This window comes from Eumetopias jubatus, unplaced genomic scaffold (genome assembly GCF_037043125.1).
Source record: "Eumetopias jubatus isolate StellerSeaLion01/CBP00866 unplaced genomic scaffold, mEumJub1_p1.0 scaffold_13, whole genome shotgun sequence".
NCBI classification, from domain to species: domain Eukaryota; kingdom Metazoa; phylum Chordata; class Mammalia; order Carnivora; family Otariidae; genus Eumetopias; species Eumetopias jubatus.
The window spans coordinates 19110529-19398886 of record NW_028274819.1 but is presented as its reverse complement, the minus strand read 5'-3'; the positions used below and the strand labels follow the sequence as shown (position 1 = coordinate 19398886).

Below are 288358 nucleotides of genomic sequence, written 5' to 3'. Positions count from 1 at the left end.
TAAGTCCTAACCTCTGGTACCTGTGAATGTGACCTTCTTTGGAACTGGGTCTTTGCAAATGTAATCAGGTTAAGATGAGGTCATACTGAATTTGAGTGGGCCCTAATCCAATATGATTGGTATTGTTATAAAAAGAAGTGAAGAGACAGACACAAATTTAGACAGAAGTCAACCTTGTAAAGATGGGGACTGGAGGAGATTATGCTGAGTGAAATAAGTCAAGCCGAGAAAGTCAATTATCATATGGTTTCACTTATTTGTGGAACATAAGGAACAGCATGGAGGACATTAGGAGAAGGAAGGGAAAAATGAAGGGGGGGAATCGGAGGGAGAGATGAACCATGAGAGACTATGGACTCTGAGAAACAAACTGAGGGTTTTGGGGGGGTGGGGGGATGGGTTAGCCCAGTGATGGGTATTAAGGAGGGCACGTACTGCATGGAGCACTGGGTGTTATACGAAAACAATGAATCATGGATCACTACATCAAAAACTAATGATGTACTGTATAGTGACTAACATAACATAATTAAATTAAATAAAAAAAAAAAAAGATGGAGGCAGAAATTGAAGTTATGCTAGCACAAGCCAAGGAATGCTTGGGGCTACCAAAAGCTGGAAAAAGCCGGGAGGGATCCTCCCCTAGAGGCTGAGAAGAGAGCATGGCCATTCCAACAAGGTGATATTGGACTCTCAGCCTCTAGAACTATAAGAAAACAAACCTCTGTTTTATAAACCACTCAATGTGTGGTATTTTGTTATGGTAGCTCTAGCAAACTTAGAATTGGATATTAAGTGATCTATCTCTTTCATATTACCTTCTAAATAGGCTACAATTTCTCTTTTGATTTATTTTTTGTTCTATTGGTTATCTAAGACTAGTTAGTTAACATATAGTGTTATATTAGTTTCTAGTTAGTTAACATACAGTGTTATATTAGTTTCTAGTTAGTTAACATACAGTGTTATATTAGTTTCTAGTTAGTTAACATACAGTGTTATATTAGTTTCAGCTGTACAATATAGTGATTCAACAATTCCATAATTACCCAGTGCTCATCATGACAAGTACCCTCCTTAATCCCCAACACCTATTTAACCCATCCCCTCACTCACCTCCCCACTGGTAACCATCAGTGTGTTCTCTATAGTTAAAAGTCTGTTTCTTGAGATGTAGTACACACACACACACACACACACACACACACACACACACACGCACGCATGCTGAAATATTATGCAGCCATCAAAAATGAAAACTTGCCATTGCGTAGATGGAACTAGAGGGTATTATGCTAAACGAAATAAGTCAATTAGAGAAAGATAATTACCATATGATCTCACTGATATCTGGAATTTGAGAAACAAGGCAGAGGATCATAGGGGAAGAAAGGAAAAAATGAAACAAGATGAAACCAGAGAGGGAGACAAACCATAAGAAACTCTTAATCTCAGGAAACAAACTGAGGGTTGCTGGAGTGGAGGGGGGTGGGAGGGATGGGGTGGCTGGGTGATGGACGTTGGGGAGGGTATGTGCTATGGTGAGCGCTGTGAATTGTGCAAGACTGTTGAATCACAGACCTGTACCTCTGAAACAAATAATACATTATATGTTAATTTAAAAAAAAAAGTCTGTGCCTTGGTTTGTAAGACTATGCTTCTTAATAGTCTAAGTAATCAAGACTTTCTTTGGTCATCTTTTTATTCTTTTTCAATATATTGAGTCATGATTAAAGAAAGGGGTCTGTAAAATCACTGTTTCTTACTTGTAAATGTTACCTTGTATGCAAATTTATGATGGATTTTTAAAATATAGCACAAAATAACTGTGTGCATGTATAATTTGTTAATTTTTTGTTCTTAAGTGGCTTTTGTCTAACACACCTATATAATTCTAAAAAGGAAGTACTGAAGTCTCCCAATCATTGCATGTTCAGCAAATTTTCCTGACTTTTCTTAGCATTTCTTCATATAGTTAATGGCTCCGCTTTGATTTATTCAAAAATATATAACTTATATTTTTTTAATAAATCACAGCTTTTTTCTTTAAATAATAATGCCCCCTTCACTCTGTTCAGTCTTTTTAATCTGCAATTTCATCTTTTGTGATAATATCGCTACTACCAATTTTATTTCCCTGGTTCTCTTTGCCCACCTCTTCATTTTCTTTGCCTTCCTTTTCTTTTCTTTTCTTTCTTTCCCTCTCACTCTCCCCCAGTCTCTTTGTCTCTCTCTCTCTCTTTCTCACTATCAGGTACAGATATAAATGGATTAATTATAATCCTTGTCCTTACTTGCTTTGGTTCACCTTTATCCCAAGTGAAAAACTCGAAATAACTGAGAGATCTACCATGTGTTCCTTCTCCATCCTGTGCACTGCCTCACTCACGTGAGGAAACTGGTACCTTGAACCTCGCAGTCCCCTGTTTTATAAACATACGATAAAATACACATAGAGATAGAGATGTGATGGTATTAGAAGGTACAGCCTCTAGGAAGTGATTAGGTCATGAAGATGGAACCCTTGTAAGAGGCTAAAGAGATCAGAATTCTCCCCTTCCACCATGTGAAGGCACAGCATGAAGACAGCTGTCTACGAACCAGGAAAGAGGCGCTCACCAGACATCCAATCTGCCAGGGCTTTGACCTTGTAACTCCCAGCCTCAGGCATTGTGAGAAGTAAATTTCTGTTGTTATAAGCCACCCAGTCCATGGTGTTCTATTGTAGCAGCCTGAATGGACTAAGACACACACACACACACACACACACACACACACACACACACACCTAAATTCTGAACAATGCTTTTGCAACTCTGTAAGCCTTGTCAGTCTGTAAACTCAGGCCTTCTTGATCTCAAGAAAATATGTTATTATTTGTTTGCTTTGTGACTTCCCTTTTTCTACTAAAGTATCTATTATTCTCATGTGAGGTTTCCTAGCTCTCTCCTCTATACCTTTCATATTTTTCCTCTATTTTCCATTTCTTTACATTTTTGTTCAGTGCTTAGAGAGAAATTTCTTCCATTTGCTCTTCCAGGCCAGCTATTTCTGTCTTAATAGTAGTCATTTTGCCTTAACTCATCTGTGGATAAAGAAAGTGCTTTTTAGCTCCAAAAAGTCCTTTCAAACTGCACTTGAATCTTTTTAAGGGCACTTATTTTTCTGTCCAAATTGTCATGTCTCCTTCAGCAGCTTTATTTGTGGCTGTGTTCTGTGTGCTCTGCTGGATCTTGCAATCTCTATGTGAACACGTTGTGATTTTTCTTGATAATTGGGACTCAGGTGTTGTTGTTGGAATATACTAGTAGGTAGCAGTCCCCAAGGAGAGGAAGTCAAAATGGTCTTCTGTGGAAGCCTCCCTGTTCCTCAAGGTCAGGGATGACTAAGCCCCCATTTTTGGCTGTTCCATGGCATCTCAGATCTCCTGGAGACCTAGCACATGCACATGGAAGGCCATCAGATTTCTTCCTAAAGTCCACACATCTCTTGGGCCAAGCTCTTCTCAGTGTCCCGATTTTATAATCCCTGCCTCAGGGCAGCCACCAGGAGCTAGACATCGGCCTAGCGCACACAGCAGAAACCCTGTACCAGTTCACTCCAATGGGACTCCCATGAAGCCTATGGCCTCATTTCCACTTTGCAAACTGCAGGCCCCAACTAGGTGACTCAGAAGAGGAAAATATATTGGACTTGATTGATACTGAACAAAAAAAGTTAGGTTCATGTTGCTATCTTTCCAGAACCCCCTCTAGAATCAGCATCTTCATCCAACCCCACATCTTAGTGAACCTGTTTCCTCTACTGTGAGGCAGCAAGTCCTACTGAAAGGTCATCAGCTTTGGATTCAGAGATACATGTTCAAAATTGTCCCCTCCAAGTGCAAACTCATACATAATCAGTATCTCTGACCCTCAATTCCTCATTTATAAAACGGTACTAACGTGAAGAGTAAATGAAATAATATACATAAAACACTTTTCCCAGTATATAGCACATGATAGGTTTTGCAGAAATGTTAGTCTCTTTCCCCTGTGATTTTCAACAAGTGATAGTCGCCAAGTGAACCTCCCCCCCTTGGTTTGACATTTCAGCAACAACTGTTCCATCACCATTCCTGATACTTGTTCTTACTCAATCTATCATCCTGAAGAATCTATATTAATGGTCAATGTTTTAGGCATCTTGGTGTCCCATGCCTTCCCAACGGTATCAGCTGTGCCTTATATATTATGAAAACCACATATCACACAGGAAGAATCACCAGTGACCTCGGGTGTAAGTCAGAGGCTAAGCTGAAAAGGAATGTTCAGAAATCAGCTCTGACAACAAATCTAAAGGCATTAGGAACATAATTATCCTTTGAAAGGTTATCATGTAATTGAATCTCAAATTTTGAGATTCTGAACTCAAAAAACTCCATTGAAATCACCAAGAAAAAGGGATATCCCCAGAGCTCCGCAGGAAAGGCAAAAGAATTTTTAATTGCAACATATTACATGAAGAGATTCTGCCTTATGAAAGAGGAAAATATATGGCAAACTTTTTTGGGATAATTAAAGTGAAAGATATCAAAGATCTGTTAATGAGGGCCCTAAAATCCATGCAATGAAGAGTAACATCAGTGTCCATGTTTTTTAAATGTATGCCTCTATATATACACTCAGGAAGAGTTCTATTTTATTCCCTGTACCTCTTCACAACAGCCAATGACAATATTTTACTTTGTATCAGAAAAATTCTAAGACTGACCTCTAGGTTGCCCTAGCAGCCTGAGAATCACTAATGCCATTTTACACAGATTAATTGACTTGTTTAACGTTTTTCAGTTTGTAAATGATGAATGCAAGATTCAAAAAAGGCTTTCTGATTCCCAGTCCACTCTTCTATAGGAATGGAAAGGAAGGGACAAACCACACGCTTTGGAAAAATGTCAGAGATTTAAAAAAAAAAAAAAAAAAGGAGCAAATCTGGAAAATATCTTCTCAAAGCCCCAGATATAGCTGAACTCAAAAAACTGAATCATTTTAATTCACATTTTCATGAATCAACAACACATCAAACAAACAAAAAAAAAGGATTTATTGAGTTCCTGCTAAGTGAAAGACTATGTTAATGTTGGCAAGGATGTGAATAAAAAGGAACCCTTGTGCACTCTTGGTGGGAATGTAAATTGGTGCAGCCACTCTGGAAAACAGAATGGAGGGACCTCAAAAAATTAAAAATAGAAACACCATATGATCCATGAAATCTAGTATTGGGTATCTACCCAAAGAAAATGAAAACACTAATTCAGAAAGATATATGTACCCCTATGTTTATAGCAGTATTATTTATAATAGCCAGGATACACAAGCAACCTAAGGGTCTGTCAATAGATAAATGGATAAAGAAGCTATACACACATATATACAATGGAATACTACTCAGCCATAAAAAAGAATGAGATCTTGCCATCTGAACATGGTTGGACCTACAGGGTATTTTGCTAAGTGAAATAAGTCAGAGAAAGACAAATGCCATATGATTTCACTTATATGTAGAATCTAAAAAACCAAACAAACAAAAGAGCAGAAACAGACCCATAAATACAGAGAACAAACTGGTGGTTGCCAGAGGTGGAGATTGTGGGGGTGGGCAAAATGGATGAAGGGAGTGGGAGGTACAGGCTTCCAGTTATGGAATAAATAAGTCACAGGGATGAAAGGTATAACATAGGGAATACAGTCAATGGTACTGTAATACATTGTAAGGTGACAGATGGTAGCTGGTAGCTACATTTATGGTGAGCATAGCAAAATGTGCAGACTTGTCAAATCACTATGTTGTACAATTAAAACTGGTGTGTCAACTATACTTCAATTTAAAAAAAATAGGAATGAGTAGTCCTTTCCCATAAAGTGTTTGGAGTCTTCAATAGGGACCATCAGTCTCTTTTATTGATTTTACTGCTATCTACCACTGGCTTTGAGAAACTCTGTATGGCGCTAAGTAGGAGGGGGTTCCAAAAAAACAGGCAATAAAAACCCAAATGGAAAAGGAAAGAGACAAACAAATTACTGGAAGATTCTCCCTGTACTGCAACCCTGAAGTCCCTGCCTGCCCAGAGTTAGCTTCCAACGGCTGGGTCAGAGCTTTCGCCCTGCCAAGACTTTTCTTTGTGTTTTTACTAACTCGGATCACTTATGATCCTTCAAATGTCTGTGCGAATGTACAGAAGAACTTCAGCACCCAACAATGAAAACACTACCAGAGGGAAATTACATCGAAGGAAAACGTATAGGTTTCCTTCTGTTTTCTCAGAGTGTAATTTGAATTGTTGGGGTCATGGCCAATAAAAGGATGAAAAAACAGGAGGCAAACATGGAAGACTACATCATTCTGAAGATGAGTAACAGGCACTAAGAGAGAAAAGGGAGAGAATAAAGGGAAGTGGTATTGGCCCTAAAAATAAAGGCGGGGGCCACATGTAGAAACATAACTGAGTGGCAAGATAAGAATGCTACGGCGGGCGGGGGGCGGGGGGTAAGCTAACCACGAATCCTGCTAAAAAAAGCAATGAAAGGATCCACACAACCATCTTCAGATAATTATGCTTATTCAAAAGAGCCAATCTCCAAAGGTTACATACTGTAGAATTCCATTTATATAAACTGCTTGAGATTATAAAATTATAGGAATGGACAACAGATTCGTGGGTGCCAGAGGTTAAGGAGAAGGTGGGGACAGAAGTGTGGGTGGCCATGAAAGGGCAGCATGCAGGGTCTTTGTGGCAATGAAGTTTTCTGTCTCTCGGCTGTTTCAATGTCATGATCCTGGTTGTAGTATCTACTACACTTCTCTAAGAAGTTACTGTTACTGTTGAGGTAAACTGGCTAAAGGGTACCTGGGATCTCTCTGTATTATTTATTACAACTGCATGTGATTCCATAGGCATCTCAAAATTAGAAGCTTCACTTAAAAAAAGTAAGGAGGTGAACCACTTTTTGACTGACTCTTAGAAATAGATATCAAAGGTGGAGAAGGACGGGCAAAGGGGCTGCTCATTTTCATTACAACTCCGTAGAACCATCTAAATGTGTTGAATATTTGATAAAAATTAAGTTTAAAGGGTTCTGAGAGATACTAGTGTGATGAAAGAGGTTAAAATGACTCAGACTTGTGAGGCCTTCCTTTTTTTTAGTGGAAAAAAAATATTGTTAACATTTATTGAACACCAGCCAACCACTGCACCGAGCGTTGTACATGCATATTCTCATGTAATCCTCAGGACAATCTATGACATACTTGCTATCCTTCCTTCCATTTCACTCAGGTACAACTGAGGCTCAAAGAGTTTGAGGGATTTCCCCCAAGGTCACATAGCTAATAAGCAATACAGTCCAGCCAGGCATTCAGACTTTAGTCCCATGTCCTTAATGATGCTCCTTGGGGCAGGAAATACCAGCTGCCAAAGTCTCTTGGTGCCCACACCTACTCCTGGTAAGCAGAGGAGAACTTGGCGGTGGGGGCAAGATGGGCCTTGGAATCAGACAGATCTGGACTTGAGACCCATTCTATGAATTTCACTTGTTTCACCTTGCATGAGTGACTTAACCAATCTGATCCTCTGCATCCTATCTACAATATAGGAACAAGAGTACTGCCCACCTCAGAGCGTTGTTGGTAGAATTAAATGAGATCATATGTATTAAGTGGCTGGCACCGTGCCTGAGAAATAGTCAGCTCTCAGTAGGGGGTGGGCATTATTACTATGATTATTACAAATTTTGATTTTGTTATTTCTCATAATAGGCTTCAGGCTTTATCTCCACCATATCCAGAGACTGTTGAACTTTCCTTTAAATTAAGATAACTCTGACCTTTATGTTTTATATCAGATGAGAGAGGAGGAAGGGTTGACTTTCATAAATGACATTAGTCAGAAAACCACCAGGGATTCTGTGATTGCTGAGACTCAGAGGGAAAAAAATGTTGCCTGGCTAGGTAGCCACTATTTTTTGCTCTGTTTTGCTGGGGGTTATTTAAATATTTTTTAAAGATTTTTATTCATTTATTGAGCGACAGAGAAGGATATAGAGAGAGAGAGAGAGAGAATGAGAAGGGGGAGGGTCAGAGGGAGAAGCAGACTCCCTGCTGAGCAGGGAGCCCGATGCAGGACTCGATCCTGGGACTCCAGGACTATGACCTGAACAGAAGGCAGTCGCTTAACCAACTGAGCCACCCAGGCACCCATGTTTTGCTGTTTTTAAATAAAATATATCAAACGTGCAGAAAAGGCAAAGACTATCATAACACCCTAGTTCCCCATCTCCCAGACTTAACCAATATGAACATCTTCCCACATTTGCTTCATATCCTTTGGTTAAGAAATAAAACACTATAGGGGTACCTGGGTGGCTCAGGTCATGATCTCAGTCCTGGGATTGAGCCTTGCGTGGGGCTCCTTGCTCAGAGGGGCATCGGCTTTTCCCTTTGCCCCTCCCCCTGCTCATGCACCCTCTCTCTCTCAAATAAATGTTTTTAAAAGATTTTATTTATTTATTTGACAGAGAGACAGCAAGAGAAGGAACACAAGCAGGGGGAGTGGGAGAGGGAGAAGCAGGCCTCCCGCCAGGCAGGGAGCCCAATGCGGGGCTCGATCCCAGGACTGTGGGATCATGACCCAAGCTGAAGGCAGACACCCAACAACTGAGCCACCCAGGTGCCCCAAATAAATAAAATTTTTAAAAAAAGAAAAAAGAGGGACGCCAGGGTGGCTCAGTCGTTAAGTGTCTGCCTTCAGCTCAGGTCATGATCCCAGGGTCCTGGGATCTAGCCCCACATCGGGCTCCCCGCTCTGCAGGAGGCCTGCTTCTCCCTCTCTCACTCCACCTGCTTGTGTTCCCTCTCTCGCTGTGTCTCTCTCTGTCAAATAAATTTTAAAAATCTTAATAAATAAATAAATAAGTAAAACACTACAAATATTACACATGCGGGTGAAGGTTCCTCCCATCTCATCCATCCCCACCTTCCTCCATCTTCTGTCCCCAAGTGCCAGCTTTCCAAGGCAGCTTTGAATGCATCTACGTTTCCAGGCTATGACACAAGAAGTTCACTTCCTAGTCTTAAGGGCAGATACCACATATAAGTCCATCAACCAGGAACTTGTTTTTTGAGCTTCTGCCCCATGTTAAGCATGAAAGAGGGGTCCAGTGTTATTCTCTAAAAAAGAGCTTACTATAAAAATGGGTTGACAGACACTGAGGTAGACATATGCCCTGATTTCTCTCTGGGGAACCTCCCAGCCTCATGATTTGACCGGGGCTAACTCTACCCTCTGTTTCGAGGGTCTGGACAATGAGAATCTCCCTGGCTATGAACTTTGGTTCGCTAGTAGACATGTGATCTGAATTGGGCCAATTAAAGCTACCCCAGAATTTTTTCTGGGGCTCATAGGAAAGAGGTGCTGCCTGACTTCTGGCATGGGAGGTTATAAATCTAATGCTGGGGGGGCCACCTGCCTGAGAATCAAGCCAGCACAGAGAAAAAGCATTGCTGAGCGTCATCACTGAGTCCCCGGATCAAGTGATGCCCATGTTAGGTATATCATTGGACTTCCCAGTTAATGGGTCAATAAATTCCCTTGTTATGCTTAGGTGTGTTTGAGTTGAACTTCTGTCCTGGATAACACAAAAGACAACAATTAATGAGCAAGGCGGACATAACAGCAAAACATATTACTATAAACACTGCATTCTCCTAAGTATTTTACATGTAGAAACTCATTTAAGCCTCACAATAACCCGCTAAGGTAGAGGTTCTATGATGGCCCCAGTTACAGGTAAGGAAACCGAGCACAGAGAAGTAAACTTCTCAGGACACTGAAGTATTAAAGAGTGGAGCTGTGGTTCAAATCCAGGAAATCTGAGTTGGAATCAAAATTGTTAACCACGACGGCAACAATTCAGAAAATGAATGGTTATAGGAATTTACAACAAAAGGAAAAATGTGAGCCATGGTTATCAAAGCAAATATACTTTGTAAAGGGCATTGTGTTTTCCAATGGGCTCGGAAGGATGAAAAGCGTAGATAGTAGATTATAGAAAAGGAAAAAGAATTCCAGGAAGATGGAAAACTTGAGCAAAGGTGAGAAAGGATCACAACAATACTGTATTTGAGGAAGGTGAGTAAAGACCTTGTATTGCTGTTTTTCATTCTAGGGAACCAGAGAAACTGTATGTAAGATTTAACGTATACCATGATAGATATACTTATTCCATAATTACTATTTCAGAACACTAATGGGAAGAGAATGAGTTTAGTCAAACCTTGAGCACATTTGATGTGAAGCAGCTAACCTGCCCTGTGAGTCTCCTAGTCTCTCTAACCAAACTGGAGCCTCATAGAGCATATTTTGGGATCTGACTAATGGTTAAGAGCCTTAGCATCAGGTAAGTTGGGTTCAAAATGCAGCTCTGCAACTTACTAGTTATGTGACTGTGGGCACGTTATTTAATAGCCCCGAGGTTGGTTTCTTCATCTGTAAAATAGGGTTAGGAATCTCTAACTTATGGCATCCTTTTATGTTTAAATGAGATCGTGTGCATACGTGCTTAGCAGATTGCCTGGTACAAGTAAATCCCAGTAACTGGTCAGCACTGTCAGTAAGATTATTAATGTCAATATAGAGTAAGAATGAGGAAGGAGCATGCTCCTTGATGCTGCAAAGATCTAGACCATTTGCGTTCTCTCTCTCCCCACCTTTGGGGGAAGAAAAAAAAAAAAGATCTAGACCATTTGGCCAGATCATCTAAGCCGTCTGTCCTCCCCAGGGGTGGGAAAGAAGACCTTGAGGCCAATAGAAACCATCTATCACTTTCCCTTTTCTAGCCAGCCAGAGTAATTTTTCTGCCACTGAAATCATAAAGAAGATGTTCAATCTGCTGATAATTTGATTCTAATTAGAACCTCCATCCACAAGGCTGGAATTGCAGGGTGGGGGGGAAGCAGAAATGAAATAGCAATTAACCTTTGGTTCTGAGCTTTATTTGCTTCTACCCAACATGGGTCAGTTGCCATAGAGATGATACCTACGTGATCTGCAGATGTGACCAAAGCCGCCTGGAGCCTCTGAACCAGCCTCCTCACAGTGCAGCTTTGGGATAATTAAAAATCTGCTAAAAGAGAATTGAAAGTTGATCTGAAACTCTAATCCAAAGCTGACTTGAATGGAAGAGAAAGGGAAGGAAGGGGGTGGTGCTGGGAGGCAAGGAGGATGTGGAACTGGAAAATAAAATTAAAGAACACACACTAGTTTGAAAAACAAACAAAAAAGCCAGTCTCTTTTATCCACAACTTTCCAGAGTCTGACTGACTGGGGCTTGGAGACACTGCTAGGATAAGAAAGAGAAATAAGGGGTGTGAAAAGTTTGTCTCTTCTTTTAGGAGGGGACTTCTTAGGTTCAGACTGTGACCAAGGCTCCCTGAGCCAGGGAAGCTAAATGGTAAGGGGATCAGCTCTGGTGAGGCTTCTATTCTATCTCTAGAAAAGTGGGTATGGATGAGGCCATGCAAAGCCAGTGGGGGGCGGGGCGGATGCAGACTTCTTGGTCCAGGCCATACCAGCAATGGCATGGGACCATGCCGGTAATGACCAGCAATGTCTCTGGACCATGACAGCTAGTGTGAAAAAGCTGGAGGCCATGAATCCCAGCCCCCACAGTTACCTCACTTCAGACAATCTGTCCCCCCATTTGCCCGGTGCATTACTTTGTAGCCAGAGAGAGCTTGGTCTACATCTGTCCCCATAACCCAGGTAGCTCCTGGCCCCTTTCACTCCTTTTGACTCAGCACTCACAAAATCAAGGTCAGGCAGATAATTAAGGTATTTTTCCCTCCAAATCAAAGAGCTGTTAATTACCCAAGACAGTCCTAATCACTATTAGGGAACAAACTAACGTCTGACTTAAGTGGATTCTAATTAAAACTTGAGTAGTAGCTCCTAGAGCAGTGACTTTGAAAGTTTTTTTCCTTTCACACACATAAGATACATGACATCAGTTTAGGAAGGATTTTCCCTGGGCTCCTCTATCCATGCCCCCTACTCAGGGAAGCCTTGTCTGACCACTCTCTCACCATAGCCACCCCACCCAACATTCTTGACCACATCATCCTGTTATGAATAAATTCTCCACAGAACTCATTACTTGCTGGAATAATCTTGTTTATTTGTTTGCTATATTTGCTATAAGCTTCATAAGAGCAGAGAACTTGGTGCCTTACTTTTAACTGCATCTCCAGTGCCTAAAACAGCATCCAGACAGAGTAAATACTCAATATTCATTTGTTGACTGAATGTAACTGTACATTCCCATAGGCTTACTCAGTTGATGTCCCACTTAGAGCAAACCAGTTATCATTCCATCCTTTCTTTCCCTCTCTAGAAGTATTTCAGTGTGTAAGAGTTACTGAACTATTCATTCTTTCCTTCAATGAATATTTACTGAATGGTTACAATACGTTAGGTCCTGTGCTAAATGCTGGCAGAAAAATGGGAAGTCAGACAAGGCCCCAGCCTTATGGCAGTTCCATTATATCAGTGCGAATAGCTGCTGTATGTTGACATACAAATAAAAAGTAAAATTTAATCATTAACGATGGTGATTGTTGCTTGGAGGCAACCAGTGGGGATAGGGAGGCTATTCCAGCTCAGGTGGACAGGGAAGGCCTCTCCCATAAGGTAACATTAGGCATCCCTTTAAGTAAAGAGCCAGGATAAAGGAATTCTAGGCAGTGGGAACAGAAAACACGAAGTCTCTGAGATGGGAAAGAACTCAGCACTTTCTAGAACTCAAGAGTAGAGGTCCAGGGGGAAAGAGATGTCTATGGACAGGTGCATTCACTTAACGAAGGGTCTTGAAGACTGGCAAAGGGATGTGCAGTTTATTTTTAGTACAATAGGAAGGCACCAGCAGATTGAAGCAGGAGACTGACAGGATGTGATTTGTATGTTAAGAAAATCACTCTGGCTGCTGAGTGGAAAAAGAAAGGAGAGCCAGAATAGAAGTGAAAGAGACGCAAGGGACCACTGGTTGCCCAGGCAAAAAAAAAAAAAAAAAGGGGGAGGTAACCTCTTCTCATTCTGATATATATTTTTATTCAGTGTGTTAATAAGTCATTTGCAAATCTGTGTTCCTAATTATGGTAACAAAACATGTATCCTACTGACTAGGCCACACTAGCATGCCATGATGTAATGACCAGGAACTGCAGTTCTGGGGAAATTTACTCTGATGGGGGACGCCTGGGTGACTCAGTTGGTTAAGTGTCTGCCTTTGGCTCAGGTCATGATCCCAGGGTCCTGGGATGGAGTCCCGCGTCGCGCTCCTTGCTCAGCAGGGAGTCTGCTTCTCCCTCTCCCTCTGCCTGCCGCTCCCCCTGCTTGTGCTCTCTCTCTCTCTCTCTGACAAATAAATAAATAATATCTTAAAAAAGAATTTACCATGATGGGGCAGGCTAAGGAGAGCTCTAAGAAGCTGGGTTTACATACATGCACTTTGGGTCCTACAGGTATTAGTACTCTGCCTTCCCCCCCAGCCTGTTACTGGATTTGTCATTTCTAACTGCCATGCCTCACTGGGGGCCTGACCTCAGCAATGCAACTTTGATCATGTCCCTTTAGGGCAGAGTTCTTGCCTGCTGGGTTAGTTAGCATGCTGACTCCATTATCAGCTCTCAAGGGATCAATATTACCTAAATGAGCCACTGGTGACCCCTTGTCTGGGAACGCAGTCGCACTGAGATAGAGGTGGAGGTGGACAATGCCTCATCATCAAAACCATCTGCCTCCTAGGATTGCCCAATCTAGTGATTCTCAACCTAGTTGCACAGTTACACTCTCCAGTAGCTTTAAAAAAAATAATAGTACAGAGACAATAATCTCTGGCTTTTAATTCTCCCCAAGTAATGCTAATGAATTGCGAATCATGGGCCCCAACCCAACTGTTTTATCTACCACAGACTCCCTTATTTAGGACCCTGTGGGAACTCCTGCTTCTCAATCTTTGCTCCCTTACTGGGCTTTGATAAAGGGACACATCCCGACAGATTCTAACTGCTACTATTGATTTGGTGCTCATGGGACGCCCAGTAAGGTGATCAGTACCTTGCCAATGTTTCTTTATTTCTTTATTTCAACCTCATTACCACCTTCTAAAGCAGCAACATCAAGAGAAGCTGAGAAAACTCTGGCTCAAGAAAAGTTATGTAACACAAGGCGGAGGCCACACAGCTAAGAAGAAAGAGGTCAGGGTCCACACCCAGGTCTTATGATTCCATAGCCTATGCTCTTCATCACTAAGCAACTGTAACACTGTCCTTTACAGAAACCAAGGTTTCCAGCCCAGCCCAGCCCCTTACTAGCTGTGTGACTTAGGGTGAGTTATTTAACCTCTCTGAATCCCAGGGCCCACTCTGTAAAGTTTTGTGCCCACCCCAGCCCTCCCCTCCCCCATTCTTTCTCTGCTAAGAGTTATTAGTTCTCAAAAGTATCTCTATCTGCCGCAGCCATTTCACCATGGAACGCTTCAAATCTTGGCCCAGAATCCCTAGCACCTAGCACAGAGCTTAGCCCAAAATAAGTAGTCAGTGTCCATTGAATTGAACAGTGTGGCCTCCCACTGGGATATGACACATAATTTGGAAATTTGAGCTGTGTTCTGGTATTCAGCCAATACCTTCCCCCTCTAAGAGTCACACTCACCCCCACTGATCTCTCCCATTGAGACCAGGGGCAGGGGTGCCTGGGTGGCTCAGTCATTAAGCGTCAGCCTTCAGCTCAGGTCATGATCCCAGGGTCCTGGATCAAGCCCTGCATCAGGCTCCCTGCTCAGCAGAAAGCCTGCTTCTCCCTCTCCCACTCCCCCTGCTTGTGTTCCCTCTCTCGCTGTGTCTCTCTCTGTCAAATAAATGAATAAAATCTTAAAAAGAGAGAGAGAGAGAGAGAGAGAGAGAGAGAGAGAGAGAGAGAGAGACCAGGGGCACTCAGTGGAAAACTGCAAAGGGCATGTTGTCTGTGTGACCCCAGTGACTAATTTGGAAGGATTAACTATATTTGCATAACTTTGCATATGTTATGCATCAATCTATGATATATTTATCCAAGGCAAAGAAGTTGCAGATGTAGAATACCAAAGAAGAGTATTTTCCCACAACATATAATGCAAGTGTCAGAAAATCATTGAATTCTACAGCCTTCCTCCACCTTGCAGCCAAAATGGAAGCTTCCACATTAAAGGCTAAAGGAGAGGAAGATACAGGACTCACTTTTGTATACCAAACTCCTGCAAAGTACCAACAGAATATTTGCGGTTTGGGGACCTTTGCATTAGAGAAAATCAACCATTTCTTCCACCTCAGAAGGGATCTTTCATTAAAATCTTTGTGAAATGGCAAGTGTCCAATAATTTCATAATACTGAATTAGGCCTTCATTCACTTCTTCATTCAACAAACATTTATTGAGTACTCTTATCCCCTTCACTACCAGAGAGAGTATCATGAGATTCCTCCTGACACAGAACTCACAATCCAGAGAGACAAAAAACAACAATATACTATGTGAACCTGAGCAAGTTCATTCTTTTAGCCCCAGTTTTTTCATCTGAAAAATGAGAATAAAATACCAATTTTCCATGGTTCGTGTAATAGAATAGAAATAGTCTCAGTGTGGCTTCTGGCACATAGTAGGTAGTCAGTAAATGAGAGTCATCCTCACAACTATTATTGCTCTCAGGGAATATAATGAAGTTACTGTGGAATCACAGAAGAGGAGACGCCTAACTCTGTGGAACTATTCAGTAGGAGAATAAAGGCATTGTGTCACAAGTTAAGATTACACTTCAGGGTTTTATAGCATCACAGCGTATGTACCACTTAGCAACTCCCAAATGCCTATTAACTTGTCATTTGGAGACCTCAACACACAGCTCTGTGTCTCTTTCTGTCCACAGTGACATCCAATGTGTCTAGTTCTTCACTTTCCTGATAGACCTGGGGGTCTGCTAAGGAGAAAAATAGAGGAAAATTGAGAGTACGTAACCATTAAAATTAATTGCTCACAATCATTAGAACCCAGACGCCCACCGTAGTCATGAAATATGGATGAGGATTTGCTGAAAGCCATTTATATTAAATTACTTTTATAATAATATTTAACTTTTAAGCATTAAATGTTTAGTACTCCTTTTTTGTCATTTGCAAAGTAGCCTCCAGCTGTTTCATAGCTAGAGGGATCCACGCCCATCCTGTTTTGAGAGCCTATAGGGCTGAACAACAGACCAGCAGTTCTGAGAGTTGAGACCAGCAGATGTGAGTGACTCAACATCAGCCAGCTCTCATTCATTCAGCAAAAACTTACTAATGCCCTTGGTGTTCCAGATCCCGGGTTATAAAGATAGACAAAGCATGATCCCTGAACTCGAAAACTAGCAAGAAGAACAGACACAACAACCGAATAATTCCAAAGAGTTGCTTACACTTCCCCCATACGCATCTCCAACAAAATTATTTAATAGTTTTTGAAATGCATTGTGCTCTTTCTGATCTCCATGTCTTAGCTACTCCTCCCTGCCTTGGACAGCTACTCCTCTCCCCAGCCATCTCCCAATTCTCCTAATGGGCTTGTTTCCACCGATGCTGGTGTCTTCGCTGCCAGGAGGATTTCTGGGCACCACCTGCGGTGTGATTTGGACTCTTGTCCCACCAACCCACAATCCACCTGTGCGTACATAAGTCATCGCACTGCCCTGTGAGTGCTGACTCACTTCTGGTCTCTCCTACCAACCTCTGAGTTACCCGTATCAAAATCATTGTTGGGTCCCCGACGTCCTCTGCAGTGCCTGACACAGAGTAGGTGTTCAATAAACTTCTGGTGAGCCAATACATTAATTGAATAATCAACTGATTATTCAATTATTATTATAGATCTATAAGTAAATAGATCTATTTACTTACATACATGAGGATACAACCAACTGCCTGTGGGGAATGAGGAAGAGCATGCTATCAGGAAATACTTAGTAGTGATGATGACATTTGAGCAAATTCCTGGAAAAACTAGATATGTTATAATAATGGACATTAAAAACTGAAATTATTTAATTATTGTTATGCCCTTAACAAGCTACTTCAAATATTTTCCTATATAATTAGCATTGCATGGCCTCTGGTCCTCTCTTTATTGCATCATCCATCACCACACCCACCAACACCATCTTGAAAACACCAAAGGATAAGCAGAAACAAAGGGAAGAAGAAATAGTCTTTCTTCCATTTCCTCCTACCCACTGTAGTTTGGGTGGAGTCCCCTAACTGTGAGCCTTTCTGCTAAGGTATATAGAATAAACTCCAGGCAGGCACCTGGAGGGAGCCTGAGTTGCCTCACAGGAAAGTCTTCCACCAAGCCCAACCCTATGATTCTAACCCATCAGCTCATTAAAACCATCCCCTTCTCTGGGTAGACCTCTTCATCTACCAGATTCCAGAGTAACAACAGAATTCGCAGAGATAGCAAACTGCCTCCTGACTCCATTTCAATACCCCAGATAGTTCTTCAAGAGACGTGGGGTCAAAGAAAGTTCTGGGATTCTCTAGACAGAAGTTAAGTAGAATCCTGTGATTATCATGATCTGACATAACCTTAGTACCAACTACCACCAAATAAAGTTGGTGATTCACTAAATGGAAATAGAAATCTGTTACTATTCCTAGCAACTCTTTCTTATATGAGAAAAATATAGGCTGATCTTTGAACAAAGGGAGAGGACTTTCATCTGCGTTCTCTGTAACTTTGAGTTCATTAGGCTTGCAGTGCCCTGGAACCTGCATTAAGCAAACCCAGAGGATTCCCACCCCAATCAGTCCTTGCTCCATCTATAAATCCCTCTGACCTACTCCCAACCCTTACTTGGAAGAGCCCTGCTGGGTGCTCTAGAATTTTAAAAATAAAAAAAAAAAACCTGGTGTTTTATGTTATTTGGGTAACCTAATATCTGTTAAAAATAGATCCAAAAAAATGTCTGGTGGCTAACCACAAAAAGTTCACATGCTATTTACATAACCATATGGGCAAGTGGAGAGGTTATGAATAGGGAGGGGGACTAAGGTCCTGCTCGACACAGTCATTGAGGGAAACACTCTAACAGAAACTACATACATGTGGGTTCTGTGACCCTAAGGAGAATCTCCATTCCATAGGAGAAGAGTACCTGGAAGTGATGCCTATCACTTCTGCCAGTTTTCTATTGAACAGAACTCAATCACATGACCACACCTACCCACAAGGAAGGCTGGGAAATATCATTGACTTCAAGAAGAAGAGGAGCATAGATTTTTGGTAAGAAGCAGCTGTTAATGGAAAACAATGCTGGATTTTTTTAAGAGCACTCATGCAATGATCCAACTATCGTGGGCAATGGCAAACTTAGAGCAACAAGGACAAGAAGACTGAGACCTGAATTCAATCCCTGGCACCTCTTAGCTATAATCTCTTCTGAACCTCAGGGGTTCATCCCAAAACAGAGATGAACACTGATGTAGAATTAAATGAGCTAACATGTATAAAACACCTATCACAATGCCTGGCACATAGTAGGTGTTGAACAAATGTGGTGGTGCTGGTAAAAATTTGCAGTTAATTTCTATTGATGAATAAAAGATTGTCGTTATTTTCAGTATGGAAAACAAGTAAGTGCTAGGTTCTAGCCCATGCTGAGGAATTAGCTACCAATTCACTTTGCACTCTCCTTCCCCCAACTCAGCCCTTGCCCCTTCTGGCCTCATCCCCTGCATGAGAACTCTTAGCCCTTGATGAGAGACCAAACATCCGATCCCTACTCTGCGAGTGCTCCTGTTCGGCCTTTAACTGCAGCCCGGACAAACCACCGGGACTGTTCTGCCTGTCACAGCACAGCAAATTCCAACCATCATATGCTGATGACATTGCACCCACCACTGGGTGCACAAATGTGCGCTGGCTGGAAGGAGGTTTGATTGCCCAGCAAGTCCATTTGTTCCTTGTTTTAAAGTGATCAATCATTTACTCAGATTTCAGTGAAATGGCCTGAAATGGAGAAGGAAAAAAGAGCCCAGAGCTTGGGCACAGGAGATTAGAGGCAAGTCTCAGCAATGGCTCTGAGCAGGCAGCCATGTCAGGAACTGCAAAGCACCCCCGGGGCCCTGGGCTTCTCAGCCAGGAGTAGACAGGGTGCCCCGTGATTGAGTCTCAGTAGGGTTCCCCTGCTCTAGCTCCTGCTCAGCTTCTGCTGCAGGCACTTGCCAGGGCTCTTAGAGCCTTCTCTGTTCAAGGTCATCTTTGGAGTCCCACTTTCAACTTCTGGAGCACCGCCCTCTCCAGCTCATTTCAGGCAGCTCTCTTTCAGCAAATGCCATAAATAGGTGTCAAAAACCTTTCATCCATTCAGATTCCCTAACCCAGCAATTCCACCTTCGGTCATCTATCCTAATGAAATAATCCCAAATATGGCAATAGACTTATACAAAAAGATGCTCACCAGCAAGACTATAGCAAAACAGTTGAAACAACCTATGCAATTGGTTGGAATACTATCAGATGTCCAACAGTAAGGAAATCGTTTAGACTGTGCGATAGCAAGACACTGAATGCATATTTACCATGAATGTATGATAAAGGAAAATATATAGACTATTATGTTAAGTGAGAGGAGTAGGAAACAACAGCAGTATAAGTAGAGCTCTGTAGAAAAATAACACAACTATGGTTATGTAAGATACTATCATCACTGGGGAAAGCTCGGGGACAGTTACACAGAAAATCTCTGTACCATTTTTGTACCCTCTGTGGGTCTTAAATAAAATTATTTTTTGGAAAAACAGAAACAGTTCTGCATGAAGAGGCAGCATAGAATAATAGCTAATAGGACATGCTTTGAAAAATTAAGCGTAGGGGATCCGTTAGGGAAGGGATGTTCATCTAACTTGCTCTTTCCATTTTCTCTCTGCTCATAATAAAGCTCTCATAAGAATCCTTTTTGACAACCTCCCCTTCCCCTTGGAGTTGACCATCATATTACTTGAGTCTTCTTAGCAGAACAGTCCAGAAACCACAGCTGACCATGGAGTGGGTCCCTTATAACTATAATCATCGGGGCAGTAAGAGCATTTACTGATCATTTACCTAGCACTGTGCTAGGCGTTTTACAAATATTAATCCCCACCACAACTTTCAAAGACAGGTATTATTAATTCCATTTTAAAAATGAGGAAATGCAATTGAGAGAGGTCAAATGACTTGTCCAACATATCATAGCCAATGAGAGTAACCCAGGCAGGATTTAAAACAGAGTCATTTAGCTTCAAACCCCAGGCTCCTTCCAACACAAGGTAATAATCAAATTTTTTGAAGGTTCCTTATCTGATGTAGCAACAAATATTCCTCCAGGGTCTCAGGTGCTCATCTGTGACATAGAGCTGTTGGACAGGATGAGGGCCACAGTCTCCCCAGCCCCGAGACACAAGGATTTCCCGGCAACATCAGCCCTCTCTCTGAGATGTTTCCCCCACCAGGCAATGGTCTCCTTGTTCAGTGATGCCCAACCACTCAGACAGCTTTTAATCCCAAGGCTAGGGACCTCAAACCCAGAAATGCTGATCTACCTTGCCTGGGATAGGTTTAGCCATAGGTGCTGTACCCAGGATTGAGAACCACTACCCTAGCTTGTTGACCTTCTTCCTTGTCTGCTCTCTACCCAATCCCATGATCCCCTATAGCCCCCGCTAACCTGCCATTCCAAATCATGCTTCACTGGAACCACAATGATCTTCCTAAAACAGATGTGACCATGGGATTCCCCTGGTTTATACAACTTCAGTAGCTCTGCAGAGTTTATCAGCTACAGCAGGGATGGTTCATAGGGCCATTCCCAACCTAATCCCAGACAACTCCCCCAGCATCTTCCACGCCACTCCAGACCAGCACCCCACACAGATGACTTGACATTTCCCAAACACACCATGTGCCACCACACCATTAACCTCAAGCTCACCCTGTTTCCCCCTATTTGGAAGGCCCTCCCAACCCGTCACCTACTTTATCCATTCACTCAGCGTTCAAATCCAACACCTTCTTCCCCTTCAGCTCTCACCTTCACACCTCCCATATCTTCTGAAAATCCTTTCCCGATTCCCTCTGGTGCAGATAAGAATTCTGTCATCCATGTTCCTATGTGTCTTTTAGGCAGCCATCAAAGCCCTGATCACTGTGAACCAGTAAGAGCACCCATCTTGCTCACCTCTCCTCCGAGACTGTGCGTTCCTTGAGAGCTATGCCATGTTCACTCCTGCCCCCCTCCCCAGAGTATGGTATGTGTCTAAAATGCCGCTCACTAGTTGTTGATTAAGTGAATGAGTTAATGGACAAAATGAAAGAACAAGCAAATGCTGTGCTCAGGTTTTCCCAAATAGCTTCTTCCTTAGACCAACAACAAGGTCTCCTGACTAACAGCCACTTCCATGGAAATCAAACAGGGTCAAGTGGCAGGGAGAAGTGAAGAAAAAGTAGCCAGAGCTGAGGCTTTACCTCACAGCTTAAATCGGCATTCTCAAAATGGCAGCCTACACACTAAACAAACCCACGGAAGTATTTTGTTTGTCCCAGAAAATGTTTTTAAAATTAGGAAAGTTCACACAAAATCCAGCTCTACACTTTCTCCTGAATTATCAGAGAATCGGGCAACCCTCGACCTGCATTCCCTATTAGCTGCAATGACGAGCTGGAGAGCCACTGCCTGCTTCCAAGAAAGCACGAGTGCTTTCCAGTCTGCCATAGTCCCCACCCATCCCTACTGTCTTCACCTAGCTCGCCTCTCTCCGTAATGTTTCCCATTGGGCCCCTGCAGGCATTTGGGTTTGCAACCCTTGGTTTAAACAACCTGCCTGGCTTACGGAGTTAAAATGCCTGTGTGTGCTCATTCTTTGCAACGAGAATAAGAAAAGGGATCTCTTCAGGCATTTCTCTCCATCCATTTCTCTCCAGGCTAGGGAGTTTAATAAGCACCCAGCTGACGCTGCATGGATTTAGCCCCGAGAATGCGAAGGGCCGTGGCTAAGAAAGGAGAACAAGTTGAGGGAGGAGTGGGCAGTGTGACCCTCTGCTCTGCCAGGCTGAGATAAGCTCCTCAGTGGGACTATTTGCTGGACACCCTCAGAGGGGGAAGGCTCAGGCAGGAATTCCCCAGCAGGTCGTCTGGACAAGCAGCCGTCTCATGAAGCTTTAGCTCCACTCACTGGCTGGCTATAAATTAAGCTTCGGGAAGACAGCAAAACTCAGTGAAGCTTTCCATGCTTTCGCTGAGCCCCTTGGTGACAGTCTTAACCACCCTGTGTTAAGGAGGGGGTCAGCCAGGAAGCAGGTTAACATGCCCCCCTCCCTGCCACCCACCCATCCCCTGTAGCCCATGTCTCACCTCACCTGTCTCATCTTCTTTCTCCTTCCACTTCCAAGACCCCACCGTCCAGGACAGAAGCAGCTCATTTCTTTTGAGTGCTCACTACAGTGAGGCTCACAGGCATAGGTTGGAAGCTTATACAATTTCAGATGCCCTTTCTCAAGAAATAGCTACAAAATTATGAAAACAAAATAGACTCCATGCCTTGAAAGGGAAAGTTTGTGATAAATCCCTCTCTGGCCAGGCATTTTCCATATACTATCTCAGTGCACAGAGGGAGAGCTCAAATTCTGACTCTGCCACCTCACAACTGGCAGACAACCTCTCTGCGCCTCAGTTTCTCCTCTGTAAAATGGGGATAATACTAGAACTAGCTCATGTCGTCGGGAGGACTGAAGTAATACATGCAGATGGTATTTGCTTAATCAATGATACCTATTATACTTACCTCATGTTATCCTCACAACGGCCCTGTAAAGCAGCCATCATCCTCCCAATTTTACAGGTAAGACTGGGAAGTCTCCCTCCTCTCCACCCACTACAGACTACACCCCAGCCTGCCTTGGCTGGGTGGGGTCCCCGAATGCCTGAACCTTCTCTTTTTATCTCCTCTGCTGCAGCCAGGACTGACTAGCCAGCTCCTACTCGGTGAAGGACCACCCAGCTAATCTGACAGCGCAACGCAACCCATCTGACAACACAGCTGTAAGGTATTAGTAAGTGATGATGCATGGCGGATAACTCCTCCACAGAAAGAAGTTTCTTCCCCAGGGGATGGAAATGTTAGGGACCCAGTGGTAGGTCATTGAGAGATATGTGAATCAAGAACGAAGCTATGCTAGAATGGAAAGAGTACCCAACTTGGCGTCTGATGATCTACTAACCTTGTGACCTTGTTTAAATCAGTTCACTTCTTGGGGCACCTGGGTGGCTCAGTCAGTTAAGCGTCTGACTCTTGGTTTCAGCTCAGGTCATGATCTCAGTTTGGGGGCTCCGCACTCAGTGTGGAGTCTGCTTGAGATTTTTTCTTCCTCTCCCTCTGCCCACCCCCCCACCGCTTGCACACACTCTTGCACGTGCTCTCTCTCTCTAAAATAAATAAACAAGTTGGGGCACCTGGGTGGCACAGTCAGTTGAGCATCTGCCTTTGGCTCAGGTCATGATCCTGGGGTCCTGGGATGGAGCCCCGCATCGGGTACACAGGGAGTCTGCTCCTCCCTCTCCCTCTCCCTCTGCCCCTCCCCTACTCATGCTCTCTCTTGCCCTTTCTCTCAAATAAATAAATAAAATCTTTTAAAAAAATAAATAAGTGAAATCTTTAAAAAATCAGTCCACTTCTCTTAACCTCCATGGCCTCATTTGAAAGATAGGAAGAATATAAATAACATAGAATTATTGTGTAATGCAAATGAGGCTAATACATATGAAAATACTTTTGTTGTAGTACAGTGAAAAAATTAAATTACTTTTAATTTTTATAATTTTTATTTTTTAATAAAAAATAGTAGCTATACTAGCCAACCATTTTCTAGATACTTCATTCATGTCAGACACTATTCTAAGTGCTTCACATGCATTAAAGATTTACATTTAATCTGCACAACAGCTCTATTAAGTAGGTACTATTTATTACTTTGTCATCTATATAGATAAGGAACTGAGGCTCCTAGAAGTTAAAGAACTTCCCCAGATCATATAGCTGGTATGCTCGGGAGCTAGGAGTTTTCTCCCCGGAACTACCGAAACCTTTCATGCATACTTCTAGTAAAACGCTAAGCACATTGCTTTGTTACAGTCAGTTAAAGTCTCTCCACAGCGGCTTTATGCCAGGTATTGTGCCAGGCTCCAAATACCAAAGATGAAGATACTGGTCCCACCCTGCATGAGCTTACAGTCTAGAAGAGGTTGTAGAACTTGCCATAACCAATGGATGTGCTAAGTACAGTGGCAAGACAAAGGAGACAGTCATGAATTGTGTTTGGGAAAGGAGACAGATCAGACGAAGCTTCTCTGAAGAGGAGGACCTTGAGGACAGAAAGAATTATACAGTCCAGCAAGTGAAAAGTCATGGGAAGGAGCCTGCAGACTAGGGGAGCACAGGAGCATGAAATAGCACACGGAATCCAAGGAAGGATGTCATTCAGGGGAGCACAGATGGGGAAGAGGGAGGACGAGATAAGAGTTGCAAGGTCTGGAATACCAGCCTATGGGATTTGGGCTTTATTTTGTAGGTCATGGGGAGGCTTTGATGAGCTTTAGGTAGAAGAACCAGAAATAAGCTTTAGAAAGATCACTCTTTGTAACTGAATTAGTGAATGAACAAATGAACATTGCTAAAGCCCATCTACCCAGGCTTTTCTTTTCCACAATCTAATTATAATATAGTAATGAAATTAACTCTCATAATGAGACTAATAGATTCTTAATGAAAGAATGATGTAAATAAATTAACATTTTTGAGGAATTTCTATGTGCTCTATGCTCTAGATTTATTATCCTGCGAGATAAGTCTAATTAACCCATTTTACAGATGAGAAAACTGAGACTAAGTGATGCCCCACAACTTACTTCAAATCACAAAGACACCGGTAAGGAGAAGCCTATCTGAATTCAGGCCTGACTCCAAAGTCCATAGTCTTTACTGCCTATATTCTGTGAACAAAAATATTGGCTTTCTCTGAGCAGAGATTCTATTTTCAAAGAGGAGGTAATTGAATAAATAATCTAGCCATGTTCCTATTCGTGAGTTTTTCAATGAAACCTAAGATATTTTAATATATCCCATTTACCCCAGCCTCCATACTAATTTAAAAAAAAAAAAAAACTTGTCCACCAGGTAAAGTTTCTTACTTGGAAAACAGAGCATAAATGATTTCAAGTGAAGTCATGTCTGAACTGGAAGAGTTACCCTACAGGACCATCTCCAACAAATGTTTGTTTTGATGCACATGTTTCTGAAAAGCTTGTAGTCAAGGACAATAAAATAAAACCTTATTTTCTTCAGTAGGGGACAGTGGGAAAAGTCTTAGATCTAGAAACGAACAAAAAATAAGTTCAATTTGGGTCAAGACAGGGACTGTTTTGAACCCTCATTGGCTCCTGTGTAAATTGGCAAGAGGAATGCCTACATCACAGAAAGCAAAGCAAAGACTGTTTGAAAAGAGTAAACCCCTATTCTATATGAATTACCAATTCTCAAACACATGAGAGAAGATCCATTTAAGAGCCTAAAATTGTTTCTTGTTCCTAAGGGTATGTATGTGCATTTAAAATGAAAAAGCCTGGAGAAGATAATGTTAAAGAAATAGATCACACACTGATTTTATGTTGTTTTAGCATTTGACCTAGAATGGCAGGGCCGCATTTGGGGATTGTTCCAGCATCTTTTAGATCTTATCAGAGAGAGCGCCTCCAGATCCAGAAAGCTCCTCTTGGTACATTCAGGTTCAGGACAAGCAGCCACCCCGCCCGGGTACTGCCCTTGAGCTGGGGGTACCATTCACACAAACGTAATGCAATTGGCACTTCTTAGGGTTGGAGAGTGTACAACCTTCACAACTGTTGACCACAGGTCTGGTTGGGTGTTCATAACAAGCTTACTTGATCAAAAGGGATGTTCTCCATGAATTCCCAAATGGGAAGGTGTCATTGTCAGAGTGGGAAATAAAGATTAGCTTCTGACTGACCCACTTGGTTTGAGCCTCTCTTCTAAAGAGCAGCAGAGACAGCTATCTGCTTCCATGCAGGGTTGGGTAGGAGCACCATTTTTCCATATGTGAAATGAGGCCAATAGTTATTGACCTCACAGAGCTGTTGTAAAAATTAAATGGCATCAAGAGTGGGCAACCCCTATGCAGGGGTAAAGAATTGTCATAAGTAATGTGAAGAGGTTCACACAAGACTCCAATGAGGCTTGGATTTAGGTTTCCAACATAAAAAGACAGATGATCCACCAGGGATTGCAGTCACCCATCTACATTCCAAGAGAGTGTCACTGCTATAAAACAAAAGTGTGAGGTCACTAAAGCTGTGGCTGTCCACCTTTCTACATATCAGGACAGATGGGGAGCTTTAAAAATAGATCAGTAAGTAGCCACTCCTCCAGAGATTGTGATTTAATTAGTCTGGGGATAATGCCCAGGCGTTATTTTTTTTTTTTTTTTAACTCTCCAGGTAATTTTCATGCACAGCCAGCATTGAGAACCACCACACTGCAGCATTGTTCCTCCAGTAGCTCAGCTACCTCCTGGGCCAACTGTGTCCACCTGGCTTAAAAAGGGGCCCAACTGAGAGGACAGAAGTGAGAGTGACAATCTCAAAAATAATATTCCAATATCTGTAGAGTGTGTTACAATCACAAAGCATCTGCACAGACTCACATTCATTTGGTTTTCACAAGAACATTGAGGGGCAGACATTCTCTCTACCATCCTCCTCTCGGAGTTAAGAAGCTCAGGGGCAGGACCAGAATCCAGAAGACCCTGCTCACAAGCCAAGAGCACAAAGGTCACAGTGTTGGAAAGGAGAACTCTGTGAGGCACCAGCAAGAGCCCCAGAAAGAGTCAGAAGACCTGAGTGTCTAGTTCTGGAAGTGGGATCTTAGACAAATCACATTCCCTCTCTATGAGGCACCTGGCACATTTATAACAGAAAGGGTCTGACCCCCTGAGCTCTAAGACCCCTTCCCCTGGCATGCTATGTGTGACTTTCAAAACTTTAATTTCTCCAAGCCTCAAATTTTCTACCTGTCAAATCAGGAGAGGGCAATGGATTCAAAGAACAAGATCCGGTTCTGTAGTGAAACCATAATGCTCCCTCTCCCTGTAATTTTTGTCAGTAAAACACCTCCTGGTGTATCTCCTAGGTTCCCTGCATTCATTGGGTGTGAAGCAACTAAATTTTTCTGCCCAGCTGGCTGTAAGCCCAATCCTTCCTAAATGCAGACCCCAAGGTCCAGCTGCAGCAGGGGTGTTTGCGGTGGCGGGGGGCGGTGGTAATGAGGAAGGGCATTTCAGCACAGATCCAAGACCTGAGATCCAATCATAGCAATCCACCTGAAATTGGAATCCCTGACTTTTGTATATATTTTGCACACCACACAGGATTCAAAAGAATGAGGGATCTGATTAACTGGCCATTAAAATCCCAAACCAAATTCCCCCCCATATATCTCCAAAGGATTGTTGTCAGGACCCCGAGATAATAGATAAAACAGTCCTTGCTTCCCACGTCATTTCTCCAGCAGAAGAAGGTGAATTTCTTAGACGCTGATCCACCAGGCTCCAAGGCAAAATGAAGAATACCACTTATTCCAGGGATTCTCTTAGAAAGGCAACCTCATGTTTTAATCATGAGTTTCAGTAATTACCTAATTAGCATGGCATTTTTACCTCCCTGGTGCCACTGCTGTATGCTGAGCCTCAGAATCCTAATGGGAATTTCTCCTTCAGTCAAGTTCACTCCCGGCCTTTCAAGCAAATGCTCAAAATGGTTTTGTCATTCACTCTGTTTTTTGGTAAAGGGAGGCGGAAAGCAGAGCCAGGGGAAAGCCGTGGCCTCGTAGCAGAGAGAGGAGAGGAAGGGTTGTGGCACAGTGGTCAAAGACCATCAGCTTTGGAACCAAGCACGCTGGGCCAAATATAGGCTCTGCTCTGTACTAACAGACTCTATTAGTCCTTTCGGGCTGCTATAACAATACCATAGATGGGGGCGGGGCTTGTAAATAGCTGAAGTGTCTTTCTCACAGTTCTGGAGGCTGGAAGTCTAACATGGAGGCACTAGCAGAATCCATGTCTGGTGAGGTCCTGGTTCATTAGGTGTCTGTCTTCATGCTGCATCCTCACATGGCAGAAAAGGCAAGGGAGCTCTCTGGGGTATCTTTTTTAAGGTACTAATCCCATTCATGAGGGCTCCACCCTTGTGACTTTGATCAGCTCCCAAAGACCCCACCTATTATTAATACCATCACATTAGGGGGTAGGATTTCAACACATAAATTTGAGAGGGATACAAACATCCATAACACTGAGTATGTGACTCTAGGCAATTTAATTGTATTGGCCTTTGTTTTCTTGACCATAAAATTGGGGTGACAGTAGAATGTCTCTTCTCCAGTGGTGTGAAGACTGCTTAAGATGCTGTGTGTCCAGCATCTAGTACAGCACCTAGAATGTGATCCACATTCAATCGATTTAGTGACTATTTGAGTTTTCAATTAGCCATTTACTAATGGGTGGGCAATATACCTGGCCTCTCTCAGCTTCAATTTTCTCTTTGGAAAACAAAGATAATATCTACCTTGAAGGGTTGTCATGAGAACTAGAAAAAGACTAATATTGTATCTCACACTTAGAAGGTGCTCAATCAGTATAGCTATTATTAAAGTGGTCATAAAACTTTGGGGAAATTAAATGTAGGTCTTCATTAGGAAGTATTTTAGGATGAGCTTTTTAAAAGCTTCTGTTCTACAATAAGCCATTCAAGAGAAGAAACTGTCTCTTTTTATCTCTGCACTCCCAGTGCCTGATGCCTGCAGCAGAGTACACACTCAGCAAAATTTTTTTAAGTGAACTAGACAAACTCCCTAGCTCATCCCTCAAGCTTGACTTTATGGGTCAATTATTCCGAATTTTCCAAAGCAAAGAGACATTCATTAAGATACTGTTTCTCAAACTCCTGTGTAAACTTCCTTTAAATGTGGTAAGGATAATGTAGTTTCCTCTTGCAAAATATGGACAAGAAAAAGCTCCAGACCTTCCATTAATCTCATAGTATTTCTTCTGACTGGACCTCCATCCTCCCTCCCTTCTTCTGTCCCACATCTGTTCCTTCTTTCATGCCTCAACCTCAATAAATTCTTTCCTGAGCATTGATGAGCCCATGCATGCTCACTGTCTTCAGGACATCACAGAATCAAGGCATCATAAAGTCATGTGAGTATTTTAAAAGTCATCTAGAATAACCACTCGTCAGATGCAGTAATGCCCTCCACAAATGCTCCTGCTAAGTGCTCATCCAGATTGGGTGAAATACCTTGGAGGACAAGAAACTCACCTTCACATCAGGTGGTCCAACCCATTTTTGGTCAGCTCTCTTAGAACCTGACATTTAACCCAGACCTCTCCCTCTTTAGCTTCTACCACTTTCCTGGGCTGTAGCTTAGCCTTTTGCAGTATGGGAGGACTCTGCTTTCTATATTACATACCTTGAATTTAACTTATGGTGCATGTACATCCTATCCTCATGACCAGATTAAAAGCTTCTAGCAGGCAGTCACCATGTTTTATGTTCTTTGTGCCCAATAGGTGCTTAATAAATACATACTAAATAAAAGTTGGAAACACTTCTTTGCTATGTTGTCTCCTTCCTCTTCATCAGATTTATCCCATTGGAGCCACCGTAAACAATTCCTTTTTCTCCTCGGGTGCTTAACAACAGGGTCACGTAATGCTGAGTAAATGGAAAGAGAAAAGGAAGGAGGAAGAAACATTTTTTAAAATTCCATCTTCAGGTGTACCAGGAGGCAATTTTCTTTTGCAGGCACATTATTTGCAACCCTGACAGTCACATATCAAAGTAAGGAACAATCAAAGTGCTGTCCATTTCCCTCCCAATATGCATGGAGCAAGTTTAACAGAAAGGAGCTCACGTTATATCCTGGTGAGCTATGAACAAATGGAAAAAAGTAGAATATATCCCTAATTGCTGTTTGCTTGGATTATTTCGAGAGTGGTCAGAGGGCTTTCCACTTTGCTGAGTGCTTTATACAATACATCCAAATTTCTACTGAATATTTAAATGTTTGGTCCACATTCAAGTGTTTGACAGCTGGTTGTCTTTTCTTTTTTTTAACCAAAAGAAAGGGTCCCACACTTCCTGTAGAATATTGAGCACAGAGATATTTGACTAATTTAATACTGTTTAGGGCAAAGGAACCCAAATCTGGTCAGATTTACAAAATATTCTGATTTTTTTATATAAGAATGCTTGGTGTTTTGTTTTATATGGGTGCTGGGGAAGTGATGTGACCAGAGCCTGTATTCTTTAAATTATGCAAATACTGAGCATCTGATCATATCTCTTTGCGAGAGAATATTAAAATGGCACTTTTCTATTGTCTCAAGTTGGATTGAAGCCCGAGGTTTCAGAACAATAGATGCCAATTACACCCACATTATAGAGCAAGGCCTAGGTTTGCAAAGAAGATTGTCCAGAGTGAGGCTTGCAAATCTCAGCCCAGTAGGCTCAATCAGCCAATCGAGGATTAATAAGGAAAGCTTGATGGATCCTGGCTTATTTTTATGTGTGAGGTAGCTTCAGAAGAAACATCTAAAGGGCTTGGCGCTGGCCCCCGGAATCTGGGAGAACACAAAGGCAGTTAATTGAAGCATGCCTGAAAAAGTCTGAAAACAAGAATCTGGCCAGCCTAAAGGCAGACTGGAGAGTAAGTGAGGCTTTTGACAAACAATTGCACTCTTGTGTAATAAGACAGTAAGCCTGGCTCCTGTAAGCTGTGCAGCCCCAAGTTTCCTTGCAAAGGGTTTCATCCAAAATGACCACTTGGGGTGGAGGGTGAGCCCAGCAGAAAGAGGCTAAATGTTAACTGGCAGAAGTTAGGGATTGGAATTAGGGGTGAGGGAGATCGTCAGTGCCCAGCCAGAGAAGCACTGCTGACAATGAGGAAACTGCAGGAATGTTAAAGAAATCTCTCAGGAAAGGGAGAGCCTCGGCCCTCCCCTACCTCCAGTTCTGGAGAAGTCAGAGGTAGCCCAATCACTGGGCAAGAAGGGGGGAGAGAAAAGCAACATGGGGAAGCAGATGACCACATCTTTCCAGAAGCAGGTTCAAAGCCTGCTTTAGGCCTTGGCTAAGAGAAAGAGAAAACTTTATAACGGGATGAAAATGTGGAGTTTGATATTAGACTGAACTAGACATTTCACAACCTAAAAGAAAAGAGATAATTTATTCATATCTAAGAGGGACCAGAAAAGGAATGCTTCCCAGCCAAGAGCTCATCCAGAATCTAGGGGAAAATGATTCTGTGGAGCAAGTTTAACAGAAAGTGGTAAGAAAGAATACAGTTGCTTTCTACTTGTACCCTACTGAGTCCAGCTAGCAAAATACATTAGTTATAACTATCTTGCTTTAAAACAAACAATAAAGTATTACTCTTAAGGTAAAGCCTCAGGGGTGTCTGGGTAGCTCAGTTGGTTAAGTGTCTGACTCTTGATTTTGGCTCAGGTCATGATCTCAGAGATAGGGCCCCATGTCAGGCTCTGTACTTAGCTGGGAGTCTGCTTGAGATTCTCTCTCTCCCTCTCCCTCCATCCCTCCCCCTGCTCATGCTCCCTCTCTCTCTCTTATAAATACATACATACACCCATAAATTCCTTAAAAAAATAAAAAATAAAGCCCCATGCCCTCGCATGGCATGTGCTTATACATCTGGCTCCTGCCAAGCTTTTGAACTTCATTTCATGCCACTCTCCCCCTCACTCATTACCTCCAGCCACATGCCTTCCTCACAGGTTCTCAGAAAGTTTATAAACAGCTCATCATCTCAGGCACACACTCTTTCCTCTGCCTTGCAATTGTGTGCCTCCTCTCATCCTCACCTGGCTAATTCCTTCTGTTCCAAGAGTGCTTTAGTTATAAGCAACAGAAACCAACAGAAACATTTTTTTTCAAAATTTTATTTAATTCTAGTTAGTTAACATCTAGTGTAATATTGGCTTCAGGAGTAGAATTTAACGATTCATCCCTTACATATAACACCCAGTGTTCATTATAACAAATGCCCTCCTGAATCCCCATCACCCATTTAGCTCATCCCCCATCCATTGCCCACAAGCAACCCTCAGTTTGTTCTCTATTGTTAGAAACCAGCAGAAACTTAAACAGGAAATGAATTTATTGGGAAGATACGAAGTAGCTCACACAATCAAAGACAACCAAACAAATGGTTTAAAAACACAGGTGGAAAAGAACAGAAGCCCAGGAAGCCTAAGAGATTATGATGGCAGGAACTGATAGATGGACTATTATGGAAGATGGATCATCCTCAGCTATTTGTTTTGTTTAATCTGTAGCATGTGCCCAACCCTTACTAGGGGAGGGCAAAGTCCAATGAGGGAGCAGAAATTCCTCCAAAGAAAAGCAGGACACAACTAACACAATAATACGAAGCAGGCAAAACAACCAAAATCCATTCCATTTAAGGATCGCTTTAAATGTTGCTTGCTCTGCTAGTTAGTAGTCAACAGACCCTTGAGCAGGTTACTTACAATATCCGTGTTTCAGTTTATTCATGCAGAGATCATAAAATACCTACTTCATAGGTAGTGGTGACGATTAAATTAATGGATATATGTAGCCCACTGAATACAGTGCCTGCACGCAGTGTTAGCTAATATTATTTTTTAGCAAAAGTGTCCGTGGCCTCCCTAGACTCTGGAGATCAATCCTTTATATTCATCCTTCCCATCTTGTATTTCTCCTCTGAACACTTAATCATAAGTGAACTTACAAAATTATTTCTGTAATTTTTATTTAAATGTGTGTACCCCATCTACACCATAAGTGCAAAGCAAATCTTTATCTTCCTCACCTTGTATTCCCAATGCATAGTACGTAGCAGAGTGTAGTAAGCCAAGTAATAGCCCCCAAAGACATCTAGGTCCTCATCTCTGGAACCTGTGACTGTGACCTCATTGGCAAAAGCCACTTTGAAGATGTGCTTAAGTTAAGGATCTCGACATAGGAAGATTATCCTGGATTATCTGGGTGGGCCCTAAATGTAATCACAATGTCCATATAAAAGGGAAGGCAGAGGGAGATCTGGCTACTGAAGAGGAGAAAGCAATGTGACATCACAAGCAAACGGTTGGAATGATGCAGCTTCTAGCAGCTAGAGAAGATAAGGAAGAGACTCCAGAAGAGACCGGCCCTGCCCAAACCTTGACTTTAGCCCAGGGAAACTGATTTTGAACTTCTGGCTTTCAGAAATATAAGAGAATAAGTCTGTGTTGCTTTAAGCCACCAAGTTTGTGGTAATTTGTTACAGCAGCCATAGGAAACTCATACACAGGCAATCAAGAAATTTGTTGAATGAATAAATGGGACTTAGAAAAGGACACAAAGAGTCTAAGTCAAAGCCAGCAAAGAAGCTGAAGTACAGGACTAGTCTTCATGACACACCCAGCTCTGAGCAATTTATCTTGGTCCCTCCATCCAACATTTCATTATAGGTGATCAGTTAAACGCTGAACATTCCTGTATGCATCAAGGTTCTTACTTGAAAACTTTAACAGTCATTATTGGCTGATGTAAGCAGGGAGACAAATTTATTTATCTAGACTCACCACAGTGACTGAAGAACCAGGTTCAAGGCCAGCCCTGTATGTGGTGCACTGCAACACGAAAGCCTTGCTGAAGCTGTGCAACCAGGAGCAGCATACAAAAGACGCCACATGGTTGGTCTAGGGAAGACACCATTGGCTCTGCCACCAAACACAGCCTTGCATCTTTAGCACAGCTATGAGCAAACACTGGCTGCCACCACTATCTCTGCAGCTTCTAGTCTTCCTCCTGCACCGCAGGCAGAGAGTTCCTCAAGAGTCCTAAGCAGCAATGAAGGCTAGGAAAGTAAGGGCTGGGCACTTGTAGCTTCTGTAGTAGGATGTAGCTCAGCATCCTAACTGGATTCAGAGTGGGGACAGAGATGCCCCAAACACAGGAAGAAAGGATTCAGGTAATGGGTAACCATAAAGGAAGGATGCATATGTACTACAATCTCATATCCAAAGCTTACAGTAAACTTATTTTCAAGCATCAGACTTCAACACGAAGTCACAAAATCAGAATGTGTCATCATGCATCTAATGACCTCCTATGTCCAATCATTTCTAAATTCAAATTGAAGCAGGTAACAGAACATAGGAGCTACTGAGGTTAAATATGCCCTCTTCAATCTCTAATTTGATCCCGAAATTAAATGAAAATACCTTAAGGAATTTTCAAAGACTGATTTCCTTGGTCAGATCAACAAAGGAAATGATCAACAAAGAAATGCCTCGTTTTATTTCTCTATCACATGGTCCCATTAGACTGAATTCAAGTCACCTCAACTACCTGTCAAAAAAATAAAGGGGGGTGCCTGGGTGGCTCAGTCATTAAGCGTGTGCCTTCAGCTCAGGTCATGATCCCAGGATCCTGGGATCAAACCCCACATCAGGCTCCCTGCTCCACGGGAAGCCTGCTTCTCCCTCTCCCACTCCCCCTGCTTGTGTTCCCTCTCTCGCTGTGTCTCTCTCTGTCAAATAAATAAATAAATAAATAAATAAATAAATAAATAAATAATCTTTAAAAAAATAAAATAAAGGAATTCTTATAGATAATAAATTTCTATCATTCTAAGCCACTCAGTTTCTGGTACTTTGTTATGACAGCCCTGAATTCAGCAAAACTGCTGGCTAGAAAGCAATATACAAAAATCAGTTGTGTTTCTGTATACTAACAACAAACTTTCAGAAGGAGAAATTAAGAAAACAATCCCATTTTCAATGTCCTCAATAGAATAAAACACATCAGAATAAATTTAACCAAGGTGGTGAAAGAGAACAAATGTTAGAGAGGATATGGAGAAAAGGTCCTTTTTGTACTACTGGTGGGCATGTAAATTGATGCAGCCACTATGGAAAAAGAGTATGGAGGTTCTTCAAAATATTAAAAAATGGAACTACTATATGATCCAGCAACATCACTTCTAGGTACATATCCAGAGGAAATGAAAATAAGATCTCAAAGAGATATCTGCACCCCCATGTTCAGCATTATTCACAATAAACAAGAGTGGACACAATCTAAATGCCTATCATTGGACAGATGAATAAATATAGTATATACACGCAAAAGGATATTATTGAGCTTTAAAAAAAAAAATTCTGCCATTTGCAACAACATGGATGAACCTGGAGGACATTACACCAAGTGAACTAAGCCAGCCATAGAAGGACAAATAAATATTACATCATACCACTTATATGAGGAATCTAAAATAGTTTAACTCTTAGAAGCAGAGAGTAGAATGGTGACTGCCAGGGGCTGGTGGGAGGGGGAAACAGGGAGGTATTATCAAAGTGTACAGAGTTTCAATTTTACAGAAAAGTGGTGCCTGGGTGGCTCAGTCAGTTAAGCATCTGCCTTCGGCTCAGGTCATGATCCCGGGGTCCTGGGATTGAGCCCTGCATCGGGCTTCCCGCTCAGTGGGAGTCTGCTTCTCCCTCTCCCTCTGCTCCTCTCCCACCCCACCCCATGCCCCCACTCATGCTTTCTCTCTCAAAATAAATAAAATATTTTTAAAAAATGTGTTCTTGTCACAACATAATAAAACTTATTATTATAAATAAAGAAGGCAAGAGGAAACTTGGAGGTGGTGGACATGTTTATGGCATAGACTGTGGTGATGGTTTCAAGGATGTGTACTCATCCCCAAACTCATTAAATATGTACAGATTTTACATTCAATCATACTTCAATAAAGTAGTTTAAAAAAAATAAAATCTGAAGACACAACTCACTCCATCATCCTCAACAAACACACAGAAGTGATACTATGATCACTAATATGGGCCCATACAAAATGTAAAATGTTGACTTGGTGCAGCTTTAATAATTACAAATTAGGCATTCTTGTTGAGTGACTAGAATCTCATGCTAAATCATTTAGAACATATTTGTAATTTGGGAAATTTATATCTAATGACATAGAGTTCCCAAAACACATTCTAAGTTACAAAATGTCCAGTACAAATGTCTACAGATGGCCCAGTCATTAATTCCACAAATATTTATTGAGAGAAGCTTTGTGTTAGGCATTGACCATGACAACAGATAAAGTTTTATATATTAATATTGCGAAATAAGAAAGATAAATTACATACTAAATGGAAACTTTTCTGCATTTAGACTGCTAGGCAATTACCTAATTCATTTTTTTACATTAAAGAGTTAGTTCATACCCATCTTAATCTATAAATCCAATGCATTGCTAACTGAACTCCCAACATAGTTGTTTTTTTTTTTTACAAAATTGATACGTCAATTCTAAAATTCATATGTGGGAGTAAAGGGCCAAAATAATAAAGATTATTCTGGGAGAAAGGATGGGAGACTTGCTTTACTAGATATTAAGATATATAAAGCCATAGTACTTAAAGCAGTATACTTTTGCTTCAAAGAGGACCAATATGCTAAGGGAACAGAATAAGGATGCCAGAAACAGAGCTGTGTACATGTGGAAATGTGATGAAAGACAAAACTGGTATTTTTGATTCCTGGGGAATGGATAGACTATTCAATAAATTATGTTGGAACCATTAGCTATCCATATAAAATAAATTATATCCCTTTATCATATACAAATTTTTTTAAGTTTCACATGGATGAGAGACCTAAACATAAAAACCAAAACTGTACGACTGTTAGAGAAAGTAAAGAGGAGAATGTCTTTATGCAAAAGGACGTGGGAAAGAAATTCTTAGCTAACACATACAGTTGACCTCAAAGATAAAATGTTTGCAAGACCAAAGCCACAATAAACAAAATTAAAAGCCAAGCAATAGTTTGGGAGCAGATCTTTGCAACATGTGCAATAAAGAATTAATTATATGAAAGAATGCTGTTAGGGAAACCAAGGCCCAGCTGATCCAAGAACCACATATTCAAGATCAGAAACCTCCAGCTGACAGGGGTGGTCACTTCCTTCAGAGCTTGCTGAGAGGTGCAGTTTTAAAAGAACTGACATTACTATAACCCATAAACTTCTAATTTATATGTGGTTGGAAGGAAATTGTAAGTTGTCTTTGTTTGTAAATAAAGGCTATTCCCTCACCTCTCCCTTCTCTGTGAAGGAAGGGAAGGAGGGGCTTCTTCTCCCCCAAACCAAGAGAACACTAAGATAGTGACTAGTAAATTTCAACAATGCCTGCAAGAAGGTCATATTGCTTCCTGGTCATATTGCCATTGAACTTGATAATCTGCCTTGCTCTAACGGAGGAGCAGAAGAGAGGACTGGGAGCAATGGCAAGGTGGGTCACAGCAGGGCAAGAAGAAGGAAGGCTAGGACTACCCCCAGCCCTGCCCTGAGTTCAGGTTTCCGAAGGACTCAGATCTGGGGCTACAGTCTTGCTGGTGGCAGTTACATCAAGAGCCAAAGAGACACTCAACTCAAAGACATGCTCTGCAAAGCTGCCTATTGAGGATCAGGGAAAGATGCATCCAAACATGTAAGGAACAGCCCCCCACACACCGTACATTCCAAAGCAGCTTGAGAGGGAGAACATCATCTGCTTGATCTGTCAGAGCCATGATCTTGCCCTGTGGAGCCCACAGGCATCAAGCTCAAACATCACTAAGAAAAGAACTAAACCTCAACCCTACAGAAGCAGTGGAGCAGGACAGTATCGGCCTCGCTCACCACTTCTGCCTGCCCAATATCACACAGTGTGTGAGATGAGATGTGTCTCACACCCTGCACGCACACTAAACCCCTAGTGCTGCAAGTCTCACCCATTCAGAAGAGAGATCTAGAGGATTTCTTAATCAAGTAAGAGATTGAGGTTTTAAAACACAGGGATAAATCTTAGACAATGCTACAAGTCTGTTCTAAAACAGAATGTGGCTGAAAAGTAATGAAGATGCTGAGATATTGTTCTGGTGGGAAAGGAGACTTCAGTATAGTATAAATGATAGCAGTTAATAAGAAAAGCATTTGGGTTTATACCTTGATGAGTTGAGAGTCCTCACTAAAACACCAGTATATAAAGGATAATATATAAAGAATACTTTCTAATTAGTACAAAAAAAGAAAAAAAGAAATACCTATGAGAAAAAAATGGGTGTCTTGATTATCTAAACATAATGGCTCAAACCAACAATAATAACTTCTTTGCCTTTGATTCTGCAGTTTTGGCAGGGGTCCAGTGGGGACAGCTTGCCTATGCTTCATGTGACATTTGCTATGGACATTCTAGTCCAAGGTGACTTTTTCACTCACATGTCTGACACTTCAGCTAGAATGGCTAGAACAGCAGGGAGGCTGGAAGGACATCTCTCTCCCACTCTCTCCTTGTGGCCTCTCCACGTGGCTAGCTTGGACTTCCTCACAGCATGGCAGTCTCAGAGTAGCTGGATCTCTTACACAGTGGCTGGCTTCCTCCAAAGAACAAAAGTAGAGCTTGCTTTATTGCCTTAAGCCCCAGACTGGCACAATGTCAATTCTGCCACATTCTATTAGAGTGACTTGCCGTCATTGTGCCAAGACATAAAGATGTTCATCACAGCATTGTTTGTAACATGAAAATACTGGAAACAACCCAGCTGTCTAATCAGTAGTGTTTAGATTAATAAAATATGTTATATTCATATAAGGAAGCAAAAGAGAATTAATAAACTGGGTCATTATCAACAAGAATAGATCTAAAAGCAATGTTGAGAAAAGACAGTTGAAAAATCATACAATATAAAACAAATTATGTAATTTTTTAAAAAACACAATCTAGAACAACATACTTTTTTGTATAGTATAGTGAAAGTATTAAATTATTGTCTGTAAAGACACACACCAAAATCAAGATAGTGATTGCCTCCAGGAAGGAAGGGAGAAGCAATGTTCTAAGAAAAGGACAAAGTAGAATTTAACTTTATTTGTAATGTTTCAATTATTTTATCTTTTAAACCTGATGTAAATATGATGACATTTAACATTTATTGGTGGCTTTCTATATGAGTCTGAAATATTCTAAAGTTTAAATCCTCTTCAAAACAAACAAAAAAAAATTCAGAGTTAGTTTGTCTTAAAATTGCTAATCTAGGTGGGGAGCCCAAAATGGTTTAGTTGGGAAATTGTCAAAAGCTATAGAGGGTCCAAGATGTTATCTTACTTATAAGCTAACAATGTAGATTGCCACAGGTTCATGTATGCTAACAGAAGACATGAGACTCCTGGGTCAGAAACAAAAGACTTCATTACTCATGGTAAGAGCTACAAGCAGAACACCAGCATTTATGCAAGTTCCCCAAATCCCATTTCCCATAAGGCAATACAAAAAGGGTTATATTTAGGAGAGTGACACTGAGCTTATAGAACCCTAATATTTTTAATGGGCGGTAAGACTGCTTGGCCTGCACTCTAGACACTATGTCTCTCTTCCATGGCTGTGGGCAAATCTGCCCTTTTCTCTAGCCAGAGATTTTATCTTCCAAGACTGATCACTGTACTACAAGCATCCTTGAAAAGATAACCCAGGATGAAAACAGCCAACGACTGCTCATAAAATTTTCAGAAATACAAGTGACCTATGGAGCACTGTCTCCTAACAGGACACTTGCAATATGTAAAGACATACTCCACTCTAATAGCAATAACATAGGACTAATTATTATATGTGTTGAGGACCTATACTTAAAGTTTTAAAATGTAATACAGTACTTTGCCTGTTCTAACTACAAACCTCTATAAGCTGAAAACCATAAAATCAGAAGAATGAACCTTTAACACAACCCAGGTCAGTATGATACTAATGACTATGAATAAAGCTATCTTGTAACAAAATAATAAAACAGCTTTGTACCACAAATACAATGTTTCTTAAAACATTAAATGTCACTTTAAAATGTTATCAGGAAAGAAAAAAACAACTACATAAGACTAGAATATTTAAAGGTATTCTAGCTCATAAATATGCTGAACCATAAACAAGGTACCATGGCATAAAATAAAATGAGCTATAGATATGATTTAGAATTAACTTCAGTACACATTATGGTGCATAATAGCTGCTGGAATCTTTAAACAACTCATAATGTATGTTTTACTTCTTGTATTATGTTAATACAATAATATTCAAAATACCATACAAAGTTTTTTTAAAGGCCTACATTGAAATTCCAAGAAAGTCAACCTGAATTTTGACATAAGAAAAATGATAATGTATGGTTATATAAAACTTTTCAGTCTATAAAAGACAAAGCATTTTATATGCAAAATATTAAAATGCTAATTCTCAAACAACTTAGAAGCAAAAAAAAAAAAAATAGTGTTAAGACCTATACTATGTACCGGTCTAACTACTAAGGGCTTCTTAGTCCACAGTGGGTGCTCATTACAATATGATCATTGTAGTGTCCGAACATAGGATCAGTGTGTAAAACAGTGGGAAGAGCACAAGTGTTGAATCCTAACTTTGCCAGGTTTGAATCCCAGCTCTGCCACTTCACAGCTCTATGCCTATTAGCAAGCCACAACTTCTAGAGCCTCAGTTTTGTCACCTGCAAAATGAATAGAATAATATCTAAATTATATTCAAAATGGTCAGCACTATGTCTGGCACATAATAGTTTTCAATGTTAGTTCTTTCAATTCTGAAGTCTTTTTACTTCATGTTTTAAAATCTTAGTAAGTAGACAAAAGAATACAGGTCAGTGTGTCTTTGAACTTCAGTTTCTTAGATGCCAGTAATCTTCCTTCATAACAGTAGGTCAAAGAGGGCTATGACTGATTGACCCTTATGGGGGAAGAAAATTCATGTGCTATCCCTTACTTAAGTTCCAGGAGAAACATGTGTATTATGTAAGTTAAGCCATTTTATAAAACATCTAAAAAATAGAAAGAAAACATGTTGCATTATCTTTTCCATAAGTAATAAGACAAAAACCAGTATTTGGCTTTGCTAATAGAAAGAATTCCAGGCCAGAAATTAGCACGAATGAGTTACAGTTCCACTTACTCCTCTAATTAGCTGTGTGGTCTTGGGAAACTCATATACTTGCTATTCGGAGGGCCTCCATTTATCTGTCAAAGAGAGTTTCATTTATTCTAATATTTATAGATTTTTTTGTGTCAGGCTGAGGCATTTTTAAAATATAAATCAGGGGCAATCCTTGCCTGTAGCTGATACTATTAGTTTCCTTTCCTATAGCCATTGGTTCTTCTGCCCCAAAATCTTCCCCAGGTGAAAGAAAGAGAGAATGAAAGAATGAAAGAATGAAAGAATGAAAGAAAGAAAGACAAGAGAAGAAAGAAAACCCTATTTTGTTCAACTTCATTGTGCCCAGCTCCAAGAGATAAATCATGACAATTATTCCTTTGCCAAATAATCTTTTAAAAATATATATTTTATTTATTTACTTGAGAGAGAGAGCATGTCTGCACAAGCACAAGTTGGGGGGAAGGGGCAGAGGGAGAAGAAGAAGCAGATTCCCCACTAAGCACAGAACCCCACGAAGGGCTCGATGCAGGGCTCAACACTCAACACAGGGCTTGATCCCAGGAACCTGACATCATGACCACAGCAGAAGTCAAGACACTTAACCAACTGAGCCACCTAGGCACCCTGCCAAGTATTCTCTTTTCCAATCTCCCTCACATCCAGGAGTGGCTATGCAGTCCAGTCCTGATAAGTAAGGCATAAGGGAATATGAAGTGAACTTCATATTCTCTTCATAAATTCTCTTCACTAATAAAAGGAGACCTCGTTCCCACCTACTCCCTGCCTGCCTGCTTGGGATGTTAGGGATACAGTGCCTGGAACTGTGGCAATCACTCTGTGACCATGAGGATACAAACACGAGGAAAATGAATCAATTCATTTAGGATGATGGAAAAATCTTGGGTCTTTAATACTACGAATGAGCCACTGAATATTCCTTCACAATTTTTATTAAATAACATACATCATTATGATTTAAGTTACTGTTAACTGTGTTATTTCTTACTCACAGCTAATTGTATTCCTATTCGATACACTGCATTCATGCAAGTTTTCTATTGATAGAGGAGGCAGACAAATCATTAGAAAAGTCCTGTGGAATTAAATAATTGCTCTAATGTAGGTAGATATAATTATTTCTGTTTTACCTAGCTGACAGGTTGCTGCAAGGACAAAGAAAATAAGTATGAAAAAAGCATGCAGCTCAATGTAAGAGATCAATTAGTATTAAAATATGAGTTGCATCAAATATCTAGAAATGCCAAAACCCTGTAAGAGAGGTATAATAATAATAATAATAATCACAGCTAACTCGTTTATTTAAAGAATATCTGTATGTATTTGCCACAACAAAAATAATAATGAGTTGGAGTTAAATGATCAGAATTTTTGAAAATGCTTCATAGAAATTATTTTCCCTCTATGATGGAGGATATTAACATTGGTTTTTCTGATAGAGTCTTTTTTTTAAGTTTTTTTTTAAATTTATGTATTTGACAGAGAGAGACACAACAAGAAAGGGAACACAAGCAGGGGGAGCGGGAGAGGGAGAAGCAGGCTTCCTGCCGAGCAGGGAGCCGATGCGGGGCTCGATCCCAAAACCCTGGGATCATGACCTGAGCCAAAGGCAGATGCTTAACAACTGAGCCACCCAGGAGCCCCTGATAGAGTCTTTTTTAAAAGTAAGTGCATTTAATGGATATCTCTCCCTTCCCCTGAATGCTTCATTGTTACTGTATTTGACATATAGGATTTGGGATAAGTGTGTGTGTGTGTGTGTGTGTGTGTGTGTGTGTGTGTTAAGGACACTTAACATGGGGGGTGCCTGGGTGGCTTGGTCAGTTAAACGTCCAACTCAAATTCAGCTCAGATCATGATCTCAGGGTTGTGGGATCTAGCCCCATGTCAGGCTCTGCGCTCAGTAAGGAATCTGCTGGAGATTGAATCCCAGCTCTGCCACTTCACAGCTCTCTCTCTTTCTCTCTCCCTTTCTCCCTCTGCTCCTCCCCCAGCTCATGCATGCTCTCTCTCTCTGTCTCATTTAAATAAATAAATATTTTTTAAAAAAGAACACTTAACATGGGACCTATTCTCTTAACAATTTTAATTATATAATACATTATTTTTGACTATAGATACAATGTTGTACAGAAGATCTCTAGAGCTTATTTGTCTTACTTAACTGAACTCTATGCCTCCGCATTGTCCTCAGCCCCTGGTAACTGCCATTCCAGTCTTTGACTTTGTAAGTTTACAATTTTAGATACTTCACATAAATGGAATCATATAGTGCCGGTTTTCTGTGTCTGGCTTACTTCACTTACTATGTCTTCAAAGCCCATCATGTTGTTGAATATTACAGAATTTCCTTCTTCTTTAAGGCTGAAGAGTAGTCCATTGTATGCATATATCACAGTGTCCATTTGTCTGTTAATGAACATTTAGGCTATTTCCACATCTTGGTTATTGTAAACAGTGCTGCGATGAACATGGGAGTGCTAACATCCCTTCGAGATCCTGATTTCAATTCTTTTGGATATACACCAGAAGCGGGCTTATGGGTCAAATGGTATTTCTATTTTTAATCTTTTGAGGAACCTCCATACTGTTTTCCACAGTGGCCGCACCGTTTTGCATCCCCCTGCCAAAGTGTACAAGACTTCTAACACTTGATCCTCACCAATACTTGATCACAACTAACTCTTGCAGGCCCTGATCTAAGGTCTCTATGTATATTAATTCATTTAATATTCCAAACAACCCCATGAGACCAACTCGATGATTATGTCCATTTGATAGGGGAGGACTGTGATGCCCAGGCAGCAAAAGCTGCACAGAGAGTCAGTCGCCGGTATTTGAACCCGGGCAGTTGTATGCAGAGTTGACGGACTCAGCCACCACACTCTACTTCCATTCTGCAAAGCTGTTCTTTAAAAAAAACAAAAACAAAACAAAAACAAAAACAAGAAAAAACTACTTGTCCTACTTATTTTCTAAAAAAAACAAGAATTAACCTCTAACTCTAAGAATAGCCAACTCCTTGCAGAGGCAGTTAATATCAGAGCCTTGTAGTCCCCATTATGTGCTGATAAAATGGCTTTGGACAAAATGGTTAAGTGTGAATTATCCTGCCTGTTATGAAGCAGCAAAGAATCCATACTGCACACATTTCATGAAGGAATAATTAACTCTAAGAGAATTAATCAAATGCATATAAACCATGTGCCCTGTTCTCCCATGCTATCTGTGCAAAGTTTGGATCCTGTTCTGAAAGTTGCTAGCGTGTGGGGCTGACATAGAGCCGCACAGCCCTGGGGCCACCAGTGTGACTGGAGTCATACAATGTTGCGGCCCTGCTGACAACCGCTTTGCTCAGTCTTGCTTTCTCACCATAGTCCTCAGAGTTTACTGGTACTTCGAAAATAATTGAAGTGCTCAGCCAAGTATTCTAGAAGCAAAATAAAAGCTAAACACATTCATGCACAATGTACAACGTATGCGCGCGCACGCACGCACACACACACACACACGTCCACATGACCACAATGGCACACTGGTTGTGTTTAAGCCTTTCCCCACTTGTAAATGGAAACTCAGTCTATCTACATAAGGAATGGACCAAAGGCCATCTTCAGTGACATTACCATCTGGACTCAGCCCTCTAAAGAGGAGTCATTAAAATACTTTATTAGAATCTCAATACTATTCTGATTTCTTAGCCAGTTAGGACAAGTTCAGGATGTTTCTCAAGAACATAGAGTAACACAAAGCAATTAGAGTTTTGAATCAGCCAATAAATGTGATAGCTCAATTGCTAAGTGCATTTGCCCCTTTACTAAATGTTGATTCTGTGACAGGTATTGTGCTGAGTGCTTTATAGACATGATTTCATTTCATATTCTCTAGGCAAGTGACATATGCACACGATTCCAGTAGAAAAGTTGAAGCTCAAAGGAGCTAGTAAGTTGCAGCAAATGATGTTGGCTGTCTACCTCTTCTTTTCTAACAGAGTACTGGTTTTGTTCAGGTATCCACTCCTCCCTCAAATTATTCAGAGTGACCTGAATCTCAATCTCCCAGAGAAATGTGTTTTAGTTTGAGTTAATCATTATAATCTCATTCCCCTGTCATAATTGGTTTAAAAATGGGCATGTAAGTATGCAAACCTATTCTGTCCAGTGAAAACTGGGGAGACGTTTGCTGTGGAGCTTTCCAGAAAGGTTGTTCACTCCTACAGAAGAGACACAGGAATAAACTAGTCTCCCTTATCCCTCTGGAGATGCCCATGCCTAGCTATGGTACCCAGAACCGCTGCTCCATCTTTCTACCCACCGGAAATTAAGCCAACTGCCTGGGAAGGGCAGAACCAAGAGAATCACAAAGAAATGGAGCTAGAGCCCTGACATAGTCAGCCTGCAGCCTATCTTGCTTCAGTATTTCTTGATATTTAAGACAATAGTCTTACCCTAAAATCCATGTCTAATGCTGAAGCCTTAACCATGACACTATATTTCCTGTGAATCTGAGGCATAGCCATCACATTTCCTCCCATTTCTCCCAACTAACCACACACATACACATGCTTTTGTCCAAGTCTATGAAACACAGCCCTCGATTTGTCTTCTTCCTCCCAACCAAGCACTCATATTCCCAACTACTTGAGCTTATCCAGAAATTAGCCTATTTTGTGGAGCCAGAAACAGATTTAGCTCTCATTAACCAGGCCCAGTTCAAAGTACAAGCCTCATCTGGACTCTCTCAGTCACTAGAATGGCTACATCTTAGAACCACCACCAATACCACCACCAAGGACTGATCATTACCATCTCGGATGTACTTACATTTTTTAGCCTATGCATGCAGGTGTCATTCAGCCTGTATCTGCCACCATTGTTTGAATGCCCTGCTAGTTCCTACATTGTCCTTCAACTCAGATAATCTAGAGCTTTTTCCCAAATGAAATATTTAGCTCCACTACTACATGCTTTCTTTAGAAAACTGAAATATCAACTCTTAGAGCTGCTGTCACTTGAAACAATATCAGGAAGAAGTAATAGACGAAAAGAGCCTAGGCTGGTAACCTTGTTATCAGGAAGTACCAATGTTAAAAATAGAGCTACCCTATGATGCAGCAATTGCAGTACTAGGTATTTACCCAAAGATACAGATGTAGTGAAAAGAAGGGGCACCTGCACCCCGATGTTCATAGCAGCAATGTCCACAATAGCCAAACTGTGGAAGGAGCCAAGATGTCCTTCAACAGATGAATGGATAAAGAAGATGTGGTTCATATATACAATGGGAATATTACTCAGCCATCAGAAAGGATGAATACCCAACTTTTACATCACCATGGATGGGATGGGAGGGGATTATGCTGAGTCAAATAAATCAAGCAGAGAAAGACGATTATCTTATGGTTTCACTCATATGTGGAACATAAGGAACAGCAGGGAAGACCATAGGGGAAGGGAGGGAAAACTGAAGGGGGGAAATCAGAGAGGGAGACAAACCATGAGAGACTCTGGACTCAGGGAAACAAACTGGGAGGGTTACAGAAGGGAGGGGGTGGGGATATGGGGTAGCCTGGTGATGGGTATTAAGGAGGGCACATGTTGTGATGAGCCCTGAGCATTATATGCAACTAATGAATCATTGAACACTACATCAAAAACTAATGATATACTATATGGTGGCTAACTGAACATAATAAAATAAATGAATAAAATAAAAATAATTGACTAAATACCAGGAAAAAAAAAATTACCGATGTCCCTTTGAAGCATTAAGACAGCACCCACTGCTGTTCAAATAAGGAAAGGAAACTAGTATTAACTGAGCATCTGTGCCAGGCTTTTGTTAAACTTTTTAGGTTACCTCCCATTACACTCACAATTATCCTAGAAGATAGGTATTGCTAGTCCCTCAGTTGATAGATGAGGAAATGGAAGTAATGTTAAGTAACTGCCTTTAGGCAATACAACTAGTAAATTTAGAGTGAGAATTGGAACCCATAGCTGCGGCTGATCTCTGCAGAGAAGAAGGCCATCCATTAGTACTCTGATCCGCTCCAGCATCTTTCTTCAATTAAATAAGTACACCTGCTGAGTCTTAGCTCTGGACTTTGATGTGATATCTTAGCTAGACATGGTGCCTGTGCTCTTTCTGCCTGACATGCTTCCCAGTACGTTGCTGAGGGGGGGAAGCATAATAAGAAATTAGATATGACTATTGTAAAAGGTTTAATAATAGTCATGACTGCAGAGAAAGAAGTAATCTGCATCATTTTCTACCTTAAAAAAAAGTGTGGGTCAGGAAATAGCTAAGGTTAAACTAAGTCTGGGGCTCATCATAATTCAGTACCATATGCAGCAAAAGAGGGGCAATAAAACTGAAATATGAGACAGACAAGAGATAAAGGGAGAAGAAAGAAAATGCTTAACTCCCAGGTTCCTCCAAAGGAATTTCAAACAGTCAAGGTTTTATTCACCCTTTCATTCAGGGCCATTTATCTCCTTTATGCCATCCAAGCTCCTTCCTGCAGAAAAGCCATTCTCTCTCATACCTGACAGTGCAAATTACTTCCTCCAAGGGGCCCAAACCAGTTTAACTGGTTCAACTGTGGCTTTATTGACACAGGTATCAACCACCCTTCTAGGAAGCATTTCATGGAGCATAAGGTAGGGGCTGACCACTTCCTTCTTCTGATAAGAGGCCAAGCAACACCTAAGACCAGGCAGGATGTGGCATCAGACTCATCTGTATTAGTTATGCAAGCAAAAATTGTTTCCATTTTACTAATACCACAGGGAGCACTTTAAACCTAAGGAAGTGGAGACTCTGGTAAGAAGCTGATTGTGACTCTACATTCTTCCCTGATTTATAGAAACATCTCTGGAGTGGTCATCAGGCTTGAGGAAGGAATGTTGGGAACAAAATGGAGTGAAATAGGAGTATGTTGTAAGGACAGGCAATGATGGAGGTTGCCCAGGAATACACATTAAAGACAAAGACGAAATTTCTGGAAGAGAATAGTGCATTATATGAATTCACCAAACACATTCAACCTATTGTTAAGCCAAGCTGCACATTTATATGAATATCCCAGACCAGCCTTAGAGGGTTTCCCTAGCGTTCACATGCTAATGGATCCCCATCTCCACCATTACCAGCCCCACTCTATGACCTTGATTGGACCATCTTGCCCTGTGCTTATACTATTCTCTGATAATTATACTATTATTATAATTATATTATTACCATATTATATCATTATATATTACACTATTATAATATATATGTTATAATATTATACTATTCCTTGATCTGTACTGTGTGAGGGTACCACAAATTTCACACCCCTAACAAGCATATGAACAAATGTCAGAATCCATGTTCCCCCAAAATGAGCCTAATTCCGTGTTTGGATTTTAGTAGGAAAAAAGAACTACTTTTATACTCTTTTCCAAAGACATTTTGTCTTCTGCTTGAGAAAGTTGTCCTCCTCAGTGGAGTAGAAAGAACAGAATATCTACCAACGCTATCAGACCAGCCAACCCAACCAAACCAACCACTGTGGTATTTATCCACAGGGTGACAGATGTCACAAGCTGACATACACCCTCATTCCCAGAATTAAAACCCAAATTGATTTATGAGAGTCAGAAGAACCTATATTCAACAGTTTGAAACAAAAGAGTAACTTTCCATAGTGGGATGCTAACTGGTTTTACTGAAAGGAGTTCAAAAGTTAACTACATTTGGGAAATGCTGAGTTAAAGAAATAATTTTTTTCAAAGCACTTCCCAGAGACTTTAACCTGCTCATCCGCATTGTAGTTTTCCCAGATGGGTGGTATATTATGTAGAATTATAAAAATAAAAAGTCCCCATTTGGAAATTCTTTCAAAATGGAGCAAATTTCTAGACTATGTCTTACCCTGGGAAATGACTGTACATGATCCAGAGAGAATATTATTGTCTTGAAGCTTGCACTTAGCCAGATGATAAAAGGTATCATCACTGACAAAACAGACAAACCAAGACAGGGGAACTAAGAGGCTTTCATACCTATGATTTTTGTGACTCAGTTAATGTTTGTTGTTGTGTCAAGTGGAGATATAATAATATTTAAACAGAAGACTGTGACTATAATGTGAAAGTAGAGGAGATTGACTAAAAGATGCAGACAATGACAGCCCTTACTACAAATGAGGAACAGGAGTTTCCTTTTGTAAAACTCACTAGAATTAAGGCCTCTTTGAGGAGATACTACTGCATGTAGTCACAGAATTAGACAAAAGGTGATTTATCATAAAGATACTTTTATACAAATTATCCTTTCTGAAAAAAAAAAATCCTAATTCCTATTTTTTGTCCCAAAAATTTCAAAATTCTCCTTCTAAATTTGGGGTTATAAAGTTATAAGTCTGGCTTGACACATGTAAATAACCAACACTGTGCCAATTCAGTACCATTACTAGCAGAAAATAACCAAGTATTCAAGACAGTCACACTCAAATTAGTTGTCTTTTAGGAAAAAGCAAATCATATGGCACACATATATACATACCATTCCTCCAAATATTTATCTTTTGCACATACATGCTATTAATAAAAAAGAGAGGGATTAAAACCTTCCCCAAAAGCCAATTTGGATCAAGTCATGCAACAGATATAAATATACTATGAATCCAAAAGAAACGTTACATTTTCTTCAATAAGAATCCCTCTGTAGAAGTAGATTGGTTCTAATTTAGCTTCTCCCTAACACACCCCATCTCTGCTACACCCAACTCCCTCCAGAAAAGATAATAATTCTGCCACTACATGCCAAAGAAGTTGTGAACACTTGAGCACTTCATTTATAAAATGACACAATAAAGCACCTAATGCCCTCAGAATTAGAACAGGCTTTTGGAACATCCCATGATCTCATTCCTCTTATGCCCAGGATGAAACAGTTAGGTGGTAGGAAATGAATCAATGTAGCCTCAGGTATCTTCACTTACGAACTCCAAAGTAGGAAAGACATACGTCTCTCTTCACATGTCACTCTTTAAACATAACTAATGGCTAACATTAATTTCTTCATCTTGGAAAGAAACATTGTGCTTTGCTTCTGTTTTAAAAGCATTTCTGCCTTGGGTGCCTGGGTGGCTCAGTCGTTAAGCATCTGCCTTCGGCTCAGGTCATGATCTCAGGGCCCTGGAATTGAGTCCCTCATTGGGCTCCCTGATCAGTGGGGAGCCTGCTTCTCCCTCTCCCTCTGACTTTCCCCCCTGCTTGTGCTCTCCCTCTCTCTCTGTCTCAAATGAATAAATAAAGTCTTAAAAAACAAATAAATAAAAGCATTTGTGCCTCCCTGGAGATTAAGTCTTCTGTCTAGTCTGAAAGCAGCAAAAAGGTAGAGTTTTACTCTCCACCTTTTCTGCATATTTAGATCTCTAAATCTATCTGTAATTATAACCACCCTGAGAGGCCACCCTGAATTCTCAACAGTTATTACATATTGTAATTACTGTTTAGCAGCACCTTGCACAATGCCTAGCACATGGTAGGTAACATATATTTGTGGAACGAAGGACAATACCATAAATGGGGATAGTTTTACCAAAACTAATTAGAATGACACCAACATTTCATTCACTCTTTCGAAGTAGTTGTTCATTATGGCACTGGAGCTAGGCACTAAAAAGAGAGCAGTAAACAAAATTACTCTCTACAACTCTGGAGTTTTCAAAGAAGTAAAACAAAGCAAGGGTTTCTGGACTGTAGAGATTAGAGAGAAGTATATAGAAACCATATTATTAGAGAACCTACAAGGTCATGTTGCAACCCTCTCTCTTTCCCTGAGAATAAAAAGGGAACCCATTGAACAGTTTTAAATAGGTGAGAGAATTAAATATGATTCGTAGTTTTAAAAAGTCCATCTGACTCACAGTGGAAAATGGATTGGTGGAAGGCAAGAGAGGAGGCAAATCCCAATCATTACTAGATTTTTCTTTCTTTTTCTTTTTGGAGAAAGCTTTTATTTTATTTAAATTCAATTAGCCAACATTATAGTACATCATTAGTTTCAGATGTAATGTTCAGAAATTCATCAGTTGCCTATAACACCCAGTGCTCATCACCTAACGTGCCCTCCTCAACATTACTAGATTTTTCTCCAGAAGATAAGCTCAAAAAGTTCTATGCCATAACTGAACAGGCTCTTAGCAAGCCCACTGGATGATTTCATGAGCACCAAGATAATTGTCCTGCCCAGAAAACCTCCTAATCTGTATCTCCTGTAATCATATTAAAAGGGACATTCATTCTATAACTTAAGGAAAACTTTCAAACTCAAACATTCCTGGGAGGGCTGGTTTGATAAAGGAGCAGGAAGGGAAGTGAGGAAGGTGACAGTGCTCCACAGGTGGGGGTAGAAAAAAGGTGAATAAACTAGAGGAATTAAAACACACTTCTACTACTTCCCATTTTTACCTAAGACCCATTTTAACCATTTACATGTCTCTGTCTTAGAAAAGAATTGCACCAACAGTAGTCTTAGAACTAACATCAAGCACCTTGGCATATCAAATCCCTCCTCTCTTCAAAGGCTCAGAATATGTTTCCTCTGATTCCATTTCCATTTGCTTCCTTTTATGAGTTAAGACACTTTCACTGCTTCTGAAATTACATTGTTCTAAACCCAATAAAATACATCTCTACATGAAGGGAAAATTAATAAGCCAACTTTCATGTAAGTTAATTTCCTATCTTTCCTTTGGCTTTTCAATGTTTCTATTGCATTCATAAAAATAATGTAGAGAGCCCTCCAAAGGATAATTAAATAAATTACTTTAGTTTTTACCCAGTGACTAGGCAGCCTACAAAATAATTTCTCTTTAGTAGCTTGTGAATTATACCAGTCTGTTCACAACATATATGGAGAACTACTGATAGTCTCTCTTGCAAGTCTTAAACTACAAAAACATCCTCTCAATACATGATGATCTACTTGATACAGGCTCAATTAAACCTGGAATTTGTTTTAAATGAGCTACAGGCACTTCAGGCAATTGATCATTCGGTTTTGTTACAGTTCAGCAAGTGGCTTCTGCTCTTGGCAGCAGAACAAGACTGCTTCAGTACCATGGATAGAGCCTGGCTCCCACCTCTGGCTATATATCTGTATTTACAACTTCCTTAGACCTCCATAATTCCTAGCAATAAATACAGAAACTCAATGCTAAGTGTAAGAATAATAACGTCTAAGTGTAAGAAGTTAAGAATCAGGAGAGTAGTTGATTTGCCTTTTTAAATAATAAATGCAACTTTTCTAGAAAAGAGACCAAAAGCTGAGCCAAGCATGTTACAGCCCTGCAGAGACTGTACTTTCTTGAAAAGATGTCCAATTGAAGTATCTTCATGGAAGCTAAGAATCTATTAAATTTCATTCTTCCGTCTACTGTCATACAATCATTAACATTCATGCATATTTCTTGGGATTTTCACTCTTCTCAACAGGTATTTATTGAAGTGACTACTAGAGCTAATGAGAAAGGACTTCTTTTAAATCAAACTAAAGCAGAATTTAGAATGTTTTTTATCTTACCATAAGTCCCACTAGGTTCTAGGTCTTACGATCTTTGTCAAGTCTGAACTCTAAGGTAGTTGCCAGGTCATAATCACAAATCTTAGGTCAGACAATATGAAAATACCCCTTCAAAAAAATACAAAAAAATCCTAAAGATTTTATCAAAATGACCACATACAATATTAACTAGAATAAGCCAATAACAAAAAATTTTTTTTTCATATTCATTCATTCTGAAACCAGGAAAGAACTATAGGCCTAAAATCTCTTAACAGAAATCCTTGGGGCCATGTTATATTTCAGAATTCAGGAATTTTTACATTTTAGAAAGTTAGTAAATTGTATATTGTGTAACTCCCCTACAAGGGACTGAAACAGCACAAGTAATCAAACACTTATATTTATGCAGCAAAAACCTACAAACATTCACATGGAATAGGATAAAGACCATAAATAACTTCACATGATCGGGCAAAACTTTTCTGCCAAGGAAAATCAGAACAGAGAGGTGAGGTTTTGCTACCAAGAAGGTTTCAAGAAAACAATTTGCACAACTTTTGATTTCAAAATTTTGAATATGAGATTGTGAACCTAGATTTTTTGAGCACAGGCATTACTGAAGCATTAAAATTTAATACTTACAGTAAACCTCTGAGGAACATTCTATTTATTTCCATTTTACAGGTAAGAAAATGTAGGCTCAAAGAAATTAAATAACATGACTAAGCTCACACATCAGTAAGAGGGATAACCAAGAATCAAAGGAAGTCTACAGGCCTTACACTGAATTTAATTATGACTAAAAAGAGAAGTAAACTAACATTTGCCAAGGAAACTAAATACGATGATGTATTTATCTAGCATCATTTAAAAGTATAATTCTCAAAAGGAAAGGAAGGGAGGGAGGGAGGAAGGCAGGCAAGAAGGAAGGAAGGAAGATCCCCCTCAGCAGAAGTAGAGTTTGGAGAACTACAAGGAGAAGGGGAGGTGACTTGGGACCTCCCCTGGCCAAACAGTATGAAAAAATTTACCAATATGCTATAATATGACAGCACTGCCATAAAACTAGACATGATTTCAAAGATCACTAAATATTCCTTAAAAGAAGTCAATTTATCATGCACTGACATCAGTTCCATTTGCATCACTGGCCTTTCCAGTTACATTTGCTATCATGAGGATGTTACTATCCCCAAAACTGACTACCTATTTGGTCAAGAAAAGTTCCATACTGTTAACCTGTCAGAGACAGATGGACCTGAGCTGGGATGTGTCAGCACGTTAAATAATAATGAAGTCAACGCTGTGAGTGAGTCATCCAACATAGGGTAATGGTGACTGAGCCTTGACTCTGCCACTTACCAGATCAGCATGACCAATGTACTTATGTATTATTTCAAAATTTTTCATATTGATTATGTGTTACTTTCATAGTAATAAAATAATATGTTAACTGAAAAAAAAGATGCCTTTACCATCTATGGCTAAATTATGCTTTATACACATAAATAGGGCATCCAGAGGTCAGGCAAAATGATCAAACCAATATATAGGGGAAAACTGTTAGAGAAAGAGCCTGAAATAACACTACCCTTTACAAAGTTATCATTACTGTGCATTTCAGCTTCCTTGTATTTGCTCATCAGCATATCTGTCTAGCTGCATCGTTAAGATTTAAAAATTCAGCCTTATACCTAGTGCATAGTATATGCTCAAAAAACGATAGCTATCATCTTTATGATGCACATAATGCCTACATATTTTCTTTAATCCCTAACCCAAATAAGTTCACAGCGATCATTAAGACTAGTATTTTCTTTTTATCCAATTTATGGGTTTATTTTTCTGAACACATTAAACCCCTAACTCTCTCCTCCTGTAGGGAACACAGTCTGTTAATTTTGGATCCAAATGAATTGAAACAGCCTGTATCCAGGATATCTACTCAGGAGGAACCCAGACACCGAGGAAAGCCCAATCTGGTGCTTGGGAATAATTTGGCAGGCAATATACAGAGGGAGGAAAAGAATCACTTGGCAGGCAATACTATACAGGGAGGAAGAGAACTATGGACAAAAGGTGCGCAGTATCCAGCTGTAAGGGAAAGCCACTGAAGGAACAGTGGCCAGAATTAGATGATGATAATGGTGGTGGTAGTGGTGGTGGTGGTGGTGGGTGCTGAGAAAACTGAATCACAAAACAGTTAAGAGAAATAGTCAAGTTTATACAGCAGGTAAGGGGTAGAATTTAAATTCAAATCTTAGAACTCCGGTTCCAAAACTCTTGCTTTTAAGCCCCAAACAATGCGATAAATATGAAACTCCTGGCTCACACAAACTGAAACAGCACTTCGTTGTTTTGGGAGCAGGTCCAGATGTTTCCATCACAAACCTGCCCCTTGTCTCCCACTTCAAACTTGGCCTTTAGACTCAACTACAGTTTCTCACTCCAAACCATTTTTTCTGATCCTGGACAAAGTAACCCTGATTGAAATGATTCAGGTAAAGCATTTCCTAGAGGTAGGATGGCCTGGCAAGGTCCTCTTTATCACTATAATCCTAAGCTTTAGTCAAACATTAAAAGGGGAATATAAGCCAGGCCTGGTTTTACTTCAGTGGTAATCATTTGTGCTGAAGTGGTTAGGTGGAAAATAACCTTGGCTTGTTCCCAATATAATTATAGCCCACAGTTCTGATGAAACAGAATTTGAGAAATGAAAGTTTTTCTTAACCACAGACGAGGGATATGTACATGCATGTAACCACATAAATGCACAAGATCTGATGGGTATGTCTGCTTGTATGCATAAAAAGATAGGGGGAGAAGGTTCTTTGAAGATATGCCATTGAAAAGTGGAACTGGGTCACTGCTAGCCCCCAGATTTCCATTGTGTGAATTTTAAAAGGCACCACTTTGGGGGTGATTGCAGCCACAAGGGAACATGGCTTAACTAACAGGTTGCTTCTGGATAACTTAGAAAGGGATACTTCTTTCTCCAGATGGAAACTGCTCCATGGCAGGGTACACGGCTTGGAAAGCAAACCGCAGGTGGAGTTTAGTTCCTATTTGCACCCTTGGCTAGGTGTCCTTGTATTTGACATGATCTACACAGCATACATGGTGATCCCAACTGGGGACATCTAATCCTGGAGACCTGAGAAAGAAAGGCTTAACTAACTAAGCAAATGACATGACACCCTAGAGAACCAATGGGGACATTCAGATGATGAGGTTGACAAACGGACCATTAGAGATATAAGCATTACATAGGGCAAAGAATTTTGCCAGCCCTAAACACCTTACCTTGGTGCTAGAGACATAATTACCTTGAGTTCATAAAAAAAGACTAGAGATTCAAAAGTTAAGATATCACATGAGAAATATTAGAACCACTACTGGTTCTCTCTGACTTCTTCCACCAACCTAGATAGACCTCCTTAGTTATACTTCTAACATTTATCATGAAGGTTAATTCATAGAGACCTAGAATCATCACTAGACCCACCAGATAACCAAATAATGCCCAGATCCAACACAGATTCGAAGGTCTAAAGAGGCATTGCTGATGGAAGCCAAGTTAAGAGTTAGAAGAATGATTCTGAAAAAAAAAAAAAAAAAGAATTCCTGTGGTGTTTATTTTTTCTCTCTTCTTGATGATGTTCAAATGCCTTCTGGCATCCTATCATGTCCTGGGAATCCAACATTTTTACAATAGATCAATTCATTGGCTGTCACCTGCCAGACAGCAGAGCCTCCTCATTTGGGTTTACTGTTTTTGTTTTTGTTTGCTTTTTGTTTTCTGTTTTTCTAGAGAGGGAGAGGGGATGAGAAGCAGAGGGAGAGAGAGAGAGAGAGAATTTTAAGCAGGCTCCATGCCCAGCACAGAGCCCAACTCGGGGATTGATCTCAAGACCCTCATGACCCGAGCTGAAATCAAGAGTCAGACATTCAACTGCCTGAACCACCCAGGCACCCCGAGCTTTTACCTCTGTATGGAATTACTCAAAACCCCTCCCCAGGTTGGCCTTTCCCACTTGTGTGTTGGCAATGACTTACATAGTCTGATCTGCAGGACTCCAAGAAGGTCTTTGCACCACAACCCTCTCCCTGCCACTGAAATGTCAGTAGTATCTTTAATTTCTTTATGTTGAACATTTCCCTCTCCCTAATACTCTAGCAAAGATAATAGAATACATTCCCCCAGATACACAGATCTCTTCTTTACCTCCTGATCATTGTTCGAATGTCAGTGATACCTTCCCTGATGACCCTATTTAAAATTCAACTGCACCACCACCCCACCCCTTTCTTGCTTTTTTTTCTGTAGCATGTACCGCCATCTGATATGGTACCTTATTTTTATATTTCTTTATTTTCTAACTACTCCCCCCTTCCCACTTGAATATAAATTCGATGGAAGAAGAATTTTTTATATGTTTTGTTTATGCCTGTATCTCCGAAGCTATAACAGTACCTACTACACAAAAAACATTCAATAAGTCTTTGTTGAATGAATAAATTAATCAACAGTGAATAAATAAGTGAATGACATATTTGGTATAAATTGGTCTGAGAATTTTTTTTTTTAATAGAGAAGACCAGGCAGAATAGGCATCTGCAAACCTGGGAGAAGTGATCTGAGAAAATTTTGAAATATAGAAAAGAGAACTAAAAAACCCTACTCTCATCTTTCGTGAGGTTTTGTCCCCCCAACATTTTATAGGACCACCTGAAAAACAAAAATCACAGTTTCCATAAGTCAGGGAAAAGATAGGACTGTCTTCAAAAGATATGACCCATTGTAGGCAAGGTGGAGCAAGATGGCAGAGGAGTAGGAGACCTGGATTTCATCTGGTCTCAGGAATTCAGCTGAATAGGGATCAAACCATTCTGAACACCTAGGAACTCAAAAGGAGATCGAAGAAGAGAGTAGCAACAACTCTCTGAAGAGAAAAGTGACCACTCTCTTGAAGGTAGGACGTGCGGAGAAGTGAATCCGAGGCAATATTCGGGAGGATAGACGACGGGGGAGGGGGCCTCTGTCCGCCACTTCTGGCAAGTGATAGAGCCGCGGAGCACAAAATCAGAACTTTTAGAAGTCGGCTCTGCTGAGGGACATCACTCCAGTGGCTAAGCGGGGGATGGAACCCTTGCGGGACAGTGTGGTCTCAGGACCCTCGGGGTCACAGAAAGACCGGGGGTGCCTGAGTGTGGCAGAGCTCCCAGGGATCGGAGCGGGGAAGCCGGCTGCAGAGACGGAGACGAGGCGCGGGCTCTCAGCTCAGGGTTGCCATAAACTGTGATCCGCAGCCCAGTCGGGCCACTGCTCCCCCAGCAGGGAACCAACAAGCGGCAGAGCCGGGGAGACTCCCCTTCCTCCCCTGGGAGGAGCAGCGCGGGAGCGCACCACAAGGATCTGCTGGGTTTGGAGACTCCACACGGGGTCGGGTGCCAGAGATAGAAACGCTCGGTCACAGGCCGGGTGAGCACAGAGTGTGGCCAGAGACCAGGGAGACGGGAGTGACTGACTGCTTTTCTCTGGGGGCGCACTGAGGAGCAGGGCCCCGAGTTCTCAGCTCCTCCGGGTGGAGATTGGGAGACCACCATTTTCATCCTAGTCCTCCAAAGCTCTACCGAGAGCTTGCAGGGAACAAAAGCTCCTGAGAGCAAACCCGAGCAGCTTGCTTAGCCCAGACGGAAAAGGGCGGGGCAATTCCATCTCCGGCAAAGACATTTGGGAACCACAGCAACAGGCCCCTCCCCCAGAAGATCAGCACGAACAGCCAGCAAGCCAAGACCAAGTTCATCAATCCAAGGAGAACGGGAGAACTCCAGCACTAGGGGAATACTGCACATAGAATTCATGGCTTTTTTTACTATGATTCATTAGTTTTTCAAAGTTAATTTTTTTAACTATTTTTTTTAATTTTTCTTTTTCCCTTTTTCAACCAACATCTTATCAATCCCTTTTTTTAAAAAATATTTTTTATTTTTCATTTTTAGAGTCATATTTTATCCCTTCATAGTAGTTACCCTTATTTTTGGCATATATATATATAAATTGTTCTCTCTTTAAAATTTTAAGATACACTTTCTTCTAACAGATCAAAATATACCCTAAATCACTACTGTATGGCTTGGTTCTAGTCTCCTGCCTGATCACATTCTCTCCCTTTATTTTTTTCTTTTTTTTCTTTTAAATCTTCTTCTTTCTTTTTTCAAACAACTTATCAATTCCTTTTATAAAATCTTTTATAATTTTTATCTTTACAATCATCTTCCATCCCTCCATTGTATCAACCCTTATTTTGTACATATATGTCTTTCTTCCTTTTAATTTTAGGAGGCACTTTTTTCTAACAGACCAAAATACGCCCAAAATCTAGTGTGTGGCACTAATCTATGCACTAGCCTGATCATATTTGATCATATTCTGGTTTTTTTTGTATTGTTCTGTTTTTGTTTTTATCTTGTTCTTTTTGTATTTTTTTTTCTCCTTTTTTCTTTCTTTCCCTTTCTTTTCCCCTGGTTTCAAGTCTTTTCTGATTTGTATACAGTATATTTGCTGGGGACGCTGTTAACCTGTCAGCATTTTGTTCTCTCATTCATCTATTCTCCTCTGGACAAAATGACAAGACGAAAAAAATCACCTCAGCAAAAAGAACAAGAGGTAGTACCGTCTGCCAGGAATCTACTCAATACGGACATTAGTACGATGTAGGACCTAGAGTTCAGAATCATGACTTTAAAGATACTAGCTGGGCTTGAAAAAAGCATGGAAGTTATTAGAGAAACCCTTTCTGGAGAAATAAAAGAATTAAAATCTAACCAAGTCGAAATCAAAAAGGCTATTGATGAGGTGCAATCAAAAATGGGGGCACTAACTGCTAGGATAAATGAGGCAGAAGAGAGAATCAGCGATATAGAAGACCAAATGATGGAAAATAAAGGGCTGAGAAAAAAAGAGAGAAACAACTACAGGATCACGAGGGCAGAATTCGAGAGATAAGCGATACGATAAGATGAAACAACATTAGAATAATTGGGATCCCAGAAGAAGAAGAAAGAGAGAGAGGGGCAGAAGGTATATTGGAGCAAATAATAGCAGAGAACTTCCCTAATGTGAGGAAGGAAACAGGTATCAAAATCCAGGAGGCACAGAGAACCCCTCTAAAAATCAATAAAAATAGGTCAACACTCTGACATCTAATAGTAAAACTTACGAATCTCAGGGACAAAGAGAAAATCCTGAAAGCAGCTCAGGAGAAGAGATATGTAACCTACAATGGTAGAAATATTAGATTGGCAACAGACCTATCCACAGAGACCTGGCAGGCCAGAAAGGACTGGCATGAGATCTTCAGAGCACTAAATGAGAAAAATATGCAGCCAAGAATACTATATCCAGCTAGGCTGTCATTGAAAATTGAAGGAGAGATCAAAAGCTTCCAGGACAAACAAAAACTAAAGGAATTTGCAAACACGAAACCAGCCCTCCAAGAAATATTGAAAGGGGTCCTCTAAGCAAAGAGAGAGACTAAAAGCAGCATAGATCAGAAAGGAACACAGACAATATACAGTCACAGTCACCTACAGGCAATACAATGGCACTAAATTCATACCTTTCAATAGTTACCCTGAATGTAAATGGGCTAAATGCCCCAATCAAAAGACACAGGCTATCAGACTGGATTAAAAAAACAAGACCCATCGATATGCTGTCTGCAAGAGACTCATTTTAGACCCAAAGACACCCCCACATTGAAAGTGAGGGGGTGGAAAACCATTTACCATGCTAATGGACACCAAAAGAAAGCTGGGTGGCAATCCTTATATCAGACCAATTAGATTTTAAAACAAAGACTGTAATAAGAGATGAAGAAGGACACTATATCCTACTTAAAGGGTCTATCCAACAAGAAGATCTAACAATTGTAAATATCTATGCCCCTAACGTGGGAGCAGCCAATTTTATAAGGCAATTAATAACAAAAGCAAAGAAACACATTGACAACAATACAATAATACTGGGGGACTTTAACACCCCCCTGACTGAAAAGGACAGATCATCTAAGCAAAAGATCAACAAAGAAATAAAGACTTTAAATGACACACTGGACCAAATGGACTTCACAGACATATTCAGAACATTCCATCCCAAAGCAACATAATACACATTCTTCTCTAGTGCCCATGGAACATTCTCCAGAATTGATCACATCCTAGGTCACAAATCAGGTCTCAACCGGTACCAAGAGATTGGGATCATTCCCTGCATATTTTCAGACCACAATGCTTGAACCTAGAACTCAATCACAAGAGGAAAGTCGGAAAGAACTCAAATACATGGAGGCTAAAGAGCATCCTACTAAAGAATGAATGCATCAACCAGGAAATTAGGGAGGAATTTAAAAAATTCATGGAAACCAATGAAAATGAAAACACAACTGTTCAAAATCTTTGGGATACAGCAAAGGTAGTCCTGAGAGGAAAGTATATAGCAATACAAGCCTTTCTCAAGAAACAAGAAAGGTCTCAAATACACAACCTAACCCTACACCTAAAGGAGCTGAAGAAAGAACAGCAAATAAAGCCTAAACCCAGAAGGAGAAGAGAAATCATAAAGATCAGAGCAGAAATCAATGAACTAGAACCAAAAGAACAGTAGAACAGATCAACGAAACTAGGAGCTGGTTCTTTGAAAGAATTAACAAGATTGATAAACCCCTGGCCAGACTGATCAAAAAGAAAAGAGAAATGACCCAAATCCACAAAATCATGAATGAAAGAGGAGAGATCACAACCAACACCAAAGAAATACAAACAATTATAAGAATATATTATGAGCAACTCTATGCCAGCAAATTAGATAACCTGGAAGAAATGGGTGCATTCCTAGAGATGTATCAACTACCAAAATTGAACCTGAACAGACCTATAACCACTAAGGAAATTGAAGCAGTCATCAAAAATCTCCCAAGAAACAAAAGCCCGGGGCCAGATGGCTTCCAGGGGAATTCTATCAGACATTTAAAGAAGAATTAATACCTATTCTCTAGAAACTGTTCCAAAAAATAGAAATGGAAGGAAAACTTCCAAACTCATTTTATGAGACCACCATTACCTTGATCCCAAAACCAGACAAAGACCCCATCAAAAAGGAGAATTACAGACCAATATCCTTGATGAACATGGATGCAAAAATTCTCACCAAAATACTAGCCAATAGGATCCAACAGTACATTAAAAGGATTATTCACCACGACCAAGTGGGATTTATCCCTGGGCTGCAAGGTTGGTTCAACATCTGCAAATCAATCAACGTGATACAATACATTAACAAAAGAAAGAGCAAGAATCATATGATCCTCTCAATAGATGCAGAAAAAGCATTTGACAAAGTACAGCATCCTTTCTTGATCAAAACTCTTCAGAGTATAGGGATAGAGGGTACATACCTCAATATCATAAAAGCCATCTATGAAAAACCTACAGTGAATATCATTCTCAATGGGGAAAGGCTGAGAGCTTTTCCCCTAAGGTCAGGAACACGGCAGGGATGTCCACTATCACCATTGCTATTCAACATAGTATTAGAAGTCCTAGCCACAGCAATCAGACAACAAAAAGAAATCCAAGGCATCCAAATCGGCAAAGAGGAAGTCAAATTCTCACTCTTTGCAGATGATATGATACTGTATGTGGAAAACACAAAAGACTCCACCCCAAAACTGCTAGAACTCATACAGGAACTCAGTAAAGTAGCAGGATATAAAATCAATGCATAGAAATCAGTGGCATTCCTATACACCAACAAGACAGAAGAGAGACAAATCAAGGAGTCGATCCCATTTACAATTGCACCCAAAACCATAAGATACCTAGGAATAAATTTAACCAAAGAGGCAAAGGATCTGTACTCAGAAAACTATAAAATACTCATGAAAGAAATTGAAGAAGACACAAAGAAATGGAAAAATGTTCCATGCTCATGGATTGGGAGAACCAACATTGTGAAGATGTCAATGCTACCTAGAGCTATCTACACATTCAATGCAATCCCCATCAACATACCATCCACTTTTTTCAAAGAAATGGAACAAATAATCCTAAAATTTGTATGGAACCAGAAGAGACCCCGAATAGCCAGAGGAATCTTGAAAAAGAAAAGCAAAGCTGGTGGCTTCACAATTCCAGACTTCCACCTCTATTACAAAGCTGTCATCATCAAGACAGTATGGTACTGGCACAAAAACAGACACATCGATCAATGGAACAGAATCGAGAGCCCAGAAATGGACCCTCAACTCTATGGTCAACTAATCTTCGACAAAGCAGGAAAGAATGTCCAATGGATAAAAGACAGTCTCTTCAACAAATGGTGTCGGGAAAATTGGACAGCCACATGCAGAAGAATGAAACTGGACTATTTACTTACACCACACACAAAAATAGACTCCAAATGGTTGAAAGACCTAAACGTGAGACAGGAGTCCATCCAAATCCTAAAGGAGAACACAGGCAGCAACCTCTTCGACCTCAACCGCAGCAACTTCTTCCTAGAAACATTGCCAAAGGCAAGGGAAGCAAGGACAAAAATGAACTATTGGGATTTCATCAAGATAAAAAGGTTTTGCACAGCAAAAGAAACAGTCCACAAAACCAAAAGACAACCGACAGAATGGGAGAAACTATTTGCAAATGACATATCAGATAAAGGGCTAGTATCCAAAATCTATAAAGAACTTATCAAACTCAACACCCAAAGAACAAATAATCCAATCAAGAAATGGGCAGAAGACATGAACAGACATTTTTCCAAAGAAGATATCCAAATGGCCAACAGACACATGAAAAAGTGCTCAACGTCGCTCGGCATCAGGGAAATCCAAATCAAAACCTCAATGAGATACCACCTCACACCCATCAGAATGGCTAAAATTAACAAGTCAGGAAAAGACAGATGTTGGTGAGGATGCAGAGAAAGGGGAACCCTCCTACACTGTTGGTGGGAATGGAAGCTGGTGCAACCCCTCTGGAAAACAGTATGGAGGTTCCTCAAACAGTTGAAAATAGAGCTACCATATGATCCAGCAATTGCACTACTGGGTATTTACCCCAAAGATACAAATGTAGGGATCCGAAGGGGTACGTGCACCCCAATGTTTATAGCAGCAATGTCCACAATAGCCAAACTGTGGAAAGAGCTAAGATGTCCATCGACAGATGAATGGATAAAGAAGAAGTGGTATATATACACAATGGAATATTATGCAGCCATCAAAAAGAATGAGATCTTGCCATTTGCAACGACGTGGATGGAACTGGAGGGTGTTATGCAGAGTGAAATAAGTCAATCAGAGAAAGACATGTGTCATATGACCTCACTGATATGAGGAATTCTTAATCTCAGGAAACAAACTGAGTGTTGCTGGAGTGGTGGGGGGTGAGAGGGAGGGGGTGGCTGGGTGATAGACAGTGGGTAGGGTATGTGCTATGGTGAGCGCTGTGAATTGTGCAAGACTGTTGAATCATAGATCTGTACTTCTGAAACAAATAATGCAACATATGTTAAGAAAAAAGAAAAAGAAGATAGCAGGAGGGGAAGAATAAAGGGGAGTAAGTCAGAGGGGGAGACGAACCATGAGAGACGATGGACTCTGAAAAACAAATTGAGGGTTCTAGAGGGGAGGAGGGTGGGGGGATGGGTTAGCCTGGTGATGGGTATTAAAGTGGGCACATTCTGCGTGGAACACTGGGCGTTATGCACAAACAATGAATCATGGAACACTACATCAAAAACTAATGATGTAATGTATGGTGATTAACATAACAATAAAAAATTTTAAAAAAAAAGACTTGACCCATTTGTAATTGAATTGTCTCCCATCAAGTATGGGCCCCAATGAATGTATTTTAACACTGTTTCCTTCAGTGATACATGTATTAATCATTTTATCTCCCTACTACTTCCTCTATATTTGTATGTGTGACTCTGAATGTGTCCCCTTGCTCATTTAAGGTTGTATTTTCATTTCTTCCCTCTACCTTCTTGTCTTCCCTTCAACCCCTCCAGCCAAAGCCACCTATCCTGGCCTAAAATTAAGGAGTTTCTACAGAGCACAAACAGAAGCACCCATAAATAAAAGAAGTCTGTGTATTCTATTCATAGACTTTTGAGTGCTTGCTTTGGCAGCACATATACATAGACTTTTGAGAAAAGGGTCTGTTAGGAGCATAAGAACCCTTTAATCCACGTCATTATTTTAAGCAAAGCTGACAGTGTTTTGACATGTTAAGTCCCAAATTACATTTAAAAGCACTGAATACTTAGTATTGTTTTCTGTAAGTTAATATTATTTAGGTCAACTTTCAATTTTAAAATACTAATTAATATATTCCCTTTATGTGTGTCTTCTAAAGCTTTCCATGTTATTTAATGTAATTTTATTACCACTTAGAGTCATGGGTATTCCGGGGCCAAGCTCAGCCCTCTTCTCTTTATTTATACTTGAGAGAGTCCCATAGCATTAGAAAACATCTATACACTAAAATCAAAGACTACAATGGGGGATATCAGGGGCTAAGGGGAAGGGAAAATGGGGAGTTATTAATCAACAGGCATAAGGTTTCAGTTGAGTAAGATGAGTAAGGTCTAGAAATCTGCTGTATAACATTGCACCTATAGTCAACAAGAAGGTACTCTTAATGTTTGTTAAGAGGATAGGTCCCATGTTAAGTGCTCTTAACACCATGAAAGTTTTTCTTTTTTGAAAGATGATATCCATATGCTGATTAATTCCCTAACATTTATCTCTAAATCTAATCTCTCCCCCTGAGTGTCTGGCTCATATCTACTTTCTCCCTGGACATCTCCATTCAGATATGAAATAAGCAACTTAAATGTAACAGGTCCAAAATGCAGCTTTTGATTTCTGTCCAGCATTAAACAGTTAAGCAGACATGTTAAGTGCAGTATTTTTTCTGAACCTTTCATAAACTAGAGTGTGTTGTTAATTTTTGAGGTTTCCCAGACTTGGGAATACATTCGAGAAATGTATTTCTCCCAAGAGATGCTGTTCTGGAAACAAACAGCTTTGAAGCAAAACCTATGGTTTTCAACTAGAGCCAAACTACTGAAGCAAAATACACAGCCCCAGAGTGGAAGTAATCCACGAAGAAGAAGGAGGCTGAATTACCTACATAGGGCTGATAATGTGATTTACAGAAACAGCTGTCATGTACCCTAACTTCAGTTTACAACAATAATTAATAATAATAAGGAGAGGTGTTAGGAAGAGGAAGTTGGAATCTGACCCGATGCCTTCATTTATGAACCTCACCAAGGATTCAAAAGACCATCAAGACCTAATTCTGGGTCAAGAGAGAAGAGGCTAGCAGCCTTGCCACCAATCTATACTGAGAGTTTTTAAAAAGACACTGATAGTGAGAAACCTTATAGTAACGTGCATGTTACATCTTGAAATTCAGGTTTAAGGTATGTCAGTGTCTTTCCCCTAAGTTTGTGCAAGGTCTACAATTCCAATCTCATGTAAAAATTACTTCTATCTTGTAACTATGCCATGAAATCATAAAGATGGGGAGAGAATCAACTTCCCTATATCTTCCAGGAAAACATAAGCGCATTCCCACAAAATGATGGTAGCAATGCCTCAGCAGTCCGAGGCCATTATCACATTAAGAATCCCATTGTAGGATAAAAAGAACTGGTTCTGCAATCAGGCTGACCTTGGTCCCATACCAACTTAGCGACAAACTGATTCTGTGCTCTTCTAAGTAAGCTACTTAATTGCTATGAGCTTTAGTTTCCTCATATATGAAATAAGGACAAAAACTACATGGAAGGAGTACAGTGAGAATTATTTACTTCATGTATTTAAAGTGCCTATGCAGGGCCTGTCTCATAGTAGGCTCTTATTAGTAGAAGATTAACTTTTAAATCCCACAGTATACTTTTAAAGCTTTACCATCTTAATATTTACTACATTTTGGGGCCTGCAGGAAGCTGACACCAAAAAGCAGAAGAGAAGATTTATAATCTGAATAGATTAGAGTTTCATAAAGCACAATGAAGCATGCAGGAGGCTCTATCAAAAACCATAAATAAGCCACCATGCTTGTATTATGCAGTCAATTTCCAGTTTTTCACATAAGGAAGGAAACAGATGGGGACAGTCCAAAAGAGTAATTGAAAAAAACTCTTAGATTTGTCTTAACATTTGCACTGAATTCAGTTGTATGTGATAACCAAGGAAAGGAATTTTTAATGTATCTTCCATATAAAAATTGGACTCTGGACAATCAGACTGACCATGGCCCTTTCCTACATCACTTCCCACACAAAGAAGACTAAGCAGACCCTCAATGAGGCTGATTCAAAAAGAGCAGTATAAGCCAAGCTTCACATACTCAAACTCTCCTAACAACAGAGATATCTTCATGCCTTGGGTAAAATATACATGCATGAAAGGTACAAATGAAGTGAATATGGAAATATCAACAGGGCAACTGATTGGATCACCTCAGATAAATCAAAACATATGTAATTAAAATCATAGTGAAGATTTGGGTATGTTGTCCTTTGGTGACAATTCGTAGTATTAGTTTTGCAATGACAGAAGGGCTAGCAACAGAAATGATGTTAATATGGTCTAAGAACCAAGGAGAACATCCATGAAAATACAGTCCCTTAAAGTACTTGTGTTGGGCATTGCATTGATATCTGGAGATATAGAGGGCATTTCAGTTAGTCCCATGGAGACCTCTAAATTCTGGACCTATATTTTGAAATTCCTAAAAAATGCAGTCTAAACTGAGAGTTGCTGGAGGGGAGGTGGGTGGGGGGATGGGGTAACTGGGTGATGGGCATTAAGGAGGGCACTTGATGTAATGAGCACTGGGTGATATATGCAACTGATGAATCACTAAACTCTACCTCTGAAACTAATAATACACTATATGTTAATTAATTGATTTTAAATTTTAAAAATGCAATTTAGTGTTTTCCTCAGGCCTGCAGAAACTAAAACTCCATTGGACAAAAAATCTATTCTAAGTAAAACACACGCTTTCATTAGAGAAACAATTCCATTTACAAAAGCACCAAAAACCATAAGATACCTCGGAATAAACCTAACCAAAGAGGTAAAGGATCTATACTCTAGGAACTACAGAACACTCATGAAAGAAATTGAAGAAGACACAAAAAGATGGAAAAGCATTCCATGCTCAGGGATCAGAAGAATAAACATTGTTAAAATGTCTATGCTACCCAGAGCAATCTATACCTTCAATGCCATCACGATCAAAATTCCAATGACATTTTTCAAAGTGCTGGAACAAACAATCCTAAAATTTGTATGGAATCAGAAAAGAACCTGAATTGCCAAGGAAATGTTGAAAAGGAAAAACAAAGCTGAATACATCACATTGCCTGATTTCAAGCTATATTACAAAGCAGTGATCATTTTGGTACTGGCACAAAAACAGATATATAGACCAATGGAACAGAATAGAGAGCCCAGAAATGGACCCTTAACTCTATGGCCAAATAATCTTCGACAAAACAGGAAAAAACATGCAATGGAAAAGAAACAGTCTCTTCAATAAATGGTGCTGGGAAAATTGGACAGCCACATGCAGAAGAACGAAACTCGACCATTCTCTAACACCATACACAAAGGTAAACTCAAAATGGATGAAAGACCTCAGTGTTAGGAATCCATCAAAATCCTAGAGGAGAACATAGGGAGTAACCTCTTTGACATCGGCCACAGCAACTTCTTTCAAGATACATCTCCAAAAGCTAGTGAAACAAAAGCAAAAATGAACTTTTGGGACTTCATCAAGATAAAGTTCTGCACAACAAAGGAAAACAGTCAACAAAACAAAGAGGCAACTCACAGAATGGGAGAAGATATTTGCAAATGACACTACAGATAAAGGGCTGGTATCCAAGATCTATAAAGAACTTCTCAAACTCAACACCCAAAAAACAAATAATCAAGTCAAAAAATGGGCAGAAGACATGAACAGACACTTCTCTGAAGAAGACATACAAATGGCTAACAGACACATGAAAAAATGTTCATCATCATTAATCATCAGGGAAATTCAAATCAAAACCACACTGAGATACCATCTTACATCAGTTAGAATGGCAAAAACTGACAGGGCAAGAAACAACAAATGTTGGAGAGGTTGTGGAGAAAGGGGAACCCTCTTACACTGTTGGTGGGAATGCAAGTTGGTACAGCCACTTTGGAAAACAGTGTGGAGGTGCCTCAAAAAATTAAAAATAGAGCTACCTTATGACCCAGCAATTGCACTCCTGGGTATTTAGCCCAAAGATACAGATGTAGTGAAAAGAAGGGCCATACGCACCCCAATGTTCATAGCAGCAATGTCCATAATAGCCAGACTGTGGAGAGAGCCGAGATGCCCTTCAACAGATGAATGGATAAAGAAGATGTGGTCCATATATACAATGGAATATTACTCAGCCATCAGAAAGGATGAATACCCAACTTTTACATCAACATGGATGGGATGGAGGAGATTATGCTAAGTGAAATAAGTTAAGCAGAGAAAGTCAATTATCATATGGTTTCACTTATTTGTGGAACATAAGGAACAGCATGGAGGACATGAGGAGAAGGAAGGGAAAAATGAAGGGGGGGGAATCAGAGGGAGAGATGAACCATGAGAGACTATGGACTCTGAGAAACAAACTGAGGGTTTTAGAGGGGAGGGGGGTGGGGGGATGGGTTAGCCTGGTGATGGGCATTAAGGAGGGCATGTACTACATGGAGCGCTGGGTGTTAACAAAAACAATGAATGGTGGATCACCACATCAAAAACTAATGATGTATTGTATGGTGACTAACATAACATAAAAAAAAAAAAAAGAAAGAAACACAAGCTTTCTTCAGGCTGTAGAATATTGCTTTTAAAATATGGTCTCAATTATTCCCTTCCCCATATTCACACTTCTTGCAATATGACTTTGTAGATCCTCCCATCAAAAGGTGGAATTTAGGGGTGTCTGCCTTCAGCTCAGGTCATGATCCCAGGGTCCTGGGATCAAGTCCCATATCAGGGTCCTTGCTCAGCGGGGAGTCTGCTTCTCCCTCTGCCCCTCCCAGCTGCTCCTGCTCCTCATCTCTCTCTCTTTCTCTCACTCACATGCAAAAATAAAATAAAATCTTTTTTTAAAAAAAAAAAGGTGGAATTCATTTCCTCACCCCTCCAATCAGGACTGCTCTTGTGACTTCCTTTGAGCAAAAGAATATGGCAGAAGAGACTACATACAAGTTCCAGAGCCTAAACCATAAGAAGCCTTGCAGTTTCCACACCGTCTCAAAATCTTGCCCACTGGCCACGTGACCAAGCCTGGGTTAGCCTGCCGTAGGATGACAGTCCACATGGAGTAGAGATAAGCTATCCCCACTGAGTCCAAGCTAATTAACCAGCCATGGAACAGTCTGGAAGTTGATTAAGATAAATGAGTGAGCCCAGCAGAGAACAGAAAAGCCACCTGACTGGACCCAGCCCACATTTCCAACCAACAGAATGATGAGGCAAATAAATGGTGGTTGTTTTACGCCCCTACATCTTGGGGTGATTTGTTACACAGCAAAAGCTAACTAATACACCAATCCTAGGAATAGATGTTTGAAAAACATGCTTCAGCATGTAACATGGATGACCCTGGGTCTGGAGGAGGATTTCATGGTGAAGGACTGACCCCTGATGTTAAGCAAGGGGGTTCTGAAGATGGGATGAGTAACACCAAGGCCTGAGATCACCTTCTGAGCCTCCTAGCACTTTGCCTCAGAACATAATAATCATCACAGGGGGCCAGATTTTTATAGTTTTCCTAAATTCATTAAATGGCTAGAGTGAACAAGTATTGTGCTTTTATCAAGAGATAAAGCCCAAATTCTGTCATCTCCAGCAAGGTGGCTTCTTCCAGTTCAAAATACTTCACAGGTTTATAGAAATTGCCAAAGACAGACCTGACTGACCCACAGCCAACATCATACTCAAAGGTGAAAAACTGAGAGCTTCCTCCCTAAGATCAGGAACAAGACAAGAATGTCTATTCTCACCACTTTTATTCAAAATAGTACCGCAAGTCCTAGCCATAACAATCAGACAACAAAAGGAAATAAAAGCCATCGAAATTGGTAAGGAAGAAGTAAAAATTCACTATTTGCAGATGATGTGATACTATATATAGAAGCCTAAAAACTCCACCAAAAAACTACTAGAGCTGATAAATGAATTCAGTAAGGTCACAGGATACAAAATAAATGTACAAAAATTTGTTGCAGTTCTACATACTAATAATAAAGCAACAGAAACACAAATTAAGAAAGCAATCCCACTTACAATTGCACCAAAAATAATAAAATACCTAGGAATAAACTTAACCAAGGAGGTGAAAGACCAGTACTCTGAAACTATAAAACACTGATGAAAGAAATTGAAGATGACACAAACAAATGGAAAGCATTCCAAGCTCATGGATTGGAAGAACAACTATGTTAAAACGTCCATACTACCCAAAGCAATCTACAGAGTCAGTGCAATCCCTATCAAAATACCAAGAGCATTTTTCACAGAGCTAGAACAAACAATCCTAAAATTTGTATGGAACCACAAAAGACCTCAAATAGTCAAAAAATCTAGAAAAATAAAAGCAAAGCTGGAGGTATGACAATTTCAGATTTTAAATTACATTACAAGGCTGATCAAACTGAATGGTACTGGCACAAAAACAGATACATAGATCAATAGAACAGAATAGAAAACCCAGAAATGAACCCACAACTTAATGGTCACTTAATCCTCGACAAAGCAGGAAAGAATATCTGATGGGAAAAAGATAGTCTCTTCAACAAATGGTGTTGAGAGAACTGGACAGCAACATGCAAAAGAATGAAATTGGGCCACTTCCTTACACCATACACAAAAATAAATTCAAAATGGATTAAAGACCTAAATATGAGACCTGAAACCATAGAAATCCTAGAAGAGAGCACAGGCAGTAATTTCTTTGCCATTGGCCATAGCAACATCTTTCTAGATGTGTCTCAGGCAAGGGAAACAAAAACAAAAATAAACTACTGGGACTACATCAAAGCAAAAAGCTTCTGCACAGTGAAGGACTCAACAAAACTAAAAAGGAGTCTATGGAATGGGAGAAGATATTTGCAAATGACATATCTGATAAAGGGTTAGTATCCAAAATATATAAAGAACTTATACAACTCAACACCCAAAAAAACAAATAATCCAACTTAAAAATGGGCAGAAAACATGAATAGACATTTCTCCAAAGAAGACATAGAGATGGTCAACAGACACATGAAAAGATGCTCAACATCACTCATTATCAGGGAAACACAAATCAAAACTACAATGAGGTATCACCTCAAACCTGTCAGAATGGCTAAAATCAACAGCACAAGAAACAAGTATTGGAGAGCATGTAGAGAAAAAGGAACCCTTGTGCACTGTTGGTAGGAATGCAAAATGGTGCCACCACTCTAGAAAAGAGTATGGAGGTTCCTCAAAAAGTAAAATAGAACTACCTTATGACTCAGTAATTGCACTACTGGGTATTTACTCAAAGAATACAAAAACACTAATTTGAAAGGGTATATGCACCCCTATGTTTATTGCGGCATATTTACAATATCCAAATTATGGAAACAGCCCATGTCCATAGATAGATGAATGGATAAAGAAGTGGTGTGTATATATATATATATATGTGTGTGTGTGTGTGTGTGTGTGTGTGTGTATACACACACACACACACACACACAATGGAATATTATTTGGCCATAAAAAGAATGAAATCTTGCCATTTGCAACAACATGGATGGAGCTAGAGAGTATTCTGCTAAGTGAAGTCAGAGAAAGACAAATACCATATGATTTCGCTTATATGTAGAATTTAAGAAATGAAACAAATGAACAGAGGGAAACAAAAAAAAACAAGAGGCACAAACCAAGAAACGGACTCTTAAATACAGAGAACAAACTGATGGTCAGCAGAGGGGCGGTGGGTGGGGGATGGGCGAAATGGGTGAAGGGGATTAAGAGTACACTTACCATGATGAGCACTGAGTAAGATATAGAACTGTTGAACTTGCAACTAATATAACATTGTAGGTTGACTATGCTGGAATTAAAATTAAAATGTAATAAAATTTAAAAAACAAAACCCTGAAGGCCTGTGGGTCTGTTTCACATCAGTCTCTTTCACATTGGGATTAATTTGCTCACTTTTTAGATTCAAGGGCAACAACTGTCAGGAACTATGAGAAGACCCAGGATTACCTTTGGGAACTGATCTGAACCATCAGAGGCCGACATAAGCCTTTGCCACCTCTTATAGGCAGCAGACCACACAAAAGTACAGGACATCATGTCTGTTTCTTTAAAAAGCAAATTACTCTGGGGACACCTGGGTGGCTCAGTCATTAAGCATCTGCCTTCGGCTCAGGTCATGATCCCGGGGTCTTGGGATCAAGCCCCGCATTGGGCTCCCTGCTCAGCAGGAAGCCTGCTTCTCCCTCTCCCACTTCCCCTGTTTGTATTCCCTCTCTCACTGTGTCTCTCTTTGTCAAATAAATAAATAAAATCTTTAAATAAATAAATACATAAATAAATAAAAAGCAAATTACTCTGGATCCATAGACAATGTGGGGCTTAATGTTCAGTATCAGAGGACCCGGGCAAAAAATGAGCTGATGCCTCCAATGGGGGTACCAGTTAGCAGAGTCCTGGGAGGAAAGAGGATTCACTTTGGTTTAGAAGTGATCCTTGGTGGGGGGAGGGGGAGACAGAAGTTTGGGGGAAAGTATTGACTATAGCAACTGCCCAGATCAGCTTAGGGAAGACAAAGAGAACCTAGGAACATGTAGGATGAGGCTCAGTTCTTGGAACAAAATTCAGTTCAGACAGAGGCTCTGGGTTGGTCATATCTGCTCTACAGATTAATAAGCAGAGGAAGAAAAACAATGGACGGCTGAAGGAACAAGTAAAACCCTTACTCTTTCAGTCCTTAAAAAAAAAAAAAAAAAAAAGACCCCATACCCCTTTCCCCTGACCCATGACAGTGGTTAGGGCTTTGCTCCCCTCTCTCTCTCTGGTCCTAGAGACACTAGAGCCACCGTTTCCGAGGGTACCTGCCACCTCCAGCCCCCTCTGGTCTCGGCCTCACCCGGAGAGAGAGAGTGCAAGATTAATGGTTCTTGGATAAAAGCAGTTTGATGGAAAGGGGGAAATAACAAGGCGGCTGTGTCATCAATATCAGGCTCCCGGAGACACAAGGACAATGAGTGTTTAACCTCTGGGGCGGCTGCCCCACAGCAACCCCCTCATCCTCACCAGGTCTCACCTGCTCTCTCAGAGTTCATCAGAACAGCCCTCTGCTCAGGAAAGACAGAATAAAAACAGTCATCTCCTCTCGACAGCATTCTCACCACCTGGTACTCTTCTGTCAGTATTGTCTCTCCTCCTGCTCCCTCTGAGGCACCAGAGTTTAATTTTTAGGGCCTGAAGGGAAAAATTGCCATTTTATGGGCATACCTACACAGAACCCCAGGGCAATGCAATACATGCCATAACCAGTTAACTCAGCTAATTAGCTTAGCTCCAGACAGGCTCTCACACACCATCACCCCAGCACTCACTTTCGGGGGGTTAGTGTAGGAGACTCAGTGCTCATCCAACCTAACGGTGAGGAAATGAATCAAACCACATGTCCCAGGGACGGCAAGCCAGCTGTGTCATCCACTTAAAGAATAGCTTGCTGCTACAAAGTATCATATTCTTTCCTCATTCAGAAAACCTACCCTTCTCCACCCATGAGAAAGTCATAAGACTTTACTCAATTGGAGTCCTGGTTTTTCCTTCCACCTATTATTTTCTGGAAAATTCCCCTAGAAGCCTTGAGAATTTGTCACTACAAACAGCAAACCTTCAGAAGAGTAAAACCGGTCTCACCTGCAATTTTTTTCTGAATCCAACCTGAGACACCCATGGAAACAGGTCTCCTCAGGGATAGTCTCTCAGAAATGAAGTTGAAGCAGCTGCCTCAGATCGTTGCCTTCCAACGTAAGCCACGTGCGTAGGGTAATAGCACTAAGTGCCCAGGTGTGGGTGTGGCTATGTGCTTGGAGCTTTTTAAAATCCACAGTTCTAGATCCATTGGCTACTTGTCTTAACTTTTCCCTCCGCGATTTTATATTACAAAAGTCAGCCGCAATTTTCTTAAGTCCTACTCCCTATCTGTTGCATACTACCAGACCTCCCCGATGCTCTCTCCAGCCATCCAACAGCTCCCATCATGCAGCTACTGTATACCTGGTAGTGCACTAAAGCTTTATTTATAGTATCTCATTTAACCACAAATAATTATAATCCACATAATTATCCACTTTTCACAGAAGAGCTCAGAGAGAATAAATGGCTCACCTAAGGTTTTAACAGTAAGAAATAACTGAGGTCAGGACTCAAAACCTTGTCTAACTGGATCCAGAGCCAAGTTCTCAAATGACGGTGCTCTATCATCCTTTAAGTCATTCACCTGCTAATTGAATCTACCATATCCCTGAAGGCTTCCAAAGCCCATCTCCTGCCTCTGTCAAGATTGGCGCCTGTCATCCCAGGAAATCATGTTGGCAGCACTTGCTAAAAGGTATTACCTCTTGCTCAAAGTCCAAAGTCCAAAGCTACTCTGACCATGATGTCCAGGAACAGAATTCAAAGCTGTCTGGTCTTCCTAATGTCCATGACACTCCATTGAGACCACTACCAATGGGTGCTCCAATTGGAATCTGGATCATTCAGTGGTCAGGTGTGCCTGTCTGGGGCCAGTCTGCTCTGGATTAGCATAGCAATGCCACCTATACTCATGCAGCTTGGTGCAGTCTCCTTTTATCTCACTGCTCTCAGATTCCTCATTTGGAAAGGGAACAATCACCTTGCCCCACCTCCTGAAAGGACAGTTTGGGTGTTTAAAGGAAACAATACAGATGAAGTGCTTAGTTGAGATAGCACCTGACGCTAAGGTTTGGCAGATGGAGCTCAGGTATTTTTGAATTGGAGTTACGGGGCAATATTTTTACATAGAGCAAATCAGATGTGCAGGGAAAAAAAAAACATTAGTTTGCTTTCCCTTACTGGATATCAAATAGCCTCATCTCAGGTGACCCCAGGCCATTAATGATTAAGGAGATAATAGTGCAGGAGTTCTGTCACCTCTGCTTTCTCCTCTTTAATCTCTGCTAAAGGGCATCTATTTCTTGGGCAGAAATTACCTATATATCATACCTTCCTTTATGCTTACTTTGTGGACATTGCTGTTCCAGACAGAACTTCTCTCATGTGACACCAACTCGTATGGCTTAGCCTAAATGGCAGACAGGATGTAGGGAAAGAAGGAGACTTACTGATAAGGCTCTCAAGATCACAGGGTACTTCATAAGCAACCTCCTTCATTTAAGAAATTCCATATAGAACAGAAATGAGATCCATTTCATATTTGTCAGATTTGCAAAATTTTAAAATCTGGGTAACACCAGCATAGTGGAAGATGTGGGAAAATGGAAACCCCTTACATGGCTGAAAAAAGTATACATTGGTACAATCACCTTGAAAAGTAACCCTCCCCTATGTAATTCCAACCCATCTCTTCCCACATCTGTTTGAGAATCACTCATCTTCAACACTTAGAAGGTACCTGGAGCTCTTCTATAATCCTGTGTGTACTGGATTGCCATTTGTAATACAATGGATGATCCACACTCTAATCCAAAATTGGATTACAAGAGTAGTCTAAAAATCCATTTAACTTTTAAACCTTAGTTCCTTAGCAGTTTAATGTTTAATTTTTAAACCTAAGAATGATTAATTTTAGAAATAATTTCTAATACACATTAAAAAGATTCTAATAGATAATCTTAATTTTTCAATACAATGCCTGTAGAGACTCTAGACGTTCGATCAAGTTCTCAAATAACCCTCTTCTTGGGGTCTTTGTTGAATGTTAGTGTTATACGCAGAGCAATAACTTCAATGTAGTCATGACTTTGCTATATTTTGTAAAACAGAGTCAATAAAAGTGGATGCTGGCAGAAGAAAGTCTGTCACAACCCTCTCCCAGACTCAGGGGAATTGAGCAGCAGAGTTATCATTCAATATAAAATGAGCAATATTAAATATACTTTTTTACCCAGACAATATAGCATAATGTTTAAGAGCCTGAGTTCTGGAGTGGGGCAGCTTGAGTTCAAAGGCTGACCACATCAATTACTAGCTGTGTGACCCTAGGTAAATTACTTAATGTCCCTGTGCTTCAGTATCTCAAAATGAAGATATTAATGGTACCTGCCTCACAGGATCTTTGAAGATTAATCAGGATAACCATGAAAAGCACTTAGAGCAGTGACCTACTCTCAATAAATGGTAGCTATTTTTACTATCCATACCTTCTTCCTAATATTTTTCTGAGGAGGTAAGCAGCTTACGAAGCAGGCTGGCCTCAAATCAGACCCCACAAAAGTAAAAGAACTGAATACTTGCTTAAGAAAAGTTTCAGGAAATATAAGCTGCATTTAAGTGGACACATATAGTCATTTGAATAATTTCATTGATATATACCATGGACTTTAATATACTGGCTATTGAAGTCTAGAAACGGCAAAATTCTAGAATACTGCTCCCATTGCAAAATTCTAGGCATGTGGTTCCAGGACTCTAAATATGGTCAAAGTAGGGATGCCTGGGTGGCTCAGTCAGTTAAGCATCTGCCTTCGGCACAGATCATGATCCCAGTGTCCTGGGATTGAGTCCCGCATGGGGCTTCTTGCTCAGTGGGGCGCTTGCTTCTCCCTGCTTGTGCTCACTCTTTCTCTCTTGCTCTCTCTCTGACAAATAAATAAATAAATAAAATCTTAAAAAAAAATAAATGTCAAAGTAGAAAGAACACTGGACTAAGATCTCAAAGACCAATATTCTTGTTCTAGCTCTACCATTACCTTCTTCATACCCTTGAATAAACTGCTTTACCTCCTAGAATCTCAGCTGTCTCATCTGGGACGTGAGAATAATAATAATCCAAGTACTACATACTGCATATCTACATACATATATGTATAACTTTGTTGTTGTGCAGATAAAAGGGGTATTGCATGAAAACCTTAGTACGTTGTAAAATGCTCTGCCAATTTAAGTTAGTCATTATTATTACACTTAGAATCTTTCTTTGCCTGCGTTGTCCCTTTTAAAAACCTAAAGCAAAGGCTTATTATGTGCGCACAGTTTACTTGGAAACATTATTCCTGGGAACAGGAAGGGATAATGGATAGAAGTGAAGTCAAAAAAAAAAGGAAGACCACAAGGTTGTGTTACTGAGTTGGCCACCACTATGGGCTACTGGTTGCTGGATCCACCAGCACCTTCCTGGACACCTACCAAAGTCCAACTCAGAACCCCCACCAGGAAAATAAAGGGGCAGCATTTTATTTATCCGTTTCTGTCTCCCATTGCTCATGGGAGGTGCCACAGGGCACTGACTACTCCACATTTGCTGGTTGCATCTATTCTGATCAGTGGCCACTGTCGTGATGTCAGAGAGGTCCATGGCAAGAAGTGAGAGGGGGGAGCAATTGAGTTGCCCCTGCTTCACCTGGTCTAAGCCTGCACAGAACTCGTTGACACACAGTGGCCGGAAGAAAAGGCTTGGCATGATTGGAAGTGGTTAGTACACCAGGGATGTCCTACAGAGACTCCCTGAAAGATGGTGGCCTTTATTATCCCTTTCTTGGGATAACAAAGAAAGGCAAGCATAGTCATTACAATTTGGAGGACAGAGTTCTAGATTACTTTTTGTTTCTTGTCTTGCAGTCAGAGAGATGGTCACCTGATCTCATTTTACCAAATCCCTGCTGACGTCCCTCACTTCTTCCTCTTCCCATTGCTCTCCACTATTGCTACAAGATATAGCCTTAATGTAAAATCCACAATTCAAAGATTTTTCAAGAGAGCTCAAAGCTGGCTGACGTGTGTGTGTGTGTGTGTGTGTGTGTGTAATGAAATGAAAAATATAATTGGAAGGCTTGATGGCAGCATGGGTACAATTTCTTGTCTTCCCAAATGTGGCGGGGAGATAATTCAGCCATTCTGAACTGCCATTCTGATGTAGTCAGTCCTGAACTGTAATCAAATAAGGGATACATAAATTAGAATTTGGATGGCTTTATGAGCCACATTTGAAAAAAAAAATTCTCAGTGTACAGTAGCACACAGAGGAACAGAGTGTCAAATGCCTTTGGTGTCAGGTACACAAGGACTCCTTTTCTTGCTCCAGCACATGCAGCTAAGTGATCTCAATCTTGCTAAACCTGTATTTTTTTCATCTGTAAAAGGGAGTATTGAAATTTATGCCCAGAGTCATAGCGAAGATTAGAAATGAAAGATGATGTGTGTTCTCACCTAAAACTATGCCTAGAAAACAGGAAACATTCATTACCTAGCTGTTACTATTATTATCAATTCCATTATTATTATTCATCCTTAAATTTCTGATGCTTCTTAGAGAAAACGTTCCAGCTCGAACTTTGAGAGCAGTGGGAAGCCAGAGGGAAAAGTCCTATCTACCAAAGAAACCTTCCCGCCCAGCACTGTGTTTGTCAGGAACGGGAACTCAGTCCATTCAAGAAATATTTACTGAGCACCTACTCTGTGCCAGGCTGTGCTAAGTGCTGTGGACCATACAGATATGACTAAGGCTCACATTTGATGCGCAGACACCCAGTCCCACCCCTACTATTGTTTACTTAATTTTTTTTCTTTCAATTTACCCTCTTTTAATTCTCTGTTTTAGCTACATGCTAAGAAATGCTAATCATGAAATTATGAGTTTGATATGATAGCTACACATTTTTCTAACACATTTAACACCCTGTTAATAAATAGTGTTCAGCTTTGTGCTCTGTTAGAGAGTTACAAGAAACACATATTTGGGGGCACCTGGGTGGCTCAGTTGGTTAAACCGCTGCCTTCAGCTCAGGTCATGATCCCAGGGTCCTGGAATCGAGCCCCACATCAGGCTCCCTGCTCATGCAGGAAGCCTGCTTCTCCCTCTGCCTGCCGCTCCCCCTGCTTGTGCTCTCTCCCTCTCTCTTTCTCTCTCTCTCTCTGTGTCAAATAAATAAATAAAATCTTTAAAAAAAAAAGAAAGAAACATATTTGGAAACATTAACCTAGTACATTGCCAAGCACACAGATTTGCCAACTGGAAAACAGGTGAATAAATGAATGAATAAATCAATCCATCACCTCTGAGCTTGACTCTAATTAAAGAACCCAGCTGGGAGATGGAGGGTCTCAGATTGGCTGCTGAAATTCCTTCCTGAGCTAATTAATTATTGTTCATTAAATGAATCAATCAATGAATCCCATGCCTGCATCTAGATCAAGCTGAAAGAAAAGGATGGAACTGGCTTCTGAAATTCCTGAGGTGGTCACATGGACAAAGTGTGTTTTAAAAGAAAGAGACATCTGTAATCCCCAAGCAGCCGTTTAAGAGTGCCTTCTTTAGCTGCATCTAGAGTTGCAAGAACATCCCTCCCCTCATGGCCCATTAGATTCCAGGAAACAGGGAAGAGTCTGGCAACTGCCTTTCACTTGATCTTTGCATCCCTCAAAGGAAGGAAAGTGCTTTTAGGCTGAGTTCTAATGGAACTGGAATCCATTTCTGCTCTGGTCATTTTAGTTAATATCCCTTACTGAACTCTCAAATCCAGCCACGGCCTGAGCTGTGGACTGAGCATGCACATGGGAGGAGGGAATGCAGACTTATTTCCTCCTGCACAGCACATTCCGTGTCGTGGAAACTGTCAGTCTCAGCGTTAAATTTAAATGGCTTTTTTTCCCCTTTTGCTCACAATGTGTGTTTATTAGTTAGGGCCAGATCTAAAATGTTCTGATACTGTGGAAATGTCATGACTGCTAGAATCAGAAAAAAAAAAAACCAAAATTTTAATCCACATTTTGCTACTCACTCATGAGATTTGGGTAAACAACGAACCTGAGTGAGCTTTGATTTTACTTCCACAGAAGGAGCACAGCAGGATATGATCACCCAACCCATTTCAATGGGATGCTCACAGTTGTGCTTGAAATTGGAAGAGAGAGAATGTGTGTGTTTTTCCTGCTGGGGGATGGTGAGGGCTTGGAGGGAGGTAAGAGAGGAAATACACTGGATCTGGGGGGTTTGCTGTGGCCAGATCTGATACTGGAGGGTTTCCAAAAAGCCTCTCCGGCATTCCCACTACCTACCCCAATACACAAACAAGTGGTGTGGTCTGAGAGCCCAGGAGCCATGTTAGACTGAGTATTTGCCAGGGAACTGCCTTACTTTTACTCAACAGAGAGTTTCTCATTATATGCACATGAGTCCTACCATCAAAGCCAGCCTCTAAGGAGGAGGAATTTTGTTCTATCCTCTAGCAGCCCCTTGCCTGGTGACCACCCAACAGGAATGACAGATGACCATTTCCACCAGAATTTATTCTGTAGGTGTCCATATATCCTCTGCAGGTAGATGGCTCCCCACAAAGTTCTAGTAGAACCAAGTGTATTAAAAAGGAAACTCACCTGGGTTATGAGAATGGTTAGTAAACATTACTGCAACATAATAATGCCAAATGCCTCACAGGGTCTTTTTAAAATTTAAATAAGCTATTTGGACAAAGTGTACAATATCTGTTTGATGGTTCTTTCTTTCTTTTAATCTGCCCATTACCTACCCTGAGTTTTTCCATGGCCAACAGATCTACCCCCCCACAACAGTAAGTGATATCATCTATAAATAAACTAATACCTTTTTTCTCTTTCGTTGGAGAAAAAACAACCCTGGTATTCTCAGGAATGAAACTCTAGTATAGTCTGTTTACAAAGTTGAAAGTAAAGTATGTCCAAGAAATTTTTTTCATTTTTCAATTCACTAGACTATGTTAACACCACTTGAAACTGTGTCGGTGTTACGACTGAGAGCATCCTTAAGGAGGGAAAAAATGGAGCTATGTTTAAATATTCATTGAAATCTTCCCAACCTACTCTTGACTTTCTTCATTATGAAGGAGTGGGAGAAGTGTAGGAGTTTGGGTGAGGGCTCAAATGAGAAAAAATGCACAGTGGACTCTGAATATTCCTGGATTTAATATTTGAGGGCAATACAGAAGGTCCTAAATGTGAAATAACTCTTATGGCCATTCAGTACGAATTTGAATCATGGGTCACAAGGCTGGTATTCTAGACCAAGTCATTCAGTGGGTGAGGTTAATTGCTCATCTAGCCTCTGCATCTCAACGCCACGATTTCTTTTTGTATTCAGTGACTCTGACAGAGTTATAAAAGACAAAATATTGTTTAGTGACAAGAAAGCCAAGTACTAGTGTTGATGTTGGAAATATAGAGGCTTAAGAAAGAAATGAATAAGTCAGAAAATAGAACCTGTGAACAATTTTATAAGTAGAGCAAACTGGTATCAGTTGTAAACCAGAAAGTCAGGTGTGCTAGAAATGTGATTTTAGAACCTAATTTCTATTTCAATGCCCCATTCCAGTTAGTGGTAAAAATTAAGCTCATATTTTTTATATATTGGGTTAAATAAAAATATATTAAAATTCATTTTCACCTGTTTCTTTTTATATTTTTTAATGTGACTATTGGAAAACTCAAGATTACACAGGTGACTCAGATTATATTTCTATGCTGGTCTATATTATTTAGAGTGCTTTGTTGTTGGCGTACTCAAATGAATTAATTCAGTGAGTTTTAAAATGTAAGATGTTTGAGAGGGCGGAGCAAGATGGCAGAGGAGTAGGAGACCTAGATTTCGTCTGGTCTCAGGAATTCAGCTGAATAGGGATCAAACCATTCTGAACACCTACGAACTCAACAGGAGATCGAAGAGGAGAGTAGCAACAACTCTCTGAACAGAGAAGCGACCACTTACTGGAAGGTAGGACGTGCGGAGAAGTAAATCCGAGGCGATATTCGGGAGGATAGACGGCAGGGAAGGGGGCCTCCGTCGGCCGCTTCTGGCAAGTGCTAGAGCTGCGGAGCACAAAATCGGAACTTTTAGAAGCCAGCTCCACTGAGGGGCGTCGCTGCAGTGGCTAAGCCGGGGGGTGGAATCCTCCCGGGACAGTGTGGTCTCAGGACCCTTGGGGTCACAGAAAGACCGGGGGTGCCTGAGTGCGGCAGAGCTCCCAAGTATCGGATCGGGGAAGCCGGCTGCAGAGACGGGGCCGAGGCGCGGGCTCTCAGCTCGGGGTGGCCATAAACTGTGATCCGCGGCTCAGTCGGGCCACTGCTCCTCCAGCAGGGACCCAACAAGCGGAAGATCCGGGGAGATTCCCCTTCCTCCCCTGGGAGGAGCGGTGCAGGAGCACACTGCAGGGATCTGCTGGGTTTGCAGACTCTACACGGGGTCGGGTGCCAGAAATAGAAACGCTTGGTCACAGGCCGGGTGAGCACGGAGTGCGGCTGGAGACCAGGGACACGGGAGTGACTGCTTTTCTCTGGGGGTGCACTGAGGAGCGGGGCCCCGAGTTCTCAGCTCCTCCGGGTGGAGATTGGGAGCCCACCATTTTCACCCTGGTCCTCCAAAGCTGTACGGAGAGCTTGCAGGGAACAAAAGCTCCTGAGAGCAAACCCGAGCAGCTTGCTTAGCCCAGACCGACAAGTGCGGGGCAATTCAGCCTCCAGCAAAGACATTTGGGAACCATGGCAACAGGCCCCTCCCCCAGAAGATCAGCACGAACAGCCAGTAAGCCAAGACCAAGTTTACCGATCAAGGAGAACGGGAGAACTCCAGCACTAGGAGAACACTGCACATAGAATTCATGGCTTTTTTTTACCATGATTCATTAGTTCATCAAAGTTAATTTTTTTAACTGTTTTTGTTTTTAATTTTTCTTTTTCCCTTTTTCAAAAAACATCTTATAAATCCCTTTTTTAAAAAAATTTTTTTTATTTTTCATTTTTAGAGTCATATTTTATCCCTTCATAGTAGTTACCCTTATTTTTGGCATATATTTATAAGTTGTTCTCTCCTTAAAATTTTGAGATACACTTTCTTCTAACAGATCAAAATATACCCTAAATCACTAGTGTATGGCTTTGTTCTAGTCTCCTCCCTGACCGCATTCTCTCCCTTTTTTCTTTTTTTTTTAAATCTTCTTTCTTTCTTCAAACAACTTATCAATTCCTTTTATAAAATCTTTTATAATTTTCATCTATACAGTCATCTTCCATCCCTTCATTGTATCGACCCTTATTTTGTACATATATGTCTTTCTTCCTTTAAAATTTTAGGAGGTACTTTTTTCTAACAGGCCAAAATACACCCAAAATCTAGTGTGTGGCACTAATCTATGCACTAGCCTGATCATATTTGATCATATTCTGCTTTTTTTGTATTGTTCTGTTTTTGTTTTTATCTTTTTTTTTCTTTTTTCTTTCTTTTTCTCTTTCTTTTTTCTTTCTTTCCCTTTCTTTTCCCCTGCTTTCAGGTCTTTTCTGATTTGTATACAGTATATTTGCTGGGGACGTTGTTAACCTGTCAGCATTTTGTTCTCTCATTCATCTATTCTCCTCTGGACAAAATGACAAGACAAAAAAAATCACCTCAGCAAAAAGAACACGAGGTAGTACCATCAGCCAGGGACCTACTCAATACGGACATTAGTACGATGTCGGACCTAGAGTTCAGAATCATGACTTTAAACATACTAGCTGGGCTTGAAAAAAGCGTGGAAGTTATTAGAGAAACCCTTTCTGGAGAAATAAAAGAACTAAAATCTAACCAAGTCAAAATCAAAAAGGCTACTGATGAGGTGCAATCAAAAATGGGGGCACTAAGCGCTAGGATAAATGAGGCAGAAGAGAGAATCAGCAATATAGAAGACCAAATGATGGAAAATAAAGAGGCTGAGAAAAAGAGAGATAAGCAACTACAGGATCACGAGGGCAGAATTCGAGAGATAAGTGATACAATAACACGAAACAACATTAGAATAATTGGGATCCCAGAAGAAGAAAGAGAGAGAGGGGCAGAAGGTATATTGGAGCAAATAATAGCAGAGAACTTCCCTAATGTGAGGAAGGAAACAGGCATCAAAATCCAGGAGGCACAGAGAACCCTTCTCAAAATCAATAATAATAGGTCAACACCCCGACATCTAATAGTAAAACTTACGAGTCTCAGAGACAAAGAGAAAATCCTGAAAGCAGCTCGGGAGAAGACATATGTAACCTACAATGGTAGAAATATTAGATTGGCAACAGACCTATCCACAGAGACGTGGCAGGCCAGAAAGGACTGGCAAGATATCTTCAGAGCACTAAACGAGAAAAATATGCAGCCAAGAATACTATATCCAGCTAGGCTGTCATTGAAAATTGAAGGAGAGATCAAAAGCTTCCAGGACAAACAAAAACTAAAGGAATTTGCAAACACGAAACCAGCCCTCCAAGAAATATTGAAAGGGGTCCTCTAAGCAAAGAGAGAGACTAAAAGCAGCATAGATCAGAAAGGAACACAGACAATATACAGTCACAGTCACCTTACAGGCAATACAATGGCACTAAATTCATATCTTTCAATAGTTACCCTGAATCTAAATGGGCTAAATGCCCCAATCAAAAGACACAGGCTATCAGACTGGATTAAAAAACAAGACCCATCGATATGCTGTCTGCAAGAGACTCATTTTAGACCCAAAGACACCCCCACATTGAAAGTGAGGGGGTGGAAAACCATTTACCATGCTAATGGACACCAAAAGAAAGCTGGGTGGCAATCCTTATATCAGACAAAATAGATTTTAAAACAAAGACTGTAATAAGAGTTGAGGAAGGACATTATATCCTACTTAAAGGGTCTATCCAACAAGAAGATCTAACAATTGTAAATATCTATGCCCTGAACATGGGAGCAGCCAATTATATAAGGCAATTAATAACAAAAGCAAAGAAACACATTGACAACAATACAATAATACTGGGGGACTTTAACACCCCCCTGACTGAAATGGACAGATCATCTAGGCAAAAGATAAACAAGAAAATAAAGACTTTAAATGACACACTGGACCAAATGGACTTCACAGACATATTCAGAACATTCCATCCCAAAGCAATGGAATACACATTCTTCTCTAGTGCCCATGGAACATTCTCCAGAATTGATCACATCCTAGGTCACAAATCAGGTCTCAACCGGTACCAAAAGATTGGGATCATTCCCTGCATATTTTCAGACCACAATGCTTTGAAACTAGAACTCAATCACAAGAGGAAAGTCGGAAAGAACTCAAATACATGGAGGCTAAAGAGCATCCTACTAAAGAATGAATGGGTCAACCAGGAAATTAAAGAAGAATTTAAAAAATTCATGGAAACCAATGAAAATGAAAACACAAATGTTCAAAATCTTTGGGATACAGCAAAGGCAGTCCTGAGAGGAAAGTATATAGCAATACAAGCCTTTCTCAAGAAACAAGAAAGGTCTCAAATACACAACCTAACCCTACACCTAAAGGAGCTGGAGAAAGAACAGCAAACAAAGCCTAAACCCAGCAGGAGAAGAGAAATAATAAAGATCAGAGCAGAAATCAATGAACTAGAAACCAAAAGAACAGTAGAACAGATCAACGAAATTAGGAGCTGGTTCTTTGAAAGAATTAACAAGATTGATAAACCCCTGGCCAGACTTATCAAAAAGAAAAGAGAAATGACCCAAATCCACAAAATCATGAATGAAAGAGGAGAGATCACAACCAACACCAAAGAAATACAAACAATTATAAGAACATATTATGAGCAACTCTATGCCAGCAAATTAGATAACCTGGAAGAAATGGGTGCATTTCTAGAGATGTATCAACTACCAAAATTGAACCAGGAAGAAATAGAAAACCTGACCAGACCTATAGCCACTAAGGAAATTGAAGCAGTCATCAAAAATCTCCCAAGAAACAAAAGCCCGGGACAGATGGCTTCCCAGGGGAGTTCTATCAGACATTTAAAGAAGAATTAATACCTATTCTCCTGAAACTGTTCCAAAAAATAGAAATGGAAGGAAAACTTCCAAACTCCTTTTATGAGGCCACCATTACCTTGATCCCAAAACCAGAAAAAGACCCCATCAAAAAGGAGAATTACAGACCAATATCCTTGATGAACATGGATGCAAAAATTCTCACCAAAATACTAGCCAATAAGATCCAACAGTACATTAAAAGGATTATTCACCACGACCAAGTGGGATTTATCCCTGGGCTGCAAGGTTGGTTCAACATCCGCAAATCAATCAACGTGATACAATACATTAACAAAAGAAAGAGCAAGAATCATATGATCCTCTCCATAGATGCAGAAAAAGCATTTGACAAAGTACAGCATCCTTTCTTGATCAAAACTCTTCAGAGTATAGGGATAGAGGGTACATACCTCAATATCATAAAAGCCATCTATGAAAAACCTACAGCGAATATCATTCCCATTCCCCTAAGGTCAGGAACGCGGCAGGGATGTCCACTATCACCACTGCTATTCAACATAGTATTAGAAGTCCTAGCCACAGCAATCAGACAACAAAAAGAAATCCAAGGCATCCAAATTGGCAAAGAGGAAGTCAAACTCTCACTCTTTGCAGATGATATGATACTGTATGTGGAAAACCCAGAAGACTCCACCCCAAAACTGCTAGAACTCATACAGGAATTCAGTAAAGTAGCAGGATATAAAATCAATGCATAGAAATCAGTGGCATTCCTATACACCAACAACAAGACAGAAGAGAGACAAATCAAGGCGTCAATCCCATTTACAATTGCACCCAAAACCATAAGATACCTAGGAATAAATTTAACCAAAGAGGCAAAGGATCTGTACTCAGAAAACTATAAAATACTCATGAAAGAAATTGAAGAGACACAAAGAAATGGAAAAATGTTCCATGCTCATGGATTGGGAGAACCAACATTGTGAAGATGTCAATGCTACCTAGAGCAATCTACACATTCAGGGCAATCCCCATCAAAATACCATCCACTTTTTTCAAAGAAATGGAACAAATAATCCTAAAATTTGTATGGAACCAGAAGAGACCCCGAATAGCCAGAGGAATATTGAAAAAGGAAAGCAAAGCTGGCGGCATCACAATTCCGGACTTCCAGCTCTATTACAAAGCTGTCATCATCAAGACAGTATGGTACTGGCACAAAAACAGACACATAGATCAATGGAACAGAATCGAGAGCCCAGAAATGGACCCGCAACTCTATGGTCAACTAATCTTCGACAAAGCAGGAAAGAATGTCCAATGGATAAAAGACAGTCTCTTCAACAAATGGTGTTGGGAAAATTGGACAGCCACATGCAGAAGAATGAAACGGGACCATTTCCTTACACCACACACAAAAATAGACTCCAAATGGTTGAAAGACCTAAACGTGAGACAGGAGTCTATCAAAATCCTAAAGGAGAACACAGGCAGCAACCTCTTTGACCTCAGCTGCAGCAACTTCTTCCTAGAAACAACGCCAAAGGCAAGGGAAGCAAGGGCAAAAATGAACTATTGGGATTTCATCAAGATAAAAAGCTTTTGCTCAGCAAAAGAAACAGTCCACAAAACCAAAAGACAACCGACAGAATGGGAGAAGCTATTTGCAAATGACATATCAGATAAAGGGCTAGTATCCAAAATCTATAAAGAACTTATCAAACTCAACACCCAAAGAACAAATAATCCAATCAAGAAATGGGCAGAAGACATGAACAGACATTTTTCCAAAGAAGACATCCAAATGGCCAACAGACACATGAAAAAGTGCTCAACGTCGCTTGGCATCAGGGAAATCCAAATCAAAACCTCAATGAGATACCACCTCACACCCATCAGAATGGCTAAAATTAACAAGTCAGGAAAAGACAGATGTTGGCGAGGATGCAGAGAAAGGGGAACCCTCTTACACTGTTGGTGGGAATGCAAGCTGGTGCAACCCCTCTGGAAAACAGTAAGGAGGTTCCTCAAACAGTTGAAAATAGAGCTACCATACGATCCAGCAATTGCACTACTGGGTATTCACCCCAAAGATACAAATGTAGGGATCCGAAGAGGTACGTGCACCCCAATGTTTATAGCAGCAGTGTCCACAATAGCCAAACTGTGGAAAGAGCCAAGATGTCCATTGACAGATGAATGGATAAAGAAGAAGTGGTATATATACACAATGCAATATTATGCAGCCATCAAAAAGAATGAGATCTTGCCATCTGCAACGACGTGGATGGAACTGGAGGGTGTTATGCTGAGTGAAATAAGTCAATCAGAGAAAGGTGTATCATATGACCTCACTGATATGAGGAATTCTTAATCTCAGGAAACAAACTGAGTGTTGCTGGAGTAGTGGGGGTTGGGAGAGATGGGGTGGCTGGGTGATAGACATTGGGGAGGGTATGTGCTATGGTGAGCACTGTGAATTGTGCAAGACTGTTGAGTCGCAGATCTGTACTTCTGCGACAAATAATGCAACATATGTTAAGAAAAAAGAAAAAGAAGAAAATAGCAGGAGGGGAAGAATGAGGGGGAGTAAGTCAGAGGGGGAGACAAACCATGAGAGACGATGGACTCTGAAAAACAAACTGAGGGTTCTAGAGGGGAGGAGGGTGGGAGGATGGGTTAGCCTGGTAATGGGTATTCAAGGGGGCACGTTCTGCATGGAGCACTGGGTGTTATGCACAAACAATGAATCATGGAACATTTCATCAAAAACTAATGATATAATATATGGTGATTAACATAACAATACAAAAATAAAAATTAAAATGTAAGATGTTTTAGTAAATGTCAATATTTAAAAAAAACAACAACAAAAACGAACCTCAACCCCAGCTAGTTTGGGACCCGCTCCTTCCCACTCTCCACTTAACACACACTAATCTTTTCTAGAGATTACATCTAAGTTCCAGAAAATTTTCATAGTGCCAAGGTTTTGGAACAAGAGGACAATCAGTCTTTGGTATCATGCATCATATAGGCATGCCCTGTAACTGTCCTTCATTCCATGTGGTCCTTAGCCCTTAAACCAGTGTGTCATTGCTGGGTTATAACCATTTGACACCCTTTCAGGTCCATCTCTTTGTGTTACATCTATGCCATGGCCCACAGGAAATATTCCCATGGGATGTGGGTAAATTATGTGACTAGTTAAAGCCCAGCTGTCTTCTAGACAAATAATACAACTATTTGCTCCCATGAAATGCTGAGGTCTTGCCCTCTCTTTGGGTTTTACTCAGAAAAGAGGAGTATGGTCAATTGTGCATTTGGTTTGGTTCTTCATAACTCCCTGTAGTCATACTTTTTGCAGTTCTTCCAGTAGACTATATTTCCCTACCCTTTGATTATGGTTTGGTCACATGACTTCCTTGAATAATTAAATGAGATAAAAGGGACATTGTGCCAATTCCAAGGGTAGGCTTTCAGAAGCTTTGCATGTTTCCACTCACTCCCTTATACTTCTACTATAGCCCTAAGAATATACCCAGGCTGGACCACTAGCCTGAGGAGGATGAGAAACATGTGGAGCAGAGTCAAGCTTCTCCAGTTATCTGAGCCCAAGTTAGATCATCAGATCCCAGCTAACACCCAAACATGTGAATAAACAAACCCAGCTGAGATCAGCAGAACCACCAAACTGAGACAAATCCATTTCAGCCACTTCCCAGCCAACCCACAGATGCATGAGCTAGGTAAATCCTCATTATTTGGGGTACTTTGTCACAACATTAGTTAACAAACGTAATACCAGATTTCCTCTCCCCAGACAGAGCTCTAAAATTACCTATAAGATCTTTTTTTTTTTTTGCCCTAGAACTCAGAAAAGAGTGAACAAGGTGCAGAACCCCGCAAAATTCCATTTTCTAAATTTTCTTCTCTCCAACCCTCTTCCTCTTCATTTCCAGAGGTCTTGTCCAGGTTGTGGCTTGAAGTTTTGCCCTCACTCATTATTTAGTCCCCTCAAGGCCTAGATTCTTTGCTTTTGTTTTTAGATTTTATTTACTTATTTGACAAAGAGAGAGAGATAGCAAGAGGGAACACAAGGGGGGGTGGGGGGGAGAGGGAGAAGCAGGCTTCCCGCTGAGCAGGGAGCCCGATGTGGGGCTCGATCCCAGGACCCTGGGATCATGACCTGAGCCAAAGGCAGACGCTTAACGACTGAGCCACCCAGGCGCCCCTAGATTCTTTGTTTTAACTGCATTCTGTTGCGTCAGTCCTTCACTAAGGCAGTAAGCATAAAATACCTTATCTGAATGCATGGGGAGAGCGCTGGGGAGGGGCACCTAGGGATATAAGAAATGAGGGATGAAAGGGGAATCTCCCTTAATATTTCAAAATGGTGCCAAATCACATTTGCTATGGTAGAATTTGCCAGTATGGGACTTTTACAGTGGCTTAGAGCTCTCAAAGTGTCCGTGCATATTGAACTTCTGAAAAGACAGCCCCCTCTTTCACACCAGGCAAATTTGGAGGGTCTCTCATTTTAAAAGATCCCTCCCCTACCAGGCAGAAAAAGAGATAACAGAGCTTAACTTGAGCGATATTGGAAGTCTCCTTAGTCCAGAAATGTCTTCCCACTTGCTATATTTAGAGCCTGAAATTTCTTGAGTATACCTTCATCTCTTTGTGTCTCTATTATATTTTTCTTCAAGAGTCTCAGGGTGATGATAATGTCTCAAGCCTTTAGCAGAGATTAATTCCCACTGCAGTACTGGACGGGACACTGTCTGAGGTCAAGAGACCCGGTTGTGGGTCTGCGACTGACCACCTGGGCAATATACTTGGAGTCAGTCCATTTTGGGGTCTCAAATTCCCTGTCTATAAAATGAAGGGTCTGGACTGCTGCTCCTTATAACTCTAAACACCACTGAGTCCTAAAACACTGTGGCTCATAAGACAACTGAAGATCAATGCCTTTGAGAGAAGAAAATAGGATAGATTGCAAAGAGGATGGATATTGAATGAGTATAGGACGAGAGAAGGCAGGATTCGGGAAGGCTTTGTGAAAAGGGAGGCCAGAGGGCCTCCACAGTCAAGCTTTTGTCTATTCCATGATTTTGTCCCTAGCTGCTTCACCCCTCCCCTATCTGTCCCATCTCTAGCTGCAAAAACAGGTGCACAACCAGAGACCCAGACGGATAGGTTTACACGTGCCCCCTATTCTGATGGAAGCTCCAACTTCCCTGCACGTGCTTTTTCACTGCACCCTGGCCACTCTCATATCCTCTGTGGCCTGTATATCATTTTTATAGGCTCAGGTACTAAAAACCAGGAAGTTATTAAAGCTCGGGTCTGGCAATTCCACTGAACTTGACAGATCATTAAGAAGATTCATCCTAAATACATTCAGATCAGCTCTGGCACCTTCCCCAGGCCTGAAAGATAGGCTATAGTCACGCAGGGCAGAAGAAAGCTAGCTTTGTCATATCAGCCCCCACTTTGCCTCTAAGATTGTCGGGGACTCCCGTTGGGGTTCTTCGGCATGCAATGTCCAGAGCAAGAACTGGAACTGTAAATCCTGGTAGCCAGCCCTCTCATTATGGGGCATCTCTTTTGCAAAAGAGTGTTTTGATATATGTATATTTGACATTAATTTGTTGTCAGTTCTTTGTCACTTCTCAAATTGATGTTTCAGTACTATTTTTCCTTTGAGGGTGTGTCTTGATTTTACTTCTTTACATCAAACGTAACGAGCAAAAGTCAAGATGATGAGCAAAACCAATAGGTTTTAAAAACCACCTATTCCAGTGATGTTCTGCCTGATGTATATAAGGGCACTCAATATTTTTTTGAATGGGAATGAATGAATGAACAAAGGAGCAAACATTTACTCTAAGTGAGATCTTAGCTAGACATTCGTATCAGTTACTACTGCATTATAAGCAACCGCAAACATATCAGTGTCATAAAATTAAGCATTTTTTGAGTTGCCTGGGGCATATTCTTCCTGTGGCTGACTTTGAAAGCTCCCAGGGGGCTGAGTAGAAAGAGCAATGCCTCACCCCAGCTCAGAAATGGGACCTTGTTACCTGTACCCACATCTGATTGGTCAAAGCAAATCATACAGCCAAGCTCAGCCTCAATGGGTGGGTAGGTCGTCTTCTCCCATGGAGGCAGAAAGAGAGTGGGAATGAATACTTAACCACTCCATCCCCCCAAATCATCTAAGCTATCAGAGACTCCAAATATAATGTAGGAGCAACTATAGTCACCCTAGTTGATCGTCAGGACAAGCTAGCCCGTATCTTCTCTAGAAAGCTGGCATCTCTCTCCTGCCTTCCATGGTGGTTTCTGGGGCAATTCATCAAGAATCAGGACTCTACAGGACACAATTTTAAAATAAAAGCAAGTGTTTATATTTACCCAAAAAAATGATACCAAAGTACCAGGTTCATAAGTGGAAAGGGAATTCTAGACTGAGACAAGAGGATAAACAAAAGACAGCTTCTGGGGTGTGTGTGTGTGTGTGTGTGTGTGTGTGTGTGTGTGTGTGTGTGTGTGTGTGTGTGTGTGTGTTTTAACATTTGTCCCAAGTACCAATTACTAACCTTAGTCCATGGTAGGTGCTCATTAATGAATGTTTGACAAAGAAGAATAAAAATCATAGGGAAGACACAGACTCAACCTAACTGAATAGAACAATTTGTAAAATTTTCAACTAGGTTTCAACTTAAATTTAGCGTCAAACACCCTTGGTACTTCACCCCACAGGCTGTCAATGGAGTCAGGGTAAGCAGGAGTCTCAAGATGCAGGTAGATTGAATCTTATGCAGGAACCTGGAAGGCAAGAACTTCACACCTAGTTTGCCAGGGAAGAGCAGAGCTGGTTTCTAGGATTCTGAAATGCACTGAGAATTTGCTAAAGCAATGTTGAGGCACAAGTAAAAGGCATAAATATACCCATTATGCATTTCATGAAGCAACTAACCCAGATCCAAAATCTTAATCCAAACATTCCATCCAGATATTGCCTTTTGACCTCAGAGCCCCTGGGCTGGCTGACCCACTTTCTAAACTATTTAGCAATTGCTCAGGAAAGCGTTCATGCAAACAGACCAAAGGGCCATAAACATCATGATCAGCCCACTCTTCCCAGGTACAATAATTAGTAGCAATGAGGCTGGCTGTATTTACCACGACTGAGATATTTCCAGGTAAGAGAAGCTTTTGCTATACAACTTCCATCCCAGTTGCACTGATGCAGCTTTTAAAATCTGGACTATTTCCCCGCATCCAAATGGGGCCACTTACAGTTTATCATCCGCTGATAGGAAAAGTTATCTGCACAGCTGTGGATCCACATTAGTTATGCTCTGAGCAGGACAACACTGTAAATTATTTGCAATATGCTGGAACTCAACACAGACTGAATTTATAAATATGATATTAAACTCTTAAGAGGGAGTTGCAGACCTTTTATAAAGCCATTAATTTTTAAAGTGGTTTAGAAGTCCAAATTAGCAGCCGGGTGCGGGTGCCAGCTTCCAAAAACAGATGGCAGTGGCTTTTCTAGAAGCAACAACAAGATCCTGAGATCAAATAAGAAGATCGGGACTGGGATGCCTTTTGGAAATCTATTTCAAAGTCCTGGATAATGAGTAAAATTCAAAGTCCTTCTCCTGGAGGCTGCCCTGACTGCCCCCAGTCCAGTCTCAACTTCCTTCTGAATGTCTATTATACTTTGCTGCACGCTCATTCATTTTAAAACTGATCACGCACATCACTGCATTATAGATAGTATTTCATTTCTCGTATTTGTATCTTATTATAGTCCCTGACTGAATACTAAAATGCCAAATGACTAAAATACTTCTGCTTACTATAAAATCTTCTGGAAATATTTTAAACGAAAGAAAAGTCCTCCATCATTTGACCTCACAAAGGTAATCACTGTTAACCACTTGGTGCAGAGTTCTTTTGATATTATTTTTGGTCCACATACTGACATACATTTATTTTTAAACAGAAATAACAACATTTATACTATATTACAACTTTTCCTTTTTTTAATTTCTTCTATATTTTAAATAGTTTAAGATTTTATTTATTTCGTCGTCAGAGAGAGAGAGAGAGCATAAGCAGGGGGACAATGGCAGAGGGAGAAGCAGGCTTCCAGCTGAGCAGGGAATCCAATGCGGGACTCCATCCCAGGACCCTGGGATCATGACCTGAGCCGAAGGCAGACACTTAACCGACTGAGCTCCCCAGGAGTCCCCACAACTTTCTCTTTCATATTTCCCCACCGCACATCGGAAACTCCTTGAAGGCAGGGATCAGTCAATTATTTATGCCACACTTAATAAATATCCACTATATTTAGGGTCTAGTACAGATGTAAAAATGAGTAAAGCAAAAAGCCTCAAATTGAAGGAGATTACCTAACTGGCAAAAAAAAAAAAAAAGGCACGAGAAGTAATTATTATAAAACAATGTGAAGTGGGCTGTAATGCAGGTTCCTCTAAGTGCCGTGAAGAAGGCTTTTGGTCAGCGTGCAGGAAGAAAGGACACAAATCTGTCTAATTCAACCAGCTCCGCAGAGACCTGTTTGGATCAGGACTCAGTTCTGGACTCTTCTCTCCACATGCCCAAACCTGAAAAGATCAGCTCTAAATGCCTTCTTGGAGACAGTGAGTGTGCAGTGCATTAAGAACTCTTCTCTTGCCCTCTCAGCTGACCGCACTAACGTAGAAGTGTAAGATGTTGCTACATGCCTGAATATAACTTTGTGGGATTCCAGGATTCTGGAAGTGAATGTGTTTCCACAAGAAGGAAATCACTGAAACCACATCCTGCATTTCCTGGCCTCCAGTCCCACCATCCAACCCTTCCTGAATGTACGATCTGGTCAAGTTACTTCAACTCTCCAAGCCCCAGGTTCCTCCCTGTAAAGTACAAATAATCATGACACTTCAAACACTAAGAGAAAAACAGCTGCTCTCCTTAATTCTGATGGTTAAATGAGGGAGTATCTGTGAAAGTTCCCAGCTTTTAGTGGCTGCTCAGTAACTGCTAAGGTAATGGGCATATAAAATAGGCAGGACCCTGGGAATGTAATCAGTAACTTTATTTTATTTTTCAACCCAATATTCCTTTAGAAAGCTCCGGATAAAATTTCAAGTAGATCCCAAGACATTTCTGCTCACTCCAGGGAGTCCTCGGGCTACTTTAAGCTGTAAACACGGTCTCAACTCAATAACTCTAAAGTGGAGAGTGCCTGGGTGGCTCAGATGGTTAAGCGTCTGCCTTCGGCTCAGGTCATGATCCCGGGGACCTGGGATCGAGTCCCGCATCAGGCTCCCTGCTCCTTGGGAGCCTGCTTCTCCCTCTGCCTTTCTCTCTCTCTCTCTCTCTCTCTCTCTCTCTCTCTCTCTCTCTCTCTGTCTCTCATGATTAAATAAATAAAATCTTTCAAAAAAATAATAATTCTAAAGTGGAATATTCCAAACTCCCAACCCAGTGTAATGATAAATTTCCCTTCCTCAGCTGGAGCTGACTGCAAACTACCCACTTTCAGTGAAAAGAGGGTTGTGGTCTTTCTTATCACCTTCTCCACCTGGCACTTCCATCCTGTTTCCTCTTCTTGACCATCAAGGTTTCTGAAGTCCCCGCAGTGGTGCTGGGGGTTGGGAGGTGAAGGGTGGAAGCAGGGAAGCTGGAGATGTTATGGGATTAGGAACATCTTCACATGACTGGCATGTTCCAGATGGTTCTGTGCTCTCAGAGCCTGGCATATGTTTAAACCTGGCTTTCTCTCATAGGTGTTTTTTCTCATTCTTCAAAGACCCCCCCGCTCCCCATATCACCTTGATCCAAGCCAGAGTTCTCAATCTTAACACTATTGACATTTGGGTCTGAATAATTCTTTGTTGTGGAAAGATTTTCCATGCATCAAAGGATGGTTAGCAGCTTCCTTGCCCTTTACCTTCTAGATGCCAGTAGCATCTCCCCTAGCTGTAAATAAGGATGTCTCCAGACATTGCTGAATGTCTGCTGGAGGGCAAAATCGCCCCTGGTTGAGAACCACTGACCTGGGCAAATATATTCTATTCCAGCAGTCTGAAATACTCCCTGTGCTATCCCACAAATCCAGCAACCACTGCCAACTTCCTTTCCACCAAGGTACAGTTGCCCTCGAGGGGGCCTGCTTTGGCTACATCTAAGTTGACTCTCATACTATCTCCCTTGCATACAAGATCCACATTCAGTCCACACTCCCACATGGTTTTACCTTGAAAGTTTTGGCATTATATGCCAGTCACAAAACACAGCAAACTTCCAGATTACATTATCAAGGCACTCACCACTTAACCTCTTGTTCTCTGGAATTTCCTGGGTAAGAATGAAGCAGAGTAATCCACTGTGTCTTTCAACTGCAGAGAACACATATCAAGCTCTCCAAATGGTCCAGCTGAAGTCTCTTGGCACTAGATCTGAGAGAAGAAGCATGCACTCCACTGTAGCCTCTACTTTGGAGTAAACATGCTCGAAGAAAACAATCCTTGGAAACTAGTTCCCCATCTTTATTCAATATCCTTTTATGCCCTCAATCTGGTGATATCTAAATAATCTTCTAGGACCTCTACCTTGAACTTTTTACTGTTTGGCCTATAACACAACCTATTTTGGTGACAGAAGTCTATCTTATTAGTTCAATCAAAACTCCCAGTTTAACATCCTTTTATATTGGTAACATGCCTTTTATCTTGCCTTTCTAATCAATCCGAGAGGCTACATGATGATAGGAAGAAAATATCTAGAACTGTATCAGTTATCTCCTGCTAAGATAACAAACCACCCAAAACCCAGTGGCTAAAAACTGTAAGCATTTATTATTGCTCATGGATCTATGGGTCAGCTGAGTAGCTCTTTTGGCCCCAGCTGGAGACACTAATGCATCTGTGGATAGCTATGGGCTGGGTACACAATTCCGTGGATCTTGGCTTGGCTTTCTCACACATTTCTCACACATTTCTCACACAGCTATCAGAACTTGTCAAGGATGGCTTTGGTTGTGTGTGTGTTGGCGGAGGGGGTTAGGAAAACACACAGCTCTCTTGAAGCCCAGGCTTGAACCAACATACCGTCACTTCTACCACATTCTATCGACTAAAGCAAAGCACAAGCCCAGTCCAAACTCAAGGGTTGGGAAAACAGACTCCATCTCTTGATGAGAGGAGCTTCAATGTCTCATTGCAAAGAGTATGGACAGAGGGAGATGTGAAGAACTGGAGCCATTTGGCCCTCAATCTACCACAGTGGGTATGGTGGAGAATCTTAGCTATCCATCAAAATCCACTCTCCATTCTTCCATAGTAATAGAACTGCAGCCAGCCATGCAGATTCTATTTCACGGTCTCCTTTGCAGCTAGATGTACCATGAGTGACTAAGCTCTTACAGTGGACTGAGTTTTCACCAATGCAATGTGAGCAAACGTGATGTGTGCCACTTAAGATATCTGGGAATGTCTGCTGGGAGGCTTTATTCTACTTTCTCACCAGCTGGAATCTCAATGTAGCAACAACCTAGCATTATTTACACAGCTAATAACAACGTCTCAGGGGATAAAAGAGTAATGACTGGCAAGGAGCTTGGGATCTCAAATGACTGAGAGAAGCAAAACTTTCTCCCTGACCTGAATTGTTCACATCAGGATTGTTGTATGAAGGAGAAATAGACTTTTTTGGTTCTTCTAATTGCCCTTCTGTCAGATCTGTTACAGCAGCTTACCCTCTCCTAACCAACCTGCTAAGACAACTGAAAGTACAGTCTCTATTCATTTAGAAAACTGGGTCAACAGACACTTCACTCTGGTATTTTGTAGAAAGAACCCAAAGTCAGTCCTATGGCCCTCCATGGCCCAAGGGGTAAGGAGAAAATTAAAATGATCTGAGTATTTTTTTTTAGGTGAATTTGGGTGAGGAAGGTAACAAGGGGGAAATACCTCTGCCAAAACTTTATAAATACATCCATTCATATAGAAGCTGGTATTTTTCTCATCTGATGAATCCATAACATGGATCTTTAACCTTTGCCTGAAGTATTTTTGATTATGATTGCTAGGGCTTCATAACACTGGAGCATTGAAATTCTGACATCATAAGTCACTGGTCCAGGGTCTGCCACCCACTACACCTTCCTCCCAGCTGGAATCTCAGAAACTGACTCGAAAGGCCATCAAATAGAGCTTCCATATTAAGAGGTACATCATTATTGAGCTTGACGAGAGCCTGGCAACTAAAGATTACTATCATATTGTTCCTTTATTTTTAAAATCTTCAAATAACTCCTAATGTAAAATCTTGAACAAGGGCTACAAGGCCCTGAGCGATCTGGCTCTTTGCTATCACACAGCCTTATTTCATCCACCTGCCCCCTTGCTTGCCTTTGTTCCTGCCTCACTGGCATTTTCCCTGTCTCTCTATTGTACTAAATTTCCTTCTAGATTTTTCTGTGCCTGGATGGTCTTCTCTAAATTCTCTGCCTAAGTCCTGTTCATACTTCAGATCAAAGCTGCAATGTCCGTTCCTCAGGGGAACTTTCCTGGAACTCTGAGACTAGGGTAGAGACCTCATTTTACACTCTAATGGGACCCTTCATAGCACTACCACAATTATAACTAAACAAGTATTTCTTTAATGTTGAATGCTAGATTAACAGTCCCTAGAGGGCAGGAAATGCACCTACTTCCCTTACGGCTATATCCCAGCACCTTACACAGTACAAAAATAGTAGACTCGCAGGAAATATTGAATGGATGAAGATACAAACAAATGAATGAAGGGGCAGCATCAGAAACAGAAGGAAAGAGAAAAGAGACAGGCACTGAAAAAACGACAGGATGGGCAGGGAATCAGCTGGTGTGAGTGATTCGCATGTCAATGAGATTTGGGGTGGGGGGCACACCCTCCACTCCCAGTTCCCGTAAGAGTCACATAACACCTCCCTTCCATGTCCAGCTAGTAATTTCAGGTGTCAGGCAACTCAATTCATTCTCTGTGGAGAGACACAGCCCTGATGAATTGGAATATACCTCACCACACATTCCCTGGTAATAGCAAAAAGAGGGAATTGAATCAGCAGCCTGGGCTTAGGGATAAATTGCATTTGGAAATTGTATTTATGTATCAAAAAACTAATTACTGCCAAGTTCCACCTCAATAGTACTTGATGATTTCACTATTGGATCTAATTGTACTTCTATTCGGGATAAGAGTTTACTGTCTTTTAATTGATAATGGAAATTGAAGATCCAAAAATGTGAATGGCTGCAAGGCCCCTTTCTTTAGCTGATTTCTGGCCTGTGGAAAACCAAATAGCCTTTCCCACTTTTTTCTGTTTATCCATGTTTGGTGGTCTTCCAGGGTCTGCTGGCCATGAAAGATTAGACTTAACAGTTTGTACCCCCACTTAGGAATACACATAAACAACATAAGCTTTCAAATCTGAGGTACTCATTTCCACAAAACCACAAATGGCTTATTCCTACAAACATCTACCATCCTTCCTCTGATACAAGAAGGGAGGCAATGGTGGATACAGCTCTTCATAACCACTTTGGAGAGCGGGTTGATGCCCTGTTCCCAGCCTCAGGGCTGCTCTGTCTCCAGCAAGGATGGAAGACACCACCCACGAGTCTCATGGGGTCCCCAGCAGGAGAGTGGGGGCAGGATATCTCACCTGCTCACCAACCCTGGGAGTAGGAGGGTCTCCTGCGGCCCATTTAGTCCCGCCACATTTTAATGAAAAAAAGCACTAGATTTTCCCTGTTTATATTATCTGATTTGCCATGTTATTGAGTAGCAAAGAAGGCAGTTAGTAGCTGAAGCAGAAGAACCTGAGCTCCCCAAATTTAACAGGAATATCCTCATTTCAACCTACACCCAGAAAGGGATTTCTCTGCCTCAATGAGTTTTGATTTAAGAAAGAATAAAAGAAAGAAAGAAAGAGAGAGAGAGAGAGAGAGAGAAAGAAAGAAAGAAAGAAAGAAAGAAAGAAAGAAAGAAAGAAAGAAAGAAAGAAAGAAAGAAAGGCACAAGGCAACATCACACAGGACTCTGAGGAGTATTTTCAAGGTGATGGCCTTCCTGTCACCTCCATCCAAGGAACAAATGTTTGCCTTAGTTCCTGGCTTCTCACATCCTTTTACCTCCTACGAGATCTTGTATTTGGCGTGTGTCTCTTTAGCCGGAGGGGTATGCAGCCAGCCAGTTGGAGAATGAGAGTGTGTACCCACCGTGTGCAGAGACCCGAGGCCCACAGGCCCCTGCAGGACAAGGGCAAGCTCCTCTTTAGGAAGTGACATTTTACAGGGCTCCCGCTCCTTAGACAGGTGCTTAACATGCGGTCCTTCCTCGTTCCACCGTGTTTCTCTCAGCAGAGCAACTAACGTGCTCTCTGACTCTCTCTGTGTCTCTGTGTCTCTGTATCTGTCTCGGTCTTGGTTGTTTTCTGTTTTAAATGTCTTTCTTATTCTCATTCTCCCTCCCTCCCCTTCTCCCTCTCCCTGCTGTTTCTCCCTTTTTCTCTCTCTTAGTCTGTGAATCGCCCATCTCTCATCCTCTCTCCATCTCTCTGTCTCTATTTTCCTGTCTCTCACTTCTCTCTCTTTTTTTAAAGATTTTATTTATTTATTTGAGAGAAAGAATGAAATAGAGAGAGAGAGAGAGCATGAGAGGGGGGAGGGTCAGAGGGAGAAGCAGACTCTCTGCTGAGCAGGGAGCCCAATGCGGGACTTGATCCCGGGACTCCAGGACCATGACCTGAGCCAAAGGCAGTCGCCTAACCAACTGAGCCACCCAGGCGCCCCTCTCTCACTTTTCTTGAGTGGTGGAAATCAAAGCCCTCAATTTGTTGCCTCTTCCTGCGGAGCTGCCTTCCCCCGGCCCCTGACATCTCCACAAGTTGATGCTTGTTGGCCCCTCCTCCCCCTTCTCCCTAGAAATCTCCCGGAACTAGCTCCCCTCCTCCTTGGGCCCCCACCACCCCTGCTCTACCACTTTCTAGCTTTTCATAATGATTCCTCCCTACAGACTTCATCCGCCCCTCCTGATGGCGATCGCCCGGCAGCTCAGGCTTCCTCCATTCCTGTTCCTGAAGATCCATTCCACTATTCCCTTCTTTACCTGCCTCACGGAGTAACCCACCTGGGCACCCACGGCTTAGCCTTTCTCAAGAAGCCTGAGCAAAACACAGTGCTAAATCATTCCAGTGCCAAGCAAATATGTGCCCATCTAAGCTCCACCTTTAGGAAGATTGCTCCATTGCTCCTGGCCAATTCAAATAAGGAAATGCCAAAAGCCATTCCCAGTGTGAAAAGAAGAGATTATGCTGCACAACCCCTATAGTGTCTATTGGAAAATATCTCCCCTGCACTTCTGTAAAAAGGATTTATTCATTCATCCTACAAACTTTTACTGAAGGCCTATTACATGCTTGTATACAGTACCATGGACATAAAAATGAAAAGCCATGGTCCCTGAACTCAACAGGCCATGATCCATTACACCTACCCTTTGTATAATGACTCTGATTCACTCCTGAAAATCTTGTACTACATTAACAGTCATTAAATAAAACAATATTTTTATTCATTTTAATGGGGAAAAAATTGAATCTACTTCATTCTGACCAAGGATACCCAAACAACACAGATTGAGTAATATATCAGTCAAAACAGTGGATTGGTCCATCTTTACCTATAAATGTGATGCTGGAATATCACTCCTTAGAGCATTTGTTAGTGTGTTTTGAGGTTTAAAATAAGAGTCATTATACCAAAAACAAGAATCAGTGTCCAAAAAAGTAGAGTAACTTTTCAAGAGCTGTTGTGGTAAACAGCGTCTAGCCGAACAGTTTCCTTGTGACATGAAACTGAAGGCTAGTAGCTCAGAGGCAGAGTGGGGGATCTGAGCTGAAACAGGTAGGGAGGAGGATGCAGCTCAAGCTACAACTTACCTGAAAAATAGGCTCATCTGCTTCACAACTGCAACTAAGACAAATTGCTTCACAAGACAGGAACATCATTTGCTCCAGAAAGCTGAGTACAAGACCACAAAGAAATCAAGACCTTCTGCCCATGAGAGACCTCTCTGTCTGCCACATTCAACTATTACATTTAACCTACCCATGATAGCAGGTTGTAGCCCTAATCCTACACAATTATCTATCAAATGTGAACTGTCAGCCCTGAGGAAGACTGAATGAGAAAGTGTGAACAATACTGGAAATCTGTTTCTACTAAAATAAATAGTATTGCATCCTTTGCATAAGATAAAATAAGCTGCATTATTGTTCTAGGGTCAAATATTTATCCCAGAAATGAGGATTTCTGCTAGCCCATGAGGTGCTTTGGGGCAATTCTGAGAAAAGTGTCCAGTTTGGGAAAATCATTTTGATGCAGCACCAAGGCCCACTTCAGAGCTTAGCAAGTAGAGCCCACTGTGGATTTCAGCTCTCACTTACCTCTTAGCCTAGGTGCTTTTGTGCAGTGTACAACATGCATCCATATGCATGCAGCAGCCCCAACAGAAAACTATATAAGGGAAGAATGGCAAACCCAGCCTACAAGCTATTTATTTCAAAGAATATTCAATTCACTTTCTTTTTTTTTTTTTTAGGGGGGGGAGAGGGGCAGAGGGAGAGGGAGAGAGAGAGAGAATCCCAAGCAGGTTCCACACCCAGCATGGAGCCCAATGTGGGCCTTGATCTCTCAACCACACAGATTATGACCTGACCTGAAATCAAGAGTCAGATGCTTAACCAACTGAGCCACCCAGGTGCCCCACAATAGTCATTTTTATCTAAATTCCAGGACACGAAAGATTGTGGAGTCAAGAAATCAGGATTGTATATGTGGCTAAACCATAATAGAATGTATAATCCTGAGAAAGTCACTTCTCTTCTTTGTCTGATCTCAATTTTCTCACCCGCAAATAAAGGAACTTGAATTCACTGTTCTCTAAAGATACTCCCAACTCTGGTCTTCAGGTTTCTAAAATGAACTCATACAAAAAGCACGCAGGGTAGCATTATTTGCAATGACAACAACAATTTTTAAAAAATGATAAAGAAAAAAATGACCACCACCACCACCACCGATAAAAATGGAAATAATGGGGGCGCCTGGGTGGCTCAGTTGTTAAGCATCCACCTTCGGCTCAGGTCATGATCCTAGGGTCCTGGGATTGAGCCCTGCATAGGGCTCCCTGCTCAGCAGGGACCCTGCTTCTTCCTCTCCCACTCCCCCTGCTTGTGTTCCCTCTCTCGCTGTGTCTCTGTCAAATAAATAAATAAAATCTTTAAAAAAAAAAAAAAAAGAAAGAAAAGAAATGGGGATGCCTGGGTATCTCAGTCAGTTAAGCATCTGCCTTCAGCTCAGGTCATGATCCCAGGGTCCTGAGCCCAAGCCCAGCAGCCCTGCATAGGGCTCCTTGCTCAGCAGGGAGACTGCTTCTCTCTCCCCTCCCTGCTTGTGCTCTCTCTTGCTATCTTTGTCGCTATCTCTGTCTCTCTCTCTCTCTCTCTCTCAAATAAATGAATAATATCTTAAAAAAAAAAAAAGAGGGGCACTTGGGTGGCTCAGTCTGTCAAGCGTCTGCGATCAGCTCAGGTCATGATCCCAGGGTCCTGCTCAGCGGGGAGTCTGCTTCTCCGTCTCCCTCTGCCTCTCTCCCCGGCTTGTACTCTCTCTCAAATAAATAAAAAAAATCTTAAAAAAAAAAGAAAGAAAGAAATGGAAATAATGGTGCATCCATGCACAGCAACAATTTGTAATAACTTTTTAATGAACAAGGTAAACCTATGGTTAATGATATAGAACAATGCCCAAAATATGGCTGTGGAAATATAGGACGAGCCTGACGCACGCACACATAAATACATGCGTGTGTTTATTTAAAATGATCTTGGATGGGTAACACAAGAAATCATTTATAGTTGTTAGTCCTAAAGGGTGTGAGGGAGGGTTAAGGAAGAGGGAGGGAGTCTCCTATTTTATATCCCTTCCAACTGTTTGAATTTTATCAGAAGCATTGATTACTTTTAGGATAAAAAGGAGATCAAAAACTCTGAATTCAGATCAAAACTTAGAGGAAATTTTGTTAGCCCTGAAAATTCCATGCCATTCTCTGGACATTTGGTCATTCCAGTAACTACTATAATAACTACTCACCGCAGTCCTGGGTGCGCTCCCACTGGGGCCGCATTTCCACTTTGGATTTTCCCGAGGTGTTCTCTCCTCCAGGTTCCGGCCTCGTCCGTCCTCCTCGGCTTCTTCTGGAAGGGGCATCCCGACTTATCCTCTCCGTGAAATCACTTGAGGGTTTTTCCAAAATAATGGCTCTCTCTTCCAGATATTAATTAACTAAGAAGCCCTGTTGTAGTTTCACTGACTATCGTAATGTCCAAACAGAAAAGCCCAACTTCTCTGATTTCACAAAAACCAATAAAAGCCTCTCCAAGGAGACTTAATATAAGCAAAAAAAAAAAAAAAATCATTTGGAAAGGTGAGGCCCATCTGTCAGGAAAAGCTCCAAATCCCACAGACGGTACAGGTCAGTTGCTGACCTCCATTGTAATAATATCTATTTCTTTTTAAAGGTGAACTAAAATCAGGGTGCCTGGGTGGCTCAGTCCTTGGGTGTTTGCCTTCGGCTCAGGTCATGATCCCAGGGTCCTGGGATCGAGCCCCACATCAGGCTCCCTGCTCCGTGGGATACATGCTTCTCCCTCTCCCATTCCCCTTGATGGGTTCCCTCTCTTGCTGTCTCTCTCTCTGTCAAGTAAATAAATAAAATATTTAAAAATAAGTAAATACAACATTAAAAAAAAAAGGTGAACTAAAATCCATCAGGCCGGATTCTCAGGACCTCAGTTCACACCAGTGACCTGTGCTGATGCACTCCCAAGGTAAATCTGGTTTTTCATCATCCCCCCTCATTCCAGTGTCTCCATCTCAGAAATGGGGATGCCTATTCTTGCCTCTGCTGCCTCTAGGATGAGAAGAAATCGATTAAGGATGAACAAAACACTATGTGTCTGCAAAATACAACAAAGTAATCCCAGCTATTATAACTTGAAAACCCACGGGGGCCTCCACATCATTCATTTTACAAGTGAATACCAATCACAACATCGGTGGCACTCCCCTAATTTTTAGATCAGATCACTGCCAAATCCAAATACCAAAGAAATTTTAAAAACTAAGACCATTTTTGGCGTTATCACACCTTTGGGTCTCTTCGCCTCACAGTAGTCCAGTTTTTCCTTCGAAGACCTCAGTCTTGCCCGAGGATATTCATTCAGATCAACTTCACAATCGATTGACCTTTTTAAAAGGTATACATCACACATACACACAATCACCGGAAGGCCCTCTCCAAATACTGAAAAGAATTGGATTTGGCTTATCATGTAGGAAAAGAAAAGAGGAGTTTTTAGAAATTAACCAAACGAGAGATCTGGGTCTGAAAAAGTTGATGAAATAGACCAGAAAGTAAAGGACTGTCCTCACATGCAAATATGTGTAGCCTAGCTCTATCTGCATCCAATAAATATTTATAAGCCACCTTCAGGAAGGTGTGGAAAGAGCATGGGCACTGGCCAAAGAATGAAGCTGGGTTCTACTACTTGTTAGTTCTTTGGCTTTGGGCAAATTGCTTGATCTCTCGTCCTTAGTTTCTTCATCTATTAAATGGGGATTTTAATATCTCCTTTATAGAGCTGTTTGGAGAATTAATAATAAAACATATATAAAGTGCTTAGCACAGTCCCTGGCATAAGGGAGACACTCAGGATGTGTTAATTAGTCTCATTCCCTGTCCCCTGCAATGGTGAAAGAAGAATAAAGGTAGTCCTGACCCTCAGGGGGTCTCACCACCTGTTAGAGAAACTTCCTCCCTAATCTTTTCTTGCTGACGGAAATACTAAGTCACACCTAGATTGGGCACGTTAGCATCTCATCTGCTTCCAGATTTTATTTATTTTTTAAAAGATTTTATTTATTTATTTGAGAGAGAGAGAATGAGAGATAGAGAGCACATGAGAGGGGGGAGGGTCCGAGGGAGAAGCAGACTCCCTGCTGAGCAGGGAACCCGATGTGGGACTCGATCCCGGGACTCCAGGATCATGACCTGAGCTGAAAGCAGTTGCTTAACCAACGGAGCCACCCAGGCGCCCCTGCTTCCAGATTTTAAACACAGCCGAATCACACACACACACACACAAGGGAGGATCGGAAGACAAGAAAAGCTTTTCTGAGGGAAACTGAGGCCTACCCCTAAAGGCAAATCTGCATTACACCAATTATTCCTGACCCAGGCTGAGGTGTCTGGGTGCAGTGGATAATTCGAGGCTGCCCCAGTCTTTGCACTGACACGACTGGTGCTACTTAATGTAATTACATTACAGTAAAATGAAGAATTTTCCCATAATTGGTAGTTATAGCATAATTGTGACTATGCAGAATATTAACACCCTAATTGCCAGAGCCTTCCAAAAATGTGAGCTAAGTAAATGTTTTCCTTCTCTCTGGGCAGCGAACGGAGAGAACGGGTCCTCTCTAGGATAGCCTATCACATCTGCTCTTCGGTTTCTTCCTGCACCAGCCCCCTCGGACCCTTCAAGGGATCTCACCTCTCCTCCTGCAAGGACACAAGGTCATGCACTTTCCACCTTCCTTCTCTATTAAAATCTGCTCTGCCAAGTGGCAGACATCTCACAGATTCATTTCATTAACAAGTATGACAGCGAGCACTAAGCTCATCGACCGTGAGGCAGGCCTGGTTCAAATCCTGGCTTGCCCACGTATTTCCATGTGACTCTGGCAATCATGTAACCTAGCCAAGTCTGAGTTTCCTCACCTGTAAAATGGAGACCGTACCACCCACTTCATGGTACTTCTGTATCGAGTGGATGAGCTGGAGCACGTAGCAGACACTCAAGAAATATTTGTTGAGGATGCCTGGGTGGCTCAGTCGGTTAAGCGTCTGCCTTCGGTTCAGGTCATGATCCCAAGGTCCTGGGATCGAGTCCCACGTTGGGCTCTTCGCTCAGTGGGGGGACTGCTTCTCCCTCTGCCTGCCACTTCCCCTGCTTGTACACTCTCTCTCCCCCCAACCCCGATAAATAAATAAATAATAAAACCTTTAAAAAACATATCTGTTGAATTTGAGGGTAATTTACTAATCAAAATTAATAGGATATTGTTCCGGGATTATTTCTACTTTTTATGGTAAAATAGGTACGTTGAATTCAATCGATCAGTCATTTATTCAACAGGTAGGTAAAGTGTATAAGGAAGTAGAACAAGTTTTTCCAAAACTTCCTAAGTCCCATAATAGTGTCTGGCCACTTAAGAGATGGACTAGCATGATGCTTTAATGCACATACCACAAACCAGATGGTCCGGGTTCAAATCCCAACTCTGCCAGTTTCCAGCTGTGTGACCTTGGCGAGTGACTTAACTTATCTGTGCTGCTATACTATTTCCACCTACAAAGGAGGAATATTAATTGTACTAAACTCCTGGGGTTGTTCGGAGGATCATGGATGTTAAAACATGTAAAAATAACAGTAGTTGGCGCCTTGTAAGCACTCAATAAGTATCAATGTTATTACAATTATTATTCTATTGACTGCTGATCTAATTGTACATCCCGTGATGAATGGGATAAAATAATCACTGGAACGAGTGAAACATCCCCTAGCATCAGGAAAGCTACCAGTGTGAACCTGGAGAAGGAATGGAAGTTTCAGAGTTTCACAGTAACAATAACTCATATTCACTTTATGAAACACACTGTACTCCAGAGGTTGTTATGAAAAGAAGAAAAAAGGAGCTTTCTAAAATCCCCCCAGTGATGTAAAGGTGTTAGAATCACTTTAAGGCCTCTGAGTTCTCTAGAATAGACCAATGGGAGAGCTCACAACCATAACGGGATGGAATGGGCACAGATGATGAACAAACTCAACAGTAAAGAATATACTGTTATTTATAAATTCAAGGGTTGGATTCATTAGGCTATAGCAGGGGACACGTTAATGCTTCTCCTTTTCAAATTTGACCAGTCCAATGAGATGCTTTCAACTGGAATTTTTTTTTTTTTTTGCCATATATTTTTGTCAACTTCTATTGCTTTGTATTTGGAAAGGTGGTGGGAAATACTGAAAAAAAAAAAACTCAGAAATTTGCCTTATGTCATCTCATGAAATAGGATTCATTCAATGAGAGGAGACAGGGTTAGCCCTGATGGTAGGATGACTGTCATTTTGTCTACCCAGCACCTGCTTCCCGGTGGAAATGTCATTCCCTGCCCATCCTCCCCACATGAAAGCTGGAACCATGAGGTTTATATAGGAGGAGCCACATTCGTACAGATCCCAACCCTGTGAGCACAAATATTTGGTCCTGGATGGGGCCCTGACTCAAGCAGGGCCAATAACAGTACCTCATCCACTTGGCTACAAATGACTGGCTCAGGGGAGGCCACCTGAGTCTCTCGTCACCCCCCAAGCCAGCAGACACTTTCCAAATATTGAGATTGCGTGATTATATCCTCTCCAATGTTAAGAGCTATAAGGCACAACACAGATCTATTGATAACAATGGTTTCTCTCCATGCAGAAAAAAAGAAAAAAGGATGCCAAAGAAGCAGTCTCCAGGAAAGAATGCAAGAGACACCAAAAAAAAAAAAAAAAAAACCAACAATGAAAGGGCTAGTGATGTTCTGGTCCTCCTTCTAGTCCTTCGCCTGCCCCAGATTTCTACCGTCTGGTCAGCCAATCTCTGCTAGATTCCATGCGCTAATGACCTCTCCTTTCTGACAAGTTGTATTTCTGTCTCTTGCATCTGAAGGAGTTCTGATGGATATGCCCCTAAATCCTGGGGAAGAGCATATTGGCATCCTTAAAAATCATAAGTAGGTGAGCTTTGACCCCTTCACCAAAAACCTTCTCAACTGCTTTCACAAAGGGAAAGAAGAGACAGGCCATGTGGTATAGTGAATAAAGCAGGAGACAGGAGAGTCACAGGCTTTGGAGACCTTTCTCTACCATTCCCTAGTCCCTTGGGCAGGGCCGTTAGCCTTTTGAAGTCAGAGTTGCCTGCTTATAAAACAAGAGGGCTGGATTACAAGACTTCTAAGCCCCATCCAAATTCCAAAATCCTAGCTTTCCATTTTGTTTCTCTAAATTAATTGTGTCTAAGCTGTGAGGATTTACTGGTGTTTGTCTAGCAGAAGCTGTTTTTCAAAACTTCTCCTTCCCATGTTCCCTCTGTCAGTCTGGAAGCTTGTGTTAGCATTTAAGCCACTACATGTCTCCCTCTCATCCTTTCTTCAGTGAAATCCAGCATTTCTTGGAACCTGGCTGGAAGGCTACAGCTTGGATGGTGGAAAAAGAGAATTAACAACAGTTGCTCGTTGGCATGAGAAGACTAATGAAAGAAACAGTGTGCGGTGATCATTTCTCTGGAGAGCAGTTTGACCTTGGGGAGGCTTGCACAAAGGTGGCTGAAGATACCGGTCCATTTGAGAAAGGCTTGCAGGAATTAGCGTAGGGTTGCGCTCACTGAGAGAGCCTTAAGTAAAGGCACTTGGAATCTGTTGAGGCCAATCCGTGGGGAGCAGATGTCCCCGGGAGCTTGGGGCTGGGATGTGAGCCAAGGTCAGAGAAGAAGTCAGGAAAACCCTACCTAGTGTCAGATCTGCGGAGCCAGCAGCCACGTCTGTTAGAAGGACGGGAGGCTCCCTTCCACCCTTCGCTGCCAACTTTGCTGTGTCGGAGAAGAGTTGGAAGTTAGAAGAACAGATGAAAAGCGCCTGCCAAGCAGCCAGCAGTCTTGCCTGCTGCGTCTGAGATGGCGTGTTTAGTCCCTGTAGCCTGCTTCCTCGAGCCTGCTAATGACAGAAGGAAGTTCCTAATGAAGTTATCGCTCTGCCAACTGAATTAGTGATTTCCAGTTCCAGTGCTTGTAAACACACCTTGTGAAAAGTGCTCACATGTGAACTGAGGCAGCGCTTTGGAGACACTGACTCCACAGTGAACTCATCACAGGTAGCAAAATGTTGGGAGAAAACAGGGCTGACCAAAGGGAACCTACCATGGTTGCCAGAACACTCTAAGCCCCGTTAAGTATTTCTGGTTGGGAAAGGGGGGAAGGGAGGGAAGAGGAGGAAGGGAGCTCCAACTAAAGACAGGAAGGAAGACACTAGGGGACGAATAAAGCCATTCATGCCCCTGATGGGCAGCCCCTTCCATCTCCTACACCCAACGTCATCTCTTCGACCACCTTCAGCTCCACTCTTATCACGAATCCCAAACGTTCAAGTTATACTGAGTATGTTTGCCCAGTGGAGAGCCTCAAACTATGATAAAATACGTTGGAGAGAGAAAAATGTGTTCTGAATGTGTTTTGCAAAGTCATCAGAGGGCATGCATCTTTAGAGGTGACAAGCTCACCTGTGGTCCCACAGGGTCCACAGCAAGGATGACACACACAAGCCAGTCTCAGAGGTGACAGGCTGCATCCCACCTCCTGAGGCTGCTGCCATTGCCATCTGCATCTGAGCTCGTCAGGGACTGAGCACGCAGCGGGCCCCTGAGCAGCCGCTGCCAAATCACAGAGCAAGGAGCACTTGGGGGGTGGGGGGTGGGAAGGGGAGGAAGGAAGAAGCTAACGAATAGCTTGCAAGCATGTCTTCTAAAAAGCATGTTAACCAAACAAGCTGCCATCCCTTAATCCCTCCCACTCCTGCCTGAATGTACACTAATTGAAAATTAAGTTTTCAATTTGAAACCATTTTCTAATTCTGTCTCATTCAAGTGGTTAGAGCCCCGGTGTTTTGCTGAATTCCCAACGCACTTTTCAAGAGCTCCCTCAGGAAGCCGACAAAGGAGCCTTGTCAACACGTTACTGACAGCGGCGGGTGGAAAGGCTTGTGTAGTAGCAGAGTCGTTTTGGAAGCCAAAGAAAGCCAGGGCCAGGCTAAAGACTGGGGCAACCGAAGACACTTCTCCCGCCTCTCTCTTCTCCTCCTTCCTACAGTGAAACTGTACTTGCAACAAAGGGGGAACCTCTCACTCATCACTGTCCTGTCCCCGGTGGGTTAGGAAAGCCTCCCCATAAGACCATAAGCTCCAAGAGGGCAAGTTCTCTGATCTCCAAGGGTAATTGACCTTGATCTCTATAGAATGAAGCTACTTTTATAAAAGGAGAGCAAAATGTCACAGTAAATAGTGAAAAAACAGCTTTGTCAGGGGCTCTCTGTTAAAAATGGAAAAGTTGATTTTTGCTTATGTTTAACAAAATTCAGGTCATTATTATTCCGTAACAAAGAATGTATCATGTATTGATTCCTTTTGCATAATTTTTCCACAAACTGTATGACTGCACAATGGTGTATTCTTGATTTCATATTTAATTTGCACAGCAGGAGCAAAGAGAGGCATTTTTGGAAAATATAAAGTGTTTCTCGGTTTTCCCAAGGGACTCTCTTAAGCATTTGATATTCTCAGCGTTCTCTCTTGAAGAAACTCAGGCATCCTTACCCTTGTCAGCTGCTTCAATTTTTAAGCATTCTTCCCAATCCTTTTGCCAAACAGTATGCGTGTGATTCAGACAGCCTTCCAACATCAATTCCATTGACTTCGTGAAATCCTACACCTTTTGCAGTATTCCCAGTTTCACTTTGCAATTGATTTACATTGAACTGCAGTTATCAGATGTTTGCCCTTCATAAATCATCAAGAACCTGACAGCCACCCACATATATAAGGGGATAGAGGCTAGGGCTGATCAGGGAAGGATGTCTGACTGGGAACTGTTGTAAGTGGTGAGTCCATTAGTGGGTACATTCACTTGCAAAGCTTTCTCTATGCAATTTCATAGGACCCCCATGATTTCTTAAGAAACTTAGATATCTGGGGCGCCTGGGTGGCTCAGTCATTAAGCGTCTGCCTTTGGCTCAGGTCATGATCCCAGGGTCCTGGGATCAAGCCCCGCATCCGGCTCCCTGCTCCGCAGACCAGCTTCTCCCTCTCCCACTCCCCCTGCTTGTGTTCCCTCTCTCACTGTGTCTCTGTGTCACATAAATAAAATCTTAAAAAAAAAAAAAGAAAGAAAGAAACTTAGATGTCTGACACAGATTTCTCCCAAGTTATGATTTCAAAATAATCTAATTCTAATGAATGGTTGGGCTACCAGGAAGAAAGAAGGAGGCCTTGTTTGGGAGCTTAATTAATGAAATCTTCCCAAGGCATCATTATACTTAAACTATGATAAAGGACATGACCGGTACACCCCTTCTCAAAGTCTATGGCAAGTTAAGAATTACGTACGCCTTGATTTAAATGTGAGTCTGAAATGCATATTTTGTGATTAATTGGAACTTGAGTGACATAAATGGAATGCTGGAGAAGATGAAATCTTGGGGACAGAAGGAAACGGGTGAATAATATGCATGCATTTGCTAGCCTGGGGTTTGAGGAATGGGGGTGGAGCAGGGATGCTGGTGCAGAAGCTCAAAGCAGGATGAGATGGCAGATAGAAGTAAAAAGATAGGAGAAAACTTTAAGCCCCGACTGGAGAAAAAAGGAAAAGAACAATTTAAGAAGTTAAGATACCAATTCACCTTGCTAGGCAGGGAATAGGACCCCAGCTATTAAAAGTGCTACTCACAGGGTGAAAAATCAGTGGTTTGTGGTTTGAGTGCTTTAGAGAATGTACTTTCAACAAGGAACTTGAGAGTTACACTTGCTTTCCCCACCAGATCGTCATGATTCCGAGACCGACTTAACCATTGCATGACCACAAGTGATGTAACTTCTCCGACCATCTGTACTTTGTAAAACGAGGATATCACTCTCCCTTTCAAAGGGTTTTCAAGGGTTAAAACTAATTTCCATGTTGTTATATATACTATATAAGTCTGTCACACCTTAGTCTTTCACTAAGTGTAGCTATTTATGATGATAGCAGTAAGGATGGGGCTAAGGTGTCCGCAACTGGGGACAGACAGGTAGAACTGTGTTGGGCTGATGCAAAAACAATTACTAATCCCTGATCCTGTTATAAAGCAGACTTGGCTCTCTATACAAATGACTGAGTAGCAAGCGCTAAGAAATGGCAAGACACTGTGAAGCAAGGAAGAGCCTGTGGCAGTCCAGGGTAGAAGTAGGGTGAAGCGTTTGGGGTCTGCACACACTCTGAGAGGTGACCAGTAGCAATGAAGGAGATGCTTCCCCTGGGTGTCTCAGCCCATGAACCAGTCAGTGTGTATGGGAAAAACTTGACCATCCTTGACATCGTAAGATTAATGGCAGGAAAAATGAGACCTAATTGCAGTACCAAATCATGAAAAAAGGCAGGAAGACTGAGAGGTTAATTCCTGGCTCCTTGAAAATGGTAACATCAGTCCAATGCTTTCATCCTGGGCATTCATGTCAAATAGGGTCCCTGAGAAGCAGAACCTGAGGCAGAGCATCAGGACAATTAAGGCCATGCTCTCAGGAAGGACCTATAAGGGAGTAAACATTAGGAAAGAGCTGAGATAAAGTCTCAAAGGCTAGCCTTGGTCAGTGAACCAGGCAGGAGAGATCAACATCCGAGGCATCTCCAACAAGGTGGGTCCCGCAGACGAGGACAAGTCTCCATAGAAGGCTACTGGTGTAAGCTGTTAACAATGGATGGGAATGGGGACACCAACTGGTAAAGGGATCTGGGAGGGACACTGGCAGTTTCTACTACATCATGCTAGGTAGGTGCTGTAGGTGTATTAATTCATGACAAATTCCTATGAGGTTCTCCTGATTTACAGAGGAGAAAAGTGAGGCTCAGTTAGTCTAAGTAACTTGCTCTAAGTCACCCACCTTATGTGACAGAGCTAGGATTGGAACCCTGGCACTTTGGCTCTGGAACCCACATGCTTTGCCACTATTCTATCTTAGGAGATGCTGTTATAGGTTAAGTTGTATCCCCCCCCCGCCCCCAAAAAAAGATGTCAAAGTCCTAACTCCAGTGCCTTAGAACGTAACCTTATTTGGATAGAGGATCATTGCAGAGGTAATTAGTTAAGATGAGATCATACTGGAGTAGGGTGGGTCCTTTATCCAATAAATACCCTTTATTTATGACCGGTGCCTTTGTAAGAAGAGAAAACAGACACATGTGGGCAGAATGCTTGGTGCAGACAGAGGCAGACATTGGAAATGTGTAGCTACAAACCAAGGAACGTCAAGGATTACCAGCAAACCACCAGAAGCAAGGAAAAAGTGATGAAGGATTCTCCCCTACAGGTTTCAGAGGAAGCCTTGATTTTTCTACTTCTAGCCTCCAGAACTGGAAGAAAATAAGTTTCTGTTGTTTTAAACCATCTGGTTTGTGGTACCGATGGTCGCCATAGGAAATTAACACAGGTACTAAGAGAAGAGACTGAACATTGGGGAAGAAACTGTCCTGAATTATTAATAATTAATAATTTTAAGCTTAAAATGATTTACTCAAAAGTATATTATAAATACAGGCAAATGTTTTATTTTTTTTTAAAGATTTTATTTATTTGACAGACACAGCGAGAGAGGGAACACAAGCAGGGGGAGTGGGAGAGGGAGAAGCAGGCTTCCAGCTGAGCAAGGAGCCCAATGCGGGGCTTGATCCCAGGACCCTAGGATCGGGACCTGAGCCGAAGGCAGACACTTAACGACTGAGCCACCCAGGTGCCCCAGGCAAATGTTTTAAAATGCCATATATACCAGGAATTCATACAACCCTCGGGGAGAACTTAAGCTGTAATGGTTAAACTCTCAGGCTTGGAGTCCTACTGGTGTGGGTTATAATTCTAGATCAGTCACACATTTAGCAGTGGCATGGCCTTGGACCAGTGTATCGACGTCTCTACTCTTCCATTTACTCGTTTGTGAAATGGTGACAATAATAGTACCCTCTCCTTAGAATTGTAAGGAGGGTTATATGAAATAATGCATTTAACATAATTGTATGACCTGGTACATAGTGAGGACTGAAGGTCAGCTCTTATTTCTATTATAGTAGTCCCCCCTTAAGCATGGAAGATACACTCCAAGACCCTCAGTGGATGCCTAAAACCACAGACAGTATCAAACCTTGTGTATACTGTGTTTTTTCCTATGACATACATACATACCTAGGATAACTTTTATTTTATAAATTAGGCACAGTAAGAGATTAATAACAATGACTCATAAAAAAATAGGATAATTATAACAATATACAGTTAGCCCTTGAACAAAGCAGGGGCAGGGGGTGGGGTTAGGGGCACCAAGCCCCTGTGCAGTTGAAAATCCACATATAACTTTTGACACCCCCCCAAAAAAAACTTAACTAGTGATAGCCTACTATTGACCAGAAGCCTCACCGATACCATAAAGTCGTGCGTGCAGGACATCTGTTGTATGTTATCTGTATGATACACTGATACACTGTAGTCTTAACAATAAAGTGACCTAGAGAAGAGAGGTTAGAAAATCATAAGAGAAAATACATTTACAAGACTGTACTTATCAAAAAAAGAAAAAAAATCCACATGCAAGTGGACCCGTGCAGTTCAAACTCGTGTTGTTCAAGGGTCAACTATACTGTCCCATAAAAGTTATGGGAATGTGGTCTTTCTCCAAATATCTTATTGCACTGTACTCACCCTTCTTGTGATGATAGGAGATGACAAAAAGCCTACGTGATGAGATGAAATGAGAAGGACGCAGCGTTGTGACGTCCTGATACAGCGTGAGGCTACTATTTTTTTTTAAGATTTTATTTATTTATTTGAGAGAGAGAATGAGATAGAGAGAGAGCATGAGAGGGGTTAGGGTCAGAGGGAGAAGCAGAGTCCCTGCCGAGCAGGGAGCCCGATGCAGGACTCGATCGCAGGACTCCAGGATCATGACCTGAGCCGAAGGCAGTCGCCCAACCAACTGAGCCACCCAGGCGCCCGCGTGAGGCTACTATTGACCCTCTGAGGATTGGTCAGAAGGAGGACCATGTGCTCTAGGCTGTGGTTTGATTCCCACCCCCACCCCTCCCCCCCCACCGGAATCTGCACAAAGCGATCAAATAGGATGATATATAAATGTCCTTGGGGAGTAAAAACACCCCTTGTAAATATGACACCTGATGACAATGCTACCTAATTATTCTCTGCTGAGTTAAAAGAACTAATTATGGGAAGGCAGGAGGAATCATTTTCTCCTGAGGATCCTGTAAACCAGAACTTCTTAAACCTGAATGAGTATGAGTCACCTCGGTTGCTTGTTAAAATGCAGATGCCGGTTGGACAGGTCTGGGATGAGGCCTGACATTCTGCATTTCTAAGAAACTCCCAGGTGGTGCCCTCGCTGTGGATCCAGAATTCACTGAGACATGTAGATGCCTTGCAAAATACCATGAGATTTGCCAGTGAGGTGGGGTTTACTTCTTAACCATTAGGACTGGGAGTCCGCTGGAAGATGATTTACCCTCTTTCTGGTAACAAAATAGAAGGTCTCTCATTACAAATATAAATTTTGTATCTGTGGTTGCTGTATTGGGCATAAAAATCACCAGAAAAGCTCTAGGGAAGTCCCTCTGGGAAGGAGATGGAGGCCTCTTTGTGCCCTGAGGGGGGCTTAATGTTTCCCAAAGGAGGCCCCTAAGTCTGAATTGTTTCAGCCACTCGCAGTGGCCCCTTCCACAACACAGCCTGCACTAGGGCTGAAGAGCCCAGTCTGGATAAAGAACAATGATGGAGGCGTATTGCCACCTACTGGATTAGGAAAGAAAAGAGTATAGCAAAATATTTCATTGATTTCAGCTGTTAAGTCTGCAAAGGGCCAAAAAGAGGGGTGGATTATAGAACTGCAAAAGACCTTGGAGACTGTAGGTTCAAACCTCTGATCATTGAGTTCAGCCCGGGAACATAAACCATGTAGGCCGGAGGCCCTGTCTTTCCTCAGTCTGTCAACTCCCGGAAGAAAAACAACCATAATTCAGTGAGGGCTTAATATGGGCATCCAGGGGCATTCTTTATAGTATTTTATGTAATCCTCCCAACTGCATTCACGTTAAAGAGTATCACTTCTGCAGAGGGGGAAACTGAGGCTTGCAGATGTTGACAAATGTGTTTAAGGTCACCAGGTAATAGTAAGAACCTGGTGTAAACCTGGGTCTGTCTGCCTCCAAAGCCTGAACCTTCACAGCTGTACTCAGGGCCAACCGAGCACTGCACCTTCCTGGTTGTGTGAGATACAGTCACTGAAGGAGGAAGTCAGGCTGCCTCTTCTATTCGCTTGCCTGTTCCGCCGCCTTCCACAAAACATGCCCTCAACCTTAGCTCTTGGGAAGACTTCAAAGCTTAGGCTTCTTTGTGCTGGTGAGCAGGCTACAGAATGGTCTGCCCTCTCTCTATCCTGGAATGCGTACTCCACGGTCTTAGTTTCCTAGGGCAGCTGGAACAAAGTGCCACGAACCTAAAAGCTTAAACAACAGACACCTGTTCTCCCCCAGTTCTGGCGCCTAGAGGTATGAAATCAAGGCATCAGCAGGGCCACGCTCCCTCGGAAACCTGTAGGGGAGAATGCTTTTCCTGGCAACCCTCGACATTCCTTGGCTCACAGATCTGTCACTCCGATGTCTGCATCCACCTCCACATGGCCATGTCTGCTGTGCATCTGTGTGTCTCTTCTCCTCTTCTTGCTTAAAAGGACAGCAGTCACACCAGATGAAGGGCCCACCCTACTCCACTATAACCTCATCTTGACCAATTACGTCTGCAACAACGCTATATCCAGATAAAATCACATTCTGGGCTTCTGGGAAGGACATGACTGGGGAGACACTATTCAACCCAGTATTTCCACCCTAGTGGTTTTTGAGGGTGACTACTGAAGTCCAAATACCTGGGTTCAAATCCTTGCTCCAGCCCTAACCACCTGTATGATTGGGGACAAGCTACCTAACCTTGTTCAACCAGTTTCCTCACCTGTAAAATGGGTCTGATCATTATAATCTCCATCTCATAGGGTTATTATGAAGATTAAGAGTTAATACATATATGGTAACTCTCAGAACCTGACGGTATAATTTCTAGAGCCCAGTTTCCCAGGATTTAAACCTTGGCTTTGCTGCTTACTAGCTGTATAGTCTTGGGCAAGTTATTCGACCCATCTATTCACAGCATCCTCATTTGTAAATTTGAGTGATGATGATAATGATGATGATGATGATGATAATTGCACCTACCCATGGAGAGTGGGGAGGTTATGAACATGTAAAGAGTTAGAATACTTGGTACATAATAAATGTTCAGTAAATGTGACGTAAGATAATCATCTCCCTCAGAGTTCTGTTGATTAAATGATGTAATTCATTCATTCAGTATATGCTCAATGAATCATGATGATGATGATGATGACAATGATGAAAAATTTACACTAGGTCCATAGGAAAGAGAGAGAGCTAGAGCCTTAGGGAAGAGAGACTCCATAGGAAAAATGGAAAGAGCCAGTATTCTTCACAGATCACTGATTTTAACTCAAAAGTAGAGATTATGAATGTAACTGAGTTTACACGTGGTGGCCTAATTGAGCCTCTAGACTGTTAACTTCCTAGGGTAACATCTTTGTTCTACTTACCCAACCCTTTCCAAGAGCACATGCTATGCCAGGCTCTGAGGAGGCAACACTGAACACTGAACCATTTAGAGCTCTGTTCTCTGCTAAAGTAGTAGATAACCAGATTGGCTATTTCAATTTAAAGTAATTAAAATCAAATAAAATTTAAAATTTATTTCTTCAGTTTCACAAGCCACATTTCAAGTACTCAAAAGCCATAAGTGGCTCTCGGCTACCATAATGAGCAGTACGGATATAGAACATTTCCATCATTGCAAGAAGTTCTATTGGCAGATGCTGGACTAGAAAAGGAGAGAGACATCGAGGAAATGTACAAACAAATGGATTAAATAATTGCTTCTCTCAGCATCTTCAGAAAAGTTGGCATCAGTCTTAAATGACCTCTGACCACTTGGGAAAAGTGGTGCCCAATGCTCCTCCTGGGCCTCCTTCAGCCATGGGGACTCTGAGAGAGAGGAGAAGAAGACACCATTTCTTGAATGCCCCTTCCCTGCCTGGCCTGTGAGTTTACAGTAACACAACAGTACTGGGACCATAATGTCTGCATGTTGACAACTAAGGCAGCAAAAGCTGAGAGAAGTCCCACAGAGCCTGAAAACACTGGAACCAATATTTGAACCTAAATTTGACTCAAAGCTTGGGCTGCCTCCCAGCAGAGTAAGCCCACTGAGAAGAAGCAAAAGGTACACACAGAGAGAAACTTAGGGTGACTCTGGAATCCAGGTCCTCCAGTATTCTCATTTTTTGTGACCCCTCAGAGGGTAGACCTTCTTGGGATTCACAGCCTAGGAAATCTGAATCCTGATCTGGGTCCCACCACTTATTAGCTGTAAGTTGGCAATTAGTTAGCCTTTCTATCCCTCAATCTTCTCACTTTTATTTTAATGTTTTTAGTGAGGTATAATTGATATATAGCATTGTGTTAGTTACAGGTGTACAACATAATAAATCAATACTTAATAGCCAATGGTATTATAATAGCATTGTATGGTGACAGATGGTAGCTGCGTAGAATGACATATAGACTTGTCAAATCACTGTGTTGTACACCTGTAACTAATATAACATTGTGTGTCAACTATACTTCAATAAAAGTATATATATTTAGGGCACCTGGGTGGCTCAGTCTGTTAAGTGTCCAATTCTTGATTTTGGCTCAGGTCATGATCTCAGAGTCCAGGGCACTCAGCGAGGAGTCTGCTTGGGAATTCTCTCTCTACCTCTCCCTCTGCCCTTCCTTCCCCACCAGCACTTGTGCACTCTTGCAAAAAAAAAAAAATATATATATATATATATTTGTATATATTGAGAAATGATCACCACAATAAGTCTAGTTACTATCTGTCACCATACATGGTTACAATTTTTTTTTCTTGTGATGAGAACATTTAAGATCCACTCTCTTAGCAACTTTGAATATGCACTACTGTATTATTAACTATAGTCACCGTACTGTGCATTACATCCCTGGGACTTATTTATTCCATAGCTGGGAGTTTGTACCTTCCGACCTCCTTCTCCTATTTCGTCTACGCTCTATGCCCCGCCTTTGACAATCACCAATCTGTTACCTATATCTATGAGCTTTATTTTTTAGATTTCACATATAAGTGAGATCATACGGTTTTGTCTTTTGCTTAGTTTTAATTTTTTAAATATATTTTAAAAGATTTTATTTATTTGACAGAGAAAGAGACACAGGAAAAGAGGGAACACAGCAGGGGGAGTGGGAGAGGGAGAAGCAGGCTTCCCGCTGAGCAAGGAGCCCAATGCGGGGCTCGATCCTAGGACCCTGGGACCCTGGGACCCTGGGACCCTGGGACCATGACCTGAGCCAAAGGCAGACGCTTAACAACTGAGCCACCCAGGCACCCCTCACTGTCTTAGTTTTTAAATGAAGGAGAATAGGAGTGATTTCCACACAGGATCCTATGGAGTTCTTTTAACTGAGTTATAATTAACAAGATATTTAAAATGTACAATTTGTATACATACATATTGCGAAAGGATTGTCCCCATCAAGTTCATTAACACATCCATCACCTCACATACTTTTGTTTCTGTGTGTGTGAGAGAAAGAGAGAGAGAGGGAGGGAGGGAGAGAAAATTTTGAGTTTTAAATGAAGTAAACTTTACAAACCACTTAACACACTGTGGTATACAGTAAACACTCGGTTGTCGTTATTATATAATGACCCAGGAGCCGGTAGAAGGTGGAAGTCAGAGCTCTAAGTCAGACAACCTGATTTCAATCGGGAGCTCGCCCAGCCAGCACAAGTTAGTTACCAGGGAAGTTACTTATCCTCGTTTGTCAATTAGGAATAACAATACCTACTTTAAAGGGTTATGGTAAGTATTAAACGAGATAACTTATGTAAAGAACTTAACATAGTAACTTATTGGGCACGCAGTAACTTCCCAATAACTATTTGCTATTAATACTGTTAATACAGGACAAGAAAGGAGGGAGACATTCCAGCCCCTCTGGCAACCGAAGCCTCAGGAATGGAGGGTGAACGCCATCTAGTGGCCCCCAACTGAAAGCGAGCACAGCAAACAGCACCGCCAAAAGCACGAGACTTCATTGGTAACTTCACACTCCCAGGTAAGAAGATCTTCTAGCCTCTCCCCACCTACTTCCTCGAAGTCGTGGCCAGGTCCTAGGGGCTGATACAGGAGCAGAGGGGGTGGACGGGGGAGCAAAACAGAGAGGTAGTTTCCTAAAGCCTTCTCAGCAGCCCTAGTGAACCGCTCAAAGCCCATAAACTGTCGCTATCAGGAAGCATCTGAAAGCCCTTGAAACATCAAGGATGAAGGTAACAGGGTTCAAGAGAAGTTATGCTGTATCTCAGCTGCCGTTTCCTCACTATGTCATGGTCTTGCTCCTTTTTCCCAATGTACAACTTTCTCATTCCACCAGAGCAGCATGGTACATAAGAAAGAACACCCCAAAGACCTGACTTCAAGCCCCACCTCAGCCCTCAACTAACTCTGAACTTCAGGAAAGTCATTTAATTTCACTAATCTAATCATCAAGTTCCTCATCTGGAAAATGGGTCAGTACTGCCCAGTGGGATGGGCACCGGCTCCAATATGAAACAGAGCTGGGTTCGTGTACTGAGCACTCACTTGGCTTTTTGGAACTTCCAATTTTCTCTTCTGAACTTTCTCTTCCACCAGATGCACAAAACAATTTCAACCTTGATGAGCTGTTAAAAAAATTACAAGAACTAAAAGTTTGTAAACCTCTGGACATATAGGCACTAAATGTATCATAGCTGTCTTCATAAGTTATTCCTCATGTTTGTTGTGACGTTTGAATGAAGTAGTGATGTACATGACGGTCCATAGCACTATGCCTGGCACACAATAGAAGCTGTATGTTGTGGACATGGATGTGTCATAGACCCAGATCACCCCCAAAATCTTCAGCACAGAGTGGTGACAGCGGAAAGCTCCCAGCTGTGTCCGTCCTGAAACTTTTTCTCAAACAAAGATGGCAGCCTTGCCCCAGGTCACACCTCTCACTGGGTGTGGCCCACACCCAGTGACTGGTCAGTTGGTGGGATAACCAAGACCTTTGTTGCATCTGAATCCCACCCCAACTTTTCCCTCTGCCTGTTCCTGCTTCCTTCCCTTCCCCGCAGCCGTCGACCCAGAGAGCACTTTCCAGTGAAATTGTTTCATGGAAATCTCAGTATGCTTCTTGGGAAATTGTCCTGCAACACTTAAATGGTAGTTATTTCTTGTATTTGCCACGCCCCTGCCTCTTTCCTTCAGACCTGTAAACTGAGTATATGCAACAAGGATGGGGACAAAGATACTTGTCTCTTACCACTTCCCTGGGCAAGGGTAAGGATAACCGGAACAATAAAATACCTAACACCTCAACCTCACTTACCTCCCCCTTAAATTGAGATTATTACTGAGCTACCTAGCCCCCAATTTTTTTAGGCAAATAAATGAGTTAGGGGAGATGAGAACACTTCAGGAAATGAAATAAATAGTCTATAAAAATCTACAGAATTCAGAAACTCTGCTGAATTGACTGGCAGTGGGTCAATAATTATAAAAGCTACCATTTACTGAATATTTAGTATATGCCAGGCACTGTGACAAATATTTTACATGGATGACATCATTCAATCATCACAAAAATCATAAAGGTAAAGGCTATTATTATCACCATTTTATAACTGAGTTAACTTGGGCTTAGAGTATTAAATGATTTGCCCAAGGTCATGTAGTGATTAAGTGGATGGGAGGCAGGATTTGCTTCTGGGCAGCCTGATTCCAGAATCAGTACCAGATATACTGCCAACTAGAACAGAAATAATAACAGGGCAGCTTCTCTATCTCCTTGGTGATTAACCCTTCCTTATGCAATAATTCCGATTTTTTGAAGACCATTACTTAGAGTTCTAGAAATTCTGGTAGAAATTCCAGGAAATCTGAGGGCTTCTGAGCAATGTGTAGATTGTGGGTCAGAAGCCACCACTTTAAGGGGACAGCTGAGTCTCTAATGACATAACGAGACCATCAGGCTAGGACACTTCCTAGGACACTGCCTCTTATGCAGCTTTAAGTCATTTTGCTCAGACTTTATGGAGTCTGGGGGTCCTGGGGCAGGACGAGAGTCTCCTCCACTCATTTGGAACTTAGGAGCTAGCACCTTCCACAACCATTTCTTTTTAGCCCTCGTAGAACCTTTCGACAGGGAAGCTAAAAACATATGCTGCTGACTTCTTAATTTTCCTAGGGCCAGGCCTGAGAAATGAGGGCATTCCACCCCAGGGAGTCATCAGGAATGAAGTCATAGCCGTGGAAATTTCCCAGGAACAAGGACACCTGGGAGAAGAAGAAGATGGCAGGTTATTTCCGTTATTTACCCCAGCAAAACAAACTGTCCCAAACTTAGCAGCCTAAAACAGGGTCAGTAAACTCTGGTCCAAGCCAAATTCGGCTTGCTGCGTGTTTTTGAGAATAAAGTTTTCTTGGAAGACAGCCATATCTATTTCTTTATATATCACCGTAGGCCGCTTTCACACGGTAATGACAGAGTTGAGTCATCGCGACAGAAATTGTATGAAAGCCTAAAATATTTACTATCTGGCCCCCTTTCCAGGAAAGGCTTGCTGACCACTGACCTATGCAAAGAATTTTCTACATCTCACAGTGCTATGGTTTATGTCATTCTGCCGCCGTTCTCCTAGGCTCACTCAGCTCTAGGATGAACTGGGGGGTGGGTTCAGCTGGGACAGCCATAATAACTGAGCTGCTCTCTCCCTATGTTCTTTCATCCTCAGGAAGGCTGGACCACATCTCCCCCCACCCCCATGCTGGTGGCATCAGCCCCAGTGCACAAGTGTTTACCAAGCTTCTGTTTGCATCATCCTCATTGACGTTCCCTCAGACAAAGCAAGTCATATGAGCGAGCCCAGGGCTGAATGTGCAAGGTCATTACCAGGGTATGAGTACTGGGAGGGATGTTCCCCTGGGAGCCCCCAAAGTAATCATGTATCACATTGGCATTCAATATTTGTTGTTGAATGAATACATGCAATAGGGCTGGGTGGAGGGTAGAGTTTATTCATCCATTCATTCCACAAAGATTTAATGGGCCCCAACCATTGGCCAGGCCTGATCTGAGCGATTGCATTTGCCTGACAATTTGTCTCAAAGTCAACTGCTGATATATTTTTCACAAAAGCTAAACTTGTGTTGATTTTCTTGTTGTGAAGATATATTGAGCTTTGATGTTTTACATGACATGGAAGCATTTTAATGTACCCTACGAATATTCTGCTCAATGTAGATGAAATGCTCCCCCAAAAAGGAACTCAGAATCATTGTACCTTTATTGTGTCCAGTTTGTGAAATGAAACCACACTTAAATGTTTCTCTCTTTTTGTTTCCACGAGGCATAGTCTGGGTGGAGCTGATCTCAGAACACAAGTTCTCAGTAGGTGTTTAGTTTCCCTTATGGTGGTATCATGTCCAGGAGGAAGGGTTCCAGAATGGATGACCAGAGTTCTGGATTCTCATCCTGCTCTAGCAGCCCCTCACTTTGTCTCAAGGTAATGAAGTCAAGATCACTTTTTCACCAGACATGAAACACGTTTCGCCAATGTCCTGTTTCCCTCCCCTTTTGGGCACAAGCAAGGCTGTACTTCTCTCCTCCTCATTGTTAGACAGAGCCATACACCTTGCTCTCACCAGTGAAATATGAGAGGAAGTGAGTATCACTTAAATCGGCAGGGCTCAATTCCATGACACTCTTATCTTGCTGCAGTGACTTTTGGCAGCTCACGTAAATAGAATGCAACACCGAGCCATTGTATGCAGGGGGGCCGCCCTAAAAAGTCACCCAAACCTACATCTTAGGTGATATAGTCAATAATATTGTAATAGTGTTGCATGGTGACAGATGGTAGCTACACTTGTCGTGAACACAGCATAAGGTATAGAGATGGTGAACCACTATGTTGTACCCCTCAAACTACTGTAACATTGTGAGTCAGCTACACCCAAATAAAAAAGAAGTCACCCAAACCCACAAAAGACAATGATATGGGCAACCAATCAATCTTCCTTGTTTTAAGCCACTGAGATCTCAGAGATGTTTGTTACTACAGCAGAGCAAGATGGAGCCTAACAAAACCAGGTTGCCTAGTAACAGCATCACCTCTGTTTGGGAAAAATATTGCAATGCACACAGAATGATGAGCACTTGTGCCATGCTCAAGCCACAAAGAGAAGCTAAACATCTATGCATGAGATGGGGAAAGAAAGTCTTGCTCTAGAGAGAGAGAGACACAGGAAAGGAAGAAAAGAGGAAACTCACAAGATGATGGACCTCTGAGTGCTAACGTCACTCCCCCTTGTGATCCCCAAGTCTTCAGTAAAGTGGACTTTAAACATTGATGAATGTGGGCACCTGGGTGGCTCAGTCGGTTAAGCATCTGCCTTTGGCTCAGGTCATGATCCCAGGGTCCCAGGATTGAGTCCCGCATCAGGCTCCCTGCTCAGCGGGGAGTCTGCTTCTTCCTCTGACCCTACCCTCTCTCATGCTCTCTCTCTCTCAAATAAATAAATCTTTTTAAAAAATTTATGAATGCTTCATAAGAATGAAATTGTTTTTATCATTTATTAATATGCTTTTGATTAATTTGTTTGCTTGTGGGTTTTTTGTTGGTGGTGGTGGTGGTGGTTTGTTTGTTTTGATGAAAGCCAGTGAAGGGCTGAGTTTTAAGACACAGGTTGACAGAGGGAGGAATACAGACAGCTCGTGCCACCACTACCCAAGGACTACAGGCAGAGACAGCCATGAAATAAAAATGCAAGCTGGGCAATGATGCAAGCATTTTACACTGAGTTCATTAAATCCTCATCATTTTACCTTGAAGTTCATTACTATTGTTATCATCGTTTTACAGATGAAGAGAATGAGACACTCAAAAGTTAAGTAAGTTAGCCATGCAAATAGCTCCCCGTTCTGGACCGCTCTCCAAGTGACCGGCTCCTTCTTATCCTCTAGGTCTTAAAGCAACTGCTTTGTCCTCACAGAGACCATCCCCAAGCTCCATGTCCACCTGTCATTCTGTATCACAGCACCTGACACGATCTATGGCAACTTTTTTTGTATTTTTAATTCATGTATTCTTTTCCTCCCTTCATCTCTTTGCACCCAGTAAGCCTGTTTTGATTAACGAATGGAGAGCAGGGAGGGAATAGTCTCTGCTCCTTCTTCATGAAGGGAAAGCAAATGGAGGGAAGGAGTTTTCTTGTCAGTTTCAGTCGGCTTCTGCAATTGCAAAAAAGTGGAGAAGACACAAAACTGCAGAATCTAAGAGCTTAGGCTCGAAGTCAGATGGATCAGAGTTCAAATCCCACCTCTGTCACCAATCAAGCTGAGCCAGCTTGGAAATTCATGTCACCTCCTGACTTCTATGATATGGCACAAAATTAAGCCTATACTTCCCAAACCAGAAGGGGAAAAGGGAGAGGCACAAGGCATAGAGCAAATGATAGGTGAAGTGTCACTTTTGTAATTGTCATTACCATTATTATCAGCAGCAACCACGGCAACGTCTCAGCTACTCTCCCTCCCTCTCTCACATGCTGTCCACCCTCTGAGATCCCACAGGGCTGGCAACCAATCCAAGCGAGGAAGGTGGGCAGCCCCAGGTTCTACTGCTCCTTTATATTAACTCATAAACTGTTAAATGTCCTGATGATCAAAAGTAAAAATGCCATATGTTCCAATAATTCCACTACAGGGTATTTACCCAAAGAAAATGAAAACACTCATTCAAAAAGGTATCTGCACCATTATGTTTACTGCAGCATTATTTACAAGGGCCAAGATATGGAAGCAGCCTAAGTGTCTATATATATATATATATATATATATATATATATATATATATATATATATAATGGAATATTACTCAGCCGTTAAAAAAAAAAGGATGAGATCTTGCCCTTTGTGTCAACATGATGGACCTGGAGGGTATTGTACTTAGTGAAGTAAGTCAGACGGAGAAAGGCAAATACTATGCAATTTCACTAATATGTGAAATCTAAAAAAACAAAACAAAACAAAAAAATGAATAAACAAACAAAAAGCAGAATCATAAGTCAATCAGAGAAAGACATGTGTCATATGACCTCACTGATATGAGGAATTCTTAATCTCAGGAAACAAACTGAGGGTTGCTGGAGTGGTGGGGGGTGGGAGGGATGGGGTGGCTGGGTGATAGACATTGGGGAGGGTATGTGCTATGGTGAGTGCTGTGAATTGTGCAAGACTGTTGAATCACAGATCTGTACCTCTGAAACAAATAATGCAATATATGTTAAGAAAAAAAAGAAGAAGATAGCAGGAGGGGAAGAATGAAGGGGAGTAAGTCAGAGGGGGAGATGAACTATGAGAGACGATGGACTCTGAAAAACAAACTGAGGGTTCTAGAGGGGAGGGGGGTGGGGGGATGGGTTAGCCTGGTGATGGGTATTAAAGAGGCACGTTCTGCGTGGAGCACTGGGTGTTATGCACAAACAATGAATCATGGAACACCACATCAAAAACTAATGATGTAATGTATGGTGATTAACATAACAATAAAAAAATTTAAAGAAAAAAAAAGCAGAATCAGACCTATAGCTTCAGAGAAAAAACTGATGGTTGCCAAAGGGAAGGCATGGGGGGGATGAGCAAAATGGGTGAAAGGAGTAGGAGATATAGGCTTCCAGTTATTGAATAAGTCGTGGGAATAAAGGGCACGACATAGGGACTATGGTCCATGATATTGTAATAGCGTTATAGGGTGACAGACGGTAATTATGCATGTGGTGAGTGGGTGATGTAGGGAGATGTCGAATTACTAGGTTGTACACCTGCAAGTAATGTAACAATATGCATCAACTATACTCAAATGAAAAAAAATTAAAACAACAAAAAAGAGACAATATTTATGAAACATTTTGCCCCATGTGCCACGCTTCAGACAACATGAAATTTCTTTAGCTTAGAGAAACCATTCTCAATGGTTTCTCTGAGTTTTACAAAGTCCTTATTTAAGAAACCGAGAGCCAATTTCCAGAGCTTTTAGCACTTTGCAAAACAAAGTGTCCAAGCGTAAGGCTTTTTCAAATGTATGAAATAAGTAATGCCAGGAGTTAATAACTAAGGCATAGGCCCAAATTCCTTAAAAGAAAACAAGTTGCTCATCCTCAGAGTACTTTATATCCTTTCAATCTTTGCAACACATGAATGTAGGAATTGCTCTTACCTGAAGATAGAAAAAAGGAGGCTGAAGGAGTAAAATGAACTGAGTGGCAGAGAAGCTTTAATAATACAAACTGCTGCCATTAACCTCTCCTGGTCTTCCTTAAGTCTCAGTCATTTTATCTGGAAGTTGGGGATGCCCAGGAGCATGTCAAAACATGGTACCCGTTATTATTATTATTAATTATTATTAGGCCATCACTACGGGCCAGGCTCTGGGAGATGTGCTCACATTTTAACCTTACAGCAACCCTCTGATGTGGAATAATTACAATTCCCATTTCAAGATGGGAACACTGAGGTTTGGAACAATTTAGTAACTTGCTAAAAATCACGGGGGTAAAAATGTGATTGGCCTCCTCTGTTGGGTTTCCAATCCAGTGCTGTTAACCACTTGTTGAGTCTGCCTCTCAACTGCCCTTCTGTAGCAGGAACCATCTTGGGCAACATGTGGGCCTACTGTGTTCCAACAGGGGGCAGACTGTGGGAGGATGTGAGCTAGCTGACCCTCAGGTTGCTCCTCCAGAGCTTTTTTCCAGGTAAACAATTCAACTTTTCCTCTGGCTGTTCTCCCAGTCTTGGTTGTTGCTTAGGAAACTGGTCTGAGTTCCTGGGCTTTGTGACACAATGGGCCCCCAACCAGTGTTTGTAGAATCAAATGGTTAAGCCCTGTGATGGTTAATGTCACATGTCAGCTTGACTGGGCCAAGAGGTGCCCAGATATTTGGTCAAACTTTATTCTTGGTGTATCTACAAGGGTGTTTTCAAATGAGAGTAACATTTTAAAGATTTTATTTATTATTTATTTGTCAGAGAGAGAGAGAGAGCACAAGTAGGGGGAGTGGCAGGTAGAGGGAGAAGCAGGCTCCCCACCAAGCAAGGAGCCCAATGCAGGACTCGATACCAGGACCCTGGGATCATGACCTGAGCCAAAGGCAACTACTTAACTAACTGAGGCACTCAGGCATCCCTTTTTTTTCTTAAGATTTTATTTATTACTTGAAAGTAACATTTTAATCAGCAGAATAAAGCAGATTGCCCTCCACCATGTGGGTGGGCCTCATCTAATCAGTTAAAGGCCTGAACAGAACAACAACAACAAAAAAAATCCTACCTCCAGTAAGAAAACATTCTCCAGCAGACTGCCTTCAGACTGGAACTGCACCGCCCACTTTCCTGAGTCTCTACCTGCCTGGCAACACCTCAGAGTTAGATTTGCCAGCCTCCATTACTGTGTGAGCCAATTCCTTATAGCAAATGTCTTTCTATGTGTGCATATTCTATTGTTCCTGTTTCTCTGGAGAACTCTGATGAATGCAAGCTCACTGCAGTTTTAGGAAAAGGAAGTCAGCGTCAGTTGTCATCTTCTCTATATTGGGATGGAGAGGAAAGGAAACACTGACCCTTGATTTGCAAGAAGAATAGACACTTGTATTGACCCTGCCCTAAAGAACCTCTTACCCATGGAGTGTGCAGCAGAGCCAGAATCAGGGCTGTCTGACTCCCAAGCATCTATTCTTAACCCATTACAGTGGGTTGAATGGTGGTCCCCAAAATGACATGTCCACTTCCTAATCCCCAGAACCTGTGCACGTACCTCCAGAGAGCAATTTGTGGTGACCAAAGACCATTTGTTCTCGAAATATAAATGAATAAGATCTTACAATGGTACAAGGGAAGGGCACTCAGGTTGACTGGGCACTCACTGTGGGCCTGGAACAGCCTGTCTACTATTTCATTTAATCTTCTTCCCACCATATAAAGTGGGTTTCACTGATAAGCATGTAAATCTCCCCTAACTGGGCTCAAATTAGATTCAGAGGTTGTGCCTTGATAAAGAACTGCAAGATTCTAGACATAATATAACCCATCTAAGAAAGAAACACATTTAACCAAGAGACAGTGAGGTGTAGTAGTTAGGGGTCCAACCATCAGAGCTAGAATGCCTGGGTATGAACCCCAAAACCTCAACTCACCAGCTATGTGATCCTGGGCAGATATTTAAATTCTCTGTGCCTTGGCTTCTCCATCTTTTTTTTTTCTTAAGATTTCATTTATTTGCGAGAGAAAGAAGCAGACTCCCCACTGAGCATGGAGTCTGACACGGGGCTCGATCCCAGGACTCTGGGATCATGACCTGAGCCGAAGGCAGATGCTTAACTGACTGAGCCACCCTGGCATCCCAATATTTCCATCTCTTGAATGAGCATAATGCTGGAAGCTACCTCACATAAGCTCATTGTAAGTGAAAGCACGTAAAGCATTTAGGATGAAGACTAGCAGATCACAGGCTCTCCATAAGATTTAGTTATTGCTGTAGCTCACATGCTATTAAGCACACAGTAAACACTCAATGGATATTTGCTATTGTTATCATCACTAGTTCAATTAAGACCCAGCTGGACCTTAATCTTTCTCTGATATATGTAGGGAACCATGATCTTTTCTTCTGCTAGAATCAAAAAGGCATCCTTGGAAGACAGAAATTGGATTAAAATAAAAGCTCTCAGAATGTAGGCTTTCAGACTGATCCAAAGTACAAGGCATATAAAGTAATGGCAGGGGAGGGGGGCGGTCCTTTAAGCCTTTCAACATATATTTAATAGAAAATTAAACCCAATCTCAAAATTACAAAATAAGTAGATTCAAAGGTAGTCACAGCACTGGAAATGTCAAAATTTGCTAGGGCAGATGCCACTGATTGGTAGGTAGGTGAGGGAAAGGGAGGTAAGGAGACAGAGGGAATGGTTTGCCTTAAAAAATAAAATAATGAAATTAAAAATGAATTAAAAAATTCCTACTGCCAAGGAATCTGTAGGAGCACTTGCCATACTGTAATAAAATGGTCAGGAAAGTTTGAATTCATTTGTTTATTCCTTAGCTCATTCCTTCATTTACTGAACATTTATTGCCCAATAATAAATAGTTCCAAATTTTATTATCTAGTGGTGGTGTATACAAACAACTGCAATCCAGGCTGGAAAGAATTGAGTGTTGTAGAGGAACAATAAAAGGAAAGAGATGTTCACCACAAGTTTCCGGGGAAAGTGGTAAATCAGACAACTGTCCAGATCTCTTCGCCTCCCTGTAAAGCTAATTTCAGACTGGGTCATCAGTCACATACCACTGTGTCAGCCTATGAGAACTTTCTCTCGGCTGGTTGTACTAGATATTGATGTTATTGCTTTGTTGTAAACCAAATGCATTTTATTTGAGTATTTTGTTTATCATTTCTCTCCCTCTACCAGAATGTAAGCTTCATGCCTCCCTGGCCTGGTTGCATCCTAAAAGAGTACCTGCTCATAAGAGGTGTTCAATAAATACTTGTGGAATAGTTAAGCCAAAAAAAACACAACCTCTACTCAAGCACGCAGCTTGGTAGAATGGAATCCAGATGGCCTTTAAACATTCCGATTGGTAGAGGATGCCATAGCAATTGCCCCAAAAGGAGATCGACACCCTCCTCATCTCTCCCTTCTATGGGAGCAGTCCCAACCTCCTCCATCTGTAACATGGGCCCCTAGAACTATGTTTCCTTTGTATGATGTTGCATTCTTTAAAAAAAAAAAAAAAGATTGTATTTATTTATTTGACAGAGAGAGAGAGACAGAGAGAGCACAAGCAGGGGGAGCAGTAGAGGGAGAAGGAGAAGCCGGCTCCCCGCTGAGCAGAGAGCCCAATGTGGGGCTCGATCCCAGGACCCTGGGATCATGACCTGAGCCGAAAGCAGATGTTTAACCGACTGAGCCACCCAGGCGTCCCATGATGTTGCATTCTTGGTCTTAACTGATTGGACCAAAGCAGATATGTGACCTCAGCTGAGCCAATTCAATTCTCTTTTCTGAGATTTAATTTTGCCTTTGTAAGAAGAGAGGGAATTCTACAAAAATGACCTCTGAACCCATTCACAGATCCAATGGCAAAGAGAGAGAATATATGTAAAACTACAAAACCCCTTTTGGAAAAGCTGGACAAGATAGAAAAGCACAAAGAAAGAAATAAAAATCACCCATTTATCAGAGTTTGTAATAATGAAAATGGGAAACAACCTACATGCCCCAAAAGAAATAAACTATGGTACATCGATACTAGGCATGACTGTCATGGAAAGATCTACAGAACATAGGTTAAGTAACCAAATCAAGGCACAGAACAAAATGTACAATGTGCTCCTATTTACATATATATGTTTAAAACTATACATTGCATATAAAGGTCTATAAGAATATAAACCATATGGGTCACCATAGTTATCTCTGGAGAAGAGAGATGTGAAGAGGAACATTCGGGTTTTATGTGAAATTTTTTTGTAGTATTTGAATGAATTATGACAGTGCCCTATTCTTATATTACTTTGTTTAATTAAAGGAAAAAACTCAAAATCACGAAAAGATACTCAGTAAGTAGAGTCAACTGAGGCTGGAGACAAGGAAACCTTTTAAGAAGCTGTGACCATCACTCAAATATGAGGCAATGGGGCCTGAACTGGGGCAGAAAGAAGGGTGAGAAAGAGATAAACATGTGATAGATTTCAGGTATAGAGTTGAGACTTGTGATTGACTGAATGTAGTGGGATGGAGGGGGTGCAGTTTGGGGATGAGAGGCAATATACTTTCATAGTAAAGAGCATGGGCTTTGGAATTCACCTGCCAAGACTCAAAGCCCACCTGAGCCATTTACCAGCTAAGGGACATTGGGCAACTTAGCTCATATCTCAGTGTTTCAGTTTGCCCGTTTATAAACAGAGGTGATACTATGAATCAGTTCATGTAAAGCGCTTAGAACCTCATCATTGCTCAGTCTATGTTGGTTATTAGTAGAATGACTTTTGTTATTACCACCACCAGCAGCATTATCATGAACATTATCAGTCCTAGGCCTTAGCTTAGGTGACTAGCTGGAAATAGAGAAAAATATAAAATGATTTAAAGCATTCTCCGAGAGTGAGAGTCAGAGAGGAATAAGAAAACAAGAAGAGTTCACAGGCCTGATTACTGCGGCTTACTAATTAATAGACGGCACCAGGAAGGGAAGGACATCGTGCTGAATAAAACTGCCTAGAATGTTAGGTAAGATTAGGTTGGAAAGAACTTGTATGATTAGCTTATATTTTGGAACAGAGGAACACTGATTGTATCTTTGTCTTTTTTTATGTTTAAAATTTTCGGTATGTAAATTATATAGAGACATACAAACACAGAGCATGTATATATTAGCATACTCTTATTGTAATGAATTAAAACACGAAGCCAAAGCAAAACATGAACACACACAATCTCATTTCCTGCCCCTGATCCCTTTCTCTACTTTTACACATACACCCGACACTACATTGATGTAGTGATGATGACACTAACTCGGGGGATGTCATCAAGATACACTTCTATTATTGTCTTCCATGATCTCTTTAAGATTTATTCAGGTGGAGTAATCTCATTCTGGTCCCAGACAGAAATTCTGTTAGACCCATGACTTTTCTGCTCCCTTTAACTGCCCCCTTTTAACTCCCTGTTAAAAGACAGTCCTCAGTTCAGAAATTAAAATGTCCATTCCAACATGTGAACCCAAATTCCAAATTTGATTTGCAGTTAGATCTCTTCTGCTCCAGCTGGGGCCTCCTTCTTGCCCCTCTGCTTCTCATCCATGACTAAATTTGGAAGGCAGTTTCTGAGCCCTCCTAGGTATAAGGGGAGCAAGAAGAGAGAAGAAATGAGTACATAAGAAAGGTCTTGAACTGTGCGGTAATCCAGACGTTCTCTGGTCTGGTAGAGACCAAGCCTTTTACATGGGTCACTCTGTAGGACTCCCTTGAAGGGCTAATTTGCTGTTCTCAATCACCACCTAGTTCCTGCTGCCATTGACTCTTGTCATGGGTCTTTCTCAGTCTCAGGCCGAAGACCCCTGGAGCAGGACTCTGAATGGATCTTTCTCTCTCTGTTGCATGGCCCATTTCTGGCACAAGGAAATCACTCCAACACCCTTCTTCCAGCAAAATCTGGGAATGCAGGTAGGTCCCAACATGGTCACCTCCACTCTGCTGCCACAGGAAACTCAAACTTCTTCAGCATAGGTCGGGAACCAGTCTTTTGCAACTCCCAGCTACAGGCATCATATTTCAGATTCCTCAGAATGGACCCAGGCTTGAGGGAAGGAGATGGCCACTGCCCTATGCTACTCACATCTCTAAGCACATTTCTCTCAGAAACAAAACAAAACCTCACCAATTCCTCTCCTTCTGCTCCCTAATCCTTTTTAATATTCTTTTATTTATATGTTATGTTAGTCACCATACAGTACCTCATTAGTTTTTGATGTAGTGTTCCATGATTCATTGTTTGCATATAACACCCAGTGCTCCATGCAATACGGCCCCTCCTTGATACCGATCACCGGGCTCACCCATTTAATATTCTTAATCTGACCGAGGAGTACAAGAGCCAGGGAATTGTTTTGTGACCATTGCCTGTGCATATTCTGCATAAACTGATCTGGCTTTGAAATTTATCATCTATAATAGTTTAATGTTTCAACCCTGAAACTCTCCGACCCCTCATCCTATTTTTCTCCCATTAAGATCACTTTCCTGGACAATGAGAGATCTTTTAAGAGCAGAAACGCAGTCATCTTTGTATTTTCCTCCACCCCCCACCGAGTGCTCCTGGCCAGGCACAATCCTTCAAAGGATCATGAGCTAATTAATCATCGTTGTCGCTTTTTGCACAGCCAAGCGTTAGAGGGCGCTATAACCCCAGGCCGTGCATCGGCCGTCAATGAAGGCCGCTCCCAACGCGCACGTCTTTACGTAGACGTTGGGGGCGGAGCCGTACTGAGCGCGGTGACTGGCGGCGGCACTGGCGGCAGCTGGAGGCGTAATAGTGCGGGTCGCGGGCTTGGAGAACTTTAGAGGCGGCGGTGGCGCCGGCGTCGACGACGACAGCAGGAGCGGGCCCTGGGCTTGTCGCTCACGATGCCGACCGTGGAGGAGCTTTATCGCAACTATGGCATCTTAGCCGATGCTACGGAGCAAGTGGGCCAGGTAAGTCCCCGAGCGGCCTGCAGGGCCCGGTGCTCCGCGGCCTCTCGAAAGCGCTCCCCAGGCCGGGCGGGGGCTGCTGCTTCGTCCTCCCGCGGGCTCCCAGCCGCCCCGGCTGTTTCGTCGGGGTGGGCCCCTCTGGGAGTGTAGACTGCGGCTTCGCCAGGGAGAGCGCAGATCCCGGTCCCAGGCCCCTCTGCCTCGCTTGACCAGCCTTTTCTCACCGTGGTGTTGCTTAACTCAGCCTCGTCAGCCCCCCCGTTAATTCTTACCCCGAGCCTTGCCCTGCAGATTGCTCTTAAGTCTTTCTCCTTTCCGGTGGACCTCAGCCCATCGGAAGATTAAATTGAGAGTTCTCAAGAGGTCAGAAATGTCTTTGTCAAGGCAAAAAATCTGCTTTTAATTTAGGAAGAGTGTTTAGCAGACAGAAGTTTGTGAAAAACAGAAGAGGAGCCCTTTTGCCCGGATTTTAACGAGGGTTTACGATTTCATTTATTCAGTACGTTTTTGAGTGCCTACTATACACCAGGCGCTGTGCCCGGCGCTGAAGGTACAAGATAGAAAGTTACCGTGCTCTCCCCAAAGGTACTTTTAGTGAGGGAGACTAATGATAAATAAGAAAGTTGGGTACCCGCCTCGGAAAGTGTTGTGAAGAAAATATAACGGGACCGTGCAGTGGCAGGGGGGAGGGGGAGAGAGCGGCTTTAAATAGAGTTGTCTGGCAAGAGCTCTCCGCAGTGTTTCCCCAAGACACACAGTTTCAGCAGTGTTGAGTTGACCATACGGGCTTCTTTGTGAGTTTTCAAGTACTGGAGTACATTGAACTTAAGGAGTTGGGGGGGCGTGGGGTGTGTGTGTGTGTTTCTTGGGAAAAGAACCAGGCTCTCCCAGAAGTAATCTTGATCATTGTTGTTAGAAATTCTATTTCGGTGCTTAGAACTTATTGTGATTCTTCTGCTTGTCTATCCCATGGAGTAGGAAGATCCTGTAGTCTACTACTAACATTAGCAAGGCTGTGTGGCACGGCCCCACCCAGCCCCTTTTTCTGGACATGTGTAATTCAGGAAAATTATTTCCCAGCTGAACACCACCACCAGAAATTGTGATGTCAGGACCTTCCTTAAGCTTAACCTAGAATTGTAAATATACCAGTTGAAAGTACCAGATTATTTTCCTTCCAAATATATTTCCATTTCAGTAGGGAATTTTGACATCAATGAGAAATATACTGACAGTCTGTTGTAGATAAATATAGGGTGTGTGTTAGGTCGGTACTGAAGGAGAAATTTTCTGCCCATTAAGACAAGATTGGAAAAACTATGATCAGTCATATTTTGATTTTGTTGTTGGTCCTAGAAAGATTTAGTAGTGAAGATATTCTCATTCGTTGTGACAGATTTGAGGAATATTGTAGCAAATTGTTCTACCTAAAATTGACTTTGTTGCAGATCAGCAGAGGAGATGGGGTAGAAACCAGGAGTGATCCTCAGTTTGTAAATGGTGCTCTCCCAAAGAGGTAGATCAGAAATTTTTTAGGGAAGCATAGAAACTGTGTACATAGTCATGCCCCATACCCCCTCCCTCATTCTTTTCTGGATAGCAAAAAGGTTGACAGCCACATACTTAGAGTCTCTTAGGGCAAATAGAATCCAAACTGGAATTTACATATACATTGTGAATAATTGAGAGTTGCTCACATTTTCCTCTTAATGTCATCTTTAATCTTAAATACCAGGTAAGATTGAGAATTCTCCCTCAAGAGGTCAAAAATGTCTTTCTCAAGGCAAAAAATCTTGCTTTTAATTTGGAAAGAGCGCTTAGGAGACAGAAGTTTGTGAAAAACAGAAGAGGGGCTTTTTCATTCAGGCTTCAGTGAGGGCCCACAGTTTCATTTATTCAGTACATTTTTTGAGTGCCTACCATGTGCCAAACACTGTGCCAGTTGCTAAAATTTTAGCACAATTCCTTAGCATGATGTGAGATTGGTACCTTCATGACACTGTAATGACAGCTGTCAGGAACTATTTGAGACAAAACGACCTGTGCATAATGAAGTGTGATTTTCTCAGCCTCAAACAGTGAATTCTGGGAGGACTGAAGCTGGACTAACCCATATGGCTACCAATTCTGCTCTATTGTGTAATAACTTTTCCCCTTTTAGAGAAAGTCCTAAAACTGCTTACCAAAAAAGATAGTGGGTTTCAGGATACTGCATGTGAATTTTAACTAAAAGCAAGAGCCAACTTAATGAAAGAACACTATTTTTTAAGGAGAAAAAGTGTTTACATTCGTAGTGTAGCAAAGCCTGATTTTCGCTTAACTTACAAGGTTTGCAGTCAAGATCATTGAGTTTCCTGGCAGGTACCTATCTGGACATTTCTGAGACCATATTTGAGTTTTTAGTCTAGAACTTCCTTCTAACGTTTATTTTTATTTTTATCTTTATCCTTTGTCAAAGAGCGGAGTACCACAGTTGCTCATGCTGCTGCCATGAGGGGAGTGCTGTCCTCACTACTGTCAATTCTCCTCTGAGAGTAATGCTCTCTGAATATATTAGGAAAAACACAAGTTCTCTGAGGTTTTCAGCTAATTTTCCTCAAACAGATCAGATCTTTCTCTTGATGAACCTCCTTGACGCTGTGTATTCATTTATAGTACTTGAGATTTATATTTTATTTCACGTGAGGACTTCTCTTCTTCCCTTACCAAATTATAAAGTCTTGAGGTTAAGACTCATTTTTTTGTTCTCTCCTTGCACTGTGCCTTGCCCTTCAGTAGACATTTTTTCTTTAAAGTTGAAGAAATATATTCAAAGAAAGAGCAGGTATAATTATATTAATAATAAAGTTTATAATTATACAGTTAATATGTTATATAATAAATGATATATAAATGTAATTACTGTGTGTACACATATATATATGAATGAAGATGAGAACTTTATACTCTCACATCATATATTTAAACCACGAGTGTCTTTTCTAATAAGCAAACTTCGAGTGATAGATTCTAAGTGAAGCATTATTTAATGCCTCAAAACCCTCCAGTCTGTCTGCTTCCCTCTTGTAGCTCCTGTTTTCCACCTACTATTTGGCTTCCCTTCCCGCCCACTCTGCTTCTGCTACTACTCCTTCCGTTCTCCTTCCTCTGCCCAGTGTTCCATTACCTCCCTAACCCCCTTTCCACTGTGCTCTGCCTAGAGCGCCCAACTCGCCATCATAGAGCAAGCTGTTGTCCATTATCTACATTTGTTTCTAATTTTTCTGAATTTACTTAATTTTTAAATGTAGATATATTTAGTTTTTTATTATGTAGTCAAAAACATTTTAAAGTTTAAAAAAAAAAACACCTGTGAAAGGACTGGGGCAGTTAGGCTGAGTTAAGATCAATATAATGCCAGGTGCCTGGGTGGCTCAGTCGTCAAGCATCTGCCTTCGGCTCAGGTCATGATCCCAGGGTCCTGGGATCGAGCCCTGCATCGGGTTCCCTGTCAGCGGGAAGCCTGCTTCTCCCTCTCCCACTCCCCCTGCTTGTGTTGCCTCTTTTGCTCTCTCTCTCTCTCTCTCTCTGTTAAATAAATAAATAAAATCTTTAAGAAAAAATCAATATAATGTCTGAACTCCAATTTCTCCTTTGTTCTCTTACCCGGGAGTATGTTGGCTCTTCATGGAAGAGTGTAAGCTTGATTGATTTATATTTCATGAAATAGCACTCTTTTTTTGTATGATTAAGCTAAAATCACAGACCAAGTTTATAATCCTTCAAAAATAGGTAAAAGTATGAATATTGTCGATAATGTAATGTTGGATGATGACAGCAACTACACTTTATTGTAGTGAACATTGAGTAATATATAGAATTGTCAAATCCCTGTGTTGGATGTCTGTATGTCAGCTATACTTCACTAAATAAAGTGTTAATTCAGTATTACATACGAACTAGATTATAAATTGAGTGAAGAATAAAGTAATATAGCTTAGCATATCCGTTTTCTTTTTATGTCATACTTGAGAAATGTTTGTTGGAACTATATCATTTCTTCTCTAAAATAAATGTTTAGGGGCACCTGGGTGGTGCAGTTAAGCAGCCGACTCTTGGTTTTGGCTCTGGTTGTGATCTCAGGGTCATGAGATCGAGCCCCGTGTAGGGCTCCATGCTCAGGCAAAGTCTGCTTAAGATTCTTTCTCCCTCTCTCTCTCCCCTTCCCGCTGCTGCCCTCTCTCTCTCTAAAATAAATAAATAAATCTTAATAAATAAAATAATTGTTTATTTCCTAGAAGCTGCATCCTGGTCTCAAACATGGCTTTACCTGGCATGTCACTGATCACTTAAATATATTGGTTGTGTTTTGACAATCACTATCACATTTCTTATTGTAGAAGGTATCTGCTGAATGTGGATCTTATTGTAGCTGACTTTTTACTTGAAAATATTTTAGTGATTTCTTTAGAGTTTGCTTTTTTAATTAGCTATTAAAAGCACACACAAATACATAGTTTCAGAAATGCATTAAAATATTTACAATTAAAACTTATTAGGATCACAGATTTATTTATCTAGCTGAAATATACTGTTGTGTTGGAAGAGAAAAAAATAAGCCGTGCTGTGTAGTATTTGAAATGCTTTATTATGGTTACAGTCTACCTGTCACTAAATCACTGTGATCATTGAAAATATCACATATTTTATTTCCTACTTGGAAAACCAGAAGTAACAACTACTTTAGGGAGAATCTGTAAAAAGTCTTGTCCCTGTGCTACAGTTAGAAGACAAAGAGCTGGCAAAGAAGAGCATTTTATTTTGCGTTATATGAAGGGTAATCAGTGTGAAGTCTGTTAGTAACGTTTATAGAAATTATTTGATAAAACTGATGCCTACAAATGGTAGAAACTTAGATTTCTAGTTTGAATATGTTAAAATGCTTAACTTTTCAAGGGACTTGCTGTGTTTGGGATGCTGTATCTCAGTGTACATGCCTGTATGGAGCCTATATTTAGGACTCAAGTTTTCCCTCTGACAGTCCTAGATCTGGCAAGCTTTCTTTCTCTCTTCCTTTGTTAACAAAGATCTCAGAACTTAAAGAGGCTTGGTATTAGGCACAGATCTTGACTTTAGAGCCTATCAGAACTATGTTCAGGTCTGGATCTGCTACTTGTCTAGCTGTGTAGCTCTGGACAGATTATTTCACTTTCTGAGTCTTGGTTTTCTCATCTAAAAAATACGGATAGTAGTAACACCTAACTCACAGGATTACTGTGAGGCATGTACACAAGGCATTACTCAGTCCCGGTAGGCTTTCAATAAATGTCGCTAATGATTCCTTTTTTACTCTATTCAGATATTTTTTTCTTGACAAGAGAATGAATTGTTTGAAGTAGGGATTCTTCAATTAATTTTAGATAATGTAAGGATTTTCTTCAAAAGGCTTTATAAGTAAAGCTTTGTTTGATTTAAAGGAACTTGGATTTGATACCCTGCAAGAAGTAAGGGTGTCAGAACTGTTTAAAACTTTGATTTTATGAAGTCTATCTGGAAGACATGAGACAAACCACAGGAATGTACAGTGGTAGAGAAGTTAGCCATAATTTTTCAAACCTTTGCATTAAAAAGTGTGTAGTATGCTTTAACTCCTAACGACTGATTTTGTGTCTGCACTTCATGACGAAGCTAACCTAATTCAGGAAATTTTTCTTATTTAGGAGTTGGTGTTATGTTTAAGATATTAAAAGGAGTTGTCAGTCAGTTGGTGGGATTTTAGTTTTTTGGAACTAATTTTTAGAATTTATGTTTTTTAGATAGGTGGCAGTATTTGAAGTTTCAATCCAGTATTTTTGCAGAATATATTAAAACCTGTACCTTTAAAAGATCTAATTTTGACTGTAGCCTTTTTGATCCTAGAACACTTTATTTCTGTTATTAAAATCCTTAATTGAGATCCTACTGTACCCAGGTAACTTCGCATTTTGCTTTATTTTTTTCCACTTAACATAGTATTGTCCATGAAAAGAGTTATTATAAAACTAAAGTTTGGGCAATTCTATAACTCACTGAATTTTTATTGGTTATTTTCCTTTTGATGGCGTGGAAGTATCTAAAGCACATAATCTAAAACAGAGCATTGCCTTGAACACAGTAAGTAAACACTATGCTGTGTGTACATTTGGTATCATTATTATAATGTTTAATGTTTTTCAGTAATTAGAAGTTTTATTCGTATGTCCAAACAGAAGATGTATCTATAATCTCAGGATTTATTACTGTTTGCCAGCTTGATCATTGTCATTTAAGAAAAGGACTGGTTTAGAGGCAAGGTGTAAGGGGGATTGGGAACTTGTTGACCCTTCACATTATGAGTATCTAAGGGAGAGCACTTCTGAATTTTTTTTTTTAAAGGAAACAAATGAGGGGCATCTGGGTGGCTCATTCGGTTAAGCATACAACTTTTGATTTCAGCTCAGGTCATGATTTCAGGGTTATGAGATCAAGCCCTGCCTTGGGCTCTGTGCTGAGCATGGAGTCTGCTGGAGATTCCCTTTCTCCCTCCCCTTTTTCCCTCTCCCTTCCCCCCCACCCTTGTGTGCTGTCTCCCTCTCTCTCTCTCTCTCTCAAAAATAAATAAAAGGAAACAAATGAGTTTTTAATGTATTCTAATAAAAAGTTAAACATGTAACATTAGAATCTAAATCCAAAGTTAACTATCTAGAATGAATTATTGTTTTTGTATCATAAAATAAATGAAACCAAAAAAGCTTCCTAACCTTCCTATTATTGCTTAATTTCAAGATTGTATTCTCTCCGCCTTCATCAAGATGCTAGTTGAAATCAGATAAATATGATTAAGTAGATGTAACACAATTCTTTGAGAATTCTGTGATATGATATTAATTATAATGTTTAACCATGAATATGGTTACAAGGTCAGGTCAGTAATCACTAGTACAAGGAAGCCTTGGTGCATCAACAAACTTATTTCTCCATTTAAAATTCGAGTCATCCTTCTCTCTTTCCCCACTGACAAATAACGCATGGGGGCGGGGAGGGGGCAGAGGAGAAAATGGTAGGACTATAGGTGTCCAATTTAAACAGTAAAACTCCAAAAATAAGCCCTACTTTTTTTTAGCCTATGTAAAACTTTTCTAATTTAAAGCAGACTCAAGTTTGTTTAGCTTCCCATCCTTAAAAATTGTTTCTTTTCTGCCTTATTCTTTCTTTCAGCATAAAGATGCCTATCAAGTGATACTAGATGGTGTGAAAGGTGGTACGAAAGAAAAAAGATTAGCAGCCCAGTTTATTCCGAAATTCTTTAAACATTTTCCAGAATTGGCTGATTCTGCTATCAATGCACAATTAGACCTCTGTGAGGATGAAGATGTATCAGTAAGTTTATGATTGATGCTTTCAACAAGCTTTCATATGTCTCACTTGCCATTTTCATACACTTCCTATGTGCGGCTAATGTAGTTGAAGCACCAGTCATATCCATGCACAATGAAATACTGCAGTGTCGTTTGGCGTGATGCCATACTGAGGCTTAAATCTATGTTTGCGAAAATGTATTCCCTCTTTCACCACCTTTCAACTGTGAAAAATCCATAGAATCACAAAATATTTTGTTTTGCTTATCTGTTATCCACTGGAAAAAATGGGTTGTGGCTCACATTTTTTCATAGATTGTTACACATTGTGCACATGAAATTAGACTAATGTTAGTTTTCAATCAATTTATACTTGCTTAGATATTTAAGTGTTACATCATATAGTTTCAACACCCCTAAATATTATGCATAACAAAAAAATAGTTGGTCTGTGTAATCATTACATGTGACTACTAGAAAAAGAAGAAATAGTTTTTCCTTGAAACAGAATTAACTGTCAGCATTTCTGGCTGCTGATTCAGGTTCCTGAGAACTTTCAAATATCACCTCCTGGCTTTTCAAATGAAATTAGTGAATCGCCAACATTTCATGCACAATTTGCTAGATATTGCATGGAGCACTGGGTGGTTATACGCAAACAATCATGGAACACTACGTCAAAAACTAATGATGTACTGTATGGTGACTAACATAACATAATAAAGGTAAATTAAAAAAAATAAGTCGTATCCATTTTTATTTTAAACTAAATAAGCCAGGACCACAAATTTGGGATTAAGTACACAGAACACATTCACAGATGTTATGTTAAGTAGTTAATACTGGAAATTCTGAAGTAAATATAGTTACTAGGTAGGTCATTGCCACTCTAGCCATAAGGGCTACTGTAGTATATGCCCGAAGGTAGTAAAGACCCAATAGTTACATGTAATCAGTATATAAACTTTGCTTATGATCTCAAATCTGTCTACTCCAGTCAGGTAATTGTATTTAACATTCCTTTCTACCACATATTTATTCTGTGAAGCTTGACTATTAAATTGGAACAAATTATTTCTAAAACTGCTACAAGTCTCATGTTTTATATTTTTGTGACTCGTGTGCCCCTAATTGTGGTTTCTCTGTGGTTTTAGTTTTCCTTAAAGGTTGGGATTGTTGTTTGTGTTGATGATGGTATTTGCTTAATTTTTTGTTTGAAATCGTATTCAGATTCGACGGCAAGCAATTAAAGAGCTGCCTCAGTTTGCCACTGGAGAAAATCTTCCCCGGGTGGCAGATATACTAACTCAACTTCTGCAGACAGGTAAGGAATTTTATTATTACCCTTTATCTAAATATAACTTCTCTTTGAAAAAGTGACTCTGTTTTTAGCTTTTTTTTCTTTATGGCTTGGAGGTACTACTTCTAATCGAAATTAAAATTCTTTTTTTCAATCAGTAGTTTGAAGCTTATTGGATTGTGATTATCTAATTCCTAATGCTGTTTTCCTTTGTTTTTAATTGTTTATAAAGACATAGTGATTCTTTTGGGAATGTTGATGTATCATGACTCCCCCCTGCCCCCCAATTTCCTGTAGTTTTTTAATTGTACCATCTTAACGTAAAAGCTTTCCTGGTATGCCAGATCAGGTTCTTTACCTTTATAGGGAAGGTGTATTTTCTTGGTACCTGAGAAGAATGCTTAATTGTATCTCTGCTTTCAATGTAGTCTATGAGAAACTATGTTGAATTTTAGGTTTGAAAATGAAGCATATGATATTTTTCATTTTATACATTGTACTACTTTTTCTCTCTCCAGATGACTCTGCAGAATTTAACTTAGTGAACAATGCCCTGTTAAGTATATTTAAGATGGATGCAAAAGGTAAGGCCACCTCTTGTTCTGAATTGTGCTTGTTGTGTTAAAAAAGAATTGGGCAGCTTGGCATTATTCATTAAGGATAAAGTCAGATTCACCCTGAGTTCTGTTTCATAAAAGTTCTAAGTGTTCTTTAAAACTGCTTAGCAGGGGCGCCTGGGTGGCTTAAGCATCTGCCTTTGGCTCGGTCATGATCCCAGAGTCCTGGGATCAAGCCCCGCATCAGGCTCCCTGCTCAGCGGGGAGCCTGCTTCTCCCTCTCCCTCTGCCTGCTGCTCCCCCGCTTGTGCGCTCTCTCTCAAATAAATAAATAAAACCTTAAAAAAAAAAAAGTTACTTAGCACAAGATATTTGTGACTCAAAAAACCAGCAGAAGTAATTGCAAAAACAGATCAAACTTTTCCATTGGTAATTTGTTGGAAGACTCCCTTCGCCACATTAAAGAAATTCTCCAAAATACCTGGGTCTTTTTTTATTAATAATTATTAAAAAGGGAAAGTCATACTCAGGTTGTTTCTGAATCCACGAACAAGCATGTGATTACTGTTATGGTTGGGGCTGTAGATATTTCAGACTAATTTAGCCAGAATCAATGATATTCAGGATGCTTATTAACTCACTGGAAAAGAAATAACTGTTAAATAACTGTTAAATGAGTTAAAGGGGAAAACTTCATGAAGATATAGAATTGACTTGCTACACACAACTGTTTTGTTTTGCAGGGACTTTAGGTGGCTTGTTTAGCCAAATACTTCAAGGAGAGGACATTGTTAGAGAACGAGCAATCAAATTCCTTTCTACAAAACTTAAGACTTTACCAGATGAAGTCTTAACAAAGGAAGTAGAGGAACTTATACTAACTGAATCCAAAAAGGTAAGCTTCAGTCATCATTTAACAGGATTTTTTTTTTTTTTAAGATTTTATTTATTTGACAGAGAGAGGGAACACAAGCAGGGGGAGGGGGAGAGGGAGAAGCAGACTTCCCGCAGAGCAGGGAACCCGATGCGGGGCTTGATCCCGGGACCCTGGGATCATGACCTGAGCAAAGACAGACGCTTAATGACTGAGCAACCCAAGCGCCCCTAACAGGATTTCTTTAAAGCAAAAGAACATATTTGAAATTAGCAGTATTTATGGGGCGCCTGGGTGGCTCAGCGGGGAGTCTGCTTCTCCCTCTGCCTCTTCCCGTTTGTGCTTTCTATTCCTCACTCTCTCTCTCTCAAATAAATAAAATCTTAAAAAAAAAAATGAAATTAGCAGTATGTAGCTTACGTATAAAATGATATATTCTGTTAAAATCACCATAGAACGTCAAGCTTTTCTTGTATTTTGCACTTTGGTCATCAGTAATGATGAATCAGCATGTTAATTTAAAGGGATGTGATCACATTTAAATCTTTTGTGGTGTTATCCTCAAAATTTATGCATTCTTCAGTACTCTGTGCAAATCATTTCCTTCAGGAAATTTTACCTAATTTCCACTCCTCTCCCCACTTTTAGGATATTCTCCTGTAGTATTCTGGATCATTTCAAAATGACAAGGAAACACATTGAAATGCCTTTTTTTTTTCATCTTACCCCATATCACTATAAGGAGACCATGCCTGTTTGTGCTCCCTGCACCAGCATAGTTAGAAATGCTAAGATTCGCAAGGTTTGTCACAGCGAACTTTTCACTCATAAAGTGCCAAAGTTTGAAGATCATTGCTTTTATATATATGTTCAGGAAAATTCAAAATTGTCTCTAACACCACCACTCACTTGCTTACTGATGAGATTTCTTCAGTGAGAGCGAAAGGAGCAGCTCTCCAGCTGGGAATATCAACATATTTTACCTGTGCCCCAGCTAATAACCTGGTGGAGTATGTCATGATTGCTTGTTTCTTCGGTCAATGAATAGAAAGGCTTAGACCCACTGATGTGGAGCACTTAAGGTTTGTATGATCTCCTATTTTGTATACAATTGCCATATTAATGTGAATTAATTAACTGCTGTTGCTTTTGTATATTTTTAAAGTTTTATTTTTTTAAGTAATCTCTATACCTAACTTGGGGCTTGAATTTACAACCCCAAGATCAAGAGTCGCATACTCTACTGACTGAGCCAGGCAGGTGCCCTGAGCTGCTCTTAAATATAGGAAACTGAATCTAATTTGGCAGTTGACTATAGAATTCTTCTACTTTTTTTTTTTCTGCTCTTACCACCCCCCCCAACAAAGAGAGCCTTTTTAGACTATTTTTTCTTAGCTGTTCTCCTGTGAAATTTTAATGCCATTGTATCTGTTTATGCACTCTGTGTATCTGTACTTTATACATAAAAAAAGAGTAAATTTTCCAAGAACCAAGTTTTGCTCCCTTGGAGACAATGAGGCACTCCAATGAGAATGCCTGGTGTACTCTAAAGCTAAATTGACTGAAGCCAGAAGTTGTCCTCTCATTGGTATTTCAGAAATATTAATAGCAATCTGACTTTAATAAGGGACAAATTTGTTACACTTTTCAGTATTGCTCTTTCTTTCCCATTCAAGTGATACCAATACTATAATTCTGAATTGTCTTTTTCTAGGTCCTAGAAGATGTGACTGGTGAAGAATTTGTCCTGTTCATGAAGATACTCTCTGGATTAAAAAGCTTACAGACAGTGAGTGGAAGGCAGCAACTTGTAGAACTCGTGGCTGAACAAGCCGACCTGGAGCAAACCTTCAATCCCTCGGATCCCGACTGTGTGGACAGGCTCTTACAGTGCACTCGGCAGGCAGTACCCCTCTTCTCTGTGAGCTCTTTGTTTTACCTAGTTGCTATTTTAATTACTCTATTGAAGCTTATATTTCTATAGATACTCACTTGAGCATTCTCCTCAAACTTCTGCATAAAATAGTAAGACAATAGAGTGAATATTTACTTTATGGAGGCCTTGTGGGGTTGGTGAGAGCCCAAAGCAGCAAGAAATTTCTTTTTAAAGTCTTGCTTAGAGATTTTTTTAAAGTCTAGAGAGTTTTGCATCATACTTTATGGTTTGGCTGAGTTTTTAAACCATTTGGGTTAGTAATTTAGCTTTTTTTTCTTAAATTTTCTAACAGATCGTTGTTCTAGGTAAATATGCTCTTTTTCTATGGCTTTGTGATTCCCCTGGCCATGAGTCTTCCAGGATGTGCATAGAATAGTTTGAAAAACACTGTATAAAGGACTCCTCCCTTTTGAAAAATGTACAAAATTCAACACTAAAATATCCCCAAAAATTTGATGTGAGAATTGAGGAAGAGTTTGAGAATTTATAGATGTCCAAATGCTCCAGATTACTTTGTAACAGAGTGTATATTGTCTACCAAGGTTATTTCTGGGGTGCACTGGGGTATGCACTGTATTGTATTTATAGCCACAGTACTTGATGTTATGCTCAGTATTTATTGAATGACATTCTGCTATTATATTTGAAAGAGTATCCCCCCTTTTTTTTGACAACTCATTGTTCCTCGGATTTTTACAGAAAAATGTGCATTCCACAAGGTTTGTGACTTACTTCTGTGAGCAGGTTCTCCCTAACCTCAGTTCCTTGACTACACCAGTGGAGGGTCTCGATATACAGTTGGAGGTAAGAGAAAAATGTCTGCTTTTAGTACTAAAAAGGCATTCCCATATTTTAACATAAATAACAGAGATTTGATTTCTAAGAGAATAAAGGTATGATGGCTAGCTAGTAATCTGTCCCAGGATTAATCACATAGGAATGCTTTATGAATTTAATGAAGGTTTGCTGCAATGGGAAAGCACTGCCTATAGTATTCATGATTCTCTCTTTGTAGCCTTAATACTTGTAAACAAGGTGTTTAATTCATGACTGTTGCTACCCCTATCCATAATTGAGAGAGCCAGATTTAAACTGGGTTAATACAAAATATCCTTTATCCCTTCTCCAGTATACTTGAGGACTCTGTCCTTGTATCTCTGCTGTAATGTACATATACGTTTTTTTCACAGCACGTGTAACATTTATTTCTCTCTCCACATTTCACTGATTCATCTCTATAGCCCTAGAATCTAGTGCTGAGCCCGATTCTGAAAGGCACGAAATGATTATTGAATTGAGCTGAAATGTGGAAATGTATGTGCCATTTCCCTCTTAGGTTTTTGGGATAGAGAAGAGACCCACTGTATACTGTTGCTGTCATTTGCTTCAGATGTCTTGGGTTTGGCTTATTAGACTGGGCTTGAGTTTGGCTTATTAGACTGGGATTGAGTAAAAGAAAAATGGACCTCAAGAATAGTAGCAGTTACCGATACTTTGAGTTAGTGTCCAGAGACTAAATTTAATAGCAAATGAAGCCTATTCTAAATGTTAGTAAATAATTCTTTGCTGTTAAGAGTTCTTCCTTAGTGTCTCTTCTTAGTACAATATTAAACTGTAGCAGAAAGCAGCCTTAAAAAGTTATTTAGAATCATTCTTACCTTACAGCCCTTTCCCATTCAAAAAAAATAATACTAGTAACAGTGAATTTTGTGTTTTAGGTATTGAAACTATTGGCAGAGATGAGTTCATTTTGTGGTGACATGGAAAAGCTAGAAACAAATTTAAGAAAACTATTTGATAAGTTATTGGTAAGAACTTTTTTCTTTTCTTATGGCATAATCAGTATGTAATAGTGTGATGTAATTTCTAGAGAACCAACTTTTGAAATTCAGATTAGATAGAATAATTCTAAGCAAGTGTTTTTAGTTGTTCAGGCCACATGTTGTCTACTTTTATTTTTTTTTTAAAGATTTTATTTATTTGAGAGAGAGCATGAGAGTGGGGAGGGTCAGAGAGAGAAGCAGACTCCCCACTGAGCAGGGAGCCCAATACGGGACTCGATCCCGGGACTCCAGGATCATGACCTGAGCCGGAGGCAGTAGCTTAACCAACTGAGGCACCCAGGCGCTCCTGTTGTCTACTTTTAAAAGAAAATCTTTGGCATTTTTTCTGTTGTTGACGGTTTGCATAAAAGATAATACAGGATTTTTATAGTAGGTGTTTCTGCTCTTCCTTTATCAAAATATTTTTCACGTTTGCTCCAGGTTGCTGCCCAAGGCCAAGTAGCTATAGCAGCCAGGAAATAAAATCATTTAAGTCATAATTGTGGAAAAAATAGGCCATCTGATAAAATCCTTATCAGCATCACCAAGTGATTTTCTTGTTGGATGTAAGCACTTGTATAACTGACACAGTGAGTGATAAGCATTAGACCTATAGTATGAATTGAGTCATCCAACATCTGGAGCTCTTCCAGACCTGTACAGCTTACTGGAGTGTGACAGCCTTTGGCAGTACTTGGAATGTAAGGGGACTCAAACAATGTGGGAAAATGTTCAGAAAAGATTTTTGGAATTAGCATAATAAAGTGATTAAAAGCATTAGCTTTTGGTGGCAAACCTAGATTGAATCCTGATTCTTCATCTTACTTTTTCACCATAGAAAAATTACCTAAGCTGTCAGAATTTCAGTTCCCTCATTTGTGTAAGTGCCTAGTTAATGTTACTAGCTACTTCACTGTCAGTAATAGTAGCGGTGGTGGTGGTGGCAGCAGGTACAACATAGGTTAATATGGAGGGGTTGACGGGCTAGGTCATTGATCCGGTAGGTAAAAGGAATATCTTACCTAAATTTCTGATTTTGGTAGTTTTTAATGCTTCATGCCTTAAAAGCATGCCCTGCAGTTACTTCACTGTGTGTTTATAATTAGAGCATTTACAGCAGATTGCAAATACCTCTATATTTTCATCTCTTAGGAGTACATGCCTCTCCCTCCAGAAGAAGCAGAAAATGGGGAGAATGCTGGTAATGAAGAACCCAAGCTGCAGTTCAGCTATGTGGAATGTTTGTTGTACAGCTTTCACCAGTTGGGCCGAAAACTTCCAGATTTCTTAACGGCCAAACTGAATGCAGAAAAACTGAAAGATTTTAAAATTAGGTGATGTATGATTGAAGTGGCCCAATCCTTGGCAAAGATGATGGCTATCTTGATACTCCCTTGGTTTTCTTTTCCTTTTACAAGAGCTGTCTCCCCACCCTTCCTTACCTGGTGGGACAAAATAGAAGATCCATAAAACAAGAATGTATATAAACCTGTGGTGCAACAAATCTATGTGGGGGAGAGAACTTTTTCAAAAACAGACTCAGTCTCCTCACTTGCTTTATGATCTTGAGCAGGTTCCCAACCTCTCTAACCCCCTGATTTTCCTCAGCAGTTCATTAAATGATAACAGCACCGGCCTCATAGAGTTTGAGAATCAGACAGTGAATAGAAAGCTTTGAGCACAGTGCCTGGTACATAGTGGGTACTTTGTAAATTGGAGCTGCCATTGTTAATGTCTTAGCGTGTTCTAAGGGAGCAGCACTGGAGAAATAAGTCGTTTCATGAACACACTTTGTTCATTTTATTAACAACTTCACATCTTAAATTTTGAAATGCTTGGCCACTGTACATCTGTTACTGTCCTCTGTTCTTTGGTAAGGCAGTGGTTTAATACTTGGTGAAACATTTGGTCAGAAGCAACAAGTTAAGAAATTCCTGCAAAAATTAAAAAATGATGCCAGGTTATTAAGCAGAGTTCTAGAAGTCAGCAAGATGGGGCTGTATACTGCCTTTTTTCACATATTATCTGGGAACAAACTTGAAAAGGGTATTTCTTCGAACCCTTTGAAATTTATGAGAGTTTGTAATAAATTCTCAGATTAGCAATTATGTTTTATTTTTAACTAGACCTTGGGGATCAAACACTGTGTGCAGATAAATACATAGAGGGTAAGTGATTTGTCTAAAGTCACTTGACCTTCAGTTGGCCAGTGAAAGAGCAGAACCCAGGCCATCTGATTCTAATCCATGGCTCCTGAATGGGTCACTCTGACCACGACTTACAGGTTAACATAACAAACACGGTGTTACAAATCTTTCCCTTGCCAGGTTGAGTATGGATTTATTCCCATTTTTGGTAAAGGAAAACTTTTTATTTCACTTATTTATGTATCTCTTAGGATCATATATTGATAATAAAAAAATTTCTTCAAAAAAATTGTTAAGAACATTTAGCTATAATAGAAGATTCTCTGAGCTTAAAAACAAAGTTGAAGTAGTGATTTGCTAACTAACCAATACTTTTTTATTTAGGTTGCAATACTTTGCACGGGGACTGCAGGTTTATATCCGACAACTTCGCTTGGCCCTGCAGGGTAAAACAGGCGAGGCCTTAAAAACAGAAGAGGTAAGAATACTGGGTCACATCTTGTAAGGAAATTTTTTATAATAGCCAGCATGTAGTACAAATTCAGGCTCAATTCATATGTTGAAATGTAACATTTGACTTCATTTGAACTGGTAATATAAGTCTGTGTTGAAGATACAATATGATGTTAGAAGATTGTCTGCCTAGTTATTTGCTAAGTTACATTTTTATCCTTGTTGAAATATTTTGAATATTTCCAAGTTTGTGAACAGTGTTCCCAAATTTAGATACATACCAGTCTTTCATTAGGGTCTCATTAGCACATTTTGTTCAAATATTTGATTGACATTTGTGATACTTTAATTTTTACCTTTTGGAAAACCAAACATCAATTTACATTGAAAAAAGATTAAATTGCTTTAAAAAAGCAATTTAAAAAAAAAGATAAATTCTAAACCAAACTATATGTGTGTTTGTGTTGGGATTTTTGGATTTCTCTGATCTCACCTATTTTAATCAATCTTCATCCCAATTGTAATGAAATATTTTAAGTTTTCATTATGTCTTCCTGTAATTTAAGCTGATGACTTTTAAAACAACTCCTATGTACATATGACCTGTCTCTCACTCATTTTTTTCAGATAAATGGTAAATAACAGTTTAATGTTCTAACCTGTCAAGGGAACATAAAGATTATTTGCTTTCTTTGCCATCTCTACACTGGTTTAGAGTCAAGAAGTGGGAGTAAGCAGAAATGATTCTGAAAGAGAAGTGTAATCACTCCAGTTCTATATGGGAATGGGATATGCATCACAAAAGTTTATTGGCACTTTAATTTTGTTTTCCTTTTGCAGAACAAGATTAAAGTTGTTGCACTGAAAATAACAAATAATATTAATGTTTTAATCAAGGTAAGTGTTCCTTTCTTACCCAGTCCTTCCAGCTAGCTAGAAAGTTTGTGCAAGAGGTTATCCATGTGTTTTTAGGTCTGTGATGATACTGTTAAAGGGTAGATACCATTGTATTCCAGACTTTCAGCCTTTTAAGGCTTTATCCTTTTTACGATACCAAGTGCCATTTCTGTAGCTATCATAAAGTCATACATTGTATTATTTATTTAAACATTACTGCAGAAAATACTGCAAACAAAGGGAGGCATGCAGATTTTCTCTGACCCAAAAGCATTGGAACAAATACATTTAGACTCAGAAATTTCACTGACTTAAGTTCGGGTGGTCTGTTGGGTCCTTTCAAATGGCCAGTAAAACCCTGCTTTGCTTACATTAAAGATGGACAAGCCTGTGTGGCCCATGAAATGTTTCCCTGTGGTCTTTTCTGTTAACTTGTCTATGTAATAAATTGGGAGCTTTCTGTACTGTAGACTAAGATGTACCGTACCATTAAACCATAAATACCCTTCAGTTCTCTTTATCCTCCCCAAGTATCCATTAATCTAAACAAAAGACAATCTGAGGGGGAAAAAAGAAGAATCACAACAAAGTAACCATCATCTGTTCCTATAAGTTAACAGTATTGTAGCCAGGTGGAAAAAGCACTGATGTTTGTAACACCTAGAGCACAAAGCCTGACAGTAACAAAATTAGGACTAGTGGTATACCCTAACACTAATCTGGTAAAAATCCCATGGAATAATTACTTTTTATCAGAAAAGAGGGAAACTTTTCAGAGAAAGCAACAGTGAGACATTAAGGAATGAGTATCATGGAAAGAGAAGAGGTACAAATACTCCCATCTCCTAAGAAAATTTTTATAATTTTACTTTTTTTTTTTTTTTTTAATTTAAATTCAAGTTAGTTAAAGTAAGTGTAGTATTGGTTTCAGGAGTAGAATTTAGTGACTCATCACTTACGTATAACACCCAGTACTCATGCCAACAAGTGCCTTAATACCCATCACCCATTTAGCCCATCCCCCCACCCACCTCCCCTCCAGCAACCCTCTGTTGTCTTAACTATAGAGTCTCTTACGGTTTGCCACCCTATTTTTATCTTATTTTATTTTTCTTTCCCTTCCCCTCTGTTCATCTGTTTTGCTTCTTAAATTCCACATGTGAGTGAAATCATGCTATTTCTTTCTCTGACTGACCTATTTCACTTAGCATAATACACTTCTGTTCCATCCACATTGTTGCAAATGGAAGATTTCATTCTTTTTGATGGCTGAGTAATATTCTTACACACACACACACCCCCCACATCTTCTTTATCCATTCATCAGTCGATGGACATTTGGGCTCTTTGCATAATTTTAGCCACCACTCATTTCAAAACCTTAAAAATAATAATTTCAGACTGAATTCATATATCAAAATGTGAGATTTTTTTGAGAATATACACGTCATTGTATCAGTTTAAAGTACAGAATATGATTAACATACATATATATATACCACAAATAGATAGAGCCAACATCCATTTTCTCATATAAAGTAAAATCCCTTTAATAACATCATATGTTAAATCAGTCCAGTTAGAAACCTCAAGCATTTTTGATCCAAAGGACTTTATCACTAATTCCCTGCATTTATCTGGCACAGTAGACTTAAGTTTCATATAGTAGGTGATTTTATTAGTATATTTTAACTGTGGAAAGAACACAGTTTAATCAAATTTTACCTACATATAAAAATCAGAGTGGAATGCCTTAGTGGCTCAGTCGGTTGGGTGTCCAACTCTTGGTTTCAGCTCAGGTCATGATCTCACAGTCACAGGATTGAGCCTCGTTTTCAGCTCTGCTCAGCATGGAGTCTGCTTCAGATACTCTCACCCCATCCCTCCCACTCACTTTCTCTCTCAAATAGATACATAAAATCTTCTAAAAAATCAAAGTTAAAGCTGATAAGAAAGGTAAAATACTAAGAATAAATATATTTAGAAATCCATCCAAGTTTTGAGGATATCTTGAGGTTAGATTATTTCAGTTCTAGATTACTTTAACTTTTAAATTCAGCAAACATTTGCATTACCACATACTAATATTTTGGTATTTAAATCTGGTGGGTTTTTCCCTTATTGGTAATTTATAGATATTTGAGAAGAAGAAAAATATTAGCCAGGGCTTTAGTTTTCTAATTTTGTTCTAATTTTGAACCACTTAAAAGTCTGCAAAAGCAAATGTAGTTTGCACCATTCTTTTTCCCTTAAAGCACCTTGGTGACTGCAGCTGTGCAAAAGAAATACTTAAGACATCGTTTAATACAGTTGATATATTTTATCCTGGAATTCTAAATGATCGTTTAGAAAAAATTTAGCTAGGGATGCCTGGGTGGCTCAGTCGGTTAAGCATCTGCCTTTGGCTCAGGTCATGATCCCAGTGTCCTGGGATTGAGCCCCATGTCAGGCTTCTGCTCAGCGAGCAGGGGTCTGCTTCTGCCTCTCCCTCTGCCCCCCACCTCGTGCTGAAGCTTGCACTCTCTCTCAAATAAATAAAGAAAAAGAAAAAAAACTTAGCTACAGTTTTGAAGTGATGTATACAAAATGACATTAATGAAGTTTAATAGGTATAATTTGTAAAAAAAAAAAAATCATGTTTTTCTCTTGCAACTTTTTTTTTTTAGGTGAACAAGAATAGATTAGAGCTTATTCTCTCCTAAACTTTAAGATGTCTCCATGTTTGTTACCCTCATCACCATTCTCTGTACCACCAGATATATTAGAAATCTTGTCTTCATTTTGTCTTTTTAGGATCTTTTCCACATTCCTCCTTCTTATAAAAGCACAGTAACATTATCCTGGAAACCTGTACAGAAGGTTGAAATTGGGTAAGATATATTTAAAAGAGATTTAAGGGTTCTGATATTTAAGATTTATAAATATGAAAATTTGAATTCAGATATTTATTATACAAAATGGTACCTTACCAGTTAAATAATCGTAATAAGATGTTAAAATATGTAAATAAAATAAGCATGACTTAAAATATAAAGTCTAATTGCAGTGTTTATCAAATAAACGGGTGGAATACAACCCTGGAATTTTCAGGCTTGTCTGTACTTCTGCAGCATAACTAGACTTTTGATGAATTTTACAACTTAGTCACTTGCCCTTACATAAGATTTTGTAGCCACATATTCCAGAGTATTTTCAAGCCTTGTAAATGCCCTCTGGCACTGTCTGCATAACTAAGGCACAGTTAATTTGATGACCTCAGAACATTATTTCCTTTTTTCTGATGTGACTATCATCTTTAGGATGTCTTTTGTAAGTGATATGCTAAATTACAAGTGTTTTAACGTCCTCTGGTAATAGAATTTTTTTATTGCCATTCTTCTTACCATTATAGGCAAAAGAGAGCCAATGAAGATACAACTTCCGGTTCACCACCCAAGAAATCTCCAGCAGGACCAAAAAGGGATGCCAGGCAGATATATAATCCTCCTAGTGGGAAATATAGCAGCAATTTGAGCAACTTTAATTATGGTGAGCGTTTCCGTTTGGGTACAAGCAATATGAGAAATTAGGCAGAAATTGTGTTGTACTTTAATTTAATTATTATATATATTTACATATACAATACCTCTTTCCACTGACTTCTGAGTTAGCTTGGGAAACTAGAGCTCTTAGGGAAACAAGTTACCCCTTTCCTTTCTGACCCTCTCTTGTGGGCTCACTGAATTGAGCATGCAATACTTAGAAAAGAACTTAGAAAAGAAAAATATGTCTCTTGTATTCAGAGGAAGTAACAAAACAAAGTTGGCATGAACCATCCATTCTTGGTTTTCCCTGTTGTAACGTCAAGGGAAGACATTGTGTGCATTCTCCCTCAGGAATAGTTATAGCTTCTGGCAGATGTGATGATATTAATGATCTGGGACCTTATCTGCCTCCTGCTTGTCTTCCATCTTCTTAACTATTTCAAAAGGAGAAGTCCTAGAAGTGCAGTCAGATGTTAAAAGTATCATCTGGCAAGGAAGATGTGTCCATTGCAGTCTCTCTCCACTGCCCAGAGTGCAGTCTCCCTCCCAGCGTTAGCCACTGGTGCCAGGAGAGCTTCCCACTAGTCCATTCTCTCCCAGTGCTGGTGAAGAAGCAAAGTTTGTTTCATTTGACTGAGAGCGTGATGGATCCTTTCAAAGAAGAATGGATGAAATATCACCGAGTCAGCTCTTTAACCTTGCTTAAGACAAAGCTTAATAATACAACCAAATATGCTTATGACTGGTCTAATTTACCAGAGTTAATGCTGCAGTAATTATTCTTAAAACACAATCTGAAACATACACTGTCTATAATCATTTGCAAGGTGAGATAACCGTGACATTAAAATCTTCCTACAATAGCTAAATAAAAAGCAAACATCATAGAAAGGCAGTTTTTAGATTGTGAAATGACCCTTCTACTCCAGTCAGACTTGGAGGCAAATTAGAGTAGGAAAGATCACTGAACTTTTTTACTTATTATGTAAATGTGCATTTCTTAGCCTCTTTTCTTACTTGAAAAATAGGGATAACACAGAGCTCTTAAAAACTTCAAATAAGAGGGGGAAAAAAAACAGTATTTGTGAAAACATTTTATAAATGGAAAGGATCCTGCTATTTCATTGCAAAAAAGATTGTCTTCAGTCACTTGTATGAGTTAATGTGTCTATGAGAATTATTCTTAAAATCCAACTATTATCTCAGATCCTATATTTGACTTAAAGTAATTGAGAGCAATGGCAATACATAGAGAATTGTATTCCTTGTCACTTGGGCAAGTGAGTTACTCTTAGTTTCCATGAGGATTCTGCCCTAAGAAACTCATTGGCTGCCTGATGGTGAGAATCAGATGACATAATGCATGTGGAAAAGAGATGTGAAAAATACAAAGCCTTGGATTGTGATTGTTTTTCACTGTTAGTAGAAAAAAATCTGAGCCCCTTATAACTATAGTTGTTCATAGTCCTCAAAGTAGCAAGGGCAGAACAAGCTTTCCTGTTAATTGTTTTTTGTGTCTGATATTACAGCACTTTAATATTCCTAAAGGGGTCAACCTTGTCATTTGGGTGCTGGTCATAAACAGAATTACAAAGCAAACTAAACTCTGACTCTTTTTATTGGAAAGTAGCAGCAAAATTTCTGCTAGCATTTTACATTTCGGAGTTGAATGTTAACAGGTTATAGGTATTCTCACAGTAGGAATTTTAAGAGTTTTTTTAGCTTTCTTTTACCCATCCAAATGAAAACAGTTCTTGGTACTACAGATGAGATTTGGAAGACCTATCTACGTAAAGTTTTTTTTCCACCTTTTTTATGTCCTTTTCTTAGGGAACTGATATTGTGTCCAGAAGAAAGAAGCACGTTGCCTTTTTTTTCTGGGATGTCAGTGTTGCCTCAAAGTTGGAGAGGAGAACATGTTTTGTGTTCTTAATGTCACTTAGTACATAGATTTTCTTAACCACATTTGCTAAAATCATTGTAATTCCACTTTTCTGTGTCTGTCAAACTCACGTTTTGTTTTATCTTTCTGAACACTGGTTGGATTTTTTTTTTTTTATTGTAAAGTCGTATGCTGAGGGGTTAGGAAATTGACTCTTTTTGGTTATTAGAGAATCAGGTAGTATTGATATACTGTCTTATTACAGTCAAAGAAATAGACTGTGCCAGTGTCATAGGCCTGAATTTATTCATCATAGAAGAGGAACCAGAGTTTGTGATTGTTCTTTGAGTTCAGGCAGGCTTACGTAGACTTTTTTTCCTTATTCAAGTATCACTTTAGTAACCAGGGTCTCTTATTTGCTTTATAAATATGAACTCAGTTCAAATTCCTGGTGCATTTTCAATCAAAGTATTTACAAACATCTACTCATTTTTAGTTTTCCCTCCTGTATACAGAGTTGCCCAGTAACCCAGAAGTACTAAACATGCTATATGTTGTGACTTGTGTCCTTCATCTTTTACCTTTCTAGAATGTAAAAATAACTTAAAGTATAATTTTAACTGGGAGCAGGGGTTTTTCAAGTTAGTAATGTAAGCTTGAAACCACTGAAAAGATCCTGAAAGTGCAGAATGGTCCCTCAGGTTGGAGCCCTTCAAAAAAAGAAAATTTGGAGACTCCCTGAACTGTAGGAATGGCTGCATCCATTGCAGATCAAAAAGAAATAGCCAGTAGGGGCGCCTGGGTGGTTTAGTCAGTTAAGCATCTGCCTTTGGCTCAGGTCATAATCCCAGGGTCCTGGGATCGAGCCCCGCATCAGGCTCCTGCTCAGTGGGAAAACTGCTTCTCCCTCTTCCCCTGCTTGTGTTCCCTCTCTCACTGTCTGTCTCTGTCAAATAAATAAATAAAATCTTTAAAAAAAAAAAAGCCAGTATAGAAAAGATAACCATATCAAATAATATCTTCGTACAGTGTATATAATATACTTATTAGATATAGCTGAACAATTGATGGGCGCCTGGGTGGCTCAGTTAAGCATCTGCCTTCAGCCCAGGTTATGATCCCAGGGTCGGGCTCCCTGCTCAGCGGAGGAACCTGCTTCTCCCTCTGCCTCTACCCTTCCCCTCCCTTGTGCGCTCTCTCTCTCTCTGTCTCTCTCTCAAATGAATAAATAAAATCTTAAGGAAAAAAAAACAATTGAAAGGGTGTATTTTAGTAGTCAGGTAGCTTATAGGTAATAATGATATCTATGAAGATGTTAATTTGTTAAGTGTGTTGTTAAATTAACCGAAAAATGAAGGTTTTATAATGAGTACGGTAGGGGGAAAATGTGCTGACATCTGCATAGATGAGGCCAAGTCTTAAACAGTCAAAAATGCAAGAGTTACAGCCTACATAAGGGTTGCTACACTCCCTGATGCAGTTACTCCGTCAGTTACTGGGAGCATCCTACCCTCAGACCACCTCTGATTTTCTGAATATGTTCAAGGGGGAATAAACATGGTGGTGTCATTTAAATGGCTTTCAAACAGATCAACTTAGAAAAATGTGCCATGACATGAAAGATGACTTTGAATCAGATCCCATTCTATTAGATAAATATTGGCTAAGTTGGGGAAAGGTCGAGTTAGTTTTCTAACTCATGGTTGCTGGAGGGGGGGGAAAAAAAAACAAAACATTACCCAAATTATATTTCTAGCCATAATGGCAAAAAAATGATTGCAATATGGACTTAATAGGAATTTTTCAAGCATTCAACATTATGGATCCAAAACAGCAATGCCAGGTGGTTTTTATTGCTCCTAACAAGATTGCTGCAATGAGGAAGTTTGAAAGTTCAATGAAGAGATTTGATCTCTGGAATTAGAAGTTTGAGACTCTTAACTTATTTATGTATGATGAAAAGTCCAACCTGGCTGATAACTTCAATCAATTTTCTTCACTGGAAAGACTCCTTAAAGGAATAGTTCTCTGGAGCTATAAAAAGAGAGTAACCAGTGAATGAATCAAAGACTCGTTCTACTGTATGACACAAGTGACTTGATTTTTCAGCAAAAGATATACTTAATTTGCATCAGTATGCCACATAATCACCTTTTTGGCAGTACTCTGAGCAGCTCACGTAGCTGATAAAGCAGTGAGAAAAGCTGTTGGCATTTATACCTGCATTTTTGTGAGTCCAGGTGCCTGAAATACTGTGACCAAAACAGATTGCCCATTCATTGCATTTGAAAGGTATGCTTTTCAGTCTAGCTTAATTTTTCAAAACTGATCATTGATAATTTAAGGTATTTTGCATTCATGGCACTAGCTTTTGAAGACCAGTGGCTTGTTAATTCCATATCAAGTATAGAAATTTTGTAGTTTAATTATCTTTAGTAGTGATAGGCATCAAAACAAAGAATGAAGAAATGTAGTTATAACATTGTCACCTTGAAATATCTTGTTAGTGGGATACATTTAATTGAGTACCTACTCTGAATATGTGCTTTAGTATATATGTTGCCCTGGTTTTACGTACAATTGAATTTATAGACTAGCAGAATACCAGTGCTGCTTTTATAGAGCCTACTGCTATACACTCAAAGCTACGGGCTACATTTCTTCTGTGTTTGCTGTACCATGAAGTCCTGAGCAAGACCTAAACCCTTGTTCGCTTTTTCGTAGAGCAGAGAGGAGCCTTCAGGGGAAGTAGAGGTGGCCGAGGTTGGGGAGCACGAGGAAATCGTAGTCGGGGAAGACTCTACTGAATAAGACATCACATTCTTCAGCATTGTCATGAGCTTAATATACTTAAATTCTACTACTCATTGGATTGCCGGGGATGTCCCTTTAAAAGGACTGCTGCCTTCAGCTAAAAACTTAATGTTCTTTATACCTTTGTATGTATGATCTACTTTTGTAACAGACCATGGTTGTGTCCAAGGTAAAAACCACAGTGATATTTTTGGATGCTTTGTCCACAATCTTGACTTGTTTTTGCAGTATCATCATTATTCAGACTTCATATTGTGAATCTTTTTCTTTTAAACATCTTGGTAATTTGTTATTGAAATCTATTCAAGTCTAAAATGTAATGAAATTCAGTCTGTTTCTGATAACTGGTAAAGATGATCAGTTGAAAGGTTACTGATTTCCTCTACTCTCTTTTTTTCTTCCCCAACATATGGAGAAGAGTCATGGTCAATCTTAACATTTTATTTTCATTGTTAATTTTAATAAAGCTGCTAGGCATTTCCTACCTAGTGTTATAAAAGCAAAATACTTATCAGCTTTCTTAAAATGTAGAAATGACATTACATTTTTAGGAGTAAGTAAGTTGCTTTGCACTGCTTACTTAACTCTTCTCCATATGTTGTGATATAAACTTTTGACTATGGGATCTTACTATTTGAATAGAAATGTGTATGTATAATATACATGCATACATAAGCATATATGTGTGTATATATACATGCATGCTGTGAAACTTGACTACACAACATAAATCATTTTTTTAAAATTCCTGGAACGGGTAGTCTTTGACACGGTGATGATCCTTTTTGAGGCTGAATCCATTATTAACTTGTTACCTAGGTTTTCCTCCCAGTAGTGAGGAATTTTGAGTCAGTTGCACTTACATGATTATTGTTATTTAAAACTAAAAATAAACAAAGGCTGCATTTTCAAAGATAAATTTGGAGATCCCTGCTGGAGAAATACAGCCAAAATATTGAATCTGATGTACATATAGGTTTCTACAGGATGAGATAGAATAATTTAGAATTTGGGGATTTAATAACCAGGGCAACCCAGGAAAAGTGACTTGAAAACATGGTGTACCAATAAGCAAGGGATGCTCTCTCGGTTTGCTTTTGCCACTTTCAAGATTTTAACTTCTCAGGTTATTAATCAAAATTATTGTATAAGTTAGCTAATAGATTCTTTAGGTTAAAACAACAGACGGGGGGTTTGTGGAGTGATTAATGTCATGGGCATTTTTAGTAGCATAGGCCCTTTGCTCTGCATTTGAATGTTTCATATATTTTTGTTCCACAGTTAATCTTCCCTCCCCAAGTTTGCTATTCAAATTCAATGCCTGAATGACATTTTCTAGTAGTTTGACATATTTTTTGAGGAATAGTTTGTGATTCTAATGCAGGTGTCTTCATTACTGTTACCTCTACATTGGGGAAAAAGCAAAACCCCTTTGTTAGAATTACTGCACATGTTTATGGGAAAAATATTTTTTAAAGACTAGAATGATACAAGTGAGCAAAAGAAGTTGGTCAGCTTGACTATGGAGTGGTGGCAATAATCTCTTAAACATTCCAAAAGACTATGAGCTGAACCTAAAGCTCCCTTGGAATCTGAACAGACATAGGAACATAGAATTGCCATTTGAAAACTGTGACCAGATAGTCTGGACCTCAGAGGCATCAGCCGGTGGCCTAAAGCCATTTCAAGTACAGAAACTGTATTGGGACTACAGTTATATAAATTTGAACATTAAGTCTAACTTTTTCCTCTTTTTCTTTTTTAAAGCATATTTGTAAACTCAAAGCTGAGCAGAAGTGACTTTACTTTCTCAAGTTTGATACTGAGTTGACTGTGTTCCTTCCTTTACCACCTCATTGTTCCTCTTACCTTTCCAAAGGCAATAGTGCACAACTTAGGTTATTTTTGCTTCAAAAATTTGAAAGAAAAACTTCATGCCATGAATTTTTTTTCTTTTGCAAGACACCTGTTATCACCTTGTTCAAATGTAAATGTTCCCTTATGCTTTTGAAATAAATTTCCTTTTGTAATTTTGTTTTGTGTCTTGATGTGTTATGATTATGATAACTTAAGATTCCTGGATATCCATTAAACATTATTGATTGTTTCTGTTGTGCCAAACTGTTTTAGACCATGAAAATATAAAGATGGACAAGTTATGGCTCTCCTGCCTTCAAGGAGTTCAGTCTTGCAAGTTACCTTTAATTTTCATTTTTGGAGATTTATTTTTAAAAGTTAATACACTGTTCCGAAAAAAATGATTTGGTTATTTTTATTGAAGCAAAACATCAGATACATCCTTGCCAAATTGTTAGGAAATAATTTCCATCTTCAAGTTAATATGGAAAGCAAGTCGGAACTTCTTAATTTGACAACGAGCCTTTATTAAAAGTCTTCCTGAAGTAGCACCAAGAATGTTTAGGAGTGTTCTAAAGCCAAAATTTAGATGGATAGAACAAGATAACTAATTTCCCCTGGTGATCACAGCCTGTCCTCTAGCTTTAATATCACCTATATGCTGAGGACTGCCAAATTTCTATGTCCATCATTTCTTGCCTAGAATTTCATAACAGCCTTCTAATGGATCTCCCTGCTGTTACACTTGACTCTTTTACAGACTGTTCTAAACATGACAGCAGACATCCACTCCTACTTAAAGCTGCTCAGTGGCTCATAAATAACAAACATTGCCATGGCTTTCCATCCCTGACCTCAGCTGCTATTCTTCCTCCCCATCGCTCTGCCCCAGTCAGCTAGCTTCATGCAGGCGAGGCAAAGACACTCCTGCCTTAGGGGTTTTGCACTAGCTGGTCCCTGTAGCCACTCTTTCTTTTCTATCTCTTATCTAACTCCATCTCCATCTCCTTCAAATCTTCAAAGATCACCTTCTCAAGGAAGATTAAATATTGCAATACCCCTTTCTATCCTGCTAAGACTCCAAATCCCACTTAACCCTACCACATGTTCCCTAAAGCATTTGCCAACTTCTAACATACTGTATAGTTTACTTGTGCATTGTTTATTCTGCCTCTCCCTGATAGAATGTAATGTGGCTAAAATGCCACAAAGGTAAGGATTTTTGTATTTTACTCACTGATAATTGCAACTACCTAAAACAGTGCTTGGTACACAGTAAGTTTTCAATGAAAAAGGCAGTGTTTCAGACTGGGAATATAGCGGTGAACAAGAGAGGCAAACTCATGGGAGCCCACATTCTATTATGCGGGCCTGGTAAGCTGATTTCAGAGAGTACTAGTATGAGAACAAACGCATTCTAATGTGACTTAGCATAGAAAGAACGGTTAGGAAAAGTCTATTAATCTGAGCTGAGACCTGGATGAGGATTTGGAGCCAGCCCAGTAAAGAGGTCAGGGAAAAATCATTTGAGATGGAGGCAACAAAACCTGCACAACACTTGGCTTTAAGAGCACCAGGCTGTGCTAAAACAAAACAGAAACGGGGGTCGGGGGCTATCCCAAAGCTTTTAGATGCCTAGTTTCAACCCCTGGGCTCCTAAATTCCTCATCTATGATAAGGAACTACTTTGACTAATTCAGAGGGCACTGTACTCTGAGACTGAGGCATGTTTCCTCTGTCCAGAAAATCACTGTTACCCCCCACTCTCTACCCCCATTCATCCAGCTAACTTAGGATTCATCCTTCAGATCACACTAGAGTTCACTCTCCCTGGGAAGCCTTTCCTCCCAAGTTGGGTACAGGACCATCCACTTGTGTGCTGCCTCAGCACATGATCTCCCCGTGTTAGAAACCATAGGAAGAAAGAACTCGGAGCAGTTCTGGGTGGATGGAAAACAGCAAATGAGATTCAAGTCTAATAAGTGTGATGGAAACTAAAATTTAGACTAATGAAACCTAATTTATCAAAAACCTAAGAAATCATAGATTCATTCCCAGAAGTTGTACATTTACTCCCTAAAACTAATGCAATCACAAATAAAATCCCATAAAATTCTAGTCATAAAAGGTTGGTATTACAAACAAGATCTGAGACAAGGCCTTAGATAGATGAAATACTACATACAGTTCCAGTTGGTATTTCTCAAGAAATAAATAGAAAAGGAACAGAGAAGAGCAAAAAAAAAAAAAGGAAATGGTATTCCTATGAGGAAAAACTAAAATTTAGCTTGCCATAGGGTGATGACATCAAAAAGCACAAACTCACAAAAGGTTTGAATAGAATGAACTTGGATTCATCATAAAATGAGGATACTGAAACTTGAGTGTATGTGCGAGTAAAAAGCTGGGGGTGGGAGTAGGTATGGCCATTAGTTACTTACAGAATGAACAGTCACAATACAATTACGCCCCAAATATAACTGTTCTCCCCAAATATAGTAACAGCTGCAAGGCTTTCAATAAATTGTCTGGTAAGTCTGTATCAGGAAAATTCTTTTAAGGCTGACCATCATGCTACCCTCAGAGCAGCCCTAGTGTCACTGTGAACTAGAAGCCTGGACATTTGGTCTCATCCAGAGTAGTCCTCATGCTTCAGACTGCTTGATCTATTTGGCAAACTATTTCTAAATGAAATTATTCTATTTAGGTATCCTCTGTCTCCTCTTTGAAAATCCTATTCACTTTGCATATAGCTGTTGGGGAGACAGACCTCTCCAGCCCTTCCAGCCATAGCTAGCCTCCGTCCTTACCCACCTTATCAGCATCTATCAATTCAAAATCCCTCTAAAGGAATTAATTATATGCAGAGTAGGCTGCCAATAATTTCTCCCATTTCTGCTTAAATATGGCTGCTTCATTTATGATGATGAATCTATTTCCTTTTCCCCTTGAATCTGAGCTATCCTTATTCCCTTCTTTGACCAGTAGAATGCAAAAGTGACACTGCCAGTTCTGGGGCTGGCCCTCAAGGAGCCTGGCAGCTTCTACCGTGTAAGAAACCTCTATAACTACCCTGAGAGACAGCATAGCCACCCCTAGCCATTTCAGCCACTCCAGCTAAAGTACTAGATGTGTGTTGAGCCACTTCAAGACATTCCAGCCCCAGCTGAAGTCCCACCTGAATGCAGCCCCATGAGTGACCCAAACCAACAGCAGAAGAACCACCAACCCAGCTGACTCCAGCCAACAAACTGAAATATAATAAATCATGTTTTAAAATTAAACATTTAAGCCACTAAAATTTAAGTTGGTTTACCATGAAGCAAAAGATAACAGAATTTGAACAGAATGTTAACTCTCTCAGGTATCTTTATATCTTGTATTTTCTCTAAGGAATAAACAGTATGGAGATTCTCTGCAACTTTCAGATAAAATGGCCCAAAGGAGGAAACAATCCAGAAGTTCGTTTTATCATTATCCAATTCCTAGCTTCAAAAATTCTATACTTTATAGAGATAGTAAGTAAAAGTCAAACTAACCAAGCTTTCTGGAAGACAAAAATATATTTGTATAGGAAATGCTTCCTGCCATCAGATGCTAACAATGTATAACTAACTGAAAAAAGAATTGCTCAAGAGTTTACAAGATACTACCAAAACAAACATACATACAGGCCAGCATCTCTGATGAACATAGAAGAAAAAAATCCTCAACAAAACGTTAGCAAACTGCATTCAACAATATATATATATATTTTTTAAAGATTTTATTTATTTGAGAGAGAGAATGAGAGAGAGAGAGCATGAGAGGGGGTTGGGTCAGAGGGAGAAGCAGACTCCCCACTGAGCAGGGAGCCCGATGTGGGACTCGATCCCGGGACTCCAGGATCATGACCTGAGCCGAAGGCAGTCGCTTAACCAACTGAGCCACCCAGGCGCCCTGCATTCAACAATATATTAAAAGGATCATTCACCACGATCAAGTGGGATTTATTCCAGGGATGCAAGGATGGTTCAATATTTGCAAACCAATCAATGAGATACACTACATTGACAAAACAAAGGATAAAAATCATATGATCACCTCAATAAATACAGAAAAATTTGACAAAATTTAACATCTGTTCATGATAAAAACTCTCACCATCACCAAAGTGGGTTTAGAGGGAATATACCTCAACATGATGAAGGCCATATTATGAAAACCCCACAGTTAACATCATACTCAATGGTGAAAAACCAAGAGTGTTTCCTTTTTAGATCAGGAACAAGACAAGGATATTCACTCATCACTTTTATTCAACATAGTACTGGAAGTCCTAGTCACAGCAATCAGACAAGGAAAAGAAACAGCATCCAAATCAGTAAGGAACAAGTTAAATTGTCACGATTGCAGATGACACGTTGCTATACAAAGAAAACCCCAAAGACTCCACCAAAAAACTATTATAAGTAAAAAATGAATTCAGTAAAGTTGAAGGATACATAGAAATCATATTTCTATATGCTAATAATGAAGTATCAGGAAGAGAAATTTATAAAACAATTCCATTTATAATTATTCCAAAAAGAATAAAATACCTAAGAATAGGGGCGCCTGGGTGGCTCAGTCAGTTAAGCATCTGCCTTCGGCTCAGGTCATAATCCCAGGGTCCTGGGATCGAGCCCTGCATTGGGCTTCCTGCTCAGTGGGGAGCCTGCCTCTCCCTCTGCCCCCAACTTGTGCTCTCTCTCTCTCTCTCTCTCTCAAATAAATCTTTAAAAAAAAATACCTAAGAATAAACTTAAGGAAATGAAAGACCTATACTCTGAAAACTATAAAACACTAACAAAAGAAATTTAAGGTGCTATAAACAAATAGAAAGACATTCCATTCTCATGGACTGGAAGAACAAATATTGTTTGTTTTTTTTTTAAAGATTTTATTTATTTATTTGAGAGAGGGAGAATGAGAGATAGAGAGCACGAGAGGGAAGAGGGTCAGAGGGAGAAGCAGACTCCCTGCCGAGCAGGGAGCCCGATGTGGGACTCGATCCCGGGACTCCAGGATCATGACCTGAGCCGAAGGCAGTCGCTTAACCAACTGAGCCACCCAGGTGCCCCCAGAACAAATATTGTTAAAATGTCTGTACTACCCAAAGCAATCTACAGATTCAATGCAATCCCCATCAAAACACCAACAATCTTTTTCACAGAACTAAAATAATACTAAAATTTGTACAGAACCATAAAAGACCTCAAAAAGCCAAAGCAATCTTAAGAAAGAAGTTGGAGGTGTCACAATCCCAAATTTCAAGATATACTACAAAGCTGTAGTAATTAAAACAGTATGATACTGGCACAAAAATAGACATATAGGCCAATGGAACAGAATAGAGAGCCCAGAAATAAACCTATGCTTATCTAGTCAATTTTTTAAAAGATTTTATTTATTTATTTGAGAGAGAGAGAGCACGAGAAGGGGGAGGGTCAGAGGGAGAAGCAGACTCCCTGCTGAGCAGGGAGCCTGATATGGGACTCAATCCTGGGACTCCAGGACCATGAACTGAACCGAAGACAGTCACCTAACTGAGCCACCCTTATCTAGTCAATTAATCTACAACAGAGGAGGCAAGAATGTACAATGGGTAAAAGATGGTCTCTTCAATAAATGGTGCTGGGAAAAATGGACAGCTACATGCAAAGGACTGAAACAGGATCATTTTCTTACACCATACACAGAAACAAACTCAGAATGGATTAAAGGCCTAAATGTGAGACCTGAAACTACAAAATTCCTACAAGAAAATATAGGCAGTAATCTCTTGGACATTGGCCTTAGCAACATTTTTCTAGATATGTCTCTTAAGGCAAGGAAAATAAAGCAAAAATAAAGTATTGGGACTACACCAAAAAACAAAAACAAAAAACAAAAACCAAAAAAACAAAAAACAAAAACCTTTTGCACAGCAAAGGAAACCATTGACAAAATGAAAAGGCAGCGTACTGCATGAGAGAAGATATTTGTAAATGATATATCTGCTAAGGCATTAATACCCAAAATATATAAATAACTTAACACCAAAAAATAAACAACAAATAATCTGATTTTAAAATGGGCAGAGGTGGACGCCTGGGTGGCTCAGTCAGTTGAGTGCTGACTCTTGGTTTCCACTCAGGTCAGAATCTGGGCTCCACACTCAGCAGGGAGTCGTCTTCCCCCCCTCTGCTCCTCCCCCCCCCACCACTCACACACACACTTTCTCTCAAATAAATAAATTTCTTTTAAAAAGTGGGCAGAGGACCTCAATAGACATTAAAAAAAAAAATCGGGATGCCTGCATGGCTCAGTCGGTTGAGCGTCTACCTTCGCCTCAGGTCATGATCCCAGGGTCCTGGGATAGAGTCCCCTATTGGGCTCCTTGCTCAGCGCGGAGCCTGCTTCTCCCTCTGTCTGCTGCTCCCCCTGCTTGTGCTCTCTCTCTCTCTAACAAATAAATAAAATCTTAAAAAAAAAAAAAAGACATGCAGATGACCAACAGACACATAAAAAGATGTTCAACATCACTAATCATCAGGAAAATGCAAATCAAAACCTTACACCTATCAGAAGACTAGAATCAAAGACAGATAACAGGTGTTGACGAGGATGTGGAGCAAAAGGAACTCTTGTGCACTGTTGGTGGGAATGTAAATGGATGCAGCCATGCATGGAAGCTCCTCAAAAAATTAAAAATAGACATATCATACAATCCAGTAATTCCACTACTGGGTAATTACCCAAAGAAAATAAAAACATTAATTTGAAAAGATATATTGCACTGTTATGTCTACTGCAGTATCATTTACAACAGCCAAGATATAGAAGCAACCCAAATGTCCACTGACAGATTACAAATCAACCCAAATTAATTGATTTTGGGGTTAATCAAAAGAGATTATTCAGACAGACCTTATCTAATCACATGAGCCCTTTAAATCTGGGCCCAGCAATCAGAAATGGAGGAAGTCAGAGACTCAAGCAGTGGACATTTTCCCCGCTTCCCTTGAAGGAATAATTGCCATGTTGAGAAGGTCATGGTAGCAAGGAATGGTGGGTGGAGTTGAGAATGGCCTCAGTCAGCTGCCAGCAAGAACACTGAATTCTGCCAAGATTTTGAAAAAGGCCCCCAAACCTTGGAGAAGAAAGAAAGCAGCCTTATATCACCCATGTGAGACACTAAGAACACAGCCATGCCATGCCAGACTCTTGACCCATGAAAACAGTGAGATTATAGACATGTGTTAAGATGCTAAATTTATGGTAATTTATCACACAACAGGAAACTAATACAGGATCCCTAAGGACAAGGGATATCATCTAGGGAAAGTAGAGGCCTGGGGTACATTAAAGCTACAGAAGCTATGATTCCGCCCCTCTACAGGTTAACTTATGAGTGTCAAAGAAATTGCTGGTGGCCTAAAAGGTGATGTTGGGGCTTCTCTCAAATTCCTCACCATCCTTCAGCCATGCTCAGGCTCTATAATCAGGTAGATCTGAGTCCAAATCTGAGGTCTGCCACTTATTAGCTATATGATCTTGGCCAAATTACTTAACTAGTCTATGCCTGGTAAGTCAGCAAAGATTACTATGTGTGTACAGTGCCAGTATGTATTAAAACACTTAACAAACGTTAGATGATGACAATTGCCATTACTTAGCAACTTTATATACAGGTAAGAGGATTGATGTCTACACCTTAAAATAAGATGCTGAGAACAGGGAGACTCACTTGCCACTTCTCTATTTCAAAATTCTGGAGCACTTCCTATTGTCTGTGTTTAAATTCTTTGGTAAGACATAGAAGAAACCTTTACAACCTGACAACGTTTTCACCTTTTCACATGTATTGCTTATTCTGCTTGAATCAGCACCTTTGCTTGAAGCCTTTCACCTGGCTGGCCGCTCTCCCTTCTACACATGTGCCCTTATACAGCCCCATTATCCTATATTTCAATTGTTAACCTGCCAATATTTCACTAAACTGCACATTGCTCAGTGGTCAGATTTCCATACCCACTGTCTAGCAGAGAACTAGGCAAAAAAGTGGGTAAGTCACACATTTTTAGAGAGATGAATGTTCATTACTTCAATCCTCTAAGAAAAGCTACTTTCAGATAGAACTAAAAACCAATGCTGTGGTCGTTGCTTCCATAGTACGAAGAGATGTTTAAACACTTGGCAATTATTTTTGTTTTCCAGCAATATGCCAGGGTAGGGAGGCGGTCAGGCAAAACTCTCAGCCTCCTCTTCCCAAAGAGAAAACCAAAAGCATAATGAACCTAAACACAAAATGACACACAAAGCCAGAAGGCAATCCTGAAATACCTAAAACAACCTATCTTACTAGAAGCTAGAAGCCAGGCTAGTCGCTTGGCCTACATGTTGGGTCACTAGAGAGAAGTGCTTCTTAATGTACATACCAGTCACGGGGGCTCTTGCTGAAAGGCAGAATCTGGTGGGGAGGGGTAAAAGAGCCAAGAATGTGCATTTCACATAAACTGCCCGGTGATGCCAATGCTGTTGGTCTCCTGATCTAGACCTCCAGCCTAGACCTGTGCTGCCCAGTAAGGTAGCTACTAGCTACATGTGGGGCTCTTAAGCCCCTAAATCCGGCCAGTCTGAATTTAGATGAGCTGGAAGTCTAAAATACATACCTATTTTGAAGACTTAGTACTAAAAATAAGATAGCTCAGGAATTTGTACAGATTTTATATTGAACTAATACTGTATTGTATATAAGGGTTAAATCAAATGCGTTATTTCAGTCTTTTTTAAAAATTTCATATGTGGCTCGCGCCTCACATACTTCTACTGGACAGCGCTGCCCTAGACTGACAACACGCCCAACTCTGAAGCTTCCACTACTGCGAGACTTCAAGAATAAAAGAGAATCCATCTCCTCCCTTAAGTGTTTCGAAAACATACCTTTTATTTCTCAACTATATGACACAACCAGAAATAAAAATGAACTAAAATGAAAACCAAGGTTTTATTAAATACACATATATGTAAATATATATACACACACACAGAGCCCTCTCATTTCGGCTTAGGCTCCACCTAGAACACTACTTTTATCTCCCTCTGGTTCCCACGCCACGAGACCGAATCGCGTACAGGAAAATAACAAAAAAGCGGTCTCCGACCTGAAGCCAAACCCGGCTGTCCCGCCGCCCAAACCGAGGCTGAGAAAGCCGGTCGTCAGCGGGCAGCACCTCCCGGGCTCCACCTCCTCCAGCGCCGACCTCCCCAAGATGGCGGGCGGCGGGGGCCGGCTTCCGCTTCCGGTGTGAGGAGCCGGGCCGGGGGGGCAAGATGGCGGCGGCAGTAGGGGTCCGCGGCCGGTGCGAGCTCCCGCCGTGCTCCGGCCCAGGCTGGCTCCTCAGCCTTTCCGCCTTGCTGAGTGTGGCGGCTCGAGGGGCCTTCGCCACCACGCACTGGGTCGTCACGGAGGACGGGAAGATCCAGCAGCAGGTAGCGGCCAGGGCGTCCCTCTCCGCCCGCGCCCGCCCTCGCCCCGGGGGATTCCCAGGTCCGGGCCCTGGCTGTTTGGCTCCACGCGGTCCCGCCCCCAGCCTACCTTCCCACGGTCCCGGCGCCGCGGCCCGAGCGATCCTAGTACTCAGACCCGGAGTAGCCCCCTCCCCATTTGTCCTCTGGCCCTCGCCTCAGCCTCCTGCAAGTTCTTAGCCTTCCACCCCTGGGGTAGCTTGCCGCGTGGGTAGAGTCGCCCGGCCGTGGGGGCTCGGACTCTGGGGACATTTTGTAGTGCTTGGGCTTTAGAAACCGCAGATTCATTATCCTTGCCTCTTCCTCTCGGGCCCACCACGCGTCACCAGCCCTCCGCGAAGAAGTAGAAAGCATGTGGCAGCGCCGGGGTGTGCGCGAGTCCCAGGGCGGTGACAGCTTCGGCACTCCTGGGCAGTGGGTCATCTAATGCTTCTTCCCCCAGTCTCCTCTTCCACATGTGTCGGGCTGTGGTGGTTTCAGCTTGTACCGTTACCCAGGTCAGCAGGGGCTCTTTAGAGACAACACACACTTTCCTTCCGAAGGAATGCTTGAAGATGCCTCTGGTGGCGTTGCCTGCATCTTTTCAGCTGAAACTGCCCTCGTTTCCCAGTGTACTTTGCATTGTTTCTTTACCTAGTTCCTGTGACCCAGCCCCGCAAGGAGGATATGCGATTTCCTGGATTCTTGTGTGCCCGAATTGCTCAGAGGAGAGATTGCTTTTCTTACATAACTTTATGATTGCCTACATTTTGTGAATGCTGCTGATCCCTCAACACTACGTGTGTGTGCTCTGCTACAGAATCTTGGTAAACTTAATGACTTCCAACACTTGAGACCAATCCTGAAAAGTCCAGCAAACATTTAGCAAGTGAATTGTGTGCCCCATGCAATTTAGCTCACTGATTTCAAATGTATTAATCATTATCGTGTGAAATTATGGACCTTTGGGTTGCGTGTAATGAATGATGATAGGAACACAATGCCGGGTTTACTTTTGTATAAAGTGAAGTTCACGTGATGGCAAATTTTACCTCAAGTATAATGAGTGAGTTAATTTAAAAATCGGGTTGGCATTGGTGAGTGGTTTTCAGTATATGTGAGAAAAAGGACTGGCTTTTTATTGGATGGCATTTTCTATATACCTAACATATTAGAAGAAATTTCCTTTTCATGGCCATACCATTTTAGATTTAAAAGATAGGTGTGTGTTTCAGAAACTAGATTAAACACTGCTAGTTCTTTCCTTAACAAAAGGTTAGAAATCTTCTGTGAGTCCTGGCTGCTTCCTCCACCCCTTTTCTTTTGTTTCCTGGTGATAGTTTTCCCTGAGGCCCTCATGAAGGGATACATGGAATTAAGTCACTCTTGCAATTTGGGGAGCCCTTCTCCTATTGGCTCTTCTGCAATATTGTTTTTGGCCACAGCTATTTATATACTGTGACATTGACTTCTCCCTCCCATTTTGGTGTCCTGCCACTCGGCCAAGGAAGTAGCCCATCTGAAAAGTGAAAGCTGGTAGAAATGTATTATTTGCTGAACCTTGCAATGGGAAAGTAGAACCTGATTTGTGTAAAAAAACAAAACCAAAACCAAATTCTTTCTTTTTGCACATTCGATACTTATGTTTTAGTGGGGGGGGGAAGGTAGGGGTTACTGTTAACTTGCCTCAGAAAGGGAGAAATCTGAAGAATCTTTCGGAAATCTGCCAAGTACCCCTGCAGTTAGTAGTTAGGTTTAAAGTTAGGAAAGCAAGATTTCTTTACTACAAGCTTTTAAAAATTATCTTTTTCAGTGAATTTTCCAATACTTTGCTACATAGCATTTACAATGTTAAGTTCAGAGAACCACAAAATTTTATATCAGAAGAAATAAAGTTGGTGTCTACAGCATAACAAGAAGAGACTAAGGGGGTGCCTGGGTGGCTTAGTTGGTTAAGTGACCCACTCTTGTTTTTGGCTCAGGCCATGATCTCTGAGCTCAGCATGAAGTCACTTGTTCCCTCTCCCTCTGCCCACCCCCTAACCTCCCCATGCGTGCACTCTCTCCCTCGAATAAATTTAAATTAAAACAAGAAGAGGCCAGGGAAGGAAAGTTGGATTTAATCTGAGGGAAAAGCAACACTTATAAATAAAGTAAGAGAGTTGAATACATGATCAGCTTCTGAGTGCCACTCTGATAGTTGTGCATGCATTATCCATGCTGCCCTTCCTGGCAGTAATTTGAATGCAGGCAGAATCCAAACCTCAGTTTTGATTGTAATTATCACATTTGTTTATGGTTATTAAAGAATTGAAAGATCCTTTAGTATATGGATTTGGGTATACTACAAATCTATTCATATGTTCAGAAACAATTAAAAGCTGTACATATATATAGGACATATATATATATAAATGGTATATTATATATATAAATGATATATATGGCGCAGTCGGTTAAGCAACTGCCTTCGGCTCAGGTCATGATCCTGGAGTCCCGGGATTGAGTCCCGCATCGGGCTCCCTGCTCAGCGGGGAGTCTCCTTCTCCCTCTGACCCTCTTCCCTCTCGTGCTCTCTCTCTTTCTCTCTTTCTCAAATAAATAAAATCTTTAAAATATATATATATAAATGATATCTTAACTGATGTACCAAATGCCTTGCTACTTGTTTTTCGTTATAATAACTGAGAACAGAAGGGTGCTTTAATTTTAAAGTGGTCTAATATCAGGGAGAGGGCTAAGGGCAAACTGAAATGGCAATCTTAGAATATTAGAGTGGCAAATACCTTTTGAAACTCTTTGCCTGATATTTAAACCTGTCCAAATTAGATATAAGAGGTAATTGTTTTCCATTTTGAACTGGAGAAGTACTTATGAATTAAAAATCTGAATTGCCCAAAATACAGATTTACACAGGGATAGTTAACATCACTATAGTTAAAGTTTTAAGTACATTAAGCAGTTCTTCCCAGAAGAAGAGAACATTTGTTTGATTTTTCTATTTCAAGCCTTAGCAAATGATAAAGGAAAGTACCCACAAGTCAGGGACTGCTGACTTGTGAACATGCAAATGTGTTGGAAGCCCTAGATCTGTAAGGGGCTTGAAATGGGGCTTCAGTTAGAGCCGGAAGCAGCCATTCCTCCAGGCAGCCTCCTCACTGTCAGAGCTGTGGTTGCTTCTGGCAGTAGCAAGTAGTGAGCACTTGGCGTGGCAGCTCAGGGAATTGTTCCTTTCCACAATCCCTGCCTGAGCTGGGAAGCATGTCTTATATGTTTTTAGGTTCCATGTTCACTGAGCTGCCACTGAACTCCCCGGAGCATTGTCCAGGGAATCATGGAGCTGGGATGTGAAGAGAATGCTCTAGTCTCTAAGTTCCTGTCCCACTGCAGTCAAGGGACAGCTAAGAAAAGGTGCTCCGCTTCTCCTCAACTATAGGTTTTTCTCCCAGCTTTGGGCTTTGACATACCTCTGATCACCTAGTGACCCCTGTACCCTAAATAAAGCAAGGATCCTTGGGGTCCATGGACTTAAGTAGTGAGCTATTATCTGGATTACTAGGAGGATCTATGTGTAATCAGGTCAGTGGATCATTTGGTTGACTTCATTGTGAAGAATAGGCTTTAAGATAAATTTTGTGGGTTTTTTGTTTCCTTTTTTTCTATTTTTTCTTCATTACTAGTATGGCAACATTTATTTTCTATTTTTACCAAAACCGTCTGGAGAGTCACTTGAATGGAAGGTTAAATGAACTTTTGTGAATTAGCCTAAGATCCTAACCATTAATGTATCACATCATTTCTGTGGAAAAAACAACATTCCATGTTCTAAATTACCAGGTAACAGATGAATTCCTGAAATGTTACCAGTTTGTCTTAGACTTACTGAATTCAAAAGTGGTACTTCTAGCCCTGGGTTCATTGCCTCTTGATAGTCTCTTTATAAGTGGAGGTCTAAAACTTGAAGTAAATAAAGAGTATAATCATTACCAACTCTGTCATAACATTATAATACTTCTTTTCTTGGCTACTGTTTCCCTCTTCTCTAAGATCCATAGAACTTTAGATTTGGAAACAATTCTTAAAAGATATGTAGTACAACTCATAGGAGAGAAAGTCGTCCAAAGTCACACAACTAATGAGTGGCATTTAGTGATAGCAGTTAAGTAAAAATCTGTAGTAGCATGCAGGTGAGCAGCTTGTACTCAGTAAGATTGAAGTACTCCCGCCCGCTTCATAGTACCTACAAATGAAAGAATAGAAAGAAAAGGAAAAGGAAAAATGGGAATAATGAAGTAAAAAGTCTTCTCTTGGCCAGTTTGCTTTACCTCTGCAGAATATTTTGTGGTGACTTTTAAGTTGGGAGTGGGTGTGAATTAGGTGTGAATTAATTTGGGGTTATTTAATCATTTTGCCTTCTCTCAAGCTAATGTGTTATAGAGTACAGATCCTTTTAACCGCTTAGAACAAATGAGGTTTCTAGTAAAACAGATGCTCTGAAGCCTAGCAACCTTGGCATAAGAAGTGTTTGACAGGCAGTTATTTCAGCAACTGTGATTTGGGCAAGAGCTGTCGGATTTAGTTGGACAGACAGGCTAAATCTTAATCTCTTGGTCTTTAATAGCTTATAAGTGAAGGAGTGGTTTAATTTGGGTCTGATACTAAGTAATTGCTTCATCTGGGAGAGGGCATCCAGATGATACTATGAAGCTGACAGCTTTCTTTCAGTACTTTTCGAGCCCATCTTTTTGTCATAAAGTGTTGTTTCTATGTTTATACACTTGAGGGATTTACTTGGACCTGAGAGGTCATGGTGGCTTATTCACTAACTTGCTAAACCTTTGCAGTTTGTCCTAGACGTTGGCATCAAAGCGATTCTCATTCAATCCATTTTTTTAGACTTCCCACTATTACCTTTTTTTCTTATAAATCACCCAGGTGTTAACTTTGTTTATACTTACAGTAGTTAATAGGAGCTTATAAATATACAGAAGTAAATTATAACTTTACTTTTCCCAGTTACTTATTGAACAAATATTTATTGTCTGCTTATTTTTCACCAGCCCACTGTGCTTTGATGAATATGCACTTTTCCAATGGCAACTGTGACATGAAATTCTCATTTTTCCTTGAGGGTGAGCAGAGTACAGGTCCTTCTTAACCTTTTTTTCTTTTTTTCTTTTCCCTGGCCCTTCTTCCTCCACTCATCTTTTAGATCAGCAGTTCTCAAACTTCACTTTGCACAAAAATAATCTGGGGTGCTTGCTTAAAATACAAATTCCCAGGCCACTAAAGTGTCTGATTCAGTAGGTTGGTGGTAGAGCCAAGAATTCTCCATTTTTATCAAACCCCTCAGGAGATTATGATACAGATGGGTCACAGATCATTCTGAGAAATTCAGTTTTATATATTGCTCTACCTCCAACTTCTGTTCCAGCCTTCTGTTTTTACTCTTTACATATACCTGGGCAATCTCATCTTTTCTCAGGACTTAAATTAGTATATATATGCAGGGAATAGTCACCTTTCTTTCTATAACTCCTATTTTTTTCTCCAGGGTTATAAATTCAGGATCTCTCTAAACTTTTAATTCCATGTGAATGTCCTCTAAGTACTTCAAGCTTAATACGACCAGATCTCATTTTTACCCTACCCACACCTGTGTCACGCCGTTTTCCCAAATTGAATGAAAGATCCCACTGTTCACCATCCACCCATTTGCCCAAGTCAGAAATCTAGTTGTCTCCTTTATTCCTTACCAAGATCTTTCCATTTTGCTTTCTTTTTTATTTTTATTTATTTTATTTATTTTTTTATTATGTTATGTTAATCACCATACATTTACATCATTAGTGTTTGACGTAGTGTTCCATGATTCATTATTTACATATAACACCCAGTGCTCCACGCAGAACGTGCCCTCCTTAATACCCATCACCGGGCTAACCCATCCCCCCACCCCTCCTCCCCTCTAGAACCCTCAGTTTGTTTTTCAGAGGCCATTGTCTCTCATGGTTCATCCCCGCCTCCAATTTCGGCCCCTTCATTCTTCCCCTCCTGCTATCTTCTTCTTTTTCTTTTTTAACATATAATGTATTGTTTCAGAGGTACAGGTCTGTGATTCAACAGTCTTACACAATTCACAGCACTCACCATAGCACATACCCTCCCCAGTGTCTATCACCCAGCCACCCCATCCCTCCCACCCCCCACCACTCCAGCAACCCTCAGTTTGTTTCCTGAGATTAAGAATTCCTCATATCAGTGAGGTCATATGATACATGTCTTTCTCTGATTGACTTATTTCGCTCAGCATAACACTCTCCAGTTCCATCCAGTCATTGCAAATGGCAAGATATCATTCCTTTTGATGCCTGCATAATATTCCATTGTATATATACACCACATCTTCTTTATCCATTTCTAATTACATCTCTTGCCATAGCCACTACTGTGGCTCTAATTCAGGCCACCTGATTCTTGCCACAGCTTCCTAATAGTTCTCCCTGCCCTAGTCTTGTCCTGTTTCCAGTCCATTCTCATCAGTGCAATTAAACTAATCTTTTATTTTATTTTTTTTAAAGATTTTATTTATTTATTTGACAGAGAGAGAGAGACACAGTGAGAGAGGGAACACAAGCAGGGGGAGTGGGAGAGGGAGAAGCAGGCTTCCCACGGAGCAGGGAGCCCGATGCGGGGCTCTATCCCAGGACCCTGGGATCATGACCTGAGCCGAAGGCAGACGCTTAATGACTGAGCCACCCAGGCGCCCCTAAACTAATCTTTTAAAACCTTCTTCGTTTTGTTTAATTACAAATTTGAATTACAGAAGTAATGTGTGGCATTGTAAAAATAAATGCTTGATGTTATGGGAGTATTTAAAGTAAGAAAGTGAAGTCCTCCCACCTCTCTCCATTCTCACTCCCCAAGGAAGACTACCTTGAACAGTTAGTTTGGGGCATATCCCAGGATATGGTCCTCCTTTAACATGTCTTGTGATCTGGCCCTTCCTTGTCTCTAGTGTTATCTTTGCTCATTCTTGAGTGCCTCACCCTCGCCTCAAAATACATACATATACATCTTAGCTATATTTAACACTTGTCAGTATCCCCAGATATATGCTCTGTTCTCACTTGCCTCTGGGCCCTTCCACATGTTCTTCGCCTGAAATTTCCCAATCTGGCTAACTCAATACTCTTCACAACTTAAACATCACTCTTAGAGAAGCTTCTAATGCCCAAGTTTGAATAAGCTGTTCTTTCTGTGTGCTTTCATAGTATCCTGTATTCCCTTAGGGACATTTACCATGCCATATTGTGTCAATTTACCTATGGAAATGCCCTACTAGACTACTACATGCTCCATGAAGGGAGAAGCCATATCCGTCTTCTCTGCACCTCCTGCATCTTTCATGCTTAATCCCTTAGGCTACAATAGTTGTCTGTTAAATGGATGACATAAAGCAGTGTGAGAACCGGTTCCTGCCCTTCAGGAATTTACTACTGTGTGATTGAAGCATTACAGTACTCACTAATGTAATAGTCATCCTGGAGGCTAGCCTACAGGAAGCCTCAGACTCCTGGAAGATCTTTAAAGCTCCAAGTAACTCCTCAGTGAGTCAGCCGTTGGGCCTTCATAAAAGGTGCTGTATGCACGTGAGAAGAGCCGTACTTTCAGAGATCACTCTTGGACTGTCTTCTGTGGTCAGATCGTGTATGCAAAGGAAGTAATCCTTTGTCACTGATGATATATCTAAAAGGTCAGCTTTATTGCTCAGGCATTGAAACGTATGGAGAGGTGACAAGAGACAAGGAAAAAAAAAACAACTATCATCAGAAAGGGCAGAAGCGAGATGGATGAGAAATGGCAGCTGCATTGTTGAGGGGGGATTAGGATCAGCTGTGGGGTTCAGCAGTTGTTGCAGTTTAGAAGCAGCATTGGTGGAAGTGAACAGAAGGCACTCTGACAGTGAGAAATAAGAGGGCTTGCCAGTAGGTCGGGTCAAAAATTAGGACAGCTTTGCACTCCAGAATGTAGGGAGCAGGGTGTGAGCCCTACCTGCATCTCAGTTAGACTCCATGGTGGCAAAAGCAAGGGGAATTCCTCTGTTGGGTGGCTCTTTCAGCCAGGCACCTCAAGAGAGTTGTTTGTGCTCATGGGCTCTCTTTGTATAGATCTCTCTTAAAGCCACTCCAGTCAGTCCTTCATCCCTGGGACTCTTGTCACGATATCCCGGGGCCTGCCTTATTGCCAGATTTGTGCTCTGCTCTCAGTTATCTCTCTTAACCTCTGACCTCCCCAGCCAGCACTTGTTCTCAGACCATATTGAACTGTTTCCTTCCATGGCTTCCAGGACATACACTCCTGGCTTTCTTCTGAATCCCTGACCATGACATTTCATTCTCTTCTGCTGAATTCCTCTTTTCTTTGTGAATCTTAAATACTGATGTGCTCATCAGATGATCTTATGCAGTCTCATGGCATAAAATATGATATATATTCTGAGGATTCTCCCAAATCATATTTGCAGTCTCTCCCTGAACTCCAGACAGTTACCCACACAACATCTCCACTTAGCTGTCTGATAGACACCGCAAATACATCATGTCCTAAACTGAACTCTTTATTTCCCATCCCACCACACCTGTTACCAAATTGCTCAGGTCCAAAATCTTCCTCAACTCTTATGTCTCATACCTAATCAATAACCTGTCAACTTTACTTCCAAAATGTCTCCTGCATCAAGCCATGTCTTTCCACCCATACTTCTTCCATCCCTAGTCTAGACTCTCTTCATCTTCCTCTTAGACCTAAGCACAGTAGCCTGCTAACCAGCCTCCTTGCTCCCACTTTTGCATCACAGAGTCTTTTCTCCCCAGATCCAAAGTCTGGTCCTATGATTCCTTTAACAGATGTAGAGGAAGAAAAGGAAAGAGCATCAGGAGACATTCATTGGTTTCCCATCATACTTTTAAGAATAAAACTTGGGAGTTTTACCATGGCCTGTAAGGCCCTTGCAAGATCTGGAACCTGGCCCCTGACCATCTCTGTGCCCCAAATACCACTTTCCTTCTTGTGTGCTGTGCTTTAGCCATCATACTGGCCTTTGGGGTGGTCTTTAGAGCACAAAGTTAGTTTGTTCCTGCTCCCTCTGTTGCTTGAAAAACTTCTGCAGACATCCTTATGGCTCATCACCTCTCTTTTCAAGTCTCTATTCACATGTCACCTGTCTTTTGACCACACTATCTAAAACAGCATCTCCTTCCATCACTGTCTTCTTACTCCGCTTTATTTTTCTTCATAGCACCTATTTTCTGTTGTAATATATATTTTATTGCCAGTCTTTCAATGAAAATATTAACTTTTTCATAGAACTCTGTATGGTCACTGAGGAAACCCCCATGCCTGAAACAGTGGCTGAAACATCATAAACGCTCAGGAAATATTGAATACTTAAGAGAAAGGGAGAGTACCTGCATGTATGTGTGCAAGCAGTTATTCACACTTTTTTAAAAGATTTATTTATTTATTAGAGATGCGCACAAGGAGAAGCAGGCTCCCTGCTGAGCGGAGAGCCCAGTGCGGGGCTCGATCCCAGGGTCCTGGGATCATGACCTGAGCCAAAGGCAGACATTTAACTGACTGAGCCACCCAGGTGCCCCAGTTATTCACACTTGTAATAGCTTTTGCATATCAGCACAGTGATGGGCCACCATCGTTTTGGTAGTCTGGAGAAAGCACAGTTCATTTACTTTATTTTTTTTTAAAGATATATTTATTTGAGAGAGAGAGAGAGAGCATGTGCCCATGTGCGTGCATGTGTGTGTGTGTGTATGAGCAGGGGCTGGGGCAGAGGGAGAGAGAGAATCCCTAGCAGACTCCCTGCTGAGCATGGAGCCCAACCTAGGGCTTGATCCCATGATCCATGAGATCATGACCTGAGCCGAAATCAAGAGTTGGCTGCTTAACGGACTGAGCCACCCAGGTGCCCCACAGTGTATTTACTTTAAAGGGGGCAAGCCAATTCATTCATTCTCCCTGTTAAAAATAAAAGGTCTGGACTAAGACTTCTTTAAGAATGTAGTATCTCTAAACCAGAGTTGTAAAATGGTGCTTCAGATAACCTAAATTCCGATTGGCTATTTAGATATATTACCTCTTCAACATACCTTTGATGATATGCTCAAAGAACTTTGAGATTGTGGCATTATTTAAATTATTGAATACTGTATAAATTTAGGTAAGTCATTTAACATTAAGACATTTCTTTATTATAAACATGTACAAAAGAAGCATTTATTAAAAATCTATACCGTCATGACAATTTTATATAAGCTAAAGTACATATTTGTTTTCAGGACCTACTACCAGAAATTCACACTGGACAGATCAGATTGTGCTTTCCATATTTATTTAACTACTTCATGTGTCTAACTTTTGAAAAGAACTCATTTATGTATTTGTTACTAACATCTTATTTCAGTATTTACTTATCAGTGAGGCACTTATTTAAATTGAAATCAGGTGACCGGCAAGAGAGACCACACACACCACCCACCCACACACCCACACCCAACCACACCCCAACAGCCCTTTCTACCTTGAGTCTAATTGCTAGGTGGAGATTTGAGATGGGTAGTTAATCCTTAGTAAAACTCAAGGGAATGATACATGCCAAAAGTGGTCAAATGGAGTCAGGAACATTTTTATTTGAGCAAGTATTTGCTGAGAGCTTTTTGTGTGCCATTATATTTGGCAGACTTAGCTAGCTCATTACACACATCTTGGAATGCTTTCTGTGTTAGGTAGGTGGGATACAGCTGTGAGGGAGATATGGTCCCTGCCTTCACAGAGTTTGCATTTTATACAGTCATACATGGAAGCGACTCTAATTTGGGATAAAGTCAACTTTTTTTTTCTGTTTTTATTTTTATTTGCATTTATTCTATGCAGAATTTACTCCCAGGCCATAAGTTTTTGTTTCTTCCGTTTCTTCTGGGATATCTTTTTCTTCTGTGCCACCTCCTCTTCTGGCTTAGGAACACACTTTGCTCTTTTGCAGTGAGGATCTCAGTGTGGCAGGGAGAGCTCATGTGTGGGTTAATCCGACAATGAGCCCTGTAAATTCTATGCCACATCTTGGGGGCTTTGTTCACCTGGATTTGCTCCATGACCAGAGAATCTACATCTAAACCCTTAAGTTCAGCATGACTCTGCATTTTTAAGCATGTGCAGTAATGGGGCACCTGGGTGGCTTAGTCGGTTAAGCGTCTGCCTTCAGCTCAGGTCATGATCCCAGGGTCCTGGGATTGAGCCCCGCAGGGAGCCCGATTTTCCCTCTCCCTCTGCCTGCTGCTCCCCCTTCTTGTGCTCTCTGCCTCTCTCTGTCAAATAAATAAATAAAATTTTTTTTAAAAAGCATGTGCAGTAAAAAATTCACTTTTCTTGAGCCACTGACCCTTGTGCAGCCCCACTGTTTGGCCTGGGCATACCTACCACCTCCACCATTGTATCGACAGAATGGCACGCACTGCTTCTGCAAAGTGACATCTTTTAGATACTTGGTGGCTTTTCGAATATGCATACCCTTGATAGCCTGGGCAGTTTCATGTGTGTTCTTAAAGTGAACATGAAGAGTTGAACCTCCTGATTTGCATGATTTTTTAGGGTTTTCTGGGTCAAACGAATAGGGAACCATTTTCAGAGGCCACTTCAGGCGGCTTCGGGGAAGAGAACAGGTAACTTTTATAGTAATACAATTTTTTTTTGCTTTTTAAAAGTTTTTTTATTTTAAAAAATTTTTTATTTGCTTCTTAAAAATTTTATTTTTATTATATAAAAATAATAAAAATTATTTTATACATAATACATATGTATAAAATATGTATAAATTTTATACATTTATATGTATTTAAAAATACATTTTATTGTAATGTATACATTACATCATTAGTTTTTGATGTAGTGTTCCATGATTCATTGTTTGTGCATAACACCCAGTGCTCCACGCAGAATGTGCCCTCTTTAATATCCATCACCAGGCTAACCCATCCCCCCACCCCCCTCCGCTCTAGAACCCTCAGTTTGTTTTTCAGAGTCCATTGTCTATTATGGTTCGTCTCCCCCTCCGACTTACTCCCCTTCATCCTTCCCCTCCTGCTATCTTCTTCTTCTTTTTTTTTTAACATATATTGCATTATTTGTTTCAGAAGTACAGATCTGTGATTCAACAGTCTTGCACAATTCACAGTGCTCACCATAGCACATACCCTCCCCAATATCTATCACCCAGCCACCCCATCCCTCCCACACCCCCACCACTCCAGCAACCCTCAGTTTGTTTCCTGAGATTAAGAATTCCTCTTATCAGTGAGGTCATATGATACATGTCTTTCTCTGATTGACTTATTTCTATAGTAATAAAATTTAATGTCTATTTCACTGAACTCTTTACCAAGTGTTTTCATATTCATATCTCATTTTATTTTCCTATAGACCCAGTAAGATGTGTGTATTGATCTCTCTATTAAATACAGAAACTTAGGCTGAGTATGGTTAAACTCCTTGCACAAGGCCATGAAGGTAGGAAGTGGCAGTGTGTGAACTCCAGCTCAGATCCCATCCTAGGCTCTGTTCTCTGTACTGCTAAGCATTACTACCAGTATAAAGAAAAATAGTTCTGTAGTTTTATCTATAATACACCAATATATTTTTTAATTTTATAATTGAATTTAAAACTAAAATACACGATCATAGTTCAAAACGTTTTTTTCAAGCTACTTAGTATGACATAAAATGAAAAGTGGAAGTTTCATAACCACTCACAGTCCTTCCTGGAAGTAATCACAGAATTATTTGTGTATTCTTCCAAAAAGTTCCCATGCAAACCCTCATATAGATTTTTTAAAAACCACAACTGGAAACATTTTATCTCATGACTAGTTTTTAATTCACTTAATAAGAGGTAGATATCTGTCAGAAATGAAAAGCTACTCTCTTTACTCTTAAAAATGCATAGTATTTGGTTGAATGGCTATTCTATAACTTATTTAACCAGTTCCCTAATGATAGCCATTTAGATTGTTTCCAGGCTTTTACTATCAAACAATATTGCAGTGAGTGAACATGCTCATTCATAGATCTTTGCATGCTTCTGTGAGTATATTTGTAAGATGAATTCTTTGAAATGGAATTTCCTGGTTTGAAGAATGCATATTTAATTTTCTTAGATATTGCCAAATCCTCCTTTTAAAGGACTACATCAGGAGTGTTTGAAAATGCCCAACAGTGTTTGGGATATGTCATCTTTGTTTATATAATCCGATCCTGGTGAAAGACCCCTTATCCCATCCATTGCCCTAGCGAACAGTGTTGTGCCCATCAGTGAAAGTATGAACAAAAAGGAGCCTTCAGTTTGGTTTGGTTTTCTTCATAGAAAAATTAAACCTTTGTCGTTAATGCTTAGTTCACACTTGTTGGGATTGCAGTAAAAGAAATTAGTCAAGCTGACCCTCCCCCCATGTTAATACTGTTTGATGAGTAATCAAATTGAACTTTATTCAGTCCTGTCTTATAGCAGTGATTTCTAGCATGAAATAGCAAAATAATTTCCTGACTGTTGAGTTTGCCATCACCTGAGTAATGATAAAATTAAGGTTCAACTTCTGGCACTCATTTTAGTGTCCCTTTTCCAATATTTGCTTAACAAATCTTAATTTGACTGTCAACAACATCCCATAAACTGAGTGACTTAAGCAACAGAAGTGTATTTTCTCACAGTTTTGGAGTCTGGAAATCCAAGGTCAGAGTGTCAGAGTGATCAGGTTCTGGTGAGAGTTCCCTTTCTGACTTGCAGACCAGCTGCATTCTGGCTGTGTCCTCACATGGCAGAGAGAAAGAGAAGGCAAACTTTTGATGTCTCCTCTTATAAGGGCACCAATCCTGTCATATAAACCTATGACCTCATCTAAACTAATTACCTTTCAAAGGCCCAGTCTCCAATTACTGTCACATTGGAGGTTACATCTTCAACATATAATTTTGGGGAGACACACAGTTCAGTCCATAGTATCCATCTAAGAACTTTCAAGCTCACACGTGCTTTTTTATCACCATTGAGCCTGGCATCATGCCTTGAACTTAGTGGGTACTTGCATTAGTTTTCTATTTGCTGCTGGTAAAAATTACCACAAAGTTAGTGGCTTAAAACAACACAAAATTAACATCTTATAGTTCTATAAGTTAGAAGTCCAACCCCTGTTTCACTGGGCTAAAATCAAGGGGACAGTAAGCTGCATATCTTTCTGGAGGTTTTGGGGGAGAGTCCATTTCCTTACCTTTTCTAGTTTCCAGAAGCCACCCACATTCCCTGGCTCTGACCTTTCTTAATGACGTCTCTCTCTTTCACCTACCTATTTCACTTTTAAGGACCCTTGTGATTAAATTGGGCCCACCTGGATAATCAGGTTATACTCTCTGTCTTAATTAAAGTAATCTGAATAGCAACCTTAATTCATCAGCTACTTTAATTAACTTTTGCCATGTATCCTAACTAGTCCCAGGTTCTGGGATTAGGACATGGACATCTTTGTTGGGCTATTATTCTGTGTTTGATAAGTATTGGCTGCTGGAATGAGAGTCACTTCTGAGTTAAATATAAAATAGCTCTACCTGCACAGCGACATTTTTCTGTATATATTTACAAGAATATCATAAATATACAAATGAGAAATATCCGTGACTCTTGAGTCCTGATCCAGCAATTCGTTTTCTTTTCTTGTAAAGTTGTAAATTGTCTACTTTATTCATTTTGTTATTTGTATGTTTCCTGGTGACACAAATCAGAACATGTAGACTGGTAGCGCTTTTATAAGAAGTTGTTCGTTTGTTGTTCTTGTTGAAAATGGTTATTAACTTGCTTTCAGTGAGGACATGGTGATTGTGTGATTTGAATGTTCTCATAAAATTGGCTGCAACAGGGACGGCTGAGTGGCTCAGCTGGTTAAGTGTCCTTGATTGCGGCTCAGGTAGTGATCTCAGGGTCCTGAGATTGAGCCTCGTGTCAGGCTCCCTGCTCAGTAGTCTGCTTGAGATTGGCTCACCCTCTGCCTCTCCCACTTGTGCTTTCTCTCTCTCTCCCACCTCTCTAAATAAATAAATAAAAAGTGTTTTAAAAAATTGGCTGCAACACTGTACGTGGTCCAGTCTAGATTATAGCTGTATGATACACTTCAAATACCTAGATTGTTTTAAGTGCATTTAAGCATTTACAACTTTATCTTCCAGGAACTGTGAAAATGAGAAGGTAAAATCTAACTGAGGGTAAAACATTAGAAAATAGAGATATCAGGCCATTAAAATTCATGTGATCAAGATTTAGTATTTTTGTTTGTTTAAAGTTTATTTTAGTTTCAATAACCTGATTTCTGATATAAAACTGAGGCATGTTTTTTTTTAATTTCTCTTTAAAATTCCATATTGTACAAGTACCCTAATGGCCAAAAAAAATCATCTTTAACAAAAATATTTCCAAGTCCTGATAGTTCATAATGATAGTGTTTTATTGATCTGATAGTATTTCTAGTAAAAGATCTCCTATATTAGAGTTTTGAAAATTATTATAGCCAGGAGCCCATGTAAGTTCCTCTCAAGAGGCGAGGCTGGACTGGTATTTTGTTTGTGAACTTGCACTTCTCTCAACCTAGAGGAAGGTGCAGGTCCATGATGGTTAGACTTGAATCCTGAGGAAAGAATCGCATGCAGTCGGGCAACAGACTTCTGTCTCCCTCATTCCATCCTTCTGAACTCATCTTGCTTGCCCCTGAATTCGCCTGACAGGAGTCACAAAGGTGAGGGTTCTTTGGGCAGTCATTTGAAAATGGTAGTGAACTAGATTTGAAATAAGGATAAAAATCTGAGGAGAGTAAGGTAAGGAACAAGAAAATACAAAAGATGTTACCTTTTTGAAGTGTTTTGCCTGGCCCCACATATGGGAGAGGTACTTTTTCTCTATGAATATATAAGGAAAAGCTACAAGACTGTTCCTCAGACCTAAGCTTTTTTGTCATTACAGTTGTTTTCTGTTTAAAAATACATGTATAGCACTCTAAAGTTTCATTTTCAAAAAAGACCGGTAGATAGCAATAAAAAAAAAAAAAATGTGTTTGTTTGAGAAGAACAGAAAACGAAGATAATCACCTAGAGGCCCACCATCTAGAAACCACTGTTCATAAAATTGTGATGTAAACTATCAGATGGATTTAAAGTGAGGCAATGAGGAAGATTTTTTCATAAGTACACAAAAGAAGAAATACCTATGGCCAACAAAGAGATTAAAATGTATTCGCCCTTTTCCCTGTGTTCTTAAGAGTGTGTAGAAACTCGTGACTGTTGTTAGGAATTTAAGTTGATTCAGCTATTCTGGAGAAAAATTAGCAAAAAAATATAAATTTAAAAGTGCAGTCCCTTTAACCTAGCAGTTCTTTTTTTAGGAAGAAAATAATTAGGCAGCAGTCAAAAAAATTTATAAGGATACTCATCTCAATATTGTTAAAAAGGGAGAATAACTAAAAGCCCATATCTTAATTAGTAGGAAACTGGATAAATAACTTTAATATAATATTAACTAAATAGGATGATGTAGATTTATATAGATCTATATTCCTGAGGAAGAAATCTGATAAAATTTAAGAAAGAGTGAATAAGGGAAAGATACATTATAGTAAATACGATCCTGTTTTTTTTAAAAATATTTATCTACGTAGCTGTGTGTGTGCGTCTGTGCGTCTGTGTGTGCGCGCAGGCGCGCGCATTGAAGTTACCCTGACATAGTTATCTGACAACAGGTATCTCGGAAGGTGACGTTTCCAGTAACTTTAATTTTCTTTATATTATCCATAATGTATTTGTTTTTCAATAACATACATATTTAGCTTATGATCAGAAAAGAAATTTTTTTTTCCAGTTGAACTTTGTTAGAATTAAGTGGCATAAGGACAGGGAGAGCTAATTTTGCCCATGATACAATGAGCAACCTCACTGCTCAGAAATAAATAGCCACTGCTAATTGGAACCTTGGTTTAATTTGACAAATTGACAGTTTGAAAAGAAACTTTTAGCTGCAGCTTTGGAAAGAGTCCCTAGCTAGAATGAGAACAGATTTATCCGGGCTAATTGGAAGAATGATCGTTTCATTCATTTGAACATTAGATTACCTCAGTGGTGCGTGAGACTGGTAAAAATGTGATGCTTTTATAGTAGTGTTAAATCTTTTATGGAGGTAGGATATGAAGAGTATAAGGAACTTTAGAAGTCATCAGGTTGGGTCCCCTCAGCTTATAGATGAGGAAATAGAAGCCAATGCAGGGAAAGTGGTTTCCTTTAGGTCACATAGCCAGTCATAGACCTGTCAAGGACTTATTTTGTCATGATTCCTGAGGCCTAGCCATAGGCCTCCTTTACAGATAGTCATCACTGAATGATAATGCCGATGGAGATGGATTCTCTAACAGATGTGACATCATACAACTTCATCAAGGAATCAACAGTGTATTAAGTGTCTGACATGTACCTGAAAGCCTATTAAGTACTGGAAGTAGAAAGACGAATACAAAAAAAATTTTTTTGGAGAGACAGACATACAATAATTAAACAATATAATAAACACTATTAAAGAAGTATGTGAAGAGTACCGTGGGAGCTCAGGAGAAGGGTGGCTTCACAAAAGAAATGTCATTTGAGCCCAGTCATTTGGCTTTCACCAAAAGCATAAGGTTATGTTCCAAGTAGGAGTTCCAAGTAGGAGTGTTCCAAGTAGGGGAATTAGCATGTGCAAGGGAAGGTCTGAGAGCCACCAGAGTAAGAGGATACCCTAGGCAGAGGGCCCAAGAAAATTCAGCAGATGTTGAGAAATAGCATCAAGACTTCTGTATTGAAAATTTTTATTGGAATGTTTGAACATATTCTAAGTGCTGCAGATACAGTTTGATCCATGGCTGAAACAGTATAACCATGATAGGTTTGTTCTCTGTCTTCACTTCTCCATTTCTTTAACCCCATACAAGATGACTGGTCCCCATAACTCAAACAGAAGTTCTAGATTACAGTCTCTTTAGTGCCAACCGACCGCTTGGTTGATAACCCTTCTCGGAGATAATCACCATGACCAAGGGAAAGGAATTCACTGACTAGGGCTTCCCATGTGGGGAAGGATGCTTCCAGCCAAGCGAGGCAGGTGTTTTTGCCCCAAGAAGGGAATTGCAGATACGAGATAGCAAACACTAGAAATACCTACTAAGTGGGATCACTTAAAGTAGAGGTAGAGTAGAGTTTTATTTATGTTTTATTTATGTTATAAATATGTTATTTATTTTTTATTTATGTTATAAAGTAGAGTAGATTTTTATTTATGTTTTCCATCATACTGTCTCAGTAAATAATCCAAAATTCTGAATAAAAGATTTAAAATATTCCATCCCTAGTTTCTAATTAAAGGGAATTTTTTAAAAACGGGTACGGTGTAGTATAAGATTTCAATAATGCTGCTCTCGTGTACTCGTTTGAATACCATCAAAAAGTAAGAGGTACGAATGTAAGAGGTACGAATGTTCACCATATGTGAAGAATAAGTTGCATATGAGAGCTGGAATTAATATTATAATGGAAATGATCAATTTCCTGTCATAAAGGACCAGTGGAAAGTGATGGACTCGCTCATGCCTTTGTAGAACTCAAAAATGTTTATACCCTTAGACTGGTTATTTTAAGTTTAAAGTATTCACCCTTTATTTGATTTGGCAGTGAAGTAATTATCCTTATATAGTGACTTTTCCCTGTTACCATGTGAATTTACTGAATTCATAGAGGTAGGGCTCCAGATTAGAAATGTAGGTGTTAATGATAGAGACAGCAGCAAATTTTGAAATATATGAAAATGAACTTGATATGAGTAAGATATTTACTGCTGTTCTATATAATTGGACACATGCACTTACATAATGTATTCAGAGAAAGATGAAATTGAATTGAGAACTCTTAGAGAATGAATCATTCTATATAATACAATTCCATATAGCTAATTTCCAAATATTCGGTCAGCTTTTCCCTGCAGTATGAACTTTGCTCTAAAATATATTTCATACTTTTTCACCATCTTAAGTAGAACAAATTGAAAATAATTCCTTTTTCTTTATGATTCAGGTCATTACAAGTATCATTTATTATGCTGTGAAGTAACAGACGTTTGTAGGATTGCTTGTCCCTTGTGAAAAAGCCACAAGGTGCTTTGAGGTCTTATGTGTATGTCATGTCCTTTTTAACCTACCACTCTAATTCCTGTCACTTTTTGCTCCTGGGCTGATAGCAGCCTCTTCTAAATGCTAAAGATTTTGAAGGCATTCACATTGTGTATAAAATTGGAGTACATAGGCTTCAAATATTGACATAGTGGGCCTGGATTATAGAGGCTTAATAAACCTTCATTGGCTGAATGTATGTTGTAGTCTTTACAGGCATACTCTTTTTTGTAACCTAAGGAGGGGAGGTATTCAAAAGGAGAGAAATTCAAGCCGATTGGCATTGCCAAAGATAATTATAAAATCTTAACTTTTAAGAACTTGAGGTTACCTCAATAAAAATACATGTCAGGCTATAAATCTGCAGCCAACCTTTGTCTGGCAAAGATCCATGCCATTTGCTGCCATGTCTAAAAGAGAAGCACAGCTGTCTGTGGGCTCGCTTCCTTCCTTCTGCTAATAATTTTACCTTTATGCCTCCTCTAGCTCTTATATCTTTGTTGAACTTAAAGCTTCAAGGAAATGAAAAGTACTTCCTCACAATTGAATGTTGGCCAATCCCATGCTATTCAAATATGAGAAAGTCCTGATTAGCTAGTATCCTTTTACTCTAAAACTAAGAGTGTGCTTTCAGTATTTCTTCAGTGTAAATCTTCATTTATCTCATTCTTTCATTCCTCTTGCAGTTCTCCAAATATCAGGTGAACAGATTGTTTAGGTATTTTGGAATTAGACTGTCATACTCCCTCATTCCTCCCCCATCTCGTTTTTTGTTTTGTTTTGTTTTTCCCCTAGAAACCTCATTTAAAAATCCTTATAGAGTCTTGTACTAAATAGCTACCTCTTGAAGTTCTGGACAAAGTAGCAAAGTAAGCCGACTTTCTTTGGCCTCCTTATGAAAAGTTCTTTTGCAGTCTGGCCACTGGCTGTAGCTTTTACATTTTCCTCTATAAAAATTATGGTGTGCTGTAATTTATTACATTGTTGTAAAAAAGATCATTGGGCTTTGGAGTTAAATCAGTCCATATTCAATGCATTATAGTAGCTTTCCCTACCCTACATGCCTTTGACTGTTGGGCATATGTTCAAATACTATGAAAAGAGAAAATTTTCTGTTTCTTACTGAGATAAACCCAGCATTTTGCTTGTAGGCTTTTGCTAGCTTTGATTGTTTGGTAGAGGAGAGTTACAGCTCAGGCGGTCAAGTACTATAGGCCTTGCTATTGTATTTTTAGTACCTTTTAAATTCAGAGTCCAGTTTTGATACAGATTCCAATATAGTGGGAAGGCCAGGGGGAGCAGTAGAGGGATCTCATCTTAAAAGCAAGACCATGGGCGATGATAATTATCCACAACTGTACAGTAATAATTATGTAGTTCAGATAATTGCAGTGAAAGTATGGAAGTTACTCTAGACTAGCATCTCTTTTTCCTCTGGTGTCTCTGAGATGAGTTTTATCTGTAGTCACTTAACATTGTCCAATTTAATGTATATTATTAAAGCAACTGTCCAACTTTATTTCATGTTGTTGTTATTTCCTCTCTTTAAAATCTTCTTTTTAATAGACTCTTTTATCACCAAGATCTATGCAAGCCTAACTTCTGCACTTAAAAGGCTAGCTCTAGGGGCACCTGAGTGGCTCAGATGGTTAAGCCAGGTCATGATCTCAGGGTCATAAGATTGAGCCCTGGGTAGGGCTCTGTGCTCAGCATGGAGTCCACTGGAGATTCTCTCTCTCCCTCTGCCCCTCCCCCAACTCACCCACACATGCTCACTCTTTCTTTCTCTCTCAAAAAAAAAACAAATTAAATAAAATCTTAAAAAAAAGCTAGCCCTTAATTTGATTAATTGAGTTGATACCAGTTTCTTAGAGGTTCCAAAAAATAGTTTTTCCTCAAAGTGGAACTTCCTGAAGGGCTGGTATATAATTTGACAGCTCCAGTCTAGCACCATGGGATAGCAGAAACTTTATCTCATCCCTTAGGTACCAAGGCCACTGTCAGAGTTTTCTGAAATTCAGAAACCATGTGTGTATGTGCACATGTGTGTTGTTTTTTCTTTATTATAAATATATTATGTCTACATTATAAACAGTTTAAAAATATACCAGTATATAGACGTGAATGTGCCTCTCTCCTTAATCCCGCTTCCCAAAAGAAACCACTATAAAGTTACTTAGTTTTGTGCATATAGAGACATGTATATATCTATATCTATAAATATACATATGTAATTTCTTAAACAAAATATCATAGTATACTTATTATTCTTTATTTTTAGTTAATTATACATTGTGAACATCCTTTCATGACAGTAGATCTAGTCTTTCTATATCCCATTTTAGACAGGGATTTCCCTCTTCCCTTATTTTTTATTTTTAGTATGTTCCACACCCAGTTGAGCCCAATGCAGGGCTCGAACTCATGACCCTGAGATAATGACCCTGAGCTGAGAATAAAAGTCAGGAGAAGCTTAACCAACTGAGCCACCCAAGCGCCCCTCCCTATTCCCTTATTGATGGACTTAGGTTGTGTTTAATTTTTTTTGCAGCTAAAAGGGTTGTAGTAAGCGTCTTTGTGTTTATTTTTGCCTACTTGTTTAACAATGTCTGTAGGATAGTTTCCTAGAGTTAATATTGCCATATCAAAAGGTATGCACTTTTAACATTTTGATACATGCTGTCAAATGACCCTTTAGGCAACAAGAACAAATTTATAAGCCTGCTACTAGCATATGAGGGTTCATTTTTCCTACATCTTCAACAACATAGTCACCCGTTTATGATCCAGAGAACATGAGTTGTAAATAATAAATCTCAAGATTATTTTATATTAACTTTGATTTATGGCTTCCACAAATAGCCTTCAAAAGTAGGTGCTTTTAGTATTTTCCTTTTATCACTCTAAACCTGTTCAGATATGGAATGTTCTGTCAAGACAAGACAATTCCTTTTTTATTATTACAGGTGTGAATTATCTTTTTAAGGAATTTATCATTTGTTGCCAAATACTTCTCTTCTTGAATATTTCTTATATGACTGACCAAGTTAGAATGTTAGCTTCAAAAGCTTACTCTTTAATGTTGGAATTGAAGGGGCAGCTATTGAACATGTCATTCTCTTTGCTGAAATTTATGTGCGATCGCTTTTGAAATACCCCTTGAGTTTTACTGAGCACCTAACACTGATTATAATGGTGGTTGAACAGTAATTTAAAGCATATTAAAGGAAACTTCACGAATCCAAACAAGTGTTGATGAAATCTGAGCTTTGTTTATTGCTTGCTTGCTTGCTTGCAGGTGGATTCACCAATGAACTTGAAGCATCCCCATGACTTAGTCATATTAATGAGACAAGAAACAACAGTTAACTACCTCAAAGAATTGGAGGTGAGGCAATGGGAATGTGATATGCAGGTGAAACTTGTTGCATTTCACAGGAGCTGTTATATTCAAAGAAAAATGAAAGCGCATTATTTCTTAAGCCCTATTCTTCTCAGTTTCATATATACTTTTAATCACATTTTTAAAAGTAACATTTAATTGGAATGACATTTGAGCAATAGTAAGAGAAACGGACTACCCTGGGTTTTGCCTGATTCTTGACTGACTATATCCTCGAACAGGGATTCCATGTATAAGTTTCTCCATCAAGTATGAAAAGGAATAATCTCTCTGCATATGTTTAGAAGGAGAGTTTGGGTAAAATACAAAAAGGAAGAATGGTTTCAATACTCTGTAAAAGAATGTATTTTTTTATTAATTCTCGAGCAGGGTCTTGTTATTGTGTGTTTTTTTATGATGAGGTGAAAGCATTAATCACTTTGCACTTTGAAAACTTGAAATCTATTCATACTAATAAAGTGTGACCTTTTTGTTTCTATCATTGATTTCCATAAACTGATTTTGCTTAATAACAAACAATATCAGTTATCTGAAAAAGTAGGAGTAAGACAATAGGTATATTTATACTGCTTCATGCTTGGAAGCTTTATCTGTTTTTATTTAACCACAGTGTTCAAAAAATGCAGTGGTGCAGAAAATAGTTTTTATTTTCAGATGCATATACATATTGTATATGTTTATTGCCATTCTTGTTTTAAGAGGCAGTATTATGTAATATAAAGAGACTTAAATAAGAGTATATGAAAGGGGAAAATGCCATTCACCGTGTCAATGAAAACGAAAATGAAAAGTGTTGATTCCATCAGGTTTTGATTAAGGTAGTGGGGACTCTGGTGTAAAGGTACAGGCTGCAGATATGTATTTGTTAGACATTGAAATACAGACTTAAAGCCATGAAACTAAATAATACCATTTATCTACAAAGTAGTGACAACTAGATGGACTTCTTAAAGTATCAGAAGACAGTGGAGGAGTAGCCTCAGAGTGCTAAGGGAAAATCAATCAAACTAGAATTTTATGTTCTTATAAGCCATCATTCAAGAGTGAGGGCAAAACAAAGATGTTTTCTGACAAAGAGTTTACTTACTGCAAACTCTCACTTTTAAGAAAAATCAAAGATGTACTTCTACAAGAAGAAAAGTAAACCCAGTAGATATGCATAGGATGTATAATGATGAGTGAAAATACTGATGAAGAAGTTGCTAAACTTACTTATTTTTTGCACTTTGAAAGGTAAAGCTAGGTAATTGGGATGAAGCATGTTCAGTGATTAGTTAAAGCCTGTTAGACTCTTCTGTCATGTTTAGGAGAAGGTAAAACTAACTGAATAAATTAAAATCCTGTTGGAAAATTTATGGGCAAACATACTAAAAATTTAAGAGTATTGCTACCTTTCAAGTAGTATTTTCAGTATAATTGATTTCCTTTGTCATTCTCTCTCTTTTTTTTTTATGTATTTAAAAGACGACTCTGAGAAAGGGGTCTACAGGTTTCATTAGACTGCCAAAGAAGTCTATGACACGAAAGAGTTAAGAACCCCTGGATCCTGCTGTCAATATTCAGGAAATACAGAGGACAAAGAAAGGGACGCATTAAATGAACCTAGGAGATGCAATCAGCAAAATCCTATAGAGTGGCAGACTCTGCAGAACAAATGACACAACTTGTTTAACAAATAAATTACAAGGATTAGAACTATAGATTACATTTCTGTTATTCTAGTGCTTGCCCTTACCTTATTACTTTGTTAAGTTTTTCATCAGTAAATATTTTATTTATGACATTAGGGTAGGGAAGGATTCCTCAAATAACGTAGAAGTCACAATTAAGAAAACAACTGATAGTTTTGACCATCTTAAGACTAAAAGTTTCTCTTTAGCAAGTGACACCATGAACAAAATTAAAACATAAGCTTTAAGCCAGGAGAAGATATTTGCAGTACCTATAACTGATAAAGAATGAGTTTACAGAATCACTCTTCATAAATATCTACAAATCAATAAAAAAAAGGGGAAAATAGGCAGACTTGGAAGGTCAAGTTACAAAATATCTCATAAACATATGAAAATATGTTCAGTCACATTAATGATTGCATTAGTTAAGATGGCTACATTTTGTAGTGGATGACAACTTTTGCATTGGCAACAAACAGTCCCAAAAATCTCAGTGCTGTTTCATGGAGGAAGGTGGAGGCTCAAGGAAGAGTAACCAAACATAGAAGACTGTTTAAAGTTTCTACTTAGAAGTGACATCATTTCTACTCACATTCCATCGTCTAGATCAAGTCACATGGGCAAGCCTGACGTCATAGGGCAGTATATAGTATAGCCTATCTACGGGAAAAGAGGAGGGAATGAGTAAGTGGAAACATCACTTAGTAACATCCCAGTAATCTTCATGGCTTAAAACAATAAGGTCATATTAATTGTCACTCTGGTTCAAATGCCAGAACCCAGGCTGACAGAACAGCCACTGTCAGGCATATTGCCATTCTCAGTATCTGAGGGAAAAGAAAGAGCGCAGTAAAGCATACACTGGCTCTAAAAAATGTTTCCCTTCAGAGGATTCAGTGGCACATCTCATGTTACATTTGTCAAAGTAAGTCATACTGGCCACATCTGAGTTAAGCAGAACAGTGATGTGTTGACTCCTTTGTAAGGAGTTGCAGCAGATTCATGAATAGTAATGCAGTCTACCCCAATAATCATAACATTTAATGCCCATCAAATTGACATAAACTAAAAATGTGATGTTGGTAAGTTTGTGGGGATATGGGTATTATGATAATCTGTTGGTAGAATCCTAGTGGTTATAACAACTTTAAAAAACAGATTGACAGTGTCTAAATCAGAAAATGTGCATCCCATATGTCCCCTGCACCCCATATTTTTACCCCTTCTGGGTCTTTTACACATGTGCACAAGGAGGCTTTTATAAGAATATCACAGCATTTTTAATAGCAAAAAGATAAAAAAGAAGCAACCTAAAGGTTTATAGAAAAATGGATAAATACATTTTTATTCATCTGTTAAAATGAAAAATTTAGAGCTGTACTGATCACTGTAGATAAATACTAAAAACATAATAAGGTTAAAAAATAAGTTGTAGAATGATATAGGATGATACTGTTTACATAAAGTTTTTAAGCTTGGAAAGCAATGCTAGATGTTGATTTGGGACATATATATGGATATATATGCACATATATGCATATATATAAAATATTTTAAGAGAATAAGAATAATATAGTAATATTTTGTAAAGATATACACAGAAGTGATACATCAAACAAATTCAGGATAGTGGTAACTTTGGGAAGGGAGAGAGGGATTTTGAAGGCAGTAAAGAAAGGTTTCAACTACCTTATTTTTCCTTTTTAAAAAATCTGAAATGAGTATGGCAAATGTTATCATATGATAGATGTGGGTGGGTGGTGGAAACTTAGGTTTTTATGTAATTCCTCTATATGTTTGAAGAAACAAAATTGTGAGTAGCAGGAATTCACCTGGAATACAGGGCATTAGGGGAAATTATTCCAGTCCACAGTATCAACATGCTGGATGTCTTTTTTTTTTTTAAGATTTTATTTATTGACAGAGAGACACATAGTAAGAGAGGGAACACAAGCAGGGGGAGTGGGAGAGGGAGAAGCAGGCTTCCTGCAGAGCAGGGAGCCCAATGCGGGGCTTGATCCCAGGACACTGGGATCATGACCTGGCCTGAAGGCAGACGCTTAACGACTGAGCCACCCAGGCGCCCAACATGCTGGATGTCTTGAAGGACTGAAATATGATGTGTGGACAATTCAAGGTAGTTTTAATTGCTGAGCCATTCTGTTCCAGGGAAGTTAAGTTGATAGATGCAGTTTATAGGTAGTCAGAGATCCTATTATGAAGGTATTCAGCTGCCATTATCATAAATGTCATATACTGTTACTTTCTGTATATGGACACTTGTTTAGAGAAGCTTATTTATATCAACTAATTAACTCCCCCTTATCCACAGTTTTGCGTTCTGTGGTTTCAGTAACCCATGGGCCACCTGTGGTCCAGAAGCAGATAATCCTTCTGATCTATCGTCAGAAGGTCAATAATGGTCTAACACTATGTCACAATGCCTACGTCATGCACTTCATTTCATCTTATCATGTAGGCATTTTATTATATCACATTATCACAAGAAGGATAAGTAAAGTATACTAAGATATTTTGAGAGAGAGAGACCCCATTCTTTTATTTACATAACTTTTATTACAGTATAGTGTTGTAATTGTTCTATTTTATAATTAGTTATTGTTAATCTCTTACTGTGCTTAATTTATAAATTAAACTTCATTATAGGTATATATGTATAAGGAAAAATACAATATATATAGGATTTGGTACTATCCATGGTTTCGGGCATCCACTGGGAGTCTTGGAAGATGCCCTTACAGATAAGGGGGGACTACTTTGTTCAGAATCCTTGTCTTCCTTCATATAGAGGATTTTAAATTCTCCTTTCTCTTACGTGGTATTTAGACAGATATTAGAAAAATCCATTGTGTTCTCATTGTCTTCTTAACAGAAGCAATTAGTTGCTCAAAAAATTCATATAGAAGAGAATGAGGACAGAGATACAGGACTGGAACAGAGACATAATAAAGAAGATCCAGACTGCATCAAAGCCAAAGTGCCCTTAGGGGACCTGGATCTGTATGATGGCACATACATAACTTTGGAAAGCAAAGACATCAGGTAAAGAAATTCTCTTTCCAGAAATAAAATTAACGTTTTCTTGAATAGACCTTTCTCAAGTCAATAAGAAATTATTTATCTAATGAGGATAAGCTTCAATCACAGACGAGTTTATCGAAATTTGAAAGTTCAAAATACACTACACGTAGAATTCTTAAATATCAATTAAAAATACTTAATACCACAGAAGATTGAACAATTTATAGTAAAAGAAATACAAATGGCCAATAAACATGTGGAAAACCTCTCTCTCAGTAATGATCAAATAAGTACAAAATAAACCATTTAGATAGTTTTCACCTATCAAATGGGGAAAAATATTTAAAAATCAGTAACTGGTAAAAATGTGGAGAGGCTGTCAACAGAAGTGTAAATTGGTTTAACATTTCTGGGAAGAATATTAAAAAAGCTTTTAAAAAGCTCATAATCGTAACGTTCTTTGGTCTACCTACTGTTTTCTGTCTCTTGATTTATCTCGTTTAAGTTAAACTCCTAAAATATTGCCTCCCAACAGTTGCTGCGTGAAAAGGGTTGAATGATGACTAATACTGATTGTAAAGATGAGATGCTATGAGAATATAGTTCAGTTAGGGAAAAATTAAGACATTTTTTTACCTTTCATTCATTTATTGCTCCCGGCTTCTTGATTTTAGCCCTGAAGATTATATAGACACAGAATCTCCTGTCCCTCCAGACCCTGAGCAACCTGATTGTACCAAAATTCTAGAACTTCCATATAGTATACATGCTTTTCAACACCTGCGAGTAAGTAGAGAGATTTGGGATTTTTTTTTTTTTTACATTTTTTTCTGTAATTTAGTCTCTTATAAATATTTTTTCTTCTCCCCTTCTAAACAGCTTTATAATTTTACAAACATATCCTATTTCTTAAAACTCCTTTAAAATAAGTGCTATAAGATACTGAGTTACTTGTGACCTTTTGTCTTGTGATCTCTTTTTTCTGTGTATGTGGTTTTGTTTTTTTCAATTTTTTTCTTCTTCTCTTCAGGGTGTACAAGAGAGAGTTAATCTTTCTGCACCTCTATTACCTAAAGAAGATCCAGTCTTCACATATTTATCTAAACGACTAGGAAGAAGTATAGATGACATAGGTCACCTCATTCATGAAGGCTTGCAGAAGGTAAGTCATCAGTGATTGAAAGAGCCGGAGACTCTGTGCACAGAAGGTCTTTTTTTCTCAGAAAATAACCCGTCTAGATTGTTTTTGTCTAGAGGATGATTTTAAATATGATTACATTAATGTAAACTATGTAGTTCAAAGCTAGGGAGAAACATTGGTAGTCTAGTCCTCTTTACCAGGAAGGGATGCCAAAAGTTTTATTTAAACTAATTCATGAAGGGCGCCCGGGTGGCTCACTTGTTAAGTGTCTGCCTTCGGCTCAGGTCATGATCCCAGAGTCCTGGGATCGAGTCCCACATCGGGCTCCCTGCTCTGCCGGAAGCCTGCTTCTCCCTCTCCCACTCCCCCTGCTTGTGTTCCCTCTCTCGCTGTGTCTCTCTCTGTCAAATGAATAAATAAAAAAATCTTTAAAAAATAAAAAAATAAACTAATTCATGAAAAAGGAAATTATAAGCCAAGATAAGCAGCAGGGCTTATAGGCTAGATTATATATTTTGAATGTGAAAGAAAATTTAACATTAGTGTCTTTGAAATATCTACCCAATACATAGATCGTCACTGTTCTCTGGACAAGAAAAGAACCACCACTAACAATAAAGTCTTCTTAAAATTTTCTTTTAAGGTACCATCTACTTTGAAAAGCATGAAATAGGGAATTGTGTAATAGGACCCAAGAAGTTAAATGTATCATTCTGCATAACATGTGGGAATTTAGAAAACAGTTTTGTTTTTTGTTTTTTTTTTTTTACTCTTCTCTGTGCCTGAGTTGTATCATAAAATGCAGGCTAGTTTCTTTTCTAAGATATTTATTTACTTATTTATTTATTTGAAAGAGTGTGAGAGAGCAAGCAAGCACATGAGAGTGGGGGGAGGGGCGGAGGAAGAGGGGGAGAGAGAGACTCTCAAGCAGGCTCCGTGGAGCCTGATGCAGGGCTCAGTCCCACGACCCCGAGATCACAACCTGAGCCAAAACCAAGAGCAGAAGGCTTAACCGACTGAGCCACCCAGGCACCCCAAAATGGAGGCTAGTTTTTAAGCAGTATTATAATGGTACTAAGTAAAATGTGAAAGGGCAACATTTATATAGAGTTTATTCGATACATTTCAGATGTGAAAGGGCAACATTTATATAGAGTTTATTCAAATACATCATATATATACGTGTGTGTGTGTGTGTGTGTGTGTGTGTGTGTGTGTGTATGATTTTGTAGTTAAGTTACTGTCTTCATCTTGTTTTTATGAAGGTAATGTAAAACATTGCAGCCCCAGAACTTGATGAGTAATAAAAACTACCTAGGAAAACTGGCCTAGGATTTAAAATATCCTTCAAAGGATGGTTAGTTGAAAGTAGATAATAGTGGTAAGTTGTCTATAGAAAATTAAAATAGAGGGTAATTGTGTGGCTACTTTAGATTGAACAGTTGGGATCATCCTCTCTGGAAAGGTGAAATTTAAGCCAATATCTGAATGAGAAGAAGGAACCAACTGTCTGAGATCAAGGAAGAGCATTCTAAGCCAAGGCAAAGGCTCTGAAGCCGTTAATGAGCTCAGTAGTGTAGTAGTCTGCTCAGGCTGCCATCATAAAATACCACAGACTGGGTGGCTGAAACAACAGAAACTTCTTTCTTGTAATTGTGGTGGTCGGGGAGTCCAGGATAAGGTGCTGGCTGATTCAGTTCCTGCAGAGGACTTTCTTCCTGCCTTGCAGATGACCACCCTCTCACTGTGTCCTCACATGTCCCCTTCTCTGTACGTGTGGGGGAAGAGATCTGGTATGTCTTCCTCTTCTTATGAGGGAACTGGCCCTATTGGATTAGGGCCCTACTCTTAGGACCTCATTTAACCCTTATCATCTCTTCCCAGGCCCTGTCTTCACATACAGTCACACTGGGTTAGGGCTTCCACATAGGAATGGGGGGGCGCAGGGAGAGACACAAAGATTCAATCTGTAACAGGTGAAGGTCAGTAAGGTGGAGCCTGGTGAGCAAAGGAGAGGTCGATAGGGAATGCAGCCAGAGAAGTAGCCCAGGGCCATTCTAAGTAGGCTTCTGAAAGCTAGGGTGAAGACTCTGGGTGCCGAGATGAGTGCTGGGAAGCTAGAGCAGAGGAATGATATAATTTAGTTAATATTTTTTAAAATATACTCTTAAACTTAGTTGGAGAAATGACCGAAGGGACTCAAACTGAAAACAGAGAGATCAGTTCTAATGGTTAGTATTGGAAATGGAAGAACTTAAACCATTTCAGGAAACGTTTAGAAGTTTAGAAGCTGATGAGTTAGATGTAGGGTATGAGGGGAAAAGAGGAATTGAGGCTAATTCCTGAAGTTTTGGCATGAGCAACTTGAAGAAGGAGCAGGGTTGGGGTGGAGGAAGAGAAGATAGAGTCTGTTTTGGTCACATTAAATTTGAAATACCTGGATGAGACTTGAGCTCCAGGAGGGGTCGGAGCTGGCTATATAGATAGAGGATAATTAAGTAGGGAGTGTTGGTAGCCATGGGACTAGATGAGGTCATCTGGAGGAAGGTGAAGTTTGAGACGAGGCTACTCTGAGTCCTTGGTCCTCCCACGGTTAGCTGTCAAGCAAAGGGGGAGAGGCCAGCAGAAGAGATCCAAAAGGGTATCCAGAAGAATGTGGTCTCCTAAGAGCCAAGGGAAAAAAGTGTTCAAGAAAAGGAGAAAGTATTGATAGTGACATTCAAACATTTATAGATTTGTGGGGGGAATTTTATGAGAAATCTAACAGAAAAAGTTCTTTAAAGATATTTTTCCCTTACTTCCAATATACTATGATGTACAGAGTATTCTACTTATCACAGTGTTTTCACTTGTTCATGTAGAATTTGTAATAGATTTTTTGGTCCCAATTCACAATGTAAAGTCTGAATATAAGAGATAAAAATCAAAGCATTTGTTGATTTGAAAAAAAAACTTTCTCAAAGGGCTGTCAAAACAGACTGAAACCCAGGTTATAAGTCAGTTCTGAAAGAATGTGGCACATATCCCTTAACCACCTACACAAGTGTTAGACCCTCATTTGCATCACCTGCAAATCCTATACATTCCTTGAAAAGAATACTTAAGGCTGATTAATGCAGAATTATACTTAGTTTTAATCTTAAAAATAACTATTTTTGAAGAAAACAATTTCTCCTCGTGGAAAAAATTCAGACTATATTAAAAAATGTATAAAAGAGGAAGTAAAAAAACACTCAGAGATAATTACTGTCTTACAATGTAGTCTTTTGTATTTTTATTCTTACACATCTTTATAGTTAAAACTTAGTTATTCTAAAGATAAATTTTTTTTTTTTTTTTTTTTTTTAAGAGAGAGAGAACCAGTGAGAACATGGGGGCTATGGTGGGCAGGGAGAGGGATTGAGAGCTTCTTTAAGCAGGCTCCGAACTCTGAGCCTGATGCAGGGCTTGATCTCATTTCCCTAAGATCATGACCTCAGCCGAAATCAAGAGTTGGTCGCTTAACCCACTGAGCCACCCAGGCACCCCCTAAGATAAAATTTTAATAGTGGAATTTCGAGCGTCCAAGGGTAATCATATTTTAAGGCTTTTTACATAAATGTTGTAAAACTGTCCCCCAGAAATACTGTATTCACCTAACATTTCTACAGTTAATATCTGAAGTTAATATACAGTGTAGCCAACAGTGAGTGTTGGTATTCTTTTTAATCTTTGCAAATTTGTAAAAGGAAAATTTGTATCTTTTTTATTTATATTCTTTGTTAAGTTTTACATTATTTTCCTGCTAATTGGCCATTGTTTTGTACTTTTGAATTGTCTGTTCATGTTTTTGGCCCGTATTCTCTCGTATTTTGTCTTGTATTCTTGTCTTTCTTTTTAGAGCTCTTTATGTATTAAAGATAATAAACAATGAGTGTCATATATATTTTTCCCAGTTTGTCTTAAACTTTGACTTTTTTTTTAACTTTATATGACATTTTTTGCCATGCTGAATTTGAAATTTCTCTGCATGGGCTTAAACTATTTACATTGAGTTTTTGTCATGGTCCAGTTCAGTGTTTTGACCTCTGTGTGGTTGAAATTTAGTATATGTTACAAGATGAAAAAAATCCAAGCCACAGAAGGAGCAAACCTATTTGAATTTCTGTTTAACTTCACTAAATAATAGACTTATTACTCTATACTAAAGACTGTTTTTAGCAGTGAAGGTTTGTATTGTGAACACAGATGAAAGAAGAACAAATAAAAATTCATCGTTTCCAAAAGGATAAACCTGTCTTTTGCTTATGTATGTACCTCCATTCAGATATTTAAATAAATAGGAAACTGTTAATTTCAGGAATTTCATGTTAGAACAACTGGCATTTCTAAGTAGTTTAGGTCCTAACTTGTAAAGTCCTGAAATAGGAACTAACAAGTTTTTGGGCCACTTGGTGGGCTTTTCAGCTTGATTTCCGAACTCTTGGAACAAGAGCTTGGAGTTGAATGGTCTCTCTGTGGAGGTGACACCTGAAGGCACTTAACTTGCTCAACTGGTGATCATGCGGCTCTTTTGACAGGTGTAGTTTATTGGTACCTTGTCCCCTGCTTATTCATTGGTGTAATGTCTTATTCTTCAGCTTAAATTTCAGAAGAGACTGAATAGTGAAGGTGCTCATTTTGAACATTCTAAGTCGAAGAAAGTATGTTGAGTTGTGTTTGATTGTCATCTTATTTGTTTAATCTCTAGAATTCTTCCTCATGGGTACTGTATAACATGGCTTCATTTTATTGGAGAATAAAGAATGAGCCATATCAAGTAGTGGAATGTGCCATGCGAGCACTTCACTTCTCTTCCAGGTAAGATTTCTCCCTTTCTGGACTTCCTGATTCTCCACATATTTCAGGACTGGTAAAGAAGCAGTACGTAAGAAAACAATATGAGGAAGCATTGTGTTGTACTTACACTCTCCTCTACTCCTGTTCAAAGAATTTAGTCCCATCACAAAAATATGACAGAAGTCAAAGAGTTCACAGTTGTTAATAGCACAAAATTCTTCTGATTTCTATTAAGGAAAAAATATATAATGTAGACACCCTCTGATTCACTTGAAACTTGACTATACGGACCTTGCCTGGAGGAATTAGCATAAATTAAATTGTTCTCAAAGCAAATAATGAGCCCTAAATACATTTTAAAATCATAAAATGTCTGCCCGACCTTATTTCTGTGCAAAATTTGTAGCTGTCAGATTGAATAAGCATCATCAGTTATATAAAAATGTAACAGTATGATTTTCTTAAATTATTTTCTCCATCAGTACACTCAAAGTTATTTTCCTAAGTTCAATAACTTCGAATGTAATTTTCCTTTATCAAGTAGTTATATGGAATCATGGAGCACACACTTCTCTCCTAACACCTAATTGCTCCTCTCCTTCTCTTTTAGGCACAATAAAGACATTGCCCTGGTCAACTTGGCAAATGTTCTGCACAGAGCGCACTTCTCTGCAGATGCTGCTGTTGTGGTCCACGCAGCTCTGGATGACAGTGACTTCTTCACCAGCTATTACACTTTGGGAAATATATATGCAGTAAATACAACTTTTTGTTTTCATGAGCAAACCAGTTGCTGTTTTCTTTTTTAAAAAATTTATTTTCAACTAAAAAATACCTTTTTCCCTTTCCTCTTTTGGTCTGAACAAGGAAAAGGGAATGGAAATTAAGAAGTTAGGGGGAAAATAAGTCAACACAATAATGTATCCTAATAGTCCTAGCCTCTTGACAAAAAAGAAAAATTAATAGGAATCATAAATTCCTGCAGAGTATGCTTCTGGAGATAGCAATATTTTCTAGGTAAGCCATCTTACAGCATATCTTATGTTGTCACTGATCAAAAATAATGTTCATAATAATGTTCACTACAGAGTGAGATACAAGTGTGATCTCATAAGTCATTAGGGGGTTTGGACAGATCCACCCACGCTGTGGCTAATGTTTTTCCTCCTCTGTGTGTGTATATGTGTGTGTTTGTTTTTGTCTCTTCAGATGCTGGGGGAGTATAACCACTCAGTGCTCTGTTACGACCATGCTTTGCAGGCCAAACCTGGGTTTGAGCAAGCTATAAAGAGGAAGCATGCTGTCCTTTGTCAGCAAAAACTCGAGCAGAAATTGGAAGCCCAACATAGGTAATTGGGTGAGAAAATTTCACTGAAGCCCTAGCACTGTAGAATCTTAGATTAGACCTGTGTAGGGTGATGTCAGTGTTAATTTGTTCTTTAGAATTAAAAACACCTCTTCACGACTGCTTGTCCTATCCCTTTTCCCCGGATCCAGGGGGCTTAGCACAGCTCAGGGGTTGTGTACAGCAATCTTTAACAGTATGAATTCCAGGAACTAGAGAATGTTTGCATAAATTCTGTCATTTAGGTCTTTATACTTCTGACCATCGATTACCTTTATGAAGTCAGATGGAGTGGGGGTGCTGCCAGATAATTAGTAATTCGGTTATGTTTTAATTTCCACAGAATATATTGTCAGTAAAATCACTTGCACGTGCTGTATTTGATCTTTCTCCCCTTTAGCTGCTAGGGTTGGGCTAATGTTACGTTAGTTAAGTGACATTGAGAAACATTATTTGGCCCATATTTTAATCAGATTTCTGTAAATTGTACAGTGATAAAGTTCTGTTATACTTGGTCCTTGCAATATACTTAATAAAAATGTATTTGATTTCATAAGTAGCAGGGCCTGTTAGGAAACATCACATAACTCGAAATGAATTGTTCTTCTTATGGAATTAGCCTTAATGTTTTGAGGCAACTTTGATTATTAGAGAATTAAATGGAGATTTGGAACTCATTAAACTATTGCATTTCCTTATTTTCCAGTCAGTTTAAAGCATAATGTGGTGAAAAGGGAGAAATGACCACTTACTTGTTTATACCTGGCTTCTGTTACACCTGATCAGAACTTGTCCTGGCTGAGCAAATTGGTTCTCTCATACACAATCTGTACAGCTCCTAAACCTCCATGTGTTACAATGTAATAGGTAGAAAGGATTTTGTGATTCAGTATAATCAGGCAGCTGATTTACTGATACCAGGTGGTAGAGAATATTTCTTACTAAGCCAGGTTTCTGTGATTTTTTCCTAAATCCACAAACCCAAGGAGCTAGAGTTCAAGAGCAAGGTACTGTTGGCCCTTTCTTTTAACCTTGTCTTTATGTAGAATCAAAAGAAAAGATGAGAAGGTGGCTTTGAATGTCTGTGGAACTAATACAGACTTTGTGGAGGGAAATAGTTGTTGAATATGTCAAGATTTATACTATGTTGCTGTGTATCTTTTAGGTACCTGAACAGTCCAACACACCATTTACTGTCAAGATAGTCATATGTAAGGGAAGAATTTTGCATCCTCTTTTTGCCTCTAAGTTTTAATAAAACAATAGATTTATTTTGCCCCATCATTTCTAAACTTGTGGTACAGTGGTTGTATGTTAAAAGGAAAAAACTAGCAATTATTGCTGAGGACCAGAAAAATCTATGCAGTAAGTGGGTTTAAAAATTCAGTTTTAGGGCGCCTGGGTGGCTCAGTTGGTTAAGCGACTGCCTTCGGCTCAGGTCGTGATCCTGGAGTTCCGGGATCAAGTCAAGCAGGGAGTCTGCTTCTCCCTCTGACCCTCCCCCCCTCATGTGCTCTCTCTCTTATTCTCTCTGAAATAAATAAATAAAAATCTTTAAAATATATATATAAAAAATTCAGTTTTAAAGCTCTGTAACTTTTTTCTGGTGTTAAAAAATGTTAAGATCCCTCCAGAGAACACTGAATGAGTTGAAAGAATATCAAAAACAGCATGACCACTACCTGAGACAGCAGGAGATCCTAGAAAAACATAAGCTGATTCAGGAGGAGCAAATCTTAAGAAATATCATCCATGAGACACAGATGGCAAAAGAGGCACAATTAGGTGAGTATTGATTCCAAATAATTAAAGACAGGTTAGGAAGTTCACTTCTAGCATGTTCTACTTTCATAACTTTTGTGTAGCCCTAAAGCAGTATAAAGTTGTGCTTATGACTTCCCTCAGTCTTAAAATCAAGTCATCATAGCGGGTATACCAGCAGGCCTTGGGAGCTGGTTTGGTCTCTCTAGGTTTTTTTAAATTCACATTTTAAAGTAAAAATTACATCTTTTAGATCCTAGAAGTCTTAACAACAGTTGTTCGGCCCACTTTGATTTAGTATGCATTCCAGTCTCTTGGAGACCTTGTTAAAACGCAGATTCTGATCAGTAGGTCTGAGGTACGACCTAAGATTCTGTATTTCTAACAAGTTCCTAGTTAATGTCTGTTGCTGCTGGTCTGAAAACACAATGTGAGTAACATGGCCTCATACCAAGTAAACACAGGTCAGACACACCCTTGAAACAAAGCATCCACACTGTCAAGCCAACGCTGGCAATAAGGCTGTCTTACTTTTCTTCCTCCCTTAAAAACAAATATTTTATTTTAGAAGTAAGATTTTAGGCTAGAATTTTTCTCAAGCAAGAATTCTTAACCTGGGTCAATGGATTAGTTTCAGGTGGTTATGAAATCCTCCCCAAAATTACATGCAGTAATATGTATGTGCACAATTTTTTTTTCTGGGAAGAAGGCATATATAGCTTTTATTAAAATCTCTTAGAGTCCATGACCCAGAAATAGAACCACTGTCTAAGGGCACGTGGGTTGACAGGTTATCAGTGACTTGGTTATATCCAGAATGTTTCATTTCTGATAAAACCCTAAGGGAGTAGATCTAACAGCTGACACCAAAGAATAAATTAACAGAGTCCCTTATATTATATACTTCTCCTTTGATAAATATATTGATCTGGAAGCCCTCTTAAGTCTTTGACCCTTAGCTGTGACCATTTAAAGTCCATTTTACAATCCACCTAATACGTTTTCTTTGCTATTTTGAATATAAAGAATATGTTCAGTTCTTGGGGTTATTTACTGCTTGCTTTGTACTACAGTACAACCAGGGCTCTTGTATATAATTTTTAAACAGAATTATGAAGTACATAAAACAGATTGTCTCCAGAGAAATGGCAGAAGTCTCTAAAAACAATGTAATCAATAGATTTTACTGTCATAGAATGTAATTACCAGAAGATATTTTGGTGATTTAGTGGAGCCCCTTTGTTTTTTATAGGTGGAGAAACTGAGGCTTCTTTAGAATGATTTAATTTAGCTAACCATTAATGAGTGTTTCCCTCTATAGTACCGCCTGTGTAGTACTCTGCCAGGCTCTGAAACTAAATGAAATCATGTTGGCATTGCTGATCTTTCTCAACAATTGCAATTTCCTTTCTTATTCCAGGAAATCATCAGATATGCCGTCTAGTCAACCAGCAGCATAGTTTACATTGCCAGTGGGACCAACCTGTGCGCTACCATCGTGGAGATATTTTTGAAAATGTGGACTATGTTCAGGTCTTTTTCTTGGTCTCTTCTAGTTTTTATAACTTTGCGTATCTAAGAGTAATATTGTTCCCCCCCCCGGTTCCTTGTATATTTGATCCCCAGATTTGTGACTAATTTAAGGTTTTGAGTATGTTTATGAAGTCAGATTTCATAGACTATCTATGTAAATATTTCGTAGTCAGATTTCTCAGTTACTTCATGCATGACATTTCCAGTTCCCCCACGTACTAGCTGTATGTCTTTTTCTTTCCTCCTTTACCATGAGAGCTAGATTGGGCTGTTACTAGTATTTAACTCAAAGCCTTCATCTCCCTTTTAACTTATTAAAGTAAGACCAGTAATTTAAAATTTGGAAAAGAGTAGCCATGCTTTTTCCTAAAGTCATCAGTCCAGTTATTATGTTGCTTCAACTAAAAACATTAACAAAATGATCATTATCAACAAAATTTTTATTAAGCACTATTGCTACATGCATGGATGTTTTCTCTCTCTTTCTGTCTCTGTGTATATCCATACATATACATGCAGTCATACACATGCATACAATCCTAGGCTAACTAGTTGGGAAGAAATAACACATATTTATAATGGTACCAGAGAGCATCTAATTGGGCTGATACAGATAGTAAGCACAACCAGAGTTCCAAATATCATGCAAAGGGATGTTGGAAATAAAGTAAAATTTATCATATCCTATTGAAACCTATCATGTCTTTAATCATAGATACAGGAATTTCCAGAGATAAGTAGTTAAGATAATTAATAGATCAGAACAGCTTCTTTAGGAGGACAAACCACGAAAAATTAGTACTCTTTAATCTGAAAAAACCCAGACCTCATTGAGAAAAAGAAGCAAAAATTAAGAGGCCGTTTAGGGGAGAAGTAGTAATAGGGACCAAAAGCTTCCTTTCGGAACACAGTCAAGGGAGATCAGACTTAACATCTGATATTATAGCTCCCTTTTTTTTTTTTTTAAGATTTTATTTATTTATTTGAGAAAGAGAGCACAAGCAGGGGGAGCAGCAGCGGGAGAGGGAAAAGCAGGCTGAGCAGGGAGCCTGATGTGTGGCTCAATCCCAGGACCCTGGGATCATGACCTGAGCCAAAGGCAGATGTTTAACCAACTGAGCCACCCAGGCGCCCCTATAGCTCCCTGTCTTAAATCCAGGCATTAGTTTAAGGGGGGGAAAAAGGGAGTGATATTTACAAATGATAGAGACGGAAACCAAGATAACTTTTGGATATCATGATGGTCTCAAGACAGACCATTTGGAAGACTCCCCTGTAAAAGTGTAGCTTCAGTGTTAAATATCCATAAGTTGCGTCTCTTATATAGTGAAAGAATCCATTCTTTTATACTCCCTCCCATCCTGGTCCCATTCTCTTATCCAACAAGGTTTTAGAAATACACAGGAATTGGGTATCCCCTAAGAATATCAAACTGATTTACCTTGGTTTGGAGGAAGGCTGTATTTATATTTGGAGTTGATTGTATAATAGTTATGAGGCCTAAGTCATAGCTATATTAAACTCCTGAGAGCCCTTTTTCAAGTTCCCTTGCTTCTACCACAGCACACTAATTCTATAGAGTAGCAATCATTTTAGTCTAGATAGGGGAGGGCAATAATGAGCCAAACCTCTTAGAGAATCAGCTCACCTTTAACCCTAAAAGAGACTAAATCACAGAAAGGAAGTAGGGGGACAGTAAAGAAAGGAAGAATCCATGCCATTTTTCTCATACTCCAATGGCATAGTTGATTGAAAGTTGCTAACTAGGCATTTTCTGAGAGAATAGCGTTGGGGCCTAGTTCTGAAAACGTAAAGATCTGATTGCTTTATTACTGACCTACTTTCAGATTTCCTACTGGGTTTCAGTATTCACTGATGTTTTGGGTTGGATTAAATCTTAGGTCACAACTTCTTTTCTGCTTCCCATTTGATTCAACTTTTCTTTTCATTTTCTAGTTTGGTGAGGATTCATCAACCTCCAGTATGATGTCTGTGAATTTTGATGTTCAGGCAAATCAGAGTGATATCAGTGATTTGGTCAAGTCTTCTCCCATAGCCCATTCCATTCTCTGGATCTGGGGGAGGGATTCTGATGCATATAGGGTAAGTTAATAGAGGATGATGCAGTTTTTTCAGACAAGATTTCTGGAAGCATTGGCCCTCGCCTTCATTGAATAATACGGTCCCTATGACTGTTCAGCTTAGTTCAGCAAACACTTAGTCAACTTATATTAAACAGAAGGCAGTCTGCTAGGTCATAGAGTAGCAAGACACAGGGTCTGCCTTGCGGTCTTCTGCCCAATCAAGTGGGGCATACAGACACTCTGATTTTAGTTTAAAACTTTGAGCTCTGAGTATAATTACCAACCCTAGAAAGTTTCTAAACTTGACCTAAGTATATGCTTGTATATACAGTTGACCTTTGAACAACTTGGGGGCTAGGGGCCGACTCCCCATGCAGTCAGAAATCTGCATATAACTTTTGATTCCCCAAAAACTTAACTACTAATAGCCTACTATTGACCGAAGCCTTACTGAGAACATAAACTATATTAACACGTACTTTTTATGTTGTAGGTATTATGTACTGTATTCTTACAATAAAATAAGCTAGAGAAAAGAAAATGTTATTAAAGTCATGAGGAAGAAAAATACATTTATATACTGCACTATATTTATTAAAAAAATCCATGTGTAAGTGGACCTGCATAGTTCAAAGCTGTGCTGTTCAAGAGCCAGCTATATTCCACTTTTTAATCAGCTTTCTTTTATTGAGCTCCCATCTGTGCGTCAGGTTGGTACTATGAATATAGTATGCCAGCTCTTTGGTGGAGCTTACATTCTGTCAGATGATACAGATAATAAGTTAATAAATATGTATTTCTTTTTTTGAAGATTTTATTTATTTGAGAGCGAGCTCAAGCAAGGGGAGCGGCAGAGGGAGAGGGAGAAGAAGCAGGCTCCTTGCTGAGCAGGGAGCCCGATGCGGGGCTTGATCCCAGGACCCTGGGACCATGACCTGAGCCGAAGGCAGACGTTTAACCCACTGAACCACCCAGGCGCCCCAATAAATCTATACTTCTGAGCTAGCTAAGAAATAATTATATGTTAGCCCATGGGGATACCAAGGTATAAGGACAGATACCGTGTGTTTTTTATTCAATATTAAATTTTTAGAATTTAATCGAGTTCTTTTCAACCAGAATTAATATAGCCACTTAGATTTAATTCTATATAAAATAAATTCCCCAAAGTTTGATAGCTTCAAGATTTAAGTTTAGTAAGCCTTTGTGATGTGTGTTATTTATATTTAGGAAAATGAACATTTTACAAATCAAAACAATTATTAAATTTTGGCATTGGCAAAGAAAAGGTCTTAGTTCAGGGAAAAGTAGTTTTCTGTGCCAGTTTTACAAGCTTATATATGCTTTCAGGACAAATCATAAACTTTACTTTAAATTGGCTTAATAGAAAGTATGCTTCATATTACAGAAAGTCCAGAGATCAGAGCAAGCTTTGGGTTTGGTTGATTCAATGGGCCAGTGATGTCGTCAGTGACCCATTTCTTTCCTTTTCTTCAATTTACGAACCACGGTATTGGTTTCATCCTAAAGCTTGTCTTCCTCACGGTCATGAGGTGACAGCCAGTAGCAGCAACTTGGAGCAACATGTTCTTTGTTCCTATGTGGCCTAAGAGACTAAGACTGGCTTTTCTTTCCCAGAAGCCCCAAGCAACCCTCTCCTTGTATCTCATTAGGCTCAGCGGACTTAGGCCTGCCCAGCCCCGAACCAGTCTATGGTAAAGCAGGTAGAATTACTGACTTAGACTAATAGTCTTCAGTAGAAGGAATATTATAGAGTCTACCACAGTATCTACAATTATTTTAAAATACTAAATTGTTCAATTATCCTAGTATATTTATGTTCTTTTAAAAGTTTATTTAACATGTTGAAATATTGAATCCAAGAAAATTTATGAGAACTTTTTCTCTTTATTAGGACAAACAGCATATTCTTTGGCCTAAAAGAGCAGATTGTGCAGAAAGCTATCCTAGAGTCCCTCTTGGCGGGGAATTGCCAACATATTTTCTGCCTCCAGAAAACAAAGGACTCAGGCAAGTGCTGATGGATTTGGCAAAGCACTTGATTCTGCATGATTGTCATCTGGCAGTTCTTTGAGAGCACCAGCCTTGGACTTGAAAGGTTAAGTCTTTATCTTGAAATCACCCAAACTTTGAAAATATGAATCTTGTTCCTTTTTCTTGTGCCAGGATCCACGAACTCAACAGTGATGATTATTCTTCAGAAGAAGAGGCCCAAACCCCCGACTGTTCCATAACTGACTTCAGAAAAAGCCAGACTCTGTCCTACTTAGTCAAAGAATTAGAGGTCCGCATGGATCTGAAAGCCAAAATGCCAGATGACCATGCACGAAAAGTAAGGCTCACTTAGGCTGGTGTTTATTGCCGTCCATTCTGGGTGACTTCACAAGCCTCTTAGATGGAACAAAAATTTGATAGAAGGCAGTTATTGAACTTAAAGTTTTTAAAACTGAGAACAGAGGTCAAGAATTGGTGGAATCATTAAGAAGACACTCATGCTATTGAAGGATTGCCAGAAAAGTGTGCTGGTCACACAGACCACATAAGCACTCTCTCTAATAAGAGTGCCCCAGGGAGGAGCAACACAGAACTCTGTTTACTTGCAGAGTTCATCTATCGGAGGCCATTCTAACCACTTCAATTTAGCTTTGCATCCTTCAGGCCTCCAGGAGTTTGTATAAATTGAAAGCTTGAAGATTCTTGTTTTGGCCTTATCAACCCTGCTTTGGCCTTATATATAAGGTCCTTGGAAGTTTGTATGAATTTGATAACTACAGATACTGTAGATAAGTTCTGTTATGCTTTGTTCTTTAATTCCTACTAGTTATGTATAACTAGGAATGTTTATTACTGACTAGAAATTTAGTTCTACATTAGATTCCATTAGAATGGTATCTACATTCTATATTACATACCGTTCTACATTAGATACAAATGAAAAAATTACTTTTTTGCAGAGAAAACAGACCATCACAACAACCTTTTTTAAAATTTAATTTTAAAAGTATGAACAGTTACCACTTAAAGTCAAACATTTACTGAGGCGAAAAACATTATGTGCCAAGCACCGTTTGGAATGCTAGGAAAGATAAATAGACCATGATCCCTACCTTAGAGTTGCTCAAAGTTATAAACATGTTTCAAGAACATGGCATAATTGAGAATCCAGTGCTTTTCCAGCTAGGAAAGATAGAAGATTTTTGTTGCATCATGTGTTACGTACTGTTGTCTTTTGAATAGTTTCTCATTTGATTTTAGATACTTAGGTTGACTTTAATGGGGTATGGTATATCACCTTAATAGTATATGTGATATACATCTTTTAACATGTTTTAGTTAGAGGAAACTAGGGCATTCATGTAAGCAGGTCAACACCTGTTGGTATGTTGATGACCTCATGTTTTATATATATAGATATATGATTATAACTATTCAGATTAGCTGTTCCTGAGGAGCTCAGGTAAAGACTGCTATCTGTAGAATTCTTTCAAATGTCTTCCCTGTTATTTTCAATTGAGTCAGTCTTCCTTTTGATATTTTCAGATTTTGCTTTCCCGTATTAATAACTATACTATCCCAGAAGAAGAAATTGGGTCATTCTTATTTCACGCTATTAATAAGGTAAGTCACCTGCTTTAGACATCTGAAATTTAAATGCTTAGTAATTGTAATTAAAAGTTAAAGTGCATGCATTAAAAATCCTTGTTAGAACTAGTACTGTATTCTTGTATTGACTGAGATATTTTGGGTTTTTCAGCCAAATGCCCCTGTCTGGCTGATACTCAATGAAGCTGGACTCTACTGGCGAGCAGTAGGAAACAGCACTTTTGCTATTGCTTGTCTTCAGAGGGCTTTGAATTTGGCTCCACTTCAATACCAGGACATTCCTCTTGTGAACTTGGCCAACCTTTTGATTCACTATGGTCTCCATCTTGATGCCACTAAGCTGCTACTTCAAGCTTTGGCCATCAATAGCTCTGAGGTGAGGTTTTATGTTTCTTTGTAGCTCCATGTACTATGTGGGGGTAACTCAAATTCAGGGTACAATTTGTATTTTTCTGGGGAAGGCATAAAAAAACCTCATATTTTTATGAGTAGAGTTTGCATACTTTGAGATGATATAAAACAGATTTTGTTTTGTCTTATTTTTGATATGTTTTTTTTATATTGATTTGTCTTACTTTGTGCAAATGTAGAATCATGCTAATGACATTTTTCTGTATCTTCTTGTTTTTACTCACAGATCTCTCTTAGATATATTTAATTTCTATTTTTTAATTTTAATTCCACTGTAGTTAAAATACAGTGTTATATTAGGCTCAGGTGTACAATATAGTGATTCAACTCTTCCATACATCACCTGGTGCTCATCACAAGCACCCTTCTTAATCCCCATCACCTCTTTCACCCATCCCTCTGCCCACCTCTCTTCTGGTAACCATCAGTTTGTTCTCAATAGCTAAGAGTCCGTTTCTTGGTTTGTCTCTCTCTTTTTTTCCTTTGCTTGTTTCCGCTATTCAAGGTCTTTTGTAGTTCCATATTAATCTTAGGATTTTTTGTTCTAGTTCTGCAAAAAAAATGCTGTTGGTATTTTGATAGGGATTGTATTCAACGTGTAGATCACTTTGGGTAATATAGACATTTTAACAATATTTTTTCTTCCAATTCATGAATATGGAATGTCTTTCCATTTGTTTGTGTTCTCTTCAATTTCTTCCATCAGTGTTTTACAGTTTTCAGAGTATAGGTCTTTCACCTCTTTGATTAGGTTTATTTTTAGGTATCTTACTATTTTTGGTACAGTTGTAAATGGGATTGTTTTTTCAATTTCTCTTCCTGCTGTTTCATTATTAGTATGTACAAATACAGCAGATTTCTGCACATTGATTTTGTATCCTATGATTTTACTGAATTCACTAAACAGTTTTAATAATTTTTTGGTGGAGTCTTTAGGCTTTTCTATATATGGTATCACATCATCTGCAAATAGTAAATGTTTTACTTCTTCCTTACCAATTTGGATTCCATTTATTTCTTTTTGTTGTCTGATTGCTGAGGCTAGGACTTCCAGTACTATGTTGAATAAAAGTGGTGAGAGTGGACATCCTTGTCTTATTCCTGACGTTAGGGGAAAAGCTCTCAGTTTTTCCCCATTGAGGGTGATGTTTGCTGTGGGTTTTTCATATATGCCCTTTATTATGTTGAGGTTTATTTCTTCTAGACCTACTTTGTTGAGGCCTTTTATCATGAATGGATGTTGTACTTTGTCAAATGCTTTTTCAATGTCTATTAAAGTGATCATACGGTTTTTATCCTTTCTCTTACTGATGTCATGTATCACATTGATTTGCGAATATTGAACGCCCTTGTATCCCAGGAGTAAATCACATTTGATTATGGTGAATGATTTTTGTTAATGTATTGTCGGATTCAGTTTGCTAGTATTTTGTTGAGGATATTTGCATCTATGTTCATCACAAATATTGGCCTGTAGTTCTCTTGTTTTGTGTCATTTCTTTATTTTAAATGAGTGAAATTTATAATTATGTAGTTAATTTATTTTTAGGAACTTATGTTTAAGTAAGAGCTGCTAAAAATATACTGCCACTTTTTATGTCAGTCTGAAACATCTCGTTCTTTATCTACTCATCACTGTATGCCTGCTGCTTAATATTATACTGTTTTACAGCTTTAATTTATAGATAGCTTTATACCAACCAAGGCAGAACACAGTTTAAAGGTTGCATTGATAAGAATAGATAGATGGGTTAATATTTGTGCCCTGAACCTCCAACATGCAGCCCATGGAGTTAATCACTGCTGTGTAGTTAATTACTCTAGTTCATAGTTTCTAAGATACAACTTCTTTTTTAATATTTTAACATCTCTGAAATAACGATGCATATTACAATTGATGACATCTTAGGTTTGATGAAATACAGTTACAATAAATACACAATTAAATTGCTCTTATACCGGGGCGCCTGGGTGGCTCAGTCGGTTAAGCGACTGCCTTCAGCTCAGGTCATGATCCTAAGGTCCTGGGATCGAGCTCCACGTCAGGCTCTCTGCTCAGTGGGAGCCTGCTTCTCTCTCTCCCTGCTGCTCCCCCTGCCTGTACTCTCTCTCTGTCAAATAAATAAATAAAATCTTAAAAAAAAGAATTGCTCTTATACCTAGTGTTTACATGTTCTTAAGTTTTATATCCAAAAATTGTTTTATTTTACTTATTTTTTTAAAAAGATTTTATTTATTTATTTGAGAAAGAGCACAAGCAGGGGAGGGGCAGAGGCAGAGGGAGAAGCAGGCTCCCCAGCAAACGGGGAGCCCAACGCAGGGCTCAATCACAGGACCCTGAGATCATGACCTAAGCCGAAGTCAGACACCCAAAGGACTGAGCCACCCAGGTGCCCCTCCAAAAAAACTTTTAAAAGAAGTGTGCATGAGTGGTTTAGGTTTATTTGTGATATCTCAGAACTAATTTTTTAAGCATGAGAAGAAAATATTGCCTGTTAAGAGTTTCCCTAGAAATACACAAATTCACAGGTAGATTTTAAGCCAAAGTTTGTAATTGCTATACTGTACAACAGGCCTGGTGCCAAAGTATATCAAATATTTATCAAATGTTTGCTATGGGCCAGGTGTAGGTACAGTGGGAACAGATGCTGTATATGGGATGTGATGACTGGGCCCCCAAAGGGAAGGCTCAGCACAGCTGTATTCCCGCGATACGTGTTTCACTTTCTACTGCCACCAGCCAAGGCAATGAGGCAGTATTCTTCTGAAGAAAAAAGAGCTCCTTTAGAGATTAATTGCCTTTCTATATTTGAAAAAATTACACTAAAATTTCAGTTGTTAAATATCGTGGTGCTACATAATAATAAAAAGATAAATCAGTGGATCAGAATAGAGACCACAAAAATACACCTTAATCCCCACTCTCCCCCCCAGCTATCAACATTTGGAAATGATTCCTGTAAGTTTTTCTTCTATTCAAATATTTCATAGTGTTGCAGCACTGTTGCACTGGTGATCTTTAGAACTTACCATATAAAAAAATTTTATTACCACCTGGGTTTTCCTAGCCATCAGTAATGGCTGCTTATGAATTTATGTATCACAGTTTACTCCTCTGTCGTTGGATGTTTAGGTTGCTGATAGTGCTTACCTATTATCACTGATGGTTTTCTGCATAAGGCTTTTTCTGCATTCCAGGTAATTTTCTTAGGAAAGATTGCTAGCAGTGGAATTACTAAGCGAATGAGTATTTTGATGGTTTTGATACAAAATGCCAAACATGTACCAAAAGATTTGGGCCAATATATATTGCCATCATCAAGGTTGGAAAGTATTCATTTCATCTGTAGCTTCACCAGAATTGGGCAATTGAACTAACTGCTAACTTTTATTATTGTTTACTAGACCCAGGCACCATACTGATCACTTTACATGTGATAACTCAGTTAATCCTCACAACAACCCTGTGAGATAAGATTTACCCATTTCATAGATAAAGAAAGGGCCAAAGGGATTTACCAAAAGTCTCAGAGCATGGATTTATTTGAACTCCGGGAGATTGGCCACAGAGCTCACACCCTTTGGCCATGTCACACTGGCTCTGACTTAACATTTGTAAAACAAATTTACTTTAAAAAATTTCACTCCTGTGTTATAAATTTCTTTATCCTTTAATTGTATTTTTATTTTCTTACTTAATTTTTTCTAAAGATTTGTTTTGTTTTTTAAGTAATCTCTACACTGAATGCGGGGCTTGAACCTACGATCCCAAGATCAAGAGCCACATGCTCCACAGACTGAGCCAGCCAGGCATCCCTTTAATTGTATTTTTAAAGTAAAACTTTGTGTATGCATTTTGCTCATTTTGTTAGAATTTAGGGTTTTTTTTTATTTTATACAAACTCTTTATACAAAATCTTTAACTCCATCATACATTAAAAAATATTTTCTCTTTTTATCTTATCTTTTTAAAAATACCCTTCAATTTGCCCATCTTTTCTCTTGATTTTTATTGTTAGATTTAAGGTATCCTCATAAGAAGTTTGAAAACAATTAGTTCTATTTTGGTTTTGCTATCTATTACTTGTCTTTACATAGTTGACTCAAATATACTAAAATATTTTCCTATGTTGTCTTCTAGATGATTTTTAGTTTTAGGTTTTACATGTAGGTTTGTGATCCATTTCAAGTTAAATTTTTTTTGTAATGTTGAGTGGGGATCAAAGTTCATTCATCAAAGTTCATATCACATAGACATCCGGTTGTTCCAGCACCACATCTTGAGAACCCTTTGTTTCCCTCTTGAATCACCTGTCACCTTTGCTCTAAACTACAGACTCCTTTATCCAGCAGCTTACTTGACCATCTCCATGTGGATGTCTAAAACATACTTTAAAACTAAGCTCCTTTACATTGTTCCAGTCTTGTCTTCTCTGTCTTTCCCATTTCAGGAAACAGTAAAGCTAGTAGCTCAGGACAAAAACTTGGAGCCATCCTTCATACCTTTTTTCCTCTTTCAGGGTAAATTCAGTCTATTACCTAACCTTGCTGGTATTTTCAAAATACACCCAGAATTGTACTGTTTACCATCATCTCCACTGCTGTCTGATCCAATACACCATTATCTTTTATCTGAATTATTTCATTAGCCTCCTGCCTAACTTCTTTGCTTTTGGCCTTTGTCCCCTCAGTAAGATCCTTATAAAAAGTCCGATGTTGTCATTTGTCTCTTCAAATCTCCGCAGTGGTTCTCCATGTAACTCATAGTGTAGAAGGTCCTACATGACCTTGTTACTTTTCCGACCTCATGCCCGTGCAATCATTCCTTTGCTCATTCTGTTCTAGCCTCACTTACCTCTGCAGTTCCTTGAACATACTAGGCATGCTCCCACCTCAGCCCCTTTGCACCTTGTTCTCTCTGTTTGGAATACTTCACTCCACCAAGATTCTTGATATCTTGCTTCATCTCCTTAAAAATCCTTTAAAATACTAACTACTCAGTAAGCTCAGTAAGTCTTTCCCTTCCTACACTATTTAAAATGGCACTCTGTTACCCACTCTGGTCTACTTAACGTCTCTTCCCTGCTATACTCTTCTCCATCACATTCTTCTCATGCTTGTGTTAATCCCCCATGGTTTTGTGACGCTTGACTAAAAATCTACAAAGGCAGGGACTTATCTTTCTTATTTTCTGCTGTAGCCCCGGTATCTAAAACATTGGTAAACACTCAGTAGTTATTTTCTGGATGAACTGATGAAAATTCATTTTTTTCCCAAAATACTAATTAGTTTATCTCAGTATGAGATATTTGCACAACCATCATTCTGATCATAGGACTAAACATTTTGTTTCCTTATGTAAAAATATAAAGACACTTTGAAATCTAAATATGGGATTTAATTTTGCATCTGGGTATAAACCTCTAAGTAAAATTTTAAATGGAATCTGAGAGCTACTTAGATTATGCCTCTGTAATCTGGAATATTTTGTATACCTTGGCTTGGTTATAGTGAGATATTATGGGTGACCTAACAGCCTGAATCAAAAGCAAGTAGTTGGAAGAAAAATAAAAAAACAAGCTAGTAGTTGGGTAAATCATAGGTATTGCTTTTCATAGGGATATATTGTACAGTTTGAAAATAAAACATTCTTAGATCCTTTAAAATATTTTTAATGATAAAATAAGTGTAGAGTAAATGGTCTGTATACAAGCAAATACAAATTACCAAGCATAGGTGTATTTCAACTAAAATGACCTAAAAATACTTTGGGCTGCTTATAAAAACAGTCTCAACAAACAATTGGAAAATAGGATACAAAAACTATTTATAATAGCATAAAAAATCAGATATCTAGAAATAAATTTAAAGGAAGATATGTAAGATTTCTCTACTGCATTGCAAAATATTGCTAAGACAAAGAAGACCCAAATAAGTGGAGAGACATTATATTCATGGATTGGAAGGTTCGGTATTGTGAAGATGTAAGTTCTTAGGTGGGGGGATGGGTTAGCCCGTTGATGGGCATTAAGGAGGGCACATACTGCATGGAGCACTGGGTCTTATACGAAAACAATGAATCGTGGATCACTGCATCAAAAACTAATGATGTATGGTGACTAACATAACATAATAAAATAAAATAAAATTTTTTAAAAAATGTAAGTTCTCTCCAGAATTGATTTATAGATTTAATCCTGTGCTCCCAGCTGTTGCATGTATATGTATGTGTAAAATGGATAAGTTGATTCTAAAATCTACACAGAAATGAATGTAGAATAGCCAGAAAATTTGCAGGTGAGGGGGAGAAAAAAACAGTTGGGAGGCTTATGTTACTAGATTTCAAGACTTGCTGTAATTAAGTCAGTATGGTATTGGCTCAAGGATACTCAAACATATCAATAGAACACAACAGAAAAATTAGAAATCGGCCCTGTATGTATGGTCACTTGATTTATGACAAAGGCACACCAGTAGTTCAGGGGGGTGGGGACACCTATTGGTTTTTCAGTAAGTAGTGCTGGAATACTTGGATATCCCTATGGAAAAAGAAATGAACCTTCACTTCTCCCGAATTTCATATACAGTTGAGGTGGATCATGTACCAAAATGTGAAACATGAAACAATAAAGCTTGATGAAAAAATAAGAGAAGGTCTTCATAATGTTATAGTAGGCAAAGATTTAAAAAAGCACTGACTGTAAAATATGTATTTGTATAAATATATAAATATTTTTATATATACATACACATGTATATATCTGTAAACTGAACCTCATCAAAATTAAGAATTTCTATTTGTCAGAGATACCAGGAAGAGAATAAAAGGCAAACCCCAGACTGGGAGAAAATATTTGCAATAAATATTTCCAACAAAGGACCCATATCTAGTACATGTGTAAAGAACTCCAAATCAGTAAGAAAAAGACAACCTTTTTTTTTTTAATGGGGAAAACAATAGGCACTTCAGAAATGAAGATATCCAAATGGCCAATAAGCACATGACAAAATATTCAACATCATTACTAATCAAGGAAATACAAATTAAAACCACATTGAGATGCTACTTCATCATCTCACTAAAACAGCTAAATTTAAAAGACTGACAGTCCTAAGTCAGTAGATTCTCATACTTCCTGATAAGAGTGTAAGTTTGTACATCCACTTTAGAAAACTCTTTGGTTGTGGGGCGTCTTGGTGGCACAGTCAGTTAAGCATCCAACTCGTGGTTTTGGCTCAGGTTGTGATCTCAGGGTCATGAGATTGAGCCCCACCTTGGGGTCCACGCTCAGTTCAGAGTCTGCTTGTCCCTGTCCCTCCCCCTGCACCTACCCCCACTCGTACTCTCTCTCTCAAACAAATAAAAATCTTAAAAAAAAAAAAAACTATCTGTATCTCATAAAACTAAATATATACCTACCTTAAGACCCACTGCTGAGTATATATCCAAGGAAAATGAGCACATACATCTTAAGTTTCTTAAACCTTGGATATTGTACTGAGTGAAAGAATCTACAAAAGGGTACAGTTTATATATACATGGAAGGAAACATGCTGTTTGATTACATTTATATGAAATTTAAGAACAGGTAGAGCTAATTTCTGGTGATAGAACATAACACTGGTTACATCTGGGATTGGGGTTGGGTTGCCCAAGGGAATCTTTTGGGGTGTTAGAAACATTCTAAATGTTTTATATCTTGAGATGAGAGGTGGTTACAGGGATATATATACATATAAAAATTCATTGAGCTGTACACTTAAGACTAGTGTATATTACACACTTTATTTTTTATTTTAGTAAAAAGGTAAAATATAAATTTATATCTGTTACAGTGTAGAATTGGCTGATGTAGATAAAATGGACAGTTTGCCATGAACTATTATGGGATAACCTAAAAGAAGCGAAAAGACATATACTTTAAAAGTTTTGTAACTCTCAAGAAATATTAATTCATTAACATTTTTCTGATTTTTTTTTTTCTTTTCAGCCCCTGACCTTTTTGAGCCTGGGAAATGCTTATCTTGCTCTGAAGAATATCAGTGGGGCACTTGAGGCCTTTAGACAGGCTTTGAAATTAACTACCAAATGCCCAGAATGTGAAAACAGCCTGAAGTTGATACGCTGTATGCAGTTTTATCCTTTTCTATACAACATCACCTCTTCTGTTTGCAGTGGTAAGCAGCTGTTAAATGCTGGCAAAATAATGAGCTCAACCAGGGTTCCTATTCTGATCAGCAGAACACAGAAAATGATTTTTCTCAGTTTTTCCCGGGGATTTTATATCACTAGTGTAATTCTAGATACATAGGAAGGAAATTAATTCATTACTTATATACAGATGCCTTAGGGTATTGTGCTTAATTCTCTTCTAGAACCCTAGTTGAAAAAAGGCTGACTAAAGTAGATTCAACTGAGATTGATAGACTGTAAGATTTTTTTTCTTACCCCAAAACCTGTGATGTTTTTTAATGACCAATATTAATGGTAAAGGATATATTTTCTGTCCATAAAGATAATCTGCAATAAGATTTGAAGCATTTGAAGATTTGATCCTCATTCACTGAAATATATCCGTAGCCTTTCAGTGAAGATGATCCAGATCTTGACTGCACCTTTAAAGTAGTCTCCTGACATTAAGGGGTATCTTCTTTCATTCTTCCACTTTCTCCCACAGCCACCAGTACATATATATACATATATATATGAATGTGCATAAGTGTGTCCATCTGGGTAAAAAAAATATTTGAGTTAATATCTATCTGAACTATTATAACTATTATAAATTCATCAGTTAGAACTCCATAAGGGTTCCATTATGTTTACTTGTTTAACTTACACTACAAGAATAAAAAGAGTTTGATTTGAGTTATGAGAGGTGAGGTTTACATATATGTGAACCCTCAGAAGCTTGATGTAGAACTCACCGTGGGTGCCTTGTTAATAATGTTCAGGTCAGATTGTAATATTTAAGCAGAGCACTATCAGTCCTTCTCCTTCACTTAAAGAAAAAAAAAATCCCTCAAACTGGTTTTCCAGATTCACCGTACTAGTCTGCCTTAAGATCTTAATGAAATGACAGGCAGTAAGTAGTGTTTACATTTTTAAGTTTCAGAGCCCAATTTTTTAGTGAAGAAACCAAAAATCTAGTAGCAGCATAACTCCATAGCTCAGTTGTGGGTCAGTACTGATCCACAGAGGATCTAAACTAGAGTTCTTGCATGAATGCTGAAAGCCTAAGACAATGTGTTAGCAATGCAACAGTTCAGCGATGCAACAGAGTCCTACAGACTCATGTTCGAGCTTAGCTCTGCCATTGCTATGTATCTAATCCCTGTGAAGTAACTTCTGTCCTCATCTATAAAATGAAAGGGAAAATCTGTCCCATAGACTTGTTGGTAGGATTAAATAAGATCCTTATCACATGATAGGTGTTAGATAAAAGTAAGCCATTAGAAATTCGTAATAATACCAAATAGTTCGACCTTAGTGGTGCAAGTTATGAATCTTTTTTTTTATTTTATTTTATTATGTTATGTTGGCAAGTTATGGATCTTTATCTTCTTACTTAATTCCAGAAAATATGTTGGGGTGTCTTAAATTCCTTAGATTACCTGACAGTAGCCTTGTAAACAGAATTTCACTTTTTTCAATGAGCTGCTTTTATTATAGAGTCTCTTGTATTTTTTACCTGGTATCATCTTCCTCGCCTCTTTCCTGTTATTGGAAAGAAGAGTTTGTATGTATATAGTGATCCTCTTCTAAAAAGCCTTTTTGTTAATATTACTTTACATGCTTTTGCTTAGGATTTCAGTTTCTTGAAATTTATTATTATTTTATGTCACTCATGTCAAGAGAAGGAATTCAGTTGTCTTGAGCTTTTTCCCCAGAGCATAATTTCAACTAGCCCAGGAAACTAATAACCTGAAACAAATTTACAAAGTTGTAGTATCTTAGTATTTAGTTGTCCAGGTATCCCACAGATACTATTACTCCATCTAATAGAAAAAAGAAAATAATTTGACTTGGGAAGAGGGAATACTTTTTTTAGTTGTTTCAGAGAGAGCTCATTAATAAATTTTTTTTTAATTTAGCCCCTTTTATGTTGCGATTAATTACTTTAGGAGAGAATCCACCATCTGCTAAATACTGGTGCCCCCTGATGGAAATGTATGCTATAGCATTTTCTTAAGTTTACAACTTCATGGACAATACTGAGTTCATTTCCGTATTGATTTTTTCTTTGACAGTGTTTTTGCATTACTGTTTCCACAGGAATCCTGTACATTAACAGTTGCTTTGCTGAGTTCCAGCTTTGAAAAGCTGAAACTTCAAAGCAACAAGTATCTCCGCAGGCACCATAAACTTCTTTTATTTGAAAACCCAGTTTCATCTCCTCTATCTCTGAGCTTTACTAAATGCTTGAGGAAAAAAAGAGAAAAACCTCTGAATAATGATTGGCATTTCTGTACCTTCAGATGATTGTCTGCCTTTTGCTTTTTCATTTTTGCAATACTGAAATAAGCCTTATAAGTTATCCTGCATGTCTGACACATTATCTAAAGTGTTTATTGTGATAGTATGAAGTTTTCAAGATATCAACAAGGCTTATGATTCTTTTTCCATATAGTAATCAAGGAATTCATGTTGATTTTTATTAGAAAAGAATTTCAGCTGCCCTTACCCACTCCATCCCAACCTGTCATTCTCTTATGAAAGTCTGTTTGAAAAGCTACCATTTAAAAGCTTTACAGATAAGCTTTTCTTTGAGATAAAAAATAGCTAATTACTCGTAGAAAACATTTCTTTAATAATTTTCTGACCATTGTTAATTTTCAACAAATTTTCCTTAAAGATCCATGTTAGTAACTATTTTTATAGCAGCTGTAACAGTATAATCTCTTGGGTAATATGAATTTATTTTATTTTTTTTATTTTATTTTATTTTTAATCATTTTTATTGTTATGTTAATCACCATACATTACATCATTAGTTTTTGATGTAGTGTTCCATGATTCATTGTTTGTGCATAACACCCAGTGCTCCACGTAGAATGTGCCCTCTTTAATACCCATCACCAGGCTAACCCATCCCCCCGCCCCCGGGTAATATGAATTTAATGCTAAAATTGTAGGCATAGGCAGTGTGTTAACATAAGCAAGTATTTTACTGGTTTTCATATGTAATCATGGAATTTTTCACACAGATTTTCAGTGTATGTTTCTTGGAATGTTTGCACAGGTAATGCAACTTCATTCAACTTAAAAAAACGTAATCACTATGCTTACAAAATGTTTCCACTTGTAAAGGCTTTATAGCTGAAAAATGTGTCAATGCATAATTACTTACCTGACAGTTTTTCCAAACTTTTATTGACTGCCATGTGCTAGGTGTGTATATTCTTATATAGCAAGTGCTTGACATCATCTCTTTCTCTCTCCTTTGAATAGCTTTTAATAAATTCTTCTCTTTTATAGGTAGTTTTATATCACCACCCCATTTCAAGGATGCTGGGAAGGAAAACTTAATAGATTGATTTTTAAATTGTCTACTCTTGAGTTGACTATTAAAAGGGAAGTTAGCACTTTCAGTTTTGATTAAAATGAAAAGACCAGTTTTGAAATACATGCTGTTTTACCACATTTATTTATTGTGGCAGCTTTGAAATACATGCTGTTTTACCACATTTATTGGTTTGTTATTTTACAATTTGATTTAACTTAAATAGAACTGTATGTGCCGCTTTAACAAACCCATTCTTCAATAACAACATACTTGGCCCTTTTTAAAGTAAAATGGAATCTGTTAAATAAACTCAGTGCTTTCGAGTATAAGTAAATTCTTTTCACTGCTGAACACTAAAATAAGGACTTTTCTTTTTAACTGGAAAGAATAAAGGTGTCAGAAAGAATAAAACTTCATGAGGTAATAACTAAGGACCAAAAATGGAAAATAAATTTTAATTACAGTATAAGCAGAATGGTTAAATATTGAACCTGTAGAGAAGTCCAGAAATACATGCAGTAGATTTTCCAAGCATTTATTACTCCGAAATATTTTCTAAGTACTTTTTCCTTCAACTTCACTAATTTGCAAATCAGTTAGATCTAGTGAAGGTATTTTTCTACTATTTAATCAGTCTAGATTATTTTATTATTATTATGTCTCTGATATGTATGGTTTTACTTTAGTATTTTTATCCAGTATTATTTTTCTTTAGAAAACATCAGACCAATGGCAGGTCATATTTATTAGACTTCATTTACATGAGATGCTTACAGGTATGCCAGTGACAATGGCATTGGTATTTGCTGAATATAATTAAGCATCTAACCCTGTATTTCTCTGGTCTTTTCATAATTCACTAAGACACATGCCAACTTAAAAATATTGACCAGATCTTTAGAAATGATGGATAAATGTTGTACAGTAGAACTCAGACTTTAATACTTAGGTATCCTTACAATTTTATGCAGGTTTTTCTATAATATGTATATGAAAGCTTTCACCACTAGAGAAAGAAATTTCTTTTACCTAATAATTTTATTTACCTAATAATTTTACTTACCTAAATCATATCTTCTTTTATAATTTGGTTCATTACCTATGGTTTTAGTCTGTGCTCTTCAACCTTAATTTCTGTAGATTTATAACTTGTAGCTGAAAACAATTTTACCTGGAGTTTAGATTTTGAAGAAAAAGAAATCTTGCATTTTGCTGCCCTCCTGTGGACTATCCAGCACGTGCTACCTGCAATTAAGGACCTTTGCTTTATGACATTCTTCATAAAAATTAATGAAGATGTCTGCTTTAAAAAACAAGATAGTCTTTTTTTTTTTTTTAATTTTATTTATTTATTTGACAGAGAGCGAGAGAGGGAACACAAGCAGGGGGAGTGGGAGAGGGAGAAGCAGGCTTCCCGCCGAGCAGGGAGCTTGATGTGGGGCTCGATCCCAGGATGCTGGGACCATGACCTGAGCCAAAGGCAGACGCCCAATGACTGAGCCACCCTCTTAAAGATCCAGTTTTTATAGCATTTTTATGCTATATTTAACTAGTAGCCATGGGTTACTAGTTAACTTCCCTCCATTTATTTCTGTAAGAAGAATTAAAACTTTGGTTAATTTACTACAGGTTTCAGAATCCTAAAATGCAAGCATATCTTGCAACAAAGCCAAATGTAACTCTCTATATGTAATGTGTTTAGATTTTTGTATTTCTTTACTTTTTTTAGGGCTTTAATTATTTGGTTAACAAATTATCCTTTGACAAGTATCTATGTGGTAGAGGGGGGATAAGTAAAGAGCCCTTTTTATGAATTTAGAAGCAAAGATTATGAGTTACTCAAGTCAAGTGTCACTGAGTGGTAGAGCCGAGACTGAAATCTGAGTCTTCTGCCTTCCAAGGCCAGTGTGGTTCCTGTGCAGAATTCTGTTACTCCCAATGAGTCATAACCTGTTCCACTGCTATGATTAAAATAATTCATACTTGTGGATTCTTGAGACATTTTTTGTGAAAGTGGTATAATCACTGACTTTTTATGTCATCACTGAAAAGAGATACGTACATCCCTGTATAAAACATGAACCTGAACTAGATTATGGGGGGCAGTCATAACCCTAAAGGCACACCTAAAACAGTCCCTTTCAGTTTAGCTTGTCACCTTTGTCTCCTCTGAATTCTGTGTCATTAGATGGCCGCATAGCCTTGGATTGAACACAGAGCTGGTGGCTGTGCTTGCATTATTATCTCAGTAGGTAACATTTATCTTTTGGGATTCCCAGTGTTTAGCTTTCATGAACAGAATGGTTACCTTAGGTTTTCATAAGAACTTAGGACAGTAAGTCAAATTCGGATAGCCAGTGGCTTTTTATACTTCAGCCTCTGAAAGACGTTAAATATAAGTTATTCATTTTAGTTTTTAAATACATTCTGGTTTTTGATGTGAACTTTTTGAAATATTTTTTCTTTTGAGGAATGAGCCTATTGGCCCCTGCCTAAGATCTTTCCACAGCTATCCTCAAGTTATTATAGATTGTTAACTTGTCCAAATAATATTTAAGAAAAAAGTAAAATTTGATGGTGGATATAACCTTCCAAAGCAACAGAATGTTTTAACTAAAGGAGACTGAGTGTGGCTTAGTTATTCATTCATCCAACTATTACCTCTTGTCTGCCAGGCACTATTCTAGGAACTGGAAACCAAACAAACAAACAAAAAATCCAGGTCTTATGGAGCTTCATTCTAGTGGAGAGAAACAGAGCAGATGATAAATATAATAAAGAAGTTATTTAGTATGTTAGAAGATAGTGCTAAAGGGGAAATAGAGCAGCAAGTCGGGTGAGATTCAAACTGGGTTGTTCAAAGAGGCCCCACTGAGAAAGTGACATTTGAGCAAAGACTTGAAGGAGGTGAGGGTTTAGGCCATGCAGACATAGAGCATTAAAGCATTTCAGGCAGAGAGAATAGTTGTTGCAAATGCTTTTGCAAGGAACAGCAAGAAGGCGTGTATGGTTGCAGTGGACTTAGAAGAGATGAAAACAGAGATGGATGGGGGGAGGATAGAACCATATCTTTACTGCCTTGCAGACCATTCTAATAATTTGGGCTTTTATTCCAAGAGAAAAATATATGATTTGGAAGGTTTTGAGCAGATAAGAAAAATGATCTGATTTACATATTAGCAGGTTTCCTCTAGCTGCTCTAGTGAAAATAGATTGTGATAGGGTAAGGGCAGAAGCAGGAAGACCAATTACGAATGCTGTTGCAAAAATATGGGTGAAAGATGATATTGGCTCGGACCAGCCAGGTGAAGGAGGAGAAGGTGAGAAGCTGTCATTGTATTTGGGGTGCATTTTTGAAAATAGAACCCGCAGGACACTACCAGAGGGAATGTGGGAAATGAAGGAAAGAGAGTTCATGGGTAACTCCTAAATTTGGGACCTGAGCAACTGTTGCTATTTAATGAGATTTGTAATCACCATTGGTGCTGTTTAATGAGATAGGAAAGTCTGAAAAAGGAGCAGGTTTAGGGAGAAAAACAAGTTTGGTTTTGTAAATGTTAAGTTTGCATTGCTTATTAAATGTTTCAGTGCAAGTGTTAGGGACGCAGTTAGATATATGAGTGTCCTGATGGTCAGAGAAGAGCCCCAGGCTAGAGATGAAAATCTATGAGCCATGGGCTTAGGAGTGGTGTTTTAAATCATGAGCTTGGATGAAGTTTCCTCAGTGGTTAGTATAAAAAGGAAAGTAGGTCAACAGTGAATTACTAGGGCATTCCAGTCACCATTAGGAGGTTGAGAAGAGAAAGAACAATAAAAGAACAGCCAGCCAGACAGTAGGAACATCAGGCAAGTATTTTGTCCCAAGAAATGAAGAAAATGTTTTGAGCAGTGATCGATTGTATCGTTATTGCTGCACCAAACGGATGCATCCTAAGACGTTGAGTTAGATGGACAAGGAATAAGCCATATTGGATTTAGGAACATGGAGGTTGTTGGCAGTCTTCTAAAAGTTTGTATGAAATGGGTTGTGAAGGACATTTGTGGAGATGGCTAGCAACTCTTTCAAGGAATTTTGCTATAGTGAGAAGCAGAAAATGGGATGGAAGTTAGAGAGGGATGTGGGATTAAAGATAATTTTTGTTCCAAAAATAGAAAATTTTGCAGTATGTTTGCATAGGACTGATCCAGTAAAGAAGGAGAAATTAAAGATGCAAAAAAGAAAGAAGCTAATTATAGAAGCAAAGTTCTTGAATAGATGGGGGGATGGCATCTGAGGCACAAATGTAAGATAGGGGTTGTCTTGAGATAGGAGCAGGGACAATATATAGGTATAGATGTGGACTTTTGATTGCTTCTCAGTGAAAAGAGAGGACAGTTGTCAGATCAGAGTGAAGAGAGGCAGAGGGTGTTGTGGATAATGTTGAGACAGGAAAGGCTGAAAACAGTGGACTCAGAATGTGAGTTGACCAGAGAAGTTTCTCACTTTGGTTAACTGCATAAATGTCAATGTCATTAATTAAGAGAGAGAAAATGGAAAAGAAACCATTTATGCATTGATGTAAGACTGGAGAATAAGTTCAGTGACAGACATGTTCATTTAGAGATGCCTCTGGCTTCATCAGAGAGAGTGTGCAAGGTGAGAGGAAAAGGCCCAGGTTGGAATCCTAGAAAATACTAGTATTTAAGGAGCAGAGCCAGTGAAGGTGTTAGAGCGGTATTGGGAAGCCAGGGGGGAGCTAGATCCTGAAGGTCAGAAGAGCAGAGGGTTTGAGAAGGAAGAAGGAATCAATAGTAGTCTGTTCTGTGTTGGTTCCCCAAGTATGGTACAGATAGCACTGGAGGCGCACCAGCTTTCAGGTGGTACTTAGGCTAACCTTTTTAAATAATTTTAGTATTTTAAAAAAATTTTTAAAGTAATTTTAATACTTATGGTTTATTCTGATGGGCATTAGGAAAAATGTATAACTATAAAAATGTATAAATCTGTGATTTATGAAAAATGATACTGATTTCCCCTTTTAACATAATCTAAGATTAAACAGTGAATCCGTTTAAAGAAAAACATGTAAACAATGGTGCTGGTACCTACGGAAAAATCACGGCCGTAGTTGGCAGATGAATAGTGTGGAATGCTCTGGGCTTAACAATTTAGAAAGTCATTGGTGACTTCATTTTATCAAAAGTATTTTCTGTCAAATGGGGAGATAGCTACACTAAAACAAAAATAAAGCTGAGGATAATAGAAGTGTTAAAATGAGCTCTTACTTTCAGAGCTTTGGCGTAGTTTCTAAACTGTAACTCAAGTTTCAGCCTGTCACCCAGTGATTAAAATAACTTTAAAGCCAGTAGATAATGATACCAAGAAACATTTTTTTAGAAAAGTATTAATAATAAGATGCAAATAAGGAAGATTTTTAAAATTCACCTGTTAGAAATACTGAAAAAGTAACTATGTTTGAAATAAAATAGAAAATTTTGCCAGGTGAGCAAAGCAAGAGGGCATTTATCAGGAGGGTATTCCAAGCCTCAGCATGTGGTATACACAGAGCGAGTGATTTTATTCACTCTCCATGGTCTGTTGGAACTGAATCAGTGCAGTTTTGTCTGTGATGCTCCAGGAGGACCGAGACTCAGGGCAGCAACTGAGCTGTCACTACAGACCTTTCTGTAGCACTGCTTGACGTCAGTGAGGACGGGATGGCACTGGAGGCTGTTACTCAGTTATGGAATACTTTTATTCACTGATCTAAAAATAAATTTGTAATATCTCTGAATTACAGAGCTTAACACTTGAGGTGTGCAAATGGTCTCCATCAGTATTAGGGTTACTATCTTGAGTCTCCAAAAGGAAGTCAGGTATATTTTTGGGTACTAAATTAGGTTTAGGACACAGTTCTGCCTCCTTTCTGCTCTGTGTGTAGTTTGAGGATACCCACTGGGTGGCATAAGTAATCAGATTTTATGATCACTTATCTACAGATGGGGTTGAGAAGTTACATTTGGACATCTTTCTTTGTATGTAGGCTCCATTGTACATCAGGAGCTTACTGTGATTTCCTACACTCATATCACTATGGACAAAGTGATTGTACACCTACAAGAAAATAGGATGGATGAGCAAGATGGGATCTATTTAATCTAGCCCTCATTAATTATTGAACAAGATATTTTTAATATGGTTTGTCACTGCAGTTGTAGATCAGTCTCCTGATTAGAACTGAAGGCAGCTAATTCTATAATTTAGGCAAGTTCATTGGTTACTGTCTTTCTTTTTGAATTTCAACTTCCATTCATTGTTGCTGATGTTTTTAGAGATATTTTGCCATCTCACATAGCAAGCATTTGCATGACTCTTCCCCATTCATAAAGATCATTCTGATTGCAGAACTCACACATACACACACACACACACACACACACGAAGTCCAGTCTACATTGGTAGAATGAACTCTTTTTTTTTTTTTAAGATTTTATTTATTTATTTGTCAGAGAGAGAAAGCACAAGCAGGGGGAGCGGCAGGCAGAGGGAGAGGCAGGCTCCCTGCTGAGCAAGGAGCGCGATGTGGGACTCGATCCCAGGACCCCGGGATCATGACCGGAGCCGAAGGCAGACACTTAACTGACTGAGCCACCCAGGCGTCCTGAACTCTTCTTCTTTTTTTTTTTTTAAGTGATTTGTGCCTCAGTAAGTTCTTTATGTGTGCTGTGAGCCAACTCGTTGAAGTGAATTTCCAGTTTTGAAATTTTTGTTTAATACAATGAGCACTAAGTCTTTAAACCCCTTTACAAATTTAATCATTGCATGATTTCTACTCAGTTTCATGGCCTGATGGAAATAAAGCAGTTGAACCTGATAATCACTACAAAAGAACATTAGTTAGTTTTAAAATACATGTGGCTGAGGATACCTGGCATCTATCTGTGTACGTGGAATTCTGGCTTTGTTCCCCCCCCCTTTTTTTTCTTCTAGTGTTGTCATTACTAGTAGTTAAATGTATATCATACTAAACTACTCTGCTCTTTTGACCAAGAAAATTTCAGTAATCTCTTACTTTTTCTTAGTCACCAAGGTTTTATTTGGTTATGATCTTGAAAGTGCAGGAGAAATTTAAATCAAATTTCATAGCTATTGAAAAGATCACAGCTTTGGATTTGTCTTCTCATTTAATTGCTTTTTATAACAACAAGCATAGATTTGCCATTCAAAATTTGCCAAACTCAAAGCAATTTAAACCTCTTTAGCTATCAGGCATTGATTAATAACCCAGTCATATCACATATCCGAAGTGGTTATTATAAAAAAATAACGAGCATATCAAATTTCAGGAAAAAGAGCTGGAGGTCACTAACAGTTGATAGCGTACCAGGTGTTGATCAAATGTTCCTGTTCCTGCTGCACCTGTAATAGCATAGCCATGTTTCCCGTGACAATGTGAAATATAGCTATGGAAAAACCTAACATGAACAAAAAAATTAAACAGTTTGCCACCTCTCTCACTGCCTAAAAAGCATAAATGTTAAAAATTGGAAAAGAGTAAGGTCTTAGAAACCATGTTATGTGCAAAGTGGCCGCCCAGGTGAATGCCCGAGGTAGCTCTCATTTGGTGACATAAAGCAAAAGGAAAAAGTGTGATAGCACCATTAATTTCTCTCTGCTTTTTACTTGATTTAGTGCCTTGGCTGTGTATACTTGGAGTTAGATATGCTCTAATCAAAGTGCTTGTCTTAATCCCTTCCACACGAAGTGGTGTCTGCAGTCAGGCAACTAGGGAACTTTGTTTCTGAAATCCATAAGGCCCTCCTTAAAATGTTCTATGGTAGAGAGACTTAAGTGGCCTTTTTAAAAAAAATAACCTTGGTTTAAATATCATACTCACTACCCATTCCAATGAAAAGGACAATTGTTAATGCTCTTTGTTTTCACATCCGAGTCCTATGAGATATTACTAGGTTCAAGTCCTTATCGATTCTAGAATTAGTAGGGTCTTGAGTTCTCATTTAAAGACATCCTTATAAGTCACTTACCCTGAGGAATAAAAAAAAGACCAAGTAGCCTCTGAGATTTTATTGGCCTTGACCTAGCATAATACCCTTGCAATAGGAAAAAAAAGGCAAGCCTGATATGCCCAACAAGTGCTTCTGATGGTGGTTCCCTTCCCCACTATGCGTATCTCTGTGGCTCCATTTGTATTTTGAGGAAGAGGACCAGAGCTAAGGTCTATTGATTTTCCTGCTAGATTCCTTCCCTCGACATCATCAGGTGACCATTCACTTGCAGCAGGAGAAAGAGTCAAATGATAAACACCCAAGGCTGTGGGTAGCTGGGAAATCTAAGCCTCTTGCCCTACCACCTGTTTGTAGGCTTAATCTAAGTATTAAGAATTGAGTGAAACCAACTCAAGTGTGTGTGGCTGACTCAGATAGATGTGCAGAATTTAAGCTCACTGACCACATAAGAAGTTTAATATCATTCTGCCTTTGGCCAAGTCAGTGGAAATGGTAACAAACCGTAATGTACGAGGATGATACTGTGGGTAACCTGTTCCGGTTACTACACACACCCCACTTTCCCGGATCCCTGGGTTTGCTCGTGTTGGTTCTGCAGCTCCTCCTCACCCTCCATCATGCAGGCCCTCCCCCCACAAAAACCCTAATCTTACCCATCCTTCAAGGCCCACTTCTGCCGTATGCCTTACCCAGCCCCTTAATTATAAGTAATCTGTAGCTGATCATTCTACCTGTTCCTCCCCTTCAGCTCCCGTGTCTTGCCATTGTAGTTATTTGTGTATGAGACACAACTGTCCTACAAGACTTCTTCAGCTCGCTGAGAGCAGGAACCAGTCCTTTTTTTCATTTTCATACTCTGGCCCACCATGCATTCTGCACCCCCCCCCTTATTTAGCACATAGAATGTACTTAAATGGCAAAGTAGCTGGTGATATTTCAAGTTTGAACTACTGAGGGTAATAAAGAGTAATTAACTTGTGTCCACCCACTGTTTACCCAGAATGCTTTACACCAATATCCATATATAGATACAGATCTTCTTTTAAGGCCTGCAGCTCCCACATCATAGGAGGGAGAAGACGAAAGGAACCATATTGTCTCTCTTGTCCACTAGAAGCTGACGTGTCTCATAGCCTGCATTCTCTCACTCCCCATATGCACTGTTGTTAACGAAAGTTACAAACAAATGTCCTTGTTGACCCTTGGGGAAAAACTATCATTTATGGGTGAATCAGTAAGTCAGAGAAAACCTGTTGGGTTTATTTCCCCAGCACACTCGTTTGAAACAAATTTGCCTCAGCTGAACGAAACCAGAGATTTCAGTTTAATACTGTGACAGTGACTACTCCTGAGACTCCAGTGGTACTCCTAGCAGCTGTGGCAGTTAACTGCTTTCTTCTTCAGTATACTTTCTGCACGGGAGGATCTTCCACAGTGAACTTCTGGTGCATGTTTGAATTCCCTTGTTTAGAGATCGAATCTGGTCTTTCACATTTCTAGAGGAAACAGTAGCTGCCGAGAGTTTGGATTACATCACTGGAGTCATTTCTTCCACGGACCACAGGTTATGGTGTCTGTGTCTCCGCCGGCTGACTTTGCCCTCTATGCCGCAGTCACTTAAGAGAAGGCTACATGGGAAGACAGATTTACACCCAGCTCTCATTGTTCTCCTCTAAACGGAGGCCAGGAATAGAAGTCTACAGAAACCGGTGCAGCTCTGAATCCTTAGGCAAAGCAGACTGCCCTCCCGTATGTGGACCGAGTGGTCCCCAGCATAGAGTTCAGACCTGGAATATGTAGTAAAAGGAAAACACACACACATGCGCACACACACACACTTGTATTTGAGGTCATAGACTTTTCTTAATTTTTTTTTTTTTGAACTTGCTTCTGACTCATGCACCTCACCAGGAGGGAAAGCCTCTGTAATTCTGAAGTTGCTGATTTCAAGTCTTTAATATGGTCTGTTTTCTATCTGGCATTGCACATTTAAGGTCAGTCAGTACATAACCATTAGTTTAAACCTCCTGCAAAGAATTTCATTTGGCAGTAATTGCTGAATGAGAACAAGTCTAAGGAGCCAGTACTTCTGTTGAAATGATTTCTCTTGTCTTTCCTAAGTAGAACGCAGCACAGGGCACAGGAGGTGAGACTGCCTCCCTGCCGTCTCAGGCACGGTCATCAGCAGGCTAGGTCTCACCCAGACCCAGGGAGCTCTGCGTGCCCCTCTTCACGGTGGTCACTATGCTGCGTCCCAGGAGCCCTCTCATGTCAGATAAAGAACCGAGACACAGAGAAGTAAGTTGATTTGCTCACGTGTATACAGAAAGGCTTCAGCTAAGGCCGGATTCAAATTCATACCGTGGAATGTTCTTGGAACCAGGTCTACAGGAACTCTGTCACAACCTCTGGAGGTGGAAATCATAAAGACACCTGTTTCCAGAAAGGTTTCTTTCTCCTCCAAATAGACTTAGTACTTTGTGTTGTACCAAGCCCCACCTATCACCCACAGTTAACATTTCCTGCTAATATTTTAAAGTAATTTTGCATGATGAGCAACTGAAAGATATACTTCTGTTCACATCATGATTTATTTTACTACCTTTTCTAAAAGATTATCTTACTAGGGAAATAAAAATCGTGAAGTTATGAGGTATCTAAAATTACAGTAAAACATTCACAGTGTTACCTATATACAGAAAAAAAAAGGTTATATAGCTACATAATTTGAGTGCAGTTGAGTAGAAAGATAAGGAGAAAGACAAATACTATAAAACACTCATGTCTATTAAGGGGACAGTGTTACCTGTATTTTCCACCCAGGTACCTTATATTTAGTTGAATGCACCACAATGCCTCCTGTAAGGTAACTTTTCTTATAAGCATAAGAAAGGAGACTTTAGAGTATAATATGATCCTGTTAGAAGAGGGAGAGTAGGAATATCTTTAGAATATTCCACTGTTCACAAAGGCTATTTTTCTAACATCTGTTACTTTGCCTTCAGCAACATAAAATTCAAATTCTAGTTCCCATTATAAATCAGTTATTTATGTCTTAGAAAAAATCATTATATAATAGGAAGCATAGGAGTATTACACTTATTTATTGTATGGGGGAAAAGTATGTTTGAGCAAGAAAAATTTGGGCGAAGACTGGAGCAAGCCTTCTTTAATATGTCACAACATAACACGCATTGTTGGGGTGCAGAGAGGTAAATTTAACTGAACAGAGGATCTGTGGTCTGTTTTCATATTGTAAGGCCTTGAATTCAGAAAGCACAGAGCAAACTGAGGCAAATTTCTAAATGTGCTAAATACTTTAGGATTCAATTAATTGCTATTTTCTTTTAAAAGCCCGGTAGAAATGAGCTCTGTACTGCCTTCATCATCTCTTACACACACGCACACACGCACATATGTTGACAGTTGAAATTAGATCCCTTGGTGACTCCTAGAGCCAGTTGCTCATACCAGAGACTGAGTTAGGCTGTAGCTTGAAGGCCTTGGTGAAAGAGATGACGTTGGGATAATTTATTCCTTTGCAGCTTTTCGGAGAGACAGCAGTTAATAGCTCACCGTGTGCTAGGCCATGGTCTCACTTCTTACACTGAATCTCAGCAACTCTGTGAAGTGGACACTATCATGAAGCTCAATTTGCAGATGAAGAAACTGATACACAAAAAGAGTAAAAGTAACTTGCCCTGCTGTATACAGCTAGAAAGTAGTAGAAATAGGGAGCGCCTGGGTGGCTCAGTTGGTTAAGCGACTGCCTTCGGCTCAGGTCATGATCCTGGAGTCCCGGGATCGAGTCCTGCATCGGGCTCCCTGCTCAGCAGGGAGTCTGCTTCTCCCTCTGATCCTCCCCCCTCTCATGTGCTCTCTCTCTCTCACTCTCTCAAATAAATAAATCTTTTAAAAAAAAAAAAGTAGTAGAAATAGGATTGGAACTTGTTTAGTCCGGCTCATCTGAGCTCTTAGCCACGATGCTGTAAGCACAACAGAACTACATGAGCCTTCATTGGTTCTGCTTGACTAGCACTAGTTAGTTACTTGGCTCTTTCAAAGTTCTGACGCCTCTCAATTTATTTGTGGCATTTCTTTGTTGTAACTAATCCTAAAGGATCCTAAAGTACCCAACCAAGAATGTCTTGCCAATATTTAAGATTCAGAAGGTAAGCATTCTTTTTAAAGAGTAAGTGGTTACCCAATTCTAGAAAATAAGTATTCTTCTGGGACCTCTGTAAACAGAATTATGAGAAAATAGGAGATTTCCTTAGCCCTTAGTAATGATAGGAGTTCCTGAGAATTTAGTTTACTCTGAAAACCTGTTTAGCCACAGGATAAATTGTGCCTTTGCCTTAGGAGACTTAATGCTTTGACAAGATAAATTAAATATTTAGTTGTTTTCCAGAACACCCTTGTAGGATAGGTTAATATTAATAATTCAGTTTATGCAGGTGATACTCTAGCCACAGAAAAGGATGTTGATATGTCTAAGATCTCATAACAATTCCAGAATCAGAACTACCCTACCTGGAGTTTTATGCTTAGTTGGTATTGCTGTGTAGTCACCTACTTCCAAGAAAAACCAAACTGTCAGGATTTGAATTAGATGCTAAATGCTTTGCAAGCAAGTATAGAGCATTAAGCACAGAAAAGTGTTTCCATTTTCACTTGGGACCTTGTTATCTAAAGCATTTCATTTAAATCATGTAGTTCCTTCAAAAAAAAAAAAAAAAAGTCGTACCTCTCAAAGTTAGTCTCAGACACAGAATCTCCTCATTTCTGCATCAGCAAAAAATAATAGTCGTATGCATGGAAGACGACTTGTTACTTCTTCGGTATCTTTCCATTTTTCTTTCTCCAACATTTTCTTGTATTTCTTTAAGGAGGACATCATCTCCGCCTCTGCCGGGAAGACAAGTGACATTTTTTTTCCATGTAGGCAACTTTTTTTAGTTCCCCTCTGAGCTAGAGTAGACCTATACTCTAGCCCGAAGAACAGAAACTTTCCTTCTTTTTGAAGTGCCTCAGTTCTCCTTCAGACAACCAAAAGGAGCAATTTAAAAGATAGGCAATGTGACTTTTTATTATTAGCCTAGATAATTATTTAAATCACAACAGAACCCTGAACCAGTCTGTCTTTAACTGTCAGCCTATTATATTAACTGTTCTAACTTGTTAATGAAAATGAAAGTGACTCCTTAAAGCATGTAGCTTCTACTTGATCATTTTGAGTCTTCCTACTTGCAACAAATACTATAACGTAAATTTCTTATTCCTTTTTATTCCCAGTTCTCCCTAATCCCCTCTTCTGCCCTCTCTCTCTGAGATGTTGTCCCCAGTTTCCTGAGTTGGAGGACAAGACATTCTTAGAATGCACAAGGCTTGCTTCAAGAGGGCGTCTGGGTTTGAGGTCATGCAGGAGGACTAATTTTAGCTTCAGGATCTTATGCACATCATATCTTATAAATTACCTATGAGGCATTTTTAAATATTGCAGACATTTAAAAAGATGAAACCAATTAAATTTTTATAATGGGAAGAGAGTGGGAGAGAAAAATCAGAGAGGCAGAGGTTGGAGGAGGAAGTCATCAACTGCAGAAAACACAGAATTTTACTGGGTCCCAGTGTTAAAGGTTTGTCCTTTGTTTTTGTAACATTGTTTCACTCAACCTGTGTCAAGGTGCAAAATGCTTTAGAGGCAAACTCACCACAGCTGAAAGCAGAGAATAGTCACTGGGAATAACGTATATGTGAAAATCATCAACATCGTTGTCATCATTATTTTCCCTGTGTTTTTAATAGTCATGCTTATTTATATCCCAGTTAAGAGTTGTCCCCAGGAAGTGTGATGTTCTTCGTAGTAAATTTTAGTCATTTGGGTGTGTACACTTGTTTGTTGTCACTGCTTTATTTTAATGCTCTTATGCTTAGCTTCTCCATACTTACCTACACATACTAGATGGTAAAGACAGAAGTGGAAACCAATCTTCTACCTCTGTTCTCTCACAGAAGAATTTGGAGAAAGACAGCGACTGTTGTTGATCCTGGCATCGTTCCTGTCAGCCTTCAGTGTGTGCACACACACACCCACCCGCAACACACACCTTCCATCTCTCAAACTGTGCTTCTCATCGTCTCCCAAACACAAATGAGAACTCCTGTGCGTGTTGCTTTGCTCAACACATCATTCCTTCCTGCGTACAGTGCCACCTTCTCTTTTCTACTAAAGAGGTGGCATTTGACGGGTAGAAAGCCAAGCAGCTTTCTAGTAGGGTAGAACTGACTGAAGTCTCAGATCTACCACTTATTTATTGTTTGACCATAGGCAAGTTACTTAATTTCACTGAGACTCTGTTTCCTTATCTGTAAAAGGAAAATCATTTATTTCACAAGGCATTTTTGAGGGGGTAAATAGAAGAAAAAATACAAAGCACTCAGCAGATACTGGCTCCCTTTCTTGTAGTTCCCCGTTTTTAAGTCCTACCTATTGCTCAAAATTCAAGTTTTACCTGCTCAAAGCTCATTCTCTGAAGCACCTAGTTTGCACAGTATGCTCCCTCATTATTGTTTGTTGTCCCGTATTTACTGTCTTCCCAAGTTGCTTATGAGCTGCTTGAGAGCTAAAGCTCCTCTGAAACAAAAAAATTCGGTTTCTGATGTAACCTTATTAAATATGGTAGCCTCAGATGTGTGAGAGTATAGAACTGGAAAATAAAAATGACTCCTTAAGCATGCAGTCCCCTTACTCCAAATTCCATGAGTTGGGAAAGGTTTTGAGTCCATTAGGTTTTCTTGGCACAGTAACAGAAATGGCATGAGAAGTGATTTCTTCAGTTATGAAATCTAAAAGGGAATCTTCAAATCCAGAAAGAGACTTCTTGTACTTCCATTGCTGCAGAAAGAGCTTAATTGGGTACATACATCTCTTTGAGGCAGTTTTCTATTAAAAATAAACCTGTAGGGCGTGTTTGAATGTTCTGGTAAAGGAGGGAAGTTACTTAGACACTCTTACCCGAAGAATTGTTCCATGAGAGGAAAGGTGTAGGCTTCCACTGAGCATGCATCTTCAGTGACGATGCACATCAAACGTAAGAGAGGAAGAGGAGTCCTCAGGTGGCCAGATCACTGCCACATCACACACACCGGCCTACTAACACATTCCCCTACCCGGAGAATGGTGATCAGGTAGAGCAGGGTAGTGGCTCTTTATCCATATAAACACACAATCCGTAATAGGATCAGAGCTCTTCAGCTCACTGGCAAAACTGTAGCAAGAGGTCAGGCTCCCTATATATACCACAGTGTAACAGAGAACACAATGATTACATTCCAGATGTGACCTTTTACATTATAGTAAATCTTTCCATGAGCAGAATTTGTTTTCCAAAAGAAAAAATTCACATCTTTGTGATATTGCAGTCTTAAACATGGGATTCCCTGCCACCACCATCCCTCTTTAAGTCCTTGGTTTTTAATTTATAATCCTTTGCTTTTTGATGTATCTTTCATTTTAAGCTGTGATGTAAGAATGGATATTATATTTCTCTGCTGTAGTTCATCTGTCTCCAGACTTATTCGGGTACTAATTTGTCATTTCTCACCTTTGAAAGGCAAATAGAAGGAAAACTACTTTTTTTGTGATGTTTCTGACTTTCAAAGAAATATTTCACAGTCATTCATTATAAATTAAACAAGATCTTGGGACTTGATCTTTGTTGTCATAATTTTTCCCCAAAACACTTGGTTCTTATGCTGGCCTAGCAGGTGAAACTTGAACTTCAGTGCAAAATCTTGAGTCACAATAAAGATCTGGCTCGAGGTGCTCCAGCTCACTGATTTTGGTGTGTCCTGCTGGAGAAAAACTAACACTGTCATCTTTTTGCTCTTCCTGCTCCTTGAAGACCTTGAGCCATGGGACTACCTAAGAGATGTTTCTAATATGCTGTCTCTGTGTCTCTTGTCATTGAGGTCATTGTCATGAGAAAACCCTGGACAACAGCCATGACAAACAGAAATATTTTGACAACTCACGGTTACTGGATGCTGCCGAAGAGGAGCCCTCTGAGACAGGAACAGAGGAGGAGCCTGTACTCTCTGTTGAGAATTCAGGGAGGGATTCAGATGCCCTTAGACTTGAAAGTAAGTTGATTTGACCTGAGCTGTGATTCTGGGGTAAAATCAACTCTCAAGCTTTGAGTTTAGGCTTTTCTCTACGTAAATAGTTTTCTTCTTTTAATAGCCACTCATTATCACAAGGGTGACCTGCAGGTGTGAGATGGAAGACCGGCTAGCATGTGAAAAAGCTCTTCACACTTCTTTCTTTTTTCTTTCACCGCCATGTCTTATTTTGCTAGGACAAATTTGATTCATTTATATACCAGTCTTTCTTCTTAATATCAGGAGTCTACTGAGCAAGTCATTGAAAAAAAAGCAAGATAACTTGTATTTACGCTAACCCAATAATATTTAAAGATTTGGAATAATAGACATACCTACCAGGCCCTCTCCTAAAATTCCATTCTACAACCACAGTTTGAGCTATGCTGTACTGAACAGTTCTTGACATTATCATTCAATGTATAATTGCCAATGTGAATGACTTTGTAGTACTCATCCTTCTTAACCATTTTGCTGCATTTGGATCTCTGCACAGCTCCCCGCTTCTTGAAACTCTATTCCTTCTCCTCTTGGCTTCTAGGGTATCACTTGCTCTTGGCTCTCTTCCTGTCCTCAGGACATCTTTTTTGATTTCTTTGACTTATTCTTTACTTTGCCCCTTATTTGTTGGGTTACGCAGGATCTTAACCTTGGTCTTTTTTTCTTATCCCTCTTCTTAACCCTCTGTGCGTTATTTCTTGGTGTCTCAGATACTTTTGAGTATAACAGTGACTCCAAATCTCTGTTTTCAGTTAGGACATTCTCTACAACTCTAGATCTTATTTCCACTTTTTTAGTGGTCTCTGTCTCAGTGTGCCATAGGCACTTCAAATTGCACATATCCAAAATTGAACTTGTCCTCATTTTCATCCTATTTCTTGAACTGCTTCTAATTCCTATATCCCTGCTATCTCTTAATGGCATCACAGCTCACCCAGTCACCACTGTATCCAAGACCTCTTGCATCTGTTTATCTCTTCATCTATACCTTCTGCCACTGCCTGAATTCAGACTTTCTTCATTTCTGCTTGGGCAATCACAGTAGCTTCATAATTGAATTTCCAATATCTAGTCCTTTACTTTTGTTTGCATATGGAGAGAGAGAGAGAGAGAGAGAGTGAGAGAGAGTGTGTGTGTGTGTGTGTGTGTGTGTGTGTGTGTAGGAGAGAGATAGTACATGTAATTGGTACAAAATTTTAAAAGCAGAAGCAACCCCTGTTACTAATATATTTTGTGTCTGAAGAGTTGTTTCTAAAATCAGATCTGATTAGGTTAAGTTGCCTATGTTTAAAATTTTCAGTGGCTCTGTGCTACCTATAGGAAGAATCTAGGTATCATAGTATAGGAGATGTGGCAATTTGGTCCTTAGTTTTGTCTCCAGGTGATACCATCTACGGGTGCTCTACATAGCAGGATGTATAAGCCTTCCACCATTTCTATCACATGCCATGCTGTTGGAGCCTCCATGTCTGCACAGGCTGGGAATAGCCCCTGTGTACTCTTTGCTTGATGTCAACGACCGTAACGCATCTCCAAGATCCAGCTTAAATATCACCTCCTCTGTGAAGCATTCACAAAGGTCTCCAGGCATTTAGTTGCTCCGTATGCTCTCTTGTTCCCACTTTTTGTCAAGGCACATTTCATACGATGTGAATGCTTATGTGTCTTATTTCCCATCAGACTGTGAACTTCTTATATATCACGTCCTATATAAGTATATTTCTGTGTACAGTAAACATTTGTTAAAGTAATGAAATGTGGCATTTGCCTTCCTGTGTAGGTTGGATTAGCATATTTAGGAATTACAAAATCTGTGTTTCCTTCTAAGTGGTATTGTATATAAAAAATGATGTCTAAGAGAAGCAAGCTAGACCTCAGAGGGGAAGTTGTGACCTTCACCTTTGCAGGTTTAGAAAATTAGTTTCATCAGTTCTGTCAGAAATCATTGGGCTTAAAGGAAACTAATTTCCACTTAACATTTCAAAAGAGATGGATTCTTAAACTAGATAGACGGTTTGTTCATTTACGAGGGAGCTGCTCCACTCTGGTGCCTGGCAGCCTCTTGTCTCCATCTGGCATCAGGTACCCACACAACCAAACGGACATCATGAGGTTGCTTGATAAACTCAGCATCACCACAGATGAAACCGAGCAAGGGGTATTCTATTCAACTTATACAAACTGTTCCTATTCCAATATAATACAGCTCCCTAATGACCAGAACACTCATGACCACCAAATTAGACTCTTTTTTTCTTCAGACAGTTCGGAATAAAACCCAACCAGAATCTTGCTGTTTGTCTCATTTTCCAAGTAGTACATCATTGTTTGAGATAGATTATAACCTAGTGCCTGAGTTAAGTTTCTTTAGTCCTGTGTTCCCCATGCCGTTCCATCCCATCCCTGTACTGGAAAGGCAGTATGGTTACCCTGGCTGAGATGGGGTCTTTTCCAAGTCCCTTCAGCCTCATGCAGACTGTGTCTTAGGGTGGATTCTTTTACAGATTGCTAATTCAATCCATAGTATAATGATGACTCTTACTAGTTTCACTCTCAGGTACTGACTTTTCTTCACCGTATGTCTGAATTCCGGGAGCACCTTCTTCTTTTCCCTAGATACAAACAGGTCCACAGGGACTATACTCATGGTATGTTAGTATGTTTATACCAGCAGGCTTCCTGTAGTGTGGTTATCAGAGTGAGAAAAACTCCATTTTTTAAAATGCAAATAGTGTGTTATAATAAAAGCCAAGGATAGACATTAAAGAATTTTTGAAAATTCTATTTTTGGAGGAAAATTTAAAGACATACAGTTAAGCCCTTTCCAGTAACCATAAACTTATGATAATCACTACCTTTCTATGACACTTTACAATTTACAAACATATGCTCATTTCAGCAGCACTTATATATAATTTACAAACTTATGAATTAATGTGTTAATTGTGTGAAATAGATATTATTATCAAGCCCATCTTATAGATGAGAAAATTGAGACTCAGAGAAGTTAGGTCCCTTGCCCAAGATTGTCAGTAGATAGCATAACTAAAACTCATCCTCAGGTCTTCTGATCCCATGCATTGTACCCTTTGCCTGTGGGTCTTAGAAATAGGGGGTTGATGAATTAGAACTTTATTTTTTAATTAGTAAGGTCATTTTTAAAGAAAACTAGCATCTGCTGTTACCATTATTTTATAAAAGCAAAGAAAATTTTAATGTCAAAAAGTACAAAGACAATCTTAGAATAAAGGTCTTTCTCAAAAATGAACAGTCAGCAACCTTACTCCAAAAATTTGTATCTGGATGTGCATGTGTGTGTGTGTGTGTGTGTGTGTGTGTGTGTGTGTGCTTATTATAATTTTATATACATATCCTTTTTATGTTTCTCGTTTTGCTAAGGATTGGTACAAATTGTGTCACTGATTAACATTGGAAAAACCACTGCTTTAATACCTCATCATCTAGTACAAAAATCCTCCTCAGTAAACTTTATTTTTTTTATTTTATATATTTTTTAAGATTTTATTTATTTATTTGAGAGAGACACAGCGAGAGAGGGAACACGCACACAGGAGGAGTGGGAGAGGGAGAAGCGGGCTTCCCGCGGAGCAGGGAGTCCAATGCGGGGCTCCATCCCAGGACCCCGGAGATCATGACCTCAGCCGAAGGCAGATGCCTGAAGACTGAGCCACCCAGGTGCCCCCTCAATAAACTTTAGATAAGGAAGGAAGAGCATAAGCTTTGTAGTTAAGAGATTCCGCTACCATGTCCTTGCAGCAACACCAACTAGTTGTTAAATCTTGGGCAAGTTACTTAATCTTTCTGAGCTTCCCTTACCTCATTAATTTAAAAACAAACAAAAAAATGCCTCAAGTGATTAGTATTTAAATGAAACATTTCTTTTAGAGGTCAGTACACAGTTGGAGTTCAGTCAATGTTCACTTCTGCACACATAGGTGTGACTCTACTGCTTCCAGACTTAGAGGATGCTTGTGAACCGAAGTCCTCACAAGTACATACACACAGTATCTGCTCAGTAAACATCTAGGGAACACTGACATTTGCACAAGAGTTGTTACAGGAAAAATTATCTGTTTGCTTTTCTGGATTATCTTCTTGAAATCCCCAGTTTTCTCTTGCTATACCGACCCAGCTAAAACACCATTGGTGCAAATGAAAATTGATGATTTGTTGTTTTTTTCTCAGAAGTGAATTTCCTTACCTACCTTAGTCTGAGTGATTTCATTTAAGCCTTTTGTGCTTTGTGATTACTGGCTTTAAATATTATGCCATTGTTTATGCATGAAATCTTAAGGAAGTCTGTAGCTTTATACTGTGACTTCAAAACCAGATCACTGCCTTTTAAAGAAAATACTAGAGCTCAAGACAGAACTGCCGAAGGCCCTATGGTGGTGGAGTCTTTGTTTGAAACCAAATTTGTCTAATTCCGCAGTATATTCTTTTTATTTTATGAGATGGATGTATTTCTCTGTGGTATCATTCTCAGAGGTAGAAGGTGCCCTGCTTGCCTTCAGAAACCACATTCTAGTACTCAAGCCTATGTACTTGATTAGTACTCTAGTACTAATCTTGTAAGAGTTTCTAGAGATGTTTTGAGTCAAATTTTGAAGGAAGGACTTTTTTTTTTTTTTTTTTTGCTGGTCGTCTCTTCGAATGTGTGATCTTTACCTGTTTGCTGTCACTCTGCTTTGTTTTGAATGTAGAACTCACCTTTCATTTCATTCTTCCTAAAACTCTTCTTAACACAAACCTCTCTTCCAAGATTATTAATACTGTTTCTTACCCAATACAGTCACTTTTCTTTTGCTCATCTTTTGATGTTCCACTCCCTCTCAGGAGTGTCCTTAACAAGTCATTGTGTGGCCTCGGCTTCTGCTCCAGGCACAGGGAGCTCAGTCTCCCTTGGTAGCCCATTCCACTTTCTGACCGTTCAAAGGTCTTTCCTAATATTGAGCTAAAATGTGACTTCTCATCTCTGGTCCTGCCCGCTGAAGCTACGAAAGTCAGTCTGGTCTCTCATTAAAATCACATTTGAAGATGACTCTTTTCCTACCTACCCTACCCCCCTATGTTTTTGCTTCCTTCAGCTTCCTTATTTCCTTGAACAACTCCGGTTAGGGTGCTTAGTACCTTCACCAATCTCAAAGTAATCTTTATAGAATTAAAAAAAAAAATCTTTCTGGACACCTGGGTGGCTCAGTCGGTTAAGCGTCTGACTCTTGATTTCTGCTCAGGTTGTGATCTCAGGGCCCCAATCTCAGCGTCGTGAGATTGAGCCCCACGTCAGGCTCTGGAGTCAGCATGGAGTCTGCTTGGAACTCTCTCCCTCTCCCTCTGGCCCTCCCCCCACACTTGCACTCTCTCTGTCAAAACATGAAATAAAGAAAATGTTTAAAAAAAGAAGAAAAAGTCTAGTAAATATTTTTCAAGCCTGATTTTTTTGTGTGTACTATGTCAGCTACTGTTCCTTCCACGGGGTCACTTTGGTATCTTCAGTCCTTCATGTAATATGATTTTGGGCACTTTTACCAAGTCATGTTTCTATCAATGTGCTCTGCTTTGAAAATCTCTTAAACTGCAGGGCCAGACTTACCGATGAATCTTCAGATGTGTCTGGAACATTGCAAGATTATGTTGGACTTCTTTTTCTTCTCCTTCCTCCTCCCCTTCTTCTTCTTCTACTTTTTTTTTTTTCTTTTTGAGGACAACATATACCTCTCTTCGTCTCTCAACACTTCTCCGAGTCCCTGTGATTCTTGACAGATTATCTGACGTGGCTCAAACTCAACTAAGCTTTCCTAGTATCCTGAGATAGTATTCATCCAAGTGAAAAAACCCGAACTCATCTAAGCCTCACTGTGGTTGCTCACAGTCTCTTTACTTCATAATATTTATTCTCCTTTTTCCAGTATGAAAATGGTACATGTTAAAGAAGATAAAGAAAATAATAGAGATATGGGATCTCAGTTTCTCTGTTTTTAGTTTATATTATACCATTGGTCCCACAAGCAGCAATCCTAATATTTTACTTTTTCTTCTTGCTTCAAGTATAATTTAAAACTTTCTGTCATCCTGCTGTAGTCCAGACCTCTCTCCAAACCTGAATTCTGTATTTCCAGAATTAGACAGTGTCTGGAGATATGTTCCTCCGTCCATTCTAACCCAGACCATAGGTCCATGAGTGGTTCTATTACAAGCCCTCAGCACATTTTTTAACACAGGCAACAAATGCTTAAATGAATTAATAAGTGTCTGAAATCCCAACATGGTAAGTGCCCTCTCCTAATTCCATAGTCTTTGTAGATAGCATTATTTTCATTTTCACAGATTCTAAAACTCCATTTCGTAAAAAGGGCCCTATTTCACATTAGGCTTTGAAATCTTGAAATTATCTTTGAACTTACCCTATTCTTTGTCATTGTATCCATTTAACCACCAAATTCTATTTTTCTCCACTGAAATTTCTTCATGTACCTCTTTCTCTTCCCTTTTCAAAATTCCCCTTTTATAGTTCTCACCCTAAGCCAGCTTCTCTTTAAACAACTTTTTATAGAGATTGTCGAAATACCTTTCTAACTGGTCTCTCTCCTCTGTCTTCCTTCTCCACCCCCGAGTATGCCAGCTGATTTACCACTCTGGCATTTATATGCCACATTATGGCTCTCTTCTTGTTATTCTTCTGCTTAGCAAACAGGAGGCTCCCTTGAACATGAATCTTCCTCCCAACTTTCCCAGACATCCTCAATGTCACCCACCTTCCCTAAGTATCTTGTTTGCTGATATCATCTATATACATTCTTTGTTCTAGTTCATGTGAAATTAGTAGTGCCTTCACGTATTGCCTTCCTTATGCCTGCATCAGTATGTGTACATATGGGTGGGAGAGTATACACAGTCAAGCTCCTCCCTCTCAGGAGTGCCCTCTCTGGCCCTCTGCCTGCCTATCTAAATCCTGCCTCAGTAGGCTGCCTTCCTCTAGGAAGCATGTTGTGACCACACTCAATTACGCTTTTCCTCTAGAAAAAAAGTATTTAAGTGTAATTGTTCTCTGATTGTTTATATAGTTTTGTGTCTCCAACTTGATTATACAGTTGATCCTTGAATAATACAGGTTTGAACTGCACACATCCACTTATATGCAGATTTTTTTAATATAAATACCATATAGTACTTTATCTTCTCTTATTATGTTCTTAGGAACATTTTTTAGCTTGCTTTATTATAAAAATATATAATACCTATAGCATATAAAATATGTGTTAATCGACTGTTTACATTATTGGTAAGGCTTCCAGTCAAAAGCGGGCTATTAGTAGGTAAGTTTTTGGAGAAACAAAAGCTACATGGATTTTTAACTGTGCAGGGGTCAGCGCCCCTGACCCCCATGTTGTTGAACTGTACTTAACTCCTCAAAGTCAGATTCTTTTTGTTCCCACCTATATGGCTCATAGCGCGGAGATAGGCACATAGTAGGTTCTAAATAAATAAAGATTGGTTTATTGTTTCTAACTCATAGCTCATTTATTATCTCCCCATTCCTCACCTTTATTTAGTGTTGTTCTTTAGGAATTGCTACTACCGCAACCCCTACAGCCTTTGAAAGGACTAGTGGCTGCCAGCCGCAAAAGCCTACAACAAGTTCCATAGTTTGTCTTGATTGGAATACCAGTTTCCGTCAATGAAAGGCCCTTTCTCTAAGAACTTTTCAGTAATGATATATATATATATATATATTACCATATGGTCTGGGTGTAGGGGAGCATTAACCTTTGGAACTGGGCTTGCGGAATTCTTTGCAACTGAACAACTTTATTTATTTAGAATGCTTTCTAAATAGTAGTAGTTACTGAATGGAAATAAGGCTTCCAAACACAGCGTCCATATGCAACTCTAACTATACACTGGGGAATTAGTTACCTGCAGTCTACCTTTGGCCAAAAGCCACTTTTCTTTAAGCCCATACTCTTGGCTGCAGCCAAATCTATCAAAAACCCTTTCCTGTCTCAGGACTAGGTGCAGGGAAGCCCATGGTGGCCATAGGACAAGGAAGGAGAGGAAGCTAAAATAACATGAGGAATACTTAGAACTCTGTTGCTACAAGTCAGACGGCAGGCAGTTCTTCTAATTAAGTTGCTTTTTGGGTTCCTCATAGGAACCCTGTCCAGGTGTTTTCTTGAGTTAGCTACTGAGAAAATTGTAAATCATCTAGTATGCCAGACACTATGTTAAAGACATGATGCCTGCCTTTAACACATGACAAGGTAAACCTTAGAGTTTATGAAGTCTTGAACCATCACCAGGACAAGGCAAAGGTAGGAGCAGCAGATCCTCAAGAACCTCACAAACCAAATTATTCCCAAGTTCCATTAACTCATTCTACAACCGTGCCTCTTAAGTGTCAGGTACAATGTTGGACATACAAGATATAGTAGTAAACAAGATAGAAACTGAAAATTAGAGCTCTTTGTCAACCCTACATTTATACTATTTGCCACATAATTTGGGCAATAACCAACCATTTTTATCTGAATATCCTAAAGAAAATGCCTTTGCAAACCCCTGTTTTACTTTATGCTTGTCTCAGAACTTCATTAATAATAATGATAATAATCAAGAAAAACCAGCAGATTCGTTCAAAAAGCTAAAAGAAACCTACTTGAAAGGACAACAGTACATTTCAGGGTCACTTGTTAACAAATGGAGGAGCCTTCTAGCTTTTTCAAGAAAGAATAGCAGATTTCTAATGGTACTCCCAGCCTGACAACAGACCTTCCCACTTTCTGGAATAGAAAGTGGGATGGAAGATAGAGATGCCACCAGAGCCAAGAGTGACACTCTATGAGTAGGGCTCAAAGCTTTACGTTGCTTTAAGCCTTGATGGTCAGCCATCTTTCTCACCCCACGCCTCCTCAGAGACTAATACTCTGCATTTCTAAAGTGGTTATAGGTCTGGTCAATACGAAACTCACTATGGTTACAGGTCTGGTCAATACGAAAATGAGATTCCTGACCTTGGCCTTAGTAATTCCATGTTCTAAATCACTGAACGAGCCAGAATTACCAACTGAAGGTTATTGGGATAGCTTAACGAGGATAATGTAGACTGGCATTTTCTGAGCAATCAACCCCGAGCTCTCTGGTTGTCCAGTAGATGCGTATTACAAAAGCAGGCATTCTATTTTATTTCTTTTTGTACCCTATCTACTTCCAAAAAGGATTGCAGGTAACTTACATGGAACACGCAATATAAGATTCAGCCATTAATTCAAAATAGCAAAAGTTTAAGTAATAAAGTTTTTTTTCTTTTAAGAAAGGAAAGCATTCTATTAAGAAACTCAGGGGCGCCTGGGTGGCTCAGTCGGTTAAGCGACTGCCTTCAGCTCAGGTCATGATCCTGGGGTCCCGGGATCGAGTCCCATGTCGGGCTCCCTGCTCGGCAGGGAGTCTGCTTCTCCCTCTGACCCTCTTCCCTCTTGTGCTCTCTCTCTCCTTCTCTCTCTCTCTCAAATAAATAAATAAAATCTAAAAAAAAAAAAAAAGAAACTCAGAAATTTTTGCCCTACATGTTCTAGTTATCTAGGCATAGAGGGGAACCCGTAGGATTGTGTAACCTTTAATGTATAACAATGGAAACACTGACTTCTCAGGAGAAAGAATTTTTCTAGGCCATTGCACTGGGAAGCATCCATGGAAGTCTTTACATAAGAAACTTGAGCAACATAACAAATAATGTCTTGATAACCATTTTAGGAAAACATGACACTGTTCCATCACTATTTCCTATACTAGCCATTAGTGAAAATAGGAGCCTGAATGTAGAGTTAGGATAATTTCCCATTAAACAAATCATTCAGGTAAGGCAGTTAGACTGTATGGCCTGGACATGCAGCTATGGTATGTCAGTCATATGCTTTTTGAAGAAAGCGTCAAGAATCCCACATATTCAATAAATAACATCATAATAAATTTCATCTTTGCCATTTGTGTCTTATATCTAAAGCAAGGGGTCTTTTTTTTTTTCCAAAAAAAATACATTTATAAAATAGCCACCCCCCTGCTCACCAGTGATATAATCAGTGCCTGCTTGCCACCTCACTGCTACCGTTGTCCTTATCCAAGCTTTTGACAAAGCTACACAGCAGGGAGGATGTTGTGTTGTGCATTTTGAGGATGATGAGTGGCATTTTTATGGGTGGGCTATCAAATCTCCTCTAAGCAGAGCCAAGCTGCTCAAACAGCAAGGTTGGAGTCACTCAAGTACTGGAGTGAGTACCACGTAGTTTTTAGGGTATGTGCTGCTGAAGCGAGCACAGTACTACGTAATTTTTAATGACATGTGGGCACTCGAATTTCAGGTACAGTGGTTGAGGAGAGCAATGGTTCTGATGAGATGGAGAATTCAGATGAAACAAAAATGTCTGAAGAGATACTGGCTTTGGTGGACGAATTTCAACAGGCATGGCCCCTGGATGGCTTTGGGGGAGCCCTGGAGATGAAAGGGCGGCGTCTGGACTTGCAGGGGATACGAGTGCTGAAGAAGGGTCCCCAGGATGGAGTGGCCAGAAGCTCTTGCTACGGAGACTGCAGAAGTGAAGATGATGAAGCCACAGAATGGGTGAGAGTTTGCCAAGTCAGTTCATACCAAACTGTAGCCCAGGTCTTGGTGGGGGTGCAAAGTGTGATGTTTCTCTTGGGGGTGTGGCACCACTTTACTCCACCCTCCGGTCAGTCTTCACGTGGGCCTTGTTCTTCAGGAAGCATTTCCCTTTACTTCTGTCTGTATTGCTAGCTCTTCCAGGAGGCAGCGGAAGCAGAAGACTGTTGAGCTGCACTCCAAGCCTGCATGCCTGCAGCTGCCCAGTTCAGACATCTTCATTTTCAGTTTCCTCTATACACCCTTCAAGGCTGTTATTTTGTTTATTTCACTAAACATTTTTCACTTAGATCTGTAAAAATTAAACGGAAGGAGAGAATCAGCTCTAAGCTCTAGCACAGGACTGGTTACTCTTTTTTTCTTTTAAGAAAGAGAGTGCAAGAGGGGGGTGGGGTGGGGAGGGACAGAGGGAGAGAGAGAATCTTAAGCAGGTTCCTCGCTCAGTGTGAAGCCTGATGCAGAGCTCGATCTCACAACCCTGAGATCCTGTCGGAAGCTTAACCAGCTCAGCCACCCAGGCGCCCCGAGGTTCGGTTACTCTTAAAGCCACCAATATCCACAGTGTTTACGGATTTGATAATTGGTCTAATATGTCCCCAACATGGCTCCATTTTCCAGATCACATTCCAGGTCAAACGTGTAAAGAAACCCAAAGGAGATCATAAGAAAACTCCTGGGAAAAAGGTAGAACAGAATCAAGCAGAAAATGTACAGCGTTACCAAGCGAACCTGGAGATCACTGGCCCAAAGGTGGCATCTCCTGGGCCACAAGGTAAATTTGAATATTTAATATGCCAGTTTCTTTTTTTAGATTTCACAGTCTTATTTCTCACTAAGGATATGTTTGTGACTTGAAGATCAGATGAGAAGGTAATGGGGCTAAGTGAACGAAGAAACGGTCATTGGTATAAAACGTTTGTTGTGACATTACTTGATTTTTTTACCATTGTCTATCAGGCTTTTTTTTTTTTTTTAAATGAGGACAGTGCTTTTATTTTAGTATTTTTCAAGATTTTATTTATTTATTTGACAGAGAGAGACATAGTGAGAGAGGGAACACAAGCAGGGGGAGCAGCAGAGGGAGAAGCAGGCTTCCTGCTGAGCAGGGAGCCCGATGCAGGGCTCAGTCCCAGGACCCTGGGATCATGACCTGAGCTGAAGGCAGACACTTAATGACTGAGCCACCCAGGCGCCCCTGGGCTTATATTCTTATCATTTTGAGCTTAAATATCCTATTAGTTCTTGATAGTCTAGTTTAATATGATCATATATATCTTATTGGGTGGTTGTGAGGACTATAGGAGTTATACATGTAAAATGCTTTAAATGAACTAGCCACGTAGGACTCAATAAATATTAACATTTAATATTTTATGTGTCAGAGATCTCTTTAAGTATTGGATAAATGCTTTAGAACGACTCCCAAGAAAAAGGCATATACATCAGAATTTGTCATGTACTTTTAGGGTTCATAGTTGTCCCGGAGTGCATCTTTCTTGGGACTCCAGGTTCAGGGCCATTGCCATGGGCCCAGTAGACTTTCTTTTCTAGCAATGAAGTAGTGGTGATCAAATTTCTTTTTTAAAAAATCTTCTTTTTTAAAGGATATTTTCACTATCTTAGACTTCAAAAATTCAAGGTAAATTCATGAAAACATGTCTTATTTAATTTGGTGTACTTACCAAAGCTGAAAGCAGGGTGCACATAATAAAATATAAAGAATGGGGTCAGTTTGGCTAAATCCTGGAGGGAGGTGTTACTTGTGAAAAATACAAAGGGCACCAAAAAGGACATTTTGTCATGACTGGAGTTGACTGCATGCAGTAGCTTTACTGTTTAAGGGTGACACTGTGTGTTAACAGGTTCCAGAAAGAAAGCAACACTTCCTCTACTAGGTCTGTCTTCTGTAGCAAGGAAAAGGGTATTCAAAATATAAAATATCATTATGGAAATGAAAGTTCCATTAAATAGTAAATGTAATGAAATTATAAAAGAAAATTTAGATGAATATTTATATACTTTCCAGGTGGAAAAGGACTTTCTAAGGCAGAGAGAAAAAGAAAAATTCTGGCACCAGAAAACACCGTAAAATAGAAAAGCAAAGGACTGAAACAAAGTATTTTTGAAGAATATTTATATTTTTACAGACTATGTGATAAGCACTGATTATCAGTATCTTTTAAAGAACACCTACAGGGACACCTGGATGGCTTAGTCAGTTGAGTGCCTGACTTCGGCTCAGGTCATGATCTCAGGGTCCTGGGATTGAGCTCCACCGTGGGCTTCCCGATCAGCGGGGAATCTGTTTCTCCCTCTCCCTCTGCCCCTCCCCTCCCGCTAGCATGCTCTTTTTCTTTCTCTCTCGAATAAATAAAATCTTTAAAAAAAATAACACCGACAAATCAGTATGAAAAATACAGCATTTCAGTAGGATATGTGCAAGTACAGAGACCGTTTACCAAATACACACGTGCAATTGGCCACTTAACATGTGACAAAATGTTCAGCCTCACTAGCAATCAAAGATAGGCAAACACAAACAGCAACATGCCATTTTTGCTTCTCAAACTGTCTTTAAATGTGCAATACACAGAGTTAATGAGATGAATTTTGGTATCGTCTGACCATATATATCAGAAAATTTAAAAATATACCAACAATTTTACTTCCAATAATTTACCCTAGGTAAATCATCTTATAGGTGCCAAAGACAGAAGTGCAAAGATTGATCATGGGGTCGCTTATCATAATAAAAAATAAAAAAATTGTAAAAAAAATTGTAAATCATAATAAAAAATTGTAAAAAATTGTAAAAAATGTAAATGTTGGTAATTGCCTAAATAAATTACAGAATGTCCATGCTATGTACTGTGCTGCCAAGACACTTGTAATTTAGTAAGTGAACAAAAGCAGTTTATAAAATAGCAGGTAGAATACTTAAGTTTTTGTAAAATAGTAAATATACTGTATTATGATTACACTTGTTCACATTTCCATATCTCTACAATTGAGATACATCTTACAACTGATGATATTTTACATAATAATTGGCAGTATTTTTCTTTCTTATACCATATAAAATAATGTACACGTTACAGTTTATGACCGCTTAGATTTGATGAAAGAAGCTGAAATAAACAAGTACATAGAAACAAGTATAGAAGAGAATATACCAAAATGTAAGTAGTCATCTCTGGGTACTGATAGGGATATGTGTGATTTTTTATTTTCTTCTACATGCTTTTCCATTTTCTAAATAATTTATAATAACTCTATATTACTTTTACAAACAAAAAACTAAAAATTTCTTGTAAAAGTGAAATTTAAAGCTTGGTATGGTTTGAGATTCTAGAAAAGCACTTAAGTGGTTTTAAGTGGATTCAAGTGGGTGGGCCCATGGAGGGCACTGAATGTACTTGTAGGTGACATCAGGGAACTACTTACTGTCACTAACGTGAAAAGTTCTAAGGCTTGGAAGAAATGGCCAGAGAGGTTCAGTATCCTGGTTTTCAAATAAATCTGGATTCTCTTCACTCCCAAGAGATAAGCTTCATGAAAAATCCTGATGAAGTTCTAAAGCAAATTATAAAACAGATAGATTGTGAGCCCATGGGGAAGAGTGGAGATCAGTAAGGACCACTGTAGATTTACTAAGAATTAGTAAAACTAATAATGCATAACTAATTTCATTTCCTCTTTTGGCGAGGGCTACCACACTGGAAGACCAGAGAAGTGCCATAAACACAGTGTAACTAGATTTCAACAAAGCATGTAATGGAATCTCTTAGGATATTCCTGTGTGAACAAGATGGGGCGATGTGGGCTCAGAGGCTCCCCACGGCCTACGGCAGGAAGTCCAGACTCCCTCGTGTGGGGTACGAGCAGCCAGCCCGTCTCTAGCCTTCATGCTGTTATTTTTCTCAACTAGCCATGCTTTTATTTTACCCCTTGCCTTTGCACATGCTCTTCCCTCTGCCTGGAATGCCCCCTGCCACCTCAGCAGTGCTAAAAGATCACTCGTCCTTAAACTTCAGACTCTACGTGCCTTCCCTTCCTTAGTACCTTCAGGCAGAATTAGTTGTTCTCACCTCCGTGCAGTTGTCCTATACTTTCACTCTGGCACTCATCCTGTTGTATCCTAGGATCTGTGTTTACCTTCCTCACAGGACTGTGAACTCAAGGGCAGGCCCCTTCTGTATTATTCCCCTCTGTATCCCTAGTGTCTCAACACAGTTCCCAGGCCCTTATGATAGATGCTCAATAAATGTTTTTCAAGTGAATTTCTTTAAACATAATAGAAAAATAAGCTTTATTGTTAAACTTATATTTAATTCTTTCAGTTATTCATTTAAACAGGGTTTATTTGGGGTGCCTGGGTGGCTCAGTCGTTAAGTGTCTACCTTTGGCTCAGGTCATGATCCCAAGGTCCTGGGATCGAGCCCCGCATCGGGCTCCCTGCTCGGTGGGGAGTCTGCTTCTCTCTCTCCCACTCCCCCTGCTTGTGTTCCCTCTTTCGCTGTGTCTCTCTCTGTCAAATAAATAAATAAAATCTTAAAAAAATAAAATAATAAAATAAAAAGTAAACAGGGTTTATTTGAAACTCTTCCAAACTGTTCTTTTCTATTTTATTTAAATCTAAAGCCCTGCTTATACCTCAAACAGTTTTCTGTCATTGGTAAATTCCTACATGATAAAAAAAGTCACACAGAACCAAAGTTCTCCTTCCTGTCCATTCATTCTATTGTAAGTCCTCCAGAAGACCCCTTCCCAGACATGACTTAGTTCTGTTCTGTTCTTGGGGACTCAATCTAAGTGAAGGGCCTATACACAAAAGGTAGTACCTGTGAAGGATGTCCATTAACAGAGCCTTAAAAGCCCAATATAGCTTTAAATAGCATGGTGATTAGAAGTATACTTGTTAGACTCAGACCTGGATCTGGATCCTGGCTCTGCCATATACTAGCCAGGCGACCTTGGGCAAGTCACTTGATCTCTCTGAGAAGAGAGATTTTTTCAATCTGAGAAATGAGTCTGGATGTAAAGCCCTTAGCACAGGACCTGAACACACAGTAAGTGCTCTGGACATAAATGATAACCTTTCATTATGACCATTATTCCCCATCTGCTGCTTTTCTCTACAACAGTGGTTCTCTACCAGGAGTGATTTTGTCTTCCCAGGGCACACTTTGGTTGTCACATCTGGGGGAGGGTGCTACTGGTTCTATGCGGTAGAAGCCAGGGGTGCTGCTACACATCCTCCAATGCACAGGACAGCCCCCACAACAAAGCATCCTCCAGCCCACGATGTCCGTACTGCCAGGATGAGAAACCTTGCTTTAGCCATAAGTGCTTCTCCTAAGTTGGAGTTGTCTTTATAAAATCAAAATTGGGAGGGGTAAAAATGAAATTTGGTAAGATGTTAACACTGAAGAATATCTTAGCTCTTATCTTATGTTGATCAGTTTTAAATCCAAAGGACTCATTTATTTTTACTTCATCATCTGTCTTTGAGTCTAAGACTTTACTCAGATAATCTTACTGCCTTTGTTGTGAATGACAAGAGTTTAATTCTCTAGATGGTAAAAATCCTAAAGACTAGAAGAATGACGGGAACCTCCAAGCACACCAGCCTGGGTGAAGTAATCACCAGCACCTAAGACACTGTGGGTTCTGTTCCTTTGCAGTTATGTCCATTGATGACATACTTTCCTTCTAGGAAAAAAGCGTGACTACCAGAGTCTGGGATGGCCCAGTCCAGACGAGTGCCTCAAACTCCGCTGGGTAGAGCTGACTGCCATCGTGAGTACCTGGCTTGCAGTTTCTTCAAAAAACATTGAGTGAGTATCTTGAACCTCTCCCTCCTTCATGGCCTTTGTGTTCCAGTGAACCCGTTGGGCCTCCGCTGACTTCAGGGATGCCCTTCTTTGTGTCAGCAGCTATTAGAAGAGTCGGCCTTTTTAGGCTTGGTGGTTCCGAGGATGACCATTGCTGACCACAGGCCACAGGTGGGCACAGCCCATTGTACTGAAACAGCGAATGTGCCTTACCTTCTTAGTGCCTTCCCCCACACTTTGTAAGCTCTCCAGAAGTGTGTAACTTACTTAGAGTTGAAGACTGGATCCCTCTTTGTAGAAAAACCTGTGGTTTCTCACTAACATTGTATACTTAAAAAGGGAGCCAGAACATATCCATATTTATAAACACCCACCAAGACACAAGCTGAGCAAGGTTGCCCCTCTGATAACTTTTTCCTCCCTGAATACTCATTCTCTTTTGCTGGTTCCTTTTCTACCCTTTAAGTGTTGGAGTTCCCCAAGATTTACCTCTCAGCCTTCTTATCTTAGAATCACTCTTAGTCAGACTGATGTACTCCCAGAACATCTGTCACCACCAATATATTGACAGCTCTCAAATTCAAATCTCCAGGTCAGATTTTTCTTCAAATTCCTCAACCCATCTGTCCGGTTACCTACCTGGCCTCCCTGCCTCAATACCTCTGAGACACCTCAAGCTCAGGAAAACCAAACTCATAATTTTCTTGTCCACTATCCTTCCAAAAAATCATTGTTCTGTGTGTTTTCTGTTTCTTTTTTATTTAAAAAAAAAATTTTTTTTTAAGATTTTATTTATTCATTCAAGATACAGAGATAGAGAGCACGAGTAGGGGGAGAGGCAGAGGTATGATCTCTGCTCATACATTCAACAAGCAGGCTCCCCGCTGAGCCAGGAGCTGGATGTGGAGGGCTCGATCCCAGGACCCTGGGATCATGACCTGAGCTAAAGGCAGATGCTTAATGACTGAGCCACCCAGGTGCCCCCATTTCTTATTCTTAGTAGATAGCTCTAGCAGAGCTTCGGCTAGAAACCTGGGAGTCATCCTTAATGATTCCTTTCCCTTAAATACTCGGATCTGGTCTGTTACCCATTCTTACCCTTTCCACCCTCTGAGTATTTTTCAAAGCCATCAGCTTTTCTTTGTCTCCATTGCTGCCCCCTTAAACCAGATCCCCATCATCTCCATTTCCATTCACTCAGTAGACTCCTAGCTGGGCCGCATGCTTTATCCACTCGTGACTCTGTTCTGCCCCTTCTCCCTACAGTACTCAGACTCCTTCCTCAAATACAAGTTAAATAATTCTTAAAATGCTCTAATAACTTCTTCTTGCTCTTTACCATGGTCCACAAAGCCCTTCATGATCTGCTGCTACGTGTCTTTCCATCCTCACCACCCGCCCTCCTGTCGGGGCCTTCACACCGGTGGTGTCCCTTTGCGTGCGGTGATGTTCTCACCACCTTTTTCCCACCTGGTTTGTTCACACTCATCCTTCTGGTCTTGACTTAAATCTTACTTCTCAGGGAATCCTTCACTAACCACCCCTTTCCTCCATCAGCAGGGGGAGATACATACCCCCCCATAGTGTACTGACGTTGTACCTTGTTTTCCTCTTTTATAACATGTGTAGTAACTCAGTCACTCACAAGACCACAGGCACCATAACAGCAGGGATTGGGTGTGTCTTGTTAGTCCTTATAGGTCTGGTGTGTGACATGTAGTAGGCTCTGAATAAAGAATGAATGAATGTTTGCCTAATATATATGAAAGCTTTAAATAGTTAGAAATAAAATTTGACCATGCTAGTTTGCCATATCAGCATATATGATAGCATATAACATTGAGCCTGCATATAGCAGGAAAATGACCGCTTTGGGACTACAGAAGGGAGTAAACATCTTATGCATAGATATATTGACCAGCTACATCTGTTTAAAATGTACTGTTTAGACTTGAGGTCACTTTTTCTGTGGGGTGGGCTTCTGTGCATAAAGGGAAAATAAAAGATAGGAACCACTTGTGGGTATTTATCACTGAAAAAAGAAATCTTAGAATAAAACCTGCCAGGTTCAAAACTTCTCCAGTGAGAAAAAGTGGCCAGTGGCAGTGACCAAACCAGACACCATGGTGCATAGAAAGGAGGCAGCTTGAGTGGACCAGGAAATCACTGAGTTCAGGACTCAGATTCCAGCACTGCTCCTTTGACCTGGGGTATGATCTCTGCTCATACATTCAACAGACAGTTATTGCCAGACCCTGGATCCTTGCACCTGTAAAATGAGAGATCAGACTAGATGACTTCTGAGGTCTCTTCAGTCTGTGAGTCTGTGGCTTCAGACAGTCCTAGTAACATAGTGAAGTTACGATCAGCTGATTATTAATACTCTTGCTCTCTACCCACTCAGGTTTTCCATGGCTAATGTGGCAATCTCCATTTTTCAGCATCACAGAACACATCGACTTTGCCACTCCAATACAGCAACCAGCGATGGAGCCTCTTTGCAACGGCAATCTCCCCACGAGCATGCACACCCTGGACCACTTGCATGGGGTCTCCAACCGGGCCAGCCTTCACTACACGGGTGAGAGTCAGTTAACAGAGGTGAGTGCTCAGCTTTATTCAGCCTGTCTATAGTTGTTAGCACCACCGTGATGATGCAGCTGATAGCAGAAAGCCCAGTGGCCAGCCATATTTTTTTGTCTTTTTTCAGCTGGCTGTCATCTTGGTGACTTTAGGCTAAGCCTAATTTCTTTCAGGCCCTGGGATTGAGTTTATGCTTTTCTTTTAATGGCCAGGAAAGTTTAATTCTGATTCACTCCTCAAGGTAGGTAGCATTCAGCTTGCCATCAGACAGAGACTCTTCTAAGAATTATTTAGGGCAGCTTACTTTCCTGTTGGCATTCTTAAGAAGGCAAGGAAGGTGAACAGACTTGACATATACCTAGCAAACAGTATACCAAGAAGAACAATTGGAGAAACATACCACAAATGTCCAAGAATAGAGATTTGTTAAATAAATGTTGTATAGATATAAGATAGTATACAGTGGGAGCCCTCAAGAAAAATGTAGTAGAGATACATTTATTGGCATGAAGAAATCTTCATATTATGTGAAAATATAGGTGACAATATGCAGTGTGATCCCATGTTCTGTGAGAGAAGTAATATGTGTGTATACATATTATTTCAGAAAAACACCTGAAAGATCAGTATAAAGATATTAGCAGTGATTGCATCTAGGTGACAAGATTACAGATAGTTTTAATTTTCTTTAAATTACTCTGTTTTATAATGTTGCTGTAATGTGTTTTACATGTCTGTAGTTTTTGTTAAGTGGAAGGGGGTGGAAGGGACACTATAAAGGCTTCCACACATCTTGATCTTGCACAAAGTGCCCGACCAGCAGGACCACAGCATGTACCCCAGAGCCGCCGTTTGCTTTTGGGCTCTAGTGTCCAACTCAGCATCAGCAGCGTCACCTAGATCCTGCTCCTTTCATTGCTCTCACCTGCCATCTTTCCCTGCACCAGGTACTGCAGAATCTTGGCAAAGACCAATATCCACAGCAGTCACTCGAACAAATTGGCACACGAATTGCCAAGGTTTTGGAAAAGGTAAGTCACCCTGTAGGAAAACTGGAAACTACTGTTCGTCCACCTTCTAACTTTCCCAGATGATTTGCCACGAAGTGGCTCTGACCTCTTCCGTGAGTTATGCAGCACTTAGTAGCTAAAGGGAGGACATGAAACAACCCATCACTGAAAGTTTCCATCACTTTTCCATTCCTTTTTCCATCACTCAGTTAGTAGTACTCTTTGTGGCGGCTTTGCTTACCTTCCATGGTGAAACCTACCTCATCAGTTTTGTCTTCTTTACTCCAGCGTGGGTACATGGAGATGGGGGTCCTGGCAACCATGGAATCACAGTATATGACATCAGTCAGGTGTCCTTCTGGTGGAGAAGAGTAGTTGGCATTTCAGATCGTGGATGGGAAACACAACTTTAAATATCTTCTTCTCTTGAAATGATGAAACAAAATATCTGTAAAACTGCATTTTCATAGAGCCTAGAGAACATAGAACAGAGTTTCTAAGACTGTTCATCTGTTTCTGTGTGGCATTTATGTAAAGAGGGGGTTTTGTAAAACTAAAATTAATTACTTTAGGGTGAGGTATCTTTCCAGTTTATTACCATGTAATGTTAAGGCGGTACTATAACCTAGGGATTGAGAGAATCAACTCGGCTTCTAGCACGACATGACAGTATGGCAGGAATAGGGAAGTCATGGCAGTTTTAAAGAGAGGAAACGGGAAGGACTTAGCAGTCACTGTTCCCTGTCGATTCTGAACCCTGTCTGGCCATATGTCACCAGTTCCCATGATGACTTGCATTTCAAGGACTATTCCTTGATTATGGCCCATTTTGGTTTCCTGGGCTTGGTTTCCTAATCTGCTTCTCTGCTCCTGACCCTTCTCTCTGAGTAGTCTTTCCTTTTCTGTAAGAAAGGCCTGGGCTGGCCGTTGAAGAGCTCACTCATCTTGCTTCCCACCTCTCTCTCCCTTGTAGTCTAAGCTGCACCACCCCTTTAAAAGACTTTGTAGACCTTCAAATTATAAGTCACTCCAGACAGAACCTACTCCCCAAATCTCTTCAAGAAGGCCCCTGTCTACCTTGAATGTGAGTCCAGGGTGTAAATACCCTTAAGATTTTTAGACGTTTTTTGTCTGAAAGAGCCTTATGAGGCTTACATCTACCTCCTTCTGAGGCGGGAATAACAAAGGGTCCTACTGCCATGCTTCCGATTTGAGCTTGACCCCAAGGCCATAGTTTTACTGGTAACATTCTGGATTTTTTTTTCTTTTTTTTTTTTACTTTAAAACCTCATGCTGATTGGAGAAGCTGGTTGTTGAAAAACTTTCATTTCCTAACCTGGCAAGCTTAAAGGCATTTTTTCTAAATTCTGCTTGAAAACTGCACAGTTTCTTATTTAAATTCTCTCTCTCTTAATACCCTACTATAGAGGATTTTTCAAAAACCCTTTGTCACTTTCAGCATTCTTCTTGGAAGTCTTCCTAGCCAGATCCACAACGTGGTTAGGTATTTTTGCTGTATTCCATGATACAGCCTCACCATTTGTTTTGCCAATAGGTAAGCCTGCCCCTTCTCCAGCCTCCAACAGTGATTTCCTCCGTGCTTGTCCAGCCTCCGTTAATAGTCTCACTGATGCTCAGCCAGTTGTATTCAACCCAGTCCTAGAACACCACAGGTTCTAAGTCTCTATTATGGCAGCACTCCATTCTGGATACCAAACAGTATTTCAGTTATCCACTTCTGCCTCAGAAACCACCCCAGAATTTACTGGCTTCAGACAAAACCGTTATTTGCTCAAGATTGTGCAGTCTGAGCTAGACTCAGCTGGGCATTTCTTCTGGTCTCACTTGGAGTCGTTCATGCTACTGCAGACATGGAGAGACTCGTCTCGGACTAGCCACCAAAGACGCTTTCACTCGCACGTCTGATGCGTCTGCTGGAGTGGCTGGAATAGCTGGGGCACAGCTGGGAAGCTCTGTCTCAGGAGTCTCTCCAGCAGGGTAGCTGGCCCTTTCTCCATGGTGGCTCGGGGCTCCACAAGGGGGAAAGCAGAAGCACACAGGCTTCTGAGAGCCTATGCGTAGCCAGAACTGCAGCGGCACCACTCTGTCCAAGCGAGGCGAGTGCCCACGCGCCTGCTCAAAGCCAAAGGCAGGGGAAACGTCCTGCGTCTGCTAGTCATGACAGAGAATACATGGCCCATCTTTAACGCACCATGGGTCCCTCCAGAGGAGCAACGGGACTGACAGCATCTCAACAGAGATGATAGAAACCAGAGGCCAGTGTAACAACATCTTTCAAGCCAGAAGAAAAAAACTGCAAGCCCAGAATTTTATACCAGCAAACATGTCCTTCAAATATTAAGGTGAAATAAAGATGAGTTCAAAGAAACAAAAATTCAGAGAATCTGGCACCAGTGGGCCTGCACTGATATAATAATTAATTAAGGTTCTCAGGAAAATATCCCAGATAGCAATATTGACATGCAAGAGGGACTGAAGAACGCCAGGAAGACAAATGTGACTGAACAGTAGCTGTACAAAATCATACCTGCAGGACCCTGAGGCGCTGCACTTTTACGTATCACTAAAATTCACGGTAACAATAACAGATGATGAGAGGGAAGTAAATGGAGTTTAAAAGTTTTAAGGCTTAATTGGTATCAGCCAAGTACTAAAGTAATAATTTGCATGGGACTGTGATAAGTAAGAATACAGTTTTAAGCTCTAGGCTAACTACTAACAATGGTTTTAAAATGTAATTTAACAGAAGGAAAATGGAATAATATAAAACATTTGATTAATCTAAAGAAAGGAAAGGAAAAGGCGCATGAAAATAAAACACAAATGGTAAAATAGGAAGTATAGATCCCAAGCATATCAGTAGTTAGGTTAAAAAAAAAAAAAGTTATATAATTTATGCATTTAGTATAGAATGGATTTTTTAAATTCAACTATATGCTGCTTATAAGAGAAACACTTTAAATATCAGGTACAGAAGTATTGAAAGTATGAAGATGGAAAATAATATACCATTCAAACAATTAAAAAAAGGTGACAGGGCGATACTCTCATCAGAAAAAGTAGACTTTGGGGCACCTAGGTGGCTCAGTCGTTAAGCGTCTGCCTTCGGCTCAGGTCATGATCCCCGGGTCCTGGGATCGAGCCCCACATCGGGCTCCCTGCTCCACGGGAAGCCTGCTTCTCCCTCTCCCACTCCCCCTGCTTGTGTTCCCTCTCTCACCGTGTCTCTCTCTGTCAAATAAATAACATCTTTAAAAAAAAAAATAGACTTTGAAGCAGGAAGCACTAACTAGCATTAGAAGAGCTAAAAGAAAAAGATTGGTAATGGCAAATGTTGGAGATGCTATAGAGCAACCAGAACTCTCATGTGTTGGCAGTGGAAGTGTAACAGTACAGATATTTTGGAAAAGTTTGGTTGTCTATTAAAAAGTTAAGCATATATGATACAGGAATTTTACTGGTAGATATTTATCAAAGAGACATGAAAATACATGTCCACAAAGTACTTGTTAAAAAATGCTCACAGCAGATTTATTCATAATAGCCAAAAAAACAGTGAGGTGCCAATCAATAGAAGAATGGATGAGCAATGGTGTATTTACACAATGGATACTAATTATACTAATGGATTCAGCAAGAAAGATCCAACATCCATATTGATGAATCTCAAAAATACTATGCTAATAAAAGAAATTGGACACAAAAACGTGCATAGTGTATGATTTCCAACTACATAAAATTCGAGAGCAGGAAAACTCACCTACGGTGTTAGAAATCAGATCACTGGTTGCTTTGTGGAGGAAAGGGTTGACTGGGAAACAACTTGAAAGAACTTTCTAGAGTGTTGGAAATTTTCCATGTCTTTAGTAGTCAAAAGTGAATGTTTTGCTTAAGATCTGAGCATTTCTCTCTATGTAAATTATACCTGTTTTTAAAAATGAAGGTTAAATAAAGATTTTAGACTGCCAGAAACTGAAAGATGTTACCAACAGACTTGCACTAAAAATCACTAAAGGAATTTCTTTGGGCAGAAAGAAAACTATCCTGGCTGGAAACAGGAAAGAGCAGAGAGCAACAGAAAGGGTAAATATTAAGAGTAAATATAAATGAGTATGACTGTACAAAGTAATAACAGTAGTATCTTCTGATAGGAAAGTACAACAGCATCAGTTGTGAGTCCTTATTTAGTCCAGGGACTGTTCTCTGCCTGCCATGCTTTGCTGCCAAGTCACAGTTCAAGTACAAGGGAACAAGTCAAATGATGTATTGTGGGAACTATCCTGACTTAGATGTCCCAAGTTCCATATAAAAACCAGTATCTTTTGTGATAGCCCCTTAAGTCCTGGAAAGGGCGTAGCTATTTACAAGAACCATGGCACTCAGAAGCTCAAAACTGGCTTTCCATGAGGTGTTTATAGTTTATTTCCAGTTCTCCTCATCCAGATACAATTTACCAACTGAGGTCATTTTTGCTATAAGCTACCTTGCCTGTAAGAGAACATTCCCCCTTTATTAGGTTTTCAGGAGAATAGAACTAGAAGGTTAATCTAGTAACCATTTCCATTGTGGGCTCACAGACCAACCTCCATGACTTTGAGTTACTAACTTTAATACAACTCTCAGACTTCAGGGTCCACCAGAATCGCCTGGAGGGCTTATTAGACTCAAAAGATTGCTGGGCTTCCTGAGTTAGTAGGACTAGGGTCGGACTTGAAAATGGACATTTCTAGTAAGCTGCTGGGTGATAGTGCTGGTATGAAGATCATATTTTGAAACCACTGCCTTAGAAAATGAGAGTGATGACAAATAAAGCACCCCTTTCTCATTTATTACTCACAGAAGAACAAGGATGTCCATATCCTCTTTGCTTCCAACTTTAGAATGGTCATTATCCTTTGTTATTTCTTCAAAAGCCCAAGGAGTTTTTAGTTTGCATTGCCATTAATTATCACTAAGTGTCCGCAGATGACATTGGTCAGTCCCCATGTGAGGGTTAAACCCTCAGGGTGCTGCCCCAGGTTGCCCCAGGTTGCTTCCACATGAGCTGCTCAGAAACCTCTGCCACCCCAGATGTGCACCACACTGTGGCCATTGCCAGTGTAGCCAGTTTGTGTGCCAGCTTGCCACCTAGCCCTTTTCGACCTGTGTGCTGGTGCAGAGTAGTTCTCCCACTTCTGTCCCCCACTCCCCCAGCCAGGGGCTCATGGGCACCACTCCATGCTCATTAGATCTGTGGCCAACCCAGTTTTGGTCAGAGCCAACCCAGCTGCTCCACCCTCTTGTCTCTTCCAGCCCCGGTCACAAACACAGTCAAGCTCGAGTCTCTTCCCTGCCCCTTGCCGAGCATCAGCGCCTAGTTTGGCCCAAGTGCATCAGCTACCCCAAGGCAATGTCATTCCTGCCAGCCAGCCCACTTAGAGCTGCACTTCTGGTCAGTTCCGTTTCATGGACAGTGGGGAGGGGAGGAATAGGCTGTTTCTGTCAGCATAAATTTGTCTCCAGCTTTCATCTAGTCCCACAATGGAAAGATTTATCCTCTGTCACACAATGTCAAACTTTTGCCATCAGACTCTGAGAAAATTGGCCCCCCACTGAGACTTGAGTCTCATCTGCATCTCCCTGGGCATTCTTTTATGTCACAGTGCCTTGGCCACATTGAACCAAGGATATGAAAGTCCATTACGCTGCTGCTACCACTCAGCAGTATCCACTGTCAGTGGATTTCTGGACAGCTAGATAAATATTTTATACTCGCACAACTCAGTGCACTTGTGGTCTTGCCTTCACTCAGAAGGATAGAATAGGAAACCCAGTAAGCCAGCCACGCAGCTTTTCACGTGTTTTCCAAGAGTTCCCAGAGCCGGGGTGCCTGGGTGGCTCAGTCGTTAAGCGTCTGCCTTCAGCTCAGGTCATGATCGCAGGGTCCTGGGATCGAGCCCCACATCGGGCTCCCTGCTCTCCCACTCCCCCTGCTCGTGTTCCTGTTCTCGCTATCTCTCTCTCTGTCAAATAAATAAATAAAGTCTTTAAAAAAAAAAAGGTCCCAGAGCAGTCTGGCAGCAGTCCTGGGGACAGTTATCTGCCCCTTATCTGCCTCTTCCCCCAAGTGACAGCTCAGGCGTAAGGGATCAAGACCACATGAGTTGAGTGTGGGCACAACCCTGGTTTAGAACTCGCAAGTTCCATATAGGAACCAGTAACTTTTACGAGAGTCTGGTGGGCCTAGAGTCCAAGAATTCCAACAAGGGCCAAGAAATGTCACACTCGGGAATGGTCACAGTTCTCACAGTCCACTGTAGTTTAGTCAGGTCATCTTTACCATAACTGTGTTGGCTGGTAACATGGCTGACATTCTACCTTTATTAGGTTTCCAGGGGAACACAGCTGAAAGATTCACATGAGATTAATTTTCCCATGAGTACACATGGGCAGGATGTTAGGTTTTAGCATTACCAGGGAAGTAGTAAAATTAAAGTAATAATTTGTATTTTTAGTCTGGAATAATTTAAAGATGCATATTATAGTTTCTAGGCTAATCATTAAAAGAACAGTTAAAGAATGTATAGTTAAGGAAAAATGGAATAATAAGAAAACGTTTGATTAATTCAGTAAAGAAGCAAGAAAGGAAGACAAAAGGAATATAAAATAGAAATATATGTTATATGTAAAATATAAAAATGGGTAAAATAAAATAGAAATAGTAAAGTGATAGAGATAAGCACAATCATTACTGTCAGTAGTGACAGTAACTACAAAGGGACTAAGTATTCCAATTAGAGTACCAACATTATCAGACTGGGTTAAAATACCGAACCCAATTATGTGCTGTTCACAAGTAACACACTTTAATATAAGATATTAAATAGTTGAAATTAAACAGATGGGAAAAAGATAGATAAATACTAATCAAAAGAAAGCTGGTTTAACTATACTAACATCAGATAATGTGGAATTTAAGGGAAGAAGCATTACTACAGAAATAGACAACTCATAATAATAGAGTGGTCAGTCCACCAGGAATATAGAAAATTGTAAATCTGTATGTAACCAATAAGATAATTTCAAATAAGGCAAGCATTAAACATTGGCAGATCTATACAGAGAAACAAATGAGTCTGCAATCATAATAGATGTCAACCTCTCTCAGTAGGTGATAGAACTAAGCAGACAAAAAAAAGTAAAAATATAGACCATCTTGCTAAAAAACAAATTTGACCTAACATATTTATATAATGTTGCATTAAACTGTGACATAATTCTCATTTTTAAAAAAGCATATGGCTCAGTTGGTAGAGCATGCAACTCTTGATCTTGAGGTTATGAGTTCGAGCCCCATGTTAGGATGGAGCCCACTTAAGATAAATTTTTAAAAAATGCACGTGGACCATTTACCATGTTGATCATAAGCTGAGTCATAAATTAAAATATTGAAATAATATGCAGAGTATATTTTCTGACCATAGTGGAATTAAATTAAAAAAATAAAGATCAGAAGCAAAAAGATAGATGGAAGGTCCTCAGCAATTTTGGTGACATTAAGCAGTACACCTCTATGTAACCCATGGGTCAGTGAAAGCCCAAGCAAAATTAGAAAATATTTTTAAATGAATGATAACAAATATAAAGCATTTCAAAACTTGTGGGAATGCAGCTAAAGCAGTGCTTGAGGGAAGTTTATAGCCCTTAAATGGATATATTAGTTAAAAAAAAAAAACGACCAGAAATCAGTGATCTATGCTTTTATCTCAAAAAGCTAGAAAAAGAACAAATCAAAACTACAGTGAGATATTTCTTGCCAATGATACTGGCAGAAATTCAGAAATTTGATAGACTCAGTGAGGCTATGGGGAAATTGGCACTGCTCTTCATACATTGCTGGTGGAAAGGCAAAGTGGAATAACCTTTATGGAGAGAAAATTGACTATATCTAGCAAAATTATACATTCATTTACCTGTGTAGCCAGCTTTCAGGAATCTTTTCTAAAAATATACTGGCAAAAAAATTAATACAAAAATACCTATGAGTAAGGCTGTTGATTGTAGCCTCATTTGTAATAGCAGACTGGAAACAACCCAAATGCCCAACAGAAGGAAACTGATTAAATAAAAACTCATCCATGGGTGTTTATTGGGTGTGAACATCCACACAATGGAGTCTTTTACAGCTGTCAAAAAGAAGACAATTTCTATAAACTTCTATGAAATAATCTCCAGGATATAGCCAGTGAAAAAAAGGAAAAGTGGAGAAAATCATCTCTCTGATTACAATATTTTGTTTTTTAAACAATGGCAAGGTGGGAGATGTATGTAGAGAGAAACAGATATTTTAAAATGGAAGAGTAACTTTTAAAAATACTTTTAAATGGTTTTCCATAGAGGGAAGAAAGAAATTGGACGGGAAAGACTGGGCATGAAGCTAGTTTTCCTTGAATCTACATTGTCTCTTCTACTTGACTTTGAAAACAAATATTTTGTATAATTACAAAACAAATTTTAAGAAGGCAATTCCTAATTAAAAATAAAATTAAGTGAGCCCAACTATGTATTCAGTTGGTGGTATAACCACATCAAGAGGAACTATTCCAAGTGACTTTAAAAGACAGTTATTTGACTGCCTCCCTTGATGGGATTTACCCTAAGCACAAAAGAAAACCTTATTCGTTTTCAATAATACTATTGTTAATAATATTGATACTGTTCTGAGGTTGTGTGTGTGCAATGCAAAATAAACGAGTAATTTTGTTGCTGATGTTGAGAACTAGAGTTTGGGTACGGGTGAAGGACATAAAAGTGTGAGAATGTTGTTAAGTAAACGTCTGTAGTCGTGAATTAGAAATAATAGCAAAACTTTCTCGTGTATTTACACATTTCCTAACTTATTTGATGAAAAGACTAGTATCAGTGAGTAACCCAGTATTGGTAAGCACACTTTGTGCCAGATACTGTTTGGATACCATTTTCCACTAAAAGGAACCAGAATTCCTTGGAGAAATGGCTTCTACCAAGTCTGGGAAAGCAAAGAGGCCCCCAAAGTCAACAAAGTTTGTGTCAGAAGAGCTCAGAGCCAACTGGAATATGCTCCCATTGGCCAAAGATGGAACACTTTGAGCAGCAAAAATCAACAAAGCAACTGAGTGGGTGGAACACATCACATATATTAAACGATATTTAAACTCCCAAATTCACTATGAGGATTTGGTCTTGGGGGATGCATGGGAACAACTTAGTTTTTTGTTTTGTTTTGTTTTTTGGTTGGTTGTTTTTTTTTTTTAATGTAAAGAAAAAATAACAAACATGTTTCCTTCCTTTCTAAATGAACTGTACTTTGGGGTAAATGATTCATTGATGAGAAAAAAAGTCTCTTTATAGGAATATTCCAACCAGTAAACTAGAAATGATAAAATTAGAATATTACAGTTTTGCTGCTCCTAGTTAATTTATGGCAGTGATCGTCACTCACTGCTAACTTCACAAATACACCTAGACACTGTGTGGGGTGCCGTTGGACGTTCACGTTACCACCTGTGAAGTGTTTTGCCACCCTCCCTCCTCGGTAAGTCAAATCTGAGGCCAGTCAAGCCTCTGACTACCAACTGATGGGAAATACAGGGGACAAAGGAGCATGTTAGATGGCTCCTGGGATGCCATCAGCAGAATCCAGTCAGAGGAAAATAACAGGATAAATAACCCCATTTCTTCTACAGAAATGTTAAAAAGTAGATGAAGATGAACCCTAGAAATCAAGAGACTTACAGAACACACTAACCAATGGCGACAATCGGACTTTATTTAGATTATGATTCAGATTACAAAAGCAGAACGAACTTACATAAGACAACCAGGGGAAACAGGACTATTGATATTAAAAGATAATTTTCAATATTTTAGGCAAGCTTTATTAATCTTATGTTTTAATCATGAGTTTTTATCTTTTAGAGGTACACGCTGGAAAACTTACTGATGAAATTATATGAAGTCTGGGATTTGCTTCAGATTAATATGGATGAGGGGTTAGAGGAAATCAGAAGTGACCATGAGTTGATAAGTGTTGACGCTGGGTGATGAGTGCATGGAAGTTCTTATACTATTGTCTTCTTTTGTGTATGTTTGAAATTTCTCATAAAATATTTTTTAAATGTTATCTCAAAGGTGAGCAAACAGCATATCAGAAATGAGGAAGTTAAAAAAACAAATTGATACATCTTAAACTAAAAATATATTTGTTTAGGGGCGCCTGGGTGGCTCAGTCTTTAAGCGCCTGCCATCGGCTCAGGTCATGATCCCAGGGTCCTGGGATTGAGCCCCGCATCGGGCTCCCTGCTCCGCGGGAAGCCTGCTTCTCCCTCTCCCACTCCCCCTGCTTGTGTTCCCTCTCTTGCTGTGTCTCTCTCTGTCAAATAAATAACATCTTTAAAAAAATAAAAATAAAAATATATTTGTTTAGGTTGAATACTCATTGGGTGAATTAGACGCAAATAACTAGTGAATTGAGAGCTTTGTGTATAAAAAATTACCTAAAATATTATAGAGACAAGATAAGTGAATCAACAGATTCAGGAAGCGTGCTGTATTCCAAGCTGGATAAATAAAAAGAATTCCATGCCTAGCTACATCATAGTAAAACAGCAAAGACAAAGGTATCTTAAAAGCATCTGTTTCATTCAGGGTACTGTCAGGAAAACAGAAACGACATTAGGTAATTCAGAAGAGCAAACTGAAGGTAAAGAATGGATTACATTGTTGTGGGAGGGCGAAAAAGAAAAAAAAGGGAACACCTGACTGGTAAGCTAGAGATACCAACTGCTGGGCCTGGCTCCCACCCCTAGGGATGAGAGAAACAGGCAGGCAGTGGGGTTTTCAAAATCTAAGCGTTCACAGGAGGAGTTCTGGCAAGTGGGAGTTCTGGCTTCTGAAGAGGGAGCCTAGCCTGGCTGCTGAAGGGATGCAGTGAGGCTGGGTCTGGGAGTGCAAGGTGCTGTTGCTCAGATGACACTGACAGGTGCAGCACACACACAGGAAGAAAAAAGCCCCTTCCCCCTCTTGCCTTCCAGTCTCCTAGTGTGCACATTTGCAGACCCCAACAAGAAGCCTGCTGGCAAAGGAGAACTATGGTTTGCAGAGTTCCAGCCACAGTACCACAGAGCAGATTATAGAATTTTGGATTTGCATCTGACCACTTAATAAAGACCACAACATGCATGCATGAATTTATTCATCCACAAATATGTAGCAAAGCCCTACTGTGTACCAAATACTTTTTAAGTGCTTGGGATAAGTCAGTGAAGAAAAATTTGGACAAAGATCTCTGCCCTTATGGAGACAGGACAGATTACAGAGGAATGATCGTTAAAATGACAGCCTGTTTCTCATAGCAACTATCTAAGCCAGATGATCGTTTTGAAAGCATACTGGGCCCCCCTAGAATTGTGTACCTTACAATGAGAGAAGAATAAAGACATTTAAAGATAACTGGAAAAAGTTTACTACCAAGAGTCCTACCTAAAGGAACTTCTCTATATGAAAGCCAAAGAATTGTCTGAGACAAAAGATTTGCTAAGCAGATAAAATGATACAGGCATGCAAACCCAAACAAACATGTCTGTAGAAAATGATAGTTTGTGGGATTTTTAAGAGAAATGGCTAAACTGAAATACTGTACCAAACAATATGCATTTGAGGGTGGGATGATCCGAGTTAAGATGTTCACAGGGCCTCTTAACATTTAGGAGGAAAGAATTAACACATTGCTTGGACTTTACGTTAAATATTGAGTAAAGATTTAAGTTTAACCATTAAAAAGAATGCACAGATGCCAAATTTTGAGGATAAAATAATGAAGGTACGAAGGGGAGGCTCAAAAGAAAAAAAAAAAACAAGAAGTGGCAAAAAGACAAAAGCGTTTAAGGATCAGACCAACAGCAACAAAAAATGATAACAAATAGAAGCCAAGAAGTGAACAATCTTTTTTTTTTTAAGATTTATTTATTTATTTGACAGAGAGAGACACAGCGAGAGAGGGAACACAAGCAGGGGGAGTGGGGGGGGGGAGCAGGCTCCCCGGATGCGGGGCTCGATCCCAGGACCCTGGGATCATGACCTGAGCCAAAGGCAGAGGTTTAACCGACTGAGCCCCCCAGGCGCCCCCAAGAAGTAAGCAATCTCAAAAACAATATGTAACAAGGGGCAGGGCAAGTTCAGTTTCTTTAATAAAAGTATTCAAATTATCTCTCTTCTTGAGTGAGTTTTGTTGTGTCTTTAAAGAAATTTGTCCACTTCATCTAAGTTGTTGAATTTATTAGCATAAAATTGTTCATAATATTGTTTTTTTTCATTGTGCTAACATCTGTAGGATGTGTAGTAACATATGCTGTCGTAATTCTGATGTTGGTACTTTGTATCTTTTCTCTTTTTTTTCCTGATCAGACTGACTAGAAATTTATCCATTTTATTGATCCTCTCCAACAACCAAGAACTCAAGGTTTTGGATCCGTTGATTTTTCCCTGTTGTTTTTATTTTCTCTTTCACTGATGTCTGCCCTTACCTTTACGATTTCCTCTCGTCTGCTTCTTAGGATTTAATTTGCTGGGGTTTTTTGTGTGTGTGTGTGTGTGTTTCTTTATGTGGAAGTTTAGGTTATTGATTTGATCCCTTGCTTTTCTAAGGTAGGTGTTTAGTGCTAAAAGTTCCCTCTAAATTATGTTTTAGCCGCATATCACAAATTTTGTCGTATTTTCATTCAGTTTTTTTTAATTTTATTTTATTATGTTAGTCACCATACATTTCATCATTAATTTTTGGTATTTTCATTCAGCTTAAAATAGGTTATAATTTTCCTTCTAACTTCTCCTTTGATCTCTAAGTTATTTAGAAGTATGTTATTTGGGTTTCCAACTATTGGGCATTTTCCAGATCTCTTTAATTGATTTCTAATTTAATTTCATTGCAGTAAATGAACATAGTTCGTGTGACTTAAATTCTTTTAAACTTATTCAGACTTGTTTTATGAGCCAGAAAATGATGTGTCTTGGTAAATGTTCCATGTACATCAGAAAAGAACACTACTACTGTTAGAGTATTCTAGAAATGTCACTTAGGTCAAGTTGTTTGATAATATTGTTCATGTCTTCTTTATCCTTACCCTTTTTTTGTGTATTCTATCTGTTATTGAGAAGCATATTGAAATCTACAGCTACAGTTCTGAATTTGTATAGATTTTATTTTCTATCAGTTTTTTATTCTTGCATTTTTAAGTTCTATTATTAGGTTCAGAAATCAATGAAACAAACCAAAGGTAGAATAGAGATCCACAATCCAGAAGTTGTTTCTTCGAAGCACTAGTCAGAATTAATCAAGAAAAAATAAAGCACAAATAACCAATACTGAGGAAAAAGGGAAGCAGAACTACAGCTAAAAAGATAAGAAAATGATACAGTTATGCCAATAAACTTGAAAACAATTTGTAAAGAAGACAAATTTCTAGAAAAATGTAATTACCCAAATTGATTTGGGTATCATAACTCAAATAAATTGAAGCAGTAGGTTAAAAAAAATCTTCTCACAAAGAATATAAGGTCTGTTTATTTTACATATGACTTCTATCAAACTTTTAAGAAATACACCATCTCAGTATAAACAGACTCTTCTGGACAGCGGAAAAGGAAACAACTTTCCGGTTAATTGCTTGAGACAAGACTAGTGTAACCTTGAAAACAAAACTAGACAAAGACATTATGAGAAAGAAAAATTATACTCTAAGCTCACTCACAAACATAGGTATCAAAACCATAAGCCAAGGGGCGCCTGGGTGGCTCAGTCCTTAAGCACCTGCCTTCGGTGATCTCCGGGGTCCTGGGATCAAGCCCCGTATCAGGCTCCTTGCTCCACGGGAAGCCTGCTTCTCCCTCTCCCACTCCCCCTGCTTGTGTTCCCTCTCTCGCTGTCTCTCTCTGTCAAATAAATAAAATCTTTAAAAAACAAAAAGCCAAATTTTAACAGACTAAATCCAACAGCATATATTTTTCTTTTACAGGATGCACCTTGATCAAGTTGGGTTTATCCCAGAAATACAAAAACGGTCTGACTTTAGGAAAACTCTGTATTTCATCAACCAAATTAAAGGCTTAAAATTATGAAGTTATTTCAGTAGATTGTATTTGATAAAATGTGATACCATTCATGATGTAAATTAATGCAAATTAAGAATAGACAGGACTTCCTTAATCTCATGAGAAGAATCAACAAAGTATTACAGCAAAGATTTTTTTTTTAAAGATTTTTTATTTATATGACAGACGGAACACAAGCAGGGGGAGTGGGAGAGGGAGAAGCAGCCTTCCCGCAGAGCAGGGAGCCTGATGCAGGGCTCAATCCCAGGACCCTGGGATCATGACCTGAGCCGAAGACGGACACTTAAATGACTGAGCCACCCAGGCACCCCACAGCAAAGATGATTCTTAATGGGGAAATACTTAAAATAATTCTTCAAAATCAGGAAAGAGAATGCCCACCATCACCACTTTTTTCCAAATTTGTACCAAAAGTCCTAGCAAGTACAGTAAATTAAAAAAAAAAAAATTATTGGTGTAAGTATTAGGAAGAAAAAAACCAAAATATTATTCAGAAATGTGATTATATAGCAAACCCAAAAGAATCTACAAATTTTTAGAAATAACATTTTTATCAAGATAGCTGCCTGTGAAGTCAATAAAAATAAGCTGCGTTTCTATACGGCAGCAAAAAGTATTTGAAAATACAATTTTCAAAGTGTATTTCCATCGCTACAGAAATATAAAGTTCCCAATAATAAATCTAACAAAAAATTTGTAAGCCCTGTCTGCACAAAGTGATACAACTTTATTGAAAGACATTTTAAAAGACCTAAATAGAGAGATATATAATGTTCATGGATAAGACAACACACATCGTAAACATGTCACTTTTACCTAATTTGATTTATAGAGTCAATGCTACTATAATCAAAATACAAGTTTGGTTTTTTTTATGGTACTTGAAAAGCAGACCTTTATATGGAAGGGTAAGGAATAGACATAACACTCTTGAAAAAAATAAGGTTGTGAGAATTGCCTTACTTTTATGAAAAATTATAAAACAAGGCATATGCTGTGTGCTCAAGAATAAACAGAAATAATGACGGGGTTGGGGGGTACTACATGGAAAGTCCTGAGGCGGACTCTGACATACATTCGACTGTGGAAGATCAGCTGGGAGAGGGGCGATTTTGCAGGAAGCTGTGCTGGGGCAATTGCTGAGCTCATTCATCCTCACCTCACAACTTAACACAAAAAAGGAATTCCATTTGAATTAAGGATTTGAGTATGAAAAACAAAGCCTTAAAAATTAGAATAAAATGTGGGAGATGATCTTTCTGGCCTTGGAATAGAAAATGATTTCTTAAGATACTAAAGCACTAACTAGAAAAGAAAATGTAAGTTCAACTACATTAAAGTTTAAACTTTTTTTAATTAAATGCATTTTTAAAATGAAAGATAAGCCAGAGTGAGAGAAAGTATGTGTAACACATTCAACCTACAAGGACTGATAGGCAGAACATATAAACAAATTGATGAGAAAGATAAATAATAAAATAGGTACATAAAAGATATTAACAGACACTTCACTGAAAGAAGATGTGTGTGGCCAATAAACTCAAGAAACAATTTCAGTCTCACTAATGATCAGGAAATGCAAACCAAGACCACAGTAAGATGCTGTTTTACCCCCACTGATAACACCAAGAATTAGGCTACAAAGCAAGAAGCACTTCTAAACATTGATGATGGGTTTGTAGATTGTTGCAGCACCTGTAAGGAACAAGTTAGCATTCTCTTGTTCTGTTGGACATTTGCATTTCTTGTGAACCAGCAATCCTACCCCTAGGTACCTACTCTAGACTGGAGAAACTGCACATTCATTTGCAACAGAAAACTTAAAAACAGGAGATAACTCAGAGCCTCCATCTACAGAAAATGGATAAATACAGTATAATATATTCACTTAATGGACATTTAATTGTGCAGCAAGGAAATTAGCTAAAGCTACACACAACATGGATGGATTTTAGAAATAGAGTATTCAGTAAAAACTTCAAGTCCCAGAAGACTCCTTATAGACCACTTTTATAATGCATGGGATTAAGTACACTGAGTATTGTTGAAGCAAATTGTGTGTGTGCGTGTGAGAGAGAGAGAGAGATGGAACAGTGTTTAAAAAAGCAATGGAGGGGCACCTGGGTGGCTCAGATGGTTAAGCATCTGCCTTCAGCTCAGGTCATGATCCCAGGGTCCTGGGATCGAGCCCCACGTCAGGCTCCTGGCTCAGTGGGGAGCCTGCTTCTCCCTCTCCCTCTGCCTCTCCCCCTGCTCATGCTCGCTCTCTCTCTCTCTATGTGTGTGTGTGTGTGTGTGTGTCTCAAATGAATAAATAAAAAGCTTTAAATAAAAAAAATTAAAAAGCAATGGAATAACAAACAGCATTTAGGATGGTGTGTGCCTCTGGAGAAAAGGCAAGAGGCTAGACACAGGTGGCTGGCTGCAGCTTCATTCTTCACTAGGGTGGCAGCTTCTGGGATATTCGTTACTTTATGTTTTGTAGCATAGGTGTATATTTTTATATAATCGTGTTATATGTATATATAATTATATAAACGTTCTTTTGTATGTGTGAAATATTGGCATTAAGGAAAGATAATTTGAGTTTTAAAAAAGAATCCTTTTGAGAAACCAGTCAAAAGGACCAAGTCACTAAGAAGGGGGAATAAGTCAGGCAGCCTCAGATTCCTTTGCAGCCACCAGGTAATGGAACAATGCCAACACATTATTCAAGGAAAGAAAGAATGAGCCAGCTGTCCTTCAGGTATGAAGGCTGCAGACAAAAAGTTTTGGACATGTCTGTTAGTTTGCTAGGGCTACCGTAACGATGCACCACAGACTGGGTACCTTAAACGGTAGAAGTTTGTTCTCTCACATTTCTGGAGGCCACAAGTCCGGGATCCAGGTGCTGACAGGGTGGGTTTCCTCTGAGACCTCCCTCCTTGGCTGCCAATGGCTAGCCTCTTGCTGCCTCTCCACAGGGTCATCCCTCTGCACACAGGACCCTGACGTATCTCTTCCTCTCCTGTAAATCCTTCATATAAATCCAGTCTTACTGGATTAAGCCCTCACACTGATGGCCTCGTTTTAATTTAATTACCTCCTTAAAGACCTTATCTCCAAATACAGTTACATTCTGAGGTATGAGAGGCTGAAATTTCAACATATGTGTCTTGGAGGAGCACGATTCAGCCCGTAACAATCTCCCAAGAATATTGTTCCCACCAACAGTATTGGACTGAACCTCAGCCAACCACGAGATGATTGGGGAAACCACACAAAAGTAATGTCATGATCAATGAATATATTTAACTGCAAAACCAACAGGAAAACAAATATGGGAAATAGGGTGATAGAACAGAATGTAAATACTACATGCCCTGACAATGAAGAATAATAAAATTACCAAAAAAATTAGATTGGAAGAAAGAAAGAAGGTAGAAAATAGGGTAAGTTTTCTGATTGCTTCATCTGTAATGGCTGGGAGTTAGAGACCATATCAAAGGGGGCAAATGAAATAGGAAACTCCAAAATTAGACCTATATTAAGTGCTGAAATTTTGTATATGGTAAAGGTACACTGGGGGAAGAGAGATGAATTATTTGTTACATTTCATTGGGACAACTTAGTAACCATCTAAGTTGAAGCCATATCTTTTACACCAAGTTAAATTTCAAATGGGTCAAATATTTAAATGTGAAAAATGAAACTATAAAAGTTCTGGGGGGAAAGCGTGGTAAAATTTCTTGATAACCTTGAAGTAAGCAAGACCTTGTCAGCTACAACTGAAAATCCAGAAGCCATCTAAATTAATCAGCTGAACTGTGGACATCAAAACCTACATCACACAAAAAACCATAGGTCCAAAGACATCAGAAAACTGAGGGAATGTATCTGTAATTCATGTCACAGGCAAGGGACTAACCTCTCTAATATATATATTTAAGAGACTTAAGCTTCAATTGACCGTTCCTTTGTAGAACCAGACATCCTGGGTCCTTTCCAGCATGGCAGCCCTCTACTGGAGAGTGAAAGGCCAAGGAAAGAAGGCCATCGACTGCCTCCGCCAGGCCCTCCACTATGCTCCACACCAGATGAAGGTGAGTGGGACTCAGAGGTGCAAATTTCTGGCTCTTGGTCCTTTCCATTGTTGGTTATGAGGTTTCACCTAGGCTTCCTCATGCCCAGCCAGTAAGAAAGTGGCAAAATGCTAGCATAGGCTGGAAGAAACTTCAGCCCCATTTATGCCTTCCCTGCCTCTGAAAATGGGAACAAGGGGGAAGGTCTTCAAGATTCCATCATTTAATGCCCCTTCCACCGTATGCAGAGCCACCCAACGTACAACAAATACACCGGCGTAGGCAGGCCGTCACCCCACAAGTCCTTCTGGGATTAGCTTACCCCCAGGGGCCTGGAGGCCTGTGACGCTTGTTTTATGTATACTGCTGACCTAAGCTTGTTTCCAGACACTGAAACCGATGCAGTTTCCATCTCTTCTTACATATTGGCCAGTTCCTCGTCTCTGACTTCACCTTTTCCACAAAAACAAAAAGCCCTGCTAACTCAGTGTCACATCAGTCTTTTCCAAAGATGCCAGTTATTGCTGTGATGACTGAGAACGTTCAGCTTTTTAACAGCGCAGTTGTATCCACACGTGCTGAGTTCTGCGTTCGCCTCCACATCTCAGACTTCCTGAAGACACGGCGCGTGTGTCCTTGGTTCGTAAGGGCAGCGTATGGAATGGTGTCCGGAGCTCTGCCTCTTGTGAGCTTTGTGACCTTAGGCAAGTTATATAATGACCTCATTCTACGAGTGTCCAGTAAGGACAAAGGGGGTTCCTTTTTCCCTAGGTCTTCTGTATTGCCTGTAGAACCCTGTACAGTGTGATACAGGTGGTACTTGCTTGGGTTGCTACTTGTTCAGCCCATCGTTCTGTGCTCTGTACTTCCAGCCATTGGATACTCTAGGTCAGGGGCCAGAAAACGTTTTCTGTAAAGGGCCACACAGTAAGAAATTTAGGCTGTGCGGGCCAGACAGCCTCTGTTGGAGCCACTCGGTTCTGCCATGTGGGCCTGAAACAGCCACAGAAATACGTAAAGGAACAGGAATGGTTACATTCCAAAAAAAAAAAACCTTACAAATAGAGGCAGCAGGCTAGATCCGGCCAGCAGGCCAGAGTTTGCTGGCCCCTGCTTCAAGCAGATGATGCCGTGGACCTTGCAGAAGACACTTTGACTCTCCGACAGCAAGACTCCCAAGTGTGGTCTGTGGACAGGTGTCGGGCCACAAACTGTTTCGTACGAGTCTGCAGCAAGTCAGGAACCTGCCCCAGCAGTACACCAGCAACTTCACTAAGCAGATTGTTTACTCAGTTGACTCTTGTGCTTTGTGTTTTGAGGCCAGACTTTCCTAATGAAAAAAGTAATGCATTGGTTTATGTCCCCATGCAGCCTGCTCATCTGTCACAGACCAGTGGCAAACAGAAGACCAGCAGGTTCAGCTGTATTACTCAGTCACTTACCAGGAAGAACTTACTGCATTATTAAGGATTGGAGCCACCAGGAATGAAAACTCAGAAATCAGTATCCTTTCCTTCTCACCATTCTCCTTCCTTTCCCAGGACGTGCCCCTGATCAGCCTGGCTAACATCCTGCACAACGCCAAGCTCTGGAACGACGCCGTCATAGTGGCTACCATGGCCGTAGAGATCGCGCCACACTTTGCTGTGAACCACTTCACGCTGGGCAACGTCTACGTGGCGATGGTGAGGTCGCTGGGGTGGGCAGGGCATGCCAGCTCCGCCGCTGTCCCTCCCCGGCACACCTTTGCTTTCAAACTCGCTTGATGGTGTCCGTGTCCTCCAGCTCCCTGTGCGTTTTGTGGCTCCGATTGCTAGCTCCACCAGAGGTCTATTTCATGGCTAAGGAGTTTGTGAATTAAAAAAAAAAAAAAAAAAAATGGGACAGGAAATTCATCTAAGTATTTGCAACTGTGTAGCTCCTCCTGGTGATTGTCACGCTAACAATAGAGTCAGATTTACCTACAATTTTCTGGAGACTTCACCTGTTCCAGAAAACCTTAGCTGACACTCCACGTGGGCTCTCTTGCTTTCAGGTGGGGCTAGGTACCTGTGTCACTGCATTCATGAGGCCCTGTACATGTCTCTCTTGCCATATTTTTGCCTTGTTTTATAATTTTTTAAGTATCTGTCTCTCCCCCTAGACAGTGCACTCCTTAGGGAAGAGATTCCTCTTCATCTTTCTCTTCCTAGCATGTCACAGCATCTGGCACATACTAGGTGCTCATCACGTGTTTCATGAATGGTGGCATGCCACTAGTTTCACAGGATACCATTTCCAGAGAAAATGGCAAAGCCATCATCCAGAACCCTCATTCTGGTCAGAAACAAGGACGGAGTTCAGAACTTAAATCCCCAGGGGCCCCCTGGAAGTTGTCATAGCTGAATTTAACATGAGAATCATGCCATGCATTTTCATCTAAAGCTTGGTGTCCCACATGGGGCGATTCCCAAGGTCCTTTCAATAAAGGTTAATAGAATGAGCAGCTTGTAGCTGTAAGTTTTATGTGTCATCCTTGACTTGAAAGGCAGCGAGTATAATTTGGCCAGGTAGGTATTGCTGAATGTGCAGATTTCCTTCTCTGCTTCTTAAAATCGAAGCATCTGTTTTTGTCCCCAGTGAATGTGAAATTTGCTACTATGAATGAGGAATTCTGCCTCTCATTTGCCTAGAAGAAGTCATTTAACCATTTGGTTTGGACTCTTCTTTGAGACTATTGGTCTAAGTAAAAGATTAATACCTTCAATATGACAACAGTCATTTCCAGATGATGTTCATGTCTTTAAATGCTACAGAGACCAAAAAACTGTTTCAAAATTTACAGCACTTAACAGATACTTAACTTCCATATTTCTAGCTATAGTAGAAAATTCAGGCAGATGCCTAAGGAGCATTTGCCAGGCCCAGTTCTAGAGGTTTCTGTGAGGATTAAATGGAGGGTTTTCATAAAGCACCCGGCACAGTGTCTGGCACACGGCCGGTACTCAGCAGTGTTGGTCCTCACTGTTACCTCCAGGATTACTCCCACTGTTGGGTCAGACCTTTGTAAAGTCCATCTCCCCTTCCCCTCTGGCTCTTGGGCTCTGCCTTCCTTTTCTTTGTGATATTGTACCTTGGGGGTGGTGGTCCCTTCCAGACCTCAGAGTTTTCCTCAGAGATGTGGGTCCCTTGAGAAAACACGGCAGGATTGCTCCTAGCACAGAGGTGCTTCTCGAGGAAGAAGAAGTCACAGTACATACTTAGCCAGGTGGTGGTATCCCTCTCACATCTGTCCCTTTGCCCCTCACAGGAGGAGTTTGAGAAGGCCCTGGTGTGGTATGAGTCGACGCTGAAGCTGCAGCCTGAGTTCGTTCCGGCCAAGAACCGAATCCAGACCATCCAGTGTCACTTAATGCTAAAGAAGGGACGGCGCTCTCCTTAGTGCACCCTCCTCTCTCTCTCTCTCTCTCTCTCTTTCTCTCTCATTTCTTGCTCTTCTCATGCTCTTAAAAAAAAAGCATAAGAAAAGAAACCAATCATTGTCAGTATCTACTTTTAATGATGTGTGTGAAAATAACTGAGTAAGACTTACAGCAGGACTTTTACGTATGTGGGAATCAGTTTGTCTTTGTTTTTAAGTCCCCCCTTCGCCCAGCCAACCTCAGAAACACAAATGTCTCAAAAGGAAAATGCAGCGGAAAGATACCGTGTAAATACTGAGCCAAGACGTTTCTGGAGCTGTTCTCTGTCTCCAAAACCTCGATGCCTTTAGGGCTTTTCTCGGTGGTCCAGCCGTCCTCCGCCTCCTCCTTGTTGGCGGAGGATGAAACCGCGTCGCACATTCTCCGCTTCCTGTCGCAGCCTCTGTTGTCAGTGGAAACGCAGAAGCCCATCTGGTGCCAGTGAGGAGCAACGTCGTGCGCTCTCGCCGTTAGATCCATATGCCGTCCCCCGTCGCGTCCGGTCCATGCTGCTATGTCACAAACCCTCGGAGGTAGTTTGCAGGGGAGCAAGGGGAAATGAGTTTTAAAAACAAAATATTTACAACCACAAAAACTCTTAGGATCACCTGACCTTTGTAATGTTATTTATGTTGGGGAGGGAGGGGGGCGCCGAGAAGGGGAAAGCAGCAGTGTACAACCTCTATATCATTTGTACTTTAATTACAAATCACAAGGAAACCAATAAGTTGAAATCCTATATAACAGGTTTATATATATAGAATATATATATTTGAAGCCCTCTACAGACTGAGTCTATGTTTTACTAATTCTTTGTTCATTGTGTTACCCATCTTGGAATAAGGTGTGAGTGTCAGCTCCCTCTCTCTGAGGCCTTCAAACGTAGCTCCTCGGGAGAGAGCGATGCGCCAAGGTTGAGTGTTTCCATGCAATGCTTTCACCTCTGGTCCCAGGAGAATCAGAAACTCCAGACATTTTGGAATCTTCAAGGGCACATACTGAGAACAAAAATAAAAGTTGTTTATGAGCAAAATAGGTCTGGAGTGTGTTTTTTCTTTAAAACCAGGCTAACGTGGACAGTTCAGAAGCCAGCAATAACTCTGGATCTGATCCTCTCAAGTCCTGGGTCATCTTCATCTTCCTTTCTTTCCACAATGGCAAGGTGAGGGGAGAAACAATCCATCACTAGACTTTATGGTTGATGAACTTACTAGCATGGTACGTTTGACTGGGAAAGATGCACCATCAGCAAGTGTTGAGAGTTGGGTATATAATTGACCTTCCCGGAAAGGAAGAATCATCTAAGTCACAAAGTCACATCCCCTCAGGTAAGCGCTGATCCTGAGGTTCATCTAGGTAAGCTTCATGGAGAGCCTTGGTGAGAATCCTGCAGGGACGGGCACACACCACACAGCCAGCAAATGTTAGCT

At 39.8% G+C, this 288358-nt stretch overlaps 2 protein-coding genes across 6 annotated transcripts; both read left to right on the top strand.

The window, feature by feature from the left end:
• Positions 1-136242: 136242 nt before the first annotated feature.
• API5 (apoptosis inhibitor 5) lies at positions 136243-164044 on the top strand. 2 transcript variants are annotated; one of them, XM_028111240.2, is made up of 14 exons: positions 136243-136450; positions 143663-143824; positions 145033-145126; positions 145621-145686; positions 146403-146554; positions 148248-148454; positions 149169-149273; positions 150188-150277; positions 151445-151626; positions 152824-152917; positions 153733-153789; positions 156583-156659; positions 157181-157317; positions 161925-164044. In XM_028111240.2, the coding sequence occupies exons 1-14, from the start codon at positions 136382-136384 to the stop codon at positions 161945-161947; spliced, it is 1515 nt and encodes a 504-aa protein (XP_027967041.1). In that variant the 5' UTR covers positions 136243-136381; the 3' UTR covers positions 161948-164044. The 2 variants fall into 2 exon arrangements, with proteins under 2 accessions (XP_027967041.1, XP_027967040.1); XM_028111239.2 differs by having other exon boundaries at positions 161920-164044.
• Positions 164045-173184: 9140 nt separating this feature from the next.
• On the top strand, positions 173185-287961 carry TTC17 (tetratricopeptide repeat domain 17). 4 transcript variants are annotated; one of them, XM_028111137.2, is made up of 25 exons: positions 173185-173361; positions 195964-196053; positions 200635-200804; positions 201458-201569; positions 201814-201945; positions 206654-206763; positions 207353-207497; positions 207952-208091; positions 209712-209872; positions 211269-211381; positions 213338-213484; positions 215381-215496; positions 215653-215818; positions 217027-217104; positions 217241-217465; positions 225492-225678; positions 244989-245159; positions 255554-255813; positions 256471-256624; positions 261569-261689; positions 264128-264287; positions 265217-265300; positions 283390-283509; positions 285030-285173; positions 286778-287961. In XM_028111137.2, the coding sequence occupies exons 1-25, from the start codon at positions 173203-173205 to the stop codon at positions 286907-286909; spliced, it is 3597 nt and encodes a 1198-aa protein (XP_027966938.1). In that variant the 5' UTR covers positions 173185-173202; the 3' UTR covers positions 286910-287961. The 4 variants fall into 4 exon arrangements, with proteins under 4 accessions (XP_027966938.1, XP_027966939.1, XP_027966940.1 ...); XM_028111138.2 differs by lacking the exons at positions 283390-283509; positions 285030-285173; positions 286778-287961 and adding an exon at positions 266835-271871; XM_028111139.2 differs by lacking the exons at positions 283390-283509; positions 285030-285173; positions 286778-287961 and having other exon boundaries at positions 264091-264287.
• The last annotated feature ends 397 nt before the right edge of the window (positions 287962-288358 follow it).

Bases quoted from the DNA above. Each gene is read 5' to 3' on its own strand.
- API5 (XM_028111239.2), top strand. From the start codon at position 136,382: ATGCCGACCGTGGAGGAGCTTTATCGCAACTATGGCATCTTAGCCGAT. The intron at 146,555-148,247 runs GTAAGCTTCAGT...GTCTTTTTCTAG, and splicing joins TACTAACTGAATCCAAAAAG to GTCCTAGAAGATGTGACTGG. The intron at 152,918-153,732 runs GTAAGAATACTG...TTCCTTTTGCAG, and splicing joins AGGCCTTAAAAACAGAAGAG to AACAAGATTAAAGTTGTTGC.
- TTC17 (XM_028111137.2), top strand. From the start codon at position 173,203: ATGGCGGCGGCAGTAGGGGTCCGCGGCCGGTGCGAGCTCCCGCCGTGC. The intron at 173,362-195,963 runs GTAGCGGCCAGG...GCTTGCTTGCAG, and splicing joins ACGGGAAGATCCAGCAGCAG to GTGGATTCACCAATGAACTT. The intron at 245,160-255,553 runs GTAAGTTGATTT...CTCGAATTTCAG, and splicing joins AGATGCCCTTAGACTTGAAA to GTACAGTGGTTGAGGAGAGC.